At 47.3% G+C, this 283,572-nt stretch overlaps 8 protein-coding genes, 2 long non-coding RNA genes and 1 pseudogene across 30 annotated transcripts; 8 read left to right on the top strand and 3 right to left on the bottom strand.

Moving 5' to 3' along the window:
- Window positions 1-2,895: 2,895 nt before the first annotated feature.
- LOC311607801 (interleukin-36 gamma-like) lies at window positions 2,896-9,561 on the top strand. 5 transcript variants are annotated; one of them, XM_084799863.1, is made up of 6 exons: window positions 2,994-3,031; window positions 3,555-3,620; window positions 4,277-4,375; window positions 4,926-5,033; window positions 5,823-5,962; window positions 8,559-9,561. In XM_084799863.1, exons 3-6 carry the CDS (start codon window positions 4,348-4,350, stop codon window positions 8,766-8,768), a joined length of 486 nt encoding a protein of 161 aa, XP_084655989.1. In that variant the 5' UTR covers window positions 2,994-3,031; window positions 3,555-3,620; window positions 4,277-4,347; the 3' UTR covers window positions 8,769-9,561. The 5 variants fall into 5 exon arrangements, with proteins under 5 accessions (XP_084655986.1, XP_084655985.1, XP_084655989.1 ...); XM_084799860.1 differs by lacking the exon at window positions 4,277-4,375 and having other exon boundaries at window positions 2,896-3,031; XM_084799859.1 differs by lacking the exon at window positions 4,277-4,375 and having other exon boundaries at window positions 2,929-3,031; window positions 3,555-3,714.
- A 13,409-nt stretch (window positions 9,562-22,970) lies between these two features.
- On the top strand, window positions 22,971-26,091 carry LOC311606405 (interleukin-36 alpha-like). The gene is made up of 4 exons (XM_084797732.1): window positions 22,971-23,024; window positions 23,117-23,230; window positions 23,680-23,819; window positions 25,605-26,091. The coding sequence occupies exons 1-4, from the start codon at window positions 23,009-23,011 to the stop codon at window positions 25,815-25,817; spliced, it is 483 nt and encodes a 160-aa protein (XP_084653858.1). The 5' UTR covers window positions 22,971-23,008; the 3' UTR covers window positions 25,818-26,091.
- Window positions 26,092-35,266: 9,175 nt separating this feature from the next.
- Window positions 35,267-36,831, top strand: LOC311606937 (POU domain, class 5, transcription factor 1-like; annotated as a pseudogene). Its single transcript has one exon. The product of its transcript is annotated as a POU domain, class 5, transcription factor 1-like (transcript).
- Window positions 36,832-44,471: 7,640 nt separating this feature from the next.
- On the bottom strand, window positions 44,472-51,431 carry IL36B (interleukin 36 beta). The gene is made up of 5 exons (XM_084799144.1): window positions 51,182-51,431; window positions 50,089-50,176; window positions 49,447-49,554; window positions 46,672-46,811; window positions 44,472-45,907 (listed from the first exon to the last, which is right to left on the bottom strand). Exons 1-5 carry the CDS (start codon window positions 51,410-51,412, stop codon window positions 45,695-45,697), a joined length of 780 nt encoding a protein of 259 aa, XP_084655270.1. The 5' UTR covers window positions 51,413-51,431; the 3' UTR covers window positions 44,472-45,694.
- A 13,767-nt stretch (window positions 51,432-65,198) lies between these two features.
- On the top strand, window positions 65,199-70,080 carry IL36RN (interleukin 36 receptor antagonist). Of its 2 annotated transcripts, none has more exons than XM_084800132.1 (4): window positions 65,199-65,391; window positions 68,129-68,214; window positions 69,307-69,434; window positions 69,613-70,080. In XM_084800132.1, the coding sequence occupies exons 2-4, from the start codon at window positions 68,130-68,132 to the stop codon at window positions 69,835-69,837; spliced, it is 438 nt and encodes a 145-aa protein (XP_084656258.1). In that variant the 5' UTR covers window positions 65,199-65,391; window position 68,129; the 3' UTR covers window positions 69,838-70,080. The 2 variants fall into 2 exon arrangements, with proteins under 2 accessions (XP_084656258.1, XP_084656257.1); XM_084800131.1 differs by lacking the exon at window positions 65,199-65,391 and adding an exon at window positions 65,403-65,749.
- A 4,504-nt stretch (window positions 70,081-74,584) lies between these two features.
- IL1F10 (interleukin 1 family member 10) lies at window positions 74,585-82,510 on the top strand. 6 transcript variants are annotated; one of them, XM_084799856.1, is made up of 5 exons: window positions 74,585-74,656; window positions 79,591-79,650; window positions 81,060-81,145; window positions 81,442-81,569; window positions 81,835-82,510. In XM_084799856.1, exons 2-5 carry the CDS (start codon window positions 79,619-79,621, stop codon window positions 82,045-82,047), a joined length of 459 nt encoding a protein of 152 aa, XP_084655982.1. In that variant the 5' UTR covers window positions 74,585-74,656; window positions 79,591-79,618; the 3' UTR covers window positions 82,048-82,510. The 6 variants fall into 6 exon arrangements, with proteins under 6 accessions (XP_084655982.1, XP_084655981.1, XP_084655979.1 ...); XM_084799855.1 differs by lacking the exon at window positions 74,585-74,656 and adding an exon at window positions 78,837-78,984 and having other exon boundaries at window positions 81,502-81,569; XM_084799853.1 differs by lacking the exon at window positions 74,585-74,656 and adding an exon at window positions 78,837-78,984.
- Window positions 82,511-99,365: 16,855 nt separating this feature from the next.
- Window positions 99,366-100,524, bottom strand: LOC311607092. Its single transcript, XR_014782529.1, has 3 exons — window positions 100,422-100,524; window positions 99,962-100,116; window positions 99,366-99,785 (listed from the first exon to the last, which is right to left on the bottom strand). It is a non-coding gene; the product is annotated as an uncharacterized lncRNA (long non-coding RNA).
- A 12,226-nt stretch (window positions 100,525-112,750) lies between these two features.
- IL1RN (interleukin 1 receptor antagonist) lies at window positions 112,751-129,057 on the top strand. Of its 3 annotated transcripts, none has more exons than XM_084797516.1 (5): window positions 112,751-112,906; window positions 123,405-123,456; window positions 125,205-125,293; window positions 126,401-126,513; window positions 127,638-129,057. In XM_084797516.1, the coding sequence occupies exons 1-5, from the start codon at window positions 112,897-112,899 to the stop codon at window positions 127,851-127,853; spliced, it is 480 nt and encodes a 159-aa protein (XP_084653642.1). In that variant the 5' UTR covers window positions 112,751-112,896; the 3' UTR covers window positions 127,854-129,057. The 3 variants fall into 3 exon arrangements, with proteins under 3 accessions (XP_084653642.1, XP_084653643.1, XP_084653641.1); XM_084797517.1 differs by lacking the exon at window positions 112,751-112,906 and adding an exon at window positions 123,146-123,248; XM_084797515.1 differs by lacking the exon at window positions 112,751-112,906 and having other exon boundaries at window positions 123,311-123,456.
- Window positions 129,058-137,196: 8,139 nt separating this feature from the next.
- On the top strand, window positions 137,197-139,014 carry LOC311607091. 2 transcript variants are annotated; one of them, XR_014782527.1, is made up of 3 exons: window positions 137,197-137,383; window positions 137,785-137,907; window positions 138,179-139,014. It is a non-coding gene; the product is annotated as an uncharacterized lncRNA (long non-coding RNA). The 2 variants fall into 2 exon arrangements; XR_014782528.1 differs by having other exon boundaries at window positions 137,200-137,383; window positions 138,670-139,014.
- A 5,002-nt stretch (window positions 139,015-144,016) lies between these two features.
- Window positions 144,017-180,534, top strand: PSD4 (pleckstrin and Sec7 domain containing 4). 5 transcript variants are annotated; one of them, XM_084798827.1, is made up of 18 exons: window positions 154,263-154,411; window positions 154,530-154,608; window positions 164,491-165,519; window positions 166,784-166,912; window positions 167,110-167,209; window positions 167,607-167,967; window positions 171,355-171,531; window positions 172,190-172,270; window positions 172,408-172,520; window positions 172,720-172,778; window positions 173,023-173,112; window positions 174,132-174,175; window positions 174,553-174,713; window positions 175,792-175,862; window positions 176,131-176,294; window positions 176,721-176,865; window positions 177,085-177,228; window positions 178,342-180,534. In XM_084798827.1, the coding sequence occupies exons 3-18, from the start codon at window positions 164,602-164,604 to the stop codon at window positions 178,597-178,599; spliced, it is 3,015 nt and encodes a 1,004-aa protein (XP_084654953.1). In that variant the 5' UTR covers window positions 154,263-154,411; window positions 154,530-154,608; window positions 164,491-164,601; the 3' UTR covers window positions 178,600-180,534. The 5 variants fall into 5 exon arrangements, with proteins under 5 accessions (XP_084654950.1, XP_084654953.1, XP_084654952.1 ...); XM_084798824.1 differs by lacking the exons at window positions 154,263-154,411; window positions 154,530-154,608 and adding an exon at window positions 144,017-144,294; XM_084798826.1 differs by lacking the exon at window positions 154,530-154,608.
- Window positions 180,535-192,297: 11,763 nt separating this feature from the next.
- PAX8 (paired box 8) lies at window positions 192,298-251,590 on the bottom strand. 3 transcript variants are annotated; one of them, XM_084798831.1, is made up of 12 exons: window positions 251,482-251,590; window positions 251,022-251,131; window positions 218,744-218,909; window positions 216,877-217,077; window positions 215,528-215,616; window positions 215,043-215,168; window positions 214,602-214,777; window positions 210,201-210,321; window positions 209,491-209,697; window positions 202,483-202,584; window positions 195,665-195,751; window positions 192,298-193,412 (listed from the first exon to the last, which is right to left on the bottom strand). In XM_084798831.1, exons 2-12 carry the CDS (start codon window positions 251,044-251,046, stop codon window positions 193,336-193,338), a joined length of 1,377 nt encoding a protein of 458 aa, XP_084654957.1. In that variant the 5' UTR covers window positions 251,047-251,131; window positions 251,482-251,590; the 3' UTR covers window positions 192,298-193,335. The 3 variants fall into 3 exon arrangements, with proteins under 3 accessions (XP_084654957.1, XP_084654958.1, XP_084654959.1); XM_084798832.1 differs by having other exon boundaries at window positions 216,877-217,074; XM_084798833.1 differs by lacking the exon at window positions 209,491-209,697.
- Window positions 251,591-283,572: the final 31,982 nt, after the last annotated feature.

Raw genomic sequence — 283,572 nt, 5'->3', positions numbered from 1 at the left:
AGGGCCTGACAAAGGTCCTGAAGGGGATCCTCTTCCAATCTCTTGAATGTCTAGGAACACACAGCACTCTTGTCGTAGGCATCCATGAGGAGTCCATGGAGGGAGAAGCAGACCCTTCACTCCCATTAAAACAAAGAGAATCCCTCTGACTTTTTAGATTTCCAAGAGTGGGAGGGAAGATTCCACACCATGTGACCTAGCCTGACTTAGCCAACGTGCCAGCAGTCACAAACTGGAGGGTATAGATAGAAGTAAAGTTACAATTCAAAGCTAACTTGGGTTTGGTCACAGCTGCAGAAGGGCAATGGGGAGTGAAATTGCAAAAGCCATAGTCAACTTCACTTATCTGTTTTTCTGGAAAGAGGCAGAGAGGGAAGGACCAGACTGTAGGAACAAGGAAGGATGTGGCTTGACTTTGGGGGAAAGGGGAACAGCTTGGCAACTAATGGATCTGTGACCTAGCATTGTAGCATATCTTAAGGCCCTTCTGCCTTGGGCCGGACAGGAGGGATGTGCTTGCCTGCAGCAGCAGAGCCTGAGGAGGAACCCTTTAACTGACATTGCTGCTATGTCCTCCTTAGAAGGGATTGGGACCAAGCTTCAGGGAGACATGACTAGATCCCTTCCAGGGCTGCCACATCTCTTAAAGTGGCCTCATTTTAAAGCGACATGTTCGTGGTCTACCAATGGCTAGTATCAATATTGGTAATCATCTCAAGTGAACCTAGGGGACCTTGTACTGGCAATATCTACCCATTTCATTTTGAGATAAGAATTCTGGACCACTTCCTCAGGAGATGAGTTCTTTGCTCTTCAAAGACCAACTTCCCTCTTCCCTTTATCATTTCACTCTTGGTATGGTTTGGATGTGGCTTGAGGATGGCCCACAAGTATTCACGTGTTGGAAGACTGGTCCCCTGTGTGGTCATATTGAGCTAATTAGACCATTTGAGGTCTAGAGAAATGGATTATGTCATTGGAGTCCCAACCTTGGAGGAGATAAACATAGTTGATATAGTATTTTATAGTAACATAATATTATATTAATACAGCATAATTCACATAGTTCTTGAGGGACCCCAGGTAGTTCACCTGAGAAAAAGTTGTTATAAAAGAGTAAGATTGGCTCTTCCCTCCTTTTTGGTTTCCTAGCTCACCATCTGTTCACTCTCACTGCTCTTTTTCTACCCTTCATCTCCCCAGCCTGAAATATTTTTTTTTACTTTTATTGAATATCTATGATTTACACATCATACACCAAAATCCCTGTCCTCCACCCCCCAGTAAAATAAAACAAACAGACAAACAAAAAAATCTTTTGTAGCTGTAGTGTATCACACAGTTTAGCCTTTTGTCCACATAGGTTTACTTTCAAATGTTCATTGCTATGAGTCATGGGTCTGGTTGGAGGCCTACACTATCGTTACTGGATCCTCACTGAGACTACTGTTGGATATCCCGTTGTTGCTGTGTGTCAAGGAGATTCTTAATCTTTGAATCTGCAGGTCTGGCCCCTTCATGTGCTCCAGCAGGTCATACATGGAGTGGATGTTGGGGTGAGGTCAACTCAGAGCCCTGGGTCAGGACCCGCTCCCCTGCCTTCAGGACAGGGCGCATTCTCCTGCTCCTGTGTCATCACGGTAGGGCCAGCTCTCCCACTCCCATGTCCTCAGGGCAGGGCCAGCTCACCCACTCCCACTGAAATATTTTTATAACACATACACACAAAAAAACAGGTTTATACATTCCCATTTCCTCTGATTTCTCCATCCTCTGAGATCTACACTAAGTTTAAATTAGTGACTTGTGGATGGCAACTTTGAGATTATAATTACAACATTTCTCTCTTCCATTTGCTCTCTCCAAACCATCCCACATGTTCCTCCCTACTCTCCTTCAAATTCTTGGTCTCTTTTTCACTAACTGTTATTATATGTACATATATATTCCTAATAGAACCAGTTTAGTCCATAGAATGATGTTACTTGTTTGTATGCTCTCAGAGCTGACCATTTGGCACTGAAAAACCAATCAGTGTGCTGTTGGCATACCGTTATTGTGGGCCATCAGTTTGGTGCAAGATTCTTCATTCCCTGAGGCATCAGTCCCAAGATCATTCATTTGAGCTGCAGTGGTTTTTGCTTTTTGGTTTTGATTTTTGTTTTGTTTTGTTTTGTTTTTCATGTCCACAATTACTACTGTCTACAGTACCACAATTCCTTTTACTCTTTAGCCTCCCTGAGCCTTTCTGTGGAGGTCTTTGGTTCCCTCCATTGGAAATGTTTATGTACATTCTGTTTTCCAGATTGGGTTCTTACCGAAACAGAGCACTAGGGATTTGGAAGGCAGGTGGAACCTTTTTGATGCTGTTTTGTGGTGAGTATGTCAAGGAAAAGAACCTTTCGACTGATTAACAATGGGGGCCACTCAAAAAAAGGTGAGAGGCACCAACCTGATTTTGGATTAGAGGGATCATCACTTCAGCTTTATACTTCCTTCCAAGGTAAGACAGGAGTATATTCCTCTGCAGCCAGAAAGAGATGCAGGTAAGAAAGATTGTCTAGGGAAACTATTAAGATGCCGGAGCAGAATTTGGATGTCCAGATTCTAAGAACCATCCCTATCATTTGTATTCCCTGAATTTGCAGTCTAACTCCAAACTGACAGGTCAGGCCAGCTGACCTCTGGGGGAAATCCCCTAGTCTCTCCCTTTTGAGAACTCAGAGGTTTGTTATTAACTAATTCCTGATGACCTATGGGGCTGGGCTCCTTCTGTTTCTTGAGGAGCTCAGAAGAGTCACACACATCTGAGATTTCTTCACCTGAATGAGCCAGGATCAAGGTCTTGACAGGCAGAACTGGATTTCCTCCATGCTGAACATTTGCCACACCTACAAAAGAGGCTGGTGCCTGCCTCCTCCCCTCGCCTAGATAAATGAGCAGGCTGAGTGAGAAGCCATCAGTGCACCTGGGAGCTGCCCGAGCTGTGATTTGGTCTTCTGAACCTTCCGTAAAGACTCTTTCTTGCCAGGTATAGCCCATACCCACAAAGCCCTCTGCTTGTGGGACTTTCTGTACTTCAGGGCTCAGTGAAGGGACTGAGCTGTCTTGCCACATCTCTGGGCCCTGCTCTGTGTGTGAACCTCTGTCTTTCACTCCTGAATTTCTGGGATTCTGGCTGGAACTACCGAACATGAAGACACCCCTACTCTTGCCTCAGACAGAAAGAGATGACAGAGACAGCAAAGCAGAAGGACCTCTGGGGAAAAGACATACAAGGAATTGCAGGCTGGGGGTGTGGGGGGGGGAGAGATGTTAAAGTACGAATGTTATTTTTGGCCTCCTAACTTGTAGAGAGATTTCTGAGTAGAGGAGAATTCTGCCTGCTTTTGTCTCCAACGCCTTGAGGTTTGGTTTCAGGGGGTAGCTTCGTTCTTCTAAGTCCATCATGTCTGGTTATGCGTTTCAACTCTCTGTCCTAAATGGGAGCCTGAGATACTTGGGTCTTGGAAAGTCTTGTCAATGTCTTCTGAGGTTTATATTCCTTCCTGCAGTCTTCTCCCTCAGGTACCAGGACAAGCCCACTATGGAAGACAATGGAGAAAAGATTACATATGGAGGTGATGTTGGGATAGGACACTAGAGAGCTTGGGCTATTTATATCCTCAGCTATGTCTTCTAGAAAGCCAAGCAGTCAGCCCGTCTCCATCTCAGGTATGGCTGTTAGCACACAATAAGGTGCCCTTATTTTCTGGAGGGTGGAGGCCACTACCTGATGCTCTAGCTATAGTCCCCAGCATCAGGCCAAACAAACAAGAGCAGCTCAGCCTCAGGACGTATGAGTGGTGGGACTGTTTTTTTTTCTCCTTTATTAATTTATTTTTGTTACATCTCAATGGTTATCCCATCCCTTGTATCCTCCCATTCTTCCCTCCCTCCCATTTTCCCCTTATTCCCCTCCCCTATGACTGTTCCTGAGGGGGATTACCTCCCCCTGTATATGTTCATAGGGTATCAAGTCTCTTCTTGGTAACCTGCTGTCCTTCCTCTGATTGCCACCAGGTCTCCCCCTCCAGGGGACATGGTCAAAGGTGAGGCACCAGAGTATGTGAGAAAGTCATATCCAACTCTCCACTCTACTGTGGAGAGTGTTCTGTCCATTGGCTAGATCTGGGTAGGGGTTTAAGGTTTACCGCCTGTATTGTCCTTGGCTGGTGCCTTAGTTTGAGCGGGACCCCTGGGCCCAAATCTGCCTATCATAATGTTCTACTTGTAGGCTTCTAGGACCCTCTGGATCCTTCTACTTTGCCATTCTCCCATGCTTCTCTCATCTAGAGTCCCAATAGAATGTCCTCCCATCTGTCTCACTTTCCTGGTAAGTGAAGGCTTTCGTGGGACATGCCCCTTGGGCTAATATGCAGATATAAGTGAGTATATACCATTTGAGTCTTTCTGCTTCTGGGTTAACTCACTCATTATGATCATTTCTAGCTCAATCCATTTATCCACAAATTTCGAGAATTCCTTGTTTTTAATAGCTGAATAGTATTCCATAGTGTATATGTACCACAGTTTCTTTATCCATTCTTCTATTGAGGGACACTTAGGCTGTTTCCATGTTCTGGCTATTATGAATAAGGCTGCTATGAACATGATTGAGCAAATTGCACACAACAAGGGACTGGTTTTTTTTACTCTGGCTTTCTGGATTGTCCCCTTAGATCAGTAATCACCCTAGGTGGCCTTTGCTTCCCACGGATTTACTACAAAGGAAGTCTGGGTCGCTGGGTTCCAAGAAAGTTGCCAGTTTGGGCATAAAAACCCCTGGTCCGGTTTTCATTACAGAAAGGGCCTGGATTTAGATAATCTTTCTCCTCTTTTGAAAACTTAATCAACATGTCTATTATTTGTTTTCATTCAAATAGCAAGAAAAAGTCCTCAGTACGGGGAGCTTTCTGACTTGGACCAGCAGGTGTGGATCCTTCGTGGTCAGACCCTTGTGACAGTGCCGCGGAGCAATACTGTAGACCCAGGTCAGAGGTCATCTGTGACTGCTTAGCTTCCCACACTACTTTGTTTTTTAAAAAAAAAAAGTGTTAGTACCCTCTTGAGAAGTGAGATGGCCATAGTTAACAGTAGTTAGAAGAAGCTTCTGGAATGTTTGACCACAGATGCATGTTAAATATATAACATAAAGGACATACTGATTATTCTGGTTTCATCACTGTTGTATGGCATAAGCATGCATTAAATCAATACTCTGTGCCCCCAAAATATGCCTAACCATGTGTCAAAAACATGCTTAACTTTCTATGGAGGCCACTTGGAAGAGGCAGACTTTATACCTGCCTGGGAAGAAAAGTCAGGGAGAGGTTTGTCCCAGACTAAGGTAGAGCAGACACTAGGGATGTGTACTTTGGAAGGAGAATGTATCTGCGCTGTATGACATCAAAGCATCCTGAAAGAATTAAATGTGTGAATAACATAGAGAGGGTAAATTTCAACATCTCATTAGGCAAACCAAGGATCAAAGGAGCCATTTAGGGTAGGAGTGTTTGCCACCAAGTGCTCAAGCACAGGTGTGAAAATCTAAATCCTCCCATTCACTTAACTCTGTGCCTGCCCCAAAGCTAGGACAGTGCTTCCCTATCAGGGTGGATTGCGGGGAAGAGGTGGATGACCACTTGGTCTTGGTATCAAGGATTACGAACTACAGTTCTGGACTCACTTGGCAAACAAATGCTGCTCTGCTAAATCAGAACTATTAGAGCATTCTGTCTTCCTGGCTTCAGAGGAAAACTGTTATTTTCTTATCTTTATAGTCATCATCACTGTCCTCCCATTTAAGTACCCAGAGTCCCTTGAGCAGGGCAAAGGAATTCCCATTTATCTGGGAATCAAGAACCCAGAAAAATGCCTGTTTTGTGAAGAAGTTGGTGAGCAGCCCACTTTGCAGCTAAAGGTCAGTGACCCAGAAAAATAACATAAAAATGTAGAAACCTGTGTTTCTTTCCTTATACTTCTGTTTTTAAGTTATCATACAAAGCATTTGATTTCGTGTGGTGTTTGTAACACAGCATGTTTTAGTGGGTTCTCAACCCCCCAGATCCGTCCTTTACCCTCACATCCACCTCACCAGGCTCCTTTCTGTTTCAGGACACATGTGTCCCTTTTTTTTTCCTTCCCCCCTCTCTTGGATTACTAAAAAAAAAAAAAAAAAAAAAAAAAAAAAAAAAAAAAAAAGCCCATGTATCTTGAGGTGGGTTATTGGCAGGATGTTAAACTTTAGAATTAACAAAGAAACTATTTCCCTAGGCATGTTTACTTCTAGCTCCTTTTCAAATATGAGCATGCCCTATAGAAGTCTACCTTAATTAAATTAATCAATGTGGGAAGACCAAGGCCACAGTGGGCAGTACAATTCTCCGGGCAGGGGATCCTGACCTGTAGAAGAATGGAGAAACCTAGGCAAGAACAAGCAAGCAAGTCAGCATGTTCTGGATGCGATGTGACAAATGCCTCAAGGCCCTGCCTTGGCTTACCAGACCGACAAACTGTAGCTTAGTATTAAAAGCCAAATAACCATTTCCTTCCTTGAAGTAAAATAAAAAATAGACGCGTAAAAGACTTTGTCTTGCCATTCCTTAGTTGATAATGTTTGTTTTTCTTAAATTTTAAGATGTCCTCGGTCATTGTGGACGTCTATGTGTCCTCTCCTTAACTCCCCTGTATTTCCCACTTCAGAATTCCTATTCACAAGTCAGTAGCAGTCTTAGGCCCTACCTAGGTATTATACAATATCTTATGCAATTGCCACATTTTATGTCTTTCCTCTATTTATTTATTTGTTGGCCTTGCATTTTAGGAGAATTTCTTGTTCTCAGCTTATAATTATGCTTTTTCCCCCCTTGTCTAACCTTCTAAATGGTTCTTCCTTAACCGTTTTTGAAACATTCACCTTTGCTATTCCAATTCCTTTAAGCTCTTAAGACAACTGTATATGTGTACTCACATAGAAATATACATACATACATAGATATAATTTTATTTGTGTGTAAGTATATGCATACATACATCTCTTCTCGCTCCATAAACTTCATTTTTATTAGATTAATTCAGCCTGATCCAGTTTAACTCAGCACATGTGCAGAAACGTAATTGCACCATATGAGTATACGGGATATCCTTGAACAGAGTGGCAAAAAAACTCTGACCTTTTACAGCCTGGATTCCAGAATGAAGAGAGGCAGGCAGACGATAAATATAAGAGCACATCGTTTGTTATGTGCCAAACGGTATCGCGTCTTACGAAGGCAAAGGAAGGCAAAGCAAAACAAGTTCAGTGAAAAGCTAATCAGATCAGGAAGTGGCCTGGGGGTGGCAGAAACAGGGGTAGAGTCGGTGTCGCTGTGCAGGAGGAATTCTAGGAAAGCACAGGAAGCAGGTGAGAGTCCAGAGGCCAGTGAAGACAGGCACAGAGCAGCAAACTGAGGCCAGAAAAAGACTTGCTGTTCTCTGCCATTTGCTATTTCGTCCAAGTGAACAAAGAAACCTGGGATGCTCTGAACAGAGTGACCCAAAACAACTTAAATCTAAAATGGATCCCTCTGACTCTATGTTGATGAGGCAGTGCGGGAGGGGGGGGTGCTCAAGGATGGAAGTCCTCTGGAGGCTTCCGGGTGTGATCCGGGTGTGATTTGATAGAGCTAGGATAGCAATGGAGATGGTGGGGGGGGGGGCGGGGTTAGATTCTGGAAATTGTTTAAGTGTCAGCAACAAGATTTGTGGACAGAATAGATGAGCTTACATTTCAAGCTCTGCCCTCTTTCCTAAGTCACTCTTCTGTTGGACTCTTCTCCTCAAAAATTGGCCATTGATAATGTACGGGTTTTGGGAGGGTGAGGGAGCTTAATGAGACAGTGTTAGGAGTAAAGAGTGCTTCCATGGAGTTTAAAGAGGAAAAAAAATCAGACAGCAAATTCTAGCAGCTATTGCAAGGGTTGTCTGTAAAGTAAGAACCAACAGAGAGAGAGAGAAGTGTTGGATCATTAAAACAGAGTTATGTGACGCATGACAATGTTTGGGCCCTCGGTGGGCTTCACATACAGTGGTGCCCTAGCAGTCCTCCTCAGGTGGGGAGGCCCAGGGATGGGGATGAGTGAGTCATAGCCATCCAGTCAGTGGCTAGTCTGTTCTTATCAGTCACTTCTGCTTCCTTGGGGAAACGAGAGTGAAGATGACTGAAGGAGCGTGGGAGTTACAAATAAGGTAGATTTTCACTTTTTTGAACGGTCAGCAAATCTCTGCCGAACAGAGTGTCCTTTTCCTTTCTATGTCTTTCCTTTCTTTCCTTTTTTTATTTTGGGGGAAAGAGGGAGGTTAATGGAGACTCAAGGCCTTGCACTTACTAGACAGCCTCTACCACTGAGCTAAATTCCTAACCTCTGCAATTGAAGGCTTCCTTGACTCAGGAGTATTTAGTTGTTGTATAAAAATAGCTTTGCCTCTCAGGAGCATCTTCTAGTTCTTCTCATGAGTATTTTTCCCCTCACATGCAGGAAGAAAAGATTGTGGATTTGTACAACCATCCTGAGCCAAAGAAGCCCTTCCTGTTTTACCACACCCAGACGGGTAGAACGTCCACCTTCGAATCAGTGGCTTTCCCTGGCAGGTTTATCGCCTCCTCCAAGAATGGCCAGCCCATCTTCCTCACATCAGAACTGGGGGAAAATTACAACATTAACTTCAATTTAAATATAGGGGCTTGAACCCATTGTGGGAGCAGAGGGTTGGCTAGAAGTCTTTGTCCTAAAACTTTTCAGCCTCTAATATATTATCAAGCTTGCTCTGTGGTAGTTTCATACTGCGAGGTGGGCAGAACCAACAAATATCTCATTTCATAGATGATCACAAAGCAATAAAACAGGTTGTATACTCCAGAGCAGGGTGAGATGGGAGCAGTGTAAAGCTGTCCTCTGAACTCAACAGGTTAGAGAATGTCCTTTTCAGACACTTCAGTTGGTCTTTTACTGTAAGCTGCTTTGATGGTTTACTCTGACAACGAGAGTCCTAGGAGTCTGGTCAGTTTCAGGGACTTCCTGAAGCCATTTTAAGTTGTTTACTTTCCTGATTAAGGAGCCTGCTTGGAGGATGGAGTGCTTTAGTCCTGGAGGAAACTGTTACATAACATATGGGAAACTCGGAGCCTCCCCACAACTCATCCCTGACGATGTCCTTATTTTTCAGAGTATCAGCTGATGACTCACCCAAATGCAGTACCTCCAGGCACCCAAAAAAATTATGTACGGACATAGGGTTGAGTTGTGTTTACTTCACTGCATTTCTCAAACTTGAAACAACATCAGAGTTACCAGGGGCATGTGCTTAACCTTCTAAAACCTCACACCTAGCAAATTAAAACCCCTTCCTAGACATTACAGCGTGTTCCCTAGGGTTTGCTGATTAACTAATGCTTTCCTGGGTCTTCTAGGTGTAATTTTCTGTGTGGATATACTCAGAGTAATCATAGTTAGGACAAATAAAAGGTTATATTAAAATGTGTGTTTCTTCCCTCTTGAGTGATTTAAAAGTAAGCTGTGCAAACTGACTTGTATAAAAAAATTTTCAAGCCCTAGAATCAAACTTCATAATATTCTAAGCATAAAAAGAACCCAAATTTCTATCAACCAGTGAATAGATAAGCACACAATATATTCAGTACTATCCAGTAAAAGGAAATTGCTGATACTCAGCTGCACGGATTCTGAGACTGTCCTGAGGACGGCAGACACACACAAGGGGAGTGTGCTGAATGGGTTCATTTATAAGAAGTTCAAGAATAGGTGAAACTCATTTTGAAGATTGTAATCAGAGCATCAGTGCCTTGGAGAGAAAGAGAAGGCATTGAGAATGTTTAAAAGCTGCTAGAGAATTGAAAACTAGCCCCATTCAAAGGGTGGACAAACCACAATAGCTTTTCACTACCTCACTGCAATAAAGTGCACCAGAGGCCATCGGGGCAACACTTTGTAGGGGAAAAATATTTCCATGGTTGAAGTCCTTACCCACATACTTTATTGATTAAGAATACATGAGCCCATTCAAGAAAGCTTATTTTCAGAGCTGACAAGAAGTCACAATGTATAAAACCACTTGATGTACAAGCCAGGTGACGTGAGTTCCATCTCTGGAACCCACAGTGGGACAGTAGAAGGAAAGACTGACTCACAAAAGTTGTCCTCTGACCTTCACACATAGGCCATGACACATATACGTGCACATATATGTACCCGCGTGTGGGCCATACAACAAGTAAAATTTAAAAGTTTAAAACTGATTTGCTTCCATGTGCTTTGCCTAAAGAACTTCTAGAGAATATGTGTATCCAAACAAGAGAAAAATGCAGCCTCCTTAAAGCAGGGTGCCTTAAGCATAGAGAGAAGATCCCAGAAGATAGCTCAGCAGAAATAAGCAAGCCATGAATGCAATAACCTCCACTCACTGAATGAACTAGAGAGATTTTGATGGTGGGGAAATTTTTCATGGGAGTAATGAGCTCTATAGAAAAAGAAGCAAAATTTTTGGGTGGTAATGTATGCCTAAAGCCTCAGCACAAAGAAGGAGGAGGACAAAAACTGTGAGAAAGAGGAAGAGAGAGATAGAGAGACAGAGACAGAAGCAGAGAAGCTAAAGCTAGGCGAAGGCAATTTTTAAAATTTTATTTATTTATTCGCTTTACGCCATGATAGCTGACCCCCTGTTCACCTCCCAGTCCTCTTTCATTGCACATCCCTTCCTGCCATTTTCCCCTCTCCTTCTCCTTAGAGAAGGGGTCGGTCCCCCCATGGGTACCAATCCACCCTAGCACATTAAGTCACTGCAGAACTAGGCACATGTTCTTCCAATGAGGCTAGACAGGCAGCTCAATTAGGGGGATGGGATCCAAAAAGAGGCATCAGAGTCAGAGAGGGCTCTGTTCCAGTGGATGGGGGACCCACATGTTGACCAAGCTGTGCATCTGCTACATATGTGCAGGGGGCCTAGGACCAGTCAATGAATGCTCTTTGGTTGGCGGTCCAGTCTCTGTGAGTCCCCATGGGACCAGGTTAGTTAACTCTTTAAGTCTTCTTATGGAGTCCTTGACTCCTCTGGCTCCCTCAATCATTTCCCCCCAGCTCTTCCGTAGGATTCCCCGTGCTCTGTCTAACGTTTGGCTGTGGGGCCTCTGCATCTGTTTCCACCAGCTGCTCAGTGAAGCCTCCCAGAGGAGTTATGCTAGGCTTCTGCCTACAAGCACAGCAGAGGAACATTAATAGGGTCAGGGATGGAGAGCGGAGCAGGGTTGAGGATTAGGAGGAGGGAGAGCAGAGGAGAGAAGGCCAGGTGATAGAACAGAAACCAGAGGTGGTAGGGCATCTCTGGGACTTCCCAGAGACCTGGGAGACCCATAGCAATGGGGGATATGGAGCCTCAAGTGGCTACTTCCTGTAGCCAGATATGAGTTCCAGTGGAGAAATAAGGACATCAACCCACCAACAAAACCTTCAACCCAAATTTTGTCCTGCCTACATGATGTGCAGGGACAAAGATGGCTCAAAGACGATTGAGGAATGTCTAAGCACAGACTGACCCTACTTGAGATCTATCCCACGAGGAAGGCAGTTTTTATTTGATCAAGAAGAAAAAAAATTCCATAGGAATGTCTCTGAGACTTTTGCTACTTCATATGAGCTTTAAAGATTGACTTGTATACCCTGAAATTAAAAATAAACTGCAGAGAGTCATGGCATTGGCACGGTCTAGGTGCCTTGAAAAACATGTGTTACAGGCTTTTCAAGTTAGAATCCATGGCTTCTGGGGCACTGTATGGCTTTCAATTCCTATGAAATCAAGGTACTCCCTGGGACATTGAAGCATTCTGGATGCTTTGTGTTTCTCTATGTTCCCTAAAAGTCAGTGAAGCATACAGAAGCTTGACAGGACAATTGGTCTTAGACATTACTCTTGTACACCTGTATAACTTGCAAACATCACTAAATCCTAACAACTACCACTAAAACAGAGATACATATATTTTTAAATTACATTAAAAATATTTTTAAAAGGAGAAAAAGATTAACAAAATTACTGTGTGAGACTGATCTATTCTACTTATATTACTTAATATAGTGACCTACCTTTTAAATAACATTTTATTTTATTTTGATGTATATAGCTTTAACAAGGTTGTTTTGATATTTCAATGAAGGAAAGAGGTTGTGGAAAGCAATAAATGATTGTTATTGTTGTGGTGCTTCGATTATTTCTAGAACATTTTAAGAAATCTCTTCAGACACTGCCTTTTGCCCCTGTGGTTCAAAATAAGTATTGAGTATGTGTATATGTTTACTTATAGCAAATATATCTGAGTTCTCATCACGTAGCTGAAGAAGCAGACCTTTGGAAGCCTCATTTGTCAGTCTTCTTTTCTATATCCTTCCCCAACTTCTTACATCTGTAACTGTCACCCTAAATTTGATGGCAACCATTCCCTTGGACTTCATTATAATATTACTGCAAGTATGAATATCCCTAAGATATGTAGTGCTTAGATTTGTGTGTTTTAATTTTTTTATGGAGATGAGATCATAAAATATGTATCTACCTATACCTACACATTCTCAGGATTCATTCATATAGTTACAGTTTTGCAGAAAAGACCCCAGGAGACTCAGTGGGGAGAAATGTCTAAGAAGAGCCTAGGAGAGAGTAGCCAGGAGTAGTCTGTAGGGGATTTCTCTTTCATGTTGTACATCCTGAAAGACAACTTCCCATCCTGCGTTGTATTCTGGAAACTTAGATGTCTTTCCTCTCCAATTTCTTCAATGACTCACTCATATTGTGCAATCAAAGTGCAATGCTTAGCCTCCATATGCATGTGTAAATTTTATTACTATTAGCCTCTGGTTTTGTTGAAGAACAGTTTGATAAGCTACAAGGGATGGTTTTGATTCTTCTGTATTTAGTAAGAGCTGATTTGGTAGCGTCCTGAGTATGTGAATAAGTGGGTCTCTGATTCTTGTGCCTTCTCTTCAGGCTCTTTTCCTTCTTTTAATTTGCCTTGTCCAACTTCGATGTGATAGTTTTTGTTTTATCTTATTGTATTTTATTATGTTACGTATTGGTAGTATCTCTTAGCACCCTGTTCTTTTCCAATGAGAGACAAGGAGTGCATAGAGATGGGAGGAAAGAGGGGGATCTAGGAGCAGTACAGAAAAGGCAAACTGTAATCAGGATATATTGCATGAGAATAAAATATATTTTCAATAAAAGAGGAGTACTGCTCAATGGTTTTCTGTCTTTGAAGGCTGCTGATAAGAAATATGGTGTTATTATTATGTTTCTGTCTTTTATAGGTCAATTGGCATTTTTCTCTTACAGCTATTAATATTGTTTCATTGCTTTGATTATTTTAATATCTTATCATAGTATGTTATGAAGATTTTTCCCCCCTGGTCATGTTTATTTGGACTTATAAGTGCCTCTTAGATTTGGATGTCTGCTTATAGCTCTAGATTTTAAATTCTTTTTCTATTTCATTCTAGCTCCTTTACACCTCACATAGAGGTATCCTATAACCAGCCGTTCTACCCCAAAGCCCAGCTGAACTGAGCATTTGGAAATATCCTACTGTCTTCCAGATCCCACTATTGTTAATATTTTGTTTGTGTGAAGGAAATGCATTTTTATTATTTGTTAGTTTTACTATTTAACTCTTTTCTTTGACTTATGAAATCTCATCCTAATGAAGTTGAAACTTATTTCTTTTTTATAATCCAAGAATTTTGTACTTGGGTCCGTGGTTCTCCTGATATGGCTTCTTTTTATCTTTATTTCTCTCCTTCTGCTTGGTGTTAATAAAGTCCACTGTATAGTTTTCAGAGATTGAAGAAAAATTGGCTTCAGGGTTTTAAATGTGTTCCTTCCCATCACCAAGCATACCCAGAGCTTGGGCCTTTTTCTTTTTCTTTTTTATTTAATTATATTATTGAGCATGGGTGTATGCTATACACACAAATGGTATAGCAAAAAAAAATTGAGACAGGGTCTCTTTAAATATCCCTGGCTATCTTGGAATTCACCATATAGACCAGGCTGAGCTCAAACTCACAGATATCCCATTGCCTCTGCCTCCAGAGGCCTGGGATTAAAGGAGTACGCCACCATGCCCAATAGTGTAAAATTTTTTATGTTCTTTTCTTTCACATGTTGATTCTGTAGGTTGGAGTACAGCCTGAGTTCTTGCAGTTCTGACCAGAGACCAGATGATGCCAATATATCACCAATAGTCTACACATTAGAATCAAATGTGTGAACAATTAAGAAAGTTTAAAGGTTTATGTTGAATACATATGACTTGAACACAAATATCTTTCTTTTGAACATTGAATTCCTGTCTTATTGGGGTTGTCCTCATAACAGGGAACTTGTCTAGGAGACAACTCCAGGGAATTCAGTACACACTAGTTACTTTTACAGGTAACTGTGGCCACTAAGGGCCCTCTGAGAAGCCTGTGTGTTGTCCCTCCAGGGGATAGGGAGACTGGACCTTATTCACCAGTCCCTTAACTCGTTGGAGTATGTGTCCCTGAAATGGAAGCCAATAAGGTATGAAGGTGACATGATCTGGGACCGATCCGAGGCAGACTGTGAACTCATATATGGGGGAAGACACCAAAATCATTGAATCAGTTTCCTTTTGGAAAGGCCTAATGATAGGTCCTCTGACAACTGATAGGCTACCTGACAACTAGACTTTGAAGGGCTCTAATAGCCCCAAGTATGGCAAACGTTGTGGCATGGCAAGCCCCGCCCTCCCTGCTTCCCTCTCTCTTGCTAAACCATCACAGTCCCTTATATGGCCTCTTCCTCACTCCTGACTCATTTCTGAGGGTGCAGCTATCAAAAATTTCTACTTGGCTATACTGACTAACAAGCCAAACCAGAACCTACCAACTCATTCTAGCTCATCCTATCATGGACTGCCACTTCTTTCCCCTTTAAAAATCATTCTATCCCAGCACTCAGGAGGCAGAGGCAGGCAAATCACTGTGAGTTCAAGGCCAGCCTGGTCTACAAAGTGAGTCCAGGATAGCCATGGTGACACAGAGAAACCTTGTCTCAAACCACGCCCCCCCAAAAAATTAAGTGTATTTATCATAATATCAAACAACAAGTCAACATGCAAGTTATTTCAAATGCTATATATGGCTGTCTTCCTCTGTCAAACAAATTTGTTTCTACTAAACAATAAATCATTATATTCCATGTAGTAATTAATTTCCTGAGTCATTTACGTATGACATTGATCAACAGACTTCAAAGATCTACAAAAAAAATTCTAGTAATGTCAGTTATTTATACACTTTACTTTTAAGAAAATAATTCCTAATCCATGCAATGTAAAACATCTGTCTACTAAACAAGTAAATCAATTAATTCCTGAACATTATCCAATGTGAGTTATTTATCACAGTCCTCAAAGAAACATAAAATGGAAATAAGCCACAAATGGCAAACACATAAAAGGCTCCCAAGCCCTTCCCTCCATATGTGTGCTTAATTAATACTTCTAATGCCTAATTGGGGATTGCCAGGGCAATATCATATAACAAATGCCTAAAATATACAAGAAATAAGAAAAAATTTATATGAATTCAAATTTAAGCACTAATTTTTAACTGTAATATTTAAGAAAAATGGAAACTATTTCCTTTTAAATTACCCAATTAACTTTCTCATTTTTGGGGAAATGGTCAAATGCTGATGTATGCATATTGAATCTGAAAGCACTATTAATATTATAGGCAATACAATTGATCAGTATAGATATAGGTGGCTGGAAAACGATGTCTAAACAAATGACTTCAGGGACCCCGTGTAACAACTGACTATTTTGTTTCTTGATTGGTTGAATGCCCTGGAATTCTGGCCATTTTCACAAACCAGTAATTTCAGGTGGCAATGACAATGTTGACACAACTTCAATACCTATAATTACATCTAACTAGTTGCATCAGGTGGTGGGAGGGTGGGGTTGGCACAGTTGAATCGCTCTACTCACTTTGGCGACAACTGGCTACTTGTTCTGCAGGTGAAAGGGACCCCTTACAATAAATCATTATTGAATAGCTAAGCCTTGGCTGTCACTCCACCAATTCTACCATTCTCTTCTCTCTTCTACTGCAGAACGTGGTTTTATGTAAATGGTGAAGTGCTGTGCTGCCATTTGCAATGATGTGAATTATATAAACAAATGCCCCTTAAAATACTGGAAGTATATTTGAAGGCATAAAACAAAAGATTCATTTCTCCCTTAGTGAAAGTCATTTCTTCTTTTGATCCAAGATGGCGCCAAACACAAGTCCTAAAGAGCCCTAGATGAGAGAGGTCTGCAAAATGCAGAGCACAGGTGCATCTGGCCTGGGGCCACCCAACTGGCCCACAGAGGATGGGTGCCCAGTCCCCAGAGTCTGGACCCGTACCCACCAATGAGCTGCTGCCGTGGGCTGTATCAGGAACTCAGTATGTGAGATTCAACTGTGGGTGATGTAACTCCAGCCTGGAGCTGCTGGCCTGGGAAAAAAGTGGGGAAACGGGTGGTTCTGACCTCAGACTGACCTGTGAGTCCTGAAAAAGCCCTAGGGGCAGATGACCACACAGGCACAAAATCCAAAGCCCAGCACCAAAGGCTGTGCTCTCTGTTGCCCTCTCTGACTCATCTGTGGGCCAAATGGCCCAGGAGGACCTGAGAGTGTGGATCTGGGCCAGCCAGTCTATGAAGGGACCCAGGGCCCACACGGGAGCCCAGGTAGCTGTGGACACTCCCTCCAGCCATAGCTCCAAAGCCTCACACTTGGGTTTACTGATCTAAGGCTGCACAGTCTGAATTGATTGGTCTGAAACCTCCATCCCAGAAGACTGTTCTCACACATTTGGGTGAAACTGATCTGGCCACCACAGCTCAGCAAGGCCTCCCACACTCTCGGGAGGGTCTGAACCGGCAAGAAGGGATCAGGCAGAAAACTAGCCACCTGTGCTCCAACCCAGGGAGCCATTCCTCAAGCATTAATGGAGCCTAACCAGCTTCCTCAACCCAGCAGGAGTGCCCATGCACACCCAGACAGGACTGAACCACCCTGAAGGGATCAGACAGAAGCTCAGCCAACTCCCACAAGCCAGAGGGCAGCATCTGCTTGCTCAGGTAGGACTGAACCTAGGCCCCACAGCCTGGACAGATCAGGCAGAATCCTAGCCAACTCCCACAAGCTAGCAAGGGTTCTGGCTCTCTAGGATGGACTGAGCCTAGGCCCCTAAAGCCCCAGTGCCGTAGGGCAGGGTATTCAAACCTAGTCAGAGGCAGGATATCAGACTTTATCTACACTACTTTGAACTGATTCTTGGCCTACAGAGCACCAGCAACAGCCTCTGCTGACCCAGTGGGGAGCCCAGAGTGTGGAGTAAAGTTCTATGGAGCTGAACCAAGGTCACCTGCCTGATCCAGGGAAGGACACCAGAAACTACCTCCCAAAGTCAGCGACAGCAAGATGACTAAAGGCCAGTGTAAAAACACAAACAACCAAAGCCAAAACAATATGGCATCTCCAGATTCCAACTATCCCAAAGAAATCAACCTTGAGAACTTAAACACAATTGAAACACAAGAAAATGATCTCATATCCATAGTAATGAAGATGATAGTGGAGGAAACAGGAAACAAATGCAATTCACAAACAAATGCAGGAAGATGCAGCCAAAGTGATTGAAGACATTAAAGAGGCCTATAGAGAGGCACTGGAAGAAATTCAGGAAAATACAAACAACCAGACAGAGGAAATCAATAAAACAGTTCAGGATCTGAAGATGAAAATGGAAACAATGATAAAACTCAAAAGAAAGTCAGGACAAGAGCACTTAGAGAAGCAAGCAAGTAATGCAGAGGTAAGTTTCTCTAACAGAATTCAAGAGATGGAGGAACAAATCTCAGGAGTAGAAGATACAATGGTAGAACTGGAAACAACTATCAAAGAAAATGCTAAGTCTGAAAATTTTCTGACACGAAACATCCAAGAAATCAAGAACACCATGAAAAGATGAAACCTGAGAATAATAGCCATTGAGGAAAGAGAAGGTGCCTGCCTCCAAGGCCCAGAAAATATTTTCAACAAAATCATAGAAGAAAATTTCCGCAATTTAAGGAAGAAGATGCATATAAACATAAAAGATGCATAGAAAACACCAAATAGAATATACCAGAAAAGAAAATCCTCCTGCCACAAAATAATCAAAATGCAAAATGAACAGAACAAAAAAAATATTAAGAGTAGCAAGGAAAAAGGGCCAAGTAACATATAATGGCAAATCTATCAGAATTACACCCAACTTCTCAGCACAGACCATAAAAGCCTGAAGGGCCCAGACAGAGGTCCTGCAAATCCTAAGAGACCACAGATGCCAGGCCAGACTACTATACTCAATGAAACTTTCAATAACCATTGATGGAGAAAACAAGATATTCTATGACAAAAACAAATTCAAAGAGTACCTATCCACAAATCCAGCCATACAGAAGTTATTAAAAGGAAAACTCTATCCCAAAGTAACAAGCTACAGGAAATAGGTAACTACATTGTTGCAAAAACATAACCACACACTCTATTCCAACCAACATCAAAATCAAAGGACTTAACAGTCACTGGTCACAAACATCTCTCAACATCAATGGTCTCAATTCTCCAATAAAAAGACACAGACTAACTGAATGGATGCATAAACAAGACCCAACATACTTCTGCATTAAAAAAAACACATCTTAGCCAGAAGGGTAGACATACATTACCTCAGGAAAAAAAGCTAGAAAAGGGTATTCCAAGCAAACAGACACAGTAAGCAAGCTGGTGAAGCCATTTTAATATCTAATAAAATAGAATCTCAACAAAAATTAATCAAAAGAGATGAGGATTGACACTTCATACTCATCAAAAGTAAAGTCAACCAAGACAGTATCACAATTCTGAATACCTGTGCTCCCAATACAAGGGCACCACATTTATAAAACAAATATTAACAAAGCTTATACCACACATTGACCCACACACATTTATAGTGGGAGATTTCAACACCCCACTTTCACCAAAGGATAGATCAACAAAACAGAAACTAAATTGAGAAATAATGACACTAGCCAATGTCATGAATCACATGGATCTAACAGATATCTGCAGAACTTTTCACCCAAACACAAAAGATTATACCTTCTTCTCAGACCCTCATGGAACCTTCTCCAAAAGTGACCTCAACAGACACAAGATTGAAATAATGCCTTGTATCCTATCAGATCATCATGGACTAAATCTGGACTTCAACAACAACAGAAATAACAAAAAGCCTACACATAACAACAACAACTCTCTATTTAATGACAACTGATCAGAGAAGAAATAAAGAAAGAAATCAAGGATTTCTTAAAATTCAATGAAAACAAAGGAACAACATACCCAAATTTATAGGACACATTGAAAGCAGTGCTAAAAAGAAAATTCATAGCAATGAGTGCCTTCATAAAGAAATTAGAAACATCTCATATAGGCAACTTAATGACACATCTGGAAGCCCTAGAAAAAAGAAGCAGAAACACCCAAGAGGAGTAGATGGCTGGAAATAATCACACTCAGCACTGAAATAAATAAATTAGAAACAAAGGGAACAATTCAAAGAATCAACAAAACCAGGAGCTGGTTCTTTGACAAAATCAACAAGATAGACAAAGCATTAGCCAAACTAACTAAAAGGCAGAGAGACACTATCCAAATCAACAAAAGCAGAAATGAAAAGGGAGACATAACAACAGACACTGGAAGAAATTCAAAGAATCATAAAGTCCCACCTCAAAGGCTTATATGCCATAAAATTTGAAAATCTAAGGGAAATGGACAATTTTCTTGATCGTTTCCACTTCCCAAAGTTGAATCAAGATCAGATAAACAAATTAAATAATCCTATTTCTCCTATAGAAATAGAAGCTGCCATTAAAAGTCTCCCAAAAAAAAAAAAAAAAAAAAAAAAAAAAAGCCCAGGACCAGATGGTTTCAGTGCAGAATTCTATCAGACCTCCAAAGAATAGCTAATACCAATACTCTTAAAGCTACTCCACAAAATAGAAATGCATGGAACATTACCAAACTTCTTCGATGAAGCCACAATCACCTTGATACCTAAACCTCACAAAGACCCAACAAAGAAAGAGAATTTCAGACCAATTTCTCTTATGAACATTGATGCAAAAATACTCAATAAAATACTCACAAAGTAAATACAAGAACACATCAAAGATATCATTCACCATGACCAAATAGGATTCATTCTAGGCATGCAGGGATGGTTCAATATATGGAAATCCATCAGTGTAATCCACAATATAAACAAACTGAAAGAAAAAAACCACATGATCATCTCTTTAGATGCAGAAAAAGCATTTGACAAAATCTAACACCCGTTCGTGTTTAAAGTTTTGGAGAGAGCAGGGATACAAGGCACATACCTAAACATAATAAAGGGTATATACATCAAGCCAATAGCCAACAACAAATTAAATGGAGAGAAACTTGAGAAAATTCCTCTAAAATCAAGGACCAGACAAAGCTGTCCACTTTCTCCAAATCTCTTCCAGCTATTCCACTCCTTGGAACATACCCAAAATATGCTCCACCACACAATAAGGACATATGCTCAACCATGTTCATAGCAGTCTTGTTCATAATACCAAGGCCCTGGAAACAACCTCAATGCCCCTCAGTCAAAGAATGGATGAAGAAACTGTGGTACATTTACACTATGGAATACTCAACTATTAAAAACGAGGAAATCATAAAATTTGCAGGCAAATGGATGGTACTGGAAATAACAATCCTGAGTGAGTTAATGCAGACCCAGAAAGATACACATGGCATTTACTCACATATAATTGGACACTAGCCCAACAGAGATGTTCCCTGAAAGTCTTCACTTAGCTGGGGATTGGGATAGATACTGGGACTTCTTATTGGGATTCTAGATGAGAGAGATAAGGGAGAATGGGTAAATAGAAGGATCCAGAGGGTCCTAAAAGCCTACCAGAAGACCATTAAGGCTGATGGATCTGGACCCAGGCAGGTCAGCTCAAACTACTGTACCAACCAAGGTCAATGCATGCAGTAAACCTAGGACCCCTATCCAGATCTAGCCAATGGACAGCACATTCTCCACAATTGTGTGGAGAGCAGGGATTGACATGAACTTTGGTGCCCCTATTTAGCCACTTCCCCTTGGTGGGGAGACCTGGTGACACTCGGAGGAAGAGTAAGCAGGCTACCAGGAAGAGACCTGATAGGCTGTGATCTTATAGTGGGAGACAGGGTCCCCTTCTGTCACAGACCTAGGTGAGGGGATAGGATGAAAGAGGGAGGGAGGGAGAATGGGAAGATACAAGTGAAGGGATGACAAATTAGATGTAATCTGAATAAATCACTTAAATATTCTTTAAAGGAAAGTCATTTCTTTTCTTGATACTATGTTAGGTCTCAGATTCTCCTGTCAATTCCATAATAGGTGTACACAGTTAAAATGCATGATATGTACAATAACGTGCATAATCTTTTCCACCTAAATTAAAATAAAGAAGAAATACAAATATTTTCTAGGTATTTTAAGAGAATTAAGTGTTCTATACAACTGTATTTTAGATATAACATTATAAGAAACATTCTTTTAAAAGTCTTTATGCATGATACTTTATATAAAGATGAAGAATTGGAGTAATATTTCTTGAAATAAACTATCATTAAGATAATAATAATAATGTATCAATTAATGTCTTATATCTCTAAAATTAATTGTAATGATATGTTTGCATTTTCCCATTGAACTTAATAAAAATAATAATTATTTTAAAGACAAAAACAAAAAAAACAAAAAGAAAATCATTCTTGCAGAGCCTTTTGCTGCTGTTTCCACCCAATTCAGATTTAGCTTAATAAGCATCAGTTGGCGATGGAAATTGCTGTTTGGGTGTGTTCTGTGCCTAAGTCCAGGGTCAGAGGGGAGCTAAGATGTGGGGAGGTAGTCACAGGCTTTGCCTTGGGTAAGCTTGGTGGAGAAGCAGCATGTTGGCTGGGAGAATGTGATGCATCCACTCAAGCCCAAGGTGACCTGTCCCAGGTTAAAAGTGACATAGGACTTAGAACACGGTCTTCTCGTGCACCCTTGCACTTGCTACAGGCTCCTACCAGTAGGAACGATATTCTAGCCCTTGGTTTTACATCACCTAGTCCAGTCATGCACGCTGGGGAAATCCCAAAATGTTTCTTTCCATAGTCAGGGTCAGAATCTGTAACTGTATTTCCTGCTTACTGCTCTTCCGGGCTGAGCATGTCCTCCCTTCCCAAGGCACTGTGATAAGTCACAACCATGCTGTAATTGACATTCACTCCAATAACTGCTTAGCAAGCCCTCCAACACAGGAACCAGCAATTATCTAGGGTGTCAGGCAGTCCCAGATCCATGGAGGCAGAACTTCCTTCCTTCACGCTGTGGATAAAAGGGCTGGCCCCCAGGAGCGCGTGTCAGAGGAGCTGAGCACAGCGGCAGCAGTGGTTGTATACACAGCCACAGCTCCTCGGCCATCAGGTTTGAGAAGCAGCCTGTGCCTTCCACTCACTGCTGAGAATCTCTTGCTGCTTGGCTCTGACCTTGGTCTGCTCTGGCCTCCTTGTCCCTGCATGGGAGTTGGAGCTGCTGCTTCTGGTGGGCAGTAAGCTAAGTCTGAGGATGTAAAGGGAGTTTGGTGAGACTTGGATTAGAGGGTCTGACTGGGTCACTGTTAGGCTGGTCACCAGCTCTGCTGACCTGGGGTCAAACTGGGACTTAGGACTAACTCTGTTCCTCCCCTAGGGTCAGTCGGCTTGGTTGGCAGTTGAGAAACAGCATCACCACAATGGATATGGGTAAAGGTAAAGATCCTCTTCACAGAAGAGCGAAAGACGGGAAAGGGGGCGTGTTCCGTGCCTTTGTGCTTACATGTCTGCATTTACTTCCTTTATAGCACTAAGCTCAGCAGAGCCTTGGCTAAGACATATTCAGGATCTTAGTAGTCGAGTGTGGATCCTTCATAACAACACCCTCACTGCAGTCCCAAGGAAAGAACAAACCGTTCCAGGTGAGTAGCCAGGACCCTTTTCAGCTAACGTTATGGGTCTCACTGCACGTGTGTTAACTGGTCTCGTCTGGAGAAGAGCATTGCATGAATAGTTTAGACTAGAGGGAAGTCATAGACTTGTTCAGCCACAGGAAGTCTCAAGGAAAAGAGAAGTGACCCCAGGAGGAGTGGGACTTAGGCTGGGACCATGGTGGAAGATTTTTCTGCAAAGCTTCAAAGAGTTGGATGGAAAGGATCTATGAGATTATGAGATTTTTTTAATCTAGGAGACGTCGATGTCTCTGATGGAAAGAGTTAGGCAAATGAGATGCCTGTCTGAGCCAGGTGGCACGCGGCAGGGTGACTTGAAGGTTGGTGGGAAAATTCCAGCCTTTATTTCTTTATCGCTGGCTTACAGATGATGCTCTGAAAGCCCGATCTGAGCCCCGCTTTCTGCCTTGCGTCCCCAGCCACTGTCACCTTACTCCCGTGCCAGCATCTGGAGACTCTGGAGAAGGGGAAGGGGGAACCCATGTATCTGGGAGTGAGCACGCCGAGATGCTGCCTGTTCTGCACCAAGGATGGGGAGCAGCCTGTGCTACAACTGAAGGTAAGCTCAGAGAAGGGGGATCTGCTTTCTCCTAGCCCGGGGAGAGGAGCCCATCCACTCTACACAGCACCTACTTGACACAAATGCTGATTTTCAAATCTTTTTAAAAGGCAACTCACAGATGATCTTACACTGATTTATTGTTCTCTTAGGGGTGCACCCATAACCAAAAAATAAGAAAAAAAAAAGAGTAGGGGTATTTTGAAACTAGATTTACAAAACAACTTTTCCTTTTATTTTGCAAAGGTAAGTTTTGTCAAGGAAGAAGATTTTTTTAGGGTCACTACTGAGTGCTTGTGTGTTCATAGATGTGACCATGGGTCTATGTGCATGTGTGTGCACACGTGTGTTTACGGATCGGAGATTGGCACTGGCTACCTTCCTTCATCTCTCCCTACATTATTTTTAAGATAGACTCTCTCGCTAAGTCTGGAGCTCACCAACTTGGCTAGGCTGGATGGCTAGTGTCAAAACAACAGCAAGGACACTTAAATGGACACAAAGTGGGTGAATTTATCATAGTCTATTCTAGACAAAATATCACTGATAATTTTTTGTGGAAAAAAAAGATAAATCTCTGCAATGGGTGCCTACATACTATGATTTTCCATTATAAAAATATACATCATAATAAAGCAATTAAATTAGACCTCTGGGCACCATTGTGATTACTGTGGCCCTTTCAATAAGCAGTAATAGGCAGACACTCAGGTTTATGACTGAATGTAAAAGAATGATTTTCAACGAGGAATAGTTTTGCTTTTTGACCAGCGGTCAATGTCAGGATACTTTGGGCAGTGTGGTAGCTTTATGAAAATGCCGCCCCCTAGACTCGCAGGGAGTGGCATTATTAGAGCTGTGGCCTTGTTGGGGGTCGGCACGTCTCAGTCTTCCTCCTGCCACTCATGGATCAAGACGGAGACCGCTCGGCTTCTTCTCTAACACCATGTGTGCCGAACGCCGCCATGTTCCTCACCATGACAATAGTAGACTGCACCTCTGAAACTGTCAGCCAGCCTCAATTAAATGTTTTCCTTTATAATAGTTGTTGCCTCTTCACCACAATAAAACCCTAACCAGGATGGGTGGTTGCAATCAGAGGCAAGAGTGTGCCAGTTACATAATGAGCTAAGGGCAGGGACGCTGCTGGTCCCAACACACAAAAGGGACAGTCCCCGACAATAAAGATGTCCATAGTGCTAAGACCGGGGAATTTTTGCAGAAACATTTGTATCTCCACTCAAAATTTATGCTAACTGTAACGTACACATTCTTTCAGCATCTTTATTTGTAGGAAACAGGAAATGAATGGCTAAACCAATGCTATACAATCTCCAAACCTTCTGTTTATTTATTCTTTTTAAATTTCACATTAAAGAGAGATGGGCAGTGTTGCGGCCCACGTCTTTAATCCCAGCACTTGGGAGGCAGAGGCAAGTGAATTTCTGTCTTGAAAAAAAAACCAAGGCCAGCATGGGGGAAAGGGGAAGTGCTGAAACCGTGGGACATGATGGCACATGCCTCTAACCTTAGCACTGAGGGTACCCAGAGAGAATTTGTCTCAAAACAGTGAAAATGCCAAACTACAAACAGACAAACAAAATTGAAATCTGCATCGTAATGTTTCTACTATACTCAACATGTATTTCGGCTACACAATTCTTAATACTTGAATATGAAACACAAGTCCGCGGGCCTGTTTTAAAGGGCAGGGACTGATGTTAGAGACAAAGAAACAGTTGCAGCAGCGATGTTTCTTCCTGACACCTCCTTTTCACTCACCAGCCAGGGAGCATACTGGAACTGTACCACCAAAGGGAACCTGTGAAACCCTCTGTCTTCTACCACAGCAAGAATGGCACAACCTCAACGTTCGAGTCGGCCGCCTTCCCTGGTTGGTTCATTGCTGTCGGCCCCAAGGGGAGCAGTCCACTCTTTCTGACCCAAGAGCTGGGGAAAACCTTCATCACTGACTTTGAGATGATAGTGGTGCCTTAAGGTCAGTCTTGTGATGGATGTTGCTTCCGCCATTCTAGCACTCAAAACCCTTCCTTCTTACGTGAGCACTGTTATCCCTGACCCATCCTCTAACGGGAGGCGGCTTTCCTTACCCTGTGCTGGTTAGCTTGTGTCAACCTGCAGCAAGCTAGACTCCTCCGGGAAGGAGAAATTTCATTTGAGAAAACATCTCCATTGTATTGGCTTGTAGGAAAGTCTGTGAGGTATTTTCTTGGTTAGTGATTGGTGTGGGAGGACCCAGACCACTGTGGTTGATGCTACACCTGGGTGGTTGGTGAGCTGAGCAAGCCATGTAGAGAAATCAGTACTCCTCTGCCTGCAGGTTCCTGTCTTGAGTTTTTGTGTTACCTGGTACCCAGAAGTGTAAAATTAAATACAAGTTGCCAAGTTGGTTTTGGTGATTTTTTTAAATCACAGCACATACACACACACACACACACACACACACACACACACACACACACACACTTTTCAAAGAGAGGGTACGCAGGTTACAGGGTAGTGCATAGTAAAGCCTCAACCTAGAATCAGAAGAAAGAATCTGCAACTAACTGGCTTTTTCACTCACGGCAAATTGATGCCCTCCAATGTATTCCCGCAGTGATCTAACAGCTAGTGTAGGCTGTGGAGGGAAATGACAGTGGTATAATAGGCAACTTCCCATGGTTATATAGTTAAATCACAAAAGTAACAAAGAGCCCTCTAGCTACATACTTCCTAGTAATATATACACTAAGAAATATAAACAGCGATCATCCGTGTTCACACTTCTGCCTTTCCAGGCACATTGCTCTGCGCCACTCTCTCATGGTCTCTCAGATTCTGACAAGAGGCAGCCATAGACTCCCCATTAAAATGGAAGACTGAAAGAAAGCTGAGCTGTTTTCCCTCTCCATGACCGCTGGATCAGATGCAGAACTTCTTACCACGTTTTCATCCAAAGGGCATTTGTTACTGCTGGTTTCCGAGGAGTGAGCCTTTGTTCTATTGAATACAATGATTTTATTGGAATAAAATATCCTTGCTATTTTGCACATATAAGGAGTTATAGTTTGTAAAGGAGACTCACATGAACTCTTCTCTCTCTGTCAGTGTGTGTGTGTGCGTGTGTGTGTGTATGTGTGTGCGTGTGTGTGTGTGTGTGTGTGTGTGTGTGTGTGTGTGCGTGCGTGTGAAGGCCAGAAAGAAGTTGATGCCAAGTATCTCCCTTAATCACCATTCACCCTGCATATTGAGACAGACTCTTTCATTTGGGCTCAGAGATTGCCAATTCAAGTCACATAGCTAGCCTGTTTGCTCCTGGAAAATTCCCTTGTTGAAGTTATTTTTATAAAGTAGTGTTTGTTTCCCTTAGCTTATTTGACTCCAGTGACTCTTCCTTAGAGCCACACCGAAGATTTTGGATTGGCTCTTTTTACCCAAATTATGCAAAAAAAAAAAAAAAAAAAAAAACAGTTTCCACTGAAAACAGCATCCGTGGTGCTTTTTTTAAAAACCAGAGAAGTCTGGAGGTTAGGTCAGTGAAAAGACACAGAGGAATCCTCACATGTGATAGGGGCAGCATCATATTTTAAAAGTTGATAGATGCTTCCCCTGACTTCCATACTCCACACACAGTGAGAACGGCACAACTGCCTTCCATCAAATCCTTCGCATTCCCAGGCCATAGGGTTTAAAGAAGGGGCTGGGAAGCAGAGGTCGGAGAACTCTCTGGACTCTTGAAAAGGGGATTTGAGTGTATCATCAGACACTGCGTTGGCCCCTGGTGACCTGCAATGTGAGGTTTGCTGGAAGGAGCCATTTTTACTAGAACTCTATTGTTCAGCCCCAGAAACACATGTCTTTCTTATCTGACTGCAGGAAACGCCAGTGTTCAGAAAGGAACACTTCCAAGCAGCTGGCTTGGTAGAGTCTGCAACATGGTTCTGCCATCTCACTTCCAGTTTTCCTATTTGGAGAGTTCTCTCACCTTCTGACCAATAGCTGTCCTGTCCCCCCGCCCCCCAAAGCTTCGCCAGAAGAAGCATTCTAGAGATGAGAACCAGAATGTGCTCCTTTGGCCAAAGGCCAGAATCCCTACCTCAGCAACCAGAGCACGGGGCATTTGTTGTAAGAGAAGCCACTAAGATAAAAATATATGGATACCTGTGTCTGGACCCTGAGCACTGCTCACGGCAGAAGGCAGCCGGTGCCTATTCTTGCAAAGCCTACTATTAAACCAATGGCCAGACTCTGACCAGGGACAAGGCTCTTTGTCTTTAAGGGAACTGCTGTTTCTCACTGAGCAGAGAGTTAGTGGGACCATTGTCATTGCTCCTCATAGCAAGGCTATGACTATGGAAAGTTGCCCCTAACAACAAAGTAAGGCTCAGCATACCTCTAATGAGGTTGTATTGACAAGGCACAGATTAAAGCTAGCTCCAAATATCGGGGACTATATTTCTTCCTCCAAGGATTTACTGGTAGAAGAGAATGGTGTACCAGTTGGGCAAAAACATGTGTTTTAATTATTCATGTAAAATATCATGGTAGTTTCTTATTCACACACAGAGAGTTTATTCCTTCCCACTATTGACAGTCAGAACTAGGGCTGCTTGGTATTTTTAGGAGCCCCCAAGAATGAAGCATCTGTTCAAAAATTAGATAAAGGATAGTAACCATTGAAAGCATAGAAGCAGCCACTATGTTATGAGGACAGCTCTCATAACAGTGGTGTTGGGAAGATGGTCTTGTGCACTGTGTATTCAGATGCTGATTTCTGTGCCCCGAGATCTGGTTGCAGTTGGGACATGGGCATTGTCATGAACATGGAAGAATCTCCTATCAATGTTAGATAAGGAATATTCCTCCAAATTATCCCTTATTGGTTAATAAAGAAGCTGAACAACCAGTAGCTGGTCAGAGAGGACAGGAGGCAGGACTTCGGTCCTCAGAGAGAGGGATGAAAGGAGAAGGGATGAAAAGAGAGGGCATCATGAGGAAGCCATGAGGAGGTTGCCATGAGGACAGAGAAATACAGAAGGTGGCCAAGGACAGACTGAGATGGCAAGTAACAAAGGGCACAAGGCTGGGAGGTAGCAAGGCTAGCCTAACTGGGTAGAACAGATGAATAGCTGCCCAGTTATAGGGCTTAAAGCTTGTTAAATGAATCTAATTGGTCCCTGTGCCAGTTATTTGGGAGCTAGAGGAGGTGGTAGAAAAATCCCTGATAATACCTTAACTCAACACAGTGGCGGTAATGAAGGGGCAGTACAAAGCGGAGGCTTTCCTTGTGTCATCTGGCTCTCGATGGAAAGTAGGTGGGCAGCAGCCAGGTCATGTTTCTCCTTACACCACATAATATATATGTCTGAGAGTAAAAGAGACATATCAGAAATTAGAAGGACTTGTGTGCGGATAGCAGCTCCACTGCTCTCTGTGACATCAAAGGTTAGGAGCAGGATGCTGGATTTCACTTTGAATAGTGCTAGTCATGTTAGTGTTTTCATTAACATCTTAATATTTGAGAAAGTCAGCATACAAAGAGGAAAGATTTGCTTAAGCTCACACTTCTGGAGGCTTTGTTTCATTTAACTGGCTAGTATATTCAACTGATGTTTATTAAGAATATAACAGACGGGGGTCTGGAGAGATGGCTCAGCGGTTAAGAGCACTGACTGCTCTTCCAGAGGTCATGAGTTCAATTCCCAGCAACCACATGGTGGCTCACAACCATCCACAATGAGATCTGGTGCCCTCTTCTGGAATGCAGTACATGCAGGCATAATACTGTATACATAAATAAATAAATAAATAAATAAATATTTAAAAAAGAATACGTTTTAAAAAAGAATATAACAGACACTATGCTAGGGACTGGGGATATAGTGGTTAAATTGGCAAACATTCCAGTGACCAAGCACTTCATAGAGTAATGGGGAAAGTAAGAGAAGACAAAAGCAAACAAACACAGACAACCTGTGGAAAGAAAATGCAGGAGGTGGAAGAAAAGAACTTGACGCATAGTGGTTAGAAGATGACTCAAGGAGGCAGCACAATATAAGTAAGCAATCCAGGTGTAGGGATGTGAAAGAGCATCGGACAGGTAAAAGCCTTGAGGCTATAAAGCATTTGGCATGTTAAAGGAATAGAAGATTGTCCTAACTGTCGAAGAAAGAGATTCCCGGAGTAAGAAGGTTGCGCCTGATTATGTACGCGAGCCTGCAAAGTTCACATAAATGGAAAGATTGGGGGAGCCCAAATACTGGGAGCCATGTAGAGGATATATTTAATGGGTGTAGTTAGGACTGAGATCACGACTCAGAGGCTGACCCACCGTCCAGTCAAGCTGTGGTGTTCACCTAGCATTTAGTGATGAGTGGCACAGATCTTGCTCAAGGGTGGGTGGAATGAGACAGAGGTAATCTGTGAAAAGGAGCTTTCTGATGGAATCCTGGGCTTTCGGAAAGGGAGGGATCCATGATGACACTTTGGTTTCTGTCTTGAGAAACTGAGAAGGAAACTGGGTGTGGGGATACTTAGGTTGTGGGGAACATTAAAGGTTCTGCTTACCACAGATCTGTTTGTAAGCTGTGAGACAGCGCGAGTCAACACAGTTCAAGGAGTCTAGGAGAGGGTTCTGGGCCAAAGATAGTTTGTTAGCTTACACCTAAAATGTGATATGGGAACAGATAGTACCACCTAGTAACATAATATGGAAGAAGAAGGAGTCAGAGTAACTCCAGAGCAGCCTCGACCTTTAGAAGTCACATGAGGAGGAGCTGGCAAGCAGGATTAGCAACAGACACCTGGGAAGGTCTGGAAAACCAAGACAGGGCTTTAGCAGAATATCTGTTATATGAGTAAAAGGTGTGAGGAGAGCGGAGCTGTATCTAACACTGTCTGAGGTGAAATGCCAGTGTCCTCTGGATTAGGCAAGAGACAAAAGTGCTTTCAAGGATGTTCCAAAAGAGGTCTGATTGAAAAAAAAAATCAGACATAGATGTCAGACTAGAGTGTGATAAATAGAAAGTGGCTTACTAATAAATGATGAACAAATTACAATAATAATGAGCTATATGTAGATATAGATATAGGCATATATGTATCTTTTGTACTGAGCTAACAAAACTCATAGTCTGAAAGCAAGTACTGAGCAAGGAGAAGACACCTTGGAGCTATTTAAATAGGAAAAGCCATACCTGAAGCACAGAGCTGTCTTGAAAATAAAGACTGCACCTGCTCCATCATCCCTGAATTCACTCTTCTGGTCTAAAGAAAGTCTTGCTTGTATATGCAAGGTACGCAAGGAGGTGGGTCTTTGGGAGAATACTCATTGCCTGAAGGAATAGCTAAGCAACTAACAGTGAAACAAGTGTGTTGGAGACTCTGCAGCAGCTGTAGAGGATGAACTAAAGCTATTCATACCAGAGTAGACTTCTATTCAAACATATGGCTGTGTGGAAAAGTCCACGTATCCTATCACACCGATCAGAGAGATATATGTGGCTAAGTAACACACACACACTTACAGACATACAAAGGCTCATGGAGAAAAGCACTGCATATTCTCATATCGAATGGACCAGAACAATATCAATACATAATAGTGGCTACCACCAAGTGGAGAGAAAGAGAAATTAGTGTTTGTGGGCATGCAAGTTGGATTTATTTAGTGAATTTGTTTTTAATAACAGTTGACACTACTTTAAAGAGTCATTACATTGTGTGTGTATATATGCCTGTGTGTCAGTGTACCTCTGTGTGTGTATGCCTGTGTGTGTGTGTGTGTGTGTATACATGTGTACATGCACACATTCCATGCATATGTGTGTATGTGTCGAAGTCAGAGGGCAACTTGAAGGAGTTGGTTTTCTCTTTCTTCCATGTGGGTGCTGGGGATCTAACTCAGATCCTCAGACTTGACAGCAAGCACTTTTACCCTCACTGGCCTGACATTTTTTAAAGTTGAAATGAATGAATAGTGTATAAAGAAATTATCTTTAGCAGAAGTTGTGAGTTTTTGAAAACTGAGATCCTTGTCGTGTCCTTGGTGCTTGAACATTTTCTAGGAAGATAACTAACACATGGTTACCTGAGCGAGGTACTGGCGGTCATCACACAAGCAAATGGCAACAAGGGATGAGGAGGATGTGAAAAAGGGGACCCTATGCACTGCCTGATAGAAGGGTAAGCTACTCCAGCCACTATGGAAATCAGTATGTAGGGTCTTCAAAAAATTAAAAGTAAATCTACCATGTAACCCAATTCTGCCTCTCCTGGGTATTGACCAGAAGGACTCCAAGTCAACATATCATACATACATGCACATTAGTATTTATTGCAGCACAATAGCTAAGTGGAGGAACAAGCCTAGATGTCTATCCACATAGGATTGGACAAAGAAAATATAACACATAAACATGTACATACACATACACACATGTACAGAGGGAGAGAGGCGTGTTTGGTTCTATCCTGGGTCTCTGGGATATCCTGCCTCTGGTTCTTGGCTATCCAGGAAGTACCAAGTGTAGACTCACTCTCATGATATAGACCTCAAGCTGGGACAGTCATTAGTTGGCCACTCCCACAAGTTCTGAACCAACATTGCCCCAGCACATCTAGCAGGCAGGACAGATTACAGGTTGAATGTTTGTGTGGTTGAGACTTTAAATTTATATTTTCCAAATAATGAAGGAAATCAGATCTGAGGAGAGAAAAAGATAGATATAGATGCCACCACTAACACATGAGAGGAAAGAATAGATAGGAGGGAATTTGAGTCTAGGAAAAGGATTTGCTTTCAGGTTGCTGCAAAGAAGAAAATCAGAGGAGAAAATAAATTATGAGGGTGAAACGCCTTTCTAGAAACCCTTGAATAGCCTACCATTCATCAGTCCTAGGCTTGAATATAGTCACTATGCCTTCAGCTTACAAAGGCAAAATAGCATAAACATCTTTTGCAGTATTATAATATTTCATAGACTTCAGGAAAAACTCATAAAGACTTGTGATTCAGCAATTGGAACAGAAGACATAGCACCATGATGCATCCTTTATCCATCTGGTATTTTCCCTTTTTGAACAGTGCACATACGCTGACTCTCTACAGGCTACAGACATGCAAGGAATTTGTCGTTCTCCAGAAAATCTTAGGGCATGGTTTTATGGAATTGCTTTCAGATATAGACCATGCAGAAACCCATATCCTTGAGTAAATAGGATATCTAGACTCTTTCTGAGTCTGGTGTTGCTTCCTTTTTTTTTTTTTTACCATGGCACCACCCTCAGAATTCAGGATGGATGGGTTGTCTCTCTCCCATTCATGCCCAGTGCCAATGGGCCTTCTGGGAAGTGACTGTTTATAAGCACAAACCAGAACTACATTGTGTTTTTCAATACTACTGGTCATTCTTTCTATGTACCCCTGTGCTTACAGAACTCAGAGTCTCTGTAGCCTGCCCTACTGTGTGTTGACCTTCATTGCTGTGAGAACCACCTCTTGGTCATCCTTGGAGACATCTCAATCCTGGCTCTGTCATTGAAAAATGTTGTCTCAATGAATTCTTTGGACTCTTCTTCCTATGTCTCTCAAATGTTGTGTATGTACCTAAAGATATGTGATGGATAGCAAAATAGAAACCCCCCACTGTTCTCAACCTCCAATGTAGAGTTCTCTGTCCATGGTCACCAAGCCGGTTACACCAACTTCATCCAAATTAGACAACCCCTGTTATAAGTCCCCTGCCCCCCCCCAGTAGTCTTGGGAAATTTACAACTGCCCTGAGGTGCACGCTGTCCTCAACCTCCATTGTCAAGCACTGTACCCTAAGTCACCAGGCCAGATACTCCAGCATCAAACAGGAACATCAAGGGACAACCAGATGACTAAAGAACAGTATAAGAACACAATCAACACGACCCAAGGCAATAAATATAACGCCTTCAGAGCACAATGATCCTACTGCAGCCAGCCCTGGATACCTTAATACAATTAAAACACAAAAGAACAATCCCAAACCCAATCTTATAAAGATGATAGCAACTTTTAAAGAGGAAATTAATAAATCCTTTAAAGAAATACAAGAAAATACAATTAAACAGGTGAAGAAGATGGAATGCACTGTTCAAGAGATGAAAATAGAAGTAGCAATAAAGAAAACACAAACTAGGGGAATACAGGATATGGAAAATGTAGGGAAGAGAACAGGAACAACAGATGCAAACATCACCAGCAGATTACAAGAAATAGAAGAGAGAATCTCAGGCACAGACAATATAATAGAAGAAACTGATACATCAGGCAAAGAAAATACTAAATCTAAAAATCCCTGATACAAAACATGCAGGAAATCTGGGATACTATGAAAAGACCCAAGTTAAGAAAATTAGAGATAGAAGAAGATGAAGAGTCACAGCTCGAAGAACCAGAAAATATTTTCAACAAAGTCACAGAAGAAACTTTCCACAACCCAAAGGAAAAAAATGCCTGTAAACATACAAGAAGCTTTCAGGACACCACTTAGATTGGACCAGAAAAGAAAACCCTCACATCACGTAATAAACAATTAAATATACAGAACAAAGACAGAATACTAAAAGCTGTGACAGGAAAAGGCCAAGTAACATACAAAGGCAGACCTACCGGAATTACACCCGACTTCTCAGCAGATTCGAAAAGAAGACAAAATTGAAATTTTTTCCTATTTTTTATAATTGTATTAATTTATTCAGATTTCATCTCAATTGTTATCCCCTCACTTTTATCTTCCCATTCCTCTCTCCCTCTTTCACCCTTTTCCCCTTCCCTAGGTCTGTGACAGGAGGTGACCTCTTTCCCCACCATATGGTCACAGCCTATCAAGTCTCATCCTGGTAGCCTGCTTATCCTTTCTCTGAGTGCCACCAGGCCTCCCCACCAAGGAGAACTGGTCAAATATAGGGCACCAAAGTTCATGTCAGTCCCCACTCTCACAAAACTGTGGATAATGTCCTGTCCCTTGGCTAGATCTGAGTGGGGGTTCAATGTTTACTGCATGTATTGCCCTTGGTTGATGCAGTAGGTTGAACCCCCTGGGTTCAGATTCGCCCATCATGATGGACAAAATGAAATTTATACAATATCTATCCACAGAGACATCCCTACAGAAAATACTAGAAGGAAAAATCCCAAGGAGGTTAACTATATCCAAGAAAACACAGGAAATAAATAATTCCACACCAGCAAAATCAAAAGAAGGTAAGCACACAAAAACACACATACTAACATCTCCAACATCAAATTAACAGGAATTAACAACCACTGGTCATTAATATCTATCAATGTCAATGGACTCAATTCCCCAATAAAAAGACACAGGCAACAGAATGGATAAGAAAACAGGATCCAAGACCCTAGGTGAGCCCTCCTTCCCTCAGGGCCCTGGCTTGGGGTGCTGGCCTTCCCCATGGCTGGATACCTGGCTTCAGACTTTGTCTTCTCGACCCCACCAGGTGGGGATGATGGGTCAGGAGTGCTGGAGCCAGGCTGGGTTGGACCCTCGAACCTGGCTAAGCTTCCAATGGCCTCCAGGTGGGGCTGGAATTGGGCTATATGTTCCACCTGGCTCAGAAGTGTTGGGGATAACCCCATGTCCCCCGCCATATGAGTTCTATGGAGGGATGGCATACTGTGGACCTCAGGTTGGACTGTGTCTAGTACCCCAAGTTGGCGTGGAGACTTTGCAATCTGAGGGCCAAGCCGGAGCAAGTGTGGAAAGCAACTCGGAGAGAGCCTCCCCTGGGCCCGGTACTGTTTACACCAGTGCTATGAAGTTGGGGAAGGCAGAACCAAGCCCCAAGGAGTCCCAGGACTAGAAAGCCTTGCAGAAGGAACGAGAACAGTTTGCCAAGTTGCTGAAGCCAAAGAGAATCACGTTGGGGTACGCCCAGGCCGACATGGGGCTCACCCTGGGCTTTCTCTTTGGAAAGGTGTTCAGCCAGGGGACCATGGCTTTGAAGCCCTGAAGCTCCACTTCTAGAACATGTGTAAGCTGCGGCCCCTGCTGGAGAAGTGAGGGAGGAAGCCGACAGTATGGAGAACCTTCAGGAGATATGCAAAGCGGAGACCCTGGTGCAGGCCCACAAGAGGAAGCAGACGAGCTTTGAGAACCGCTTGGGAGAGAACATGTCTCTGCAATGCCCAAAGCCCACCCTGCAGCAGATCAGTGCCATCATCGCCAAGCAGCTTGGGCTGGAAAAGGACGTGGTCCAAGTGTGGTTCTGTAACCGATGCCAGAAGGGCAAACGACCAAGCATCAACTATTTCCAACAAGAAGAGTACAAGGCTGCAGGGTTGGTCTCCATTCCCGGAAGGGCCTGTATCCTTTCCTCTGCCTCCAAGGCCCCATTTTGGTGCCCCAGGCTATGGGAGGCCCCATTTCACCATGCTCTACTCTTCAATCCTGAGGGTGAAGCCTTTCCCTCTGTTCCTGTCACTGCTCTAGGCTCTCCCATGCATTCAAATTGAGGTGTCATCCCTGCCTGGGGATGAGGTAAGCCTAGGTAAGGGAAAGGACGTAGACAAAGAGAACCTGGCAACCACCATAGTTTTGGGATTAAGTTCATTTACTGAGGAGGGATTGAAAGTACAAAGGGGGTGTGGGGAAGATAAAGTTCAATGATGCTGTTGATGGTGAGTCAATCATCATTTTGTTCTTAAATAAAAATAAATTTAAATTTAAGAAAAAAGAAAATAGGATCCATCACTCTGCTGCTTACAAAAAACACATCTCAGCAAACAGGCCCAAGAAGCAAGCTGGAGTAGCTATTCTAATATTTAATAAAACATACTTTCAACCAAAATTAATCAAAAGAGATAGAGAAGGACACTTTATACTCATCAAAGGAAAATTCCACAAATATGATGCCTCAATTCTAAACACCTATGCCCCAAACACAAGGACACCCACATTTATAAAAGAAATATTAGCAAAGCTTAAATCACACATTGAACCCCACACATTAATAGTGGGAGATTTCAACACCCTGCTCTTTCCACTGAACAGATCATTGAGACAGAAGCTAAACAGAGAAACAATGAAACCTACTGACATTATGAATCGAATGGACTTAATGGCCATCACACAAAAACACCTCATGGAACCTTCTCCAAAACTGACCCTATAGTTGGCCACAAAGCAGAACTCAACAGATACAAGAATATTGAAATGATTCCATGTATTCTATCAGACCACCATGGATTAAAGCTGAACTTCAACAACAACAGAAACAGCAGAAAGCCTAGAAACTCATGGAAACTGAACAGCTCTCTACTCAAAGACCACTGGGTCAGGGAAGAAATAAAGATAGGATTGAAAGAAATCTAGAATTCAGTGTAAATGAGATCAATATGGGACACAATGAAAGCAGTGCTAAGAGGAGACTTCATAACACTAAGTGCCTTCATAACAAAATTGGAGCGACCTCACACTACTGACTTAATAGCACACCTGAAAGCTCTAGACCAAAAAAAAAAAAAAAAAAGTAGACATACCTAATAGGAATAGATGACAGGAGATAATCAAACTCAAGGATGAAATTGATAATATAGAAACAAAGAGAATAATACAAAGAATCAAGGAAACCAAGAGCTGGTTCTTTGAGAAAATCAGCAAGATAGATAAACCGTTAGCCAAACTAACTAAAGAAGCAGAGAGACAGTACCCAACTTACAAAATCAGAAATGCAAAGAGGAACATAACAACGGACACCAAGGAAATCCAAAGAATTATTAGGTCTTATTACAAAATCCTGTACGCCACAAAACTAATGAATCTAAATGAAATGGATGAATTTCTAGATAGATACTGGAGGTCCTCCTACCCCAAGGTGGGGCCCAGTGGACAGTCAGGGAGGCTTCCATGCCACTCAATAGTGTGAGTGTCCACACTATTGCAACCACGTGATACAAACCACGTGCAAACCACGTGATACAAAAGGAGAATCCCAGCAAACTGGTTGCCTCCAGTTGGGCCCAGAGCAGGACAGTAGCTACTTTCCTAACCTGCATGGAAATTCCCTCAGGTGCTGGTAGACCTGACACTTCCCCCATAGTAACAGTGGGGGAACTTGGGTCAGTTCCCTATTGGTCCAAAGGCTGTATAAAAATTGCTGCACAATAAAAGTAGATCTGTACTCTTTGCTGGTCTCCAGAGTCTGTTTCCTGGGTTTGTGACTCTATTTCCCTCAGCCCTCCCACAAGATACAACTTACCAAAAGTTAAATCAAGATCAGATAAACTATGGAAACATCCCTATAACTCCTAAGGAAATAGAAGCAGTCATTGAAAGTCTCCCAACCAAAAAAAAAAAAAAAAAAAAAAAAAAAAAAGTCTGGGGCCAGACAGTTTCAGTGCAGAATTCTACCAGACTTTCAAAGAAGAGGTAACACCAATATTTCTCAAATTATCCCACAAAATAGAAACAGAAGAAATGTTGCTAAACTCATTCTATGAGGCCACAGTCACCCTGATACCTTAACCTCACAAAGACTCAACAAAGAAAGAGAATTTCAGGCCACTCTCACTTATGAGCATTGATGCAAAAATACTCAATAAAATACTCACAAATGGAATCCAAGAACACATCAAAGATATTATCCACCATGATCAAGTAGGCTTCATCCCAGAGATTCAGGGATGGTTCGATATATGAACATTCAGCAATGTAATTCACCATGTAAACAAACGGAAAGGAAAAAAAACCACATGATCATCTCACTAGATGCTGAAAACACCTTTGACAAAATTCAACACCCCTTCATGTTAAAGTGCTGGAGAGATCAGGGATACAAGGTGCATACATAAACACAATAAAGGCTGCATACAGAAAGCCAATAGCCACCATCAAATTAAATGGAGAGAAACTTAAAGCAATTCCACTAAAACTAGGGACAAGGAAAGGATGCCCATTCTCTCTATATCTAGTCATCATAGTACTTGAAGTTCTAGCTAGAGCAATATAACTGAAGACGATCAAGGGGATACAAATTGGAAATAAAGAAGTAAAAATACCACTATTCACAGATGATATGATATACACATAAAATGAGCCCCAAAATTCTGCCAGGAAACTCCTACAGGTGATAAACACCTTCTGCAAAGTGGCTGGATTCAAGATTAACTTTAAAAAAAAATCAGTAGCCCTCCTGTATACTAACAACAAACGGGCTGAGAAATAAATTGGGGAAACATCACCCTTCACAATAGCCACAAATAAAATAATATCTTGGTGTGACTCTAACCAAGCAAGTGAAAGACCAGTATGACAAAAACTTCAAACATCTGAAGATGACATCAGAAGATAGAAAGATGTCCGAGGCTCATGGGTCAGTAGGATTAACATAGTTAAAATGGCCATCTTACCAAAATCAAGATTCAATGCAATTCCCCATAAATATTCCAACAAAATTCTCAACTTTATATGGAAAAATAAAAAACCCAGAATGGCTAAAACAATCCTAAACAATAAAAGAACTTCTGGAGGAATCACCATCCCTGATTTCAAGCAGTATTACAAAGCAATAGTAATTTTTAAAAACCACATGTTATGCCACATGGCATAAAAACAGACAAGGTAGATCTATATTTGTCACCCCGTACAAAATTCAAGTCCAAGTGCATCAAAAACCCCAACATAAAACCATATACACTAAATCTGATAGAAGAGAAAGTGGGGAAGATCCTGGAACATGTTGGTACAGGAGACAACTTTCTGAACAGAACACCAATATCTCACACTCCAAGATCAACAATTAATAAATGGCACCTCATGAAACTCAAAAGTTTCTGTAAGGCAAAGGATACTGTCAATAGGACAAAACAGCAGTCTACAGAGTGGAAAAAGATCTTCCCCAACCCTACATCTATCAGAGGGCTAATATCTAAAATATAAAGAACCCAAGAAATTAAACATCAACAAAGCAAATAACCCAGAGCTAAACAGAGAATTCTCAACAGAGGAATATCGAATGCCTGAGAAGCACCTAAAGAAATATTCTTAGTCATCAGGGAAGTGACTCATCAAAATGACTCAGATTCCATCTTATACCTGTCAGAATGGCTAATATCAAATATTCAAATGACAGGACATGCTGGTGAGGGTGTGGATCAAGGTGAACACTCCTATAATGCTGGTGGGAGTGTACACTTATACAACCACTGTGCAAATCAATCTGGAAGTTTCTCAGTAAATTGGGACTAGATCTACCTCAAGACCTAGCTATACCAGTCCTGGGCATACACGCAAAAGATGCTCCCCCAGACCACAAGGACACTTGCTCAACTATACTTCATTGCAGATTTATTTGTAATAGCCAAAACTAGAAAAAAATAGATGCCCCTCAACTGAAGAAAGGATAAAGAAAATGTGGTTCATTCATGAAGTGGAATACTACTTGGCTATTAAAAACAAAGAACTCATGACATTTTCAGGCAAATGGATAGAACTGGAAAAAATCATCCTGAGTGAGGTAACCCCAGACACAGGAAGACATGCATGGCATGTACTCACTTATAAGTGGATATTAGCTATAAAGTACAGGATAACCATGAAACAATCCATAGACCCAAAGAAACCAAGGAGTCCTCAAGGGAAGATGCTTGAATCTCACTCAGAACAGGAAATACAATAGACATAGAAAGTAGATAGAGAGAAAGAACTGGATGGGAGACAGGGTGGGTGGCAGGGGTAATGGGAGTGGGAATCAAGTGGGTGGAGACTTGAGGAAGGGCACTGAGGGTAAGGACTGGGAGAGAGGACATGTATCGGTGTTGGGGGTCGTCTCTGGGACAGGGGAGGCTCCAGGGGTCTAAGGGGATGACCTCAGTTGAGACTCCAAGAAGCGAGAGTTAAGGAGCCTGGAGTCGCCAGCCTCTGTAGCCAGGTGGGACCACCAGCAGACGGAGGGGAACATCAACCCACCGATAAGACTCTCGACCAAAAATGCGTCCTGCCTACAAGAAATGTAGGGGTAAAAATGGAGGGGAGGAGGGAGGAGGCTGGGATCAGGCTATAAAGTGATTAGATAGATAGATAGATAGATAGATAGATAGATAGATAGATAGATAGATAGATAGAAAAAATAACAAAAACAACAACAACAAAGGAGAAATTCTCAGACTGTACCCAGAACACTCTGAGAGGTACACAGTGAACACTACTTGTGGGGCCTCCAGAAACATTCATTCTGTTCTGTCTGCTCCCACCTTTTCCTGAGTAGACATCCTGTCATGCCCAAAGCTTTCCGAGGCCACAAGGATGATATGAGAAAGAGAAGAAGAATTTAGGGTGTTAAGAAGAAGACATAACAGGCTGGGTGGCACTGGTGCATGCCTTTAATCCCAGCACTCAAGAAGCAGAGGCAGGCAGATCTCTGTAAGTTTGAGACCAGCCTGATCTACCAAGCAAGTTCCAGGACAGTCAGAGCTAAAACAGAGAAACCCTGTCTCAAAAAACAAAGCAAAAAAGATTTAACAGCTGGGCTATGCAGTGGTGTGCATGTCAGAGTCACATGTAAAGGCATTAACAGAAACAGAGGGAAGAAATCCAGCACAGGTGAGGACAGTAGAGAAGAGAGATGTTGACTTTGGTAGAATCTGTTTTTCTATGTAGATCCAGAGGTAAAGGTATGCATGTATGGCAGTGAAAAGTGACTCTAGAGGACAAGAGTTGGAGCTGGGGAACTGAAGAAGGAAAATGAGAGCGATCACTACAGGGAGGCATTCTTGAGTTCAGTGTTTGCGATTCTCTTACTCCTGCTGAGACCCTTCTGAGGAACAGCAAAGAGCACATCTCAGAACAGTATTGGGATGGGTGGAAAAGAGTAATTCTCCCTGACCCACTCCCATGTACACTGGTCAAACGTTAGCCATAGAACAGCCCTCTCCCTCTCTCTCTCTCTCTCTCTCTCTCTCTCTCTCTCTCTCTCTCTCTCTCTCTCTCTCTCCCTCTCTGTGTGTGTCTGTCTGTCTGTCTATCTGTCTGTCTCGTTCTCTCTCTCTCTTTCTCTCTCTCTCTCTCTCTCTCTCTCTCTCTCTCTCTCTCTCTCTCTCTCTCTCTCACACACACACACACACACACACACACACACACACATTTGTGCATGGGTGAGAACCAAGCAGGGCCTGCAACCATCCTTCCCCAGATGTCCTAGGGAACAGGAAGAGCTAAGCGATGTGACTGAGATAGCAAGCTGTCATATAATACCTTCTTGAAGCTCGTCACATGAAAATGACAGGACTCAGAAGTAAGCTGTGAGATGTAAGGTAGAATTCAAGGAATACTTCAAATGGAACAAATGGTGGTTGACGTTACAAGAGATCATTTCAGGACATGTTTTGGAATATACTTCACTGGGCCAAGAACTTTTAACTCAGCAGTGGGTTTGCAGCATTGTATGTACTGTTTCACATAGGTGAGGTCTGAAGGAAGTGAACTTATCTTGCTTATGTTTATATTCAGGATCTCAGACGATTGCAATTCCTGCAGTTTTTAGCTAAAGTAACCCTCTCTCTCGGTCACTGTTCTGTTGCTGTGAAGTGTGGGAAAGATTAAGCTTTGTCGCAGGTGGAAGCAGTCTTGGCGGGCTTTACCCTTGGGGCACACCATGAATACCTTGTGAGAGACTGTTTGGAGCCTTGCTCGTGGGACTGAGACACCTAAGGACCCGTCCTGCCGAACGGATTCCAGGAGGTTTTAATCTTCTGTCCCTTTAACCTTTTTTTCCTTCTTGTATATGCTAGTTGGGTTGTATAATAAAGTTTAATTGTTAATAAACTGAGCCAACATCTGGCGCCCAACGTGGGGCTTGAGTAGACAAATCCTGGGATGCGATCCTTGCATCCCAAAAGACCAACAGTGCATCGTCATCGACTTTTTTTGTACCAGCACAAATGACATGATCTTTGTAGTTGACATCAAAACTGATAAAAAAGCCGGAAGGGTCAGTAAGTTCTATCCTTTTGGAAAAGATTGCAGATTTGACTGGACAGATAGAAAGGCTGAAAAGGGGGGAAGGAAGGGAGGATACAGGATTGTAGAATAAAAGGTAGATTATTAAATCTACTAACTTAAAAAATTCTACATTGGTATTGTAGATTGATGGAAATTTAAGACTTTTGATTGACGAAAATTTAAGACTTCAACTTTTGCTTCACATTGATATGAACTTAAATTGTATATTCCATTCATTTTTGCCTTATGTATTGTATGTTATATGTTGACAAAATATTGTATATTGTATGTTAGAAATTTACGTTCTTTTTGTTCAATGTTTATTTGATGTATTATTCATGTACCACTAATGTCTTATAAAAAACTGTTTGGAATCATCGGGGATAAAAGTTGGTATTTAGTTACATAAAAATCCTATTAGATACTCACTTTGTTATAGAACAGGTTTGTTTAATAGATTGTCTATGTCTTCAAAGGAATAGATTGATAACTGTAAGAATAGATAGATTTGCTCTTCAAACTCTTCAGAGATCCACAGAATATGGCATTTAATGATGAGGGCTTTCCTGACAGAGAGAGACATCCGCTCCTGGCCGCCTCTCCATTTACATCATTGAAGATGGGGGCTTCAAGAGACGCTGGCGACAGAATGGTCACTAGACGAAAAAACTGCTCTGCTACTGCTCTTATCTCTATGGCTGATGACAGGCTGACTGTCTACAAAGATCAACAATGATGCTGGAAAGATGACTGTCCAGGTTTAAAGAGAATAGATGGACCAGACCGTCGGATTTCCTGCTTCAAAAAGCAGTTCGTTGGATGTTTTGGGCCGAAAGGCTGAAGACTGATTGCCCCAATGAAGGAGAGAATTCGGTGACTATCCAGGCAGTCTGCTCTCTCTGTACTCTGCAACTTGGAAGTTGCCTGCCAGCACTTCCTTTATTAGATAGATTTTCCTTCTTGGGTCTCTGGTGGGATTGAAGACTAGATAGCCACAGTGTTACTAGAAGCTTTAGTAGATTAATAATTACAATTTCTCATGAAAGAAAAGGACTCTCTTTGGTAGGATAGTGGTATACTTTCCCTTAGGTTAACAAGTATAAAAGGACTTTGTTATGTTCTTGATTCCTGATGAGTATGTATATATGTATATATGTATATATGTGTATATAGTTCTTAATTTTTTAGAGAGAAGGGTGAGGTGTGGGAAAGATTAAGCTTTGTCGCAGGTGGAAGCAGTCTTGGCGGGCTTTACCCTTGGGGCACACCATGAATACCTTGTGAGAGACTGTTTGGAGCCTTCCTGGGCTTGGAATTCAGGAAGCCTACTTAGGAACCCCACCGTGGCTATTGTTTTCCTAATTGACCCTCGAAGGGAGAAGGGACCGCCCTTTGCATATGACTGGGAAGGTGGGGGAGAGAAAAACAAGAGGTAGAAGGAGAGAAGGAGAAGGCGCGGAGAGAGAGGAAAGGACCGGACCAGCTCGTGGGACTGAGACACCTAAGGACCCGTCCTGCCGAACGGATTCCAGGAGGTTTTAATCTTCTGTCCCTTTAACCTTTTTTTCCTTCTTGTATATGCTAGTTGGGTTGTATAATAAAGTTTAATTGTTAATAAACTGAGCCAACAGTGAAGAGACACCATGACCACAGCAACTCCTACAAGATAAAGCATTTAATTGGGGGGCTCGCTTACAGTTTCAGGAGGCAATCCATTACCAATCATCATGGCTGGGAGGATGGTGGCACACAGGCAGCCGTGATGCTGGAGAAGTGGCTGAGGGTTTTGCATCCTGATCCATAGGCAGAAAAAAAGACTCTGGGACTGGCTCGGGCTTTTGAAACCTCAGAGCTCACTCCCAGTGACATACCAGTGACACACTTCCATGCCTGCTCCAATGAGACCATGCCTACTTCAGCAAGGCCACACCTCCTAAGCCTTGTAATCCTTTCAAACAGTTCCACTCCCTGGTAACTAAGCATTAAAACATGAGTCTATAAGGGCTATTCTATTTGTTTGTTCGAGACATGGTTTCTCTGTGTAACCTTGGCTATCCTGGCCTCACTTTGTAGACCAGGCTGACCTCAAACTCACAGAGATCCACCTGCCTCTGCCTCCCAGGGTGATGAGATCACAAGCATGTGCCACCACACCTGGCTATTAAGGGCCATTTTTTATTCAAACCATTGCACTCTCAAGAAATTTAAAAGTATCTCCACAAACACTCCTAAAACTCCAGAAAACACAAGAAAATATCAGAGCTGATCCTTCCATGTCCAGTCACTTTGTAAAGTAAAATAAAAACAGTATAATTACTTTGAAATTCAAATTGATATGAGTGTTCTAGATGTGGATTCGTTTTATATACACTCTGGCTAACAGTTACCATGATACAAGTATTTACTGTGTGTCAGATTATTAACCGATGATCTTCTTGGTCTATTGTGATTACCAAGATATAGGAAATGTTCTTTTATGTTGCCTCATTCTTGATAACTTTTAGTTATTTACCATACTTTCAGTAAACATACATAAAGTTAAGAAGGAAGAATCTGGCATTGGCTGGAATCCGCATCTCTGCACCGTGGGCTGCTGTGAGAAGAGGAAGGGGGCAGAGGGGGCTGCACGTAAGAAGACTGTGGCTGGACTGGACTGGACAGCTGAGTGGATGGTGGACCAAGGTCAGAAGAGGGTACAAGAATACAAGATGCCTGGGCTTCATGTTGGAATGATGTCCAAATGGGTGACACTTCAGAAATGGGTGTCTGGAGATGAAGTGGCATGGTGGTCTTTGAAGATGTCTTGCTGTGTTTTCAAGTAGAAGATCCTCCAACCATTTGCATCTTTGTCCTGGAATTGTCCACATATGGGCCACGCTGGGTTTAATTCTCAGGCTCTAAGTAGAAGTTAGTGTTGTTCACTTCACCCCTCTTCTGGGTGAGAGTGACTGTCTGTCTTGCTGTGGGAGAGGTGGCTATGAACCAGCCAGGATAGGAGACTGACTGAAAGACGGACGTGGAGCCCTCTGTGCCGTGGTAGAAGAGAAAGGCTTTCGGCGCTTTGCTCTTATTGTACACATCCATGATGTCTACATCCTAGGGGTAAGAAAGAGGCTTGTCAATGAAGAGTAACTCGGAAGAGGGGGCTCCAGGATCCCATGGACGCCATGAGAGTAACCGCTACTCCCAACAGGAGGGAACAGGCCTTAGGGATACAGGCAGATGAAAAAAAGAATGGCGAGCTATCAGAACAGGCACCCGCTAGTTTCCAGTAACCTGGCTTTCTCCCAGGATGCCATGATGGGTTATGTAATGAGGTTACTGATTCTTTGAGGCATTGCGTCCCCTAGAACAGAAGGAGGTAGGGGTGGATGTGCATCCTTGTATGCACCCACCTACGGGAAATGCCAGCCAGCCTGAGTTCCCAACCTGTGAGTGGATTTATGCGTAACAGTTTCCATTTATAAATCTTTTGAGCACACAGACATGAACGTGTGCTATGGAAACTTCAGACTAGCAATCCTTGGCCTGAGTGTGGCATATTAGTATTTCTAAGGTTGTCTAGGAGGAAGTCACTCCAGACTAAAGATGAAGAAGCTGCTGCTCCTTCACTTTTCAGAAACATTTCCATGGCTTTGATGCTCTAGTTTTCACAGGACCTATGCCATGGGGTCAAAGAGATAAATGCTGGATCTACTCAGAGGTATTGTTGCATATTTGGGGACCAGACAGGTGAGGTTCCTTCCTTACTCTGGATATGAGCTTCAAGGCTGGCTGTCATGTTTAGTCTGTAACCTGGTGAGTTTACCTTGGGTAGAAGTCTGTCAGCTCTCTTTCTCTCGCCAGCGGCGCTCACTCACCTTAAGCTGCAAAGTGGGCTTGCCATCGATTTCCTCGCAGAAGAGACACAGATTTTTGCTCTTGATTCCCAGGAAAACTAGATTGCCTTTTTCCACATCTTGTAATTCCGTGTCTCTACATGCTATCAAGCTCAGAATGACTGGAAACATGAGGAAAATAAGGATAATGTCAGACTCCAAGCACAGAGAAATCAGTCTTTTCACCTCACACTCGGCTTTCCCTCCAATCAGGGGTGGTAAGAATCTCTCTCCATCCCAGCTCCTCATGGCAGCCAGGTAACAGCGCTTCTTCCTTGCTTTCCTGAGACCTTTCCCTTTTTGATACAAGAACTCCAGCTGTCACCTGGGCACATTGTTTCCCATAAATAAAATAAAATAAAATATTTTATTAACAGCTGGGTGTGGTGGCACACATCTTTGATCCCAGCACTCAGGGAGGTAGAGGCAGATGGACCTCTGTGAGTTCTAGGCTAGCCTGGTCTACAAAGTAAATCCAGGACAGTGAATGCTACACAGAGAAGTGTAATTATCTTTGCAGCAAAATACAATCATACAGCCATGCGTTTATGTGAGATCCATGAAATATGACTGAAAATATGCTGTAGGGTTTCTAAAATTATTCCTTAAGAGGCTAGACTCACCTGGAAATAGTTTATCCATCACCTCCCATGTCATCTTGTCACCTACATCAAACTCTTAAGTGATAGCTTAGGTAAAATTAAGGTTGGTGAAGCAGAAATGTAGACTCATTGACCTCGGTGGCATCACGGAACTGACGTAGCAGCCAGCCTGGGCCAGACCACTGGTTTTGTATATGGAGGAATATACCTCTATGTTATTTAAGTTCTCCTTGTGTGGCTTTTCTTGTTATTCCTGGTTGGATTTAATATCTAATAATTTAGGATGAGATTCCCAAGAGTTTGGGCCCTCTGATTCTATTTCTTGTCAGAGGACAGGAAACAAATCCATTCAACAACTACTTATCAACAACCCACCTAAGACAAAGCACCATGTGGACATTAGAGATTTGGCTTAGGGCAAGACGGGGACTGTCACTTCCTATAAAATTTATCAACTATTGAGCAAACGAGAAGTGATGTAAAGAGAGAAATCACCTAAAGCTCCAAGAACAGTAATAGTGAGGCTGACTGGGCCTGGAGAGATGGATCAGAGGTTAAGAGCACTGCCTTGCTCTTTCAAAGGTCCTGAGTTCAATTCCCAGCAACCACATGGTGGCTCACAACCATCTAAAATGAGTCTAGTGTACCTGCAGACAAAGTACTGTGTACATAATAAATAAATAAGTAAATAAATATTTTTTTTAAAGGAGTGAGGCCAACTTAGAAAAATTACTAAAGGCTTCTCTGCAGAAGTGGAATTTAAACCCAGGTAGTGATCTGCAAGATAGAACAATCATATAAAGCCGTGGAAACAGGATAGTGGAGGGGCTTTGGAGAGAGAACGTAACAGGGAAAGGAAATAACACCAGCTAACTATATACTCGAAGCCTCTGCGGGTGTATATACCAAAGCAGGAGGGGACAGTGGCAAATTCGTTCCAAGAGGAAGAGTAGCAAATATGAACAGTTTCTTGTGTATGCTTCCAAATAAGAAGTTTTGTGTGGCACATATGTGAACAGAATACTGGATAAACACATATAAATTACACTTTTGAGACAACCTATTACGACATAAATGTGTCCAAGAATTAAAGGAGACATAGTGTATAGACAACTTTCCATTGAAACTTGTCTGTGGTAGGCCCAATAAAACAGAATATTGTTATGCTGTGAATCTGAACTGATCCCCTCAAAGCCTCATTACTGAAGACTGGAACCCCAATAGTGACACTGTTGAGATGTGACCAGATCATAAGAGCTCTAACTTCATCAATGGGTTAATCTATTAATGTGTTCATAGTTGAATGAGTTATTGAACACAAGGCCTAATTGGTCACTGGGGAATGTATCTTTAAAGCAAGAAGGTTGAAGCCTCCCTCTACTTCCTGTTGACCACAAGATGAGGAGCTCTTTCCACCATAGCGTGGGTCTGTCTTGACAGAGACCTTAGAAAACAAGGAAGCCGGAAGAAAGCTCCGAAAACTCTGAAATTATAATAAGCCCAAATCTACGTTTCAGGGTTTTACAATTATTTGTGGTGGTAGTGAGGATAGTCTGTCACACTCTTGAAAAGCTGACCAAAACAAATGGTCATAGGAACAGAGTGCGTGAGTCGAGAGGCAGCTTTAGTATTAAGAGAAGGAATATAATATAAGAGGCCCACCTGTGGTGGACAAGGGTAAAAAAGGAAATAAATAAAATACAGAAGTCTTAAAGAAATGAGCCAAGGCTGGGCGGGGCGGGGCGTGTATTTCCTTTTGATGGGAAGAAGGAGTGTTTTACCATTATTGGAAGAGAAGATGCTGAGAGGGAAGAGTGTGCAAGTTTGACAGTGGAAAGATGAGACAGTTTAAATCTATGGATATGGTTAGGTACCAGTAGTAATTTAAAGGAGCACCATCCTAAAAAGAAACAGTGACTGCGGGAACACGAACCCATCCTATCTGAAGGCCCTTTGGTGAATTGCTGGCTCCTTGCACTGTCATTTCTATGTACAGGCTTCCCATTGGAAAGGGGGAATGTCCTTTTTCTTCTCGCCTTTCTTCTGGACATCAGTCAGACTGGTGACCAGGGAAGGAGCAGCACAAGGCATGTACGGGCTCCTGTCCACTCACAGTGGCTCTTCAACAGGAACAGTACCTTCGCCTGTCACTTACCAGGCTTGACGTTGTTGCTAGCAGGAACTGCTGTTAAAGAATTCCCATTCAGGACCCACACCATCTGTTGGGCGTCGTGAACTCTGAAGGTCCTGGGATAGATCTGTCCTGCCAGATAACAGAAAAGCACAAGACACGGGTATGGGTATAATTAGCTTTAAGGTTTGGGGTTCGTTCTAATAACAATAAATTCTGAATTTCTGTGATAGACATTGTTTTTGAGAAACCACGGCTGTAATAACAAAGGAAAGGAAAATAGGGCAGGTCTGGGCTTGGATCAAAACACAGAAAATAACTGAATACATTGCAAGAGATATTCGCCACTTACCGGATCTCATGGAGTTTTTTCCCCCCTGATTTATAAAGTCTCTACACTGCAACAGCAACCAAAACTATTTAACTCCGTCCTCAGTGTGCTGTTTAATTGTTTCTTTACCATCTTAGTCAAGATGAACAAGCAATCCTAAATACAACTAATAAGACAAGAGCTAAGTACCTCAAGAAATAATATATGGGTTTCTGAATATTTCAGCCAGAGCAAGCAGATTTGTGGCTAAGAAATGAAGCGTGCCCCCTTCAACCCTATTGTCCTTGATGAGGTTGGACAGAGATGATCCAAACTGGTTTGTGATTCACACTTACTCTCTCGGGCAGTATCCTTGGCTTCAGAGTTTTCTTTAGGAGGACAATGTGCATGAGATTGTGAAGAAGAAGCCATCCTTGTCTGACTCTGAGAAAAAAAGAGAGAGAGAGAAAACAACATTCTTCTCTTAGATGCTCCTGGAATCTGAAGAATACTCCTTAGTGAGAACTTCCGCAAGTTCTCACTTTATATTCACTTTAATGTTTTAATGATGTCTACTGTATTTATACAGGTGAGTATTATGCTTGCCTGTCTGTATGTCGGCCATGTGTGCCTGGGGCCTGTGAAGGTCAGAAGAAAAAGTCTGGTCCTCTGGAACTGGACACCCAGATGGATGTACACTGCCCAGTGTAGGTGCTAGGAGTGGAGCTCCGGTCCTCTGCAGGAGCAGCAAGTGCTCTTAAGCACTGAGCCATCTTTCTAACACCCGGATTAATATTTTAAAGTGTACCTAGAAAGAACATATTTCAAGGCCAGCAAGCCCTGAGTGGAAGCTCCCATCCCGTCAGCAACTGGTGTAGACCGAGGTCTCCAGGCTATGAGCGCTTTGAAATGCCATCCACCATCACATCTGGATGGTGAGGAGGATCTGTCACCCCAGGGCACTTCTTGTGCACTGAATCACCAGGCTTAGAGCAACGCAAGGTGTCCGTGTCCGTCTCTGTTCCAGCTCTCCCCACAGCTAATGAAGAACCACTTTTCCTGCTTGTAATCCCTGAGCCTCTTGCAGCACGCCTGCCCCTCTGACTTCTGTAATTCCTTTACTCTTCATCCAGAGAGACAGGGCCAAGGATTCAGTGTGTGGCCGTGCATGGCCGCATCAGGAGTTTGTCTCCCTAGAGATGTTAATAGCCCCACGTATACTAAGCCCACAGTCTATTATAATGAGAGCCAGTTGCTCACCTCCCTGTAGCCGTGCCCTTCAGGTCTTACAAACAATAAGGAATAAACAAATAGCAAGCAGCACTGTGGTTATGAGCAACTCTCAGTTCCCAGTATCTTGTACCTTGTGTCAAGGCCACAGAAGCACCCACGGCTGGACAGAAAGCAGAGGCAGGTTCCCCTCCCGAGAGTATGCACAGCAGAAATTACCTTTGTCCAAAGAGGTTCTTGTCTCTGGGATCGAAGTGATGACTGCAGCTGTATCTCCAGGCACTGAGAGCCAGTCTGGGACTCCAGGACTTTTAATACCCTGGGTGTGCCCACTTCAGCAAGAAACTTTGGGGTGGCAAGGAGGGCCTGTGAGACTCTGGAGGGGAGGGAGAGAGGCAGTACAGGTGTGACTGGTCTGGGCTCCCAGGGCAACGAGAGCAGAGCAAACATGAAAAAACAATAGTGAGGAAATGCACAGGCTAGAAGTTGAGTCACGAGGAGAGCATGAGTTCTGAACTGCCTCGCAGTAGGGGTGTGGCTGTCTTGACTCAGTGAGCAGCCGGACACCAAAGCCTTGTTTACATCTGATCTGTGGCAAACCCCAGTCCTGCTCTCTGAGATCTTGCGTATTTAGTATGCATGGCTCCTGAGAGCTTCTTCTGTTTCTGAAAATTGTAAGAGCTCTGCTTCCTAAGAAGCTCTTTTTTTTTCCCCTGAGACAAGGTTTGCCTGTGTAGCCTTGGCTGTCCTGGACTCACTTTGTAGACCCTGGCCCTGAACTCACAGAGACAGCAACCTGCCTGCCTCTGGCTATTTTTCAGATAAGAAAACAAGGCCAAGAGAAGGCAAAGTCCCCCAGCCAGTCACACTGTGCAGCCAAGTGTGAAGACACGTGTTTCTGCTCTTGGGTACTGTGTGATGTATTCACTCTGAGCGTTGATCTTCGCTGTAGGGTACTCAGAACGCTCACCACTCATCATGTTCACTGCCGCCCACAGGACCCACACCTGCGCTGTCCTTGCTTCTTCTGCTCCTCCCCTGGGTTTCCCTGGCCTCACTCCACACTGGACTGCGGCTAACTCTTCCCAGATTGCTCCTGTTTGAGCCACCGGATGTTTGCATTTAGCTCTTATATGTCTTTGAAAACAACCTCACTATTACACCATTTTAAAAATAACGGGTCATGGTCTAACATAAAGGAGGCTACTCTTGTTTATTTCTTGCCTGAGTCTGAAATTCAACTATTTTCCCAGAAGTACAGGATTTTATTTTTATCACTATGATTACCTGGGGTACAATTTATTCTGGGCTACAATAAAGGTATTTGGAAAGAATTTGATCCTTGTGAGCTTGCTGTTAAGATTTGAAAGGTGAAACAGCCCAGGCCTTAAGGTCAACAATTAATAAGTGGGACCTCATGAGGCTTCTGTAAGGCAGGAGACACTGTCAACAGAACAAAGCAACAGCCTATAGACTGGGAAAAGATCCTCACCAACCCTACATCTGACAAAGGTCTAATATCCAAAATATATAAAGAACTCAAGAAATTAAACACCACCAAACCAAATAACCCAATTGAGAAATGGGGCTGAGAACTAAACAGAGAATTCTCAACAGAGGAATGCAAATGGCTGAGAAACACTTAAAGAAATGCTCAACCTCCTTAGTCATCAGGGAAATGCAAATCAAAACAACTCTGAGATTCCATCTTACACCCATCAGAATGGCTAAGATCAGAAATTCAAACGACACCACATGCTGGCTAGGCTGTGGAGAGAGAGGAACACTCTTTCATTGCTGGTGGGAATGCAAATTAGTACAGCCACTTTGGAAATCTATCTGGCACTATCTCAGAAAACTAGGAATAGGGCTTCTTCAAGACCCAGCTATTCCATTCCTTGGAATATACCCAGAAGATGCTCCACCACACAACAAGAACATTTGCTCAACCATGTTCATAGCAGCCTTATTCATAATAGCCAGATCATGGAAACAGCCTAAGTGTCCCTCAGTAGAAGAATGGATAAAGAAACTGTGGTACATTTACACTATGGAATACTACTCAGCTATTAAAAACAAGGAATTCCCGAAATCTGTGGACAAATGGATTGAACTAGAAATTATCACAATGAGTGAGTTAACCCAGAAGCAGAAAGACTCAAGTGGTGTATACTCACTTATATCTGGACACTAGCCCAAGGGATATGTCCCATGAAAGTCTTCACTTACCAGGAAAGTGGGACAGAGGGGAGGACATCCTATTGGGACTCTAGGTGAGAGAAGCATGGGAGAATGGGGAAATAGAAGGATCCAGATGGTCCCAGAAACCTACAAGAAGAACATTATTATGGGTAGATCTGGGCCCAGGGGTCTTGCTCAAACTATGGCACCAGCCAAGGACAATACATGCAATAAACATCAAACCCCTACCCAGATCCAGCCAATGGACAGGACATTCTCCACAGTTGAATGGCAAGTAGAGTCTGACTTTCACACAAATTCTGATGCCCCCATATTTGACCACGTCCCCTGGATGGGGAGGCCTGGTGACACTCAGAGGAAGGATAGCAGGCTACCAAGAAGAGACTTGATACCCTATGAGCATATACAGGGCGAGGTAATCCCCCTCAGGAACAGTCATAGGGGAGGGGAGTAAGCAGAAAATAGGAAGGAGGCAGGAATGGGAGGATACAAGGGATGGGATAACAATTGAGATGTAATATGAATAAATTAATAAAATATATCAAAAGGAAAAAAGAAAAATAGCAACTGGAAAAAAAAAGATTAGAAAGACGGACCTGTAAGCATTGGTCTAGGCCTAATGTTTTCTATTACTTAAATAAGTCCTTCTAAATAATGTACCTGGTGATTTCCGAACTACGACCTTTCCAGACATTATACTTTCTGAATCATTTAGAATATTTTTATCTCCAACCTTTGGGACAGGAGAAATTGCAACCAGATCATTATACAAAATCCTTATAATACATTTTAAATGACATTAAAGAATTTGAAGTTAGCCTCAACAATTCAGGACACATGAGGCCAAAGGTAACCAACAAAAGATATAAATTGGCACATTGTGGGCTGGAGAGATGGCTCAGTGGTTAAGAGCACTGACTGCTCTTCCAGAGATTCTGAGTTCAATTCTCAGCAACCACATGGTGGCTCACAACCATCTATAATGAGATCTTCTGGCCCGCGGGTGTACATGCAGGCAGAACACTGTATATATAATAATAAATAAATAAATCTTAAAAAAAAATAAATTGGCACATTGTGTTAGCAATGTTAACACAAGAGAAGGCAAAAGCTTGTAAGGAAAGCACAGATGGGGCAAACAGAAAATAGCACGATGGTAGATATTAATCCAGCCACATCAATATGCAAATCAAATGTAGATGCTGTAAACACATGATTCAAAGACTGAGTTTTCCAGATGGCATAAAAATGCAAGAGCTAGTTAGGCATGGTGGCTTGTGCCCATTGTACCACCGTTTGGGAGGTTGAGGCAGAGGGCTGCCATAGCTTTGAGGCTAGCCCGGGAGAGATTACTATCTGTTCCAGGCCAGACCCAACTAGGGAAGACCCTGTCAAAGAAAAAACTGCATATATGTGAAAAACCTGAATAAAAATCTAAACTATAAAGACATAGATGAAAGCAAAGTGGCTGTGATACCACATAAATGCCAAACAAAAGAAAAACTAGGTTAACAAAGAATGGAGAGGAACATTCTACAGTACTGAAGGTGTCAAATCTCCTCCCAAACACAGAACAGTTTTGAATGTACATTATCACTCCTTTCTCCATAGTAAACAGAACAAGTAAAAAAGATAGTAAGGACTGCTGGAGATACAGATCTAAGCAGTGCTTTTCACCAACTAGACCAAAGTGGTGTTTATACAACACTCCACTTGACACCAGCATCCCAGACCTAGGCAAGGAGAGCGAGGGCAACACAGAGGGAGGAGGATGGATAAACAATACTAAGAATATTTGAAAAACGCATAAGAGATCATATTATTTTATGGTTACACAAATTACATATAATATATAGGTTTGTATGTGTGTGTGTGTGTATTTATACATATGATTTAATTGAGGTTATATTACTTAGGTTGACAATACTACCCTCAAAACCTAGACTAGCTAACAAAAGCCTCAATGCCAGGCATGGGAAACTTTCTTTTCAGGTGTTGGTCAGAGGAATCTAAGAGATTCCCAAAACATGGGCTTTTGTCATAGCTTTTGGTGCCTTTGAGAGAGAGATGGTTAAGACCCTATTGCTAAAGATCCCACACACTTCAGCCATGGGACCTTGAGAAATTTACCTAGAGCTAGCCTAGAAGCTTCCTCCCTTGGAAGGAGTTGTATAAGCCACTAAGGGAGAAAAAGCAATCAAGAGTCCCATCTAACGCCCATCAACCACAATGACCAACATGGCAAAGTATCCCAAAAGGTGCAGTAGCGGTGCTTACATCCTGGGGTAACCAACAGCCACCAAATTGGACCTGCCCGATAGGAGGAAATTCACACCTGGTACTGGAAATCTAGCCAACTAGCCGCAATTGGTTGAGGCCATGAACCCTACAATTTCTGATTGCATTCCATATATCTATTCTTATATCCACAGATAAGTGCCTCACCCCCTCATCAAAGAAACTTCTTTTTGTACCAGATGGAAACCATCGCAGAAAGCCACAACTGGTCAAAAGGCAGAGAACAACTGACCACGGGGACCTGACCTCAATGGACATGTTTACAGCATAACCCCTACACTTAAGGCTCAGGGAGCACCTCAGAAGAGAGAGACAGAAAGATCATCAGAACCAGAAGGACCAGAATATCTGCTCAATATAATCTCTTTCAAAACAAAAAGTGGAAGTGCAGTGGGAGGCTGAGGAGGAGGCAGTGGAGCTGGACGGAATTCGGGGGAAACAGTGCGTGTTAAACATGATCAAGATACAGTGTATCAAATTCTCAAATCATTAATTAAAATATATTATGAAAAATGAAACTTTTAAAATTTTAAAGAAAACAAGAACAACCACAGGATCTAGTAATTTCATCTCTGGGTATATATTAGAATCAGGAGCACAGATTTTCAAAGCCAAAATCTTCATGGTTATAGCAGGATTATTTACAACAGCCAAAAGGAAGCAACTCAGCCATGTTTGTTAACCAGGGGGAGAGTGAAGAAACCATGGTCTACGCATTGAGAGACACTCAGACTTACGAAGGAATGACACTGTGGTATTTGTTTCAACGTGGACGGACCTTTGGAATGAGACAATGAGGAAATAACCCACTTACCAAAGGACAAACTGACAGTCTACCTATCTGAGGTACCCAGGGACCCAAACGAACAGAGGAAAAGTAGAGTGGAGATTGTCAAGGAGCTGGGGACAGAAAAGAGGAGTTGCGGATGTTTGTTGAATGAGTGTCAACCCTGTGAGAAAAACATTGTGGACGTAGATAATGCTGACGGCTGCAGAACAACATGAACGAAACTTTAATACCATTGTACGTGTGAGATGGTTAGAACAGCAACTCCGGCATTGTGCATATTTTGTTACAATTTACAATGATTTTTTTTGATGAGTTACATATGACAGTACTGAGTATGTTTCTGACAGTGACACCTGCAAACGTAATGCTGTGGTTCTTCAGAGGAACAGAATAAACATAATGTACATAGTTATAAAAGTATTATTTTTGAAACGGATGAAGAAGTCAAATGCTCAGAGACCTGTATAAGTTTCCAAAAGCAAAGAGCAAGTGAACAAATGTGTGTGTGTGTGTGTGTGTGTGTGTGTGTGTGTGTGTGAGAGAGAGAGAGAGAGAGAGAGAGAGAGAGAGAGAGAGAGAGAGAGAGAGAGAGAATGTAGTCTTACCAGCCTAGGTGACCACCTAGATGGATAGATAATCAAAAATGCGGGCCATATACACAATGGAATTTTATTAAGCTGTAAAGAAAAATATTTATAGGAAAGTGGAAGGATCCCAAAAGGGTGTTAAGTGTGCTGATTCAAACTCAGAAAGACAAAAATTGCGTATTCTCAATCATATATGGGCCCTTGCTGGTAGTAGACATATATGCATGCACATTCCTGTATAATTATATGCGTATTATATAATATATATGTGGTTACTAGAAAGGAAAACAAGCGGGGGTAAAAATAGGTTCTCAGGAAAAGTTGAGGGAAAGCAAAAGGATGACGTGATATGAAAGAGGAAAAGATTTCAGGAAAGATTATTTAAAAAGGACAAGAGGTGGGGTGGGCAAAGGAGAGAGAGAGAGAGAAGAATCTATTAAACCGCATTGGTCAAAAGTGTCATAATGATATCAAACACCTTGCATGGTAATTAAAATTTGGTTAATTTTTAAAAAGTGAGTCGTGGAGGAGCTCATGTGATGCTTCGCATACTTTCCCCCTAGTACCAGGCTTGGCTAATGAAGTCAACGGAAGCGGCAGCATCCTCAGGCATATACCCCCATGAGCCCAAGCTCAGTATTTGTGGCTATGGTGCTCACTGCCTGGGTGAGCTGCTAAGATCTTTTGCAGAAAGAAGTGGGAAATTAGGAGGGAAGACGATCTGTGAATCAATCACGTTGGCTGCTGGGATGTGCGCTGAGCGCTGCCTATCTACTTTATCCCGGGTGACTGCGCCCTCTTCTGTTCAGTACAAGACTGGCAGCTCGGCACGCTGTCCCAGCCAGCCAGCAGCACAGCCAGCCTAGCCAGGGTGAACGGAGCCACTTTTCCTGACCCAAAAGCTTCTGTTTTCCACTTATAGATTGTTTCTACTTAATATGAGCTTACTCCCAGCTATCGACAAACCTTAAAATCCACGGTAGGGTCCTCAGCGTCTGGAGACTGCTGAGATATTTATTACAAGGGAAATTAGTGCCTAGACCTGCTCCATAGGGTCGCCCCTGGATCTCGGGTGGGGGCTTTGTGGTGGCCCTGGCCCTTGGTGACTCAATCAGGAAAAACTGCTTGTGGGTGATAAAGAGACGGGAGCCTCACCCACCCAGTGGGTGACCCACATGTCGTGCCCAGTCCCAGCCCGTAGAACAGGCAGTTCCTCTCACCACCACGTCCCTCAGTCCGTACCTCCGTCCCCTACTCAGCCACGAGGGTGCCAGCTGAAGTACGGGGACACCACCCACCAGCTTCCCTCTGTCTCATGGTCACCCTGTGTTTCTCAAGTCTGTACTCCAAAGTTGTTCCCTTATCCGCGTCCCCATTGCTCCACGGTATGCTTTTACGCTGCAGCTCAGTGGGGTCACGGGTAACAAGATACCCTCTTCGGCTCACATCTAACAAGATACCCTCTTCGGCTCACATCTCCACGTTCTGTGCCTCAGCAACATCTCGTCAGCGCCTCATCCATCAAAGCCATCCCAGGAGGAGCCTCCCCACCCACAAAGCAGCACTCTGCAATGCTGGGCACAGCCTTCTTTCCCTGAATTGGCTGTGTTGTTTTGTTGATTCGAGTAGTCCCTTGGTTCTTTGGGAAGGCAGACTCCTGTCAGTGTTGTGCCCCGGTTCCTAGTTCGGTCCTTTTGTCCTCTGTACCCATTCTGTTTAAATCGATAACCTAAGAGGTTTTTCTACGTTAAGAAGTGTAGGCTAGTTGGCATGGAATTGACCTTCCACCACACCATGCCTACATCCTACTAATGCTGTGACTTCAGGCGAGTCTTTTCAACTAAATGGGATTAAACAAGCCCTTGCCTTCTATGACTGACAACAGAGATGGCTGTCCTTTAACACCGAGCCTGGCAAAAGCTAACCCTTCTTGTCAGAAACCTGAGAACTCAATAGCAAATCCCGGGGTGGGGGCGGGGAGCGTTTAACAGAGTGAATTGGGTGAAGAAAGTGCCCAGCACATGCAAGGTAATATTTGGTCTTTGAAATCGGGCCTCAGATTTAGGTCAAGGTAAGCTTGGTCCCTGCTATGGGCTCTTTAATAACTGGGATGAGTGAAAAAGAGGTGGGGAATGCAGAGAATGGGGAATGTTGACCAGAATTCACACTGTGTGCTGACCCAGCACTTTTCAGGTTTGGTGAGGAGGAAATCACCACCCTCTTTATAGCAAGAAACAAAAGCTAGGCAGGATGATGTGTTGTACCAGAGAGATGGAACAAATCTCCCAGGACTACGATGGAAACAGTGAAGACAACACTGGTGGTGATGCTACTGGTGGGGAAGCTGCTGCTCTTGGCAATAGTGGTACAGCTGTTATTCAAGTTCCTGCTATGTGACAGGAGCTAAACACATGGATGAGCTCACTCAATAATAATAATAATGTTATCATCTTTATTTCTCACTTTGTATATGAAAATCCTAAAATACATAGGTGTCCTGGTTATGGTTTCTATGGCTATGAAGAGACACCATGACCACAGCAACTTTTATAAAGTTTAATCGGGGCTGGATTACAGTTCAGAGGTTTGGTCTGTTGTCGTCATGGCAGGAGGCAGGTAAACATGGTGCTGGAGACACAGCTGAGAACTCTACATATGGATTGGCAGGCAACAGGAAGAGAGAGTGACACTGGGTCTGACTTGAGCATCTGAGACCTCAAAGCCTGCCCCCCGGTGACACACTTCCTCCCACAAAGCCACATTTTCTCCAGCAAGGCCACATGTCCTAATAGTGCCACTCTCTGTGAGGCTATGGGGCCATTTTCTTTCAAAACACTACAATAAAATTAAGTTACTTGACCAATATTCTAGGGAATGACAGATTTATGCTTGATCTAGCATAGCTTATACAATATATATGGCCAAGTAGGAAATATTTTTTTGCAGATTACATAGAGTTAGTCACAAATATTTATATTTGCTTTCATAATATAAATGCAGCCATAGAAAATATTTCAACAAGTAAACTTGGCTGTTTCACAGTAAAACTTTATTCATAAAACAAGAAGTAGTAGGCTGATCTTTCAAAAAAAAAAAACTGGGGAGGGGGAGAGGGAGGGGGAGCCTTCAATCCCAGCACTCGGGAGGCAAGAGTCAGGCAGATCTCTGGGATTTTGAGTCCAGCATACTCCACAGGTGAATCCAGACAAGCCAGAGCTGCACAGTCAAATTATTCTATCTCAAACAAACAAAAAGAACTTATTTGTGTGTGTGTGTGTTCCTGAATGCGTATATGTGTATCAAATGAGTGCGGTGCCCATGGATTTCAGAACTCAGCATTGGGTTCCATGGAATTGGAAATACAGAGACTTATGAACTGCCTGGTTCTAGAAGGTGCTAGAAACCGTGGTCCTCTGCAAGAGGAGCAAGTGCCCTTAACCACCAAGACATCTCTCCAGTTCCCCCAACCCATGTTCTTAACTACCACATCAGAAAAGAAACAACAAAACAAAACAAATATCTATAAGCACTACATCTCTCTGGGAAATAAAATAATAACCATAAAATGTTAGACAACTCCTTAGCCTTTGTACTGTGAAAAGGGGGGCAATTCATTCTGCGCGTTACCTGTATAGAAACACATTCTGTACTGGGACCATCCGAGGTCTCATTTATCCCCAGAATTAACAGAGAAGACCTCCCCTAACATGAGTTTAGCATCCAGAAGTATTAAGCCGGGGAATCCAGCAGACACTGTCACATTTGATAAATTATACAATATGCTAAGTGGTGGTACCACGGGGGAAGGGGGGCGAAGACTGATGAGGGGAGCGTAGGAACACAAAATAGACGCACACAGTGGTGAAGGCAGATTGAGAATGTAGCGGTAAATCAGAGACCTAGAAGAAGAGGAGGAGAGAGCCGTACTAGCATTGGTGCAGGGCTCTATGGGCAGGGAGATAAGTCAGTGTCATGATCCTGGGAGGAGCAGCCATCTCCTGTTCAAGAAAGAGGAAACCGTCCATGTTGGTGGCCCTTACTCTCTTTAATAGGGAAAGTAGGGGTCTAATGAGAGCCTTACTTTGTGGGGTTTTATAAACAAAGTGATGATTTATCATTTATTTGCAGTGCTATAGGGACCAGAAAAATAATAAGCAGTAAAAGGATTACTCTGACACTGCTTGGTGTGACAGCTTTGTGTTCATGGCTCAGTCTTCACATTGTTTTATATCATGGAAGTTAATGAATCTTTCTGAGTTTGACTCCACATTCATAAAACAGATTAAAAAAAAAAGTGGTGTAACCGCACAAGTATAAGAGTATGAAGTGGAAAAGGTCAGACAGACCATGTATCTAAATTCGGGGGACCCTGAGCTGTTTGTGCTTGCAAGCTCATGATGTGAATACGCTGTGTGGCTGCTTTATTTCTGTTCCTTCAAAGGCACTGCCATTCTCACAAAGGTGGGGATGAGTCACCTGGGAGACATTGTCCCTTTCCAAATGTGACGTGATCTAGACATACGAAGACCATAAATAATTGAGATGTTTGCTGAGAAAGAAAGAAAAACCAATGAATATTGTGGAAGATAAAACAACAAAAAGCAGAAACACGAATTTCAAGTCATCATGACAAGGTGTACTAATGATTAATTATATGTAACAAATATGCCCCAAACCTAAAGCAAGAAATGTCTATTATTCCTCACAATCCTGTGTTAGGAGCCGCAATCGCCATTACAAGATGGCGCCGGTTTCCTGCTTCCTGGTTCTTCACGGCTGTCTGGCCTTGAGTGCGCCTGCATGTGGCGCGAAACCATTCGCTAATGCGCTTGCGCAAAGCGTGTTTTACTACATGCTAATTAGGCACTTTGAGTGAGCCAATGAGGACTCGGCACGCCTCCCAAAACAGCATATAAGCAGCGGGTTTTGGGGGACTTCGCATCTGCCATCAAAAAGAGCTGATCAATAAATGCTGTCAGAAGAATCTTGAGTGTGGCGTGCTCCTTATCGGCGAGGCTGCGCACCGCAATCCTGTGAATCTGGAATCAGGCAGTTCCTTCAGCAGGTTCTCACAAGGTTGCAGACTGGGTATCAGCTAGGGCTGCAGACACTGAAAGGCTCGACTGTGGTAGAGGGTCTGCCTCTTGCTTGGTCCTCACAGAGTGATGGCATGAGACCTCTGCACTGTGTGGTGCTATGGTCTTACAAAGCTTTAGGACTGACCTAACCACAGCAACAAAGAATGAAGGAATGACAGACACACATACAGAAAAGATGTGGCATTGAGTGGGCCATGCACCCTGATGGAGATGAGCCAGCAGGCAACAGCACAACAAGGAGACTGGTCGTGACACGCAGGTATAGGAGGGAGGCCAGTTAGTGAGTCTCAGCAGGATCCTCTGTAAGGCAGCAGTCTCCGGCTACAGAGATAAGGAGGCTGTGCCTGATACTTCCTGAGCATACTGTCTTTAGCTAAAGGTCCATCAACATCTATATGCAGGCCAGGAGGAGGTCTTGCCATTCCCATCAGTCTGAGCCTTGACATGGCTGTGCGTGTGTCAACAATACACATTCGCTTGGGCCATCATCTCTGCACAGCGTGGGTCTCTCTGTGGAGTCACTCGGGTGTCTTTGTCATGTGGCAGCTGACCACCCCAAGGTGAATAATCCAGGAACAAGCAACGATCACTCTGCAGTCCCTCTTATGCCATAGTCAGAAGTGACACACTTCTGTATCCCATGTTCCAAGGAACATGTTTACTGGAAACAAGTCACCAGGTTTAGCCTACTGTCAAGGGATGGTTAATGAAATACCGTTTCCTGTACGAGTGTATGAGAATTTTCTTTGTTAATTTTGGTTAGCGTACAGAATAATAGGTTTCTATATGACATTTTCATGGGTGTTTATTGGTACACTTTGCTCATGCTCGCTTTTTTTTTATATTGCCCTTCCTCCTATGACAAGGCCCCTCTGAAATATTCATGAATCTATGGACATATTTTAAAACTACCCAATCCACTTTTTTTGTTTCCTGGTTTATAAGGAAGAGAGAGTTATCTGACTCATCTCCAAAAGCCTGGAAAGCCGAGACTGGCACTTGCATCTGCTGTGGTCCTCCTTGCCAGTGAAGATGCTTCAGAGACCCAAAAGGCAGGTTAGGGCACTGCCCAGGGAGAGAGGGGTATTCAAGGATAGAGCCTCACCGGCTTTTACAATGGATCCACAACTGAGATCAGCTCATGAACTTGATAATCCTTAACGAGATTACCTCATCCCTCTGCCCTCAGGACATAACAACTTCTCAAAGGCCCTAGTACTGACAATGAGGATTAAAGCTCAGCGTGAGATTGCTCCTCTTTTGTAATGTAGTGGGTTTCAACATGACAGACGTGCATATAATATGCTTTAATCATGATAATTCTTCCTAAAGCCCCTTGTAATCTCTTCCCCCCCTCTTTTCTGCTCCCTAATAACCCTTACTTGCCTTCCTGTTCTTTTCCTTTGGCTAGATTTCACAGGTGAGAGAAATTATGCATTACCTGTCATTATGAGGTTGGTTTACTCCAGTAAAGCAATGTTAAACACGACGAGCACCAGTGCCATTTTTTTCCTAAAGTAACATATTATTGTTAATGGCATAATAGGATTTCATAGTACGTGTACACCACAGTCACTCACTGATGAGAGCCTAAGCTGATTCTTTAGCTTGGATACTGTGACCAGTGTAGAGATAAACATCAGCATGCATTTCGATGGAGACTCCAAAGCATGGGCGTACACTGGGACCTAACCCATAGTAATCAGCAACTCCAACCAAGGGAGAGATCAACTTGTTAGTGACGTCTGCTTCCTGTTGTACCACAAGGAGATCCAAACCCCTTACCGAGACCATTTTCTTTTTATATGTGGAGACTCTGTTAATAAAGGTTGCATCCTTCCACTCCTTGATCCTAGTGTGGATCCTTCCCATTTCACAGCAGCGAGGCTGGCAGAAACATCCATGCTTGTTCACCCCTCCCCCCAGCAAGCTTGCCACATCCCTGCAGACCGGCCACACACAGGAGGAAGGTGCGAGTGACTTTATTAGGGCCTCATGGCACTGTTCACTGGACACTTGGGTACAACTTACTGAAGGCGGAGTCAGGAAAGGTGGCCTGGGCAGATGAAATTATGACTTCTTTGAAATTTTAACTTTATCGTTTTGAGAATTCCATACGCGAGTATTGTATTTCCATCATGTCTACAGCCTGTTCCTCGCTGTAGCTACTCCTAGTACCTTCTAGTCTCTCTCAAACTCATGACCATGTCTTCTATAACTATTATTGTTATACACACACACACACACACATGCACACACACAATACTTCGTCCGTTTAGTGTTGCTTGTGTGTACGTGCATTAAGAGCTGACCCTCTGGAACTGGACCTATTGAGGAGCTCATCACTACGGAAGATGGATTCTTCATTTCTCACCGGTTCTTCATCTAGGAGTATAAGGCCTGTGAATTTCCTCATCCACAGTGCACACCAACAGGTGTAGTCGCTATGCAGGTCTTGTTTAGGCAACCACATCATTGGGATTTCTTGGGTACAGCATGTCTGTCACGGCTAGAAGACACTAACTCGCAGCCTTCTGGCTATTTTTAGATGAAACAACATTGTCTTCTCAGACAGATAAAACTCTACCTTGCCTACAGTCTGCTTCTTTCTGGAGTTCTGTTTCATTTTTTGCAGATACTATAGTGTTGTTTCTACTCAGCCAACTAATAGTCCATCTGACAATTTTTCATAAGACAGCTTCTACATTAAATTTACTTTCCTGAGGGAAGTTTGCTGCAGTAACAATCAAATAGTTATCAGTAGGAGTCAAAACTTCTAACACTTTTATTATGCCCTTATCCTTAGCTTTAATTTGGTTACAATTTGTGGAGGTATTAAAAACATATTAATTATTTCATTACTACATATTGTTTTACCAACCAAGTACTTAAGACAAGGAAAGTATAGAGTCATAGAGGTTTGTCACACATAGTGTTCAAAAAAAAAAAATCAAGCAAGCAGAGCCACTGCGGAGAAGACCAAGGCAACGAAAACTGGATGAGTACACATGAAGGATACCACTGCTGTGCATAAAACACTTTTTTTTAAATATAGTTTCTACGGTGTTGTCCTATGGAAAGCTACTCGTGGGTAAATGTGTACAAAGGAAAATGTGTTGACACTGGGATTTTTTTGCTAATGCATCCAAAGATAGGTAAGCATGCATAGTTTTCTTTTTGGCTTGTCTGGACTTTCTGGTTTTTCTACAACTCTTGCCTAAACATTCCTAAGCAGGTCTCCGCCTCCAGCAGCTCCACACATCTGGCCAAGGCAGACAGGAGGGACTGAAGAAAGGAAGGAGGAAAAAGAGAGAAGAAAAAAATTGCTCTGGCTTCCTGGACCTACTACCTGAAACTGCTGAGTGTATCTGGAGAGCTGGGATGGCCAAAGGAAGTCCTTCAGTGTCCTTGGGAGAAGTCGGTCTATAGACGCTTCCTTCATTGAGAGAGAAGGCGCAGCAGCAAGTGTTTGTGGAAGTTTGGGATGGTGTGAACTCATTCTGGGAAAACCTGCTCCTCCCTAGTGAGTTTCAGGGCTCCTCCCTGAATCTTTAGTGTCTTCACGTACTTAAAGGACCAAGGCATCTTGGAGGATCAAGCAGACAGCGGCTGGAGAAAGGAGAGATCTGAGGGACCCTTTGTGGCATCTTTCCTGCTCTGCACGGCTGCTCGCATGCCGGCAAGCTCTGGAGCCTGCTTTCTGCTCTGGCCTCAGATTTCCCAGCCTTTTATTTGCCTAAAATTTCCTGCTGTTTATTTCAAAATAGACTGTGGAGCTCACGATGGTTCTGAGTGGGGCACTGTGCTTCCGGTGAGTACTTTGTCACCTGATTCGGTGGTGTCCTCAGAAAAGTGACTTCCAGGTAGACAAGAAGAGCTGTTCTCCCATCTGGCCATCACAGGTATCTGGGGAGACGGCACCAATGCTGCCCTTGGAGCTCTTCTGGCCTTCTTCAGACTAGGGAAGGACTGAGCAGGATTCTCACAGGTTCCTGATTCTAAGTGTGAGGGCGGGGGATGGGACAACTAGAGCTGCAGCCTGTCATCTTTGGTGAGGAGAGCTGTTGTCCCTTATGGAGCTCCACTGTTGCCTCCCATCAGCCTAGCCACTGTACTAATTCCTTCATTATCCTTCCTGGGGGTGGAAATAACACTAAATCTTGTCCATCTGTCCCTCCCTGGAATTCGCTGAGCTAGCAGGTACCCTACTAGAGATTGTACAGTGGCAGATGAGAATGGTCCTTACTCTCACTGGACTCAGCTTATATCTTGTCAGCCGTCTCTCTCTCTCTCTCTCTCTCTCTCTCTCTCTCTCTCTCTCTCTCTCTCTCTCTCTCTGTGGTTTCTTCAATCACAGATTCAACAAACAATTGAAAATATTAGAAAAAAATTGCATATGTGGTGAACGTATACAGATCTAATTATTATTCCCTTAAATAGCAGAATTAACTGTTTTATATGCTATTTGCAAACTGTAATGTGAAGATGACTGAAGTGTTCAGGGGGACACACAAGTTAGAGACAAGTACTACAGCTACTTTATGTAGTGGCCTTGGTGCCTGTGGAGTTTGGTATCTGCAAGGGTCTCAGAACCAATTTCCATGCCTCCAAAGGGCTGGAGGATTTCTCAAGCATGTCCTCTGAGGCTCAGTCTCCTGAGCAGCTTGTGCAATAGGGCTCTCTCACCGTGTGAGGGTGCAGGATGCTACCTGGCATGGGGAAGATAGTTCCACGGATAAAATTCATGTTGGGAAAATGACTTCCAGAGTTCATAGGCCCAGAATCCACATAAAAAGCCTGGTGAGTGGCTGAGGCCAGCCTCTAACTTAGCACCTGGACGGAGAGACAGGAGGTACCTGGGGCAAGCTGGCTAGACTGGTCAAATTGCCAAGCTCCAGGTCCAACAAGAGACCCTGCCTCAGCGAATAGTGGCAAAAACTTAAGAAAGACACCCAAGGAGGAGCTGTGGCCTCCATGTACATCGTCAAACTTGTGGGCATGCACACACATGCAGCAATACATACGTGAACATGCACGCGCACATGCATACCACATACACATACATGTGCAAAAAAAGTTTGGCTAGACATCAGAGCAATTTCATACTGCAAAGTTTCCCCCATATACTATCTGCAGAGGTCTACTGTAGAATGCAAATTTTATCTTACAGGATCTCAGAAAATCAGCTGAGAAGTAACTTTGAAAAATAAAATAAGACTTTAAAGAAAGTCCTCAGGATGGAATATGTGGTCAGTGGAAGTAAATGTGCCTTGAAATGTTCAGTAAGAATGGAAGAGAGGTAGAGTCAGGCTGAACTATGAGGTAAAGCCAGCCTGGCCCACACAGTGAGCTTCAGGCCAGCCGGGACTACATAGTGAGATCCTATCTCAAAAACAAAACAAAGCAAAACAGAAAGCCAGGCATCAGATTTTTTTTTAAACATTTTTAAAAAAATTTTTACATACACATTTATATTATTACACATATATAAAATAAACTACATGCAGCAAGAAGAACCAGGAAACAATCAGGAGTTATATCAATGTTACATTCGTAGTGTTTTAGCTATTTTTACTTGTCAACCTTGAAGCATTTGAGACTCACCAAGACAGGAAATATGTTTTCTGCAAGCACCAGATTTTAATTAGGAAGAGGCCTGGGTGCTGTTTAGCCCACTGTCATGGTTTAGCAAGGAAAAGTCATTATTCAGAGAGGGCAAGTGTTTTGCAGCTCATCCCCAAACCCTCCTAGTCAGAGTCAGTTCAGGTAAGCCCTTTTTTTCTGCTCACAGGGGTCCCACAGGGGTTAAAAATGTCCAAACAACTTGAGGCTTAAGAAAAGACGCCTGCGAATCAAGGGCATCAAAGAAGGTTGGAGAAGTGGTCTCCTTGTTTTGGAAAGCCCAGAGTTCCAACTCGTAGAGTCTACAGCAGAGCAGAGAGAGGAGATTGTGTGGGACATGAAAGGTTTCATATGGGGGCAGGAACAGACCTCAGACACCATGGGAGGCAGAGAGCTGACCCATCTTGCAGAGCTAGGACTGAAAGTTGTGTCTGTGTCTGGCACAGTGGATATAGAGGAAGGCAAAACACCTGAGTCTTGAGAGGCCTTCTGAAGCCAGGGCAAGGTAGAGTGCCCCCCCCCCCATCCCTACCCTTACGGTGTCTTAAATCCCATCCTGATGTTTCAGAATGAAGGATTCGGCCTTGAAGGTACTTTATCTGCATGACAAGCAGCTGCTGGCTGGAGGACTGCATGCAGGGAAGGTCATTAAAGGTCGGTCTCTGTGAGCCCTCGGTCTCGGGACTTTAGGGGGACACTGCTCAGAAGCCCTGATACGGCTCTGTGAACCAGCAGCAGGCCTGCAGGCCACAGGACCGTCATAGGGAGCCACAAAACGGGCTTCAAGCAAAGTGGGGATAGAGATGAGATATTTTCCAGGACAAACGACTTATGGGTCAGTCACAGGCTTTTGAATACTCTATCTCTTTAGGAGCCAGGACTGTGCGGAGGCCCAAATGGGTGGACTCCCCTCCTCCATCCTGCTAATAACAGGTGTCACCCTCGGGCCTCTTGCTTGCTTATTGTGCCCTCATACTTCAACAGGCCTTTTCTCCAACAACATACACATATTTACTTGCCCACCCTTGTGAGGTACTAAAGCCATGCGTACCCCCTTTTGCTGCATTGTATGTGTGTGTGTGTGTGTGTGTGTGTGTGTGTGTGTGTGTGTGTATGGAAATACTACATGAGGGTAGTGAACGCATCTGTGAACACATAAGCTCATGTAGATAAATATGGTTATGTGTATAAGTCTGTACATTTACACTATATGCACATAAGCACTGTATGTATGTGTGCCTATGGATGTGTACATATTTTGATTATGTGTGATACGTATGGGGTACATACATATGGTAATTGTATCTATATACATATGCATGTATTGATGTCATGTGTGTGTCTATGCATGTGTATATCAGGTGATGGGTGATGTACAGGGAAGAGTGAAATCCTTTTCTGCTTACAGAAACCCCATGGGAGGTGAAAGGCATTTATATAGCACTAAGAGGACCAAACAGGGTCCAGAAAAGAGACGTGGGGGTCGAGGGAGAGGTGTGAGGGGTGATCTCTCAGAACTTAGAGAATCTCTCAGAGTTTGGCCCTCAACAAGAGAGATTGGGTAGGGGACTGTGTCTGGCGCTCCTGTGTTTTGGTTTCTGATGAGGGACAGATGGCAGGAGATTAGCCTTATCCGTGTGCTGGAAGGTAGGATGCCACACAGTTGCTCCACTCCCTATAAGCCCCTACTCGGAGAGAGTGGATAGACGGACAACCAAGCTCCTGCATCTTGCCTTCTTCCTCTAGGTGAGGAGATCAGTGTGGTCCCAAATCGGACACTGGATGCCAGTCTGTTCCCTGTCATCCTGGGTGTTCAGGGCGGAAGCCAGTGCCTGTGCTGTGGAACAGAGAAGGAACCAGTTCTCAAACTTGAGGTGAGTCTCACTGCAGTGTCTTGTCTTCCGGGTCTGAGCCACGCCAGGGAGCTTTGGAGCTTGACGAAAGTACTGCTGGCCGGGCGCTGCCTCCTCTCTCGAAGACCTTTCCTTTGCCCCGATCAGCCCTTTCACCTGTCCACTCTTGTGTCTCGTCTGTCGTGGCCCTTTTGTACAGCCAGTGAACATTATGGAGCTCTACCTCGGGACCAAAGAATCAAAGAGCTTCACCTTCTACCGGCGGGATATGGGCCTTACCTCCAGCTTCGAGTCAGCTGCCTACCCTGGCTGGTTCCTCTGCACCGCGCCCGAAGCTGACCAGCCTGTCAGGCTCACCCAGATCTCTGAGAACACCGCCTGCGATGCTCCTATCACGGACTTCTACTTTCAGCCATGTGACTAGGGCTGTGTAGTCCGCCAAACTCCCTAAGCAGATGCAGAACAGGCTCCGGGGGTCGGGCTTGGGGCCAGGTCACCGCCATAGAGGAGCTCCCTAATGGATGACTTACTCCTCTTCCTCCTCCCCACAGGCCCCCCTCTTCTGACTTATAAGGCACACAGGCGCTCGCTCTCTCTCTCTCTCTCTCTCTCTCTCTCTCTCTCTCTCTCTCTCTCTCTCTCTCTCTCTCTCTCTCTCTCTCTCTCTCTCTCTCTCTCTCTCTCTCTCTCTCTCTCTCCTTCAGTTTCCCAGTGCCGGTAAAGCCTCTGGTGTTTGGAGCTCACTGTATAGATTCCTTCCCATTGGATGGTACTACCACTGGTGTGGAGCCTAACAGAAACCACACAGGACAAAGAACAGCATAAAAGGACTCTTGGGTGCGGGGGAGGTGGGGATTGCTCATGCGCAGTGAGATCTGCCATTGCCCATTGTGCAGGAGAGGGTAGGAAGGCAGGGCGCCTTCCCTCAATCCTGCCTCTGGCTTCCATCCCTGGCTGCATCCTCTAGCCCTGGAGTGAGAGGGTGATGCCGGGATAGAGGACAGGGGATGGCCAGGTCCTGGGTTTGAAGACAGACGTAAAACAAAAATCCCTGATTCTGGTCTCTACTCACATAGAGAGATGTTTGTGAGCATTACAAGGGAAGAGATTGCTACAAAGTAACAAATCTTGTAATTTCATCTTAATTAAAATATACTTATCTATATTGTATATTTTAAAAAGGGGATCTGGACGTGTTTACATCAATTGTGGCCATGCCCAGGTGGGGACAGTATAGATAACTTTTCTTTGTATTTGTCTTTATTAACTTTGCTGTTATGGAGGTGGGTTGTTTACATAATAATAAGAAAGGGAATCAATTCCCAGGGCAGTGGAGCTTCAGAGGGAGTGCTGCCCTGCTGACACCTTGATTTCAGACTTGGAGTCCCCTCCACTGTCACAGAGTACATGTGGCTGTTTGGAGTCGCTAGGTGTGTGCTAACTGGCTCTAGCAGCTCAAGGAGATGTATGGAGCTGCTAATGGTCCCTCTTCTAAAACTCTACATTTTGTGGTTTCTTTGGGGGCCCGGTCTTTCTCTCTACACTGGGGAAAACCCGCTTCTATGCTCTAAGCAGCCCCATAGAGAGAGCTTATGGGAAAAACTAGTCTCCCATGGACAACAGCTGAAAGGATGCGCTCAGAAGCGCGTGCCCAGCAGCCATTGAAAGCCAATTTCTGGCGCCTTGTGAGAAACGGAATCAGAAATGTCCAAGCAAGAGACTCCAGATTCTGGTCCCTATGGAAACCCTGCGAACTAACCAATGTTGTTTCTAGACTCTGCAGCAAGTTGATAAGCTGCAGTCAATACTAGTCAATGAAAGAGAAACAGGTGTGTTTACTTTACCATGATCAAGACCTTGTCCAGCATTGTCATTTTCCTTCTCAAAATGGCCACCAACCCTTCGTTAGCCTATTTAAACACTGGTCACACTTCACTTGCTGTTACCTGTCCCATGAGGTTTGATTCACCGTGGACCACCGCAATGCCTCCCACCTAATCCCAGTCTCTGTCTCTAATATTTCTACCTAAAACACTGGGGACTACGAGTGAAAGCAAAAGGAGGGGTCCCTATCAGAGCCCCAAGTGTTTAGCTGCAACTCGTTGGTCAGGCCAGCCAGACAGGTTTAGAGTTTGTAGAAGGAACAGCAAGGAAGTGACCAGGACAGAAGAGGCACCTTCCGCGTGTCCCAGAATCTTCAGGCCAGTGGCATCTAAGCTCCCTGAGCAACAGGCAGTGCTGTTTCTGCCACTGGCCTCTCAGGGCTACAGAGAACACGGACATCACAACGTGGACCAGGCTGCAGTTTTGCATACCCCACTCGCACTGCCTGTCTGTGAGTCAGACAGTCTTATGGTGCATTTTCTATTCTGGGACACTGTACCCATCCTCTTCCTCTGGAATCACTCACTTTACAATATCCTGCTGAAAATATCACCTTCTGTAAGAAGTATTTGAAAAGATAGTCAGGTGTGGGGGTGCATGCCTGTAATCCCAGCACTTGGAGAGTCAGAGGCAGGCAGACTGCTGTGAGTTTGAGGCCAGCCTGGTCTACCAAGTGAGTCCAGGACAGCCAAGGCTACCCAGAGAAACTCTGTCTTAGAAAAATAAAAGGTATTTGAAAATATGAGGTCCCTGGTCATTTTCTATGACAATACTCTGTGCTTAGCTCCCTGTAAAAAGTTGGCTTGGGGTCTGTGGCACTCAACTGACCTTAGAGTTGGATCTGCAACATTACGTTTTTGAGCACCTAGATAGAGTAATGCTTGGCAAGATTTTAGAGCATGAGTAAACTCACAATTCTGGAACATCCTCTCCCTTTCGTCCACCCATCTAAACCCTTATATAAAGGAGAAGTTTGAATCCCACCTCATTCTTGAAGGTCAAGAAGGTTGCTTTGGCCTTTGTAGAGTGCCAGAATAAAAACAAAACAAAACAAAACAAAAACAAAAAACAAAAAAACATTAGTAGGTAAACTGGCACTTCCAAATCCAGAGTGACAAAAGGAATAGAAGCACATTTGTTTTGTTGTTGCCATAGTAACAGTAAAGGGAAGCATGTATGGCCTGGGAGAGTCTAACATCATGACTGGTCAAGTGAAAACAACTTGGTTTTAGGTTTCTGAAATTTTGGGAGAAGCCACAGGTCTGGACTTCCGTTTTCAGAGAGGAAATGCCCACAGCAGATGGGATTTTTGTCAGTTGCAGGTATTGGAGATCAGAGATGTTCCATGACCAGGTCATGAGGAAGAGGTAAAGGAGCTAACAACCTTTATCCTGAAAGAGCACAAGACAGCCCACCTCATGCTGAAAGTTTCCAAAGGTCTGGAGAAAGAAGAATACATTTGCTTTTTATATATATATAATTCCAGAAAACACCAACAGGACCAGTGGGTATAAATTATCTGGAGGACATTTTTGCCTGAATGACCCCGCCAAAATCTTAGCCAGAAAGATCATGAACACCATTTGTGCTTCTCACAGGGGCTATAAAGTCCCCAACCTTGGATTTGCTGGGGAATCCTAACCAACTGTGTCTTGAGATGCCGTAGCATAGATGTAGCTACTCGGAGGGAGATTCTGATGTCATTTCTAAAGGGTTTCTCTGATGCTATTATCTCTCACATGCCCTTGGCTTACAGCTAAGTGTGACTTTTTAAATAGTCTTTTTTTTTTTAATGTGGCTTGGCTCCTAAGATAAACTCTAAAGTTCCTTAGCAACGAAGGTGGTACAGGACGTATCTTTAATGCAGCAGTATAAATACTTGGTACACAATGACACCTCACACTTTGGTACTTCCAGCAGAAGGGTACAAACTTGTGGCCAACAATAAAAAATAAATATTGGCAATAAAAAGCAAAAATTGGGTAGCCCAAATCAAGCTCTGAAAATACTTTTAGGTGGTGTCAAGTCTTTAAAAACCTGAAACATTTTATCTCCCCAGAACAACACATGAAAATTAATGACTGCGAAACACAATTCAAGGATAAAATGAAATTTTTATACAAGAAATAAGGATTTTGTTTCTCCAAAATGCTTAAGATGGTGGAAAATATTAATTGGATTCTAATAAAAAAAAAGGGAAACATCAATGTTCTACAATAGCTTTCATTACCTTGTACAAAATAAATCTCTCTTGGCATATGTGTCACTGGAAAATTGTTAGTTTAAAACAACAACAATAGCAACAGCAACAAAAAGGCAAAAATTGGGTTGTGTCCAGCTTTTCTCATTTCTTATTCTGTGGTCATCAGGATCTTGGACTGACACCCCCATCACTTCCTCATCAAGTCCGTTGTGGAAATTTACAAATGACCCAAAAGCAGAGACTTATAATAAGGCAGTTAATCTCCAGAGAACTGGAGAATTCTGTCCAATTCTTTACCCCTAGTGATGGATGAATAAAGGATGGATAGGGAGTTGATATACAGATGGGTCGACAAATACATATATGGTTAGGTTAGTAGAAACTTAACTGAACAGATGAGTGAATGGATGGGAAATGGATGGACAGATGGACAGAATTATTCATGTCAAGTAGAGAACTGAGTCTACCGGCCCTGCGCTGTTCACTTTCTCATGCTCCCTAGTAGTCCAGGGTTCATGGCTCCTGGACAGCTCAATACAAATCTAAGGCCAGTCTCTTCTCCCGCCAAGTTTCCTTAGATACTCTGTCTCAGCAAGTTCGTATCAACTAGTTAAATCTGAAAATCAAAGTGTTCCTTATCTTCCCAAAGAGAGACACGCTCTTCATGATTCCCCTGCCTCCTTCTGGCTCTCTGGATGCATCCTGCTTCCATCAGCAGTAAGGATGCATCCGGCTTCCATCAGCAGCAGTCTTCCTATTCTTGGGCCGTCAGACCTCTCCAAGTCTCAGACAGAACCTCATGCATCATCAAAGATGTTTGACCCCAGCATTGTTTATCTAGCTGCAGAGCCACTAATAACACAGTCAATGACAGTAGCTACCGAGACAGCAGGTCAATGTCAGGCCTCTGCCAAGGCTTGATGAGTTATTGTCTCCAATTCCCACAAACACTCATTAAGCTCCCCACCTCCTTATTATTTGTACTTGGCTGAAGAGATTATGAAATCTCTGGGCTCTTCTTCCCTGATCCAGAGCCAATTACAGATTGCTGTAGACCTGACCCACCCTGACCAGACATTATAAACACAGTGCTGATGCCCTGAAGAAATCAGTTGGAGACTCCAGGCATCGGAGGCCCAGGCACGAGAATCAACAGGTCAGTGGTGGCAGATAGTCTCTCTCTCTCTGTGCCTCTCTTATTCGCACACATTAATGTCTCCGAAATGCCCAGGATCTCTAGGGAGCAAGGAACGCCTTTTATGGAATGTGATGTGATCTTCTGTAAGTCTAGGAACCCTTGGTAGAATTTAAGGCAAGGAATAGATTGGTCAAAGCAATGTTATTACATATTTGGAACCACAGAGTTTTGAAAAAATAACCTAGGCCAGTGGTGGTATTCAAACAGTGTTTTGTTTGTGACACATGGAAGTCCCTTGGAGATATTCTGTGACTCACTTCAGTAGATAGTAGGAATGCTGCCTACTAGTGTCTCCAGCACCCCTTTCTCTGCCATATACCCAACTGATTTCTCTGAGAAAACTGATTGTGAAACTTAAAACAGTTCAAAAATAATAACAATCTTGTCCAACCTCTAATTCCAGTGGGTAATAGATTGGGGGGCCCAGGGTCAGGAAAAAAATCAAGGTGAATTGGTAGCCAAGTTACTTCTAGAATCCAGCCTTTCAGTCAAAGCCAGATCCATGTGTTTCTGTGTTCTGATAGGTCCCGTGTCTGGCAGGTGTGTGGTCAGACAGAGTTTCGGATGACCTATATACACTATGATCCATGGGTCACGCTATGATCCATCCTATCAACGTTATAAGGCAAACGACTGTCTTAATGCACACTCATAAATAATATAGCAAACATTTACTAGGATCTCAGAGTAGCGTTACCATGGTAAAGGGGAAAGTTTTGTTGCTAGAGTGAAAGGGAGAAAGAGCCTTGGCGACCACACTATCTAATATGGTGAGCCTGAGGACTGGCCACGAGGGGACACAAGCCTGTGTTTTCAAGCTCCCGTTCTCAGCTGTTATGTCTCTGAACAGACACGATATGGAGCCCATGTGTGATGAAGTCCATGTCCAGAGATCTTAATTGGAGTGGCATGAACGGTGACATGAGTTCTGAAGAGGGGGGATTTTGAGCAGAAGCCAAAGGCAACGCTGAGGACACCCTTGGAGATGATAAGAGTCCTTGAGAGAGAAATGAGATGCTACTGCACCAACAAACTAGGGCCAGATGGCGTCAAAATAAGCGGCCATCATGGTTTCTAGAACTGGGCAGGAATGTGGTCAAAGATGTACTTGAAAATTAAACTCCAAGTGCTTTCCGTAGGTTGGGTTGGGTTGGGTTGAAGGTCCAGCAAGTAGGAGTGCTAACATGTTTACAACGGTGACTAAAAACAAAACACAAAGTTGTATTTCAAAGGAATAATCTCTGAAAAGAAGGGAGTACACTTTCTGTGCTTCTTAGGGTTTGACATTTCACCGATGAGAGGACTATTATGAAAGTGAGAGAAGTAGAACTGAGAAAGATGGTGGACTGGGGGGAGAGGTTAACTTGACCTTATACATATTTGATACGCGTGATGACGGGACACCCAAAGAGGAGGGTGTACTTTGGACTGTTGAAGTTCAGCCTGGGTCTGGGAGGCCAAAGAGGTCATGGCAGCTGTAGGAAGTGCTGGACTGCACGTCCACAGCATGTGAAATAGCAGGTGCTTAAGACATTTTCTCAGAACTCTCAGCCTTAGGGATGACCCAGATGGGAAATGTGAAGAAATCAACCAGAGTCGACAAATCCAAGGAGGTAGTGAGAAATAGAAAAATAAAATTCGAAAGCTTTTGGTTTGGGCTCCATGGAAGTTGGTGTCGCTCTTGAGGACGACAGGCTCCACACAGACAACGTGCAAGACAATGAGAGAGTGATGGAGAGCCCCAGCATTATCTGTTGGTGGCACTTGATCCCGAGCAGTCTGAGTCAGCTGGGTTCTATAGCCAGGAAGAGAGAAAGAAAAGAGGGACACGGGCCCTAACTGGATGAATGGTTTTTTCAGGGTTAACAAGGAAGGGGTAACATTGAGAACCCAGCAAGTGGAACTCTGGGAAGATCATCAGGCCCCCAGGCTGCCTGTGTAACCGCAAACTAACACAAGTGGGCAACTTCTTCCTCTTCTGTCACAGTCTAGCTAGAGCCTAGGCAGAGAGAGCCTATATGGGAGTCTACAGGAAACTGGAAGTTGGGACCGTGCTGAGATGGGAGAGTTCTAGAGCCCCGAGGATCCAACTTGACTAGATCAACACTGAATTTCTGTTGCCTGTCTGAGCTGACACTGATGAGAGTTGAGTCATCAGCTTGGATGTGCAGTTTCACACATCTGTCTACCTCACTGGCCCCTCTTGGACCTCAGTCCAACTTCCTGGATGCTCGTATTTCTTCTGCCACAGCCAAAGGAGCCCAGTGGTCTGGCTCAGAGGGAACGCCATCAAACTGGCGTACCTGGAGGCTGTGTTGTTATTAGTCTACCTGGGCCAGAAGAATTCCCCGTTCTTTTATACTTGAAATCTGGTCTAAGGACCAGCAACATTATCAAGTTCATGTTTGAAACACAATCTCGGGCTTCACCCGAGACCTAGAGGACAAGATTCATTATTTGCACAAGAATTCAGGATCTAGAATTATGCCTTTAGCGATGGTGTCAACGGGTCATGCCATGCAAGCATGAGGATCTGAGTTTGAATCCCAGAACGTACACAAAGCCAGACACAGTAGAGGCGGAGCACATCTATAAACACAGTGGTCCTATGGCAAGATGGGGGGTGAATCAGGAGACTCTCCAACAGTTAGGGGCTAGCTAGCCTGGCACGCACGGAAGTAAATAAGAGACCCTGTCTTTTTTTGTTGATGCTGTTATACTTTTTATATTTTTATTGATAGTATATAATAGTATCTTTTCTCTCTTTTTTCTTTTCTTTTTTTATTAATTAATTTATTCAGATTATAACTCAATTGTTATCCCATCACTTGTATCCTCCTGTTCCTCCCTCCCTCCCACACCCACGCTATTCCCCTCCCCTAGGTCCATGGCAGAGGAGGACCTCCTCCCCCACTTTACGGGCACAGGCTATCAAATCTCATCTTGGTGGCCTGCCTATTCTTTCTTTGAGTGCCACCAGGGCTCCCCACCAAGGGGAGGTCGCTGTCTTAAACAAGATCAAAGGCAGGGACCAATACCTGAGGTTGTCCCAGGACTTTCATGTGTACACCATGGCATGTGTACTCACACACACACACACACACACACACACACACACACACACACACACACACACACATGCATACATACGAAGCCCAGAGAATGAGGACAGTTAACCTGACATACAAGTTCCCAAACCTGGCTCATTATTTGAATTATTTCAAGCACTCTTGAATATGGACAGGGGAGAAAATTACCAAGGGGTTCAGAAGAGAGGGCACACTTTAGAGCCTGTGACTTGAACTGAATGCTTCATGTTTTTAAAGAATGATGCTTACATTACAAAGTAAATGAAGTTTACCACAGGAAAGCTGGTCATTAATGACCCTGCCAGCCACAAATGAGTACTATAACGCACCAGCAAGCTTTGTTCCTGTGCGTGTCTCTATACAGCTATAGATTCAACTGGGGTTACAATTCAACATCATTTATACTTATAGTTTTCACTTCAAATATTTGAAGTTTTACGCAAAAAAAAAATGGCATCTTTGTTGGGCATATACCTCTCACTTTCTGGATCTGTCATTCCCTTTCAGCCAATTGCCTGTTCCTGGACATCGAGAACATTTCCAACTTTTAAATTTTATAAAAATAACTAATTGAGCTATTTTATAACTAAACATTTGGGTAATCCAGTACCTCTCCATGGAACAGGGGCAGCAACACGTGCAGGCACGGGGTTAGACTAGATGCCCGTGTGGGGCTCCTAACACTGGCATTCATGCGGACTCTTCCCTCTCATCAGTGCCCTGTCATCCCTCACTCTCAACACATCTTCCCAGGGTGACAGAACCATGTAACCAGTAATAAAAGTCACTTGGTCTGCAGCCCTGTTTCTCATAATACCAGACTACAGATCTCAGCGCCAACAAAGCGGTCTGAATTCCTGCCATCAGCACCAGCCTCCCTCAGCATCACTTCATCCATCTCCAAGTCCCATTTCTCTCTTCCCACGTTCTGCTCTTTCTCTGCTTTCTTACATAAGTATTTCTTTTTTTCTTCCCCCCCCGCCCCCCCCCTTCTTGCTTGGCAAGAATCAGCACTGCTCAGGAAGTCTCAGCCCCAGTCTTCCCTGCACTGACTTTTATGAGCTGTTCTTCCTGCTTTGATCTGTTCTGGGTTTCTTGTGTGCTATTCTGGGTTCTTCTGGGTGATGGGTTCAGGGAGGCCACTCCTCCAGGAAGGAACGCAGGCCTGCGAAGCTCTGGGACTTGGCATTTATGCAGGTCAGGCTCTTCGTTGTGTTCACTTTCAAACGCACGCGTCTCTGTATCTCTATCCAATTCCGGTTTTTATCTATTAGAGAGAGGCGGGAGAGGAGGAGGGAGAGGGGGAGAGGAATGATTGGACAGACTTCCACAAGTCTCAGCAACTCTGTTCCCCGGAATGATGCTTCCTAACCTTCAAGCCCTGCCTGTTCCCCCTGGCTAAGCGCTCTTCCCTATGCGCTGCGAGGTGAGGAGGGCAGAGCGGGCGAACTTCAGGCCAGGTTGGAAAATGAGACTGGATCTTCCCCCCCCCAAGAATATCCCCAACCTGTGGAGCACCCACCCCTCAGTCTGGGGAGTGAGCTGGTAGGCTGTTTGGGTGAATCTGTTCTCTAGAGCCTAACAACAAGCTTCAGCACACAAGGATCACACCTGGGCTGGCGAAACTCTGAGGGCCTGGAATGCCTTCAGAAAGTGGGGTGCGCTGGGGAGACCTTGATGGGTGGTTCTGTAACGCCTAGGGGGTGGGGAACAGCTTGTGGCCGGGTAATTACGAGCCCCAGCTTGTCTTCCCCCAAATATACTCCTCTGCTTTTCTGAAAGCCTTTTTCTTCTTTTCCTCAGTAAAGACCAGACACTCCCAACGGCAGGAATGTGCTCTCTTCCCATGACAAGATACTACATGTAAGTAATCTTGGTGATTTCTCTATAAACGGGCCTGAGGACCACGTGAAAAGGGAAAAGGCTGGATCAAAGGAATGAAGCTCCCTCTGGCCACAAAAATCTCAAGCATTGAAAAATTACTCTTCATCTTTCTCAGAAACAATAGACCTCTTTCCTAGCGGCAGACTAAAGATTTGGGAATTGAAGCTCCAAGAAGTTGTATAATTTTCCTGATGTCACACAACTACCCAAATGAGACTCCGTGGTCTCTGAGCCAAAGTATCTCATTCTTAGAAAGCTCAAATAATCTTGAGTCCCAATGGTGGCACCTTTATGGTGACCTTAACTGCTACCTGGATCAGGAAAAAAAAAAAAAAGGAAAAGAAAAGGAAAAAGTCTCACTATATAGGCCTGTGTAGCCTGGAACTCGCTATGTACATTTGTGTGACCTCAGTCTCATCTAGCTCCCTGTAATCCCAAATTCTGGGATTAAAGTACCACCACGCCTGCATCCTTGACTATAACTTAGTGGTGTCTAATAGGATGCTGCCAACAGATGACACGTTAAGTCTCAGTTCCCAATGTCTGAGAAGAGCACCAGGTGGCAAGATCCTTGCAGACCTCTGTTCTCACTGCGGACGTGAGTCTGCCTTGGAAACAACAGATGAGCTGGCTTTAGACAGCCATTACTAGCTGTTGCAGAGACAGCACAGGCTCTGGGAGGTGGTGGCATTGGTCCAGACATTCTGCTCTCAAGGGTATTGGGAGCTCCCTGGGCACAGAGAGCAACTGATGGGCATCTCTGAAACCAGCCAGGCAACTAGGCTAATAACAGGCATGGTCCTATTATTCTGCGTGCGTGACAGTTTCTCGCCAGCTTACCCTTGCCGGCATTGTCATTAGACCCCAGGCATCCCAGACGACTAATCAGGCCTGTTCTAGTTCTGGGCTGACCTCCTATATTTGGTCCAACAAGAGTGCACATCACCATGGCCAGAGTCTAGTGACCTAGACTTCTTCTTTCAGGTTTCTTATTTGTGAATTTTCTTCTACAGAATGTTTTTGTTTATATATATGAAATATATATATATATATATGAAATATATGTAAAGCAAATCACACTTATTATATACTCAGTACCTTCATTGGTGAGTGTTGCCTTTTTTTTTTATTAAAGCAGGCCCAGAAGGTCTGGGATAGGGCTCACTGTGTGCCCAGGATACCTGAGCCCCAAAGCAATACTCAGCCAGCCCCCATGAGAAGGCCCTGCCTACTGTCACTCCCGGAGCCTCTGACAACCATGAGCCTAGGACACAGACCTGCTCTTGCTTTGGGGTGCCTCAGTATGGTGGTCCAGAGAGGCAGTATGGGGGCTGAAACACAGTGATCCCTAGAGGCCGCAGACCCTTGACCTTACCCTCCCATTTCAGAATCAAAGATGCACATCAAAAGGCTTTGTACTCACGGAACGGGCAGCTCCTGGTGGGAGACCCTGACTCAGACAACTGTAGTGCAGGTGAGTTTCCTCATGAGGAGCTCGCCTCCTGGACTTGCCCTATTTCCGCCTGTCACAAGCCTTTGACTCTTTTCTTCTCTCGTGTCTCTAGAGACATGAGAATATTGTCCTTGTGGTAATGGGAAATGGTAGGAGGCACTTTCAGCCTGTCCTGGTGAATTCTACTTACCCTTCAGACTCCATGCAGAAGCAGGGGTGCCCAGGCCCAGTTGCTTCTTGACCAGCCTAATCTTGCTAAAAAGCCTGCCGACTGGGGTCCCCTCACTGCCTGAATTGCATTCTGTCTTACCTCCCAGAGAAGATCTGTATCCTTCCTAACCGAGGCCTGGACCGATCCCAAGTTCCCATCTTCCTAGGGATCCAGGGAGGAAGTTGCTGCCTGGCATGTGTGAACACAGGAGAGGGGCCTTCCCTGCAGCTGGAGGTGAGAAACCCCTCTTCATTATGGGGACACCACAGAGTCAGCCTTGGCCCCAGGATGCAGTTGGCATCTTTGCACCCACATGTCTCCTCTCTTGTACCCCATCTCTCTTTGCCTCCAGCAAGGGGCCTCCTGCCTTTGGGGAATCTACAGAAGAAACATCCCTGACTAACTCTTCCTTGTTGAGTCCTTCTTTGGCCAAGGGCCTGAGACATGAAGGCTTGGATCCCACACACCCATCTCATAGCTGGCTGCCTTTCCCCCACAGGATGTGAGCATTGAGGACTTGTACAAGGGAGGCGAACAAACCACCCGTTTCACCTTTTTCCAGAGAAACCTGGGCTCTGCCTTCAGGCTCGAGGCTGCTGCCTACCCCGGCTGGTTCCTCTGCGGCCCAGCTGAGCCCCAGCAGCCAGTGCAACTCACTCAAGAGAGCGAGCCCTCCGCCCGTACTGAGTTCTACTTTGAGCAGACTCGGTAAGGAGGCATGAAGCTGAGGTCCAGCCGAGTGCCCCCCAAACTGAGCCCAGCTTGCTCCCAGTCTGCGGAAGGGCAGAACAGCAATGGTCCGCAAAAGATGTCTCTGTCTTAATCCCCAGAATCCGTGACTCTGTTACATTAAATGGCAAAAGGGAGTCTTCCTCCGTGGTCTAGTTGAGCCCACTGAAATCATATGAGGCCTCATGAGAGGGAAGGAGTCAGAGAGTGAGTGAGGTAAATGTCGCCACTAAATCTGAGGATGAAGATGAGGGACCGTGATCTCATGACTGAGCGTGGTTTCTAGAAACTAGAAACAGCGAGAGCCTCTCCTGACACTGGTTTTGGATTTTTTTTTTTTTCTGGCCTGCAGAATTATAAAATAATGCCCTTCCCTTGTTTTAAGCCACTGAGCTTGTGATCACTTGTTGGAGCCGCCATAATAAAACCTGTGCTTTACATGCAACTCAAGGGGTGTGGGTACCCTGGTGACTTCTTGGAAAGCTACCCACAGATTCTCCCGGATGCTGAGTCCAGGGTCTGGTGGAGTCCCTGAGTTGGGGGAGGGGGCGGTTCCACAACCCAGAATCTTAGGATCAACTCTTCCGAGAGCTTTTAGTTGCGCCCCTTCCCTGAGAGCCCCAGCAATTTTTCATTTCATAGAAAATCTGTCTGTGCACGGTGGAGGAAGAGGGGACTGAGGGCACTCTGCTGTGTCACCAGTGTCTAGAGCAGAGCTGGAACACAGAAGAGAGTGAGGGCCTTGACTGAGAAGACGAACAAAGTTCTGGTTAGATACTCAGGACACGACAGAGGCAGAGCCACAGCCCAAGGTGGACTGGTGAGGCGAGCTGCCCAGGGCCGCGCAAAGGGACGGCTGAGCCTGAACTCAAAGGAAAGGGAGATTTCCTGGCAGAGAACATGGGGTCAAGCATTCGAGGGAGAATTGAAGGTCCGGGAAGGTATGATTGAGGAGAGAGCTACAGGCGTGTCTGGGGTGTGGTGTGTCATCCATGTGGCTGCAACCCAAAGCTTGTGGTTAAGGAGTTGCTGAAAATTAAAACAGGGAAATGGGTGGGGTCCAATTGTGAGTGACTTGCAAAGAAGTTCAGGCCGTGTCTGGGAGGCTCAGAGGAGTCATCTGGGTATTCCAAGCAGGGCCCCTATGATCATGGCTGGACTGACCTAGATGCTACCAGAGCCCACATTCACCCCAGCGTCCCTACTCACAGCTGATACCTTCGAGGCCAAGGTCTGAGCTCCATCTTCTCACAGTGGCATATCTCCTTTGCTTATGAGTTAGGTGATGAACATACACACATAAGCTTAGACATGTTAGAGTCCATGTTAGTGATTCCCAAATCTCGCAGCACCAAACTACAAGTTGTTTGGGGGCTTTACCAAGGATGAGAGTGGGAGGAAGAGTCTTAGAAAGTGTTCAGGAAACAAGAGGAGGAAAAAAATTGATTGCTCAAAGTGGAAAGTCCCAACTTAAATGTTAGTCAGTGGTTTCTAGTTGTTTGAGTCTCTAATTAGCTCTAGTTGGCAGTTTCTGGTTAGTTAATCTAAGTTTCATTTTCTTAGACTATGACCATTCTCTGAGCTACATGTTAGTTTGATGAAGTAGGAACTCAAGACTCAGAATAGCCTCCCACTTCATTATTTTAATAATGATCACTCATATTTGTTGGCCTTCTCTTGCAATCTGTTCCCATGGGACACCCCGACACATCAGGCCTCCTCACACCAAAAGAATCACATTCGCTGCATAGACAAAATATTTTTCCGGTATCTGGTATTTGCTAAGTCTCCATTAGTTCTAGGGATAGGACACAAAGACCAAGAAGGTGTGTGACCTGCCCATCAGGGACACATAATATAGAGGAAGGAGACCTGACATTCTAAAGCAGATCCCCTTGTTCCAGTTGGGCAGGACTGGAGGTGAGGGCTTAGCTTAGTGGTAGGTCACTTGCCTGGCCTGTCCAGTGCTAGGGGGAAAAATGCATTCTGGGGGCGATGAGATGGCTTTGATGGAAAAGGCATTCATTTGCTAACAAGCCTAATGATCCGAGTTCCCCTTTCTGAAACCCATATGGTGGGAGGCAAGAACCAACTGGCAGAAGCTGTCTTCTGACCTCTACATGTGGGCCGCGGCACACCCCTACACCCACCCCAACACACCAAAGCAAATAAGTAAATAAATTAGAAAAATCAAGGGAACCTTATATTCTGCAGAGCCCCAGTAGAAATGGTGGCAGGTTGTGATGCCACTTGGGGTTTGGAAATCAAAGATGGAAGAAGCTGCTGCTGACAGGAGCAGCTCGGGGACTGTGGGGGATGCTTTTCTGTCCTAGCCCAAGACTTAAATTCTGTCTCCTCCCTAAAAAAGCACGCCGTATTCTCAACCATGCCACAGATGCTGTAATTATGTAGATGTGTGGGAGAGGCACAGTTTAGATCTTATTCACTATTCTACATATCAGAATGGTAGGTGTGGGGACAGGGTGAGCAACTAGTACTCAATGTGAAGACCTCTTAGGTAGCACCCAGGAACGTTGGCGGGTGGGCAAGGAAATGCATGTGGCCATGTGGTGTGGTATGCAGTGTGTGTGTGTGTGTGTGTGTGTGTGTGTGTGTGTGTGTGTGTACAGACACATGCAAGAGGCACACAAGACTGCCCTGGTATGCATGCTGTTTATTCTTGCTATAGGATTTGAGTACACTGAGTGGGCTTTGCTTCCAGAGGATCTACTTTACCCTAGAACAACTTTACCCTAAAGGGCAGTATGCTCAGTGTCTCCTAATACCTGCATGTCCTAAATTATTCAAAACAAGATTAAAATTCCACACTGACTGACATTCCTCTTTGGGCCAGATTTTTATCTCAAGATACCAACTTGGGCACATCACCATAGACCCAATGAACAACAGCACAAAGCATCATACACAGCCCCACCCCAGACACATGGCATCTGTTAGTTCAAGTGAAAGAAATCCAGGTCTAGGGAAAAAATAAAAAACAAGTAAAAGGGTATAAAACTTTAATGGGCATCGTGTTTTTCTGAGTCAGCAAAAAATCTAAATGCTGATGAATTGGCAAGTATGTTACTTGACTGAATTTTAGGTTGAATTTCACGTTTATATAACTAAACAGTTTACTATGACTCTCTCTGGACAAAGAGTCTGCCTCCTAGAGAAAGTCCAGTCTCTTCTCTACCTACCAAGGTGCAGACTACAGGCAAGTCTTACTGAAATTTATATTCTAAGATGGGGAACTTGCAATGCACCATTTGGACAGAAGGTGGCAACAGAATTCAACTTTGCTTTTTGAGGCTGAGAGCCCTGGTGCACAATTTCACCAAATTTAATCTGAACACTTCAAAGCTGTGTGCCAGCCTCTGCGCCCCATCTCTGCCTTGCTTCCAAACAGGAAGTGTAGGTCTGTGTCTTTGAAGAAGCTCTGCATGACTGTTTCTACCATTAAGAAATTCTGCTGTTCTCTAGAAGCCTGGAGCTGTGTGTGTGTATGAGTGTGTGTGTGTTTGTCTGTGTGTCTGTGTGTCTGTGTGTCTGTGTGTCTGTGTCTGTGTCTGTGTGCTTGTGTGTATCTGTGTCTGTGTGTGTGTGTGTGTGTGTGTGTGTGTGTGTGTGTCTGTCTGTCTGTCTGTGTGTGTGTGTGTCTGGGTGTCTGGGAGTGTGTCTGTGTGCCTGTGTGTGTCTATGTGTGTCTGTGTCTATGTATGTGTGTATCTGTGTGTGTGTGTGTGTGTGTGATATTAAAATATACATTCATGCTTAGTGTCTATTTTCGGGCACAGATGTCCTTGTACAACACGTGCTGTTTTTCCTGGTGACTTACATGTTGCAGCCGTTCTTCTACACACTCATCCCTTCCAACTGTCTTGGGACACTCTTGCCCGGGCTCTGATCATAGAACTGGGGTGACAAAGAAGGCTAGGGACCTTGACTTCCAACAAAGGCTCTTCTACTTTGGAACATGTAGACAGACGTTTGTCATAGCCAAAGTACAAGGACTAATACTGCCCACACCAGCTCGTCCATGCAGAAGACTGCAGGCTCACGCGTCTCCTGGCTATGTATGTTCCAGGCGTGTAGTAGAGACTCTTACACTGAAGGCCCGTGGGGAGGGGATATCTATGGCCCTTCTTGCATGCTCTCTTCTGATCCAACAATAGTGGCTATCTCACTGTTCTCCAATGACACTGGATGCTATGCTGCTACAGGTACGTATCTCAGTGCAGAGGGCCGTCCTAAGATTTCTAAGCTTTTATGACATGGAATGGAAAATTGGACTAGGGACACACAGAGGGGTAGGAAAAGAAGTAGTTTATTAAGGAAACATGTCCCTGACTATGGAAGTGGGCTGGAAACCTGGAACAGGGCCAATACTCAGAAGCACCTGCCCACAGCACCCTAATCCTTACGTGGCATTTAACAGCACCCAGTTTCCCCCACACTCAGAAAATTCAAAGGAATTTTAACACGTTCAGTTTCGTTCCATGTAGTCCAGGTAGGAGAGATTCCCAGACTTCGGCTGCCGACTGGCTTCTGTGACACCTTACCTTGATGCCTCTCCGTTTCCTGCTCTCCTGACCCAGCTCCACCCCTGAAAGCTGTGTGTAGCCAAAGTTTGCTACTTTGTGGCTTCCTTTTTCTCTCTTCTGTCCTTCTTCCCCCTTACTTACCCACTAACACTAGATTGGAGAGGAAAACAGAGGAGAAAGGGGTGAAGTTATCATTAACTACTTCCTGCTGATTATGGGGCATGGGGTTTCTTGAGGTGAGTTTGATCTTTGCCATCAGGACATCTAATTTCCTCTCCTTTCTTTGCGCATGAGTACTTGACAAACAGCAACCAACAGCATCCAACAACCAACCAGCCAACAACAACAACCCCGCCCCCTCTCAGGACCCTAGCATTTATAGATCCCCTGCAAAGTCCCCAGAATTCCAAACATCACACACTCGCAGAAACTATCTGCAGCTGGCAAAACCACACACCTGCTAGAGCACGAAGCAAATCATAGACAGTTGCTTTAAAGCAGCCACACGTTCCACACCTAGGATTTAAAAAAACGTATTCTAATATTTCTGTGTTTAAAAAAAAAAACAAAAACAAAAACAAAATTCTCACTACAGCTGTAACCCCAGGAGACTTTTTGAATGATGAAAATCAGTCTTCTGCAATCTCTTCAGTGCTGATGAGGGACACAGTCTCTACCTAAGAGAGCATCCATATAACTCTCTCACACTTCATCTCTTGACTGGGGAGGAGGGTTTGGACCACCTGTAGTAAAAGTTGTCAGGATTCTCTGCATCATAGAGAATTAGTTTGAAACTATCATCTCCTGGAAGACACAAATTTTACAAGATTGGTGGTATAAGGCCTCAGTAAAAGTTACATAGTTATGCCAATTGGTTTCCCCAGAAAGGACAAGATCAGGGTAAGCTATGGCCAGGCGTGTTCTCAAAGAGCTATCTTTGGTTAGGTTATTCCTGGTGCGGGGGGGGGGGGGGATGCTTTCTTCAGCTATTAATAAAAATACACTGATGATTAATAATATGAAAAAATCCAAAACTACAGTTTATAAAAGGAATCTAATGGTAGAATAGATCAAAAAGAAGATAGAATAAGATTGTAACAATGAGTTCCAATGGTATCAATACATAAATAAAGCTGAAACACAAAGAAGTTTATAGCTACTGGTTTATTTTTTTTAATCACATTTAATAAGTTAAGATATCCTTTTTCTTTGAAGAGAATCTTTAAGTCTTTTAGCCTTTTCACTGTAAAGTGTTCATGAGGCTGTGGAGACACAAAGGGGTAAAGAAGTCAGAGAGTAACTATTAGTTTAGTATGAATACAGTGAGTCTTTATTTACCCGGAGGAAGTGTCAGTGAACATCAGAAGACATATTTTTGACAAGAATTATCTGTCAGAATTTCTTTAGTTACTATAGTTTATAAGCATCCTAGATATTCATTTGCTGCAAATTTTATGTGGTGAAGTAAGCATCTAAGAGTTTTGACACTCCCAACGAAGTGAGTCGCCCTACTGCTAGGCACCATTATTGTACCACGTGTGGGGCAATTTCCAAGGCTGGGACTGACACAGCAGCTCCTTTGGCTTTGGGGCAAAGCCCTGATATTAGGAAAGAAATCACATTGGGGTGCCCTTATTAGGGAATCATGAGTGGCATTGATCTTTGAGGGGAGCTCAGCCTCCTTTCAGACAATAGGACATCGCCCTTTGCAGGTGGAAAGATGCTTCCTGGTTCCCAGGACCCTGCTTCCCCGCAGCTGTGGCAAGGATTGGCCCTGTGCAATTTCTCCCCAGCTCAGGGCTTCCTTAAGGTAGCAAGTGTCTATCTGTCAGTGGAAAGATCTTAATCCCTGGGGCAAAGCTAGCACTTGAGCCTGTAACTTGCTTCTTCTGGGCCTTGACTGTCTTTATTTCTGTTGTTGGAAACGCCAAATGCCAAATGTATTTATTTCAGATATATTTTCTTTTTTATTGTCTGTCTGTCTGTCTGTCTGTCTGCCTGCCTGCCTGCCTGCCTGCCTGCCTCCCTGCCTGCCTGCCTGTCTGTCTGCCTGCCTGCCTGCCTCCCTGCCTGCCTGCCTGCCTGTCTGTCTGTCTGCCTGCCTGCCTGCCTGTCTGCCTGTCTGTCTGCCTGCTTGCCTGTCTGCCTGCCTGCCTGCCTGCCTGCCTGCCTCCCTGCCTGCCTGCCTCCCTGCCTCCCTGCCTGCCTGCCTCCCTGCCTCCCTGCCTGCCTGCCTGCTTGCCTGTCTGTCTGCCTGCCTGCCTGTCTGTCTGCCTGCCTCCCTGCCTCCCTGCCTGCCTGCCTGCTTGCCTGTCTGTCTGCCTGCCTGCCTGTCTGTCTGCCTGCCTGTCTGCCTCTCTGCCTCCCTGCCTGCCTGTCTGCCAGCCTGCCTGCCTGCCTGCCTGTCTGCCAGCCTGCCTGTCTGGTCTATGGCCATCTTTAATTTGACAGGTGCCTGCAGAGGCCAGAAGAGGGCATCAGCTTCCCTAGAGCCGGAATTCTCAGCAGTGTGAACTGCCCATTGTGGATCACGGAAGTGAACTCGGTTTCTCTGCAAGAGCAGTATGCATTTCTAGCCTCTTAATCATCTCTCCAGCACCCCCCCAAACACATGCTAAAGTTAACTTGGATTATCTGGGTCTTATTGCCTCTCTGTGTAATGTTCTCCCAAGCAACAGGGGCTTCTTCACGCTGCTCGAAGACACAGGACTGAGGCAACGATCAACCATGTAACATCTTGACTTAGACTGCTCGGTTACATACACTTTTGTCCTCTGCTCTGAATTTTTACTTACACTGTGAATTAAAAGATTAGAAGAAAGTTGGGGTAACATGTAGAGAAAGTATATACACATTAGGTGTGCATAAAGATAAATGTTAAGGGCTGGAGAGATGGCTCAGTGGTTAAGAGCACTGCCTGCTCTTCCCGAGGACCCAGGTTCAATTCCCAGCAACCACATGGCAGCTCACAACTGCCTGTAACTCCAAAGACCTGACACCCCCACACCAATGCATATAAATTTTATTAAATTTAAAAAATATCTTTAAAAAAAGATAAGTGTTAAAAAAATAAACTTTCTATGTATGAGTCTCACTTAGATATATCATCTGATTTTTAAGTTAGAATGTAGATTTGATTGTTTAATGTCAAGTCTGGACTTGCAAAGACATAGCTCTTAATGTAAAGTAAATGGCTTTATATCTCAAAGGCATTGAGCCTAACCTGATCAATTACAAGATTCTAAGAAGGCTGAGCCTATACCAACAGCTTGTGGTCTTCTTCTTAATGTTTTCATTACATCTATTTACTTTATATTCATATGTGTGTATGTACATTAATATGTGCCACTGTCTGTCTGTGTGTGTGTGTGTCTGTGTGTCTCTGTGTGTGTGTGTGTCTATCTGTCCATCCGTCTATGTGTGTGTGTGTCTGTGTGTAGGTCAGAGGACAACGTGTGAGATTTGGCCACGTGTGTGTGTGTGTGTCTGTCTGTCTGTCTGTCTGTCTGTCTGTCTATCAATCTGTGTGTGTGTGACCTCTTGAATAGGTCAGAGGACAACGTGTGAGACTTGGCCATGGTCTGTGTGTGTGTGTGTGTGTAGGTCAGAGGACAATATGTGAGAGACTTGGTTCTCTCCTTCCACAGTGTGGAGCCTAGGAATCAAACTCAGGTTGTCAAACTGGCAGCAGGTGCCTTCACCTGCTGAGCGGCCTCACTGGTCCCAACAGCTTGGTTTTAAGTGACATGCCTGATTTTTAATTTTCAATTGGACAAGAACTTTGCAAGCCGATTTGTTTAGTTTTGTTCTTTTTTCCTCTTTTTAAATGTATACATTTATATTGTTGCACATGAATAAAATAAACTACCTACAGCAGGAAGAACCACGAGACAATCAGGAGTTATATAAATGTTACATTCACAGTGATTTGGCTATTTGTATTTGGCAAACTTGAAGTAAACATCTTTCCTATCTTTTTGGGTCTAAATTTCTGAATGAAGATCAACATCTATCATATCTCATCTCTATTAACTTGAAACATCTATCTTAATCTAAAAACATCTTCACCCCTAACTTACTAAGCTTAATTTTAAGCCTAAACTATCTGGTCTTCAACCCCATCGGAAATTTGAGAAAGAATAAAACTTAAATACCTGAGAGAACAAGAAGTGAAAGTTAGTAGCTTCCAAAATGAAAAAAAAAAAAAAAAGACTGAGACAGTTTACTGCCCAACACTCTCTATAACGCTGGAGCATCAAAGAACCTCCTTATGGAGATGGCTTCAAATGTGGCAAACAAGCCACTGGGGAAAATGTCCTCCTTTCTGCCACAGACAGAATTCTGCCTAAAAATGGGCAAGTTTGGATGCAGGCTGAGTCGACCGCCAAACTCTGACAAGACAGTTTCTTGCCTCGCAAATATGTCTGTCAGATATATTGGGCTAGAAGGTAGTTTTGTTCTTTTTCAAAGAACACAGTAGGTAGGCAATAGTTTTTATATCTAAATGTCACAAAAGTAAATAAAATTTTATTTTAAAATATGAGATATTATTTATTAATGTTTCTTTAAAGATGTAGTAATTTTCATTTTTATTGAATATAGAGTAAATTTAGTTAGATTCTGAATTTTATTATTGTGATGATATCACTTGAATTTTGATCATGGAAAGGAAAATTGACATAAATATCTTAGATGAATATGTAAAAATAACCATTATCTTACATATATTAGAGTCTTCATTTAAAAATCTTATGTTTATCACTTACATATTAAGAATATTCCTGAAACAGAAATCCATAGGAACTAGTCTAATAGGAGGATTTTAATGTAAGTCATTTCGATTAACATATTTTATGTCTTGTTGCTGCTGCTGCTGCTGTTGTTGTTGTTGTTGTTGTTACTCTTGACTATTATCCTTAAACATTTTTTCCAGAACCTGGCTTGAAAGGAAATTCTTATCAAAATTTATATGCAATGCTAAATTTCTTTCTTCTGGATGTGCTCTGTAGACCAGGCTAGCCTCGAACTCACAAAGATCCGCCTGCCTCTGCTTCCTGAGTGCTGGGATTAAAGGTGCGACCACCCAGCCAATGTTAAATTTCATAGTTTAACAACTCCATTGAATGTTGTTTTTATAAATAACATTTTAAAGTTTTATTAAACATATAACAGATTCAAAAATACCACTTCGGTAGACTAGAGAAGTACTGAAGTTTATAAGACAGCATGTATTCAGAAGGCCTCTTAAGATAGGCCCAAAACACCACACACACACACACACACACACATACACACACACACCTTTTTTAAAAAATTTGGCATGCCAAAATATTTTAAAGTCTGCAATAAAAACTAAATTTTTGTTCTCTTTTGTTTTATAAAAACTAATTTTAAAAAATTAAATGGCCATGTGCTTTGTTACTCGGTTATTTCAGGGAATCCTGGGAGCAGACTGGTCTTTGTCCCACATTGTCTTAACAATGTCATGAATACATGTCATGAATACATAGGACACAATTACAGTAACAAAGTGAAAGGTTTTTATCTTGTCTCTTTGGAGGAAAGGAGGTTGGGTTGGGGACTCTGCCAAAGCTTTCCTGTGTGCAAGACTGTTTCCCTGGGCGCCTCTACTTGTGCAAGATGTCCCCGATGGCAGCTGGTCCTTCCCTTTTCTTGGAGCAGGGCCAATCCCCTGGATCCTTACATGCTAGCCATGGCCTTGGGACTGGGGCATGTTTGGTACTTCCATGAGCCTGGTGGCCTGAGTCTTCACATTTGAAGCTGACCTGGCTTCTGTCCTTGGAGGCTTTATAGGAGGGATCAACTGATAATCGGGCCTGGCAAATGGCGCCTCCAAGGTCAGGCACAATCATCTGGACGCCTGTCTCTGTTTCTTTTTGCCTGGCCTCAATCTCAGTCGTTGAAGACAGAGAAGTCAGTGTTTACTTAACACCTGAGTCTGTGTATTCAGAGGTTCTATCTGTGGTGTCTGAAGCTGTCTGTCTACAGCCGTCAGGGGCTGGCAGGCTAATAATACAGTGACCCAGAAGAACTTTCCCTTTGAGGCCTGAGGGGCCCAGGTTGGGGGATTTCCTTAATGCTCCAATTAGTCTGTTGGCAATGGGGCAAGTTTCACTGCCTTGAGTGACCTCGCTAATCTTGTCACAGTTAGTATGTTTCTCGATATAGTTTTTCATTCCTGCACTAAGACTTTTGTCACCCTCTTCTGTCTCTGGGACATTTTAACCCCAAGTAATAGGTTTCTGATGGAGAACAGGCACACTGGACAGCCACTAAGACTTTGAGCAAATTATTAATGTGCGTGCAGTTTTTAAGAGTCTTTCTCCCAGACCCTCTGTTTTCCCTAAGGGAATAGCAAGTAGTTAGGACAAAGCCTGGGCAATAGACTTAGTCTCCCTAGGCCAGGGGCAGGAGTGGGTCTCTGGAAAATTATCTTGGGTGGAAGATACAAAGAAGAGCTGCATCTGAGTCTGAACCAGAGCCCTGTGGGAGTCTGTGTTTCCTGTCATTCCAGTGTGCCCTCAGGGAGCTGAAGGGAAGAAGGAAACTAGGAAAGAAGAAAGGAAGTGAGTCAATTCTAGTGACACAGAAAGCCTCAGGTTCAGCATGGGGCTTGTGTTCCTGTGATGGTATGGAGCTCAAGTCGCTGTGTGAACATCGTTATTTTATCAGCACCACTGAGGCCACCCCGTGTGGGGCCACCATCTTGGTGGCGCTTGTGATGGCCAGGCATGTAACTGTCGTCCTACTTGATTGACCACATGGCTACCTGAGACCAGTGGTCAGCTCTGTGTATGCGTGAGCCCAAATTATCAAGCCTGAGTCCCAGGGGGGCATCATGGGGTTCTGTTCATCTCCAGGCTGGGTCAGAGTCAATGTGGCTCTTGGGGGTAGGGGAGGGGCTCCCAGTTTAAACATGGATCCTTTTGGGCAGCTGTTTCTCAGTCTCATGTGTGAAATTGTCAGCTGCTGGCCAATCCACATATTTCTTTGCCTGACATAAGCTCGGCCAGCATCCCGAAAGGTCTGTTGGGAAGATCACCCAGTAGGCTCCCAGCTCTGGGGCTTCATTAGGCAAAGAAAAAAAAATGGCAGGGAGAAGGAAGGTTTGAATCTGGTGCCCCAGGAGCAGTGCAGAGATTCAAAAGCCCAGCCCGTGAGTGTCCTGTTCCTTCCAAGGCCATTTCTGTTGCTTTTGTCTTTTTCCTATTCAGATATCTCTGGGCTCTTCTTGGCACATCCTGTTTTATAACATGGTGTTGGGAGGAGTTTCCAGTCTTCCTCTGCCAATCTTGAGTCTTCTCTGCCCCCTCCCCCATCCCCCTGCCTTGATGCTACCCCAGGGCTTTTACATCAGTCTTCCATTTGGAAGAATTCATTACTCCCTGATTACAGTCATGACTCACTTCTTTGGTGAAGGCCACTCTTGTTACTTCACTTAAAATTATAAGGGCCTCAGCGCTGAAATCTCCACACTTCCAAACCACCTACATTATGGTAACAAATCACTGCTCATTACATTCCGACACATTCTGTTTTTGTTTTTGTTTTTGTTTTTTCATTATCCACCTTTTCCCCACAATACAGACCCACCAGGCAGAGGCTTGAGTCTGCTTTGTTTACATATCACTTGCATGTGCAAGTGTTTACGACATGTGTCGGGGACATTTTTGAACAAATAAGCACACAGGAGATTCCGGAGAACACTTGACTAGTCAAGGCGCCGGTCCCAGGAGAATCAAAAAGACTCCAACTATGGGGTCTGGCTCTAGAGAGAACTGAACTATGGTTCCTGTTCCAAATCATTAAAAGGACTGTGTCAACAGGTAGGAGTGATGGAGAAAGAGACTAGTCTCCAGAAAGATGGGTACAGAACGTGGTCTGGCCATCCAGGTCTGTCTAAAAAAATTGCTGAGCGCCCCAACTCAATTAACTATTGTTGCGTAACAGAACAACCCAGAACCTCTCAAGTTAATATGGCAGTTTATCACTAATCCCTACCTGTGGGCTGTATTGCACGCTCACATTCATCTGGAGTTTAAAAGTCCAAGATGGTTTCAACCATATGATTAACAGTTGGTGTGGTCGGTTTTTGAGGGCCATGGGTCCCCCTTGGGTGTCCTTAGACCCCCCCAATAGGCTGAAGTGTGACCATTGACTCACTCATGTGACCATCTGAGTGCTGCTTTTCTAAGGGAGAAGGTGGTTGTTATGGCTCCAGAGCTCACATAGCCAGGCCTGCCACATCCTATTGTTTAAGCAAGCCACAAGGTTAGCTCAAGAGGAATGGGTGGGGAAACAAATTCTACCCCCTGAAGGGAAGAGCTGCAAGGAATGTGTTGTCAGAGTCCCTGTGAGCAAACGGGAGAGGAGAGGGCTAAGCCTAGACCATCCGTGACACTACACTCCCGAGCACCATGATAGATAGCGTCTGTACCAGAAACTCTGCCATGGGATGTGCAGCAGGAAACCCTTTGTCTTTCTCATGAGCAAAGGCATGAGTCAGTCTCACACAAGCCAAATCCCAATCAGACTACATGACGCAGAGCGTGTGTGTTTCTGTGACCAAAAGGGATAATTAAATAGGAAGTTGACAATCAAAACATAACTGCCCTCTCTAGAGCCATGTGCCACACTTATGACCCAAGATGGTATGCTCCGCTCAGCTTATTAGTCACAGACCATCATGGAAACTCATCTTCATCTTGAGAAGCTGCGCATTGGTCATGACTTCCCCCACACGCTTCCTCAAGAGCGGCAAACAAGATGACCTGATAGAGAAATTCAAGGAAATGTGATTCTCAGGATTCACGTTCCTTCCCAACATGACAGGCAGGGAAACCAAGGATTTGGGGCAAACCAAGGCTGGCTAGTATGGGAACAGGAATACGGACTTTCAGTGATGGTTCAAGGCTGTCTGCCTCCTTTCCTGTTTGGAGGTCAGGCACTTCTCCTTACTGTAATTTTCTTGTCACAGCTTGTAGGCCATTATAGACAGCCCTCCCCAAGGCTAGCCAATCATGTCACTAAGGGTACAAATGATCTCGCACTGAAAAGATCGTAACAAAGAACCATGGATGCACCAGGGCTTATCCGCATGCAGGAGGTACAGCCTTCTCCTTTGTCAACACTTTTGTTATGTGGTACTGGAGGGTAAGTTCCAGAGGTACGGGCTTTGACATTTTTTATTTATATATATTTATAAATCTGCACGAAGCTCTTAGGCCCTTCCCAGGGATGCACAGACTTTACTACATAACTCTTAGGGTCGTCACTTGCATTTGGAAACTGCATATTTGAATGCTTATTGTGACAGCTGGCTATAAGTTGATGTGTGCTAAATTGACAATTGCTAGGGATTTTCTAATGGATGGGAATTAAAGTAAGAAAAGAATGATTTTTCCCCCATTTACTCCAAAGAGCCACAGATCAAATCAGAATGTCACTGGATAATGAAATTCATAAAGATACACCAAAAGCCTGCTCTTTATCAAGGAAATGTGATGTCCCCACAGATAAAGTAGGGCGCTGACGCAGTGAGAGCTGCATCCTAAAATAATTATTTACTGCTTCCCAGAGATTAGGCTGTTGCAGTAAGCAAGAAGGCTCACAGAATGGCTTCTGCCCTGGAGCTCGTCACCTCAGTCAGACTGAGAGATGCTTAGTGTCTAGCAATTGCTAAGAGAAGTGACTGGGCTTAAGACATATTTAGGATAAATAATTGACCAATTTTTGTGAATTGTTGAATGTAGTTGGGGTTTCTAGGTTTGCTGTCTATTATAATATTCCTACTAACGGCTGCTGATTCTATGTTCTGGCATAAGGTATAACGGAGGAGAAAGGCGAGAAGGTGTATTTCTGATGAGCTTAGGTTTTAAGATGCATTTAAACCTGCAGGTGGAGGGATTCAGTGGGCAGAGACATATGCATATTTGGAGAGAAATTTGGAGTGAATATGAAAAATTTGGAGTTTAGCTTAGTTTACACAGTAAATGAAACTTGGAGAGAGATTAGCTTAAGAGAGAGGAAAAAAAGAGGGAAAAGGAAACTAGTGAGTGAGAAGGCTGAAAGGGCAGTCAGGAAAATAGTCTCATTGTAGGAGGTGGGAGCAAACAAAGTCAGGAGACATGCCTTGTGGAAGTCAGGACAAGACCCATCAGCGTAGTACTCCGATAACTCTGAAAATAATCAATATTGCAGAAGCACGTGTTTTTATTGTTCCCTGATGCATCCGAGAAAAAAGTCCTAATGGCCTTCTTCAGAATTAACAAGACATCTCTGCAGTATTTATAGCCCATAAAGGCTTAAAAGTATCTTTTCAGAACTATTTCCAAGACAAACATTTCATTTATCAATTGCTGTGGAAGAAACTACCTCAAATCCTGGAGTCTCCAGACAAAAAGAAGACACATGAATTCTGTTTACGAGCCTGAGGGTGGCCGGAGCTGGTGGGGACCCCTTGCCTTTGCTCTATCGAGCAGAGCGTTTGCTGAGTGGGCTCATGGAGTGGGGCCTGGAAGGAATTGGAAAATTCCCTACTCACAGATCTGGAAGTTGGTAATGGCTATGTGCAGGGGCCTCAGGGAGGTAGCCAAAATATCTTTAGGTGGCCTTTGTGCACCACCTAATCTTTCCCCACAATATGGTGACTGGCTTTCAGAAGCAAATGTCTGGAAAAATAGCTGCACATCATGTAACGGACTCCCTTCAGAAGCCATCCTGTGTAGCTTCCCCTTCATCCTATTTGCTAATGGCAGCTGACACTCAAGAGGGAGGGAAGTTAGACCCCTTACTGAGAAAAGTCTCAAGATTTGTTAAGGTATGTTTTAAAACCTCAAAAACACATTTTCCAGTAAGACAACAGATTGAAAGGACAGGTTTCTGGGGGAGGCCATGTGTGATAATTTCTATTGGATATAACATCAATTCCTTTAGGCTCTAACTATCTTTGTTGTTATGGTTGCAGGAAGCGTTTCTTTGAGCCGAGATCAGAATGGGTGACGGTAAAGTGCATTCCTGACGCTCTTTATACTGTGCAGAGAGAAAGTGCTGGCTTGTGGCTCTTCTCAGCTCAGTGGCTCTCAAATGGAGTCTCTGAACGAGCTTATGTTGCAGAACCTCATCCCTCCTACCGAAGCCGAAGCCGTGAGAGAGAAGGAATACTCCCCAAGGTGCTGAGGCTTCTCCTCTGCTTGTGAATTTTTAACGCTGTCACTATAAGCAGCGTTATTCGTATGGCAAGCAAGCAAGCAGACCTCTGGGCTTTGAAATAAGGACAAAACAGGATCTTACTTAGTAAAAATAGGATAAATAACACCGAATGGTTTCCTTCTACCTTGCACACATTTGAGCAATAGAAGCAAAAATATTACAGGCTTTAAGAAGAGGCTGAGTAATCTTGCAAATGCCAAGCACCTCGAGGTGTCTACTAAAAGGTGGATAATGTTGAGTACTTTAAGGAAGTTTATACAGGACACAGGACCAAAGAGTAGCCGACCTGCCTTGAAGAATATTAGCTTCCTGGTCCCACTGCATGAGACAAAGAAAAGGGCAAAAATACCCATCATATTTAATTGAGATAGATGGAAGACTAAAAATACATTAAGTCAGGGGCTGGAGAGATGGCGCAGAGGTTAAGAGCACTGTCTGTTCTTCCAAAGGTCCTGAGTTCAATTCCCATAACCACATAGGTGGCTCACAACCATCTATAATGAGATCTGGTGCCCTCTCCTGGCCTGCAGGTGTACATGCAGGCAGAATACTATGTAAATAAAAATACATTAAGTCTTTTGCTATTTTATGCCTTTTTTCTTTCTAACAAAAGGAAGATGAAGTAGGATACTGGAGAGAAGATGGTTTTAAGTGTTTTCTGTGGAGCTGGATGAGCCAACCAATTACAGAACCATGAAAACACTTCTGCTAAAGCTCCCACAAAGGCCGGTAAGTTTTGAGTATCACCAGCGTACACGATGCCGAGCTGTCACGGGCCCCTGTGGTACCCAGAGGCTACATTACAGAGCCCCGGAGGGTAGCCCTTAGGCATTAAACCTCTGTGTGTTGTAGAGCGTGAGGGCAGAGGAGCCAAGCTACGGGGAATATGGACAGAAGACAAGTAGGGAGCTGGAGGAAAACAAAGCTCTAGGATAAGATGGGTAGGTCAAAGGGCAAGCAGGCCTCTAGGTGGCTGGAATGCATGGACGGTGGTGCTATTGGGGTGAGGGAGAAGGACGGCAGCAGGCCATGAACACTCTTGGAGTTTATAACCGTCAGAGGACAAGATTTAACCACTCACCTCCTGTAGAGGTCAAAGAGTGAAGATGGATGATGAGCCACCAGCTTCATGATGAGCGGTTCACGATGCCCCGGAAGCGAGTGCCAGAAGAAGAATAAAGATGGAAGACCCTGACTTTCACACGTACTCTGGTGCCCCATATTTGACCACGTCCCCTGAAGGGGGAGACCTGGTGGCACTCAGAGGAAGGATAGCAGGCTACCAAGAAGAGACTTGGTACCCTATGAGCATATACAGGGGGAGGAAATCCCCCTCAGTCACAGTCATAGGGGAGGGGAGTAAGGGGGAAATGGGAGGGAGGGAGGAATGGGAGGATACAAGGGATGGGACAACCATTGAGATGTAATATGAATAATTAATAAAATAGAAAAATTTTAAAATCTATCATGTAATACAAACAGGTAGTAGATATGTAATATAATTTTATTAATTGCATTTGTTCTTTGGCATTATCACATGTTAATAAATACCCTTTAATTACTGTCGCCATCAAAAAAAAAAAAAGATGGAAGACCCTGGAGGTGAGAAAGGGAAGGGCCTTGGAAGTCCCAGTGCTGGTCACTGAAGTGGACACCGAGGGTCTGCCGGCTCAAGGTGCCGAGTGTTTGATAAGTAAAAGGGAAGTCCAGGAAATCAGCAGCCAGACGCTGCAGTGAGAGGTGCAGGAGAGGACCAGCTTCACGGACGGGGGCTTCTGTTAGCTTGGCTTGGTTTGGCATTTTACAAACAGCAGAGACGTCGTAGCCCAGTCATCTTAGCAGAGAGACGGCTGCGTGCTCACCCGTCTTCCTGGGCCTGAAGTATCTAGAGGGCAGGAGCACCAGGTCTCTCTTCTCTTTCCTGAGAGATCTGCAAGGGACAGTCCTGGAGAGAAGGCCGACTTTCAGCTAAGGCAAGAACTGGAGCAACATTTTTTAAAGATGGAAAGTGAGACCCTGTCATTTAAAATGACTGCGGTATGGTAGGTTTGGGAGACTAAGGCACATATATAAATATGATATGGAACTTACATTCCACTGCTCAGAACAGGCAACACATACCTGAGCAAGTACATACTCAGTATAAGTTCGGAAAAGCGACGCAGCTGTGAGGAAGCAAACGGGGCTCTTAAGTGGAGGCTGAAGAACGTTTTCAGGAAGTGAAACTTTTTCATCACAAATGACGTCCCCCAAGGGAATAAAGGGTGTCCTGGGAACTGTGCAAATAGTAAGCCCAGAGAGAGCGTATTGTTTTAATGCCAGCTAGAGTAAATAGCTTTGCTGAGCAGCAGATGGAGAAAAGCACATTAAAGTTTGCTAATCATTGCTGTGGGATGGTGGTTTTGCAGCGTCACTACCAGGTTTCTCAGAACCCTTCCCCCATTGTGGGCCCCTGAGAGAAGCTGTGGTCAGCTGTGTCTGCCCTACTTGCTGAGCCCAAAGACCGATATCGGACTATTGCAATACCTGCCCACAGGCCCCAAAGGTCAGCGAGACATTGGAGAAGAGAGCAGACACTCACAGTGTGGGGGGTTGGAGATGGCAGGCAAGACAGTTCGCACCCAGCGCAGGAAGTGATGGTGCTCTTGGGAGTTGAGCAAAGGGAAGTGGCTAGCTCTTCAGACATGACACTGAGTGAATCTTGCGGGAGATCTTTTTAAGGCAAAAGAAAAAGGAAGTTTAGCTTCACCAGGCACTAAGCGGCATAAGAAACTTATTCTTTTTTTTTTTTTTTTTTTTTTTTTTTTTTTTTTTTTTTTTGGTTTTTCGAGTCAGGGTCTCTCTGTGTTAGCCTTGGCTGTCCTGGACTCACTTTGTAGACCAGGCTGGCCTCGAACTCACAGCGATCCACCCGCCACTGCCTCCCGAGTGCTGGGATTAAAGGCATGCGCCACCACGCCCGGCGAAACCTACTTTCTTAATCAATCTTTAAACATGCCTCACACCGCCAGGCCTGACGGGTGGTGAGACCTAGGGGTGTCTGAGAAGATGTCCCTACTCTAGGTGCCCCGGACACTGTAATGCGTGAGGCCCCGACTGGAACTGCCTCCCAGCCAGACAGGCTCCGATCTTTGCCTTTATAATAAAACCCAAAGCCCTCCTTGGTCTCTATTTCCCTGCCTTCCATTAAGATCATGAAAAAGTTTAACCTCTCTAGCTTAAGCCCCTCCCCTTAAAATAAATGACTGAATGAATCCATTGTTGATTCATTCATTTCTACCTGCTGAGCACTTATATTCAAGATACTACTGTAAATATATATATGTATGTATGTATGTATGTATATGTATATAAGGACTTAAATATACAAAATTCTAACTTTAAGCTTCCAGGAAGTACAGATACTTTGAGTGAGATTGTAAAATAATGTGAATTCCAAGCTCTCTCTCTCTCTTGCTTCAGGGCTTCAAATACGACTTGTAGGTTTTTGTCCTTCGAGGCCTGACTCCTAGCATCTAGGTCTGCGTGTGCAGCTGCAAACTGAACATCTGCATTTGGTGCCTCATCTACACCTCAAACACTGCACAGTTCACAGGGAGTCCACCTGGCCCCCGCACCCTTGGAGAACATCCCACCTGTGTCTCTTCTTTCTGTGCTTACAGTTTTCCTAATAACCTCGGGTATCCAGGCTGCAAAGCAAGCCTATCGTTAGTCTCCACTCTCCCTCCACATGCAGGAACACCCCTTGCCTTAAATAGTTAACTGAGTCCTGTCAGACCTATCACCCCACTTTTCCTATCGGCTTCTCCATCCTAGTAGCCAGCGTCACTGTGTAGAGTCCGTCTCCTAATCTGTGGGTCGCTGAAGCAAGTTCCCACCAAGTTCCTTGCTTCAAAGAGTCTATCTCAAACGTCAGTCCACGCTGCCTCCCACCTGGATGGGTCAATGCCTTTTCTGCAGCGGCTTTTGGTACTGACATATCCCTCGGGTCATCTTTCATCCGCCCCCATACTCACATCTCCACTCAAGGGAGAAGGAGGGAAGCAGGAAGAAATAGAAAGATGTGTGAGCATGTACTATGTGTGGGGATGAAAAAGAGCAGCAATAGGGACAAAAAAAGCTCAAGGGAGAGGTGACAAAGTTTGGGTCAAATGTTCTGGTAAAGTAGGCATTCTCCAGGCAGTTAGAGCAAGGGGGCTGTTCTCAGACAGAAACAGGATGTTCTTGTATTTCCCTACACTCACACCGTCTTTAAGAACAGCCACCACAAAACAGTGGCCGGTCCCCCAGGGTCCCACGCGCTCTCACAAGTTCCATCCCACGCTTGCTGCCCCTTGTTGCAGGAAATCATCTCTCTTCTATGTGTAGGCTAATTGTGCTCATATTTCTGAGCTCAATTGAGGAGTCAGGCCCACAGAAACACTCTGTACAACTCTACAGCCAGCTTATATGGCCCATTTTCTTTACAACTGTAGGGCACTGACTCACTCCCACCGTAAAATTTGCCGAACCAGATTGGTATTTGAACCACTTCCACCTAAGTGTAAGAATTGTGCCCTGTGTGTTTTTGTAGCCACAGTGGGTTGTCTTTTCAATAGATATTCAATCAAAGTGTGATTAAATTAATAAATGAAATAGAAGAGAGAGGGAAGGAAAGCAGGCAGGAAAAGACGGGGAGGGGGAGAAAGGGAAGAAAAAAGGGAGGGGGAAGAAATAAGAGATGTGTAAACATATACTATGTGTGGGAATGAAGAAAAACAGAAATAGGGAGAAAAAGCTTCAAGGAGGAGGTGACAAAGTTTGAGTCAAATGTTCTGGTAAAGGAAGCATTAGCCAGTCAGTTAAAGAAGGGAGATCTTAGACAGAGGCAAAAATAGCTGCTAAACCATAGGGAAAATTTTTTAATGGTGAAATGTCGGTTTATTTGTTAGGATGCAATGACAGGTAATAGAAAGTAGTCTAGATGGCCTGAAAAGGAAATGCTTTTGTGTGAATAGTTCATTAGTTACAGAGTCTGTTGGAGAACCAAAGGAATAACCATTTAAAAAAACAAAAAACAAAAAACAGTTCCCGGAGAAGCCCTCCGGAATTGGCTGCTGTCATCTGTCACTTCAGCATCAGGAAGCTCCTATTACGCTTCAGGCTCCAGCTGCCTGAGACTGTTGACTCTACAATGGTAACAGCTTTAGTTGTCATCAGCAATCAAAAAGCCACCTTGAGAAGCATGCCGTAGTAACTAAAATCTGCATTAAGACAACGAGCTTCCTTCCCAAGATGGTGCATTCTGAAGACGCATTGAGGTGTCTCATAAATGTTTCTTGGTAGAATTGAAATCACAGCTAGAACTCAAGCCGCAAGGGACTCTGGGAGTAAGTAATGTGGTTGTGTGGTCTAAATGTGGTTTATCTTCCAAAGATTTGCCTGATAGAACTTTAGGCCCCAGTGAGAAAGTGTTGAGGTAATGGAACCTTAGTTGATCTTAGGGTCTTCCCTCTCATGAATGGATTAATGCTGTCTGGCTGGAATAGGTTTGTCTCTCGGAACTGGATCCATTGGCGTGAGAATAGGCTGTCATAAGTGAGCCGGGTACCTCCCCAGACTCTCTTATCTGCCCAGGCTTCTCCCCACACATGCTCTCATGGTGCTGAGTCTGTCTACTGTGAAACCCTCACTGGAATGGGACAGAAGCTGGTGCCACGGTCTCACACTTCCAGAACTAGGAGTAATATCTATTTATGTTCTTTCTAAGTATCCAGACTTAAATATTTTTATAGCAACACAAAACCTGCAACAACAATTGTAGGTTGATTTTTTTTTTTAGGCACAACAAGGACATGCTGAAAGACACTGTGAGGCATCAAGCTGCCATTTTCAGCATGTTTCCCCACATTTGCTGTGGTATAAGAAGAAGAAATAACTCGCATGTGACACTAGAACACTAGAGTAGTATTCGGCGTCATCTGCCCCCTTGCCTAATGCTGCATGGCTTGCTAGACATGGTTATGTTCACAGGAGAAAGTCAAAGCCAACAGTTTTTTGCATCCTTCCTACCACAGGGGTCCTCACAGTGAGGCAGGAGCGATTGGAATAATACAGCCACGAGCTAAGGAAGGTGAGTTCAGTAGGAGCTGGTGTAGAGACAGAAAAGGAAGTGATCCTTTTCTGCTCACGATATGGAGGCCATGCCTCATACCCACTACCAAAAGAAGAACTAACAAGTCAAAAGTATAATTAATCTATGTGATCCAATTTGAAGATCAAAAACCCAGAATAAAGTGCCCATCTTTCAAATTAGTCACATAGTAGGTTCCCATATGGCTTTTTCATATAACCTCAGTTTTGTTTAGTCCTCCTCCAAATCCCACCTCCCCTTGGTCTTCCCGTCTCCTTTTAAACTTTCCACCTCCAATAGCCCTTCTCTACTTTTCTTATTACCATCCCCCTACTTAGTGACCCCTGCTCCTGGGTTCCTTTATAACTTTCTTGGCTCTACACACACACACACACACACACACACACACACACACACACACACACACACACACACACACACACACTTAAATACCCAAATCTACACATGTAAAGCTAAGATGCACACAGGGTGAGAATTTCCCATGCTTGCTGTGATTGGCTCATTGCGGCTGTCAACTTGGCTACATCTAAGCAGCTGGACACTCTTGTAAGGGGTTCAGCTTGACCGGATCGTTCGCCGTGGCCACACCTTCTTGTGGCAGGCCACATGAGAGGACAGGGGAGAAGGAAGTCTTTGCATGCTGGCCCAACACCCAGCCCTGTGGATGGAACAGACATGGGATCCTTGGCCTTTCTATACAGAGAGAGCAATTATCGAACCACTCCGCCTGTAAGTCATTCTACTAAATCTCCCAGATGTATTTATTTGCCAGTTCGGTTCCTCTAGAGAACCCTAACATATTTGTCTTTCTGAGTCTGGGTGACCTTAGTCTGGCGTGTTCCAGTCCCACCCATTTACCTGAAGGTTTTCTTTACAGCTGGGTACATTTCACTCTGTGTACATGGACCAATCTCCATCATCCATTCACATCCAGGCTGATCCCATGTCCTGGCTGTAGCGGACAATAAACATGGGTGAACAAGTAACTCTATAATAGGATAAAAAGTCCTCTGGGCGTGCACTTGGGTGTGGCATAGCTGTGACTTATGGGAGTTCTATTTCTTAGCTCTTTTGAAAAACTTCTACACTGCTTTCCATGGTGGCCACACTAGTTTACGCTTCCATTAATGGTGAGGAGGTGAGCTGCCCTTCTTGCTTATGTTTCAGGAAGTGTGAATAGCCAGATATAGGCAAGGTGGCGGGAAGAGATATGGATGATCCAATGGTACTACACTAATCAGGAAAATCAGTTCTCTCAAGGTTCTACTTGGCCTCTGTGCAGAATCCCTTCCTCCCATGATGAGGCAGTACCTTATGACCTAGAGTTATGCAGCCGGGAAGGGATCTTGTGACGTAGGGTTAGCCAAGGTGTGTCAGAGTTCTTCCTGTCATCAACAGGAAGGTGGGAAGCCAGAAGGAGAGGGATTATATGTTAAGCTTCGTGGCTCATTTGGAAGGAAATGGGTTCTCATTTCTGTGACTCTGTCTCATCTTGAAAATAATAATAATAAATTCTAGTTGTTTGGGCTTGCCCTGTGGGGGAAGAAAGTAGGACCAGAGACAGGAGGACAGTAGAATCCCAGAACGAAGCTTCCCTGTGAGGTATTGCTTTCTAATCATCCCTTCCTTGACTAGAAAAGGCAACGTAAGGGATTGTCTTTGAGAGTCTAGAAGGAGCCTGTTCTTTTTTTTTTTTAAGCTTATACAAATTTTTAATTTATAAAATGGGTATATCAGCATACACACATACATAACCATTGTATTAAAATCCATATTGTAGAAAAGGCAGGTAACAGGCATCTGCAAGACAGCAGGAGTCTTGCCTTTGAGTCTTAACAAGAACTATAACTTTAGGTTAAAAAGTATGAACATTTTCCCCTCTATCCAAAGAGCCAGGTACATAGGTTGGACAGAGAAATCGTAGCCCAATGAAAGAGCATCTTTTTTTTTTAATTAATTTATTCTTGTTACATCTCAATGGTTACCCATCCCTTGTATCCTCCCCTTCTTCCCTCCCTCCCATTTTCCACTTACTCCCCTCCCCTATGACTGTGACTGAGGGGGATTTCCTCCCCCTTTATATGCTCATAGGGTATCAAATCTCTTCTTGGTAGCCTGCTATTCTTCCTCTGAGTGCCACCAGGCCTCCCCATCCAGGGGACATGGCCAAATATGAGGCACCAGAGTATGTGTGAAAGTCATACCCCACTCTCCACTCAACTGTGGAGCCTGTTCTTGATGTCACCTTGATTCCAACTCACTGTCGCCTGTGTCAGACTTCTAACCTACAGAACAGCAGAGGTTGGGTGCTGGAGGAATGATTTTTATGGTAATGTGTTAACAGTAACAATGGAACAGGAACACAAGATGAGGGAATCTGTGCACACAACAGAGCAGTGAGAAGAACTTGTTTGAAGAGGCCAGCAACTGGGTTGTAACTCTTCGGCATTCACTACGTCATGCATCCAACATCCAGGAGGTGGCTGGCTTTATTAGACCGCCAGGTCAGTGGCCTGAGTAAGTAGACTGGGGTTAGGAAATTTGAGCATAAAATCGCAACCAGTAGTATAGACCCTAGACTCGCCTGTGTGGTTCCGTTGCATCTATTGCACATTGAGAGAGGAAGTGAAGCGAGTCCTGACACATGACCCAGGCCTTCTGAACCACACAGAAGACAAGGGAAGAGACATCACAACAGGGGTTAGAGATCCAGGACCACTTTGAGGGGTCAGAGGTGAAGTTCAAAGCGACGGTAGTGGGAAAGGAGATGAATCTCCTTTTAACTGGAGGAGATGCTTCTCAGAAGGAAAATTTCTTCATGTTCTTAGGTCACTAGCTTGGAGACCAGCAGTGTTTCAGATGATACTGGCAGTGACTCATTGTCAAGCCAGAGAAGGGAGTGATGGGCTGGGCTGGGGGGTCTCCAAGGAAACAGGAAAAACAGTGGCTAGCTTCTAGACTGAAGAGTTGGAGTCCAGCTTGTCCTCTGGGTTTTCCACAGGTTCTTTGGTGTGAGACTGAAGGACAGCTAAGAGACTTACTCTCCTCCAGTTGCTCTCAAACCTGGAGGCTGCAGGGCTCTTGTTGCGCTCTTTTGTCTGTCTTTGTTTTTTCTCTTTTTTTTAAGATTCACTTACTTATTATTAGGTACACAGTGTTCACCTGCAAGCCAGAAGAGGGCATCAGATCACATTATAGATGGTTGTGAGCTATCATGTGGTTGCTGGGAATTGAACTCAGGACCTCTGGAAGAGCAACCAGTGCTCTTAACCTCTGAAGCCATCTCTTCAGCCCCTTTGTTTTTTCTTAACATTGGCCTTTTGAAACATGCCTGCTCTGACATCCATTGTCCAGGTGAAGCTCAGAAAGACTCACTAGCATGTTCAAGGCCACATAGTAAGTGAAACAGCTGAGATTTGAAGCCAAGGTCACTAACCTCCAACATCTGTACTTGATTCAGTTTTATCATGAGCTAAGCATGGCTCTGATTTATAGACACTCTGGATGTCTAACAGGTAGGCTAAAAGGAAGTCACAGGGAAATCTAAAAATCAGAAAGCCAAGACAAAGGAACCCTGGCTGGAGGCTCTGAGGTCAATTAGGGGAGTGTGTAAGAAAGGCTGCTAAGAGAAGGTGGCCTGAGAGCTGAGGCACCACATACTTGAGCCATTAAACGGGGAAATCAAGTTGATAGCGACTTCAATGTTCTCTCTCTACTGGCCAGCTTTCATAGTGCTCCAGTTCACGCTACTGGAGAAGAAGTCACCTATATGACCCAGCTGTGAGCCTTTGGGGAGACACTTCACATCTGTCTGTGGGTATCTGGCTAGCAGAATATTCCTGACAGAAGGACACACACAGAGGTAGGACATGGGGGATGCATTCGGAATGCATGAGAAGGCGGAAGACGATGACAGTGAGTCAAGAGCTTATGACATCAGGAGCTACTGTTGACACGGATGATGACTCAAGATTTTGTGAAAAGAAAACCTTTACCTGCCGGGCGTGGTGACGCACACCTTTAGTCCCAGCACTCGGGAGGCAGAGGCAGGCGGACCGCTGTGAGTTCGAGGCCAGCCTGGTCTACAGAGCGAGTCCAGGACAGCCAAGGCTACACAGAGAAACTCTGTCTCAAAAGACAAAAAAAAAGAGAAAAGAAAAGAAAACCTTTACCCTTCATCTGAGTCTTGGCTCACGTGGTAAAATACACACTTGCTCCCAGACTCTTGCAATGTGGCCATTTGGGCTCCCTTAGCATCACACTTGGTAATGATGCAGAATAGTTGTGTTGGTGAGAGTGTTTCCTCACAAATGTAAACCGTGTACGTCAACTGAACAATACGTCCGTCCTTTCATGACGCATAGCCTTGTGCACAGAATGTTTTTAAATAAGGAAAATTTAAGCGCAGCTTCCACAGCCTCCGAGAACTGTGCACCTCAGAGCTCTTCCCTTTTTAAAACCCCTGTTGGGTGAAGAGATGAGATTTTATACTCATTCCTCGAGTCTCAGGCTGACCATTTCCAATAGTTACACACGTCTCCACAAACGCAGCTCGTTAATTGGCCATCCTTATTTTGTACCTTGAGTTTCCCCCTAATGCTTTATTATATTCCTCCAGGGTTGAACCAACCTTGCGTGTTTTACCTTTGGTTTATTTTCTGTGGAAATGCAATTTCCTGAAAAATGGAATGAACATATCCGTTCTCCTTTCCTTTGGAATATTTAAAACGTACTGTTATTTTAGCCAGTCTACACACACACACACACACACACACACACACACACACACACATTTGTAGTTAAAATGGAGTTGCCCGATAGCCGGGCAACAATACCTTACTAAAAAGCATAGGCTAGCAAATAAAAATCCCAGTGCCAGGAATTTGTAACCTCATTTGAAGTTTATTGGCCAGCGAGGTCCCATAGACTCCAAGTGCCACAGGCTGTTGCCAGAGTTCTTGGCTCCCCCTAGCATTTGATGGATCCTGTTGCTGAGGCACCACATACTTGAGCCATTAAACGGGGAAATCAAGTTGATAGCGACTTCAATGTTCTCTCTCTACTAGCCAGCTTTCATGGTGCTCCAGTTCACACTACTGGAGAAGAAAAGAAGTTACCTATATGACCCAGCTGTGAGCCTTTGGGGAGACACTTCATATCTGTCTGTGGGTGTCCGGCTAGCAGAATACTCCTGACAGAAGGACACACACAGAGGTAGGACATGGGGGGGGGGTGCATTCGGAATGAATGAGAAGGCGGAAGACGATGACAGTGAGTCAAGAGCTTATGACATCAGGAGCTACTGTTGACACGGATGATGACTCAAGATTTTGTGTCCCTCTCCCCACATATCTGGAGTTAGGTCATCAGAGAATTCGTCAGCCCTGAGTGCTGATCAAACTATAATCCTCTGGCCATGGCCGGAAGCCCAGTTCATTCTGTTGATTGGACTCGGGGTGTACCAGGCTTCAGCTTTCTACTGATGTAGACTCACTCTTCAGTTAAAACCTGTGACAAGTTAGCTAAAACAGTCTAAGTCTCCGCCTACATATGTTCAGATAACTGATATCAGAATCCATGGATACCACGCCTCTTGTATAAAATTGAGAAAGTTCCATAAAACTTATGTGCATCTTCCTGTATACTTTAAATCTTCCCTAGCTATATAATACTGAATGTGATGTAAATGTTATGTACATAGTTACTTTGTATTATGTAGGGAACAATGACCAAAAAGTCAATATGAAGGTGTGCAAGTTGTATGTGTTAGTGCATATGTGTGTGCACATGCATGTGTGTGTATGTGTATGGGGTTTTGCCCCATTTTTTGAGACAGTGTAGTTTTTTTGTTATTTTGTATATTTACTTTACATCCCCATCACAGCTTACCCTCCCTTCTCTTCTCCCAGTCCCTCTTTCACCCATCTCCTCACCCCATCTCCCCCCTCCCTTTCTTCTCTGAGACAGGAAGACGTCCCATGGATACCAACCCAGCTTGCCTCTCAAGTTGCAGTAGGACTAGGGCATCTTCTCCTATTGAGGCTAGGCAAGGCAGCCCAGTTAAGGGAAAGGGACCCAAAGGCAGGCAACAGAGTCAGAGACCACCCCGGCTCCATCTATTAGAGCTTCTTCCGTGAGGACCAAGCTGTACATCTGTGTAGGAGCCTAGTGCTGTCCCAGGCATGCTCTTTAGTTAGTGTTTGGGCCCCTAGGGGCCCAAGGTAGTTGATTCTGTAGGTTTTCTTGTGGTGTCCTTGACCTCTGAATCCTTAAATCCTTCCTCACCTCTTGCCACAAGATTTCCTGAGCTCTACCTAATGTTTTGCTGTGGGTCTCTGCATCTCTTTCCACCAGCTGCTGGGTGAAGTCTCTCAGAGGACAATTATGCTAGGTTCCTGTCTGCAAGTGTAGCCAAATACCATTAATAGTGTCAGGGGTGGGCTTGCTCTCATAGGGTGAGTCTCAAGTTGGGCCAGTCATTGGTTGGACCTTCCCTCAATTTCTGCTCCATCCTTATCCCTGTGTATCTTTTCGGCAGGACAAATTCTTAATCGAGGTTTTTGTGGGTGAGTCAGTGTCCCCATTCCTCCACTGGAGGTCTTGCCTAGTTACAGGTGGTGGCTGTTTCAGGCCCTATATCCCCTATTGCTGGGAGTCTTAGCTAGAGGCACAGTTTTCTAGCTCACCTCTACGACGCCCCCTTGTATTTGCCACAGTGTACGCCAGGCCAGCTTGCCAGCAAGCTTTTGGGCGATTCTCCTGCCTCTGCCTCCCATCTATGATAACGGACGTGCTCTGGGGTTACAGAAGTGCACTGCATGCTGCATCCAGTTTTGTTAGAGTTCTGGGAATCCAAACCCAGGTTCACATGCTTACCCAGGAAGCACTTTACTGGCTGAGTCATGTCTCTTAGCCCCAAGAGGCAATTACAAAATGTTTCTGATCTGTGGCTGTTTGAGTTTACAAGTGCAGACCCTGTGTCCACAGACACAGGGGCCAATTGTACTTAGTGCTTAGGGCAGCCCTCCTCACAACTCACCCCCACAATAAAGGGACCAGAGTCTGACTTTTGTTTCACGGGTGTTACCACAGTCACCAAGATACAGTTTATGAGGCTGAGATTTGAACCTCTGAGTGCCAGAGCCTGTGGCACCGCAGAACCTCTGCTTGTCCTTAACAGGTACGCACACCAGAAAGGCTCCACCAGCGTTTTCCAGACTCCCCTCCCTGTGCAGCGCCCCAGGTTTGCAAAGCAGGCATTTGTAGAGTTTACAGACTCGCTAAGTTAGTTCCTGTTCTTCACAAACGTTTCCTACAAAAGCACCCTTTCTAGTTCCTAGTCAAGGAGAAAAGACCTAGATGCTCTAGCTTGGTGAGCCCAAGCTAACAAGAACAGGAAGTTCACGCCCCATGGGAAGTCCCTGTGGTTAGGAGTGCCCAGGCAGGGATCCTTTCTCACCTCAGGGCCCCAGTACTTCCTACACCCATGTCAGGTCCAACAGACCTTGGGAATGAGTCCAGACGGATGCACAGCTCGGGGCGGGATGGGGGTGAGACTGGCGGGAGGGAGGGCTGACAGGGGTTAAGTAAAAGACTCTGGCCAGATCACTCAATCAAGTCGGGAGGAGGAGGAGCTGCCCTGCCCCATCAAAAGAGACAGACTTGCAAGTGGCAGGATTTCAAGGAGAGCTTTTGCTTGCCTGCCCTCTCCTTCACCTTGGTATTAAGGCATTTGCCTGAAGCAAAGGCTAGTTTACGTGTGCACAATTTATAAAGCATTTTATGGCCTGCGTATCAGTTATCTAAAGCCGGTCTAGGGCAGGGCAGGGCAGGGAGCGCCAGGCCTTTTCTCTCCTGGGAAGTGAGGCTTAGAGGGAAGAGTATCAATGGCCAGATGCTCCAAGAGTTACCACCATCCCGAGGATCAGCCTCCAGGGTCTCATGCGGCCGTATGCGCCTATCATATCAGCCTGGTGCTTGTCAAGTACGCAGGAGTTGCCTGCTCCCTGGTGGGAGGGCACAGAGGCAGGAAGCCAGAGCAGGTTGGTTCAGGAAATGCGGACCATCCAGAGAAAGTTGAGAGAACACGTCTGGCCTTCTGGAGAGAGTTTTGACAATGGTCCAGCTGAGCTGTGAAATGCAGGCACGCTTGGAAAACATCGTAAACGCCCTTCAGTGATGCTGCAACCGCACATGGGAGTCTGCAGGATGCCCTACTCATAAAGATCGCAGTCCCAAGGCTTCTTCCTTGCTGTTCCCTGTGACTATCTTATTCCTTTCCATCCCAGCTCAAATGCCGCCGTTCTCAGAGAGGCCTTCCTGGCCACTTTTTCTAAGATATATCTGGCTGGGTCCCTCAAAGGCACTTTGTGCCTTTGCTTTCTCCTGTGGCCCTTACCACCCCCCCCCCCCCGTAAGGAATTAGCTTACATTACTTCCTTGGAACACAAGTGGCCTTGTTTGCTTTGCCCCCAGTGCTTTTGAGAAGCACCCCCCCCCAAAGGCAGGACTAAGTCAAGGTGTATTTTGAATGAATTCATGCATACACGATAGTCTGGTAACAGCCGGGTTTGGAGTGAGACAAAGGTCCCTCCTCATAAATCCGGTTCCTTTCCCACATGTGACCTCCAGGTTTACGTAGATAAGAACCAGTTTGGCTTCTGCTAGCCTGAGTCACGCCTCTGGAAGCTGGGCCTGGCTTGACATCAGTCATCAGCCTAGGGCTGACTGGCCCAGTGTGGGTGTATGGGAGGGGCCGGCTCCCCCTCTTGTCCTGCTTAGGTAGCTTGGAAGGAGGGGCAGTTCCACCCTGGGAGGGTCTGTGACATAGGTGCTGCCTGGGTGCTCTTTAAACTGAGCTCCTCTCTCCGGAGTGAGACGTTGGAAGACGGTGGAAGACCTTGTATCCTCTTAACGCTCTCCCATGGCTTCAGGTAAGCTCTGTAAAGTCAGATTTGCCGCTAGTGCTGACCCAATGCTTGCTGCCAAGTGGCTATCTGAAAAGCCAATGGGAGGCCACAGCATCCCAGGCAACTACCTAGATGTGCTGGGGCAGAGGAGGCGTGCCCGTTATGAGAAAAGTCACCGGAGGTGGTGGCCATCCTCCACTGTTTATAGAAAGAGGAAATGAATTCAGTGTTTCTGTAAGATGGAGGAGGGAAGTGTGTGCTTCTTGGGAATTTTTGATAGAAAGCAGCCCAGGTCCACAAGGTTGAAGAGTGAGAGCTAAGGGATGGCTCTGCAGAGAATCAAAGGACTGACGCGACACAGCTCCCAGAGATGTTTGTCATAGAGGATGTAGGGTCAGGTGGGCATTTTAACAGGAAAAGCCAGATGTTACCTGTGGGACCAGGATTAAATGTAACAACAAAAAATGAGCAAGCAAAACAGGTTGCTATCTCTCTTTAGAACATGTAAGGTGCAAAGGCTTCTGGGGATTGTTGGTCTTACGATTTAGTGTCTAACTTCAGTTTGGCTCTTGCTCAGTGAACCATTTATCTGGCAGTGGGGTGGGGAGGGTGGTCTCTCTACTCTTTGATGTTAAGAAAAACTGGCAAGCCCTTGGAGGGACGTGGACACTCCCATGGAGCTTTGCGAAGAAGAAGCTCTTAAGTGGCTCACCGCATTTAATCCTCGCAATTCCATATGAGGAAGGGCCTCAAGTCGCCACATTTTCAGAAGAGGAAATAGACAGAGAAAGATGAAGCAATTTGTCCAAGGCTGTACAACCAGCACTGGGGAGCAGCTAGGGTCGCTTGTAGATGAGCCTCTCTCCAATCCACTGCGCTGAGCTACAGGGACAGTGGCTGGGCGAGATCACAGAGTGGAAGTGCGTTGTGAGGAGGAGGAGAACACACCCTCCCCTTTCCCACAGTGGGTGCCTTATCTCTTGTGGAAAGTATTACTCTGCTAGCCTGAGGTCTTACACAGTTTACAAATGTCGTAAAGCGGAATGCTGGGGCCATTTCCAGAACCAGGCAGAATCTTAGCGTAAAATAGTTTATTACAAAATATACAGAACTGGCGTAAACTTAGGTGCCACATGCCGGTGAGAATGAATTGGGTTGAATTCGGCGATCAGTGCAGGCATGCCCAATATGGACACCACAGTCCCTGGAAGAAGCAATCAGAAGCCCCATCAAAAGCCAAAAGAGAGATGGGAGCTCCTCCAATTGTGGCCACACAGAGACGTGGCTCTAAGAACTGAAAGAGTTAAATGTGTGATTTGATGGTAAAACTTGCAGAAGATAGAACAAAGCTGTACCATATACCTCCCCCTCCGGGTCTTTACCCATGGAGTCCCACAATTTACCTCACAGACGATGTTTGTGAAGAAAGAAGGAATAAAGAGAAGGAGAAAACAGTAGTGATAGGAAGGACAGATCCTGTTTAAGACCCGCACTTGAAAACGGTTAAAAAATATTAGACACTAACATCATCTTAAGATAAATGGCTTAACTTGAAATGAGTCCGTGGGGGGCGGGTATGATTACTCTTTTAGTTCCTGCGTTCTCTTTCCTGGCTGAGAAACTCATTTTTGGCTTTTGCATACTTTTTGTATACTAGTTGTCTGTCTTATATATTGTCTATGAATTTGTCTATCATCTAAAGTACATATCATCTATCTGAATGAATCATACCTCTGCCAATAACCACAAGCTAAGTTGGGCAGTCATTAACTCAATCGTCTTCGCAACTTGTGGCACCACCCACCAGAAGTGCAAGCTCCATTTAAAGGGCTCACAATTTAGAGTGGCCAAGCATGCTAGGCTTTAAAAGGACTGAGGACCTCACTGAGATACAGAATTTTCAATAATAAAGCTAAAACAATCTCCTGAAAAACTAAATAGTTACTCCATAGGATATGATTTAGAGCCAAAATTGACACCGTGAGAATAAGTAGATTTCTCACTTGTGTCGTCCTTGCAGTGAAGCAAAGAAAGAAACACCTGAGGCCCCTTTGGCAGGGCTGTATGTAGTATGGGAAAGAATGAAAAAAAAAACATTTAAATCCTGCCTCAGATAGTGTCTAGAGCAAGCGTAGTCTTTCTGAGCCTTGAGGATTTTTTTTTCTACAGAGTGTCCAGGCACATTCCTATCATGAATGTGGGTCCAATGATGTCCACTTGGCACCGAGTAGGTTGGTATGAAGCGTGTGGCGCTACACAGGGTGTCGCTCAGCGGCAGAGTAGACTGTGGTGGTTTGAGTGGGAATGGTCTCTAGAAATGCTTGAGTTTCTGAACACTTGGTCCCTGGTTGGTGGCCTGTTTGGGCACGTTTTGGAGGTGCAGCCTTGTTAGAAGAGGACATTTCTGTGGTGGGAGAGTTTGAAACCTCACCCCACATGCATTTCGCTTGTGCTTTGTGTCTGTAGTTGAAGATGTGAGCTCCTAACTGTCTGTTCCAGCAACCACGCTCCCTCTACTTGATGGACTCTCAGCCCCTCTGGGGCCGTAGCAAGCGAACGCAGTAACAGAGGCACAGCAGATGACAGCACAGTTAGTTGTGCCCTCCCTCAGAATTCCTGTCTGTCTCCATCACCTCTTGCCTTATGAAAGTAATCATCAAAGAAAGAAGTGAACCTGTGCCTCTGAAATTTGATGGCCCCACAGATGATGACACTCAGGGCCAGGCCATATCACACCCACAAGCCACGGAAGTAAAAGCTGCCTGGGAAGGCTTGGCCTTGCAAGGGATGCAGGGGAGGCTTTCTAGCTGCATCTGGAAAGAGAGTGAGCCTCTTGAAAGGCATTGATCCACAAGGGCTGGTTTATGCCCAGTCTCCTGGATGTCCTTTACTAGCTGGGAGAACACGTGTGATCACCCTGACATTAGGGCTAAAGCTTGGGTACAGAGGTGGCCAAGAGCACAGCTGTCTTCAAGCCTGACCTGCTACCCAAGGGAGCTTCCAACAAACCTTGGGGGTATTCTTAGGATGAGCACAAGTGCCTGATGGGGTAACTAGGAACAGATGGGCAAAGAAAACATCAGGCTATACCATGTGGTGTTCTTTTTTTTTTTTTTCCTACTTCCTCTCATACCTGTATATTTATACATTACTTAGGGAAAAAAAAACAACTTTGGACCATATTTTAGTAAAGATTAGCAAAGTTAGGAAATACTACCACTGCTGTAGTATACTGTATAAGTATACTCTCATGTTCAAGCTATTCAAGTGTTGGCCAGAGGCTATGAGATGACTGTGTTACAACTCAGGGTGCACACTTGTTCACCCAAAGCCTGCGTGCATCTCACAAACGGTGCCCAGGTGACACAAGTACAGCTCCAACTGGAAGAGCAGATGCTCACATCAGGACTCAGTAATGGTTCTGGTAAGACGGATTTATCAACAAGATTGCAAGTGCTGTGACCTGTGAGTGAACCATTTGAGACTTAGGGAATTTAAACGTTGGAACCACTAAAGATGGTTTCTCTCTGGAAAGAAAGGCAACCGAGTGGTTCTGCCTCCGAGGGGCGCTGGAGCTGGTAACACCCACCTGCCAATTTCCCATCCACTGACACAATGTTGGTGGCTTCAAACCATCCTTGCTGGGATTTTTTTTTAAAGCCTCTGAAACTGGGAAGTTCTACAAATACAACTTACAGGGGAGACCAAGTTATCAAACACAGCATACGTCAGGCTCAGTCACCCCATTTCAAGTGTAATCTCTCTGCTGACCCCGCGAGTATCTGACTAAAACAAGTCTCACAACACTCTCCAATGTGATTTTTCCCTAAGATAGATCCTAGATCCTTGGGGTAGCATTAGTGGCCTTCCCTGTTCCAGCTTCCATCCAGCTCTTCAACCACGTCTTCTGAGTCTCCCCCCAAACATGGTGAGCATGGGAGCTAATATTGTCAATCTGATACAATCTGGAATTACCCAAAAGACAAACCTCTGGGGATGTCTGCATGGCAGTTTCTAGATTGGATTGGTTGAGGTGGAAATATGTACCAATCTGTGACCCCCACCAACCCATTGTAGGCCCAGGGCTGAATAAGAAAGAAAACAGCGCACCGCACACTAACAGTCACTGCTTTCCACTTCCTAACAGGATGGATATGACTAGCTGCCTCACGGGCCATGTGTGTGCTTTCCACACCATGATGTACATTAAAACTGTGAGCCAAAACAAGCCCTCCATGCCTTTTGTTTTAGTCAGGTAAACACAGAAACCACAGAAATGAGAAGACAAGTAAGACAGTAGGTAACAAGGCTTTTGAAAATTGGTTAACACCAAGTTCCATCTGTGGCCAACCTTCCTGTGGATAACAGGAACAAGGCAGAACTTTTTGAATCCACAACAGAATGGCCAAGATTATAAGGAACCATCTGGGGTCCAGGAAGGTGGAGGTTGGCTTTGGGTCTCTTCACCCCAAGCATCTAATAACTTCAAAGTCTGAAGACCAACTGGGAGATAGTTCAGTGGTTAAAAAAAAAACCCATGCCTTTAGTATGTGACCTGAGGACCTGAGTTCAGTCCCTGGGGAATGTTACCCCAAGCTGAGGTTTTTGAAGGTTCATGGGCCTTGGTTTGGTGAGCTCAGACAAACTGAATAAAATGTATACACTGTGTTGTTTAGGCAAAGGGGTCCTGATAAACCTTTTGCAGACTGGGGGAGACTCCTAGAGAGTTAGATGGAATGGAAGAGCCTTCTCGTGTACCCAAGTCCACTTACAAATGATCTCAAGTCTTAATTGGATGAAGTGCGACCCGGGACTTCCGTGCTCTGACCAGTTGACCAGCAGGAGCAGAATGACCCGGCTAAGGATGAAGATAAACCATACAAAGCCTTAAAAGAGCTCTACAGTCTCCCTGAGCAAATGCAAAGTAACCAGACGTGCTCTGTTAGTCAGATAATAAAATGCCTGATACAATTAACTTATCGAGAAAAGGGGTTTCGTTGGGTCATGGCTTTGGAGCCTCTAGCCCAAGATTTGGGTGGACTCATTGCTTAGGGGTTTTTGTGGGTGTACTAGATATCAATACTGCAGAGGACTCGCCTCATCACCCAGGAAGTAAAGAACAAGAAAAAGGCAGAGAAATTCCCTTCAAGAGCATGCCACCAGTGACCTAAGGCTCCCTTGTCTGTGCAGAGCCTACCGTACCTCACTAACACCATTCTGGGAGCACTTAACCAAACCATGTTACATATATACATGTGTGTGTGTGTGTGTGTGTGTGTGTGTGTGTGTGTCCAAGGGAGTTTGCGCATTAAAGGAAAACAAACAATAGGAGGGGACGTAGGAAGAAGTCAAATAATGGAGCCATCGGGGACAGCCTTTAAGAGGCTCATGCAGGGATGAGAAGATGGCTCAGTTGGTAAAAAGACTTGCTGCACAGCATGAGGACCTGACTTCACATCCCCACTGTCCATGCGAAAACTGAGCATCCACCTTGTGAGCCTGAAATACTAGCACTGGGTAAGTGGAGGAAGGTGGGGGTGGGGAGACTCTCTCAAGTTCACTGGCAAAGCTGAATCCGTTCAGTGAGAGACCCTGCCTCAAAAAAATTAAAGTGTAATGGAGGAAGACACCCAACATTACACACACACACACACACACACACACAGACGCACTCACAAGCATGCATGTGCACGCGCATGAGCGCACGCGCTCACAGGCCTAGGTATAATATTTCCAAAGATTTGGAAGACAAATTTAAAATGTTTGATAGAGAGCTACAAACTATACAAAAAATAAAAATAAATTAAAAAGGTGGGGGAAGCAAATGGAAGTTCTAGAACTGAAAGAACCAACCAACCGATGTTGAGAAATAGCTAAGAGATACCAGAAACTTCTCGTGTGGCCAGAGCTGTGTTTCCAGTATCATAAGCTTCAACATAAGGCATCTGTGAAGGCGATCCCTCCTTGGGACCTGACAGGAAGGAATTTTAAGGCCCCTGATCCAGGTGCGAGAACACTTTTGTTTACAATTTTATTCCCTGCTGTGTCCTTAAAGCTACTTGTTACTGCCTATTGCCACCCCCAGCATGCGGCCAGCTTGGGTTTTCTCCCTGCCTGCCTTGGTAGGGGCCAGAGAAAAGTCTCCAGGCTCTGTTTGTGTTGAGCCCCTTAAGCTTGGCTCAGCAAGTAGAGTTTGGGCTGAGCCCCCGGGGTTCGTGAGCAGAACTGGCAAGATCACCAACAGTCATACCGTAAGAAAAAAAATCAAGAGTGGAACAGAGGCCAGCTGAGCTTAGGCTCACCACAGGAAGTCAAGGGAGGAGCGTGGACCAGTGCCCGGGGAGAGGAGGTGTATTTACGCTGCATGTGTGGGACAGGGGAGGTAGGCGCGGTGACTCATCTCCTCCATGGTACCCGGAGTAAAGAGTCTATGCAATCGCTACTGTTTGAGTAATTCCCATGTGCCAGGGTCAGGGCTCAGTACATCATGTGAGAATCCTAGTCCGTCCCTCATAGCAACCCATGTTGTTGCTTCCAGTATTGAAACTGGTTAATGGGTAACAGACCTGGGAGCTGGAGAGCCTGTGTGCCTTGTCTGAGGAAGTACAGCTCAGAATGATGTGAGGGGATTGAAGACTTGGGGTCAGCCCAAGGACTCTTTGCACGCTCAGAAGGGATGTCTTGCACGATCAGAAAGGATGTCGTGCAGGCCTCTGGTGGAGGTGGGAGTGGTCATAAGGTAGAAGGCTCAGACCTGGGACATCTGGGAGCCTCGTGTTTCAGACCCCGTAGGAATAATCTCTTCCTGTCTGATTTTGGGCTGAGGTCGGAGAAACATTTACCCAGCAGCCACGATATGGGTGGGATTCTGCTTGGACTGTCTGAGGACAGAGGCTAGGACACAGCTCTGCCATTCACCTCGGCTACTCACTTCTCTTCCTTGGTTTTCAAGACCGTTTGAGATTATACTGTCTTGATGTTTTTTGGTTTTGGGTTTTGTTGTTGTTGTTTTGTTTTGTTTTGTTTTTGTTTTTGTTTTGTTTTGTTTTGGTTTTTTGAGACAAGGTTTCTCTGTGTAGCCTTGGCTGTCTTGGACTCGCTTTGTAGACTAAGCTGGCCTCGAACTCACAGCAATCCGCCTGCCTCTGCCTCCCGAGTGCTGGGATTAAAGGCATGCGCCACCACGCCCGGCTGGTCTGTCTTGATGTTTTAACAAAGTTTCACCAGTTTGCCGAAGTTGGCCCTTTTGGACATTTATCTTCATCAAGAAGTCTCTAGTTTTTTCCATTATTGCTATATTAGTAGCCACCAAAAGCTTAGGTTTTCAAAAAAACAGAAACAAACAAACAAAAAAAAAAAAACCACGGTTCTGTTAAAGTCTGAAAATGGTATGGAAAAAAAACATAATATAGGAAGTTACATAGGAAGAAACTGACAAAGCACTTAGAGCTTAATGACATTCTTGTGCACTGTATATAGATACTGCAGCATTTGGTTTTTAAAATTTTAATTTTATTAATTTATTCAGATTACAACTCAGTTGTTAGCCCACCACTTGTATCCTCCCATTCCTCCCTCCCTCCTGCTTTCACCCTATTATATTGCAGCATTTGTAAATGTAATCATATTTACAGAACAGTGTTATGCAAATATTTGTGCTTCGCTTCAGTTACATAGAATTTTAGGAATTGTTATTTTTGATACATTCATTGTCTGGTATTTCTTGTGTTATTTTGTTTTCTTATGAATGGATAATTAATCAGGATAATTAAAATATCTACCTCCTCACAGTTGCCATTTTCTTTCTCCTTCCTTCTTCCTCCCTCCCTTTCTCCTTCTGCCCTCATTTTCCTTCTCTTTTCCTTTCCTTTTAGAGGAGAGAGGTAGTGAGGCCACTTAGCAACCAGTCTCAGCAAATTTCCAGTGTGTAATAAGTGCCACTGTAGCTATCAGATGATCCCCAGGAATCACTCTTCTTACCCACTTGGCATCCATTGGGTTTGTGAGGCGGCCCAGACACAGAAGGGAGACAAGCGTCCGACCCTCAACTGATGTTGCTGTGTTTATTAGCACAAGAGGCAGCCTCTCTCCCTCAGGAAACTGAAGGGTCTACCAGGAGAGGAAAAGTGAGGTGAGGGGCTTGTGGAAATTGTTCCAGCCGTAGCTGCCAGCCCATCTCTCTTTACTGAAACTGTTTGCTCAAGGCCAGGCCGCCTATCATTTCTGGGGTGACTGCTAACAGCTGAGCAAAGTCATCTGTACTCTCTTGGAAGTCATGCTTTCCCATGGAGGCATTCCCTACCATCTCCTGCCCCTGGCAACTACCAACCTATTGTCTGTGTCTATGAGTCTGCATGTGAGTGTATTAATATGTAAGATATAGTATTTGTACAAATAAATAATAAAAGAGTCCAGGGAAACTTCCGGGATACATTAAGCAAGCATTAGAGAGTTTACAGGAGCTGGGTGCCCAGCGTCTTCTCTTTTCAGCAGGGGCGATAACAACAGAGTACACCTGGTGACTAATAAACCTTTCAGAGAAACTTTAAAGCTTAATTAATTCAGCAGTTTCTGGAAGTTGTAAGCAAATAGGCAGGTCCACACACATCCCCTCCTTCATGCAGCTCCATGAAGGGCTTGTCAAAACGAATGAAGAAATGGAGCAAACAGAATACCCACTTGGCCCTCACGGGCAGATAGCCTTTCTCTACACCGACACAAGAAGGAGACGCACTTGCCATCCTGGCTCTCCAAACTCTCACTCAGCGTTATAGCAGCAGAAATGGCCCATCTGTTGGGGACAGGGAGCTCCTTAAAGACCTGACATGTGTTCTGTGGCTTCTCCACGAACACTTTTAACTGTCCTTTAGACACACTCTGCTTTCTTGGGTTCAAAATAAGGTCAAACGCAGCCACTGAGCAGCGGTGGTGCGCACCTTTAATCCCAGCACTCAGGAGGCAGAGGTGGGTGGATCTCTGAGTTCAAGGCCAGCCTGGTGTACAGAGCAAGTTCCAGGACAGCCAGGTATACACAAAGAAACGCTTGTCTTGAAAAATCATAAAAAGAAAGAAAGAAAAGAAACGGAGGTCAAGATCAAAGTGTGTGGTGGAATAACTTGGTCGCGAGCACTGCGTCTTCGCTCCGTTGTCATTCACTGGCAAGCTCTATAAGCCTTCCCTTTAAGTAATCTTTCTGAGTCTCTCTCGAGTGGCCGGAGGTTGAGATAAGGTGTGCGCTATGCTCCAATCCAGTTCGGGAAACGCTTTGCTTGTGCTCCTGGGACAGCTCTCTCCCTCAGGGCAACACATAAAGATGCCCTTCACCTTCCCATAGCACAAGCTAGGAAGGGCCTTTCCTTCCCCCGGCTATGCAGAAAAATGGCAAGAAAGGAAGTTAATGTTCACCAACATCCACGTGGGGCCAAAATTTAACTTCCTTCTTTCCCTCTACTTTCAAGGAAGACATGGTCCTCCTCACTCTGAGAATGAAGAGGCAGAGACACAAAGAAATGAAGTGACTTTTTCAAGGTCACAGAGATGGTAGTGGCAAGTGGCAGGGAAGGGATCTGAACCTGCCGCGGGTCACATTCCTCATCCACTTCTCCAAGACCGTGATTTTGGGAATGAAATCACTTCTAAAAGATTCTAACTTTCCAGATACGGGATTGGGGAAAGACAGCTAACTGACTTTAAAGCACCTCTTGAGAGAGACCTAGTGCCCCAGAGCGTGGGTCAGCAAACTTTGCGTGTATGTGTGACCTGCCCTGTGTTTCACAAATAAGGTGTGTTGGAGCAGAATTGAGTTTCCAGGCTTCCAAATTGCTTGTGGGTGGTTCTGCACCGTGACAGCTCAGTTGAGTATTGTGTTGACCTTGGATGGTTCACAAAATATCGAATATTTGCCATCCGGTTGTGGACAGTGTTTATCCAGACTCTAGCCAACTGCCCCTTCTCCAAAGAGCACAATAACAGTGACGTGACACTGTCCTCTGTTCACCAGGCCTTGCCACTTGCCTTCTGATGAAAAGGGAACATTTCTGCTCAGATCTGTTTTGTTGTTGTGGGGAGGGGGCAGGAGGAAGCGGGGGCTGTGGGGGTGGGGGAGGGGGAATCAACAAATAGTACCTGCCATGCAAATGAGGGAGTATGGTTTTCATCGTGCTCATCTTCCCAGGAACACCATGAAGGGAAAACAGAGGGCTCAATTTTGGGGAAATTGCAAAGGGCAAATGGGGGAGGAGATCGCTTACAACACAGCATTGCGACACTCTGCGGGGCTGAGGGTGACAACAGCGAGGGTTTCTCTTTTTGGAAATATGAGGGTTTTTCCGCTTCTGACAGTGGGACGGCAATGAAAGCAGTGCAGGCTAGTGAATGACTATTTTCTTTATAAGCGACCGCCCGTGAGGCTGAAATGGCAGTCGCTCGGCTCTGCTGCCTTGCTGGAGCCTTGGGATGGAAATCTGCATGGGGCAGCACAGTCACCTAATCTCTCTCCTTCTCTTCCTTCTGTTTCCTTCAGAGGCAGCCTGCCGCCCTTCTGGGAGAAGACCCTGCAAGATGCAAGCCTTCAGGTAAGCCTTCCAGAAACATGCACAGACCAGGGACCAGAGAGAGACACATGCTACCTATCCAGGGCTCCGGCTCTACAGGGGAGGGGATGGAAACAGAGATGTAGCCTTGATTCAAGAGCAGCTTGCTACATGCACAGTTTTATGTTTTAAAATATTCCGTACATGGACAACAGGGCAGTCACCTGTGCTCACTTTCCCAGACACCTAGGTGTTCAGTAAGTGATGGACAGGCATCCAGGACTGACCCTAGCTTTGGGATGTAGCGGAGGGAAACACTGCCGCAAGACCAGTCAAAGGCTCAGACCAGCAGTCTGTGTCCATGTGGACTTGGAAGATGGCGCTTTGGAGTCCCCAGTTTCCTTATCTGTAATATGATACTAGTTTAATGACAACCCCTGTGCGCCTTTCAGGGTTGGGAAGATTAAATATGTGAGTGATGCTGTAATTACGTTCTGAGAACTGTAAAGCGCCTGAAAAAAAGAAATGACTTGACTTTTTAAATTGGATCAAGAGCCTTGGTGGTGGTGGTGGGGGGGGTTTCATCAACCTTATAGTAAAAATGTCAGGCCTTTATTTCAGTTAAAAAATAGATTGTTGATGGATGCGATCTGTCCCCGATCCTTCCTAAGAGTGAAGTCTGGGTTGAGTCACTTCCCCTTTGGCCCTGTCTGCTCCCACAGCTGGAGACTGGGACTCTGACTGTAGGTGTTTGTATCCACCCCAAGGTAATCTGTCCCTCAGATCTGACTATATCCTCTTAGCAGCCCGAAGAGAGGACCCTGGAGTCCCTTTCACTAGGCTATTGAATCCTTTCAGTATGAGTAGAGACCCGGCACAAAGGCACAAAGGCACAAAGGCACAAAGGCACAAAGGCACAAAGGCACAAAGGCACAAAGGCACAAAGGCACAAAGGCACAAAGGCACAAAGGCACAAAGGCACAAAGGCACAAAGGCACAAAGGCACAAGTACCCCTTCATATGCACAGTACTCTGTGTGTCCTTTGCCTGGTCCTGAGCTCCTGAGCTGCTCCAAGCTAGCCAAGGAGTCTTGCAGCCCCTTTGACAGGTAAAGATATAACATACAAATCCAAGGTCATATCACCAAGGGCACTATTTTCACATATCACTGTTGCCTGCCTCTCTAGAAGCCAGAGAGTCCATCACCAAGAAGACAGGAGTGACTGACTAACAGGCCACTCCATGAGCTAGAGGAAGCCGACTTGTTCCCGGGGACAGCTGTGTCCCCCCCCCCCCCCCCACCAGCCAGGCCCAGAGCAGGTGACAGGCAAGGAAAGTAAAAGTTCTAGCTACAAAGCTTGAAGGTCTAAGACTCATTGTAGCTCGGCTGCAGTATAGTCTAACCCTTGACCTTGCACTACTGTAATGTGGTGGCCACGTTGTAGTGGTGACCATCCAAATGTACACATAAGTGCATGAAAAACAGGAGAAAGTCATGCAGCTGGCAGCTTTCCTGTTTACCAGGATGAATATAGGATGTGTTTGCATCGCCTTGGTGCCCTGTAGAGCATTCTGTTGAAGCAGTGGGTGTCTATTCTGGGGTGAGGAGGGGGGGGCGGTTTCTGTTCACCAGCTGTGAGAGAGCTCTTCCACAGTATTGGCTCGAATCTTCTCATTTGTATTATGAACTTGCTACGCACCGCGCTTCCAACAGATCTGGATGTGCGCTAGCTGAGTCTGAGGAAACCAGAAAGGATGCTGTACTACAGCTAGGCCGTTTTGCTTTTCAGAATCTGGGACATTAACCAGAAGACCTTCTACCTGAGGAACAACCAACTCATTGCTGGGTATTTGCAAGGACCAAATACTAAATTAGAAGGTGAGTAAGCAATGGGGAAACTGGTGTCATGGGAGCCTGGGATCACTTTGCCCCACCCCTCTGCCTCTAGTGAGAGGGATGTCCTTGTTTCTCTTGAGTTGGAAATGAGAGACATGGCCACCAGAAGGATCACATGAGAGCGGCCTCAAGAGAGTGGAAAAGGATCGAGCCTGGGTCACAATGCCCCAGGGACACAGCTAGGAGGAGAGGGGCCAGGAGGCATGGCTGACCTTCCTCAGTCCTGTGCTCCTGTGTTCTTTGAACCCTAGCCTCTCCTTAGCCTAAGACATGGATGAATACTATTTTCTCTTGTGGATACCACCCTCATTATGCCCCCCATCCACACTGGGGACAAAGCCAAATGAACTGGGAGGAGCATCACCCGCAGATTCTTCAGTTTTGTTTTGGGTTTTTCTGGTTTTGTTTTCTAGAAAACCGAGGGCAGTTAGGTGACAGAATTTGAATGTCCTTTAGCACTGGAGTTTAAAGTTGCCCCATCTCTGTTGGTGATAGAGAGGCATTGCCTGCATCTCCTCAGTGTTCTCTGAGCCCCTTCTCCACTGCGCTGTCTTATTCAGTAGTTGTGAAACTCGCTCACCAAGGGAGGCTCAGCTTTCTGCTGCCAGCCAGTAGCAGGTGGGAAGGCGGACTGTAAGTCCACAGGCTTCCTGGAGCCTACTTATGGGCCTTATGAGCCCTGTGCCCTGTCTACAAACAGCCCATATGCTCACCTGGAGGACAGGTTCTCTGGAGAAAATAAAGGCAAGCTGGGGACAGTGTGGAGGAGGCTTGCTGGGTCCTTAGGGATAAACTAAGTACAGTGTGCTCAGTCCTTAGGGATAACTAGGTACAGTGTGCTTGGTCCTTAGGGTTAACTAGGTACAGTGTGCTCAGTCCTTAGGGATAACTAGGTACAGTGTGCTCAGTCCTTAGGGATAACTAGGTACAGTGTGCTCGGTTGGAGCTTTTGCAGACTAGAAAGACAGAGCCTTCCTGACCTTCTGACCTTGACATTTTTGCTTTAACAGGGAGACATAAAATGCCCACAGACTCTTCCCCACCACCTCCTCGTCTCTCTTTCTGACTCTCCCCTCTGCTCTTCTCCAGAAAAGATTGACGTGGTGCCCATTGACCCTCGTAGTGTGTTCCTGGGGATCCACGGGGGGAAGCTGTGCCTGTCCTGTGTCAAGTCCGGAGACAACATGAAGCTCCAGCTGGAGGTAAGAGTCTGGTTTAGCTATCAACCCATCATGATAAGCATGGGCGCTTCTCATGACGCCATGAGCCAAAGGATGAGGGGAGGGGTGCTTTGGACCTCACAGAGGAATAGTTGGAGGTAACTCCTGACGTAGTTTCCACAAAGTAACTGGCTGTCTGAGGTGCTTGTTCCTCCTCTAAACCATCTTTTATGTGACCTTCTTACCATTCAGTAGACACTCTGAGCTTCCTGGCAGCATGGTGGCCAGTTTTCATGAGAGATTATTCCAGAAAGATGGGCCTCGGAGTGAAAGTGCTTATTAAACTTGGGCTTAGATAGTCTGTCGGTGAAAGCCTGTGACATGGTTGATATGGACTCCTTGTAAAAAAAAAAAAGGCACTTCACAAGGGTTTAAACTCTAGGAGAAGACATTTGTTCCATGGAGGACCACCTCTATGACACTATCACAGGTCCTGAACTACCATGGGTCTTGTGCTGGGCCTCCTAACCCACTCGAACACACCTTCTTCTAGCTAGGTCAACTCTCAAGACTATGCACCTCAGTCATTATCTGTTACATCAATGCTTTTCCTGTTTGATAGACTTGGGCTGTTCAGACATTATCTTGAGGGCTAGCTCAACAAACTTTTAACCCAACTGCAAATAGCCACACCCTCAAGTCTGTCACTATCTCTTGCCAATGGACAGGACCAGCTTTGGGGAGTTGGTGGCGAGGAATGACCGTTTGTTCCAAATGTAATAAGGGTGACCATGGTGCCTCATATAACACAGTCTATGGGCTTTGAGACACCTCACCTCTTTTTCTCAATCCTCTCTCCTTAAAAGGAATCAGATCCTGACAGATCACTCTCTCTGTGGCCTCAGTCTCTGCCGATGTGACCATGTATTTGCTAGACTGACTGTTCTATGGCCACAGTGGCATGACTTTCAGTGCAAGAGATGACCACAGGACGAGCCGTTCTATTTGTGCTATCTTAAGAAATTTGGAGCCTGTGTTCTTTGGCCGGGTCTCCAAGAGATCATTTCTTGACCATCAGTAGGTGGTCAGCTTATGGGAGGTGTGGGCATAGACAACCAGGACCTTGAGGGCCCTCAGCCATCACCTGACCACTTCTTAACTTCCAGGAGATTAACATTGCTGATCTGAGCAAGAACAAAGAACAAGACAAACGCTTTACTTTCATCCGCTCAGAGAGAGGCCCCACCACCAGCTTTGAGTCAGCCGCTTGCCCAGGCTGGTTCCTCTGCACGGCTCTAGAGGCTGACCGGCCTGTAAGCCTCACCAACATGCCAGAAGAGCCCCTGACAGTCACCAAGTTCTATTTCCAGCAAGACCAATAGACCTGCCTAGACCTGCCCTTCCCCACTCCCAGGCCATCAGTGACGCCGCCAACTGCCTCCTCACTCTGGCCATCACCAGGGCCTGCAGAACAACTTTTGCAGGGCGTATGGCAGAAGGACCTGGAAGAGCCCTGGTGACAGATCTCTGCCTTCGGTCTGTTGGCTGACCCATGGCCAACCTCCGGGATGCTTCCAGAATAATCTTTCAAAATGGATCCTTGTTCAAACCCCTTTCTTGTTGCCTCGGCCCTCTGGGTGATGTCTAGACTGCTTGCTTGGCACTGTTTTTGTTTTTGTGTTTTTTTTTAATCCACTATCCTACTTGTAGCCAGCCCTGACCAATAAAGTCAAGTCATTTGACAATCTCCCCCCCAACCCCAAGTGGCCCCCTTACCTTGTTTTATAAACCTGCGCTGGTCTACAGAGGTTTTTATTCTCCTAGTTGTTCATTTTGGTTTTGGTGCTTGGGATAGAACCCACCAGGACATCACATACACCAAGTATACGCTTCCAGCTCACAGGAAAGTTTCAAAGGACCTAGAAATGAGAAATTAAGGATCTCATTGTTATTTTCCTAGGCCAGCCTTACGTGTGGGGGAGAGTCCTTCTTGCGGACCGTTTGTCCTTTCTGAGACGGGCTGGGGATTTGATATCCCTGCAGTTGTGAAATGGCGGTAAACTTGGGGGAAAGTGATCGTAATAACATCTCCTCTTTCCCTTCTTTGCAATGATGCGCTAAGTGGGAAAAGTAAAACCTGGTGGACTATGTTATCCCCATAATCCCTTTTTGATGTTTTGTGAAATTTCCAATCGTCTGGCTTCTGCTGGCCAGCCCAAACACCACCTCTACTCCAGGTCTACCACAGCTGCCTGCAGAAGCTCGAAACTGTCACCGTGCAGATGTGACTCCCGGGTCCTTCCTGACGTATGAATGAAGCCACTGATTATCTCTCAACCCTTTTCACACTTCGAACCTTGGGGCCTGTGAGGAAGTGGCTGTGCCCTGTCTGTTTCCTCTCCCAGCGTGTGAGCTCCCCGGAGAAGGGGGAAGGCACCTGTGTGTTGGCTCCCCACAGGGATGAGCGCCTGCTTCGACTCTTGGCAGGGACTTGGTGAATATGTGCTCTGGGTTCTGGGTGGGAAGTTTCTTACTCCTCCCTGTGGCTTTATCTCTATTTTACAATAAAACACTGAAAAACGTCTACTTCATTGGTTGTGACCACATGCCCAGGCCTACGGCGTAGGCGGCTGGGGAAACGGGAGGGCCAGGGGATCCCTTTAACTCTATGGCTAGAGAATCCTGGTCTCCACTCTAGAAGTTTTCTCCTCACTGTTCTCACTTCTTGGGAAGTATCGTTGTCCACCACGAACCCACCAAACGAAAACACCCAAATTCCTACCACGGATGAGCATCAGACACGTGAGCATCAGTTGTGCACTAAACTTGGTACTCCACAACAGCAAAGATAATAGTGACCAGCAGCGAGCTCTGCCCAGCACGACCCACGACCCACGTGGGAGTGCGGTGGTGCACACCATAATCCCAGCACTCAGGGAGGCAGAGGCAGGCGTATCTTTGTGAGTTCAAGGCCAGCCTGGTCTACAAAGAGAGTTCCAAGATAGCCAGGGCTACACAGAGAAACCCGGTTTCAAAAAAGCAAAGCAAAACAAACAAACAAACAAACAAAAACCACTAATACGTGCATGCTCGAAGGTCAAACAGCAAGTAACGAGTTAATAATCAACAAAGAGGGGAAACAAATACTCCAGTGAACCTGTGGTCCTGTGGTCTTGTTTTGACCCCCCCCCCCTGTTCGCCGTGTGTGCTGAGGATGAGCTTGTTACAACTGACAGGGGTCTGGGTTTCCTGTCTCTACATGCAAATAAAGGCTAGTGCAGAAGAGTGAGTCGCCGCCTTCAGTCTTTACAATACTCTTCTCTAATGACGAGTGATGCGGTTGCTATTGGCAGTCCGGGAGGAGCCAGTGCTCAAGGACTCTGTTTCGAAGCTTCCTTGCTTCAGGTGTGACCCACAATTAGCAACAGCATCACTTGAAAATAAAAATTTTGGCTCCTGGGCCTCACACGTGATTTCCTGGCAGTTCACCTTAACCAGACCCCCCTCCCCCACAAGTAAACCATACAGGCTAAAGTTTGAAAGGCACTGCTTTTGTGACAGGTGTGGTGGCGCATGCCTTTCATCCCAGAACTCGAAGGCAGAGGGAGGCAGATCTCTGAGTTCGAGCCCAGGCTGGGTCTATAGAGCAAGTTCCAGGACAGCCAGGGCTACGCAGGAAAACTTTGTCTCAAAAGAAAAAACAAGGAAGGAAGGAAGGAAGGAAGGAAGGAAGGAAGGAAAGAAGGGGAGAAAGAAAAGGAAAAAAAGAAAGTGCTGCTTTCTCAAACTGCTGTCATGCAGTGTACAAGCCCTAGCACATTTGCCAACATGATTAGCATAATTACACATTCAGCCTTCTCCTGGCTCCCCAACCATCTCAGACCACACCTCCCCGTCTTACTGCCTTAGTTAGACTTCAGGCGTTCCTTAAATTATGCTGAAAGGGAAAGCTTTAGACCACCACCATGTACAAAAATGTCAGTCCAGCACATCTGAGAGTTTCTGTCTCATACATATATACACCAATATCTTGTGAATAGTAACAACTTGGTATTGGCCACTACCACACATCAGTAGAAATTGATGGATTAGGTCAGCCAACAGCCAGGCCGGATCTGAAAGAGTTTATAAACCAGGGGAAAGCCGGGGAGCTGAGCAGGGAGTCATGACCACTAGGTGGCAGTAGCGCTTACCGGCTTTAGTAAGCAATAAGTTTCAAGATGGTCCTCACCACCAGCATCTGGCCAAGCCTGACAGAGGCGAGGTCCCCACACAGAAGGGGAAGAGAGAAAGGAGTCCCAGGGTAGATGGGAGTTGAAGAGGATGTTTCCATGCCAAAGGAACGTCTCTCAGAGACACAGCAAGGAATCTCTGATTTAGACTCCAAAGAGAAACAACTTTTTGCCTAGGATTTAAATCTTCCGCATAAAGATGCTGGGTTTCACAGAGGTCTGCGTCTTGGTAGCAGACAGGCTCTTAGTGGACAGACACCTGCTTATCTGGGCTATATATTAAGACAACAAATGTGCAAACATTTGAGTTTTGTCTTTGGTTTGGGGAGGGTATTCTTTTTAATTAGGAGGCAGTAAAATGGTAAGACTGGTGCTAAGTGTGTGGATACGAAAGCTTAAGTTGTGAGGGTCTAAGGTTTTTAAGATGTGTAAATGCAATTTGTAAAGGGTTAGGAAAGTGACTTACGGTACATAAGAAAGGAGCAAAGCTTCAGGTTTCTTTCCCTCGCTATGCTATTGTTATACCAAAACTCCAAAAGCTCAGGATTTTAACACTCTGATAAGCTCTTTGTTGTAAATCAGGGGCTGGCCAGCCTGCCTCAGCGCCAGCGGCCTCCCTCATCACCTGCCACCAGGAGATGTGGCACCACGTTTCCACTGTCACCACTAGCTGCATATTTTCCTGTGCAAGAGGCATACCTGTTAAAAGGTCCTGGCCACCCAGATCACTCTGTCTTGTTCGTTCTCTCTGTCTCTTTGTCTCTTGGTCTCTCTGTCTGCCTGTCTCTATCCCTCTCTCATGCCCCCACAGTCTTTCGCTCTCCTCCTCCCCCAACAAAGCTCTTGCGTTAGATCTGTTGCATGGTGTGATTTCTTAGTGGCACACCCGGCCCTCAGCCCACCAAGACACTTTCCACTGCCTGATCCTAACATTACCCATCTAGCTCTGGAAAGTACTGACTACTATTAGAACCACAAGCCTGAGATTTTAAATTTACTTTGGTTGTCTTCTAAGTATAGACTTAGACATTGCTTCTCACGGTGCTAAAAAAAAAAATCTGTCTGATCTATGCACACCCCATCTAGAGGAGAATGCTGATGCTTTCAAGCGAATCATTTGGGGTGCCCAAGCTTCTAGGGCAAGGGCATGCGTCAACTGCTCTTTCTGCAATGTAGATTTCAGCACAGACTACAAACAGTGGAAATGCTCACATATCTAAAACGTTTATCTCTTTTTATAAACTTTTCAAGAGAAAATTGTCGTAGGCTTCAGGATATCAACTTGGATTCATTTCTCACAGGCCGAACAGACGCCAGATAAGGACTCCTGTCAACATCCGCCTGCTTCCCCATCTACTGCCTACTCCTGAGGGTGGTTTTCTCCCTCTTTGCCTGGTCTTGGGACTCTCCTCTTCTAACTACCAAGACCAGGGGCCTAAAAATTTGAAATGTACACCCTGAATAAAAAAATTCCCCCTGAACTCCTTAACTTTACCGTTTGCTCCTAATACATTATCTGGTCCAGCAGATCTCTAATCAATTAAAGCCTGCAAACTTCTCCAACTGCTGCCTGCATGGCCCTAGCCCTGGATAACCCTGCAGAGCCTGCACAACCATGAAAGTGCCTGCTCTTCCCAGCCTCTGCCAACACTCCAGCTTTCTGAGTCCCTAGCAGCAGCAATGCCCCAAGTCAGCATGAAGTTCTCATAGGAAATTACACCTCTTCTTACACTTCTTTATTATCAACAAAAAGGCTGGAACATTAAATTCCAACACCCTACCCACACTCTTCCCAGCCCCCCACCCAGCAAATGGCCCAGGTGTCTATTTCACATATCAAAGTGCAGCGGGCCACCAGGTTCCCTCAGCATCCCTCAGTTCCCACCTGTTAAACAGAGTCCTCCAAGTTTGCATACCTAACCCCCCCTGCCTCACCCCCACCCCCCACCCCCACCCCACCCCACCCCCACCCCCACCACCCTGAAATCTCAAACTCAGGGCCTGCAATTGGATAAATGTGGCAAGGGTGGAGGGGTACTTTTGGTGGGTGTTAGCATATAAGTGGCCTGCCTCTAGGTTGCTTAGCAACCTCTGCTGTCATCACCTGCAGCCACAGCCAGGGACCCAGAATAAAAAAGACAAACCCAGTGGCACATGCCTTTAATCCCAGCCAACCTGGTCTACAAAGTGAGTCCAGGGCAGACAAGGTTACACAGAGAAACCCTGTCTCAAAAGAAAGAAAGGAAAGAAAGAAAGAAAGAAAAGAAAGAAAGAAAGAAAGAAAGAGAAAGAAAGAAAGAAAGAAAGAAAGAGAAAGAAAGAAAGAAAGAGAAAAGGGACAAATCCACCATCCATCACTCTTCTAAAGTCCTCTCTTGGCTCTCTGGCACTTGCTCTAAGGGCCGCCCCCTCCCCACCCCTCACCCCCCTCCCCCCCCCCCCCCCCCGCCTCCCCCGTCTCCGCCCGTCTCTCTACCTTCATGGTCCACTGACGTCCTAACTCCCCTCTACTTCCCCTTTCCCCAAATAAATCTCTCCATATCAGTTCTACTGCATCCCATTCTATTTCTTTTTACATCCTAACAGTGGGCCCAGGCCAAGGTGTGCCGCTGGGAAATTCTGCCATGCAACAGACACCCAGGTTTACTGGGAGAGGGATGACAGAGAAAGGCCGTCTTGATGGGGGACATGAGGGAGAGATGGGAAGACAGGGTGGAACCTAAGAGAGGGGGGAGGAGAGAGAGAGGGGAGGGAGGGAGGGAGAGAGAGGGAGAGAGAGAGAGAGGGAAGGAGGGAGGGAGAGAGAGAGAGGGAGAGAGAGAGAGGGAGAGAGAGAGGGAGGGAGAGAGAGAGAGGGAGAGAGAGAGGGAGGGAGGGAGGGAGGGAGAGAGAGAGGGAGGAAGGGAGGGAGAGAGAGAGAGAAGGAGAGGGGAAGGAGGGAGGGAGAGAGAGAGAGAGGAAGGAGGGAGAGAGAGGGGAGAGAGAGAGAGAGAGGGAGGGAGGGAGGGAGGGAGAGAGAGAGAGAGAGAGAGAGAGAGGGAGGAAGGGAGGGGGAGAGAGAGGGAGAGAGGGAGGGAGAGAGAGACAGAGAGACAGAGACAGAGACAGAAAGAGAGCACCTGGGGGCTCTTTATGTGCAGTACCCAGCACACCTGGTGTACCTGGAGATAGCAGGTGATGATGAAAGCTGTTGCTACATCCCTGAGGGCAGGCTAGTGGGACTGCCTGTTTACTAACAGGCTGGATGCTCTTCTCTATATAATCCAGACCTTCCGCCTCCTGACAACGGCACCTGGTTCCCTTCTGTCTTCTCCCCTTCCCCTCCACCATCTCAACATGGCTGAGCTCAGCCTGGTCGTGTCCACTCTGGACTCTCCCAGATATCCCTGTGTCTGCCTTTGGCTATGCTGTCCCAAATAGCTATGACAAACTTTCTCTTCCACAGTACCTCAGAGCAGTCATGTCCGGTCCTTTGCTTTTCATTTATTTATTTCTTTTCTTTTCTTTTCTTTTTTTTCATTCAACTGGGAGTCATGATGGTCTGGGGGGGGGGGGGACACAGAAATGAACAGAGAGGGAACCCAGACTAGTGCTATTGTTGGACCCTAGAGTCCACTCAGGTAGTAGGGGGTTGTCGCGAGAGACCACTCGAGGACCACAGTGTTGATGCAAAAGCACAAGGTTTATTGCGTCAGGGGACCTCAGCACTCACTCAGGAGGGAGGGAGGCATACACCAAGTCACTGTTACAGACTTTTTAAAGGCTAAAACCGCAAAGGTTAGGAAGGGCTGCGTGTCCTATGTTAGGATTGGCTCTGGTGGTCGCTAAGGGTGCTTGTCTAAATGTTATTGGCTATTGCAGGGAGGGGTGTTGGGGAGTTTCCAGAGAATTTCCAGATGGTAATTGTTCACCTTAGTTGAAATTGTTTATCTCAGTTGGCCACCTTGATCTCAGAAACTGAAGCTGAGCTGGCCTTCAATTCTTTTTGGGTCATTTTCCCAAGCTTGCCTGGGTCATGCTCCCAGGCTGGCTGAGAGAGAGGGCCTTACACTATGAGGGAAATAGTGTTTTTTTTTTCTTTTTTCTTTTTTCCACCTCTAAGCCTCATCAACTATAGCATCATAGAACCACAGAAACGTGACTTAAAAATCTAAATCGAGGTCAGACAGAGTGGTACACCCCTGTAAGCTTAGAACTCTGGAGGAAGGTTGTGAGTTCAAGACCTGACAAAAATCCAAAAGTGATTAGAGGATTTCTAGCTTTCACAGTCTAGTCATTGTCCCTGCTTCCTGCAATGGTGACCTCAGTTAAGCGACCCGGACCCTAGGCCACTATTCCCTCGATTGGAAGGAGGGGACTGGACTCCCTCTGTGTCACGAGGCTGACCTGCAGTTTCATATCAAAGGGTGTGACGCCTGAGCTCTGGCTCTGCAAGGAGAGTCTGGTCCAGTTGGTCTAGGTGTGGCTTGGGGGTAAAACAAAGACATCAGTATCCAAGGATCCCTGAGGTCAGATTCTCCCAGCTGTTCCTGCCTCGCAGCATCTGTTGACACAAAGACTACAGAAAACAGCTCCTTGCCCAGGCAGCCGTATATGTCCACTGTGCTCTCACTCAGACTGACCACCAAGGACAGTACCCGGCTGATATGCGTGTGACGTCATGGCTTCCGCCCCAGGTCTGATGGGTAGGAATGGGTTTTGCTGATTCTTCTGAAGTCCGTGATGTGCACGTGTGATTATCACCACTTGGGTGGCTGAGACAGGAGAGTTGTGAGTTAGAGCCTGCATGGACTGCAAACTGAGACTGCTTTAAAGAAAGAGAGATCTGATAGTTCCCTGCTTTCCCAAACATGAGGTTGGCTAAGATGCTTGGTGTAGAAAGCACAGCTTAGAGTAAGCACCCAAGCAACCAGGATTGTCAGTCACAAGGCAGATTGGGGGTGGGGTGGGGCATGGTTGTTTTCTTCAGCGGAAGGAAATGAATGGCACCTGATCACATGGAATGCTAAGGTGACATAGTCACACAGCTTGGTGGTCCTTTGCTGTAATGCTGGCAGCCAACTTGCACCTGAATTTCCCCCAATGTGGAGAATTGTTTAGGCCTTAATCCTGGGCTTCAATACCTGCGAGTAGAACTCATCCCTGAGGAAGGAGGACAGCCCGTGTGCTTTGCATCCTCCATCCTTACACTGATCACAGATCCCTCCGCGCGGCCCTAGCCCCAAGCTCTGTTTATCTGTTTATTGCAAAGGTCACAGGTGCTCTGCTACCTTGCTAGGGAGTTTTAGCGTAACTATGCCGAAAGCTGTGTTGTGATAAGTGTCCCGTGGAAACCTTTTCAAAAGTTTTACTATGCTTAAATGTGTAAGAAGAATAAATGACGAGATCAGATCCTGGAGAGTTTTGTTTTTGTTTTTGTTTTTCGTTTTTCTTTTTGGGGGTTGCTTGTTTGTTTGTTTTGGTTGGTTCATTGGTTGGTTTGGTTCCGGGTTTTTTTTGTTTTTGTTTTTTAAGACCAGGTTGATATATAACAACCCTGATTGTCCTGGAGCTCTCCTTGTAGACCAGGCTCGCCGCCTTGAACTCACACAGCTCTGCCTCTGCCTCTGCCTCTCTCATTTTGACCCAGTGCCTGGAGAGTGTCATCATTCACCTTGAGTGGATCTCTGTCTGCCAGCCATGAGGCTTTCGGGGTACCCAAAAGCTTGGACACTCTTTTTTTTTTTGGCACACAGTTTAAACAATGTTACAATAACCGATGTTAAATTGCTGTCGATTTTTTTTATAAAGAAGAGCAAATAATGTTGTAGTTTTGTGTATAAAATCTCTAAGCCACAGAAGCAAATCTCAAAATGTTTCGTATCAAACCTAGCTAGCTCAGAAAAGTATGGAAAGATTGTGAAATAGCATTTGAGTTCTTAGCTTTAAGAAGTTGAATAGAGGTTCTGGTGTCTCAAGGGGTCAAGAGAAGAAGTTCAGCGTATTTCCACCAGGGGGCAGCCTTCCAAAAAATTTTTGGGTAGATTCCTCTAATGAGTTCAGATCATGCCTCAGACTGGTCAAAGTCTGTTTGTTTTCCAGACTCTCCAAGGAAAATCTGCTTTGTTCCCTCTCCTTCTAGGTTTATTGTTATTTACCAATCAAGCTAGTTTAAGGTAGTTATTTGGTAAAGTGCACAACTCCAATACCTCACCACCCGTCAGGACTGTGGCGCTAAAATCGCCTAATCCTGTGCTTCTTGGAAACCATTCACTCTTCGCGGCTCTCTAGCTCTCAGGCCCTAATTCTCCTCTTTTTGTTGCCATCTTCTAAGAGGAAGCAAGGCAGCTCTCCCCCTTCCGCTGAGAAGGTCAAGGCACCCCAGGGCACCTTTGACCCTACAAACACAGCACTGCATGTTCCAGGAGAACAGGGCTTGAAAATTAGTTCTAGCCTGATGTGGCTTGCCGCTGAAATCCCAGCATCCAAAAACTATTCAAAAGCCCCAAAATATCAGCGGGTTATATTTATAGCCAGCCAAAGGGAAATGACGTAGAGAAAGCGGAAGTAATGTGCAGAGACCACGGGAGTACCATCTCTCTGGCGTCTGTTTTGTTTGGACGTGGTTTGACTAATTGGACAGTCCCCTCCCCCTTTTATTGGGTGACATCCTTACAACAGTGAGACCATTTGCATTCAAGGTAGGCTGTGATTTGGCACGTGTAGAGACGTCTATGGCAGAGTTAGGAAATGCAGAAACAACTGCTAAATAGTTCGATTTAACATGAAGTAATGGTTTTATATGGCTTGTGTGTTGTGGACATGCTAATTTGCATATACATATTCTGTCCTCTCTCTCTCTCTCTCTCTCTCTCTCTCCTCTCTCTCTCTCTCTCTCTCTCTCTCTCTCTCTCTCTCTCTCTCTCTATCTATCTCTAAGACAGGTTTTCTCTGGGTTATCTTGGCTGCCCTGGATCTGCTTTGTAGACCCGGCTAACCTCAAACTCACAGTGATCCACCTGCCTCTGCCTCCCAAGTGCTGGGATTAAAGGTGTGCGCCACCACGCGCCGCTCTTTCTTTCTTTCTTTTCTGGTTTTTTAGCAGAGTCCCCCTGTGTCACTCACCTGGGCCCGAACTTGCTTCCCTTCTACGCCCTCCTTGCCAATTCCAGTGCTGAGATTTAAACAGACGCCATTGTAGCTGACATCGTTATATTTGATAATAGTAAGTTTTAAATATTTTGTCCTGCTGTTTTATCTAAATGTTAAAGTTTTAGAGTTTACATTTTTGCCTGTGAGCCATTTCAGGAATAATTTTCAAGTCAGGTATCTAAGGGAAAAGTTATGCACAGTCTTTTATTAAATCACAGATTTGTGAATGCATGATACTTGGTCCCATCCACTTGCTATATAGCTCTAGAGGTTTACTAACCTCTAGAATTGAGTAATAATTGACATAACTGATTTTATTTTTTTTTTAAATCTCATCACTTCAGGAGCTGAAGAGGGGGGCTCAGTGATTAAGAGCACTGACTGCTCTTCCAGAGGATCTGGGTTCAATTCCCAGCACCCACATGGTGGCTCACGACCATCTGTAACTCCAACCCGAGGGAAGTCAGTGGTCACTTCTGACCTCTGAGGACACCAGGCATGGACGTGGTACACAGACCTACATCCAGACCCACACTCATAAATGCAAAATAAATAAAAGTTAAAAAGAAATTATCACTCAAATAAAGTTTGTGCTCACTGGAAGCAACTTCCCACCTCCTTTCTAGACCCGGACATCTTCACATCCCCACTCTGGCTCTGCATTTTCATCATTTGATATAAATTTCATTACATGTTGAGCACATCATTAGCAGGTCTTCCAGGTTCATTCATGTAACAGAATGTAATACGCAGTGTTCTATTTTATGTCCGAATGATAATTCTTTACCTGAAATGCTGTATTTTGCTGCTGTGGCTACCTTTTTATGTATTACAGTGCTCCAAACAGTCAGGCATAGACTTACTTCTGTGGTGACAAATGCATCTCCCTGGAACCACTGAATCACACGGGCATCCTATGACTGGCATTCTCGGGCCCTGCCAAGCTTTTTCCCCCCGACGTGGCTGCTGCATTTTACAATCCCACCAGCTGTGAATGAATGCTGCCTTTGCTGTAGCATTGCTAACATTTCTTATTATCTGTTATTGAGTTTTTGAAACCGACCACTGGGCTACACCTATGGCCCTGCTTATTCTCTGTCTGTCTAAAGTTACAACCGGAAAAAAAATGTTTAATTAAAATAAAATAAAATAAAATAAAATAAAATAAAAATAAAATTATAACCAGTATATGGATACATTATTGTGGCTTTGTTTTGCCCTGATAGCTAATAAAGTTAAGCATTTCTCCCTCCCTCTGTCTCTCTCACCTTCTCTCTCTCTCTCTCTCTCTCTCTCTCTCTCTCTCTCTTTGTGTGTGTGTGTGTGTGTGTGTGTGTGTGTGTGTGTGTGTGTGTGTTTTGTTTTTTGGTGTGTTTTGGGGTTTTTGGGGTTTGGTTTGGTTTGGTTTTTTTGCTACTTGTCCATCTTATTCACAGATACTCTGTTCAGGTCCTTTGCCTGATTACTTTTTTGCTTTTTGTTTTTGTTTTTCAGCACTAGGCACTGAACTCAGGGCCTCTTGCACGCTAAGCAAACATTGTGCCACTGGGCTACACCTGCATCCCTTTTTTTTTTTTCCCAGACAGGGTCACACTAAGTTATTCAACCTGTTAAGCAGCTGGGATTGCAGGCTTTTGACACCGCCCCTGGCCCTTTGCCTAGTTTTAAAATTGGAATGTCCTTTTTAATATTGAGTTACAAAAGTCAGATATTAAACATAAGTCCTGTTTGCACGTGACCCACCAATTGAAAAGGCTTTCCCTTCCTTACAAATTACCTTGACACTTTGGTTACAAGGTTCATAGATCTAACACGCTGTTGCTTTGGTCTGTTTTTCTGCCATTTCAGGTTTGAAGTATTTCCTCATATTTCCTGTGGCTTAAAAGTGCACTTCTCAGTTTCCAAATGTCTTGTGTGGGTTTCCAGATGAGACGCTGTTGTGGACTGTTGGCTTGATATGCCTCACATGATTGTCTGCATGCGAACGTAGAGTCTCTGGTAGTTCTGCATAGATCCCTTTTATAGAACGCTCCCTGCACAGCTGCAGAGGACGTGTGCCATGAATGTTAATGTAAATGTCATGAAGTCAGTTTGGTCAGGTTGAATAACAGTGTAGGTCTTCTGCATCCTCACGGGTACTGTGTGCACCTAGTTCACTGCTTATACGTGAGGAGTTTGGATTACACAGGAGTAACTGGCTTTTCCCCTTCATTTCTCTCAATTCTGTCAGTTTTTACTTGGTATATTTGGTAATTCCATTGCTGGGTTCACATATTTTAGGAATCTTATATCTTCTTAGTAACTTAACACTTTTGCCACTTTAAACTGACCCTTTTGTTTATGATATTACTTCTGTATTAAATTTTGCTTTATCTAAAATTAAGCAATTACATAGTTTATTTCCCACATTCTTTTCATTTCCACACATATACGTATTTGTTGAGAGTGTGTCTTTTGTGACTACAATGCAAGTAAGTCTTGTTTTATTAGCTTTGCATTTTAATTGAGGTCCTTAACGACATTATTGATAAATTAAGTTATATCCTACTTGTCTAGTAGTGATTACTTTTATATACTCTACTGGTTTTGTTCTGAATTGAAATTGTATACATAATGTAAGAATCCTGTGACAATATTGCTCCATTTATATTGCTCCCTTTTGTGCTTGATGATTTTTATACATTCTGTTTCTTACAAGCTAGTAGTAAACTAGAGCTGGAGAGATGGCTCAGAGGTTAAGAGCACTGTTTGTTCTTCCAAAGGTCCTGAGTTCAATTCCCAGCAACCACACAGTGGCTCACAACCATCTGTAATGAGATCTGGTGCCCTCTTCAAGAGTGCAGGCAGGCATACATGCAGGTAGAACACTGTATACATAATAAATAAATCTTTTTTAAAATATTAATAAGCATCAACACAATATGTTACTATTTTTAGTAAATAAACAATTAGATAATGTAAAAGAAACAAAAAAGTCATAGATTTATCTTTCTAGTGTTCTTCTAAGTTACATCCACATTGTTCCCCTTATTTTGAATAATTTATTCATTATATTTAATAATTAATAATACTAACAAAAGTTAAATTGTACTATTTATTATAATAAATTATAAATATATAAAATGATTTAACAAATTATAACATAATTTATTCAAATATTTATTTACTTTTTTCAGTTTTTGTTTTCTTGCTTTTTATGAAGATTTAATGAATACAGAACAAGGTGATGGATTATTATTTAATATTTTTGTTTATCCGTATGTGTGCCTGTGTGTCTCTGGTGTATATACCACATGTGTGTGAGTGTGTGTGTCTTTAAGGAGGCCAGAGAGGGTGTTATATCCCATGGAGCCAGAGTTACAGGAAGTGTGAGCCACCACATTGGTGTTGGAAACCAAACTGACTTCCTCTGCAGGGGCAATACATGCTTATCATCATTGAACTCTCTCTGCAGGCCCAGTTTTGTTTTTCAGCATCTTAAAGATGCCATTTCATTGTTTCCCTGACTTGTGGCTTCTTATAAGATATATTCTCAGTCCTGCATGCAATCTATATCATTATTTCCCCCTCTGGATACTTGGTTAGGTGATTGTGTTTATCTGTGTTAAGTTAGCAGCTATGAAATAGTTTCAGTCTATATTCTTTTTAAAAGCTAGCCAGCTGTCCTGTCACAGTTCTACAGAAGGCTGCTCATCACAGCAACAGCAGCAGCAGTGTGATGCTGCTGCAGAGGCTCGCTGACTCTCAGTGTCCACATTGCTTAGCTCTTAAATGTCCCTGAAGGCACATTACGTTACAGGCTTGGTCCACTGGGGGCAGGTAAACCCTTTAGGAGGTGGGCCAATAGGAAGAAGGAAGTTAGGTCACTAGGAATAAGGGGGGTGGGGGGGATATGGTGGATATTGCTCCCTTTCTGTCCGTCGTGTGTTTCCTGGCTGCCATGGTGTAGACAGCCTCTGCTGTCTGTCATTCCTGCTCATGATGTGCTTCCATGTCACAGGACCAAACAGGACAGGTCCAAGTGACCTTAGCAACAGTGAGTCAAAATGCCCCTCCCTCCTTATAAGGGGTTTATCTCTGGCACTGTCTGTCATAGCATGAAAGGTGACTGATTTAGAGTGTGTGCCGAGCACCGTGTGCTACTGGAACATGGTGGTGTGTGTCACAGGAGAGAAAGTGTTAGAAAGTACGAATCTTAGTTAGGGCCACTGTGAGCCTGTCCAGCCCTCCCTTTGGGTGGCAATGACTGAGATCAGAGGTCGCCATCACAGGAGCACATTTACTCACCTCTGCAGTACTTTATTGAACAACTATTTTTGCTAAAATCCCTTATCCCTTTGCCCAATGTTATCCTTTTCCTCTCAAGGTTCTTAATGAAACTGATCATAGTTTTGACTTTTTAAATTTCTTAATCCTTAAATCCAAGAGCTTGTTTGTCTGTGGTTTTGTTTCTACTGACTGTTGGCTATTTCTTTTTCTTCCTTTTTCTTTTGTTTTGTTTTGTTGTTGTTGTTGTTGTTGTTGTTGGTTTTTGTTTTGTTGTTGTTGTTGTTGTTGCTTTGTTTTCAAGACAGGGTTTCTCTGTGTAGCCCTGGCTATTCTGGAACTTGATCTGTAGGCCAGGCTGGCCTCGAACTCACATAGATCCGCCTGCCTCTGCCTCCCCTGTGTGAGATTAAAGGCGTGCGCACAACTACTGCTTGGGTTGCTATTTCTTCATTACTACAAACCCGTAGGTTTTTTTGTTTCTTTGAATGTTTTATAGGGAACACAGTGTATATGACTTGTAGGTGCTCTGAATTCTGTTATTTTCCTCTGAACAGTGGCAAGGATATTAAATTATTGGAGGCACATCTTGTCCATGGGCAGATGGGTTTTACACTTTTCCTGTATGATTTATTATTTGGTCCCTAGCTCTAGGGTGTGTCCCTTACTCTTGGGAGGCAGTCTTTTCCTTTCAGTGTGACTACCTTGAAATTTCAATGGGAAGCCTTTTTACAGGGCTGTCTGAACCGTCAGGACTCAAACTACATTCCAAGTGTCACAATTGTTTTCTTTCTTTGAGTTATTTGTAATCCAGCCCCATGCGCATTCACTCAGGAGTCCCAGAGATTTGAAAGGAGCTTGTAGGTATATGCTGAGCCTCACACCTACGTGGTTCCCTCCTTTACTAGAATTTTCGACCACCACCACCCTACACACACACACACACACACACACATGCACACACACATGTGCACACACACACAAAACATGCTTATATCAACCAGTGCTTATCTGCCAAGTAGGCTGCAATTTTTTATGTGAGTGGTGCCTTCTCTCATCCCATAGTGCCCACCCACTGGCTGGCATGCTCAGAGAAGAAATAGTTCAGAGCCGGTCAGAATGTATAACTTCGCATCAGGCGTGTCTCAAAAAAGCAAAGGAGCTGTCAGAAGCATAGCCTTTAGGTCCCAAGTGCCAAGTGTCTGTGTGTGTGTGTGTGTGTGTGTGTGTGTGTGTGTGTGTGTGTGTGTGTGTGTGTGTGTCCTTAGTGGCGTTTACTTACCTGCTTCCTACCTTGAAGGCTGTGAGGAAGAGGAGATGTGTCATTTATAACCTGGAACCAAGTGCTCCATACATATTAGCGGCTGCTGTTGGTTAAAGCGCAGTTTGTCAACCGTGTTGTAGGCAATTGGTTTTTCCGAGTTGCATGTCTCTAGGGCAGCTAAACTGTTACTGGATAGACAGAAAACACGGCATCACTTCATTCAAAATTCCACTCTATGCCTTACATGTAGTGCCGGGAAAGCAAGCTGGATGGCGCCAAAGAGGGGAGTGTTGAAAATACAGAGGCTCTTGCGAAGCGCTGATCTATGTCTAAGGGTAAATTTGGGGAAACGTGTTTGCGTTTCAAGTCACAGCTCTTTTGTCAGCATGCCGCCAACCCAGACCAGTAAGCGAAAGTTCATAGCAGGTCAACAGTTGCAAACAGATGAAGTTCTGAAGTCCGATATTGCATTCTTTGCCTGTGTCTACTAAGTAAGTAAGAAATAATGCTCAATTCGTGCTCCACTGCAAGCGTGCAGGTTTACGTGGGTCTGGCTGGCCACAGTTTCCGGGTTCTGTGCTTGACAAAATCAGCCAGATGCGCGCAGGTTGCGCCCGGCCCATCGCCGCCGCCCAGCCCTGCGCCGCGGTCAGACCAGTCGGACGGCTTCGCTCCAGCCCGCCCCGGCCCGGCCCGGCCCGCCGATCACCGCTCTCCCGGAAACCCGGTTCCGCGCTGCGCTTCCCCGCAGCCCTCGCGGCCCCGGCCGGCGCCTAGGCGCGGAGGCAAGCGGGCACCGGGGCTGCGGGAGCCGCAGCAGGAGCACGGCGGGACGTGGGTAAAGGCGCGCGTGAGAAAGGCTCCGCTGCAGTGGCGAGGATCAGACCTGTCGTCCCCCAGATGGTGTCTCCTCTGTGTCAAGACCAGCAGGTGAGCACCTGAGGAAAGCCGCTCAGGGGCCAGGACGTCAAGGGCAAGGGGTCCGAGCTGGGGCGAAGCTGCAGGAGGCTAGCAGAGACCCCAAGAATAAGGCCTAACTGAAGAGAAGGTTTGTTTGCGCCCCATTCCCGGTCCCGGTATGGGGTCCTCCAGCTAAGGTAGGCTCCAAGTCCCCAGCAAAGCAGGAGGAGACTTTAAAGCTATGGAGAGGGCTTTGCTTCAAATCTTCCAGTGTTCTCTGGTGCCTGTGGCGTCTGGGGCATTCCTCTCTGATGATACGTGTTTGGTAGGAGCTTATGGGCTTCCCCCAGGAAGGCACTGGCCTCTTGGAGAGTGAGGCAGCTCTTTCCCACATGGTTGGCACAGGCGCCTCTCCTGCACACTTCTTGGCGTATCTGTCCAGAAAACAGTAAACATTCTCGGGAAGGTTCAGCTGGAAGTCATCTTTCTCACGCCTCAGGTCCCAGGATTCCGCCTCACTTGCAGAGTGGTGATGGAACTGGGGGTGTGAACTGGGCTGGGTTTTTTTTTTTTGCAGGATACGGAATGGCTTGTGTTGCCCTCGTACGTGATCCACCAGACCCCTGTGTCCATGATCTGTGTGTCTAAGTCGGGAGCCCAGCATCAGAGTCAAGTGCAAGTGCGGGACATCTCCAGTCTAGTGTGCCTGTAAACCTCATTAGCCCAGCCCCCCACAGCTGATTGGCTATAATTAGCATCTAATTGGGTGTCCGTGGTTCCTCGGCATGAGAAGTACCTCAAGGTCAAGTTTAGACAGCATGGAGAGCTGTGGCAAATTTTCCTCCCACTGTGGTGTTTTCTGTTTGTGGGGGGTGATGGGAAAATTCATTCCTTCGTTCGTTTATTCAATAGGTACTTGCTGAACAGCAGCTGCGGCCGGGCCAGGGCCCATGAGCTCCTGGCTTTCCTTTCCATATACAGTTTGCTGGAGAAAAGCAAGCAAGCAGAGGAATTATGTTAGCTCAGAGTGGTGAACGCTATAAAACAAAAATAAACAAAGCAGCGTCAAGAGAGGTGTGACAGGTGTGAGAGAAGCTATGCCTGGTGCCGGAAAGGGTAGCAGCAGACATCCTCAGTGAGGTGGGAAGTGGCACCTCCTTCAAGGCCTACGGGTCTGGCTGCACAGAGAGTGATGGAGACTTCAACCTGCTTGCAAGGCCTCAGTGTACAGTGCATGAGGTGAGGAGGGACAGCCCCTAAGTCCCAAGAACATCTCTTGTTGGGATGTTTAAATCTAAGATAGAGCTCTATCTTCCCAGGAGGCATGCCCTGTGGTCTTATTGATTCATTCTTTTAACAAACATTTACCCAACAGTCTACATCTTCCAGGTTTAAAAACTCATTAACGAGACTTGATACCCTGTGAGCATATACAGGGGGAGGAGGTCCCCCTCAATCACAGTCATAGGGGAGGGGAATAAGGGGAAAATAGGAAGGAGGGAGGAAGGGGAGGATAGGAGGGATGGGATACAATTGAGATGTAATATGAATAAATGAATGAAATATATTTTTTAAAAAACAAAACAAAAACTCATTAACGAATAAGATAGTTCTTTTCCTTATAGATGCTATTTTCTGGTGGAGAGAAATGAATAGTAAACTGTTCATGAGAGGCTTGCTATGTGGTATGTTTCACAGGCTAGCCTTTGAACTCTTGGGCTCTCCTGCCTCAGACTCCTGAGTTTACAGGAGCTCCTGTATTCAGCCGAGTGGCAGGGCAGGGTGGATAGAAGAGGCTTGACTTGGCCAGGGACTTGAATGACGATGGGACATAGCTGTGTGAGTGCCCGGGGGAAGAAGAGTCCCACAAGTGGGATAGTGGGAAGAATTAAGAGATGTGAGCAAGGTGTGTGTTCACTGACCGTGTGGGAAGAGTAGGAAAGAGACCGGGGGTAAGGGTGGGGGGTGGGGAGCTCTGGCAGTGATGCGAGGCAGGCAGGAACCAGAGCCACTTGGAAAAGTAGGCCGCACCCCTAGCTGCCTTCTAGAAGGTACGCGTACAAACTCTGGATCTATCTCCAGGTCAGGCCTTGGCCGTCTATACCAAGCGAAGTGAGTGCTTGCAGCTTTGTCTGCACTGTCACAGAACACCAAGTCGAGGAAAAGGTTAGTTGGCTCATAGTCTGAAAGTATAGTACATCACAGTGAGAAAAGGCAGGAGCCTGGGGCAGCAGTCAGGAGCAGCAGCAGGGGCAGATGAATGCGAGATACCAGCTAAACTTTTCTTAGCTGGTGGTGGTATCGCTCGCCCGTAATCCCAGCACTCGGGAGGCAGAGGCAGGTGGAGCTCTGTGAGGCCAGCCTTGTCTACAAAGTGAGTTCCAGACAGCTAGGGCTACACAGAGAAACCCTATCTGAAAAACTAATAGATACATAGATAGATAGATAGATAGATGATAGATAGATAGATACGATCATTAAATAAATGAGTAAATAAATAAATGGGGGATTGTGAGCGTGTGCCACCATGACCAGTTTTATGTGGTGCTGGGGTTCAGTAGGCAAGCACTCTACCAACTGATCTACACCCCTAACCCTTGACAGAGACTTTAAGCTCCTTGTATCCATAGGTAGAAATGCTTGCAGAAACCTTTAGCCAGTCACATGTTGGTCTGCGTCAGTCTTAAAGAGAGAAGAGAACGTTCTGGGGAGCTGACCTTGTGCTCTGAGTTTAAATGATCAAAGGCTGTAGGCTCAGGAGACATAAACTCCTCTATCAAAGGATGGAATACAGTGAGTGCAGCATGGAGGTTGTGGGCTAAGTCATGAACATGGCTCCATCCACAAAGGCCATTGCTGAAGGACACGTTCTATTTGTAAACACACACACACACACACACACACACACACACACACACACACACACACACCTTTCTTTTCCTGTCTTCCTTCTACAGTTAGTAAAAAGTAATACTCAACTTAGCAGCCATTCTCAACAATTATTCTTCAAGATATGTAAATAAACATTTCTAAACAAATGTTGCATGTCTTGTCGGATGGGTATGCCACATTTATCAGGACAGTCCCATGGGCTGCAGGTTATTTTCCTTTGTTGGTTAGAACAGACATGATGTGTGGGGTCTACCTGCACCTCCCCTGTCTTTTAAGACCTGTTTCAGCAGTGGAAGAAACTCATAGATGTGGCTTAAAAGTTATTTATACATTAGACTATGGATGCTGCCCCTCTCCAGCAACACAGCATATCTTTTACTTATGATGATTTCCCAGCAGTTCCACCAACCCAGCTTGCTGGTCTTGCTAACTTCAAAATGGCATCACATTGTTTTCTGATGAATCATTTTTTTTATCAGTTTTCCATATACTATGAGCTGTTTGTTTTTTCTACATACTCTCTGTATCGTTGGTATGTTTGTTAGCATATCCTTGCCGTGTCTGTTAACTTTAAATTTCTATAACAAAGTAGCAAGAGATCGTCAACTTGTAAAGAGGAAAGGTTGATTTGGACTTACCGTTTGGCAGGTTTTGGTCTGTGGTCAGTTGGCCTGTTGTTTTGGGCCTGTGGGGAGGCAGCATATCATGACAGGAGCATGAAGAAGGAAGCTGGTCACCTCCTGCCTGAGAAGGACGCACTGGGTCTAATACCATGTCCAGTGACCTGAGACGTCTCACTAAAGGCGCTGCTAAGGAGCATCACGTGCAGAGCACTGGGCCTTTGTTGCATGGCACAGTCCAGATAGGAACTGCAGTACTTGGCTTTCAGTTGAATATTGATTTTTGTTATTGACTTATAAGAACTCTTATGACCAAGCCGGGCGTGGTGGCGCACGCCTTTAATCCCAGCACTCGGGAGGCAGAGGCAGGCGGATCGCTGTGAGTTCGAGGCCAGCCTAGTCTACAAAGTGAGTCCAGGACAGCCAAGGCTACACAGAGAGACCCTGTCTCGAAAAACCAAAAAAAAAAAAAAAAAAAAAAAAAAAAAAAAAAAAAAGAACTCTTATGACCCATGTCTGTCACTTCCTCCACCCTAGCCTGTGAGTAGCAACCACAGTTAGTGATAGGTCTATCCTTCAAGCTGGACATATTTTAGAAAAATAGATGATGTTCACTTACATACACATCAATTACATAAATTAGTTGCACTGTACATTATAATTTTCTCTAAAAATCTTTTATTTGAGAGTGTGTGTGGGGGGGGGTGCCAAAAGTCCTCAGGCTTGGTGATTGGCACCCTCATCTGCTGAGCCATATTGCTGGCCCCGGGCTCTTCTTCTTACTCCCTAAGGACAGTTCTTTGGTTTTGTTTTGTTTTTATTGGAATCCTAGTGGTGTGCATTTAGCTTGCTTTTTCTGAGAGCCATACAGCTGGAGTTTGGGAAATAGTCTAACAGTCAGTTGTTATTGGATTCGTCTAGAAAGGGTGAGTGGGGGTATTGTGGTGGAAGCCCTGCAGGGTGGAGAAGGTTGCCTGAGAATGGGGCAAGAAATGGAGCTGACCAAGAGGACAGTGGAGTGCCCACACCATGGGGGGGGGTACAGAGGGGGTCCAGTCAGGCATAGGATGATGTCATAGTGGTAGGAAATTAAGGTGGGCTGAGGACACGCTACCTGAGAGGCCAAGAGCACTCAAATCAGACAGGAGAGATCACAGTAGCACTGAGCCATCCATATAGGAGAGGAAAAGGCCCAGGCTGGCGTCAAGGCTGCTCGCTAGAAAAGCCAGCAACTGTGAGGCTATTGGCTAGTCAGGACCTGGGAGGGGCCGGCTACCAGGCAAGGGCAAGGAGGGAGCTCTTGGCACATTAGCAGGCTAAGCCTGAAGTCCTGTGGAAAATCCGTCTGTGGGCAGGACTCTGGTCTGGAGAGGGCTCCATGAGTCTTTAGCGAGTGCCTGGGAGGGGAACATGTGAGAGTGACATCACCCGGAAGAGCAGAGTGACCGGCTAGAGAGGCCCGGCCAGAACAAGAGCCCTGAGGCAGCTATATAAGAAGTGGATGGACGGGCTGGGACCTCGGAGGAGACATGATACATTTTTAATGGACTCTCTGCCATTCCGGAATTCGAGCCTGGCTAGAGAGTGGGCTTACAGACAAGGCCTAAGGAACCTGCCCTTTGCTGCCTGCCTTGGAGGATGCCGAACATGCTTGGGCAGAAGAGGGTTTAAGAAGCCCAGCTTGTGTGAAAGTCAGATCTCCTTCTCCACTTAACAGTGGAGAATGTCCTGTCCATCGGCTAGACTGGGTAGGGGTTCGAAGTTTACTGCCTATATTTTCCTTGGCTGTTGCCATAGTTTGCGGAGGACCCCAGGGCCCAGACCCACCTGTAGTTTTCCAGGACCCACTGGATCCTTCTATTTCCTCACTCTGCCAGGCTTGGATGGAGACGCCTGGTGGCACTCAGAGGAAGGATAATAGGTCACCAAGGAGAGACTTGATACCCTATGAACATATACAGGGGGAGGAGGTCCCCCTCAGTCACAGACATAGGAGAGGGGAGTAGGGGGGGAAGCGGGAGGAAGGGAGGAATGGGAGGATACAAGGGATGGGCTAACAATTGAGATGTAATATGAATAAATTAATTTTAAAAATTAAAAAAAAAAAAGAATCCCAGCTTGCACCGGCTCAGTTCCCAGGGAGGAGCTGGAAGCCCTAAGCACTGTTCGTTCCTGCAGGGAGTCGACAACCCTGAGGGTGACATGGTTGGAGCAGCTTGGGTCTGACTTCAGTACTGACACACAGCTCTACTGCAGTGCGAAGCAGGGCGCTCCAGGGGAGCACGCGGCCTGTCTGGAAACCCAGGAAGTGCCAGGAAGTGCCTCGTTTGGGTTTTCTTTCTCCTTAACCCTGTCAAAGTATATACATATACATATACATATACATATACATATACATATATATGTATATATATATATATATATATACATGATTGGCTGCTAATCATACATACCTGGTTTTCCGGTCAATGATTAATGGCTGATCAGAATGAAGGGACACTGGTCTCCAAAAGGGAAAGTGTACGAAATGCTCAGACCTTGCGCAAAGTGCCCGCACAGTCATGTGCCCTTGCCATGAGTTTTTCATCTATAGTGTTTTATTTAATAGTTTTCACTGAATGTAGAAAGCAGGCACTACCTATTTTCAGCACCTTTCATTGAGTTAATACCGTCTGTGAGCTACAGGCTTGCTATGGCAGTTGTAAGTTTCCTAATGCATATTCCCATAGATGCTTAAGTATTAAAATTGCTCCGTGTGGATTTTACACACCTACATAGACAGACACAGCATTGGATTGGAGTGTTCACAGAGGAGGGACCTTAGAGCAGAAAGTTCCTCCCAACCGAGTGCATGAAGGATGAAACTGTTTCCTCTGCCTTCTTAGGGACTGGGAACTGAAAATGAAATGGACAAAAGAGATGAACAGGGGTGGCTGGATTTTTAAATGATTACATTAAAGTCTGTATACCTAACTTAGAGAAACAGAGGGGGCGGGAACGACAGGCTTCTGTGGGATGAGTACGTAAGTTTCTGTCATGAGGAAAGGGAGACAGATGTGAAGGAGAACAAGTGAAAGAAAGTCTGTGAGACTGTTTGTCTAGGCACGAATGGGTCTTGCTGTCCTCAGGGCCATAAAACTGTCCTGGAGCAGGGACTGGCGGAGGCGTGTCTTCTGTGTTTCTTTCCAGAAGTAGGCGCTTTGCAGAGAAGTCATTTCAGCAGCCTGTTTCTCGGTCATCACATTCTGCTACGTAAAACAAGTCAGTCTGAGAAGGCTCCGTTCCCACTCGCTGACTCTTAAAATGTCTTTACCTTCTGGAAATTTTTGTAGCAACTCTGGAGTTCCAAATGGGCCCCCACACCTGCACCAGGGGGGCAGCCATTTGCACAACAGTTACAGGTAAGGGTCAAGAGTAACAATGGGGCCGCAGCTCCGTGGTAGATCCCAGATTTGGTGCCCAGCATCAAACCTAAGCTCTTGCAGCTCGACTTCTGAAGCCCTCTCCAACCCCACCACCATTCTCCACCTCTGCCAACAATGAGGGAACAGAGGTCTTAAAAGAGTCGTGAAATATTTAAAGTGGGCAGAGATATTCCATCATTATTTAATCAAACTTAATTTGCTAGTAATAAATGGAGTAAACTGGGCACGGCAGCGCACACCTTTAATTCCAGCGCTCAGGAGGAAGAAACAGGTGGTTCTCAAAGTTTGAGGCCAGCCTGGTCTGCAAAGCAAGTCCAGGACAGCCAAGGCTACACAGAGGAGCCCTGTCTCAAACAAAACAAAACAAAACAAAAACAAACAAACAGACACGGGCGTGGTGGCACACACCTTTAATCCCAGCACTTAGGAGGCAGAGGCAGGTGGATCGATGTGAGTTAGAGGCCAGCCTGGTCTACAAAGTGAGTCAAGGACAGTCAAGGCTACACAGAGAAACCCTGTCTCGAAAAAAAAAAATGTGTGTGTGTATGTACATACTTACATCTTAAATTACATATATTCTAAACAAGCATAAAAGAGGTAAAGTCTTGTAGATGTTACAATAAAGAGAAAGTCCTCAATTAATCTTGTGATATATATTTAAATGTGATATATACTTAAAGTTTCAGAAGAATTGAGATCAAACTAAATACAGACCATTGTCTTTTGGTTGTGTGGGGGTGGGGGAGTGGGGGAGACGAATATGCTGCTAGTGAACGGCACATACACACGTAGGCCTCAAGTGCCACTCCTCAGGAGCCACACACACCCTGTTGGGAAGAGCTGATTCTCTCATGGGGGCCTAAGCCTCCTGAGTTAGGCTAGGCTGGCTGCAAGTGAGGCCCAAGGATCTGCCTTCCTGGTGCTGGAACCATAATCAGGTACCATATGATGCAGCTTTTTATGTGGGTGCTGGGCTTGAACTCACGTCTTCATACTTGTATGGCAAGCAAGCATTTTACCAAGTGAGCTAGCTTCCTCGACCATAAACAGTTTTTTTTTTAAGTTTATATAATAGACTTTGAATATCTCTCTGCTTAAATGGTTTTTTAAAGACAAGCTCAGTAATGGAACTGGGTTCCTCACCTGGGTGGAGGAGGGTGTGAATGGTTTTGCTCTTGTAAGTACCAGTGAGCTAGCGCCTTCCAGCAGGTGTTTAGGGTGTGCTTTTCCATGAGGGAGGGTAACAATGGAGACCACTCACTGACCACAAGAGAGGGACAGACCCATGACAAGTGGCTATAGGAAAAGCACACATCCTACAATCTCCTCACTGTACAGTGAGGGCCGACAGGGAGGGGAGCCTTGAGGAAAAGAAAGAGTGAACTTTTCTGGGAAACAGAGGAAAGCCTGGTGACCCTGGCTTGGGCGCTCTGCCCAGGAGCACCTGTCCCAGACACAGGGTTGGCGGGGCTGAGGGGGTGTCTTTAATTTAACCAGACAGGGTAGAATAGGACTGCTTCCTCTAGTCACCTGACCTACTTCAGGGTAGAGCAGTGGAGTGCATTCACGTTTTTTACTTCTTGTAGGGCATTGAAACAGCTTCAGGCAAGCTAGGTGAGCTCTCTGCTGCTGAGACATATACCCAGCCTAGGTGAGCTCTCTGCTGCTGAGACATATACCCAGCCTAGGTGAGCTCTCTGCTGCTGAGACATATACCCAGCCTAGGTGAGCTCTCTGCTGCTGAGATGTATACTCAACCTAGGTGAGCTCTCTGCTGCTGAGACATATACCCAGCCTAAGTGAGCTCTCTGCTGCTGAGACATATACCTAGCCTAGGTAAGCTGTCTACTGCTGAGACATATACCCAGCCTAGGTGAGCTCTCTGCTGCTGAAACATATACCCAGCCTAGGTGAGCTGTCTGTTACTGAGACATATACCCAGTCTAGCTTATGTTTTTTGAGATTATATCTCATTAACTTAAGCAAGTTGGCCTTGAGCTTGCTTTATAGTCCTAGCATTGTCTTAAACTTGTCATCTTCCTTCTCAGCCTCTTGTGTAGCTGGGATTGCAGGCCTGTGTTGCCAATGGCCGCTTTCATAATCACATACTTATGGATGTGTTGGGTGTTGGCAGTGACATTTCCCATGGATTCTTACCCCATCCTTTGTCTTGAGTCTGAGAGGTGTCCAACCCTCCCATTCTAAGCCACAAACACCCAGGAGGTAGAGCCTTTGGCCCCTGCGGGGTGTTAGCCATTAAAGATCCGGTCCACCCTCTCCAACTCTTGCTCTGGTCCCTGGGAGCCCATCTCCTCGCCAGTGTGATATAAGCGCCTACCTTTCCAGAGGGAGGTCTGAGGAGACTAGTGTCCTGCTTTCCTTTCTGAGGACCTATGCTTGCAGAGCTCAGACCGCTGCTAGGAAATGGGACCATGCCTGGAGATGGGTCACACGGCTGCCTTCCTTTAGGCTTCTCCAAAGAAAGGGTTTTTTTTTTTCCCCAGGGGGCAGATGTAAAGACAGATGTAGGAAACTGGGAAGTGCGTCGGGGCTGCCTGCTACTTGCCCGCCCGGAAGTTCAGTATTTCAGCCAGCCCAAGTTTTGAGAAGTTGTAATCGGGAGGAAAAAGCTTGGACTAAAGGCCTGCCTTATAAACACCTCGGTGTTGCAATGCTTGTATCTGCGGTATGTGGATGGTAGCAAGGTAGAGGAAGGGCATTTGCTGGGCTCTGCACTGCTGTTGACTAACTGGCCCTCCTCCTCTGCCTGGAGCACGGGGACAGTGGTACTTCATCCATGAGCTCCGGAGGGAAACTGCCAGGGCATTAGAAAAGCCCGGACAATGTCGGCAAATGTCTACACACAAACAGCCTCAAGGGGCGGCTGCTGTAATAAATTAGGGTTTCTCTCTCTTCCCTCTGGGCCTCATGAAGGGGGGTGGGGGGGCTCCTCTCTCAAGAGATGTCCCCTGCCCCTCCCATGCTCATCTCTCACTGCCACCACCTGCGCTGAAGGACTTCCTCTGTGGGCAAACAGGAAGTAGCTCACGGCTCAGGAGACTGCTGCGCACGCGCACATTCGCGCGCACCTTGGGTTGTGCGAGCTGTGGGCTACACACTGTGTGCTCTGCTCAGGATGCGTTTGGGTTTCCGGGAGAGGATGGTGGACTGGGGCGAGGCTCTGTGAGTGGAGGAAGACGGATGCTGGAGGTAAAGCTCGCTTCTTGAGACTCTGGGACCGAGGACCACAATGCCCCTCTAGCTGGAGGCCCTGTTGGCATCCACCAAGGCATCCTTCACCCAGGGTTTTGCTTCTTATAATTACCAGGAGATAAAAGTCCTAAGAGATGCATGCACGCTGAGGACTCCAGCGGTCAGGGAGGTCCTCATGACCCACTGCCAAGAAGGTGAGGGAGAGGCAGATTTCCCTTGTGTTGTCGAATGAATGTAATTTGTGGTCACGCGGGGGGTAGGGGGGGAGGCAGCGGGGCGGGGGGGGGGGAGGGAGGCTGTTGGCCTATAAATGTGTAGAGCCCGGGATTGTGGAAGGAGGCAGACTGCCTGGGTAGCATCAAACCAGCTTCAGGGAGCTAAGTGTGCTGTGGGCCCCTGGGGAGAATGTAGAGCCCCACCCCCACCCCACCCCCATCCCCCAGGTAAAAAAGGAACACCCTGCTCCCCTCTTGTCTCTCAGCACATGGTGGCCATCTGCCTCCACCATCCCGTCATCACCTCTCGGCGCCACTCGTCCATCAACTAACTCTCGGTGGCCATGTTCAATGGAGGCTCACTTCCCTCCTTTTTGATCGTCTTTGACGATCCCGTCGCCCAGCTGACCACTTCCTCCTTCAGAACCCACCTCCTCTCTCTTGGCTGACGCTGCTGCCTTCTCTTGGCTCTCACCTTGATAGTCCCTCACTATGCCCCCTTTACAGACCTCTCTCCTCCCATCCTGGGGGGGGGCCACCCCCCACCCCCACCCCCACCCCCCCCCCACCCCCCCCATCCCCGCCTCAGATACATCTCTGGGGTGACATCAGCCCCTAAGCTCCAGACATGGTGTTCAGTTGCCTGCCTGAACTTCACAAATACCTAAACCCTTTTCTGCCAGTGGCGGTTGTCTGGAAGTTGGCCCTGGCTTCCCTCCCACCTTTACACCTCCCGTCTGCTACAGCAGGCAGGCTTCCCAGCTGTGCCTAGTGACAGGCCCTTCCCCCTTAGCCATCCTTCCTCTGGCCCAAGATGGTGTCCCTCCCCCCCCCCCACCTAGACAACTCACCCCAAAGCCACATAACCAGGGTTTTGCTCTGAGCTAGCCCCTGACGATTGATTGTTCTTCATTTAGTAGACAATTGATACCCCCAAATAAATGTATAAATACTCCTTTGGCCCTCAACTCCCAACTCCAAACGCAGCTTGGTCTACAGTGGACCCAGTGACCTCTGGCAGCCCCTGCCTCTCCTGTTCCCGGGCTTCTCACGGTGCCAGGCCCACTGAATGTGTCCTGGATATTAGACTTTTTTCTATTACACCCACAGCCTAAACCTGCTCTCTCTATTGGGCCTTCCCCACATGGATATGCTGTCTCTCTGCTTAGGCCTTCCCTGACCTCCATGGCAGTGAGCTCACAGTGTCACCCTCCCTGGTTTCTCTCCACCCCGCCCACCCACCCTCCACCCCCCCAACACACACTACCGAGGTGGCCTGGGCATTTTATGAGCAGATGCCAACTAGCCAGAGTGCCTGCCTGTGTTCCGCCTCCTGGCCGGAAGCTCCCGTGAACACCAGCAGCGTGCTTTATTCCTGGCTGGTGAGCAACTTCTCGTGTGGCGGCAGAAGGCGCTGGTGGAGGGGTGCATACCAGAGGCAAGGCTGCAGCCTGTGAAGAGGTTTGCTTCCAGGTGACACCTTTAAGGTTTCAGGTTTCCCCAGCTGTGGGGAGAGTCCTGAAATCACGATTGCAGAAGCCATGGCCGCCACCCAACGTTTGGAGGACAGGCTCTACCTGGCTGGATGCTGGGCTGGAGGTGTCTGTGAGAGTAAGCCGTGCACAGTGTTCGCTAGTCTTAGAAAGTGAGTGCTTTGAGCCCGCCAGGGCCGGCAGGGTCTCATCTGATGTATCCAATACACAGAAGTCAGGGGACGCTGACAAACTTCATCCTAGCTGAGTGCTGCCGCCCACTTTCTCTCTCTCAGTCCTACCTTAGCTGCAGCCTGCCTGCCGGGCCAGGTCTGAAGCAGCGCGCTCTCATTCTCCCCTCAAAACTGTGGCTCCTGGAGCAGAGCCCCTGCCGGGCCCACCCCTCTTTCTCTCCTCGACCCTGACTCTTCTTCACCAGCTGTGGGGAGGGGGAGGGGTGGCCTGAGCAGGACTCTAAGCCTCTGCTATCAGCACTCAAGCCTCCCTAAACCCAGGCTGTATGGAGCTGCAATGCACCTGGGGGGGAAATGCAGGCCCAGAGCTGCAGTGTGCCTGGGGGGGTGGGGGGGATGCAGGCCCAGAGCTGCAGTGTGCCTGGGGGGTTGGGGGGGATGCAGGCCCAGAGCTGCAGTGTGCCTGGGGGTGTGGGGGGGATGCGGGCCCAGAGCTGCAGTGTGCCTGGGGGGGGGGAATGCAGGCCCGGAGCTGCAGTGTGCCTGGGGGGTTGGGGGGGATGCAGGCCCAGAGCTGCAGTGTGCCTGGGGGGTTGGGGGGGATGCGGGCCCAGAGCTGCAGTGTGCCTGGGGGAAGGGGAGGGGGAAATGCAGGCCTAGAGCAGAGAATCCCAAGACTTTCCACACCCAGAGGACTTTGTGGGTCCAGGTAGATCAGCGCATCTCTGCGGACTCCGTCCAGCTATGGAAGGAGGGCCACTGGAGGAGGGCCCCAAGCTGGAGTCAGGCCCTTTCCATGTAGCCATGTGCACAAGCCCCCCAGCGCAGGCCTTGGCAGCACCGTGGTTGTGGGCAGGCCAGGAAAGAGGGTCCAAGGAAGGCAGGTAGGTAGGTGGGTTGATGATGGTTAGCACTGTGGCTGGGGTAGAGGGGTCTTTGGATCTTCAGCAGGTTAGTGGTGGAGCTGAGACTGAACGTATAGACTATTTACATTGTGTACGGCTTCCCCCCTGGCCTCTGTTTCATACTCCTAAACATCACAACCTGGCCCTGGGGACTTCTTGTGTTCGGAACTCAACTGTTGGGAATGGTCAGTGATCGGTGAAGGCATAGTTTGAATCCTAGCCTTGCCACGTCCTATTTGTGCAACCTAAAGCAGCAGCTGGACCGGCAGGCACAGCAACTGATGGAGGTCGGGCTCGATGAGGTCAGAGAGCTGGCTAAGGAGCGTTTGCAGGGGACCTTTGATAATATCTCAGGTGTTGTGGCGACTGGGGGTGGGGGTGGGGGACACAACCGTATGAAAAGTGGAATGTTGTAAGTGAAAACATAAAATGCTGGAGGCCCTTCTGTCTCTGTTGCTAACCCTCTTGGGCACTAAGCTGAGGCTGAGGCAGACCCTGGGACAAAACCGCAGGGAGGAAGGAGGAGGAGGAGGAGGGGCCTGTTCACAGCCCAGGCCTCCTAGTCTTCCCCTTTCTCTGAGGCCCTGGTGCGGTGGGGAGAAGGCCAATCTGGCAGGTTTGTTCTGGGATGGTGCTTCAGGGGAGCAGTTGGCAAGGACTAAAAGTATAGATAGGGTACATGCCCGCCCCAGGAGTGCGGCCTCTTGTCTTGTGGGCAGGAAGCATGTGGTGCTGAGCTACTCTGAGGGCTAGGGAGCTCTGGGGAGCAGGAGGGGGTACGTGTCATGGTGGTGAGTCCAACGGAAGTCGGAAGCTTCAGTCGCCGCGTTCCCTGGCGGGCAACTATGCAGCAGAGAGTGTTCCTGGGTCAGGCGGCTCCAACTTCTAGTCACTGAAGGTGAGCTAGGTCGGCTTATGGCCAGGGTGGGGAGAAGGGGGGAGGGGGGAGGAGGAGAGGGGGCGCGGTTCTGGGGGAATCTGGCTTAGGAGACCAGAAAATAGAGTTTTCTGTGGGGCCTCGTGGCTGGGGCTAAGGACAGGTACAACAGACAGAGACAAGTTTCTGGGCTCGATCCCTGTGTGGGCATCTGACAGGAGCCTCACCTCACTGGACCCTTGCCTTGCCCTACCTTTCTTCCACGCTGTCTGTCCTCTGTCTAACTCTCTATCCGGCTCTTCTCTGGTGTCTTTCCCGCCTCCTTTCACCAGGGCCTCTAGATATCTCAACAATGAAAGGCGAAGAGGCAGCATGCCTGAGGGTCCTCAGGACTGCTGTGGTTAAAGGTTTCAACTTGACTGTAGACCCTGGCGGGCTGGAGTCCCAGGACCAGGCTGGGGCAGCTCTGGGTGTGGTCACTGCAGAAATGGAGTCTGGGCTTCAGCCTTTAGGCTCTCCCTGCTCCACCCTATTCTCAGGCCCCACCCAAAAGGGCTGGAGTTAGATGCAGGCGACCCCCTCCTCCACCTCAACTTGTTTAGCCCTGAGTTGGGACTATTCTCCTGATGTGTAAAGAGGAACCGTGTCACTCCCAAAACTGTCCCTGTGTGAGACACTGTAAGGCCTATTAGTGTCCCTCAGAACTGGTCCTCATCTCCTGCTCTCATATTTCAGGGCCTAAGATTCCATAGTTAGGGTCATTCTTCTCCTGAAAGGCTGAGAGGGTCGACCCGTCGGGACCAGGACTTAGACCTTCACCTAGCTTGAAAGAACAGGCTCCGAGGAGGCATGCCTCCAGCCCTCTGCGGCTGCTAGAGCATCATAGCTATCGATAGGAAGAGAGCATAACCCCAATGCTGGGGTGAGAGGACCACGGAAGGAGAGAGGTCCTTCACCTTCCATGGCTACAGCCATTCCTGAGCTTTGACTTAGGTCACCTCCCCCTACCCACCTCCTATCAGTCGCTGCTCTCTCTTTTTGAGGCCCCAGCTGGTTTCACCCTGTGATATGGAGGCCCCTTACCTCCCCCCCCCCACCCCCCCGCCACACATTTGCATGAAGTCTCCCTTGGGAACGGGCAGTGGGGCCTCCCCTAATCAGTTCTCAAGTTTGCTCAGTGCTCAGGGGTCCAAGTTCAGATAGAGGCACCAGTCCTGTCACTCCATTCCAGAAAACTCCATTTGTTGTGGCTCCTTCCCTTGGGGACACTGCCACTGCCTGGGCTGCTTGGGGACAAGACAGCTTACCTCTCCTGTCTCTGGAAGTGTCAGGGTTGTTATGGGGGAAAGGAAGGAAGCAGGCTGCCTTGCTAAATCTGGAGCTTAAGTTGGAGTGGGTGTGTTGGGGGTGGGGGGGTCATGTTCCAGACGAAGGCTGAGGGCTGTTTCCTCTAGCAGGCCAAGAGCTGGCAGCATGAGGCTCTGGATGAGCCTGACACGGAGCTAGGTGTGTGCATGGGTGCGTGCATGTGTGTTATTTACTTTTGCTTCTCTGGGTGAATGGCAGAGCCACAGAGTTAGGCTGAGAAGACTTGACAGTGTCTTCAGCACCTCCCAGGGACCAGGCCCAGCATCCCAGCTCAGACCAGTTCCCGTTGCGTAACAAAGCTGCTGAGTAGATTTTCAAGTCTGATCTCTTCAGTCTACAGATAAGAGACCTGGACACTTCCCTGTGCCACAGGGTTAGTCAGCTGTAGAGTTGGGGTGGGAATATGGCCTGTGAGCCTCTCTATCAGCAGTCTTCACTGTCACCCTGATCCAGGCTGTTGCCCTTCCTCATCAGGAATGGCTTGTCTTTGTATACAATCTCTCATCCTTAAGCTAGAAGACAAGGCTGGCTCTGTAAGCCAAGAGTACAGAGCAAATCCAGTGTAAAAAGGAGAATCCAGATGCCATCTTACCGCCCCACCCCTGCCCTCCTAAAATCAAAATTCCTGCTGGTCTGGGGACGTCTTTGCCTAGAATACGCAAAGCCCTGGTTTGACCCTCAACACCATATAAGCCAGGTGTGTCAGAGAACACCTGTAATTCTAGCATTCAAGAAGCAGAGGCATTGGTATCGCCCATGAGTTCGAGGCCAGCCAGGGCCTGTTGTGAAAAACTAAAAGAAAAAAGAAAAAAAAAATCCTTGACTTTCTAGGCTAGGGTAAGAGGGACTGACCTCCTGGTCCCCTATGTGTCACTTTCCTCCCACCAACTACAGCTTAGCCTTGAAATATTCTCCCTAAAAATATCCTCCTGGTGACAATTACCTGTAATGCAGAGCTCAACACTGAAACAGAGAATGTACAATGAGACAGTGATGCCCTCTTTCCAATCCCCCTGCCTGGTGACTCCTCCCCCTGGATCTTCTAGAACCCTAAGTCTTTTCCTGGCCTCACAGAGACATTCTGCATCTCCCAGAATATGTCTGTAAACTTCCCACAGAACTCCGGGGGGGAAAAAAATGGAGGGCCATTTTATTTTAGGCAACAGAGTCCAACTCATGGGACATGGTCTTCTATCGCTGAATCCTTTCTTTGCAGCTTTGTCCGGTACCTCAGATGAGAGATTTCAGCAGAGTCAGTGAAGGAGCTTGCCACCAAGCCCAAAGACCGGAGCTCCATCCTTGGGATCCACCTAGTGGGAGGAGAGGACCGATTCCCCCCAAGTTATCCTCACACACAAACACAAAATAAGCTAAATCCATGTAAGAAAGGAGTAGGGGAGACTTACTGAACTCCGGGGGGTGGGAAGAAAATTCTAGATGCCTACCTAAGTAAGATATGCATGTGTTCTCTTGTTCCTGGCCTGCTTCTATGGAGGAGATGCCTTTCTTCATCCGGGGCAGGGGGTGGGGGTGAAAGGCTGGTCTCAGAATTCACCCAGATGACAGCCAAGGCGGCTGTGATGACCACCAGGAGGACGAATCCCTCCAGGTCATCTGTCCCATCCACTCAAGGAGGAATACTGAAAACCAGAGAAAGGACGCAGCAGCACCCTGACGTGTGGGTGGTGAACAGGAGTGCTGTCTGGGGGAGCCTTACGCCTGGGCTGGGACCCTGCATATGTCACTTGTTTGCTTGAGCCACCTAGAAAACTCGATGAAGGTCTCTGAAGCTTAGCTTTCTTGCTGGAGAGAAAGGGGTGTGTTGTTTGCCTCATTCTGGGGATACCTGGTGAGAGATGCGCTCGTACCTACACAGCTGGAAAAGCAGCCCACGTGCAGGGGCTGGGTAACATGGTCTGTACCTTCTCTCTTGGCATTGGGTTGCCAAACACAACAGAATACCCAGTTAAGTTTGAACAGTTGATAAAGTAGGGTGTTTCCAGCATGTTTACAGATATTGGGGTACTGGGCTTTTGATTGGGTTGTTCTTTGTTCTTTTGAAAACAGTATTAGACATCAACCCAGGGTCTTGCTCATAATAGACAAATCGTCTGTCATCTATGTGTCCAGCCCTGTCACATGTTTATCCACTACATTTAGCGACCCTACCATGAAGGTGTACACCACCCATGTGTCCTGACTTCCAGGAACTGAGGTTCTAGACCCTCAGGGATCATATAGAGAGACCTGAACATTCCAGGTCAAACCCAGCCTTGAACTTTTGATCCACTTGAACACAAGGATATTGATATGATTCCAAGAAATCTGTAGGTGAGACTGGGGAGGCCATGATTCCCCTGCCCCAGGACTGAGAAACTGCACAGTGAACAAGAAGCCCCAGAGAAGCAAGAATGTCCCGTGCTTACTTTTGGGCAACACAAGCCTTTTGAGCAAACAGAGTTGAACACTGAAATAGAGCAATGTGGAACAGGCCGGTTGACTTTGATTATGTTAAAAGAGTCTTGGCCCGGTCAAACCACATACCAACCAGCAGCCTTTGAGTTTCCTTAACTCTCCTCTCTGCCCCTTTGCCATAGTTTTCCCTTGGCCTCCTAGACCCTTCTCTCTCTAGGCCTTTCAGATACCAGATCTCAGGGATCTGCTCTTTCTTCTTTCTTCTCTAAAAAAATTATGGTTTCTCTCACCACCACCACCCCCACCTTTGACAAAAATCCATGAACACCGGATTTCTTCTGGGAAGGCAAACCCAATAAAACCCACTATTCAGCGATGTCCATGGTAGCTACAAATACATTCCGTCATTGTTGCTTTATGTAGTACGTGCATGTGCGTATGTATAAATGCCTACTTGAAAAGGGACACGTGGGATTCCTTCTAAGCTTTGGTGTCCCGTGCTCAGGACCACACATGCACATGTCCTGTCAAATGGATTCTGTAGTGAGATTAAGTGAGCCATCCTGGCTACATGGGTAGATGGGACTTAGAGGCTGAAATACATTAAGATGTGACGTATGGGGGTCAGGGAATGAGGACAAGAGAAGGGATTACACACAGGAAAGGAGCGAGGCAGGTGCCCAGGGATGCGGACTTAGCTGGGAGGAGGAGGGTGTGAACCTCTGCCTTGGCGTCTGGCAAGAAAGGGAGGGTGGGGCAGCACTGCGTCCTACTCCGGCACCTGTAACCAGAGCGCCTCTTCTCCTCCTCCTCCTCCAGCTCCAGTGGGGATCACTCTTGCCGGTTATTATTGTGCCCTGTGGTCTGTTTGCCTGAGGAGGCCTTAACACGGATACTCCGTGTTCATCTTTCACTTTTATTCATTTTCTGTTAGGCAGGCCCAAGGGTGATGGGCGTGATTCAGGGAAGTTGCTAACGTAAGAGCATGCCTTCTATTAGTCTCCTGTCACGCTAACAAATACCTGAGGGAACCGCTGTAAAGAGAAGATTGTGTTTCAGCTCACAGTTTTGAAGGTCCTAGCTCATGGCTGACTGGCCCCACTGTTTTGGTAGAAGCACATGGCAGAGTAAAGCCATCCACTCTGTGACCCAGTCTCTTTTCACGGGCATGCCTCTGATGGCCTCTCCCCTAGAGAAGGACTTGTAAAGTTTCTAGTGCCAAGCCGCAGACCAGCCTTTAATGCGTGAGCCTTTGAGAGCCCAAACTATCGCATGTTCGAGATACATTTATCCCTTCCCTGTTAGAGGTAGAACTGTCTGGGGCCTCTTACACAGAGGGTGGTGAGGACAGAAATGAGTAGTTGCATAGGGACAGAGATAGAAAAGGCTGGAAGTTCTCAAGGGTGGTGAGTGGAGGCCAACTTACAATAACCTGGAGAAGACTGACAGGCAAGACCAACTTCGATCCATCTGATCCAGAGCTAAGGTCAAATATAGAAAATGGCTCTTCTTTTCTGAAACCTGTCTTTGGGAGGAGCTGATTTATCACTCAATAATAGACTTGAAGCCTGGTCAAGAGCCTTTCCCAGGATGCTGAAATTTCAGAATTGTAGTATCATCGAACAACTCCTGTTGACAATAAAGTGAGGAACGTGGTGTCAGGACAGAGTGGAAAGGGAAAAACCCAGACAGGGACTCTATTTTGTAGGGTCTTTTAGAAGGAGACTTTGCAGATGAAGAGACTGGTGTACATATTAGCCCCGCCTCACTTCCCTCTGGCACTCTCAGGCAAAGACTTGTCTTTCATGTGATCTTAAATAATATGTAGATGCCACCCAGCTTTAGGGAGTACGATTTGTTGAATGTCTAAGATTTGGGACACTGCATCTAGTGACGTGCCACCTCCACTGTTAGAGGGACATGTCAGAAACCTTGCTTCCTATTTGAAGCCTCGGGCACACATGGCCATGGGTCTCGGCCTCTCTGGAAGTCGACTGCCCCCCTTTATGAAGCGAACGCTATGCTGTTGGGTGTGGCAGAAGGGCTGGAGAGTGAGTGGGGGGCCCTTTAGTGCCCCTGCCTTAAGTTGCACAGCTGCGCATGGTACCTAAGCAAGCAGCCTTAGGAGCTGGCCTTGTGGGAGTGCAGGCCCACAACCAGGACCCACGCTGTGAGAGTAGGCAGGCTGGCTTTGCTCCCCTGGTGCCAGCTCCTTTCTCCCGGCCTCCACAGCCTCCCTCTGATTCCTGCACACTCTGGCTTACACGTCTCTTCAGTTGTCTTGCCGCTCTTCCGGTGCCCTCAGGTGCTCTAAGTATCTGCGCTGCCTACCTTCCCGTCTTTCCATTCTTGAATCCAAGCCCCCAAGAGAAAGGCCCGACCTGACCCACGCATTCTTTTTGTGCTCCACCACACCGGAACCCTTTCAGCTAACGGATGGGTGTCTTTGGAAGAAGTGCCGTTCTGATGCCAATTTGAGGTCGTGAGGTCACAGGGCGTGCCTGGCAAGGCTGAGAGGACAGTGTCCCTTAGCAGGCCGCCCCAGGTGTGAGTTCTGGATGTGTCTAGCACTTTGGACTTCAGTGGGTTATGGCTCCTCTCTAACTTGCGCTTGCTTTGGGCATATACAGGCTTCATGTGGATCTCCAGTCCCCACCCTGGCGTGTGCACCTAGTCACTCATGAAATGGGACCGTGAAAACGGACAGTGCCAAGGGTTTCTGCAGAACTTTCCCTCTGTGGATGATGGGTGACAACAGACCCCTGGACCACCTCAGACCCATGGAATTTCTCAATATTCGCTTGGAAGACAACCTCCAGCCCTGCCCAGGAACGTATTCAAGTGGCCATCCGGGCCCTTCTGAATCCTGCCAGGGACACACCTGGCCCTTCGACGCCCCTGAGTCCACCAGGCCCGATGCTCATCGTGGGAACTCTGGTGTGGAGCCCACTCACCTGGGAGGCTGCTCTTTCCCGGAGGAGGCCGGGCAGACTCCAGCATCGCTGACGTCCCTGGGGGACAACTGCCCTCTGGGGAGTCCACAGCAGAATCAGAGCTCGTCCACACAGGTGGTGTTCTGGGCTGGCATCCTGCAGGCCCAGATGTGTGTCCTGGACCTGGAAGAGGAGCTGGAGAAAACAGAGGGACTCAGAGCCGAGCTGAGGTGCTGTATCCCTCCGTCCTCTAGGGACTTCCTTGGTGATGTGGATCTGAGCCCCAGCCTGCCCAAGAAGGACGAAGACTCTGGGGATGACAGCAGTGGGCCTGAGGAAGACCAGGACTGGTCGAGGGGGCAAATGCCAGGCTCCTCCCCAGAGTGGGGTGCTGAAGAGGACAGCATCTTTTTCGACAATCCCCTGTTCCTGGAGAGCCCTTGCTCAGACACCAGTGCCGAGGGACAATGTTTTTCCTGGGGGTACCCAGATTCTCACCCAGATATGAAGGCCTTGCCTCACAGTTCTCAAACCCTGGATTCTCCACTCCAAGAAGGCACAGAGCTCCGGAGGCCAGGAAGTGAGCTGGGTTTGGGGAGCAACACTGTTGACCAGAGTCGGTGTGCCACCCCTCCATTCCCTGTACCTTCCTATAAGACTCACCCTTGCTTGGCCTTGGGGTCCTCTGAAGGGGATCCCACAGTACCTCCTGATCAGGAGGATGAGGTAAGCTAGTTACAGAAGCGAGCTGAGGGCTGTGTTGGGGACAATGGCAGGGAGGGTCTTCCTCAGGTGGCACAGGAGACTTTTGGGGGATCTGAGCTAAGAGAACACCAAACTGACCTGTGTGTGTGTGTGTGTGTGTGTGTGTGTGTGTGTGTGTGTGTGTTTCTCGCTGGGGAGATGGCTCAGACGGCAAAGTGCCTGCAATGCCAGCTTGGGTCCCCAGAACCCATGTACAAGCTGGGTGTGTCAATGTACACCTGTAAACCAACACTGCTGGGAAGAGAGTAGAGAGATGAGGGGTGGGGGGGGGGAGGGTATCCCAGGATCTCAATATAGCAAGCCCCGGACTTAGTAAGAGATACTTCATCTGAAAAAATAAGGTGGAGAGCAGCAGAGGATTCTAACATCAGCCTGTGTCTGCTCCATGTTGGACACACCCACCTGAAAGCATCGTGCGCTAGAGAGACAGACAGACAGACAGACAGACAGACAGACAGACAGACAGACAGACAAGGACACACAGGCGCACACACATACACAGGTACATATACAAAGACACACATACACAAAGATAGACTTGTGAAGACTTCAGAATGAGGGGGAATTTTATCAGTACAGTAATGTCATTTGGAACGCACATACAACTGATCCCAGGAATCTCCAGGTCACCAGCTCCAAGGAGCTAAGACTAGAGAGACTGACTTGGAGAGCAGGCAGCCCCTCCCTTCGTGGTGTTTTAAGTCATTCTGGGATCCTCCCCACCACCCTGCAGGCATCCCCAGCTGTCACACAGCAGCCTAAGGCGACCTTTGTCCCCACCAGAGAGCTGGCCATTTTAGGAGTCTTGTTCTCTCTTGTGAGGGATTTCCTTCATTTTCCTGTTTGGCAGGGTCAGTAGATCAGGCCCTTACAACAAGGGCCTAGGCGTCTTGATATCAATCAGGGTTTGTCACAAGTTATGTCAGAAAGTGTCTGCTTTGGAGATAAGGGGAACTCAAGATGGCGGAAAGCTGTAGCCTTCTAACCTCTCCACTCCCAAGAACAACGGCAATCCGGGGACTGCTAGGGATGCCTGGCCCAGGACCTTCTAGCTCCTTAAAGGGAAGCCTCCGGAACTCCACCCAGGAGGGATGGGGCATCCTTCCTATAACACACCCCACATGAGGCCAACTGGGCAACCCGTGAGGAGGAAGGGCCTTGTGGGGAGTGGGAAAGGGCCTGGAACAATTTCATGAGCAGATCAGTAGTCTCTCTCTTATTTCAGACTTCTCAGGAAGATGACCTTAGCCCCTGCTCACCTAAAGCACCCTCTGAGGACCATGAATCAAGCCAGGAGTCAGAGACCTTTGGATTTGACCTTAGACCTGCCACCACACATCCTATACAGCCTTGGGCAAGTGTCTTCCCCACTGGGCCTTACCTTCTCTAACTGCCAGGGCTCCTATGGTGTGGTGCTTCTCCAAGGCACAGCTCTCCTTCTGAATGAGGGCTCGGACTGTTGTCTATGGGTTCTGGGAGGAAGGACTTCCAGGATGGAGGGGCTACCATAGCCATGACATCATTCATTTTTCTTGTCTCTGGGGATCACAGACACCTCAAAGCCTCTCTGAGCTGGCTCCACCTATACTTGAAGTCCTGCAAACGGAAGATCCTTCCTGGCCCCAGGAGCCTCTGATCTCCCAGAAGAGAGGTGAGACCCAGGGTAGGGATGTGGGAAAGTGAGTGGTGGGAGGCTTTGGGATTCAGGGTGGAGACAAAATCCTTATTGTAGTCATTGTCCTGTGGTGGAGCCAGACACTCTTCTGTGCCTTCATACATAAACTGAGCTCTCCAATACGGTATAGCATTCAGGGCTATACACAAGACACAGCCTTTCCAATGCCTGGGTCTCACTGGCTCAAGAAGTCCTGGGCCCTGACCCACCTGAGGACTAGAGTCAGACAGGGAGAGATCACTGGCTGCAGCAAGCCGGACATCCTGCCCAATGCCAGGGAGGTACGGGAGGGAAGGTCTGGAGGCAGCAGCCAGCTGTAGCCAGCTGTTTCCTGTCTCCAGCAATGAGCATGCTCATTCCTGCTGTTCCTCAGGTGAGAGGGATGCTGGCTATTTCCAGGAGCCCATGCCCTACCCCTTGCCCCCCTGGGGGAGGCAAGCATCTCCGCTGGAGCCTGGCACCCCCAAATCTGAGGGCAGAGGCTCTAGCCCCAGGCCCAGCCCTGTGTCTTCCCAAGAGGACAGTCCTACGGTTCAGCGCCACAGCCCCAAGTGGCCACAAGACGCCTCACACCCTTCGCTCCTGGAGAAGGATGAGTCAGAGTCAAGTTCCCTGAGGAAAGCGGAGACAGAGGAGGTCCCAAACCGAAGGCAGGAGACAGAGTGTGAAAACACAGCCAGGACTGAAGATGTTCCAGCTGCCCAGCACGGAGTTCACTTGATGTCTGCAGAAGGGTGAGTCACAAGCCAGCTGGCCCCTGGACTTGGGATTGTGTTATGATAAGAACACCCTAGTTTGGGTGGGGCGTGAGCAAAGCATATTGAATTTACAGTGCTACCTCAGTCTCCATGATCACATTATATGGATAATATAAACCCGGGAAGTTTCAGAAGACTGGAATGTTTCAAATCACGCAGAGCAGAGAGTTACAGAATAGAGACTTAAACACACAGAAGCAGAGTCGTTCATGACCCCAAGCTAGACACCAGGAGAGGAAGGCCGACTGGAGGCCCCCGGGAAGGGCGTGGAGGATTGTGGGTGGAGCCAGCAAGTAGGGATTACAGATTGTTTTTGAACTTGAAGTTAACAGGAGAAAGTCAATGAAGCGTCCAGGCCCAAGTGCTGCCTGGGATCTCAGCAATGGAGATTGCCTGGGAGTTGGAGTTAATTCGCCAGTATGACCTAATTGCCCCACGATGGGCGCCACTTGCTGTTGTTAAATTACCGGTATAACCTAATAATGTTTATTATCAGGCCTATAATAATTATTACGGCAGTATAACCCCCCAACAATCAATCAAGACGCAAACACTTGCTGTATTTTAAAATAGCCTTAGTTAACCTGGGGCAGGGCAGACATCAAGCCTCTGAACTACTTCCCACAATGGGGCAGGTATCCCCATACCTGCCCCTAATCCTGTGCCATCTGCTTCTAATAACTTCTATCAAGCTACCTCCCATCCGTAATCCCAAATACTTGCTAATGTTCTTCATCTGGGCCAAGTCCTCCATCCATGCCTGTCATGTGCTTCTCTTCCATCTAACCCATGGCGGCCTTCCTCTCCTCTCTTCTCTGGTCTCTCCTCTTCCCAAGATTCTCTGTCTCTCCAAGCCAGGGAACATTAGCCGTGCCTATCCCATGGGCCCTGCCCTGGGTGATGGCCTTTTATTGTTTCAACAACAGGCAAGGTGGGTCACAGAGACAGCAAGCAGTAATTAGCATCAAGATACATCAGACCAACTTCCAACCATGGAGGTGTTCCCTGACAACTGGGACACTGTATCTTGGAGCCTATAGCAGGAACTGTGTAACCTCAGAACTGCAGCCATAGGTGGGGCCACAAGGAAGCCTACAGAGGTGACTGCTCCCTGCCCAATGGGCTTCCAGCCCTTCTGACTCTACATGGGAAAAAGGTTTTTCTTCAGGATGGCTAAATAGGAGTCATATTAATGAGACGAACAGGAGCCAGGGCTCAGGGCATGAACCTAATAGTGTGGCAACTACAGGGTGAGCCTTGCTCCCACTTCAGGATCCTCGAGTTGGACTATAGGATGTCAGTTAGCATCACTAATCAAAGAAGTATCTCCTTCATGTCCTGGAGCCTCTGGGGGGCTGAGTCGCCCCAGAAGACTTGGAATCTGTAAAGGGAAGTTCACTGTACCAAAGATGAAAGCAAATCCAACCTCAGGCCAAAGAAAGTCAGTTCACCTAAAATGACAACATTTAGAGAAAGTGAAGGGGGAAAAAAAATCAGGTCTAGCTTGGACTTTGTCAATCTGTAAATGATACCAGACGTGATATAAATACGCTTTTTAATATTATATTTAACAGTATGTAGGAATTTTGATTGCTCTAGCCTTGCTCAATTATACTTGATTTTTCATAGTAAAAGCATGAAGACACTTTAAGATAGAGCTTTATGGAGCTATAACTCATATCACATATGGTTCACTGATTTAAAATATACATTTCCCCCACAGTCTACATGGATATAGTACCCCCCCCCCAACACACTTTCCTACCTAGACATGATTTTATCAACCACACTCTTGATTAAGCCATTTGCTATCTCAGCTCTCAAGGCATCCTTGGCTGGTCTGCTCAGGTGGTCCTCTTTATACGTGATGAGTGCCTGACTACTTTTATTTCCTCATCTCCAGTGGCTCAGTGGGCTTGCCCTTCCCCGTCACCAGTGCCTTTCCTTGTGATCCGTACAGATCTAGCACTGCTTTCCTGGACCTCAGGAATCCTGGCGTTTTGAATTTTGCTCCTCAGTGACTCCTCTGTTGTGTTTGTGCTCCACTGAAAGATGATGGGGTGTTGAAGAGGCTTAGGAAGCAGGGAGTTCACAGGGAAGCCCACCCACCATGTGAAGGAAGCTGTAGGGTGAATTCCAAAGGTTAGCCACTTCTCAGTGACTGTTTTCACGTTAGCCTACCTGCTGCTCTACTCCCCAGCTGGTAACTTAGTGAGTATGTGAACACCCACAGTACCTGACATCTGACTTTAGGGTTTCAGGGGACCAGGAGTCAGGTAGGGCTGGGGTTGACGCAATCTTGGTTTCAGGTGTTCTTTGTGGTATGGATTGCGTGAGTCTGTTCACCCCTGTTGTATAGGTCACCAGCCAGTCTTGTGGTAAGAGCTGTTAGGCCAGGGGGAGGGGAAATAAGAAACTTCCTCGGACTCCCCCATGTTTGCCATCACTAAAGCGAGCCTGGCTTCCCTGTTCGCATCCTGATCCTCACACCTTACATCTTACTTGGCTCTAGAATTAAGTGTTGGGTATGGAGCTGGGGCTGGGGCTGGGGCACAGAGGCGGATGAGGCTAGCTGCAGAGGAGGGCAGTAATCCTACCTGCTGGGATTTCTGGTGCTGAGATGAAACATCATAACCAAGGAACCCGGAGAAGGAAAGGCTTTTATTCGGCTAACACTTCCAAATTCTGTTCATCATCAAAGGACGTCAGGACAGGAATTCAGACAGGGCAGGAGCCTGGAGACAGGGCCTGATGCAGAAGCCATGGAGGGCGCTGCTTACCAGCTTGCTTCCGTGGCTTTGCTCAACCTCCTTTCCTACAGAACCCAGGACCACCAGCCCAGGGACGGCACCACCTACAGTGGGCTGGGCCCTCCCCCATCAATCACTGATAAAGAAAACGCCTTATCGCTGTGTCTTGTAGGGACAGCTTCTCAATTGGGGTTCCCTACTTTCAGGTGACTTGTATCAAGTTGACATAAAACTAGCCAGGCCGCTACCTCCTCCTGGGTAGACAGCATACCACTGAGGTCCTCAAAGGGCCTCACCTGCCATTCAAGACAAGACAAGCTTGAAACAGCTTTGTGGTTACGTGGAGGAAATGTGGCACCAGCTTGGCTCCAATCCTGTGGGTCTGGTTTTAATACCTCTTCTTCTCAGAGATCTCCTGGTCCCAGCCTAGGCCAGGCCAGGCTGCCTTGGACCCTCTCTTTCCATTCCGAGCACCTGGGTCCAGCTTCTGCAGATGGCAAGAGTCATAGCTCTAACCCTGAGCTCGGGCTGCACCTTCTCGAGGTCATAGCTGACACCTGGCATGCATGTCTGCCACAGGTGTGAGTCTGAGGACACAAATGGATTTTTCTAGGCTTCCCGAGGACCCCATCCCCCAAGCTCAATCTCCGGAGGAAAGCTGGAGGCCGTCATCTGGGAACAAGTTGGCTAATGACATCAGAAACGACAAGGAGGCCCGGAACCTAGCCTTGCGCCTGTATCACCTGAATGGTTTCCGGAAGTCTGAAGTGGCTGTCCACCTACGCAAGAAGTAAGGGGGCTTTTGAGATACAGGGGTTGCAGCAGTACAGGAGGGAGCCACCCATAGGCCACGCCCACTGGCCACGCCCACTGGCCATCGCGCTCTTGCTCTTTCCCTGGCCAATATCCCCATTGCTGCCCTCCAGCCTGATCACTACCCCTCATTCTTTATCTCTATCCTGGTCCCGCCCCATGCCATCCCGCCTCCCACGCCCCCACTCCCTCCCCCACCCTCCCCCATCCCGTTCTTGGCCAGCTCCGCTTTCCACTTCAAACACCTCTTCTTCTTTGCCACACCCCTGACTCCTCCCCTGGCCCACCCCAGACTCCGCCTTGGCCTCACAGGTAATACTGAAATAGTGAACCAAGTAGCAGGGGCAGGCTGGCCACTGACTGCTCTCTTGGGGCCTAGCACCTAGCCCAATTGTACTTTTCCCTTATTTGGCTCTTGACCCCCCCTGGGCCCCCTTTATACCTACAGCTCAGCCTGATCCCCAGCACCATCTTTTGTTGTTGTTGTTGTTTTGTTTTTTGTTTTTGAAGTCAGGGTTTCTCTGTGTAGCCTTGGCCGTCCTGCACTTACTTTGTAGAGTAGGCTGGCCTCGAACTCACAGCAATTCGCCTGCCCCTGCCCAGCACCGTCTTTATCTCCTCTTTGCCCTCTGCAGCAATGACTTCAGCAAGGCCGTGGCCGAGGCGTACTTGTCCTTCTTCCACTTTGAAGGCCAGAGCTTGGACCGGGCCCTCCGGTAAGGCCCCCTGAGCCGCTCAAGAGGCGAGAGCTGGGTGTGTGTGGGGTGGTCCGGGACAGCTGCAGGGCAGGGGGTCTCGAGCTCCTGCAGTGCGTGTCTCCGCTTAACCCTGGCCTTTGCGGGGGTGGGGGCAGTGGTTTCCTCCAGGCCCTGGTGCTCAGCGGAGAGACTCAGGAGCGGGAACGAATTCTCTACCAGTTTTCCAAACGCTTCCATTACTGCAACCCTGCAGCCTTCCCCTCAGTAGGTAAGGAGGGCGGGGCCGGGGGCGGGGCGGGGCGGGGCTTCGCGGGGTGATAAAGCAATAGCCCGTGTTTACTCAGGGTTAGGGGGATTCCTTGGGCAGCGGCTGCCGGCAGTGTATTGGGGTTGTAGAGAAATGAGGGATGGACGTCACCCTTAGTCCAGATTCCAATGAGCTTTGTACTTGCCTCTCTCTGGGGCAGATTCCATACACACCCTGACCTGTGCGATCATGCTCCTTAACACAGACCTACATGGACAGGTAAGGCGTGGGAGGGCCCCTAGAGAACTGACGTAGGGGTCTGGGGCAGAGGTGGGGTACGGGTCGGGGCTGTGGTCTGGTGAGGAAGAGGAGCAGGGAAAGAAAGGACCAGAGGCTGGGACTGTGTCTGGGCAGAGCCCTGGAGTTCCCCAGTGACCACCTCAGGGTCTGTTCTGTCAGGGTGCGGGGGGGGGGGGGGGGGGGGGGGGGGGGTTCCAACTGTCCCACTTCTCCACGGCCACAGAACATTGGAAAAAGCATGAGCTGTCAGGAATTCATAAGCAACCTGAACGGCCTGCAGGAGGGCGGGAACTTCCCCAAGGAGCTGCTGAAGGTATGGCTTCCTCACAAGGCTGGGGCCCTCCCTGTCTTCCCTGACTAGTTCCACTGGGAAACTAGAGCTCAGAGGTGGCTTGGATGAAAGGTCCTTAGGAGGACAAGGTTTGCCTGTGTGTCCCTGTCTGGTAGTGTCAACGGTTTCTTGGGATGCTTTGGCTGTGCAAATTGACACCCCAGGACCTACAGAACCCACACCCTTATGCATCTGAAACCGTTCTATTCAGGGGGCCGTTACCCCCTTTGAGGTTTGACAAGCGGTGGTGTATCGAGTGTATCGAGACACGAAGGTCCATGTAAGGAAACTCCCGATCTCAGGGTTGGGACCTGGGGGTTCCTGGTTTGAATCCTAGTCTTAAACAGCACTGCCCTCGGCCAGCTGAGGCTGCTTCCGGGGAAATTGACCACCTCACAGTGTCATCGCCGAGGTGAAATGAAGCTGTCAAGTGCCACGCACTGCTGCTGCCGCCTCACACGTGTTTCCTACGCAGTTGGACCACTGCCTCTGTCCTCGACTTAGTGATCACTTAGTGGACGTTTCCTGGATCCCAAGTACCATGCCGGGAACACCCCATGCTACAAAAGCAAGCGAGATGCATCTATAACAGTACACCTGGACATGACTTCAAAGTTCTAGCCCGGCATGCATTCATTCATTTACCAAATACGCGTTGTGTGACCGTTGTCCAGCCACGTTCCGTCTCTGTCAGACACCCCTGGACAGGGCCGTACGTGGAGGAGCCGTGTTGTTCTCTCTCAAAGGACTAGTTGAGGATTTACTAGGCTTGTGCAGTAGCCTTGGCTACTTTGACATCTTTATGTCTCCAGTATCCAGCACAGGGATGGACGGGTGAGCCGATGGATAAGCGGCTCGAGCGTGTTGCCTGCTTGGGAGAAGGACAGCTCTGATGGGGTAGAGGGAAGAGGCGGTGCACGTGCCCATGGACGTGTGCCAGCAAAATGAGTGACCGGACCCTATGCTCACACCCCCCCCCCCCCCCCGTGCTTCTATCCCAGGCCCTGTACTGGTCTATCCGAAGTGAGAAGCTCAAGTGGGCTGTGTAAGTGAGGCGCCCTCTTTCCCTCTTTTCTTGCCCTCGGCCCTGACTCTGAACCTGTCTACCCACGGCTGCCCACCTGAGAACTGGAGAAATGGGAGGGCCTACACAGTGCTCCCTCTGAGTGGGTGGTGCCAGAGGCAGGGGGCTGGACCAGTTTAAGGGAGAGCAGAGGATCCTGGGCAACACCGGAGAAGCCAGGGCTGGTGAGGGCTGTGTACAGCCGTGTTTCCAGGGGCTGCTGGGTCGGCTCTTGATGAGATTTTCCTTGAGGAGGTTTCTCTTACGCTCCTCCCCATTAAGAGATGGTTGCTGAGTACCCCAAGAGGCAGAGGGTACTTATCCCACCAGCGTTCCCACCCTGATTCTCTGCCGTCCAGAGATGAAGAAGAGACAGCCAGACCGGAAAAGGATCAGCCCTGTCCCCCAGCTGGCAAGATAAGCAGCCCCTTCCTCCAGATGGCTCAGGACCCCACAATGCCCACCTACAAGCAAGGCATCCTGGCTCGGAAAATGCATCACGATGCTGACGGCAAGAAGAGTGAGTGTCTGCTGCCCGGGAACTCAGGTGTATGTAGGGACCATGCCCCATATTGTGGTACCCAGAAGAATAAGCAGCCTGCCTCTCTCTCCTGGATGGTAACTGAACACTGAATAAAATAGGTCTGGTTATCGTCAGGCCCCAGCACCCCGTGTGAGGCAAAAAACTAGGCAAGCGCACCCGTGTCTCTCTCAGCTGAAGGTGGAAGGGGCCTGTGTTGAGTATGGGGGGCAGCAGGAGGGAGAGGTAGGTGCTTGGGGTCTGGTCCCTGGCTACAGGGACGGGCATGAGAGAAGTTCTGGCAAATGATGGGAAGTGAATGGAACCTCGTAAGGTAAGAGGGTGTGAGTTTTTGCGCCGTCTCAACACATCCCTTACAGAGCGAGGAGCGCCTGCGGGGTCCACTCAGGGCACGGCATGTGTGAATGGGCTGGCAGGGGCGAACTCTACCATCGTTGACATTCAGGCCTCATTCCCGGGGCAATCGGAAGCTTTTGGGCAGGACAGCTTGCCTGAGCACCAGTAATCCCTGTAAACCAAGCTAGAACACTAAACTATGCAGGGCAGTGGCTGGCGCTGGGAACGGATGCTCACAGGAAATCAGGCCATCTGCCGGCCAAGGAACTTAGGACTAGTTTTGTCCCTATGAGGCCAGTTTGAAGAAATTAGGAAGAGAAAGAAAGGGGGAGTTGAGGGTGGGCGGGGATTGCCCCTGTGCTCCCGAGTGAGCAAACCCATCACGCTTTGTAGGAAGGGGGCTGAGTAGAATTGTTTGTGCCTAAGATTGTGCGCCTGGGATTGGGGAGAGCTGGTCTCCACGAACACGTTTATATGTCGGCTCTCCTGTTTTCTTCCTGCATATGGAGACGTGAGACGTGTATTTTTGGTTGTAGCTGTTTTCTTGTGCTGGTGAGCTCTATGTGCTTGTGTGCTCCTCTGCGGGGGACTGCACATGCTGTAAGGGGGATGTGCCAGGATTCTGCGCACACTTGTACTGAGTACGTCTGGATGTAGTGCCGCCACTCACCTGTCTGTGTCTCTCCCCCCACCCCCCACCCCCACCCCCACCCCGGGACAGCACCTTGGGGCAAGCGAGGCTGGAAGATGTTTCATACCTTGCTGAGAGGGATGGCCCTCTACTTCCTGAAGGTAGGAAGGGAGCCAAGAGCACGGGGAGAAGGAGGCAGGGAAGGAGAACGAGAAAGTACTTTGTGGATGGGGAAGTGGTATCTTGGGATGCTAGTTACAGCCGTCTTAGGAGTGTAAAGCTGACGGGGATAGCGTCATTCTGAAAGCACGTCCATTATTAAAGTGCTAAGTCAAATCCAGCTAGTGGGGTCCTCGGGAGAGGTTCCAGAACTGTGGGGTATGTGGGCAGCTGATAGCCTATTCGCTGAGCTCCTGTGTCTGGTGGCAGGGAGACTGCCACCAGCTGGATGGGGAGAGTCTGGTGGGACACATGGTGGATGAGCCCGTGGGAGTGCACCACTCGCTAGCCAGCCCAGCCACCCACTACACCAAGAAGCCACACGTCTTCCAGCTCCGGACTGCAGACTGGCGCCTCTACCTCTTCCAGGCACCGTAAGTCCCTAGAGTGGAAGGTAAAGTGGCAAGGCTCAATGCTGACATTCAATATCTATCGGTCCCAACCCTTGATTGGGGGTGGGGTGGGGGGGTAACCTAAATTTCTGTGCTGGGAGAGGTCCTGGGGGACGCAGACAGAAAAGAAGGTCCTGTGGATGCAGCGACTCCTCCAGCCTCTTGGTTAAGGCACTACCCTCTTCCTTGTGTGTTAAGGGAAGATTCTAGAATGCCACCAGCGACTGGTTTTGGCATTTCATATAAACTCTATTGCCATCCTGGATTTTCCTCTGGCAGATAAAATTCAGTCACCCACTCCCACCCCTCACCCCTTCTGGTTTGGGGAGGCAACAGAGGTGTGAGGCAAGGGTTGGAGCAGATGATAAGACGGCACCCCTGGGAACACGTGACTTCGTTTGCCTGCAGCACTGCCAAGGAAATGGCTTCCTGGATTGCACGCATCAACTTGGCGGCTGCCACACACTCAGCACCCCCCTTTCCGGCCGCAGTGGGCTCCCAGCGCAGATTTGTGAGGCCCATCCTGCCCATGAGCCCTGCCCAGAGCTCTCTGGTACTACTGCCTTTCCTAACCAGCCAAGGGTGCGGAGAGGGCAATTGGGGCTGGGGGTGGGCACTCTGCACCCCACGACCTGGAACCGGGCCGGGGGGTGGGGGCCCCCGGCGGGGGTGGGGGGGGGAGGCTGCACAACCTGGATCAGAAGTTTGATAGAGGTTAGGGAACAGCGAGGGGTCGGAAACTGGCGTCAGCTTCTTTACTTTTCTCTTCCAGGAGGAGCAGCATCGATCCCACGAGAACTGCCTGGATGCTGCGTCCGATGACCTGTTGGATTTGCAGAGGAATCTGCCCGAGCGTCGGGGCCGCAGCCGGGAGCTGGAAGAGTACCGCTTGCGGAAGGAGTATCTGGAGCATGAGGTGAGTAGCTCGCCATCTTCCGGCCATCTTCCGGCTTCCCCGGCCAATCCTCCTGTTACCTGGGTCCTCTGCCGCCCTCTCCTGGCTGCCTCTGTCTCTGTACCAAGAAGACTGTCTTAGGGGCACAACGGCATGGCAGGGGCAGACACAGCGTGAGTGGGGTCTGTCAGCGCCAAGGACCCTTTGCCTTTCAGATGAAGACACCATATACTGTCTTATCCCCCCTAACACTACTACCTAATACTTTTATTGCCTTCAAGGATTATCTCTGAACAATTCTGGGGTAGGTAACAATAGTATGATATAGTCTGCAATCCTCATTTTATAGATGAAAAAAGCTGAAGCATGGTTTGTCTGTTCACTAACTCCAAGTCACATGTGCACCCCACACATCATCCCAATTGGAGTTGACTTTATTTATTTCAGTCTCCCCACCTACCTACACTCCATCTCTGCTGTGGCCCTGTATCCGCGCACACTCTGGGGGCCCTAACGCTAACGGCTGGCTTCTGAGGCACTAAAGGCACTCATTGGTGTAGAGACCCACCAGACAAGAAGGCTTGGCAAGGTACAGTGTAGGAACAGAGTCAGACAGCCTCTGGAGGCTGGGGACCAGGAGGGGCTCCTGTCCATGCCCATCGGGCCCTCCTGTAGCCCACGCCCCTCACTAGCTTTCAGGGTCTCTGCCCATCCTTTTTGGCTTATTGGTTATCTTCATGGCTGTGGCTGTCTCACTTCCCAGAGGCCTTTGGGTGAGGTAAGGACTCAGCCGGGCCCTTTATCCGTAGATCAATGTATCCTTTATAAAGCACATGAAAACAGTTCACACCAAGCTAACTGCCCATGGCAGGGTCCAGTAGGGTCGTGGATGGTATTCTAGATAATGGGGTGCTGGTCACAGAGGCCGAAAGACTATTCAGCAGATGAAGGTTGTCAGCATGATGTTCCACAGGCGCCAGCTGTTCGGAAGTATGGTTAGGTCCCAGTAGGCCCGTCCATGTAGATGCTCAGGAGCATCCCTCTGCCGTGATAGCTTCAAACTCCTGTGAGCTGCCTGCCCTTCAGGAGCCGGGACTGTACTGAAGTGCTGTCTGTGGTTCTGGTGTGTTGCAGAAGACTCGGTACGAGACCTACGTGCAGCTGCTGGTGGCCCGCCTACACTTCCCTCTGGGGGACCTGGCTCTGTGGGAGGATCAGCTCGGGAAGGAAGCTGAGGACGTTCAGGAGCCGAAGCCCAGCCTGAAGAAGTCCCACTCAAGCCCATCGCTGCACCAGGATGAGGCCCCCACCACGGCCAAGGTGAAACGCAACATCTCCGAGCGCAGAACCTACCGGAAGATCATTCCCAAGAGAAACCGCAATCAGCTGTGACGTCATCACCCATCGCAGAGACACTGACCGCTGCTCTGGGGCGGGCCTGAGGTGAAACCTTATGTTGCCAGGACCCTGATGAGAGGTGACGCGTCTCCCCTTCTGTGACGAAGGACGGAGCCCGTTTCCCTGTGTCACCCACTTGGTTAATCCTGCCACACTTGTGCACAATCCTCATGGCAGTTCTTCCCATCGCCCCATCCCTGACCATTCAAAAGCAAGGCTGAATGAGGACGTGGCTCCACTTGCACAGTTTGTCCCATGTACCCTCCGTCCCTTAAAACACGGAGCAGTTTCATTGCCTGGGCACATGTGGGCCTGGGCTTCTGGGAGGGAGCTTGAGGCAGTCTAGCCAGAACAGCCGCATCACTGGGAACAGCCTTGCTTTGGGAATTGGGTGGCCAGGAGGCTAGGCCAGGACTCAGGACCTCTTGGGAATTCCCAACCAGCATCTTGGGACCAGGGAGCAGGGTTACTCCAGCACTGCCCTCCAGAGGACAGCCTTCTATCAGAGGCCTTGGCAGGGTCAGGGCTCAGGGAGGCCCATGTGCCCCCACCACCACCACCACCCCCCCAGCCCCCGGGAGGCAGATGAAAGGGCTGCGTGCCCAACTGTTAATCAACAGAGCAGTGCTTAATGGCCTGAGCCAGGGTCAATAGGAGTGGGGGCCTCTCAAGCTCTAGAGGGAGAACTTTTAGAACAAGGAGCCTTTGTTTCCTGAGAGCAGTGAGGGTGGCTCTTCAAGTGTAGACCACTGTGGACAGTGAGGGGGTGAAAGAGTGGTGACAGTTCGCCTCGGGAGTCTGCCTGGCGGTGGAGGTGGAGATTGGAGACCTAGGTCCTCAGCCCGATTTGGGACACTGCTTTCTGCAGCCGGGCTCACCCCCACCTCCATCCTTGATGGCCCCACAAAGCTGCATTCCTGAGGATGTCAGGACCTTTTTCTCATCCCCAGGCAACTCCCAGGGCTCTGCTGCCCTGCCTTGGGAAATCCCCTCGTACTTATTTTGGCTTCTTCCCAGGTGCGCCTGTTCTCCAGGGGAGGGTCTGGAGACTCAGGGACTCAGGGCTGTGCCTTTCGGGAGGAGGCTGGGCAGGCTCAGGGAGCAGCCACCATTGTCTCTGTTCAGCCATGTGTGTAAAGAGGTTTCTGGCCAACTGCGGGGCCTCTGCTGCCCACCCTTTGGCTAACATGGTGCCTCTCCTGCCTTCCTGCTGGGCCACACATCCTCCCTTCCAATAAAGCTTGTAACAACTCTAGAGGCTTAGAGCTCCACGAAGTGGGCCTGGTTCTTAGGGCCAGGGGAGTCTCTGGCCAGGGCCTGGGGCTGGCCTATGCACCCGATGGGTGTACAGTAAATAGAGCCTACCAAAGAAGCACAGCACATGTGTAAGTGTGTGAGGAAGGGGGAGTCACGTAGAGCCACTGCAGTGTGACTGCCTCTTCCTTTGCCCTCGTGTGATAATATGTTTGTGAACGGATGAAGAGTGTTCTGTGTGTTCATGTGTGTAGCCAGACACACAGTTACAAGCTGTTGAAGCTCAGAAACATTTTTTCATCCACTCACTGTTTTGGTTTTTTGTTTGTTTGTTTGCTTGCTTTTTGTTTTTTCACAGATGCTATGGGGCACCTTACATAGCCAGGACTAGGGGACTTGAAATGAACAAAATGTCCCCCACCTCATGAGTTGGCAGTGTTGCCCATTGTTTCCCAGCTGTCAGTATTAAGATACACTTTATTAGGGGCTGGAGAGATGGCTCAGGGGTTAAGAGCACCATCTGCTCTTCCAGAGGTCATGAGTTCGATTCCCAGCAACCACATGGTGGCTTAACAACCATCTATAATGTGATCTGATGCCCTCTTCTGACATGTAGGTGTACATACAAATAAGGAAACTCATATACATAAAATAAATACATTTTTTTTAAAAAAAGATACACTTTATCTTTCCGGCGAAACATCTATTCCTATTGCTGCCTCTCCTGACTCAGTAGACCTGTCAAGTGGATGTGTATACATGTTTGAAATTTCTTAGGCAAGTCAGAGACTTAGCAGAAGTTATCAGCCACACAAAAGTCCAAGTGTCTTGATTGTATTGAGGAGAAAATGTAGCCTGGGTAGATATGACGTGGACCAGGAACCGATGCTTACAAGCTGAGTGCGTGTGGGTGAGCTCTTTGACCTCATTAAACAGTCACCCTCATCTCTAATGTCACAGTAGAGGGTAAAGGTTTGTCCACACTGTGTGTGATGCTTCAGCACTCCTTTGCTCATGTAGAACATTTGTTTCATTTGGATACTTGTGAGCAAAATTAGAGGTGATTGTTGGGCTGCAGTTCTAACATGTGGCCACCAGAGGGCAAGCACGCACCTAGTCATTGCGCGCGGGTCAGGTGCTTAGCTGAAGAGGCCTGCTTATTAAGAAGGAAGTTAGCTTTGGGCCATCACATTAACCAGAATCTCCTTTGTCTTCAAACTTACAGTGGCCCCAGCCACGGCCCCCACTATCTGGGGAAACCTATAGCAAAGGCTTGAGATGCCAGTATCTTTCTGCAGTTTTATGGAGGAAGCCCAGAGCCCCCACAGGCTGCACCTGATTGTCAGGAACAGAGACAGTTGAGTGAGCCCTACCCACAATCCCAGGGCTGGGCAGGTCTACTTCCCACCCATGCATGTGTGGACCTTTCTCCAGGAAGAAGCGGGTAGGTGGAAAAGGCTCCTAGTCATGAGTGCAGCTCCTACAAAGGGGTGATGTTGAACCCCATCCATTCCTTCCATCTAAGGGAGCTTAGTCCCTGGGGTCCTGGGACCACTGTATAACCCAGAGTGACACCTAATGTAACCTCTTCCTGGTTTCTTGGGCCTGATAGCTTTCTGTGAGGGGCATTCATTTGTTTTTAGGCACCATGGGAAATTTAAAAATCTCATGGCCTGAGGCCTGAATCCTCTCCTTTTTTGGGGGTTCAATGTCTTGTAGACCTAGAGACAAAGGGACTGTGAAAGCAAGTGGAAGGTCAGAATAAAATGGCCACAGTGTCAGGGGGCCAAGTATGAGGGGCACAGAGCCTGGGTCAGAAGAATCTTGAATGCAGCCAAGAGGTGTGGCTTTTGTGCAGTACCGTGTTTAAGCACAGGATGCAGGGCACAGGGTTTGTATTCAGAGGGGTGAGCCGGGCATGGTGGCTCATGCCTGCAATCCCAGCACTTGGGAGGGGATGCAGGAGATTTACCATGAGTTCCAGGCCAGCTACACAGGAAGTTTCTGGGCTACCAAATAAGTACCTGGCCAGCCTGGGCTTCATTTTGTCTCAAACAACAAAACAAAGATGAGATGAGTAAGTAAGGTCAATAAATAGGGCCAAACCACGGTCCCACCTTTACAATTTTTATGAATGTCTAAATTATTTTTTAAAAATCTGTAAATGTAGATAGAAGAGGTAAAACATAAAAACAGATATAAATATATAAATAAATGTATAAAATATGTAAAATATAAAGCCTACAGTCTTGGAATGCCTGGTCTTCCCCAATGCACCCAAGGACAGTGTGCACTGCTCCCTGACCACACTTTCACCTCCAACTGCCACCGTTCCCACCTAATGGCTCATCCGCTTACCTGCTCCCCTCATCTTTTCTCCTCTGAAGAAAAGATGGAGCCTGCATGCTAGGACTACAAGGCCAGCATGGACCTCTCTCCCTCCTTCAGTGGACACTTTCTACCCGTGCCACTGTTTGCCCTGGAAGATGGCTTCCCTGGACTCTGTTGCTTCCTAGTATGAAGGTCCTGTCTGTGATGAATTCCCAGGATGGCTGGGCCTTACCAGCTGCCCTTTCCTTGTGTGACCCCCATTTCTACCTGGCTCTCTTCTTTTCTCCCTCCACCCCACCCCCTGCCCAGCCCTCTCTAAAACACCCACTGAAGACCTTCAGTCATCAAACATGCTGTCCTCTCAGCCTTCATCTAAATTCACAGCAGCCTTTGACCCTGTAGGCCACATGATCTGTGGCCAACACTGAGGCCCCACAACCCCGGCTGCCTCAGGTTGAGTGCCTGCTATGTGGGTTTTGTGTGTTTTGTTTTGTTTGTTTGTTTACCTGTATGGCCATGGGCCAGTCACTCTGCCTCTTACAGTTCTGTTTGCTAGTCCACAAAATAGGGACAATAACACTACTTACTTCACAGAGGAGGGAGTGGAATTATGCCCGAAACACCTCAGACAATGCCTGGAAGGATTAGCTACTAGCGAGAAGCCCCCTGCGCCACCCTAAGATCCCTCCTTGCCTTGTCTGGGCTTTGGCTCAAGAGTCTTGCCTTCAAACAGCCATCTTGTTTGGAGCTGGGCCTCCGCACTTGACTCTCCCTCTGCCCAGCTGTTTGGGTAATGAATTTTGGCTTTAACAGCAACCGGGAGATCTGTGTCCTTGTTTGGAACACAGCTGAAGTTTTTCTCTTACTCCTCTGGGGCTCCCATATCCTGACCTAGAAGGTAGGAGCAACCCGAAGGACACACAAGGAGGGCCCTCATCAATCTGCTAGTGCAAATCTCCTTCCTGGAAGATTCCGTCCCAAATCCATGCATGGGTCTGAGCTCGCAGCCGTGCCTCCACACTGGAGTCAATCATTTAAACCAGTACTTGGGAGATGGTGAGAGTGAGGGCAGGATCGTCCAGAAGACAGGACTGGGACCAGGTGGTAAGAACTTCTGAATCTGAGTGGAGAGTGGGGTCTGACTTTCACACGTACTCTGGTGCCCCATATTTGACCACGTCCTCTGGATGGGGAGGCCTGGTGGCACTCAGAGAAAGGATAGCAGGCTACCAAGAAGAGACTTGATACCCTATGAGCATATACAGGGGGAGGAGGGCCCCCTCAGTCACAGTCATAGGGGAGAGGAGTAAGGGGAAAATGGGAGGGAGGGAGGAATGGGAGGATACAAGGGATGGGATAACAATTTAGATGTAATATGAATAAATTAATAAAGTATATTTTTAAAAAAACTTCTGAATCCAGAAAGGACAAGGTAGGAGGATGCACACTAGGACAAAGCCAGCGAGAGCCAACATGGCAGTGCACCCATGAAGCTCTCCTTGGCTCTCCTACAGTTACTCTGAAATAAAGTTACTCCCTTTCTTTATCTTTTTGCCTGTTTTCCTCTCTTCTCTGCATCCCCTACCCTGCTGTTGTCTCTCTGCTCCAAGAGGAACACGGCCTTTCAAGGGCAGGAACCCTTGACCCTGGATCTGAAATCTAGGGTCAAAAGAAAACACATCTCAAAAAACAAAGTTTCCTCCCCAGGCCTGCCAACACCACTCAGGATGTCTTCCTTGCATTTTCTATTTGCTTTTGCTTTAAACTCAGCTCTCTAGAAGGTGCAGGCACCCCCCAGAGGTCCTCACTGGCTGACGCAGAACTTTCAGAAAGAACTTCTGGGGAAGGGAAGGGTCTCTGAATGGAGGAGCCTTTAGCCTAGACCTTTCATCTGCATCTCAGGCCCAGAGTTCTCCCTGTAAGACATGCCTACTCAGTACATCCTTCTGAAAGTGTAAAGCGCTCTGTAGATGTCACTCGTTAACCCCACAATTTGACTTGGTGTCATCTCTGCAAGGTTTATCTTCTGACTCCCCATACTAGAAATTTCTCCGAGACCACTCTTCCCCTGCTCCGAAACACAACACCTTGGGACACAGCGTGTTCTACCCAGCGTCACCTGACCTCACTGATCTTTCTTTCCATCTGGGACCTAACACAGGGTTGGGTGGTTCCCCCCCCCAACCCCCATGAAGGATTCAGAGCTTGCTGCCATGTGTCCTGGCCCCTCTTCCTTCCTGTATCCATCACACCATGGCTTGGATCTAGCTTCGACCCTTGATTTTTATCTGACCTCATCTGTCCCCTGGGTCTGTACTCCAAAACTACTGAAAATCATGTCCCGGTGGTGAGGGACAGAGAGAACATTGAGACCTTCTTTGCTCAAGAGGTTCTGAATCTCTGTGCTCCCTCCGGCTGCCCAGAGCCTGAGGGTGTCTGTCCTGACTGTGCCTGGTGGATGCTGCCTTGGGCCGTCCTGTGGGAAACTACGCCTGAACTGGCTACTGTATCTTTGAGGGTCTCGGTCACACTTAGCTTTCTTTCATGAGGGGCAAGGTGAAATTGTCCTTTAGAGCCCCAAGTGCTATCAGAATGGTGCTTCTCCTGACAACCAGACCCTGAATAAGAGCCAGCTGTGTGACAATGATCACCTTTTCACCCCACAGCTGGAAGACTCAAGACCCACTTCTTCTAAACCAGCTCTGCTATCACTCACAGCCCATTTTCCTACCTGTGGTATATTCTCTACAGTCTCAATGTGTTTTGTTTTTCTGTTTTTCTTATATCTAACTAATTTATTACATGCATTTCCTGAGCGCTGTCTCAAATTCTCCATGAAACAAGGTGGGGAATACATTAATATATAAAATAAAATAAACGAAGCATGTGTGTGTGTGTGTGTGTGTGTGTGTGTGTGTGTGTGTGTGTGTTAGTCTGAAAATTCCTTAAAGGCAGAGACCATGTCTGTTTATATAGCACCTGGCACAGTGTCAAATTAAGGCTTAACAAATGCATTTAGATGAAAAGAGGGGGAAAGCTGTGTGGTCCTCCAAACAGTCTCCTGCTTAGAGGCCACGTCCTCCTGCTGTCCACAAAGTCTCACACTGCTTCGGACAGGCCAAGTTCGGCCTGCCGACCCCACCTGTCCCCGTACCTACCTGCTACCAGCACACACTGAACCCAGCCAAGGCCACACCCATGCCTGGCTCAGAGCTTCGCCCCTAGACAACCACCTGGCCTCTCACACACTGCCCTGGCCCAGCAAGCTCGCTCAAGGCTGGACAGCCACCCATTTCCTAGGAAATGCCACCAGCAGAGGTGTTTGAGGTTCCTGTCCCCACCCGTGCCTTGGCTCAGTGGGGGCCTCCAGCCAGGCGGGGACCTGGCAGAGGGAGGGAGAAGATAAGCCGCCTTCAAAACTCCAGATGCAGCAGTTAAAAAGAGGACAGAGGCAATGATCCTTCAAATTGCCACATCTGTATAATCTGCCTTTTATTTTCTGCTTCATGAAGTTTTATTTCCTATTATTTATTCACCTCCCCGCCCTCCCCTTCCCCCCCCCCGCCACCCCCCCCCTACTCCTCCTTAGTAGGCGACATGCTCAGATGGGTCCTCAGCCTTGGCCTGGGGTCTGGCCACCCCCACCCCACTTAGCCCCTCCCTGGCTGGCTGCTGAGAGAAGGCACCTGCTCCCCCTTCTTTGGCTCCTTTGCTCCCTCACCCAGGGCATCTGGGGGCTGCAACTCTCCGAATCTGTGTGTCCTAGCCTTTAAGTCACCTTCCCCCATCCTCCGAGTCCAGATAAACCACATGTGAGCGGGTAGCTGACCATGGACATAGGGTTTGTCCTCACAGCCCTGTCACTGTCGCCCTCCCCGGGAGTCCTGATTGTCACTGTTAGGTGATGTCTCCCTGCCATACTCTCCTCACCACACACACTTTTTCTCCTTTGCTGAGCTTAGCATCCCCAACTGCCCACTGGTTTTCCCAGTCTCTCTGTACCCTCTCCAGTTCTGTGAGCCTGTGGCCAGGAAAGATGAGGGACAGCGTACCAGTAAAGTCGCGCAGAAAGGGACATCTATCCTGTGTTGTGTTTTGTTTGCAATCTGTGATTGCCTAGCTTCCCACTTCCTTACCCAGGTACAAGAACAAAGAAGCTAGTCTAGGAGGTGCAGGGCCCAAGCGCCAGCTTTCCCATGAGCTGGAGCCAGGGCAAGATCAAAAAGGATGGTGGCGCACGCCTTTAATCCCAGCACTCAGGAGGCAGAGGCAGACGGATTGCTGTGAGTTCGAGGCCAGCCTGGTCTACAAAGTGAGTCCAGGACAGCCAAGGCTACACAGAGAAACCCTGTCTCAAAAAAAAAAAAGTTTGGACTGGCCAGGTGGGCATTTGGGGAAGGACGGTGACATTATATCATTTTTCTGATACTCGGCATTGAGCCCAGGAAGTCCTACGTGGTAGGCAGGCGTTCTTCCGCTAAGCTACATCCTTAGCCTGGCATTGACGATGTGCGGCTTCCTTGCCTTGTGGCCCCTGCCGCTCCCTCTCTGGGTCATAGACAGAGGAGAGCTTGCAGGCAATGAGCCTGGTGACCAGCTGCAGGAGAGGGCCAGCCTTGCCAGAGGCCTGGGAGCAGCCTGAGAGGCTCTCAAGCACTCTTATGTTTCTTGTTGTGATTTTCATTACCTTCCTGTTTTGGCTCTACGAATGTACAAGCATCTCACATCTAAACACTAGGTTGTTGTTCTTTTTGGAGTATATGTGTGACAATTCCTATTTGGTTTATCTTGGGTTTTTTTTTTAATTTGTTTATATATTTTTTTTTGCTTGTTTGTTTTGTTTTGTTGTTCTTTTCTCTCATGTTTGCCAGTGGGAATAGCTTCATGGAGGAGGTGTTTATGGAAGACCTCTGAAGGACTGGACTGATGCGTCAACAAGGTTAGCAAGAGTCCATTAACAAGCAGAACCCTCACGTCCCACACATGTATGGATTTGTTGTCACACATGTAATCCGGGAGGTGGAGGCAGGAAGATCAAGACTTCAAGGTCATCTAGGTCATCCTAGGCAACTCGAGTTCAAAGGGCAGAGACTCTGTCTCAAAAAGTAAAAAAAAAAAAAGAAAGAAAGAAAGAAAGAAAGAAAAGAAAAGAAAGAAAGGAAAACAAAACAAACACCCAGATATAGAAATACGGAGTTTACTTGATGGATATAAAACTATCTGAGAATTTAGGAGGGGCGTCTTACCCAAGGAGATCGGGTGAGACCCTTTAGCAATTTTACCAACTAGACAGGAATCCCATCAAAGGTCCAAAGAGACACCACTCTGAGGGGAAGTCAGAAGGCTCACAACGGAGGAACTGACAGAATGCCAGCCACCCGGGCCTTGGCTCATTTGGGAACATCCTTTTGTGAGGGCAAACTAGGCAAAGACTAAGGGTCTCATCTTGAAACACTGGGACACCCACAAATAACATGCAGGGTACACTGCTGCCCCCCTATCAGCCAGAGGCAATTCAGGAAAGCAACTGTCTCGCTGTTACAGTAACCGCCTTCCCAGCCTCCTTACCTGTGCAGAGATAGACGGCCAGACCTACTGTGCCCACCCCTGCCCCCAACCCCGATATCCCGGTTCCCTTTCCGGTTCTGTTCTGCCTTGGTGGGGAGCAGGTTTATTTTCTGATCAAGCTCATTCATTTCATGGACAGTTTCTTCCTTCCTACAGCAAGTAAGTCTTCTGGGTTCCCTGCCCTCCCCGGGGGCCACAAGTGTCAGAGGAGCTAATGCTGACCACACCTGGGAGCCTCCGCTCTGGGACCCCAGGATGGGGCAAAGTCCCCTTGGTGGTGGAAAGACACGACACGGTGGTCTGGGGTGTGAGCTTCCTGTCGGTGTTCCTAGTGAGGCCTAGGGCTCTCAGTGACATTGGTGATCAGTATCTTGGCCTCTGTTGAAAAAGTAAGTAGAAGACAAAACCAAACATCCTGTATTTCTAAACGAACAATTTTGTCATTTAGTTCCTGGAGTTTTAGGATGTGCGACTGCCTCCTCTCCGTGTGTGTGTGTGTGTGTGTGTGTGTGTGTGTGTGTGTGTGTGTGCGTGTGTCCTGAAACCGGATGGTAAGGTGCCTTAGTTGAGGAGAGGTTGCCCTAGAGAGGATTTGAAAAGGGCAGGCCTTGGGAAAGACATCCTTGCCAGGGGGTCAGGGTCCTTAGACTGTGTGGGGAGAGCCATGGCTGGGGGAGGTGCTCTACTTGTGGGAGGACATGCTGGTAGTTGTGGGAAGGTGTCCTGGTGTCGGGTGAGAGGGCAGCACCTTAGCTGAGGAAAGGTGGCATGGCTCTGGGGAGAGAAGTCCATGGGAGAGGAAACTGTGGAAGAAAAGGAGGGAGCAGGGGGTGTCAGAGAGGGGAGAGGGTGGGAAGGGGGGGCAGGATGAGGGGGAGGGTGTTGGTCTCATGCTGTTACTAGTTTGATTTATCCCTAATGAGTTCTCAGCACATGGCTGCTCCCGGCTCACTCCAGGGGCCAGCTCGGCCTCCTGTGGGCCGAGCCCGCCCCGACTTCGCAGCAACAGCGGCTGCTCGCTCAGAAAAGAGCCAATTTCCACACTGCACAGTCCGCTTCACTCAAGGGAAATCACATTTCCCCGGGAGAGCCGCAGGCAGTGGCTTCGCTCCCCCAGCCTGGCCCACTGCCACAGGGCACAGATGTGGAGGAGAGCTGTAGCTCCGCCTCTACAGGACCTCCTCCCTTGGGGGTCTGAATCCCGCACCCCAAATCTTCCAAAGCTGCTTCATGGCCTGGTAGAGAAGGGGGTTGCCCAGGGATTGCTGCCCTGAGGAAGGGGGGAGACCCTGTGCTACCAGCCTCCTCCAGGGAAGACCAGGCAGCTAGCTGGACTCTGTTTATTCGGAGTGGAGCTGCTTTGGTAAGGTTAATGGGTACTGCATGTGTACGCATGCTGTGAGTCTGCCCACAGCCCCTGGGACAGGGAGCTGCCATCAAGGGCCCCAGAGAGCCAAAGCCATGAGAGAGGTGGAGGAGAAGGCCTCCTGGTGTCTCCTGAGCCTACACAGGACCTCCGAGCTGTTCTTAAACACGAATCCACACCCCTTAAGGTGCCAAGGCCTGTCACAAAGATAGAGAGACAACAAGAAAAGAAAGAGGTAGAAAGAGGAAGAGGGAAAAAAAGGCAGGAGCCATTGTGGGAGGGAGGGAGGGGCTTTCCCCAGAACCACAGAGATGCCTGACTTCCTACTCACCTCAGAAGGCAGTTCTGGAGGAGTAACCAGCTCCCCCACTGAGGGACTGCTTTCTGCTTCCACAGGGTAGGTCCTGAGGCCCAGGGCAGAAGGGAATAGAGACTGGCCTGGCACAGCCCTGCCTCCCTCTGCACATCCCACAGTGCCTGCTGCCTCCACCTTGGCCTTTCATCCAGAGCTCCTGCCAAATGGCTATAACTGACCCAGTAACCTCTGTCCCTCTCCATGAAGAAGAGGGCGTGTGAGGTCTCTCAGAAGCCTGACCACGCTGAGACTCCTACAACAGCCTTAAAACGGGCCTCTAATAAGGATGTCAGGCATGCCCTCAGCTCTGCTGGGCTATAGATGACGGCCTCCCCGTTACAGCAGCTCAGTTTCCCCAAGTGCAGAACGGGACTGGTGTTCGGAATCAGAAACATCAGAGGATATGAGTGTGCCTTGCGTACAAGCCAAAGGAGAGGAGACCTTTGCGTACATGGAGGGCCCAGGATCAGGGAGGAACAGAAATAACCTCCACAGCTCCACCTGACAGGCCGATGGTGAGCCACCAGCGCCACTGATGGTGGACGCAGAGATCTTCAGTCCTTCTTGCTGTGCCTATTCTCAAGGGTATTATCTCAAAGGGTAAATACAGCGTAAATGGGGGGAAATAAGGCATCCGAGAGATGGGGAGCGGGCAGAGGGTAATGGGGAAGCCTTGGTGAGTCTATAACTACCGTCTTTAGGATCTGTGGGCCTACGGCCACTGAGCACGATTCCTTTACACTGAGTGTGCGCCTTGCACACAGTAGGCCTGTTACTATTTCTTAGTAACAACTTTGTGACAAGAATTCTTGAGAAGTCAGGGAGGGTTGGGAAAGGGGGGAGGGGCTTACAGACAGCCCAAGAGCTTCTCTTCCCTAACCCACCTTCCTAAATCGGACCTTGAGGCCACAGACCTGACAGTCCACGGCAGCCCTGCCTGTGTCCCTGGGGCCTGCTCTTCCTCCAGCAAGAAGCCTGTTCATTGCTTGGTTTACTGTCTTGGTGCTGCAAGCTCCTGGCTTAAAAATACTAGGAAGTAGGGAGGGTTTGCGAGTGGGAAGTAGGGAATGGACAGGAAGTGCTGTCTTTAAAGTTGGGGGTCTCCTTACCGGGGCAGTGGAAACAGTGGTTTCAGATGCCATGGAGGAGAGTGAGGAAGGTTCTCAGAGCTTTGGTAATCTCTCAGGCAAATTCCTCATCCCAAGTCCTCCCGGTAACATAGGCTAGTCCTCCATAGCTCAGAGGAACCAGGGCCTCCAACTCCTCCTGAAGAGTGAACTAGTCCTGTCAACTCTCAGTCACCCCTAGGTGTTTCCCTCCCCACCCCCACCCCCAAGGTGGGCATGGCCTTCTGGCTCAGCCTCAGTACCACTTCCCATCCTTTCTTCTCATCCGGACATGAGAGTATCAGCCAGCCAGGGCACAGAGTGTCTCTGAAGGAGGCTTTTGTTTATAACTCCTGTAACACAGGATCCTATAACACAGGATCACCGTGTAGGCGCATAGGAACGCGTGAATCTCAAAGTGATTCTCAACTGTGGAATGCCTTTGGGGGGGGGGGGTCATGAACCCAGTGGTTCAGAGCCATGAAAAGCCTCCGTGGTAGCAGGCTTCAGATTCCCTCTTCCGCCAGGTGGTGGTGGTGGCGCTCACCTTTAATCCCAGCACTTGGGAGGCAGAGGCAGGCAGATCACTGTGAGTTTGAGGGCAGCCTGGTCTACAAAGTGAGTCTAGAACAGCCAAGGCTACACAGAGAGACCCTGTCTCAAAAAAACAAAACAAACAAAAAGAAAAAACAAAACAAACAAACAAACAAAAAAAAACAGATTCCCTCTTCCAAGCTCACAGAGGGAATCCCTGCTATTGAAAACCGGCCTCACTGCAGATCCTCCATGAGTAGATGGGGACAGGGTTTTTCCGTGGCAAGTCTCCTCACGACACAGTTAGGCCCACCCCACCCCTGGCCCTTAGATGTTCCCGGAGCCTCCTTTGGGATAAACCTGAAGAGGTAACAACTTCAGCTCTGCACTTCTATCCTCCCGAGCCCAGAGCCCCCAGATGGGGTGACGAACCTTCCCTTCCACCCCAACCCTACCCTGCTACCTCCCCAGGCATCTGGGCCCAGCATGGAAAGGAGGTTTCACAGAGATGCCAGATAAGCTCCCCTCCTGGCTAGAGAGCAAAAGAAAAGAAACCCTTGGTAGCCAGCTCCCCTGCCCAATCCTGCCTTGTATCTAGAACCATTCATATTCCTCAAGAGGCTCCTGCGGCACTGTTTGAAAAATGCTGGATTTAGAATAAGAAGACCTGGCTGAATCCATGGCTTCCCACGTTGGCAGCATCATCCCACGCCGTCCTAAGCTCAGTTTTCTCCTATGTAGAACTGGCCTGATCCGAACCTCTCTTCCTCAATGCCCCCTACACTGTGCCTGACACGAAAGGGAAGTCCGTCTTCTTAACTGCTTCTTTCAGCACCATGAAGCTCAAAATTGCCTGTTTATGTGGGACCCCATTTATAGTTAGTTATTTGTGGGTCTTTTTCCAACACACCACCCCCATACTCTGGATTTCAGTTATGGAGAGCGTGTGACTGCCATGGCCCAGGGACACGTGTTTACCTTATGCTGCCGTCTACTTAGCGGGGCTACTCAAAACTAGGGATGAGGGATTTACCCAGCATTGCACATACGTTAGGGGCAAGGAGAGGACGCTAAGCCAGGGCATCTAAAATCTCCCTCCCAGCCTATACCTTCTAAGTGGTTTCGCTAGTCACCTGGTTCTGTGCTTAAAGGAAGTCCATCCCCAAGATGCCCCAAAACCTGAGACCAAGAGTCATGGTTTATTGAGTCATGTGATAATGATAGGTTGTTTAAAAAAAAAAAAGTATCAAGGAGAAAAGCCCAACATAGTAGGGAGACCATTCAGAGGCCAAAGTCTTGGGGGGCGGGATGGGTAGGGGGAAGCTTGACCCCAACAGAGCTTCATTTGCGGTATTTACAGTGAGGTTGTGTGTGGGTAAGGAGCTGAGGAGCCAGAGAGGGAATCTTGTTGCTGGCCTCAGGGTCTCTTCGGCGGCTGCGTGGGCTGGCACTGCAAAAAGCACACTTGCATTGGCGGGGCTGTTGAGAAGAGGAGGTGGTCCCAGCTGTCACGTCCTGCTGCACTCTGCAAAGCCGCCCTTGCGCTGCCCAGGGGACAGGTTCGCTGCTGCCGAAGGGATGACCGGCTGGATGAGAGGCTGGTGGGCGTGCGGATGCTCACAGCAACAGGAAAGGGAAGGTCAGCTGACATCCCCAGAAAGTTGCTGGTTGACTTTGCCCAGGAGGTGGTAGAGGCTAAAGAAGGTGACAGCTCCTAGGATGATTGACAGGCAGAGCCTTGGCCCTGGGCTAAGACTGTGTGCCAGAAGGGCTTGCTTACCAAAGTCCATAACTGCTGGAGTTGTAGTGATGACAATTATACAGGTGGCCCTTGCACACCCTCAGACAGGGCTCTAAGTTCTTTGTGAACCCTTTTTCTCTCCTTCGGTGGGTACCACCAGCCTGGGTGCAGTTCTCCTCTAATTGTGTCTCTTTTGAAATGGGATGGTTCTTGTGTCCTGGAACTCCTGTCCCTCACAAAAGAAATCCTGGAGGACAGTCTGGCCTTCTCCAAGGTCATCCTGACTTTCATGGGTCGTTTAACTGACCACACAGGGAGTAAGCCGCAAATGCTGGAATTGTGGTTTGTTTGGTTTTGTTTTTTTGTTTTTTGTTTTTTTCATGTAATAAATAAAGATTCCTTTGTGTGACTCTCTGGGGCCCATCTCAGGCCAAGTCCTCCTGTTGTCTGGTTGTTCCCACTGTCCCCATGACAACTACAGATGGTCAAAGGCAGTGGCAGAGGTGGGCGGTGCGCTCGGCCTTGTTGTAGAACTGTAGTAATATGGAGAACCTGGACACATGAAAACAACAAGCTGGTGAGAGGGGAAGTGGTACCCTAGCGCTAGTCTGCATCTGCTGACCTTTAAGACAGCACACGTTAACCATTTATCCCCCTGCCCGTCCAATTATCAAAGATTAACTGCTCTCCAGCCTTTGCTCCTCTGGCCTGACCTTTGAGCCTGAAAAATGATGGCTTCTTGCCCCCTATTCCTTATGACTGCTTTGACCTTCAACACTCTTTTGCTTTAAGGGGTAGGCAATAGAGAATGTGTATTTGTGGGGACCTCAGAACTGAGCACAGTGGGTGTGGCTTGGATGCCCTCTAACCTTGCCTAAACAAAAGCAGGTCAGAGCATCTTCTTCTGGATCCCCTGCCCCAAAGCATTGTACTCCTTCTGGTTGACCCAGGGCCTTCTGGGCTCGAGAGACTCCCACCAAGCTCACCAGGAAGGTCCTCTTAACGCCAGCAGCCTCACTGTCTTTGCCCTTTCTGCCTAAACTTGGAGTTGAACACAGCTGTCATGGAATTGAATGCATCTGGCTAACAGAGCACAGGTGAGTCTCCTGCAGGTCATTTCTGGGCCTGTAACATATGACACGCAACAGGAGAAGGGATTTGGGGGAATGAGTGGTCCAGCCAATCTGCCCAGGTGTCTGCGACACTGGACATCCGCATCACCACTGCTTCTCTCTGGTTCGGATTTGCTCTGACAGACAGCTGATTCTGCTGCCACTCCGGAAGACTCCAGAAGATTTCCATAAGGTCTTTGTGGACTTATTTTCCTCAAAATCTTTCCCAAACAGGTCAGAGACCCAGAGCAAGACGGGTGAAAAAGCTCACTAAGTGAGTCTCAAAGCTCACTGAGACACACTCTGCAGAGCTCCACCCTGAATGCGGTTCCCTTCTCAAGCCAAATCTAAGGACTGGGTGGAGCAAAGCGTTGGTGGTGACTTGGGACTATTTTCAACATATTCAAATGACTAATGAGCAAGATGGCACGTTGGCCTCAGCTCCCAAGGAAGGAGAGCAGCTGGCAGTGTGCAGGGGACTCCGGAATCGTGTCCCCTGGCAGGACTGTCGGCCCCTGCAGGCAGGACAGCCTCCCTTGGGCTTTGCTGAGTATAATTTTGCCCCTCTCTACCTTTGCCCTTCAAGGCTTGACTCCTGATTTTTACACAAAATAAAAACGTTAACAGACATGGCTGTGGAAAGGACAGATCTGAAAGCCGTAAAATGTTTGGCCTTCTGTTCTCTCCGCTAAACCCACCAGATACTGTGGCGCTGCCGATTTCTTCTATGACAAACAACTGCCATCTCTCTAGACGGTCCATCTAAGCTGGGGCCGCCCACTCTTTGGTCTGGCTTCATCCCCACCTCAACCCTCTCCTGCCCATCAAAGGGCCTTGGCCTGACTTCATCCTCTACCCCAACCCTCCCCCCGACCCCAACCCTCCCCCCCTACCCCAACCCTCCCCCCTACCCCAACCCTCCCCCCTACCCAACCCTTCCCCCTCTACCCCAACCCTCCCCCCTCTACCCTAACCCTCCCCCTCTACCCCAACCCTACCCCCTACCCCAACCCTCCCCCCGACCCCAACCCTCCCCCCTACCCCAACCCTTCCCCCGACCCCAACCCTCCCCCTCTACCCCAACCCTCCCCCCCGACCCCAACCCTCCCCCCTCTACCCCAACCCTCCCCCGACCCCAACCCTCCCCCTCTACCCCAACCCTCCCCCCGACCCCAACCCTCCCCCCTCTACCCCAACCCTCCCCCCCCGACCCCAACCCTCCCCCTCTACCCCAACCCTCCCCCCCGACCCCAACCCTCCCCCCTCTACCCCAACCCTCCCCCGACCCCAACCCTCCCCCTCTACCCCAACCCTCCCCCCCCGACCCCAACCCTCCCCCTCTACCCCAACCCTCCCCCCCCGACCCCAACCCTCCCCCTCTACCCCAACCCTCCCCCCCCGACCCCAACCCTCCCCCCTCTACCCCAACCCTACCCCCTCTACCCCAACCCTACCCCTCTACCCCAACCCTACCCCCCCCGACCCCAACCCTCCCCCCTCTACCCCAACCCTACCCCCTCTACCCCAACCCTCCCCCCCGACCCCAACCCTCCCCCCTCTACCCCAACCCTACCCCCTCTACCCCAACCCTACCCCCTCTACCCCAACCCTCCCCCCCCCGACCCCAACCCTCCCCCTCTACCCCAACCCTCCCCTTCCCATCAGAGGAGCTGAACAACCTCGGGAACTTACTCAGCAGGCTGGAGTTGGGGAAGCGCCAGGCCTCGCTGTAGGAGGAGTACGGGGTGTGGCTGTAGGCATTGCCAGAATATTCACTTCCTGTTGGAGGGCACAAGCAAGAGACCTGTGAGGTTCATGACACCAGCATGGGGACTAGGACGGAAAGAAGACAAGTCTGTAGGGCTGGCGGGGCTGAGTCCAGAAATGAGTGGCACCGGACAGAACAAGTAAAACCACAGCAGGCACGGTGCAGCTCAGAAGGTCCTACCACATGAGTCGCTTTGGGCTGCTCCTTCATACACTGCAGCCCCCACCCCCTCCCCCCAAGAGCCCTGGGAGGCAGATGTCATAGCTCCATCCATATTTCAGATAAATAAAATGAGACTCCAGAAACGTACACAAGTTGAAAATCTGATGGCGTGTGGAAACTGCCAAAACTCTAGGAGCCAGATCCAAAGTCTACTTTCTCAGCTGTCTGGACTATGCACAAAGGGAACTTTCCAGAGAAGCCCATGGCAGGAAGAGGGGGCTGGTGATCAGGGAGGAAATCTATTCTCAGGAGAGCCGTGCCCTTGCCTTAGGCAGATTCAGAGCATACGTTTACACAGGGTATGTCCGGCTACCCCTTTTCTGTGAGCGGGCCCTTGGTTTTCCCAAAAGAGTTAACTGAAGATTTCCCTGACACAGCAACAACAACGTAGCGCTGACCACCACGCCCATCATCTGGTGCGTAATTTAAAGCTTGCAAAGCAGGTCTCTGCAAATGGTGCCCTTTCCATCTCTCCCCACCATCCTATGAAGTGTTCCCCCACACTACCAACTGACAGAATGGAAAACTCCAGTGACGCCTGAGGAAGAACTGTGTCTCAGCTCACACTGCTGACCAATGGTGGAGCACGGAGTTGACCTTTGAACTCAGGATTACAAATTCCAGGTAGTTCCTTCAAACATTTACCAGATGACTTCACTTACAAATCCAGCCAGATTCTAGGCAATTTAATATTCAAGAACGTTTACACAGTCCTCCATCTCCTGTGGCTGTGATCGCTGTGTCCTTTCTGTGATGTTTTGTCTCCTTCAGAGTTTGGAAGGAAGTTTTAAAACCTTCAGCTCTGAAGTCAAGTCTCCATATTCTACTTCTGAGCTTGGATAACTCTCTCTCTCTCTCTCTCTCTCTCTCTCTCTCTCTCTCTCTCTCTCTCTCTCTCTCTGTGTGTGTGTGTGTGTGTATGTGTGTCTGTCTGTCTCTCCCCCTCCCCCTCTCTCTGTGTATGTGTGTGTGTCTCTCTGTTTCTCCCTCCTCTGTGTGTGTGTATGTGTGTGCGTGTCTGTCTCTCTGTCTCTCCTCTCTCTCTCTCTCTCTCTCTCTCTCTCTCTCTCTCTCTCTCTCTCTCTCTCCCTCTCTCTCTGACACACTCTTTCTCTCCCCACCCCAGCCTTGGTGTCCTTGCCTGTCAGATGGGGCAAACTCTTGTCCCTATCTCATGGGATTTTGGTGAGGACTAAGTGAGCTGGTGAGTATTCAACACTTAGAGCTGTGCTCTTGATGAAAGCAGCGTCAATAAATGTTGGCTTTGTTTTATTTTCTCCTGAAACAGGTGCTTTTTTTAAAAGGCCAATGGACACCCTGATCAATCAGACAATAAGTTTTCCAGCCTGGGCTGGGGCCAGCAGGACTGTTTCCCTGTTGAGGACTCGTGTGTGTGTGTGTGTGTGTGTGTGTGTGTGTGTGTGTGTGTGTGTGTGTAGGAGGAACGAAGCCAGAGAAGAGCCTCTGGGTGTCTAGGGGTTGGTTCCATACCAGGCAGCAAGCTCACGGTGTTTGAGTTGGGGACAGACCCAAACACAGATCTGAAAGAGAGTATGTGTACAAGGGGGCGAGGAAGAAAGAAGAAAACTAAGAAACTATCTAATCCAACTGTTTCCTTATGAACAAAGAAACTTCTCTACACAGAAGGCCTCAAGGCTTCTTGCCAATGCCACAATGCTAAAGAAAAGCCTAAATTGAAGCCTGGCTCCCATGATCCTCTACCAGTGTTTGCTCCTAGAACCTACAGTGGGAAGTCAGCCTGTCTGCTGTTGCTGCACTCTCCTTTTCCTGGTTTCAGCATTCCGTTGGAGGAGGCTAAGTCTGTCCTGGTTGTACAGCGAGGGCCCCCATCTCATGCCTTTACTGTGGCCTCCGAGTGCTGCACACTGCAATCTCGAAAGGACAAGGAAAAGAGCGGAGAGATACGATGAGCTAGCCCTCTCTTCTTGTCACACATTCGCGCACTTATTTTTTTTACTATACGCTGCATGCCTCTTGGCCTGTCACTGGGGAGCCAGGAGGGAGGCTGCATCTGGGTAGACAGTACACCTAGGAGTGTGGTGTCTGCTACCAGATCTGTCAACCTGCATATAAGCTACAGATAATGAAATGTCATTGTGCCCAGGAAGGCCTGTCTCTTTGCTGTTACACTGGGTGCCGGTAGCCTCCTTCCCTGCCTTGAGGTTTCTGGCATCATCTTCACAATCTGTTCCAATTGGACCAGTGCCGATCTAGGCAAAGTGCCTCCGAGTCAGATCTGATAATTCCAATGGTCGCTTCAGTAGCGGCACCCCTGGCCTCTTGGTCCCTCACTTCCTTTGGCATCTGTGTTAGTCACCCAAATTGCTTTGCAACTTGCCTGCTTTTTCTATATACTCTCTTCTGGTCTCTTCTTTGTGAGAACTCCAAAGTATATAGAAGAGCCACGCCCAATTTCATCTCAAAGCCTTCTGAGATATCAAGCCTGGTATTTGGTTAACCGTGTCAACTCTGTTATGGCCTCTGAACTCCTCCTGACATCCGCCACACCTTTTCCCCCGCCTGCTTTCCCACATGTATAGTCACTACCATCATCCATGAGGTTTCCTAAGCCCGGGCTATAGTTTCGCCTCTATTTCTCATCTCTGCGGTCAACTTGCTGGGAGCTTTTGTTCTATTTGTCACCAAAACATATTGAGTGCCTCACTCCTTTCCTAGCTAAAGCAGCTGTTGTCTCTTAAAGCTACAGCAATGATCCTCTAATTTGTCTCTGTGTCTATAGTCTATTTCCCCAAGCATATGCCTAGTGTCCTAAAACAGGGCCCTGCTGCTCCCCAGTTCTCTGCACACTGCAGTGCTCTCTACAGTGCTCGGGGCTCTTTAATATGCTTACCTTCTTTCCGTATACTGTCATGCTAAATTAGCTTTTCCTGCCTCAGGGCCTTTGCACTTGGTCTTCTTTTGGGCTAGGGATGGTCAGCTTCAGTTTATCACTTGACTGACCACTGTGAAAATCTTTTCAGAAAGGCTTCCTGTATATTCAATCTAAAGTAGTTATCTCCTCTTCCTGCGGCTCTTCATTGCATCACCACATTGTATTGCCTTTGCATAGTGATCTTTATGTTTATTCATTCATTGACGTGTTCACTGCTTATTCCTGTCCATCATCACAGACAGAGGGACATGCTCTGTGCGTTTCTGCAGGCCTAGTATTAGTTAGCTGAAAAGGTGATCATACAGAAGGGTTCAAGGTTGGATAGAATTGGGTAATACAAGTATTAACAATGAGAGACTGGATGGGTGGAGAGAGGGTAGGTAAAGTATGAACACACTGAGAAAAAGAAGAAGTGTGCATGCGTGGATGGATGCATGGATAGATGGATGAATGGATGGATGGGAAGATGGTTGGGAGGATGGGAGGATGGGTTGATGGATGGATGGATAGATGAATAGGAGGATGGGTGGGTAGATGGATGGATGGGTTGATGGGTGGATGGATGGATGGATGGATGGATGGATGGATGGATAGGAGATGGGTGGGTGGATAGATGGATGGATGGATGAGTGGGTGGGTGGGTGGGTGGATGGATGGATGGATGGATAGGAGATGGGTGGGTGGATGGATGGATGGATGAGTGGGTGGATGGATGGATGGATGGATGAATGGATGGAGGATGGGTGGGTGGGTGGGTGGATGGTTGGGAGGATGGGTCAATGGATGGATGGATGGATAGGAGGATGAGTGGACGGATGGATGATGGATGGATGGATGAATGGGTGGATGGATGGATGAATGGATGGACTGACTAATGGATAGAAAGATGCATGGATGACATATTTATATATATAAAGATAAGATTTTTAAAATGCGCAGATAAAGCTAGGCGTGGTGGTGCACGCCTTTAATCCCAGCACTCGGGAGGCAGAGGCAGGTGGATCACTGTGAGTTCGAGGCCAGCCTGGTCTACAAACAAAGCAAGTCTAGGACAGCCAAGGCTACACAGAGAAACCCTGTCTCAAAAAACAAAAAATAAAAATAAATAAATAAATAAATAAATAAATAAATAAGCAGATGGATGATAGAAAGATAGATGGGTGGAAAGAGAAAAATGAATGTGTGGAGGAAACCTGAACTGATGTCAGGATGAACCTAACTATCTAATCTACTGGTTCTGTTTTATAATGGATATGAAAGCCATTAACTGTTTGTATGATGAGATATAGTAGGGGGAGATGGGAAAAGACACAGATGTTAAATCAACAAATTTGTGTTTGAAAAAGTCACTTAGTTTCATCCCTGAGTACACCATTTGGCTCTTATAAGCCTTGGTGTTCCTAGTTATAACCCTTGGATCCTACCAGCCTCCCAGATTTACTATAAGGACGAAAGAGAAATAAAGTAATGGCCAGGTATGGAGAAAAGTATAATGAATTATCACTTATTCCTTCAGAAAACTGATTGAAGATGGTAGCTGGCATGCCTAGTTTGAAGCATTTATTAGGTTCCTGCATGCAGGAGACGCTTAATGAGTTAACAGGCCTTAATGGAATGAATCCCTATTCAGTCAACTGAGAGCTCGCAGGCAGCGGTGAGAGACGGATATGATGTTATTTTTCTACAAAAGACATTCCTTCAGAAGTCCTTTGCACAAGAGAGCTCTTAGGAGCTGGCTGATTCACTTTAATGGCGCTGCATTTCCTGAAAACTAGTGTGCACACAGCTTACCGGAAACCCCATCCACTGTGTGTGATGAGACCCTTCCCTTTTGTAATTTTATTGCGGTCTATATGGTGGGTGTTGTGAGTGCTTGTGTGCATGCATGTGTGTCACACACACACACACACACACACACACACACACTGTACACGTATGCTTGTGTGTGAGAGAGTACTTCACAGCACCCACCCCAGGTGAGGTCTTCCTCAAGCAACCCTCCCCTGCCTTCTAGCCACATTCCATGTCCTACTCTGGCCCCAGGAACCCCTTGCCCTGGGCCTGCCCCTAAGAATCATTCATAACTGAGAGAAAGAGGGGGGGGGCGGTTGACTTGTGTTGCTTCCTTCTCCTCTAAGAGGCAGCAGGGAAAGGGGAGGGCTTGGGAAAGGGAGGGGGCAGACTGGAGCCTAGGATTTTGATTGAGAGACCCCATTATCCACACTCAAAAAAAATAACCGAATCTTTTCCTTTTTTATCTTGACCAATCTCATTTCACGCTCCACAAGAGGGAGGCAGGGAGGGAGAGAGGGAGCCCGGGCCAGGAGGGAGAGAGGAGTCAGTATTCTGTATTTTCAACGCTGCATTAAGCACATCGCCACGGTAACGGGGGCAGCAACAAGTGCCAGCTCAGCAGGTTCCCAGGGAGCAAAGCCTCCACTCCTTGTTCCCTCCCCTCGCTCAGCCTAAGAGAACTCAGCCCACCTGCCTGTGTACAGGGTGGCCAGAGTAGGTGGGTGGCTGGCAAATATTAACCCCTGCCGGAGGGGGGGGCGGCGGGGGGGGGGCAAAGCAGGGTTGGTGGAATGGAGCCAAGTCTTTTAGGGTCAGAGGCAGGGAGGTTGGTAGAAGGTTGATATTAGGGGTCACACATGGCCTGAGTTCAGAGCCCTTCCCAAAACCTTCAGGCCCTGATACCTCTCTGGGCAGTGGAAATGATCCCATTCTAACTACCATCCATCCCTGGAGCTTTCCTACACGGCTCCTAAAAGACTCAAAGTTTCCCAAACAAGTTGTCATTGTCCTACTCATTTGTCCAGACCCTAAAATCTGGGTTCATCATTAGATCATGACTGGCAGACAGACATCATCAAATGGACTGTCAAATAAAATTCCAGAACATTCCAAATGAATGTGAAGAAGGATTCTTAGCTCATACCCTGTGGTTACCTCAGAGTAGTTAGAACCTGGGCCCTACTCATCATTGAGTGAGTGTGGAATGCAAGGGAAGATGTATTTCACTCATTTCATCATCATCATCATCATCATCATCACCACCACCACCATCATCATCACCATGATCATTACCACCATCATCATTACCATCATCATCACCACCACCACCATCATCATCACCATAATCATTACCACCATCATCACCATCATCATCATCACCATTATTATCAATATCATTCAAATTCAGATTGTACTGAAGAGGTAAACTGAGGTTCATCTGATTTGACTCAAACCACAGGAAGCCATGGGTTAGACTCCTGTTTATCTCATAGTGTTTACTGCATACTATTCCTGTTTAGTGCCATAGAAGAGAAGGAGGAGGTAGGGGAGCTGGGATGTGGCCATAACTCTGACTACATGGGAGATCTGGGGAGAAAGGAGAAGAACGCTAAGCCAAGAGGACTCAAGGAATGAAGACAGCACTGGGGATTTTCTCTAGATGTTTATATGAAGGTGACCCACTGAGCCACCCTTGAGCGTTCTTTCAGAAGCCCAGGAGGAGGACACAGATTATCTCTTGTCACCTATCGCCTCCCTATTCCTTCAACACTTTCCTTTTGCAATGCTTATGCCCAGTCCCTCACCCCTTACCTGCCACCATGCCTGCGATAGCAGAAGAGGCATAGCTGCCCTGTCCACTGGTGGGGATGTGCGGTGGGTATCCAGGCAGCGTGGGCCCCACCATCTCTCGCCCTGGTAAAAGACACCAAAGAGTCATTAGTTGGTATATAGGTGGCTCCCGCTCTTACCATCCTACCCTCCTGAGGCTCATCCAGGCTGTCCTCAGGCAATGCTGCTGGAGCCACGGCTGTCCTCCAACCCTACTTCCTCTTTCCTCTCAGCCTAAGTTCTCGATATCTCTGGAGGGCAGAGGCTCACCAAGCAAGAAACTCTTGCAACTGTAGTCCTACTTTGTTCCCTGTTCCCTAGTAGCTTTATTTTTACAAATATTATTTTATTGCTCCACAAAAGTGTCAAAGTGCCAGGGGTGGTGTCTTCTTAGTCTTTATCTGCCTACCCAGCTCAGTGTTGGGCACCACTAAATAAATACCCGAGAGGCCCTGGACTCAGTGCATCACTTTCACCCAGCTTTCAAAGGAATGAAAAACCAGGCTCTCTGAAACAAAGGTAGATGGATGATATATCTGCCCTTTGGGGAATATGTGGCAGACATTGCTAATCAACCAGAGAGGAAGTTCCTACTGGGTTGGCCTGGATTCCAGGCCAAGTAGCTATATTTAATCAGAATAATAAGAGACATGAAGCATGTTGACTATTCCTGACATCAAAGGAAACATCACTGAGAGATTGCTAATGCTTACACATGACCATCAGTGGCATTCTTATCAATTACACTTCTTTAAAAATCCATTTTTAGGATGTCTCATCCCTGCTATATCTCTGCTCATCTGTGATTTGTGTCATGCCTACATCCTAGTGACGCTGAGGCATTCCTGGGAAACTCCACCTCCTTGGCTCTGTCATCCTTCACACCAGGAAACGAAAGCTCCCTCCTTGGGAGACCTCACCCGACCCGTTGATCATCTCTCCATCCACCTCTGCCCAATGACCAGACTCCTTTCCCTGCTTGCCTCTCATCACCCCTGCTCTGTGGGTCCAGACCAGAATCTACACATCCTGGTTTTTCTGAGGTCTGCCCACGTGATGACCACTGAGTCACAACATTTATTAGCAGTGGCCACACTGCTCTTACAATGCTCCAATGTGAGTAATGAATCGTTTGGGCAAACTAGTTCTTAGAGATGCTTGTAGAATTCCATCTCGGCGGTAATTGACTGGCAAGTTCTTTGTTGTACGGCTGACCCGTGCATCACAGGATATTGAGCAGAATCCTTGGCCTCTACCTATCAGATGTCAGGACAAATTCCTACCCAGTATGACATCTTAAAGCATCTTCATAAAATCATTCCTGGTAGAGAGAGCTCTGGGTTAGATGATAACCAGTTGGCCCAAATGCTTTCTCCCACCTTCCTAGGGCTGCTGTGAGTCCTGTCAACCAACTCACCAGACCTGTCTTCTCTGTGTCAGATTGTCCCTTTTTCCCATATGCCCTCCCAGAGCCTTCATACCTGACCCTCCTGAAGGCGCGCCTAATTAATGATAACATGTAGCAAGGTACATACCATGAAACCCTATGGATCGTCAGCCCCCATAGTGACTAATTCTTTCTGACCCGTGAGAACATTTTTTTTTTCACTCAAGGAATACTTAAGAAAGATCTAAGGGCTAGGTACTTGGGGACTTAGCAGAGAGAGGGGAAGAGAGAGAGCATGCGCTTGGCACTAAGTCGAGATGAATCTTAGACTAAGATGGGCTGTGGGCCCAACCCAGCGAACAACACCTGCACACTCAAGTTCTGCTCTTTGTCCAGAGAGCAGAGGCGAGGAATCAGAGGGCTGCTGGGTACCCATCCTGCTTTTATGACTTTCTGTTTGCCCTTAGACCAGCCGCTCTGACCTTAAGCCTATTCCTTTATATGCAAAATTGGGGGGGGGGGAAGAAGGCGTGAAATGTGAGCGGCTTTACACACACCAGTCCTACAGCTCTGACGTTATCCGTATAATTCAACCCTGTTGCCTCATGCTCTGGGTAGACAAAGATTAGTGCAATGAACACGGTCTGGAAATGTTTATTTTAGTGTAGTTCTTGCAGAAAAACAGCCCGTCAGGAACAAGCTTAGTATTTGTTATTTGAAACAGCGTTAGGATTTTCAGACACCTGGACACCAGGCTCAAATTGATCTGTCTTTGTTCAGTATCTAGCTCTAGACGGTCCTGGAGTAAACAGGTGTTTTCTGTTCACCTGATGTAAGGGCAGAAGAAGAAAGAAAGGACTGGAAACGCTGGGTTTTTTTGTTTGGTTTTGGTTTTGGTTTTGGTTTTTGGTTTTTAAAGAAAGTGGGGGGAAAAAAAAAAAAAAAAGAAAGTGGGGGGGGTGGACTTTGACATATGTAAAATACAAATAAACAGATTTACCCAAAATAAACTTTGAGTTTGATGTGAAGGAGTAGCAATGTGGTCCCTACTGTCCCCAGGGCCTCCCTGTGTGAAGCTAAGCACTAGAAAGAGTGATGTGAGCGCCTGTTAAGGAAGAGCAGCTCGTAGGGGAGATATGGAGGAGGGGTGGCTGGCTCTAGTTAGATGGAAGGGGGAAGGGAGGAAGGAAGAGAGGGAGGGAGAGGAAAAAGAGCTAGAGGGAGGGCAAAGGGCAAACGTCTCTGGATTACAATCTCCCTATCCGCCACACAGGGATGTATTTCAGAAGAGAGCTAGTATCATGGATTTGCCTTACTTCTTGGCTGGTGGGGTTTCTTGGCGCGCTGTGTGGACAATCTTGAGGCAGGGTCCAACGTCTCCCATGAGGGAAGATTAGTTTCAGGACTCCAGCCATCTACGTGCTAAAGCCAGTCTGCTGTTCTCTGGCCCTTTAGGGCACTGGCAGCCTGTGGCCCCTGACCTCTTGGCAACTTTCTGTCACCAGAACCTATAGCTTCTTCATCTAGGCTGGTACTGCTCATGGGTCACAGTTTAACCTGTGATCTCTCTCCGTGGGGCCTTACCCCAAGAATGTTAGGAACTCCCTAGTCTCGGTTCCCCTTTTCAGGGATTTTAATTTTCATCTCTCTTCTCTCAGCACAAAAGATTTCTGAATCAATGGTTCAAAGAGACCACTGAAGTCGTCCCCTAAGAAAACTTGGCCCTCCCGGAAAGACAAATTTTTTTCTAGGAAATCGTCCTATCCAAACTGTGCCATCATAGACTGTCTTAACTGCGCCATAGAACTCTCTTCCACTTCTCTTATTTAAAAAGATATATTTGCTCATGTATTTTATGTATATGGGTGTTTTATATATATGTACGTGCTCACACCGTAAGAATGTATCAGATCCCTTGGGACTACAGTTATAGATGGTTGGGAGCCACCATGTGGGTGCTGGGAATTGAACTCAGGACCTCTGGAACAGTAGTCGGTGCTTTTAACTGCTCAGCCATCCCTCCAGGCCCTCTGCTTTAACGTCCTAAAGAAGATTTTGTAGTGTGGGAGTGTAGCTCAGTGGCAGAGCACTTGTGTAGTTTGGATTTAATGCCCAGCATTGGAAAAAGACAAAGCTTTTCAGAGAGTCAAGACCCTTGAACCATGACAGGTATGATGGTGCACGCTTGGTGTGATAGCACACTCTTGGTGTGATGGCGCATGCCTATAAGCCCAGAAGCAGAGGCAAGCAGATCTCTTTTGAGTTCCAGACCAGCCTGGTCTATAGTGAGTTCCAGGCCAGCCAGAGCTACATAATGAGACCTCCCCCCCCCCCCGGGTCTCAAAATAAAAAACCAACAACAACAACAACAATTTAAAAAAAAGAATCTTAAACAATCCAAGAAACAAAAGAAGGCACCGGCTAGAGATGCTCCCCTCTGGTCAGACACACCCTTTTAGCCATTCTGTTTCAGAGGTTCTCTCTTCATAATACATGTACCCTTGCTGTCTAATCCCATCTCCTTTCCACGCCCATAGACTTCCCATGGGGGCCTCTTTCAAAAATGTTGACATAGGATCAACATAGGTTGGTGAGCTACAAAGTGGAGTTCTCCAGGAAAATCCTCGTGCCCCAGAACTCTTGGGTCAATATTCTAATTAGAGGTAGGGAGCAGGAACAGAAAGCCATGAACTAGAGGAAGGAATCTGGAGGGCAGAGGTGACTTTAGACTATTTCACTTGACCCCTTTGATGTCTGCCCTCTGTGTAACCCCTTTCAATGCCTTATCCTGTTCTGATAGCAAGGAGAATTTATGGCAACCCAGAAATCTCCTTGGCAGGACTAAATATATTTTGTACAAAAGAATGGAGGAGGATACTGGGCTCCTTGATGATAAAAGACTAACTCCGGCTTTCCCATCAGCTGAGCCGTAGCCAGCCTTACAGCAGCAAGGACAAGGATGTCCTTGGAGTCACTGTCATGGCCGCCGGGTTGGAATCCACGGGGTTGGGGGTGGAGGGTGTCCTAAAGAGGACTAACAGGAACTGCAGGCAAGTCTCATTATTTCCAAAGTCCCTAATGTTTCAGGAGGAGCCGTTCTAGAGGCAACACTCATAGGCGCCCAGCCCGAGAGGAGTGTGTGAGGCAGCAAGTGACAGGGTCACACAGGAAGGAGACTAGGGAGACCATGAGGATGGAGCTGCGCTAATTTCACAGTGAGAAGTCCGCCTTTTCCTTCCACCCTCCCTTCCCAGAGTGAATTGCTCTCTGCTCCCTTCTTTTCTCAGCTTCACCTCATTCCCAGGTGGGTAGGGACTGGTCCCAGGCTCTTAAGATCATCCCATTTCTAACAGGCTCAGCCAAGTGATGGGTACTTAGGTCAGGCCAAGCTTTAGAAGTCTCTGAGGAGATCTGCACTGATCCCCCGGACTCAGCTTAAGCATTAATATTCATCTGCATTGTCCCTTTTTTGGGGGGCGGACGGGAGGGTTGGTTTTTTTCCTGGTTTTGTTTCTTGGGTTTTTTTTTTTGGGGGGGGTTGTTTTGTTTGGTTTGTTTTTTTGTTTGTTTGTTTTTGGTTTTTGGTTTTGTTTTTTATAGACAGGGTTTCTCTGTGTAACCTTGGCTCTCCTGGGTTCACTTTGTGGGCCAGGCTGGCCTCGAACTCACAGCCTGCCTCTGCCTCCCTAAGTGCTGGGATTAAAGGTGTGTACTACCGCACTTCTTGTTCCCCTCAGATGCCACAAGCCTGGTCACTCTGTGTTCTTCTTAGGCCCTCTGCCTCTGTACTAAATTCCTAACATTGTGGCCAGCCACTCAGGAGCGATCAGATCTGGGCCTGGTTGTGGGGGTCACCTGGCTTGGTTACCTAATGCCTGGGTGACCTCCTGGTATCTGCTGTTGGCTGCTTTAGCAGGTGGACTTGGTGGCCTCCTAGTTCTGCTGCCCACTTGGGGAGTGGGCGTGTCCACTAAATTATCAAGCAGCGGAAGCTGGGAGCGGCAGCAGCCTGGATCGGGGCACTTGCTCTTCACTCTCAGCAGCATCTCCTGCCTGCTTCTGGCCTGGCCTCCTCTTCCCACGAGACAGACAAGCAGCATGCCCTGCTGCGCAGCCTGTGTGTTCCCTCTTCCTCTCGCCATTCCATACTCTCTGACTGACAGACTTTCACTCAGCGCACAGGTTTGTGCATTTTAATCACTTTGCTCAGAACAAATGACCCATCTCTGCTGACTTCACCCTCTTGAAATTTCAAACTCCAAGTCAACGCTTTTCCCCCCCTTTCTTCCAACTCTTAACCACTTCCTCTCCGCCCTTACATTACCCATCTCCACCACAAGGACGCATGGATGCACAAAAAAGAAAGGGGGGGGGGGAATATGCCGGGCTGCCAGACAGACAGAAAATGCTGTCATTTATAAGAAGGCATGCTTGGGCTTAGATCACGGGGACTTTAGAACATCTGAGCCAGTGGCGTGCAAAGTCACGCTGCTGTGGTTTCTCAGGCCTGCGGCTTCCGGAGGCAGCACTCTGAATTCAGATGGAGCAAGTGTGCCCCTCTGGTTGGGACCCCTGGCGCTGGTAAAGGCTTTCATTTTTAAAATATTAGAAAACTACTGGTCCACATGGCCTAGACTGTCCAAGGCCAGGTTGTTTCTCTGTCTCACTTATCATCTCTGTTTTAACCTCTCAAGGCGGTAGGGCCTGGAAGCAGGAGACAGGGAGGCTTGCTCTCTGTCACTTACTGTCCGTGTTCAATGGAGACAACTCTCTCACACAGGAGACTTTAGCTCTCTTTAGCTCTCTTCCTTTCTTGGTTCTGGAACTACCCACCACTACCCTTTCCCTGTGTGTCTCTGCCTGTGCCCAAACCAGACATGGCTCTCTCAGGCATTGTTTGGGTCCTGAGTGGTTGGGATAAGGTTCTGTTTGGGAGATCCAGTTGGGAAGGTCAGCCTCCAGCCCTGTTCTGGAGACTATGCTTAGGCCCCCCTCCTCCTCCTCCTCCTCCTCCTCCTCCTCCTCCTCCTCCTCCTCCTCCTCCTCCTGGGCTGTTTCCTTTTCAGAATTCAAGGGGTTTGCTCCAGAGGTCCCTAAACTACTTCAAGCTCTAAACCTCAGAGCAAGCACTGCAACCACCTCTGTCTGTGAAACTGGGCAGTCACCAAGGTTAAAGAGAGATGCTCCAGTGCCCTTTAACGGCCTTGCCACTCCCCTGGGCATGAAGGCAGCCACAGAGGGTGACTCAATATTCCTTTTCAGGAAGTTGATCCAGAAATTGGCTCAAGAGCCTTTTCCCTTCCACATTTTGTCCGTTTCTTTTTTGAACCTGTACAAAAAGGTTTCCATTTGACAGCACCTAGCTCTTTGTATGGGTCCCTATTTTCCCATGGGCTTTTGAAGAGATGCACCCCGAAAGTGGCTATTTCTGGCTCCTGACATGAGAGAATCATGGGCTTGATAAAGTGGAGAATAGGGCGGTGATGTGGGCTAGATTTGGGCTAAAGATGGGATCAGCCTCAGACCAAAGGACTTTGGGACGGCCTTAAGGACCTCCCTCCCACCCCACGACACCTACAGAGCCCGGGACCTCCCTGTCGTACCTGAGAGGAGGGCCTGGCCCGTGAACTGCCCGTACACGGAGGCAGCATGGGGAAAGGCATTGAAGGGTGGGACCGAGGCACCCGCTGGGCCCCCAGAGCCGACTTGCTGCAGATCCAAAAAGGCGGAGCTAGATAAAGAGGAAGGGGTGGAGCTAGAACTGGAGAGCTCTGGGGCTTCCTGCTTTATGGCGAAGGGTGAATGAGGATCTGCCGGAGGGAGGGAGACAACAAGGAGAGAGGGGTGTGAGATGATGGGGCGGGAGCATGCGCAAACCAAGCCGTGAGATGGGTATGGCGAGGGTACAGGGAGACAGGCAGGCCTGGCTGCTGTAGGAGGAGGCTAGGACGGGGAGCCATGGCTACACAGTGTTCCTCAGATGGGATGAAATGGGAAGCTGAAGGCTCTGCCTCTCTGCTGTGCCTTCCGCCAGGATAGATGGATGGAGAGACTGAAGTATGTGTGTGCTCAGCCCCTCCCTGCGAGAGGGAGTGAGGAGATCCAGGGCGGGGGGAGGAGCCAAAGACTGAAGGTACCACCCCTTTGCTCCACTTTGAGGCCCAGTCAGCATAGCCCCACGTCTCCTTTCTAGGCCAGTACCCCCAAACACCTTCCTCCTGCCAGCCAGACGCCTTGCCTCCCCTTGCCCCAAGCCCATCCTGACCCTCAGAGTAGAGTCACCCGGTGGTCCAGGAGCCTCTGGGCATCCTACCTGCCACCACAGGGTAGGTCTGGTGAGTCGAGAGGTTGCGTCCCAGAGGTGTGTTGGAAGGTGTCAGGGTGGCCTTCCCATCATCCAGGGCACTGTTGAGTAAGGGCAGTGGGTACAGCCCCTGGAGAACAAAGGGAAGTCAGCACGGGTAGAGAAAGACCCAGAACAAGCCCATCTTCCCACCGACCCTGCTGTCTGTCTCTGGAACAGGTGACACTAGTCTTTCCAGTAAATGCTCACTCCTTGTACCTGCCTCTTGTTCTCTCTTAGCTCAACATAGCACTTTCTCTCACACAAAGCCCTGGAACTCTCCCAGGACCTGGCTTAGGGCTCCTCCATCCAAGTTCCAGAATTCAAGGCCCACTGGTGGCAAGAAAGCCCAGGTATGTGCCCGGAGAGTGGCCATCAGAGGACCGTGTCCCTAGTAGGCGCTGGGGTCTCCTTTCTATTTCTTCACATGGTTTAGGCCCCAAACACAGGTGGTTGCCTAGGGCCGAAGCTGATAGCAGGTGAGGCTGCTCAGAACCTCCCACTAATAATTGATTCCTGCTTGGGAAGTGCAAGTGCCACTGAAGACTCGCTGCAGCCTCTCCTGTGAGGTGAAGCAAGGCTGGGGCTCCTACTATCAACACCTAGCCTACACTGATGGCAGTGATCAGGTCTAACACTTGAGAAGAGCTCCCACTGCTGTCGGACCCAGTGAGACAAACCAGCAAGACTGTGATACATTTATATTTTACATGCAAATAGAAACATTTAATGTCGCCGTGAAAGATACATAGGATTCATTTTGTTTCCAAAAATTCTATCAAGTACCTGGGGTTATGTTCTGTAAGAATTTGTTTCAACTCCTACTGGTATTCCAGTGTGAGCGTATGTATGGCCTAAGGCAGTCCTTGAGAAAATAATTTCTTAGGCTAAAGGCAGGAATGGGTACAGCCCATCCTCCCCTCAGCTCCCTGCTGTCCTTCCCAAGGAGAGACAGCACACATCCACTCCCCACACACAGGCCACACATTTCAAAAAAGCACTGTATGAACTGTTGTGCAAGACCGGAATCAAGGCATGGTCCATGGTTATGTAACAGCTCTGCTGAAGCTGATTGTTTTCAGTAATTTCCAGTGAGCTCAGTTCTCTAAGGAGTCACAATGCTTCCTGGTTGCATGCAGGGCACTTTTGGAAGCTGCAGTCAATTCTGGAGGCCACCAGGGCACCATCAGCACGTAGCAGCAATTACTGACTAAATGGCACTTTGGTTCCATTCTTCCGAGGGGGCCTACTTAGAGGTGGGGTGGAGTTGCTCAGAGCTAGAGTCTAATGAAATTGAACAAAATATCTAATTTCTAGAGAGTGTGGGGAAAAAAAAAGTTTGAAATGCCTTGTGAATGTGCTGATCTGACAGCAAAATACTGACTCAAAATCAAGTCTCCGTTCCAAACCCAGGCCAAAGAGAAAAGTAAAGCTATATAGAGATTTTGGGTGGTTTTGCTTTCAATATCTTAAGCTTGCTGATGATGACTGGAAATTTTTTTTTCTGGGCTTGAACTTGAATTGGGGACAGGCGAGCATAATGATCCTGTCCTGAAATCACTTTAGGTTTTAATTCTGCGACAATCTACAGGAAGTTGTGGTCTATTTGGACTCTCTCTAAGCCTTGATTGTTTTTCCATGCATTTAAGCTGGGGGGGGGGGGTGGCAAATACTCGTGATCCCAGCAGAGGCAGGTGGATCTCTGAGAGTTCAAGGCCAGCCTGGTCTACAAAGGGAGTCCAAGACAGCCAAGACTACACAGCGAAACCCTGTCTTGAAAATAGAAAAGGGAAGGGAGGGAGGGAGGAAGGAAGGAAGGAAGGAAGGAAGGAAGGAAGGAAAAGAAAGACTAAAGGGTCCTAGAATCTACAGCATAAGACTGCTTACATATTAATTGTGATTTTAAATAAAGTGTTGCCTAGCACTATAATACTCAGTAAGCACAGATGCTCAGCTGGGAATGATAATAGGTGTATTGTTTGCCACTACAGGAAGAGCTAGCAACGGCCACATTCCTGGCCTGTCTTCATAACAGTCTCTCTCATTCTTTTGATTCACATGGTGGTGGGTTTACAATATAGAGGAAGAGTTTACAGCTTTCTAACAACACCCGAGGGTGACCACCGCAGTGAGAAATGAGGTCACTTTCACCCTCGATGATTTCCCAGACAAGAAGTGTACGTCTCTGTCCCATGCTAAGCACCTGCTTTCGTCTTGCCTCACAAAGGCACAGCTTCTGTGCCTGGATGAGAGAGCGTGCTCCTTTGACACGGTCAGACACAATAAGCAGAGGAGCAAGGCTCAGGCTGGGCGGTCCCTGCCCCTCACAGTCCAGTCTCATGAGCGGGTGAAGAAGGGAAGGAATAGCTGAAGCACAGTTTACTCCTCTAGGCTGAGGACTTAGCTACAGAAGCGTAAAGACTTACAAATGCTCTTGCCCCATTTAGTCTTTACATAAGAACATCCTGGCGCACGCCTTTAGTCCCAGCACTCAGGAGGCAGAGGCTGGTGGATCTCTGTAAGTTCAAGGCCAGCCTGCTCTACAAAATGACTTTCAGGACAGCCAAGGCTACACAGAGAAACCCTGTCTGGAACCTACCCCCCCACCCCACCCCCCAAAAAACAAACAAAAACCAACCGAAAAACATCTATGGAATCATGCTGTCAAAAATAGGCAGGGGTGGATTGATCCTAATGAAAGAAACTAGGGCTGGCAGCCCTAAAGCCTCAGCCATTTGCTCCCAAGCCCTCCCACGCGCCAGGCCCTGAGTTACCCTCATACAAACTGAAGAGCTAGGCTGTGTGGCCACCAAGTCTCCTGTAGTTCTAAGAGTCTCTCATCCTTAGATCCTCCATGCATATCCACCAGCACAGCACAGGAGCTCTCTCTAACCAAGCAAGGTCCTTTGGAGGACTCACGGATAAAGCCAGGAAATGGCTCTGGGGCCTAGCGGGTACCTAGGGTCTCCTCCATAGGGCTTTTTTCTTCTCCAAGGGTAGCTAGTATTTGCACACTGCCTTCCCCAGGCTTACCACCATAGAAGAAGCTTCTGCAGGCTCAACACTTCCCTTCTGGAGCCATGCTCTGATTATCAGATGTGCACCCAGGCCTGCTGATAGCCAACTTTGTCTACACCGCTCACAGCTGTCATAGGCAAGGCTGATAAAAATCACTGACGCATATTGCCTGCCCAGCTGTGGGGGTTGGCACGGGGCCAGAAGCCCAGCCATTCGCTGGCAATGTTTCCAGTGCTTGTTAGCATCATCATCGTTGTCTCCCTGGGGCCTTAAAGGTGTACTTATGGGCTTGCCTCAAGCCAAGAGGAGTGACAGGCCATAACCCCCCTCAAAGAGTTTCCTGGCCTGTTAGACCAGATAGGACGACAGAGACAGACACTGGAACTATTGACTGATAATATTAAACGTCTCTCGGTGGTTGTTAGCATTATGGGATATTTGTTGGCCTCGGTATGGGAATGTTCACATCTCTGTCTGCTTTTTACAGAAGCCATCCCACTGTAACCCATTTCTCCTGTCCTAAGATGTGGAGAGGAAAACTCCCTGTAGCTTAGCGTGTGTGAAGTCCTAGGTTTGATCTCTATCACCACAAAAAGTAATAATAATAATAATAATAATAATAATAATAATAATAACAACAACAACAACAACAACAATAATAATAATAATATAATGATCTAGAGATGGGAAGGGGTGTCTCAAGAGGCTGCCCTGTCCTCAAGTCTGTTGCCTTTACTCCCTTGGTCATTAGATTATTAGGAAGCACTGTGACAGGTCAATAGAAGCCATGTGGGGGACAGGAAGGATGACGGGGACAAAGGGGTGAATTATAGGCGAGGAGCAGGGACAAAGTCAAAGAGAGGGTGATTGAGCTCCGGCCACAGCCAGCTGGGAAGAAAAAGGGCATCCTACAAGGAGGGCACACGGTGTGCAAGGCCAGAGAGGTGTGGCTGAGGCTGGTGTGCTTGAGCATATGAGTCACACACACACAGAATCCTAGGCTATGTGACGGGAGAGGCTGAAGGTGGGGCTAGGAGTGGTATTGAGGTCATCGTAAGAAGGGTGTGAGCTTTAACCACAATTGTGGGCCCAGTTCTGCTGTTGGAGAAAGCCACTGTGTGTGTGTGTGTGTGTGTGTGTATGTGTGTGTGTGTGTGCGCGCGCGCGCGCGCGCGTTTGTGTGTATGTGTGCATGTGTGTGTGCATGTGTGTGTGCGTTTGTGTGTGTGTGTGCGCGTGCGCGCATGTGCTCTGAGCCCATGGAAGCAATTTGGAGTTGTTTTGATGGCTACAGGACATGCTTTGCCCTGGCCCTCGCCTGCCCTGCCCATCTCCTGCACCCCAGCTTCTTACCTGCTCGCCTTTGGTGTGGCTGGGGGAGGCATAGGCCTCCGGGTAATGCTGCCGCTCAAACGGGCACTCAAGTGGCTCGAGATGGTGCTGGCTGAAGGTGTCCGTACGAAGGTGCTTTCGAGGACCGCTGCTGCTGCTCTGTGAGTCGATGCTCAAACGACAGCTGTCCTGGTCACCTAGTGCCCCCAGGCAGGAAGAAAGCTTTCAGGAAACCCTTCTGCCAAGCCACCAGAGCAAGGTGGCCAAAAACAGAAGAGCCCATGGGCTGAAGAGGTGGGAACTGGGAACGGGGCCAGCTAAGGGAGAGGACCGATGCTCCTGTGAATAGGGGGTCTCAGAGCCCTACCAAGGCCATGGGAGGAAAGGCTTGTCTTCCTAGCAAAGCTTGAGCAAAGTGGTCTCCTGTGTCTCATGCCACCCACAGGTCCCCTGAGCACTCACTATCGTCCATCTTTCTCTTGTTGTCACTGCCAGGCTGAGCAATCCCCAGGAGCCCGTTGATAGAGTAGGTAGAGCCCAAGGAATCCGACTGGGGTGACTCTGGGGGTGTTACAGCTGAGCTGGGGACTGCAATGGAAGAAGGAGAGGGTCAGAAAAGTGGGGTGATACCCCTCCTAGCCCCTACCACCGCCATGGATTCAAAGCAGCAGGCTATGCGGTGGGCAGAGGCCCCAGAGAGCTAGAGTCCTTCACTCTGAGGGCCTGCTGGTGAGAAAGCTTCCTAGCATGACATTTGTCTGAAGTGTGTCCTTTTCCTCATGTTCCTGTGAGTCTCCCATGAGCATTGACGTAGACTTCACCTCAGGAGTAGTAACTCAGTCCATGTAAGGCATATGAGCATTCATATGTTCTTGTGTGTCTGTGTGAGTGAGTTGACTGGGTCTACATTCAAAGGTATGGGGACAGCCAAATCTTAGCACACTCACTCAGTGTGTGTCCTGGGCTCAGAGACTTGGTGGCCACGCAGCTGTCCATGGGGAGGTTGAATGGCTGCTGCACTTTGGTTCGGATGATTCTGTAAGGAACCAGAAGGATTGTTAGAGAAAAAGGGTGGAAGAGGAGCGACAGCTGTCACGGACCCAGCTCACCCTTATGTCAACCCACTTGACATCTTAAAGGTGTCTCCATCTCATTGGGTCCACAATCAACCTCTGACCTCACCTCACTCTTCATAGCTGCTTCTTTGTGTCCCATGTCATGACTAGAAGCATGGGTGTCTCCAGGCAGCTTATCAGGGTTCTGTGGATTTGACCTTGACAGCCTCCCCAGAGTCAATCATGTGGTGCGTCTCCTTGTTAACATCCCAGTGTGTTCCACCGTCTGCTCTGTTCCTCTAGAGGCCCGCAGCGGCCCACCCCACCCACTCTCACTGATTCTCTCCTTTTCAGCCAGAGTGAGCTTTTTCAAAGACAAATCAGCTTCCTGCTTAAAATACACTAATGGCTGCCTACTGCACATGCATCAAAAGGCAGGGATATGTTACAATGACCCCTGGCTTCTTGGAGGCAGTTTCTTCTAGCATTCTCTGTACGTCAGGCCTTTCTTGTCTCTTGACTAACTTTGTTTCATCTCCTTGTGTGAGCTCTTGTTAACCACAGGGATGTTATACGGCAGTCTCAGAATTCCTCTGGTACCCTTCTCCCCCTAGTTAATCCCTACTTAAGGAATCCCTCTCGCTTAAGGAATTCCCCTGAAACAAGTTACCATAGGCTACCCCAGTGCCCATCAGGCTCTTAGCCTCCTCAGCAGGACAAGTAGCTGCGTCCTTGGCATGTCTGTGTGGGCACTCTGTTTGTGTCTGTGTTATCATTAGACTGTAAACTCCACGAGAACAGGGATTTTGTGATCTGGGCGCTAATACGGGAAAAAAACCTCAGTGGACTATGTGCAAATGAGTGAGTGAGTAAGGGGCGGACGAAAAGGCAGTGAGCAAATGGCTGAAAAAGTTAGCAAGTGACCAAGCACTCAAAGTGGGCCAGGAAAAGATCTGCTCAAGAGATTTCTTTCACAGAATGGAAGAGGTTATGGGTGTTCGAGGGAGCAAAAGAGACACAGGACAGCATAGTGTTGGGACAGAGGGCAGCACCACGGCGTGAGCAAGAGAAGGCTGCATGGGGTGACATGTGCCAGGCCTAGGAGCTCCTGCCTGAGTCTCCAAAGTAAAGCCTCTTCCAAAAACACCCCTAGTCCACCCAGGCCACGCCCTTTATGTTTCTTACAGGAATCTTCCAGAACCGTAGGGCCCAGGAGGGTGCCAGAAGCTGCTGCCTCTCACCTGTTGATGGAGCTGACACTGGGCACAGTGTCATTGTCACAAACGCCTTCCGCCAGGAGCCGGTCCCGGATCTCCCAAGCAAACATGGTTGGGTTCTGGCGCTTGTAGTCCCCTATCTTCTCCACCACCTTCGGGGTGGCCACCTTGGGCTTGGAGCCCCCTATCACTCCAGGCCGGATGCTGCCAGTCTCGTAGTACCTACTCCAATAGAGAACCCCCCAAAATTACCCGATAAGCAGGTGGGGCCTGTGAACAGAGACCGGGCCAGAGCCTCTGTCCCCTCTGAGTCTCCTTGAGGAGTGACATGGGACCTGAGACACATCCCTCCTGTGACTCCTGCTCAGTCTAACACTAGATCTCTCTTCTACAACGCACTTCTCTTACTTGGGTAGATTTGTGTTGCTACCAAAGCAAAACCCGTCTGCAATGGCCTCGCCCAGGCTCCTCCCTGCCCCATCCCTGTGTTTGCATCGGAAAGAACACAAAGATCCTCCTAGTGAGAAAGGACTTTCTCTATTGATGCTAGGGAGTCACAGGCCTGCAGTGCATGTTTCTTTCACCCCACCTTCTCTGAGCCCGGTTGACCTGTTCCTTTGCTCTCCTGGCCTCACTCAGGGAAGCCAGCAGGAGTCCCTGAACCCTCTGCTGCTTTGCGGGGCCCCCTGTGCCTTGTCCAAGTCTGAGTCACCCTCTGCTCTCCCTCACCCTTTCCTCTCTGGTTTTTCTACCAGGTTCCGTGGTCCAAGTTGAAGCTGCTTCTCAGGTCCAGCCTCCCTTTGAACCCCTGGCCTGACTCAGCCCCTAAACATGAACCTCCTCCTTCACCGCCTGTCCACCCCACAGCTAGCTGGCTAGCCGGTTAGTGGCTTGAGCAAGATGGCCTCTGGTTGTCTTTGTCTTCTGTGGTCTCTTCTGCCAATGAATAGAAGAAAGCCTGGGTCTTTTGTTTAAAAGTCATTGTCATTGCCACTGCCACTCAAAGCTCTTCTTTCTGGCACTCCATAATCTTCTTACAATACTCTCTCTTTGGCCCTAAGAAAAGGCCACTTTCCCTCTAGCAATTTCAGACAGACAGACAGACAGACAGATAGGGCTCTCCATGGTTCTTTTATTTATTTATTTATTTTTTGACTATGGAAGATTTATTCTGTTTTTATGTATATTTCATTTATTATAATTTAATCACATTACATCGCAGTTATTATTCCCTCACTCTTATCTTCCCATCTCCAACCTTCCCCCCTTTTCTGCCCTACTCCCCTCCCTGGTTCTCTAGAGCCCAGCCCCTGCACTTCCTGAAGCAGAGCTTCCCCTGACCCTACATGTGTGTGCCAGGGCTGAGGAGTAAAGTAGACAGGATGTGAAACTCTGGGATCCCCCAACTCTCTACTTAAATATTCTTTATGGAAATATTCTGATGGAAGTGCCAAAGGCTCTGGTGTCCCTTGTCCTTCTGCGCCCTGCGGCTCTCAGCCCAACTGGGAGAATCAGAGGCATTTGCGTGGGGTGGAGGATAATGACTTACATACATTTGAGTCCATTCCCTTTTCTTGGGCTATGTTAAAGTTCAGAATTTCGGGTTACAGCCATGGCTGTGAACCACCACTCTGAGCCTCAGAGCTCAGTGGTTCTCAGTCCTCCACGTTTCTGAGGTTCATGCTTCCTGGCCATTTAACAAAAGCCACAAGCCCAGGCGCAGAGGCCGGCTCACTAGGGCTGGGCTGTGACTCTCATTAAACATCCTCATTGCTTCTCTGACAGATACTCTGAAAGTCAGGTGATACCCAGGCCTGCAGCCGGGAGGCTGACCACGGAAGGCAAGCCTTGCAGGGAAGGCGGTGTGGCGTGTGGTGAATTTCGTGCTTACCTGCCGAGGATCTTGCTCACACAGCCGTGGCTGACCCGGAGCTGGCGAGAGATATCACAGGGCCTTACACCCTGGTGGGCCAGGTCCACGATGCGTTGACGGACAACTTCCGGCAGAGGCCTGCCGTTCACAAAGGCCCCCCCTAGCTGATTCAGCCCTCCGTGGCCTAAAAAGACAGCATTGTCAGGGACAAGTGTCAGAACCGGGTGGTAAATGCTGGGTGAGTAGGAATACAGTGTGTGACCAAGACTGGGCACTCCGTGGTCAAGTGCGCCCCCCCATCTTACTCAGAATCACACCTCCTGGGAAGGCTGGCTCACCCCATCTGTCACGTGACAGTTCGAAAAGAGCACATCGGCATTTGGGGACCCTTTAGATCTGCTTCATCTCATTCAGGACCCCTTATGCCAGGTGTCACCAGAGCCCTCCTTTCCCGCCCCCCCCCCCCACTCCGATCTGCAGACGTGTGGGGTGGAGAATTCAGTTTTCTTAAGCTGATACTGGGGGAAAGATCTCCCTTCTTCCTGAATTTTCCTCAAAATGAAGGCGCAAGATGAAATGAGTGGCCTTTCCATTTGCCTTGCTCCTCTTACAACACAGAACCATATTTTATAACACAAACACAAAAAGAAGAGGGAAAGAGAGAGTCTCTGGTTGAGGCAGGTCGGAAGGCACTGAGCCCCGCCTGCGGCAGTCTCTCCTAAGCAACCCCAAGTCCTCCTCTCTCTTTGACAGATCAGAGAACTAAAAACACCAGGCCGGGAACCCGGACACACCCCATGAGTTCGGAGCCACTGGGTTAGGCTGCGGGTGGGGGAGGGCAAGCCGAGCCTTGGCTGCTTCCCTGACCTGGCTCCTTCCTACCCTCTGGGCTGATTACTTCATTCTGACCTCACGCATCTAGGCAGAGCCGCATCTACTGAGTGCCTCATATGCTGCGTCAGGTGCTTTACCAGGTGAATAAAGCCATCTGCATACTTGCACCCACCTCCCAGGGCTGATCACTGTAGGAGCCTAGACCAGCCAATTAGCATCCCTCATGATCTTTTCTGCAATCCCATGCTTAGAGGGGGGTAATTACTGACTCAGTAGACCTGGTCAGGGAAGCACAAAGGGTTTTTTACAGAAGTCGAAGCTGCGACTCAAGGCAAGGGAGTACTAGATAAGAGAATGGGGCTGGGGGGGAGGTGGGGGGTTGGGGGGGTCCTGTTGGAGCCATGGGAAGAATATGTCCAAAGGCCACGAGCACAGATGCCTCTTAGAGGCTTTAAGGCAGATGCCTCTTAGATTGGCAATGCTTCCCACTCTAAGATACATCGTGGGTTAATTTAAGGACTGAGATACACAGTTCCCCAAAAGAAGACCATAAGAGCACATGCGCGGCTTGACAGCTTGAGTGAAGAGCAGCCAGGATATTAACAACGCTTAGGGCTCCACTCATTCCGGCTTCAGTGTGGGCCCTTGGCTGATGGCTGGGGCTGACCCTGTCTCTGCAATGACGGCATCGCTGCCTAGGCCTGACTAGCATCTCTTAACGCCCAAGACTGGATCTAGTGGTCTAGCTTAGGGTGGTGACGTATTAGAACTCTAGCTATTGACGTGGGGGAGAATGGTGTGAGCCCAAATGCCCAGGACCCCACTGAAGCTTACTACTACACAGCAGCCAGTATTGTACAGGGCGGGCAGGGACTCAGAGTCAACCAGTAAAAAAGGCAAAGCTGATACCAGGCCAGTGGGCCAGTCAAGTGCAAGGTTGGGAGGTGTCTTTGCTGGGCACACTGTGCCCATTATTATCCACTGACTTAGCACACTCAGAGCCACCTCCCAATTTCTCCTCAGGGGCCCAAGATGTCTTCAACAGAACAGATATTTTTCCCTTAAAACAAACAAGCAAAGCCATAAGCCTCTGTCCTGGGCAGTGAGTGAGGGGGGAATGCCCACTGGCTGTGTGCATCGAGCATGAAGGACATGATGGCCCACCCTCCAGGACAGCTGCTCCCTGTCCTGATCCAGTGCACCTGTCCTGACCAGTGCTTTTCCACGAGTTCAGTGATGACTCGGGGGCTTTCTGTCCAGCTCCACTGATGAGCACCGTGGCTCCTGCGCGCGCTCTCGAACTTGTTCCTCCCACCCTTCAGTGGCTAGGCTGCCCTTTGTGGGAAACTGCCCCTCACTCCTCCACTGCTGCCTTTGGATTCTGTGGGATCGAGACAGTGAACACCAGGGCACATCACACAGAGTATCCAAGTGTTCAAGACTTTAGGCAGGCCAACTTTGTCCCCATTTCCTCAAACTTTTTGCTGCATGAAACATATATCTTTGTGCTCTCTATCTGGAAGTCAGAGTTTATATATATATATATAGTGTGTGTGTGCGTGTGTGTGTGCGTGTGTGTGTGTGTATGTGTGTGTGTGTGTGTGTGTGTGTGTGTGTGTGTGTGTGTGTGTGTTATAGAGGTGGCCTCAAAACAAAACAAAATAAGTGCAATCTACTCATTGTTTCTCTAATGGGGATAGTACAGACTAGGATCCTAAATTATCCTAAGGGCTGACTCAGTGTCCTTAGGAACCCAGATGCTCAGGCCCCTCCTGAAGCTTACTGCACAGCAGCCAGTCACATCTCTGGCCCCTGAACTGTGACTTCTCTAGGGCGTTATTTTATCGGAGAAGAGCTCGGGTCAGATTTCTGCCTCGACCCTGTGTTTCAGTCACATCATTTGGGCAGATTTGGTTGTTTGTAACTGGAGGCACGGAATGGAGTTCGGCAGCACCTCTCAGTGTACCAGCCAGTGGCAGTAACCAGTGCAATGGGAAGATGGATGGAGGCGGAGACAGTTTCAATAGCTGAACGTCTTAATATAAATATAGAGATTTCATTACAACATTCACGTGGTTGAATGCTACCACCCTGACTTGACCATAAGACTCGGGCAGGAGGCCTCGAACTGAAAACACACAGCAGAGTCACTTGCAGGGTTGATTGAATAAAAACCTACTATGTACAATACCTTACATTTTAAAATCAGTGGACCTAGGGCAGAACCAAGGACCTGTGTTTTTTAGAGACCCACGAGTGTTCTTTGTAGCCTTGGAGTGCTCAACCTTACATAAAACATTAATATCAAACCCTCTCCCTCCAGACTCCGAGATCTACGCAGAAAAGGGCGTGGAAAGATTGTAAGAGCCTGAGGTGGTGGGTGAACTCCAGGGAACGGTGTTTTCTGGACACACAAAGCTGGTGCACATACAAACGCACAAGGATTGTGACAGCATGCACAAGACCTGCACAATCAAGCTACACACAAGCCCACCACAGAAGAGACAGAGAGCATGAATCCCCGGCCCTGGCTGAGGATCCACTGGCATTTGGTTACAGATAGGAGAAGTTACTTCTTTAATGTTCTAGCATCTGGAGTAGCCAGCCAAAACAAACTAGACTCAGTGGGTTAACGTGTGTGCGCACACATACACACGGGGTGGGGGTTGGGTGCATAGGGAAGTGGAGGATGATCTGGGAAGAGTCAGGGAAATGGGATTAATATGGTCAAGATATATTGTAGGAATCTCAAAGAATTAATAAAAGTTTCCTTTTTAAAGTGTGTTTTCAAGAAACTTCTAGATTGTGTGAGTGCTGATACCTTGGGACCACAGGGTTTAGACTGGTCACTGAGCCACGGCTGACAAAACAAACAAACAAGATTATATTCTCTCTTTCTCCCATCTTGTTTCAAGAACTGTAATTATTATGTGGATGATTGACTTTCTTTTTGTTTTTTTTTTGTTTTTTGTTTTGTTTGTTTGTTTGCTTGTTTGTTTGTTTTGTTTTTCAAGGCAGGGTTTCTCTTTGTAGCCTTGGCTGTCCTCGATTTGCTTTGTAGACTACGCTGGCCTAGAACTCACAGTGATCCACTTGCCTCTGCCTCCTGAGTGCTGGGATTAAAGGCATGCACCACCACGCCCAGCTTGTATTATTGACTTTCAATTCAACACATATTAACAAAATGCTAATGGTGACTCAAATGCAAAGCCCTGTGTATGTAACCTTGAACAAAAAATGTCTATCTAAACCTTCATTGGGAGACACAGTCAGATAAATTGGGAATCTCTGTGTTAAGGGAAAAGCACACAGGCAACCAGAGAGCAGTCAAAGGAATGTCTAGGTGGGGGGCAGGGGGGGGTTGACCATAGGAAGTAAGAAAACTTCCTTGCATAAAGTCTTGATGCTTTGGCCAAGCTGAATGTCATTTACCACCTCTATAGGTCATGCATGAAAGGCATGTTGGGAAGGGCCAGCTGGCAGCATATGGAGGTGGCCTCTATGGGCTGAGGTTTTAACCTCATCTCTGTGATGGACGGGCCATTTGTATTTTCTGTGTCCGGTGTGGGGGAGTGGACTTCTCTAGGTGATTTGCCACCAACTGCCCAGAGGTGGGTGCAGGCTTCCTTCCTGCCCCCAGCGAGGGACTCATGCCCACTGTACTGACTTTCTTTCCTTGCTGCTTTGTACTTCATAGGCAAGTGGGCCTGAGGACCGGAAGCCAGTGAGAGGTGGGAGCTCCCTGGTTGGTCCAGAGGTAGGGTTGGGGGGAGTATACATCAGGAAGAGGTTTGAAGCTCTGTAAGCAAAGGCCTCTTGCGTGTCTAGAGCAGTGTGGGTGAGGAGAGGTGGATGCGCAGGAGGAAGCCTGGCCTGGCCGGGTGGAAGAAAACTCTTGAGTGTGTGTCTTCAGATAAGGGAATGCAAGCTTTGCAGAGCAGGGAGGACTTAGCTAGACTTAAGTGAATTTGCAGATCGGTAAAGCTTGAGATGAAGTTTGCTACCAAGAAGCATCCTTTGGGGGAAAAAAATCACCTCTCCAGGAGGTCCAAGGACACTGCTCATTTCTTCTCCACTCAGAAGGCTCTGAGAAGTAAGGTTGGAAATATAAAGCAAACATCACGCAATAATGTCAAACACTTGAGACAGGAGCACCGCTGTCCTGCTCCCCAACAGTCTTTCCCACTATTCCCTACCATGTCACTGACCTCTCAGCAGCAACTTTATTCCTTGGGTTCTTTGTGACTTCCTCAAGGACAGAGGCCAAGTCGTCGTTTCTGGCTCAGAGTCCCTACTGTGGAACCCTCTAATCCCATCTTCTTGATTCCTTAAAGTTCAGCCCCCAAATACCTATCTGTGGATCGTTCTTGCTTTTGCTCTCCAAAGAAAGTCAAAGTGGCCAGTCATGGTGGTGCACGCCATTAATCCCAGCACTTGGGAGGCAGAGGCAGGCAGATGTCTGTGAGTTCGAGGCCAGCCTGGTCTACAAAGTGAGTCCAGGACAAGCAAGGCTACACAGAGAAACTCTGTTTCAAAAAAACCAAAAACCAAAAACAAATGAAAGGAAGGAAAGAAGGAAGGAAGGAAGGAAGGAAGGAAGGAAAGGAGAGAAGGAAGGAAGGAAGGGAGGGAGGAAGGAAGGAAGAAAGAAAAAGTCCAAGTGGGCAGCCCTTAGCAAGAGATGCAGTGACTGCCTTGGGTACCCTTAAAATCGTGCTGTCCACTTCCTTTCTACCACATACCCCACACACACACTGGTCTTCAGCTGTTGGCCAATTGTTGCCTTTGCACATGCTGTTTCCCCCCACCTAAGGCTTCTATCTAATTAACCCTGGCTTGCCCTGCATTCAGCACGGAGGCCCTGGCCTTAAAGAGCTTTGCTTTTACTTACAGACTGGGTTGAGCCTCTGCTTGGGTGGTTTCCTAGCACTCTTACATGTATCACACGGTGTTCAGCAGGACGCAGCATCGAGCATGACTTTTTATGAGAACTTGTTTGAAAATGACAAGGGAAACTTTCACAGTTGGGAGAAAATGTGAACGAGGAGAAGGATGTCTGGGAAGCTCCAGATCTTTTGCATAACCATATAAGTAGAAAATGACCTTTCTCTGTCACCAGATTGAAAGCCATACGAGGTCAAAATATTGCTGTTTTGTTGATTGTTAGATTACGCAACATGTTAAATAAATATATCCCACATGAATTAGCCAACTGCTTTTGGCGTCTTCCTTTCTCCCGTACAGAATACCCACCAGGCCACATCATTTCTATCTCTAAATATTTATATCAATATCTTCTAGCTGTCTTCAGCTTTCAAAAAAAACCCATTGTTATTCAGCATCGTCTAAACACTTTAGCAGAAGTGAGCACATAAAATCAATCTCTGCCTTCATGGAGCGTTTAGTCCAGTGATAGTTCATTTGGCAAGTAAACATTTAATACTTAAGATGCATACAAGGCACAATCGTTGTAGAGTTAAAAAAAAAACAAAGAGGGGGGAATGAGAGATGGAATCATGTCAAGGAGACAAGGAAGAGTCCCCTTAGGTGACATATAATCTGGATGGGTAGGAGTGGCCACCTGGACTCATTGTCTCTCTCCAACCTTCCCCATGTGACTCTGTTATCCAAACCCATGTCTGGATGTAACACTCCCACACTGAAGAACAACATTTAAAGAACAGGCACGGCATCCTTTCATGCACAGTAAGTCCAAGCGTCTACTTTCGGCAGGCAAGACCCACCATGACCTTCCTTTTCTCTCTCGTCGTTTCTCACCTGGTTAAGCCTTTAAATCACTGCTCTAGTACACATAACGGCTTTTGCCACAGTACCTAAGTCCTGCCCTGCGTCCTCATGCATGCCATCCCCCATGCTGGGAGTGTCATTACCTTATTTCCCTTTCATTTATAGCTTAAGAGTTAGCCTCCTACAGGAAGTCCTCCATGCTGTCTTTTGCCTGCTCCCTCTGGTTCTTTCTGTTAAAGGCCCAAGCTCTACTACCACATTTAACAGACCACAAGTGCCCAGCTGTTGACTGTCCCCTGCTGCATAATCTTGCTGTTTCATGAGGCTGATCATCATCGTTGTCGTCGTAATCATCATCATCATCATCATCATCACCATCATCACCATTAATTACTGAAATGCCAGCATCCAAAGTAATGCTTGGTACACAGTGATACCAAACCGTGCTTATTTAATTCATTATTGGAAGGAAAATGGAAGAAGGAAAAAGAAAAAGTGAATGAAGAACAGAAAAGAAAAGGAGGGAAGAAAGCAGACCCATAGGAGGTCTGGTGAAGACTGTTTTGTTTGTTTGTTTGTTATTATTTTGCCTTCAAGATCATTCTGTTTTCCACAGATTCTTAGCTATAAGTATTTGAAGAAGGAGCTCCACAAATCACAGCCCGGGAAAAGAGAGCTTCTCATTGTTTCTGAAGAAGCTAGGAATGAATGCAGTGGCCTTTCTGCTGGTTTTACATCGGGCCTCTGGTGTTCACTTAAGTGTATAGCAAGCCTTCTTTCTCGGGGCCATACTTTTGTGGGGAGCCAGCTTTCCGGGTGAACGTGGCTGCATGTTCCACAGGAGCTTATGGAGAAATAAGGGCTATTTTATTGTTACGAGTTTTCACCAATGGGGAAATTGTCCCCAGTGTGGGTCTTAAAATTCCTAATTACGAAGCTTTTTACTTCTAACTCTGGTTGCAAAGGTTTTCTGAAGAACATTGGGGTGACTTGTGCAGTTTACAGTTCTGTTCCAAGAAGATCCATAAGTCACAGTTCGAGCCAGGGAGACAGAGGGTCAACGTAGAAGTTACCGTTTCCTCAGAGACCAGACACCTGCTAGAGGAGACATTTTTGATCCATGACTGTGTGGGCAGTGCTTCTTTGTGTCTTTCATAGTTCAGTCAGTAAAAAAGAAAACCAAGGGGCTGGGGAGATGGCTCAGCGATTAAGAGCACTGACTACTCTTCCAGAAGCCCTGAGTTCAATTCCCAGCAACCACATGGTGGCTCACAACCACCTATAATGTGATCTGGTGCATACTGTATACATAATAAATAAATCTTTTTTAAAAAAAAGTAAATAGAATAAATAAATTAGAAAAAAAGAAAAACAAACAAGCAAACAAAAAGCCAGGCATGGTGGAGCAGGCCTTTGATCCCAGTACTCGAGAGGCAGAGGCAGGCAGATCTCTGTGAGTTCGAGGCCAGCCTGGTCTACAAAGCAAGTCCAGGACAGCCAAAGCTACACAGAGAAACCCTGTCTCAAAGAAAAGAGAAAACAAACAAACAAAAAAAAAACAACCTGGTCCCTGCACCTCACTGCCTCCAAGCTTAACACTACCTTCAAGGACTATGATGTAATCAACCCAATCCCAGAGCCTTGCTTCCTCCAATTTCTCCTGGTAGCATCATGCAGAGTTTGGTCAGGAGACAGAAACCTGTCCTAGTGATTTTGAGCAGTTGGGTTTTAACAGCGTTCCTAGGTGTCAAGGAAAAAAGGAAGAACGAGAAAGCCTCTGAGACACGGATTGGTCTTTCCTAATCCAAGTTCTCAAAATATGAAGTGTTTTCAAAAATTATATACTTTTTTTAATAAATTAGAGACATTTTTATTTTTAGGAGTTGGAAGGTATCATCTTTTTTTTTTTTTAAAGCAAGGTCTCGGGCTGGAGAGATGGCTCAGTGGTTAAGAGTGCCGCCTGTTCTTCCAGAGGACCTGAGTTCAATTCCCAGCAACCACGTGGTGGCTCACAACCATCTATAAGGTGATCTGATGCCCTCTTCTGCAGATAAAGCACTCATATGCAATAAGTAAAATAAATCTTTAAAAATAAATAAATAAATAATAAAAAAGATTTAAAAAAAAAAAAAGCAAGGTCTCTCTGTCTTGGCTGTCCTGGACTTGCTTTGTAGACCAGGCTGGCCTCAAAGTCACAGCGATCCTCCTGCCTCTGCCTCCCGAGGGCTGGGATTAAAATCGTGCGCCGCCACGCCCGGCTCAATTATAAACTTCTGTAGTACCAACTAATTAAATGTTCATGATCTGACTTCTCTGAAGGGCGTAAGTGAAAACTAGGGAGCATCGAAATCATAACACAAAGGGGCTTTCACGTTATACACGTAAGGAGTATGAGAGACATAGATGAATGCCATGACAACATGAGGACGCCTGGGTCTCATCCTCAAGAGCATGTGTGTTATGGTCCAAACATCTTCAAGAACAGACGCACAGCCACAGGAAGCAGCCACCACCCCCGGGCAAGAGGAAGCAAAGGAAAGAGCAGACCCTGAGAGAATCTAAGTGCACGAAGGAAGGTTGCGTGGGAGCTGGGGCTGGAGCTGCCTGTTGGTGGCTTTGCCCAGATGTTTCTGGGGGGCACGTGAGGCTGGCTTGTTCTGGGGGGCACATGAGGCTGGCTCGAGGAGAGCTGGAATCTAGAGCGGCTGCTGCCGCCGAGGTGATGCTGCCAACGGCCACTTAGAACAAGAAGGAAGTCCTCCAGTCTTTTACTGCCTACCAGTTGGCCTGTATCGCAGTCCACCATAGAAACTCCAACTGACAGGCAGCTTCGCAGCATGTGCTTTGACAATGATGCCTGGATGAGGTTCATATCCCCATAGATTTGCAGTCTCTGAAGCTGCATAGGACAGGGACCAGAAAACCTGTACGTGGCCTCTAAGCTCTGACCTTGGCATGACCTTCACTTCCCTCCGTTTAGGCATATTGTTTGGATATGAGACCCCTATGGAACTTAGCATGAAAGCCGGACTCAGTAGGCCCTCCACAAAGGTTTGCCATATTCCTGTATCCATTTTCACATCCATCCTTTTGGGGGTTACGGTTTCACGGATGGCTCTTTCTGTCATGGCTTCAATGTAACTTTTCACATCTCGGCAAGTAGCAAACTCCTCTACCACATTGGCTACTCTGGCCTGGACTGTTTTCTGTTCTCATTATGTTAGAATCCTTAGTGATGAGGAAAGCTTGGGCCTGGATGCCTCGGGGAGGGGGGCAGGGGGGTGGTGTCAAGAACACCAGCACTCCCTTTCCCCCTGAAGTGCATGACTAGGTGGTTACTCATTGACTCCTGGCACTCTTTTGGATGCCTTTCTCTGATCTGCCCAGCTCTGCTTTGCCACAAGCTTTAAGGTAGTTGGGGGAAAACCCACAGCAACCCTGGGTCTCCTACGGTCTGAAGCTCAGCCAAATTGAAGAATATCTCCAAATAGGATAAAAAGGCTGCCCCTAGATGCAGGGGAAGATGCCCTTGCTTGGACCAGGTGTCGCCGCTGAGAAGGTATAATACTGTTAGCTCATCTCTGGTACTCTGGTACAGAGACAGGGTTATCTAGGGACAGAAGGAGAGAAATAAAGGGTGGATAAAGAACTTTCCCGCAGATTAGGCTACAGCTGAAAATGAACCAAGAAGAGAGAAAGAAGAAGGGTTGTGCCCTGAGTTCATGCCCTATCCTGGGTTAGTTAATGCTCAGGCGGCACCGAGAAACAAGCTTCTTCCTGAGCCCAGGAGAACCTTGTAAGTGCATCTCTCCATTTAATTCCCATAGGGAGAAAGCACATTCCCTCCACTTTACCTGTGGCGCAGTGAGGAGCAGAGATGGTAAGTAATGTGCCCAAAGCTGCATGTTACAACAGGGCCAGAACTGACCTTCAAGCTGGGGGGGGGGGGGCGGTCTCTCCATGTGGAACCTAAGCAAATACTCTGCACCTCCTGGCTCCTGCCACTCCCGGGAGCGAGGTGGTCCTTCCATATTTACTCAGACAGTACCTAAGAGTGAGTGTGCCTTGCACACCGCCTACCAAGTGTGTGCGCGCTTCCCACCACCCACTTTAAAAATCCGTTCCAGCTTTTTATTTTATTTATTTCTTCATCATTTGAGTTCTTTCATGTTCAAGTCCAATTCTTTCCTGTCCCCTACTCTTCCATGTTGGCTTATTGTCCCCTGCTCTCTCTAAGGCCGCTGGGCACCTCTTTTCTTCTGCTTCTCCAGCTGTAGGTTTCTCCCTGCCCTCAGCCTCTTCCAGTTGCTTTGCTTTATTTCTACCCAGTGTTAGTCGCCAGCGCTCTGACCTGCTGTCACTAGACCCTATCAAAGACAGCGTGCCTCCTCTATGCCACCTCTCCCCTGTGCTCTTTCACCTCCCCCCCCTCCCTCCCTCCCCCCTGCCCCTCCCCCCGCTCCTTTGGCCACCCCCTTTCCCTGCATAATCTCCACTGCCTGCATGACTGCCCAGGTTCTTTATCCCATCTCTCCCCTCAAAGGCATTCACACAGCTCCACTGTTATTCTCGCATTAGCGTTGAACCCATTAAAGCTAATTTGTTTGCCCTAATCTCCATTTATTTTTCCCTAGTTGATATTAGATTTCCCTTTCTATTGCGCCAGCACGATTTTCTCTTTGTCTTCCTAATGGCGCAGCAGCCCCCTCTCCTTCTCCCTGAATCTGGTGGGCTTCGCTGTGCTTTCAAGGCCCCTTTCTCTCGGCCTCCCCCTACCCCATCAACCCCCCCCCCAGCCCTTAGATTAACCCTGTCACCTCCCTCCTCAAAAGGGACCCCAATGTCTGTATTTTCAAGGATGAAGCTGCTACAAATGTCAACAAGGCTCTAAGCTTCCTGGGGGTGGGGGGGGGGAGTAGTAGATCTTACAGGCTTCCAAAGCACAGGGGCCAGTGTGCTGCAAGTCTAAAAAGGAGTGAGGCTAAAAGTTGCCACACCCTAGTACTTCCTAGATAGGATGAACTTTGGGGCTCCCTCAAAGACCTCTAAAGGCTGTTTCCGGTTTGCTGGTGCCCTTATCTATTCTTTTAGTAGGCTAAGCAGTAGATGGGCAACGGTTCTCCCTGTGGCTGAGGTTTGGCAGATTTGGCAATAAGAGTGTTGGGGGGGGCGGGGAGGGGAGGAAGCGGGGGGAGGGGGCTGGGGGAGATGGCCCAGTGGTTGAGAGCACTGGCTGCTCTTCCAAGAGGGTCTGAGTAGAATTCCAGCACTCACACGGCAGCTCACAACTGTCTATATTTCCAGCTCCAGGGGATCTGGCACTTTCACACATACGCAGGCAAAACACCAATGCACATGAACTAAAAATAAATAAACCATTTTTTAAAAAATAGGCGTGTTACTTCACCTTCCTAAAGACGTGAACGAAGGCACTCTGTAGCTGCGTGCTGAGTGTGGCTGACTACACCCTGCACTCTGGCCTAAGGCTGGAGGCTACCAGGACAAGGTTCAGAAACTCTCTCCCTGCCGGCCTGTCCTGGCCAGAGGCCTCCATCTGAATCTCATGATTCAGGCTTTCGTCCTGGACACTTCGACCTCGGAGGCAGCGGCTGCTCCTCCTCGGATTGTGTAGGCTCCATCCGGAGAAAAGCGCCCTCCGTCCCACCTTACTGCTGGCGAGCAGCCCTAGAGAAGCCACTTACTACCGCGGACAGTTTAAGTAGAGGCTTTTGAAATAGTGTCCCTGATCCTGGGTCTTAAAAATATATATATCTGCTGGTGATTTCTCAGAGTTTATATCCACTCTGTAAAATAGAAATAACTATGAACCACAGTCACTAATTAGTTGATTAAACATGAACTTGCAACTACGAGTCTCCCAGGATCCTGGCTTAAAGGTCTTTGAGACCGGTGGCCCCGACCCCAGAGCGTCCTGAGGCCTGTGGCTCCTCCCCTAGAGCTTCCTGAGGCCTGTGGCTCCTCCCCCAGAGCCGAAGTCTGTGGCTCCTCCCCCAGAGCTTCCTGAGGCCTGTTGTCCAACTCCCAGAGCTTCCTGAGGCCTGTGGTCCCTCCCCCAGAGCCGAGGTCTGTGGCTCCTCCCCCAGAGCGTCCTGAGGCCTGTGGCTCCTCCCCCAGAGCGTCCTGAGGCCTGTGGCTCCTCCCCCGATACCAAACACCTGACCTGGGAGGTAGTGGAAATCTCTAAACTACACAGCAGGAGCAAGACACCTGCTGAGTACAAACTGTGACTTGCAGCTCCTTGCAAGTCACCCCACCCCTTATGCCCCCATCCCCCAACCCCGTTTCCGAGGATAGTGGCTATTGCTGTTTTTAAGAAAATGGGTTGATAGTAAAACAATGTTTAATTAGTTAGAGTTCAATTAATTGTGTTCAGAGGCTTCGGAATAGATGGGCCTCGCCCTTGAGAAACGTACACATTACGCACTAATAACCTTTACTGTGTTACCAAACCCTAAGGCTTTTTGATGCACTCACTATGGATCATATGTCCCTTCCTTCCACCAAGCAGTCCCGTAGAATGCCCACAGGTGACGTGTGTGTGCGCGAGAGAGTAGGTCAGCATGTGCATGTGTGGGTCTATGTGTGGGGCTGGTGCGTAGTCAATGACCCAACTTATGTTGTCATGTCCGGCGAGAACACTAGGTTCTGTAGCCCAGCTACATGCTATGTATTTGAACATACATAATGAACACACGTTTAAAAAGCAGTTTGCGATGGGTAAGGAGGAAAATAAGGAGGTGGCTCGAAGAACTAGTAGGTACAGAAAAAAAAATTATGACCACTGAGAGGGAGAGGAAAACGGGATGGCAGGGGGGGGGGGGACCTTGAGAGTAGCTGGGGTGACTGCAGTGCCTAAGAGGCCAGATAAGTGAGGAGTCTTTGGGGGCTATCCTGAAACCCTCTCTGTGGATCAATCAGGCTGGCCTCGAACTCACAGAGATCCACCTGCTCCTGCCTCCCCAGTGCTGAGTCTAAAGGTGTGTGCCACCACGGGGAGTGAGGTATCTTAAGTATAATGCAGTCGCACAGTAGATATGCTTTCCCTCTTTTTTTTTTATCAAGCCACTTCTGTTACTCCGCAGCTCTGAGTTTCTTTGCTCTTCAGATCTTAAGTAGGATAGGGATGCGACTGGCAAGCTTGGAGAGGGATGAGTAGGCTTTGGCTAGAATTAGGATCAGAGACACAATTAGAAAGACTGTGTCTATGTGGGGAGGGGAGGGGCAAACGCTGGGGTTGGGTCCCTCAAGGCAGGACTGAAGGAGGCCTGGCCACCCTGGATGGCACAGGTAGGAACGTGTGAAGATGTGCCTTTCTAAGTACAACATAGCAAGCAAAATCTTCAACAAAACTTCCCATCTGTGGTTTCCACAGCCGTGGCAGCCACTAGCCCAGAGCCTGGTACCATAGCAAAGAGCATCATTCACTCTAAGAGCACACTAAAGGGTGCAGGCAAAAGTGGAAGGGGACAGAGAAAGTGGGGGGGGGGACAAAAACAACCTCCAGGCTGTGGTTTCAGAGGAAACTATCCAGACCTGCAGGGCCCGTGACCACAGGAATCTGAGCCTAAGTGTCTGTGGAGCATATGATCCTTCAGCCCTCAGGGGCTGAGGTCAGAAAGCCTCTGAAAAGAAATAAAGAGCTAAGGTTGAGTCCTCTGCATAACACCCCACCAAGGTGGTCCTGAGGCTGTCGTAAGAAAATGAGAGCCATGCACAGAGGACCACAAGGGCTCTCAGGTATGCTCTGTGGTGATGGAGTAGGCTGCTGGGACCAACAGTCTGCAGAAGGGGACATGTGTCTCGGCAATATACTCTGAGCGTGTCCCCGGTAGCAAAGCAGAGATGACCTAATGTCCAGACTTACTTCCTTGCAGAACCAGAATTTATGTTTCCTGGCTTGCTCATTGTCTGTCCCTGGAGGCCCTTTGGGATGCTGGTGCTATCTCAGTAGAGGAGAGAAAGAGATGGTACAGATTGGGTGGTGTGTATTCCTAGCCAAGGAGTACCCCGGAAAGACTGTGCGCTCTCTTATCAGGTTGCTTGCCATTTTTATCTTTCTACGTTTAAATCCATACTCCCCTATGAGGGTCTGTGCTGGGCATTAGGGACTAAATGCCCCTCCATTGTAGAACAACAAGAAAGAATTGGGGCGACAGGTATTGGCTTCTCCTACTCCTTCAGTCTCTAACCTGGATTTTTGAGCTTGGGGTCACAAGGACTCAAATCAGCTACGGGTAAAGCCATGGTTAGGAAAGGGGTGCTGAGCTAGCCTCTGACACACCGCACGTGTACTGCTATTGACCTAGCCTCTGACACACCGCATGTGTACCGCTATTGAACTAGCCTCTGACACACCGCATGTATACTGCTATTGAACTAGCCTCTGACACACCGCATGTGTACTGCTATTGAGCTAGCCTCTGACACACTGCGCGTGTACTGCTATTGACCTAGCCTCTGACACACCGCATGTATACTGCTATTGAACTAGCCTCTGACACACCGCATGTGTACTGCTATTGAGCTAGCCTCTGACACACTGCGCGTGTACTGCTATTGACCTAGCCTCTGACACACCGCATGTATACTGCTATTGAACTAGCCTCTGACACACCGCATGTGTACTGCTATTGAGCTAGCCTCTGACACACTGCGCGTGTACTGCTATTGAGCTAGCCTCTGACACACCGCGCGTGTGCTGCTATGAGATGAAATGTGTCCTGCTCATCAAACTCATGAGCTGAGGTCCTCGCCCTCTGTGCTTCGGAGTGTGATTTTACTTGGCAACAGGATCTTTGCAGATAATGAGGTTAAAATGAGATCATTAGGATGGCCCTAACCTCACAAGACCATGCCCCAGGCAAAAGGATCAATTAGAACACGGGAGAAGGCTGCGTAGGCCAAGGGATGGCAGTGATTGCCCATACACTGGAAGATAGGAAAAGGGGCGGGGAAGCAACTTTGACTTCCTTGGCTTGAAATATCTGATCTCCAGAACTGTGACAAACTTATGTTATGCCATCTTGCTTTACACAGGCAAGGTGGTGGCACAAACATCATGAATGCACCTTTGTCACCAAAGCCCTAGCAAACTAATACACAAATTACTAGGGGTTTTGTTTTGTTTTGTTTTGTTTGTGTTCTGTCTATTTATGTGTAGGTCTACGTGTGTCACACTATACCACCCCAGCTGGCCTTCAACTCTCAGTCCTTTTGTCTCAGCATCCTGGGTGTTGGGATTGTAGGTGAGTTTTGCCTGGAATGTATGTTTGTGCACCATGTGTGTGCCAGCCCAGGCCGGAAGAGAGTGTCATGTCCCTTGGAACTGGAGTTACTGAAGGTTGTGAGCCTCCATGCAGGTGCTGGGACCTTAACCTGTGCCCATAGGAAGCTAGTTCTCTTCACTGCTGAGCCACCTGTCTGGCCACTCTGAGATGAGCACAGCCAATGGGAAGAGCCCCGTGAGATGCTCTTCCAAGACGTTCGACTGCCTTCTAGCTTCCCTTTAAAGGGCCCTCCAGAGCAAGGTAAGTTCAGGCAAGACTACTGGGGAAACCGACACCTACATCTCCTGCCGTCACCACGGTCTCCCTGCCGAGCCACCACTCGGCCTCCATTCTTGATCCTCCCGTCTTGTGGTGGGATTTGCTTTTTTCTTTCACAGAGGAGCATCAGTGAATGGCACTCCAAAGCCCCAGCATAATCCCTTTCCTTGCTCCGTATTAGACAGGGTCCCTGCCAGGCTCCGTGCAAAAGATGCCAAACTCATGGAGCTGCCTCAAGTTCCCATTCCTGAAACACCAACGCCCACTCCCCTGAGACAAGCATGAGCTCATTAGTGGTCTTTGGCTCCATCTCCGGTGGTCCTATCACTACTCAATACCTCCACACCTGGGACTGCATTAGTTATTTTTTCATTGTTCACGGTTAGAAGATGCAGCCCATCATGCCATGGAAGGCGTGTGAGGCGTCCACAGTGGGGAGATGGGGAGGAGTGTTCTCTGTGCTCAGCTTGCTTCCTTTCTCCTGTTTGGTCCTGAACCCCACGGGGATGATGCCACCCACTTTGAGGGTGGATCTTCCCTCTTCAGCTAGGGGTGTATTGTCATGGTGTTTCTAAGGGCAGCTAGGTTGACAACAAAGCTTGTCCATCACCTGGACTCCGCGTCCAGGACCTGGATCTTTGGGGTCAAGTCAACATGCACACTGTGGCAGCAATCTAGGGACATAATCTCTGTTAGTGTGCAGGGTAGAGCTGAGGGATGAGAGAAAAGAGGTTGAGAAAAGGGAGGAAGGAAAAAGAAGAGCGAGAAGGGGAGAAGAGGAAAAATAAAGATGGAGAGGAGGAGGAAGGGGCGGCAAACCTCTTTGAATTGGCAAACTCCTGCAAAGCACTTGATACACATCTCTGTGCTGGTGTTGCCTGGAGTTGTTTAGTCTTAGCCTACAAGAAGCTAGAAATGTTCTAGAATCCTCACAGAAGGGCTTTGTCCTTATCTAACCAGGCGTCCTGCCAGGCAGCCTCGCCATCAGCCGGGCCCCTGGGTCAGAACCACCCATGTCATCAGCCGGGCCCCTGGGTCAGAACCACCCATGTCATCAGCCGGGCCCCGGGGTCAGAACCACCCATGTCTGCCCACCTTTGCAACTTCCAGTTGTCTTTGTGGTCCGAGCTGGCTACCCTGCATTTCACCTCCCCCGGGGCTGGCTGAGGAGGTGTGCCAGTGGGGCCACTCTGCCTTTGGCAGCTGCAGCGGGTCCTCCAGAAGGCGGATTCCTTGTTTCCTCAGCCTTTTGGTTCTCTTTTATTATAAAGAAAATTTTAAAGTAATTGCATCGGGCTGGAGCGGTGGCTCAGTGGTTAAGAGCACTGGCTGCTCTTCCAGAGGTCCTGAGTTCAACTCCCAGCAACCACGTGGTGGCTCACAGCCATCTACCATGTGATCTAATGTCATCTTCTGGCATGCAGGCGTAAGAGGAAATGGGAAATCAGACGGGAGCCACTAAGTTTGAGGAAATATGACAGCGTCTCATCGAAAGGGGTGGAGCTTGAGCAAGGTTTGGTGGGAAGAGGGAAGGTGACCAGGGGCCTGGCACCAAGTGGGCAAAGCTCCACAAGTGGAAATATACATGTGCGTGTTTTATAAACAATGACTAGTTTGCTGAACCGCACGCGTGAGTACGGAAATACTGAAAGCTGTGGTAAGCAAGGTGGTAGGGGGTCTTCTCGGATCCGACACTAGCGGTTGACTTAAACAAAACAAAACAAAACCTGTTAATGATTGGACTAAGAGGAAGTACAAGCAAGGATCCTAGATTATTTTGGAAAATCACCAGGCTAAATTTCTCTGGAATGGGGCCAGGAGAGGAAAGAAATCAAAACATTTTGGTAATGTGAATAATCTAGCTATCAAAACTTATTGCCACAGCTGTTCCCTTAATAAAAAAAATTTAAAAAATTTAAAAAAAAACCCACACATCACAAAGTCTAACAGACTCTGGCAAGAGATTGGGGGGAAAAGTATATGAAAGGGAACAAACACGGAAACCTGAAGCCAACTAGGCAGGATGGAGGCAGCTTAGACAAACGCCATCTGTAAGCAGACTTTCTGAAGGTAGGCTAGAAAGGCCATCTGTAAGCAGACTTTCTGAAGGTAGGCTAGAAAGGCCATCTGTAAGCAGACTTTCTGAAGGTAGGCTAGAAAGGCGAGCCCAGCTCCTGGCTTTGTCAAGCCCCGGTAGCAGCTCTGGCCTCTTCCCATTGCTAGCTCCTTCACAAGGACACACGTCCTAGAATCCCCAGCCTCTGCTTGGGCTACCCTGTGAGACTTCACCTCTGCCCCTCCCCCAGCTACACCCCCAAGTCACAGCTTAGCCCCCCTCCTCCTCCTTCTCCCCCTTGCTCAGCAGTTTGGACCTGCCTGGGCTGAAGCCTCTCCTCTCTTTTTGGCTGTAGATGAGAGTCCACTTTGCTGCTCTTTCTCTGGAATGCCAGCATGATGGCAGAGGTACCCAGTCTTTGAGAATACTGCCTGTGGCAGACAGCTCTCAGACTCTGTCCTCAGTGCTCTGTCAGCAGGGACCAAGAGGCTGGGTTCTGGAAAGGATGGGTCCTGATGCTGTTGTTGTGTCCCCCCTGGTAGCGTAGCCCTAACCCAGCAAGAGTCACTAAGCCCACCTCCATGCCTACCACACTGAAGGGATTAGTAAGTATTTACTTATTTAACTGGATAATTTAATGCTGATCTTGCTCAAAATAATTTAGAATTAAAACCCAGTGCTTACATGGCCAGGGATATATACAGAATCAGGTAAGGGCATACCGTGAAGATTTGGGCAATGGAACGAAATGCCGATGGGTCATGCTGAGGGCCTGCAGAGCTTGCCCTGGCAGCCAAAGGAGCAATGCAGAGGAAAAAAGTCAAAGAGTGAAGAGGTACAGAGATGCTTTTATAGGAGCTGGAAGCAAACTTGAGACACAGGGTGCCCACTGAGCACTTAGCTGGCAGTGAAACGGGCCACTAAGAGGATCCCATGGGAGAATGGCGGGCGGGGACTAGGAGCCTTCCCAGAGAGTGGACCAAGACGTGTGTGCATTCCAGAAGCAAAAGAGCCCATGCTATCTATGGGTTTCTAGGAGGGACAGCACGACCTTCAGAGGAAATCTGCAAGAGGACATCCTGGCCTCTGGTGTTGCAGAGGTCCCAACCTGGCTCCATTTAGCCTTTCATGGGAAGAGAGCCTCAACGGGAATTTTTCTGGACTAGTTTGGCCATGGGCTGCTCTTTGGTGAAAGGGTTCCGGTGTCTCAGTTTCATTAACTGAGGAGGGAACACCCAGCCGACGTTTGAGTGCACCACTCCCTGGATTCTGGATTGTGTGAGTGGAGAATGCAGGCTGAACCCTAGCAAAAAGGCGTTAGTTCTTTGCTCTTGACTGTGGTGAAACGTGACTGACAGGCTTCAAGTGTAGGCCACTGCGAGGCAAGCAATCCCATTCTCCTTTAAGTTGCTACTGTCAGGGTATCTTATCCCAGCATCAGGAGATGACAAGCTAAGAGAGATGTTTACCAGGGTTGCTGAAAGCACGAGACCATAGCAGCTGGCACAGATGTAATGGGTGAGCAGGTGCATGTCTGCCCCACGGGGTCCACCTTACTCTGTTTCAAAGCCCTTGGGTTCCTTAAGTGACCACCATACATGAACTGTATCATGTGCCTGGAAAGAGGAGACACGGTGAGGAAAAGTTAAAGGGAGTCCCAGAGGTGCCCTCTGATGGAGAGCGTCACGTGACGTGGATCATGTAAGCAGAGCCACGTAACCTCCACGTGGACATCAGACAAGTTCCCCCTGCACACCAAGACCAGCCATTCTGATGTGTCTTAGACCAGGCTGGCCCTTAGAGCAGGCTGGCCAGACTGTTCTGCGACAATGCAGCTGTGTGCATTGGGCTTGGGACAAACACCAAAGGGCCCCAAGGGGGAAGAGCTGCCTCAGAGTCCTAAGGCGGAGCAGAACGTTAGGGGTGATGGTCTCTTCTGAACAGTGTGTCCTCAATGCTTCATCCCCAGGATACAGAAGCAGGACTCTGCGAAGAGTGAGACCCTCAGAAATCACCAAGAGTAGCTTTATCCAGATCTAGGAAGAGTCACCATGAACTCCAGGGACCTAGTGACGTTAGGGGCGTCTACTAGCAAATGATCACCTGTCCCCGAGCCTCAGCTGAACCTGCATGACCATCCGTGTCCTTTAACTTCCTAAGGGACTGGGGTCAAGGAAGCAGGACGTGGCTGGACCCACTGAATCCCTCTAGTCGTATCCGAAGCCATAAGCTCCAAATCCAAGATGGCACGGGCTATCTGCCCATGCATAAACGGGCCCACACTGCAGAGCACAGGCCCAGGGGAGCTTGGATTCTGCTTTCCCACTCGATCTAATACTGCTTCCTTGCAGCTGTGGATTCAACCAGGACGTAACCAGTCATGCCTGTAACTTCATAGCTGAGTGTCTAGGGGTTTCTGAGAGCAGAGGGGGCTTCTCTGTCCCACTCATCACCTGTAATTTTAAGCTAATTACTAAGCATTGTAACGTCTGATTCCCAGTGTGTTTATATAAGAAGACGGTGCATGTCTATATGTAAACTTATATCTGCCAGTATACGCAGTATGCATATGAGTGTGTGCATACCAGACGGAGGACTGAGCCGAAAACAGCTGAGCGTCCAGACTACAGAATTTAAGTAGGCACTCACTCACTCTCAGAGCTCCCTGTGCCTTTGCATGAACCTACAAGAAGGTGGGATGTGCAGGCCTGGTTGTATGTGTGTGTCTGTGTATTAGGTGTGAGTATCACGTGTGTGTGTGTGTGTGTGTGTGTGTGTGTGTGTGTGTGTGTTGATATATATGTATCTAGATGTGTCTCTGCTGCTCTCACTGCACTCCAGCCTGTGAGAGAAGTCCTCTCTTCCTACTTTCTAAATCCCGCTCACTCAGAACAGGCTATAAATGACTCTCTCTCTCTGTCTCTCTGTCTCTCTGTCTCTGTCTGTCTGTCTGTCTGTCTGTCTGTCTGTCTGTCTCTCTCTCTCTCTCTCTCTCTCTCTCTCTCTCTCTCTCTCTCTCTCTGTCTCTGTGTCTCTCTCTCTGTCTCTGTCTCTGTCTCTCTGTCTCTCTGTCTGTCTCTCTCTCTCTCTCTCTCTCTCTCTCTCTCTCTGTCTCTCTCTCTCTCTCTCTCTCTCTCTCTCTCTCTCTCTCTCTCTCTCTCTCTCTCAGTGAGAGACGTAGTTTTGAGAGGACTGCAGGACGTGGATCCAGGTGTGCAAACCTTTGGTCCCCGGTCAGTACACTGTGATGACAGGGCCTCATCTGTGAATCCTCTTGACCTGAACACTTCTGGGGCCAGCTGGACTAGTTAGTGTAATTAAGTCCTATGATGCTCTCGGAGTCTGTGTGTGAGCATTCTGACAGACCCTCAAGTAGCTCAAACCTAGAAATGTAGGCGCCATGAAGATAAACACCCTATGCAAAGCAGAATACAAAAAGCCATAAAAAACACAGCCCTGAGATTTCTTGGGGAACTGGGGGAGAAGAGAGAATCCTGGACAGATTTACAGGAGGTGGGAGGTCAGCCCTTGGAGGCAGGACCAGTGAGTCCCAATTGATTGACAAAATAAAGTGCTCCTGAGTTCACGCTATAAGCAGTTGGGAAGAGCCTCAGAGCTAGGCATGTGTGACCCTAGGGGCCAATCTTTTAAGAACCCCCTTTTATGCTCTACCAAAGGGAAACTTAGGGTCCCTGGACTCAGGATGGGTGCTATCTATGTGGGGCAGACTGACAAACACAGAAAAGAAAAATAGCTTGCAAACAGTCAGAGGCTGGGACAATTGTGTCTACACCTCATGATGCAGAGAATAAGTTCTGTAGAGACGGAATCAGAAAATGCTGCAGCCTGGGCGGGAGTCAGATGTGCTGCTGAGCCTTGCTTATATCCAGCAAAGGACTCCTTCCGGCTGGTAGAGCCTAACACTTCAGCTCTGCAGACATGGCCTCTGCCCAGGATCCTGGCCTATAATTCTGTCTCATGCTGAGATGTGGGTGAAACTCCACTTGTAGACTTGCCTTGCTGGTCCTACCCAGGCTCACAGGCTCCCTCTGTGGAGAGGAGTACTTCAGGGGTCTACCAGACCCCCACATGGCCACAGGAGGCTTATAGGTCAGCCATGATGATGTGGTTTCTCTCTGGTGGCTGTTCAAGAGAAATGACCTTGGCTTCCTGGTGCTCCCAGCTGACCGGGTCTGTCAGTGTTTGTCCTAGTCCCACCCCTGAACTGTTTGTATTTGCAAACCCCCCCCCCCATGCCTTCTGGTACTATGGCTCTATTCCCTTTAAAGGGATTCACAAGAATCCATTTCCCTGCCCTGAGAAGGTGCCTCTTGTTCCTTTGTGATGATAAAGCGCAGTCACTTACCTTTCTTTGTCCTGGCCACAAATGTTGCCTTCGCTGGCATGGTGCCCTAAATATGGTAGGCGGCACTTCATGTAGGCTAGGTAAGCTGAGACAAACTGCTGCCTCTCCATTCCAGCTGCTTCCTAGATGGACTCTACTGCTGTGCCTTGCCCACCTCCTCCTCCTCTTTGCTTCCACCTCAGAGTCAAAGTCAGATGCTCATCACAAGATGGGTTTGTGAGTATGGAGGGGTCACCCACAGCTGCCACCTCCATTTTGAGACTTCCCAAGAACAGAGTCAGTGTCAGGATAAAGGGGCAAAGACAAGCTCAAGTCGGCGATGAGTGCTCAGTTAGGATGACTTAGAGATGTCAGCCAGGGTTGCCATCAGACTCAAATGGGTTATTGCTACAGGAACAGGGGTGGGGGTGGGGGAAAGGGGGACACGGCAGAGGCAGATAGAGAAGGGGGTGGGGAGAAAGGAGAAGAAATCATAACATTTTAATTGCTAAAAACTAAGTGGTATGGATCTGCATTAAAAACAAGTTTCTAAGGCAAGTGTTTCATGTCCTGTTGCACACACAGCATAACTGCAGACCCACAGGAGCTCTCAGGTTAATCAAACCCTCGAGCAATGGTTCTCGGCCTTCCTAATGCCAAGGGCTTTTAATACAGTCCCTCATGCTGCGGCCCGCCTCACCACCAAACATAAGGCTACCTTCGGTGCCACTTCATGGTTGTAATTTTGCTCCTGTTGTGAACTGCAGTGCAAATATTTTTGGAGACAGAGGTTTGCCAAAGGTTTTAACCCACAGGTTGAGAACCGCTACCCCATAATGTTCTGGATTCCAACCTAAAAGCCACAGACCTTTCATTCTATTAAAAGCTCAGTGCTCCTGCTACTACTGGGTTTTCTTGTAAAATGAGCATGAAAGTCGATTTCCAGCTAGTTCAGTGTAACAGCTGACAGTGACTGTGGGGACTCTTAGCCGACATTTCCTAAGTATCCTTTTATTTTATCTCAGTATCCCCCGCCCAGTGAGATGGGCCTACAGTTTGTCTAAATGGGAATAAGAAATAGTCTCTCTTAAATCTACAAGAGAACAAAGTTTCAGCTCTGGGTTTCAATTTCTCTGTTTGAAGTCTCTGGGTGACCTGGAAATGTGTCCAGGACATTCCATTCCCTGGTGGCCAGAATATGGAATATATGTATATATGGTTAATGGCGTAGTTCAGTTTTTAAAGTGCTTGCCTGGCATACAGGAATCCTCAGGTTTGATTCCCCAGCACCTTACAATCCAGTCGTGGTGGCTCATGCTTGTAATCTTAGTTAGCATTCAGGAGGTAGAGGCAGGAACACTGGAAGTTCATGCTAGCCTCTGCTACCTGGACTAATTAAATCTCTTTTTAAAAAAAAAGCTGGGGAAAATAAAGTTTAAAAAAAGAAGAAGAAAGAAAGAAAGAAAAAAGAAATCTTGAGTAGTCACTGTATGCCTTGGTGAGGATAATTATTTCTTTTGAAAACGTATACATGCATATATTTTTATTTGGACACAGGTTTTTTTATACACTGCTTTCTAGCAGCCCTGAAGTAGTCCCCGATTTCATATAGATAAAATAATCACACTCAACTTGCCTCAGGTCACACAGAGAGAGAAGCAGCAAGGCCCCAGGTCCAGAACAAAGCCTCAGGGCTTAGGCCTCCTGCTGCTTACAGCACAGGCTCCTTGGTGGCGAGTAGGACTGTGGCTCCACTGTCACTTCGCAAGTCCCTCACCCTCTTGACACCTCACAGCCCCTGAGCTTATCCAGGGATAATAGGCTCTTCCCCCAGATATTGGAGACACCAAAGAATAAAAATGACAAACACAAACAGAGGGCTGGGTGTATGCAAACACACAGTCCACAGGATGACAGCAGATTAAGCCATTTCCTTCTTGGATGCGCCATTCAGTGAGACCCCTGTCTGTTAGCCGGCCTGTTCTGACAGTGACAATATGGCCCAGCAGACTAATTAGCACTAACTGCCAGGTCACGCCAAGGCCACTTAGGAAAACAAGTGAAAAAGACAAAACCAATGGCCTTTGTGGCTGAAGACAGAAAGAGAGAGACAGAGACAGAGACAGAGACAGAGACAGAGACAGAGAGACAGAGACAGAGAGAGACAGAGAGAGAGACAGAGACAGAGACAGAGACAGAGAGACAGAGACAGAGAGAGACAGAGAGAGACAGAGACAGAGACAGAGACAGAGACAGAGACAGAGACAGAGAGACAGAGAGAGACAGAGACAGAGACAGAGAGAGAGATGGGAAGGAGGAGAAAGAGAAAAGAGGGGGAGGCATAGGGAAGGAGAGGGAGATGAAGATGATGGGGGTTGTATACACTTTCTGCTTCTCTGCTTAAATCAAAACACCACAAAAAGTGTAGGCCGCTCAGCAGTTAAATGAAGACATTAAAATGAACCCCATTTAAATCTGATTCATAAGGGAACCTCTATAGAGGGCCCAAAGGAGCAGAGCCCTGGCTTTGATCTCGTGTGTGTGTGTGTGTGTGTGTGTGTGTGTGTGTGTGTGAGAGAGAGAGAGAGAGAGAGAGAGAGAGAGAGAGAGAGAGAGAGAGAGAGAGAGAGAGAGACCTGGAAGAAGCTGCAGAGGAAACAAAACTAAACTTGGAGAGTGCCCCCAGGGCCCAGTGTCCCAGCGCCAGGGGGTTGGATACCCAGGACTGGCCCCTACAGATACTCACTCGCCAGTCTTGAAATGAACCCAAGTACTCTGACTAAATGTGGTTTTGAGATGCCAAGGGAGGGAGTTAAGTTCCCTGTGGGCTTTGTTCTAAGGTGCCCGAGGATGGCACTTCTTCTGGTGAGGATGGAGACGTGGTGATAATTTTGGAGGGGTGTGTTAGATGAAGGCCCTTCCCTTTGGTTGACGCCTCCTGCTCCCCACAGCACTCCCCTTCTCCCTTCACAGACGGGAGGACAGAGCAGCACCCTGCAGATGAACACATTTTAGTTCATTGCTAGAGACTGGGCACGTGGGTGAGGAAAACAAGCAGGCAGGGTGAGCCGGTAGAGGCTCTGCAGCCTCCTTACCTAGTGCTCTGCCTGAGTTCCTCTCAAGTTGGCAAGCGTGGCCCATCACCTCCTGCTACAGAGCTCTGATGAGCTAGATTTGAGGTAGAAAGGGAGTGGATTTGAGACCTGCCTCTTTGGCCACAAGTCTCTCCCCTTTGTTTCTATAGAAAGATCCATGCAGTACTTGCCAGACGAAGTCATGAGAATTAAAGGAGATGATGGGTGTGCTTGCCCTCAGCACAGGGCCACACCTCTAACAGTCTCAGAGATTAAAATAAAATAAAATTAAAAACCTCGGCTTCCTGGCACTAATCACTAGGGTAAGCTTGGCTCCTGGGCACTGGTTCTTCTTCTTCACCTATAAAAGTGACATTGCTGGACCAGGAGGGGCTGCAAGGATGGCTGGACAGGGCCTATAGGCGCACTCTGGCGTCTTACAGGGCCTTTGGGACTATGGAGTGGGATCTTTAGAAATAAAAGCAGAAAAGTGAGGGACACCTAACCTTTCCTACCCTGATCCTTGAACAAAGATGCTTGTCGGTTTCTACATAGACCCAGTTCCTAGGGAAAGATCTTCAGTCAAGGCAGAGGCAGCACTCATTGACATGAATGAAGGGTCTGCCCAAAAACCTTGCCATGAAGAATTTTTTTTCTGGCCCCTGTGTAATCAACATTTGAGTGTCATGCTCCCAAGAGGCCATGGCAATGGTCTGAAGGGCCTTTGGAAATCCAAGTAAGCCTACTAGCCTGACTCTGGACATGCAAAATTAGTCCTGTCTCCTCACAGATGTACTTTAAAACATTGTTATTGCTGATGAAAAACCGTTTGAAGCCTTTCCCCCACCTGCTTGGCTTCTGACTCCAGTGGGCGGGGCACGTGGGGCTGGCTCAGCTTTCAGGAGCCCAGAACCCTGTGTCAGTTGTTCTTTGTACTTTTATACCTCAAAGCGACCCATCTAACACTGCCTAAGAACAGCCTTTGAACACGGGTTCATATGCCTTTGACTCCCTTCTCCCAAGAACCTGGCCGAAGTAAGGCACTGGCACCTGAAGCCGGAGAGGAACATTGATGGCATGTGGGGTAGGCTCCCTGAGAAGCTCAGAGGGACGTGGACAAAAAGGAAAAATAATCCTCAGTCTTCAACAGCAACCCATTCCCTGCTTCCTCCTTTTAAAACTCTTCTCTCTCTCTCTCTCTCTCTCTCTCTCTCTCTCTCTCTCTCTCTCTCTCTTTCTCTCTGTCTTTCTATCTCTGTCTCTCTGTGTCTCTTTCTGTCTCTGTCTCTCTGTCTGTCTCTGTCTCTCTGTCTGTCTCTTTCTGTCTCTGTCTCTCTGTCTCTCTGTCTGTCTCTGTCTCTCTCTGTCTTTCTGTCTCTTTGTCTCTGTCTCTGTCTCTCTGTCTCTGTCTCTGTCTCTCTGTCTGTCTCTGTCTCTCTCTCTCTGTCTTTCTGTCTCTCTGTCTCTGTCTCTGTCTCTATCTCTCTCTGTCTCTGTCTCTCTCTCGCTCCTCTCTCCAACAAACACAGCTGTCTCTTTTATCTTTTCCCTTATTCCCCCTTACCCTCAGATTCCCAGAACTCAAGCTTCCTAGCAGCTCAGCTGAGAACTCTGGGACATCTTGGACTGATAGGATGGCTTTAAACTGCTCAGAGCTAAAGGAAGGCAGAATAGTGCCGGGGCAGCCTGCCTAAGGACGAAACCACAGAGCAGGTGTCCCTAGGCAAAGTGGAGCCAACTACAAAGTGTGTGCCCACTTGGTTTCCTGCTCTCCCTCCACTCGAGGAGGGCTTTCCCTCGCTGCAATCTCTCCGTGCACAGGTGAAAACACTGGAATCTCTCACACGCGCAAAGAGAGAATGTGAGAAGGACATAATTTGATATAAACATTTGAGCAACTTTTCCTGCAGGGAATCTATAATGTCTACACTACTGTGTGTGTGTGTGTATGTGTGTGTGTGTGTGTGTGTGTGTGTGTGTGTGTGTGTGTGTGCACTTACACACAGTGCGCGAGCATTCATATACACACATTGTTCTTATGAAAGCCAATTAATAAATGCTAATTCATTCCGGCATATCTCCGCTAAATTACTGCTTCATTTAATTGCAGGGGAATTTTCCATTACTAAACTCTCCCTTGCTGAATTTTTGCATTATTTATATATTTTTCCCAGTTTCACTAATAGTGAAGTTGGTATGTGATATTATCTGCTGTTTGTACGTCTTAAATTTCATTTTCATTTGAAATGTTTCCTCATTCTTGCAACTCGACATAATCTTGGAGAGTTAAAAGCAGACAAGATTTTATTTTTCACATAAATTATTGAAAAAGACACTTGCTGAAATTAACCTGACATGAACATAGTTTACATGAATATATTCCCCTCTTCCTGAGGTGCACATTTGTGTGTGTGTGTGTGTGTGTGTGTGTGTGTGTGTGTGTGTGTGTATGTGTGTGTGTGTGTGTGTGTGTGAGTTGGGTTAACTAAAAAATATCTTCTTATGTCTTAAGTCACAAGTCTGCCTATAAGACATGTGCATAGGCAAACAGACGGGCTTTCAAAACAAAATAAAACCAGCACCCAATTTTTTCTGTATTTTTCTAGAACACAATGTACATTTTATTGATTTCTTTTCATAGATTTTTCTAATCAAAACTTTGATAGCTAGATGCCCAATATCCTAACCAGTTGGCTGCCCAGGAATTTGTCTCTTTTTAAGCATAGGAAAGGGGGAGTTTGGGGTGGTGTTTAAGGATGGCTCAGGGGCTGTGGTAGAGATGTTACATTCAAAAGAATGTGCTCTGAAATTAGGGTTTCAATTTTTTAAAATCAAAGCTACGAGTCCCCTGCACTGGGCACCGTCTTCCCAAGGTAAATGCTGTACTTCCATCACTTCCGCTCACCTCCTTCCCTCTCTCTCCTCATCTCTTTCCTCTGCTCACTTTCTTTTCTTTTTCTTTATTCTTTCCTGTTTTTTTTTTTCCCTCTCTCTCCCACAGTAAAATGTTCTGCGGGTCAATGATTAAACTGTTTCTCCCGGGTTTAGGTATGAGACAGTGTGTCACTCCCATAAGTAAAGTTTCACGTTTATACCCAGCTCCATCAATAATTACAGGGAGCAAAGAAGGCTGTTAGTGAATCATACTTACAATTCCCACTTAACAACAACAACAACAACAAAAAACTGATTTTATCTGTCCAGAGCAGTCTAAGTTTCATTGATTTTAAAAAACAAAACAAAACAACCAAAAAACCTACAACCACAAAGCAGAGGGAACCCGCGCACAAAGGGCTAATAAATATATCTATGGAAAATGCGTGCCTTTAATAGTTGCACTCCCTGAAATTGGAAATTTGAGGCTATCATAAAATGTTTTGATTTGTTATATTAATAGATGGTCTCCTTCAGACCAAAATGATTCTTAATAATTAAAATTCCATGGTACTGATTTTTTATTTTGTTTCCTTCGTTTCCTTTGTCCTATTCAGAAAAAAAAATTGGCAAAGTCCTTTTGGGTGTATATTGATAAAATTAATTAACTTTCCTTTTACTCAAAAAAGGTCTCAAATAAATGCTTCCAATAGACATCAAAAAGTGTCAATTAGAAATAATTACTTCTTATCAATCAGTGGAGCAATTAAAGTGACAACGCTTGAAAAGATACTTATCTTAAAACTAATTCACAAGGCAACTAAATTATCTCCTAATTAACTTGCAGAGGGTGGGAAGATAGGCCGTCTTGAAACAAAGATGAATTGAGGAACCCCAATACCTCTTTATATTCCTGGACACCAGTTCACCTCCCAAGACACCCCCACCACCACCAGCCCCAAGCCAGGCAAGAAACGTGGAAAGAAATAGATCCTTTCCAGTTGAATTTTTCCCACTTCGCCTGTTTTTAGGTGTTTGATGCCAACTTAGATGCATTCTTTCCCTCTGATCTTCTCATCTGGCTCTGGAATGACATACTTTCAGGACAGACAGAGGGACAGGTTCTCCACAAGTTTTTTGCAGATTACCATTAATGATACTCTGCTTGCTTTAAAAAAAAATCAAACTCTCAACTTCATGGAAACAGTATCGTTTACATTTTAATATTTAAGTGGCGCTGATCATTTATCGCGCATTTTAGGAAACATTTTTTAAAGCTTCTGCTTTTAGAGACTTTTGTCCCCCGGTGCAACAAAAAAAAAAATCCTGCGGGTTTACAGACCGCTCAGCCCAACGCTGACCTACAGATGTCAATATAATTCACTCACAAACTGTCCTTGAGAATAACGCTATAAAGAAGTTAAGACACCTCTTTGAGTCTAGATTAGCCCGGGAGGAGTGGAGGCTGAAGGGTGAGCCACCTCCGCCTGGGCGCCAGTGCTACAGAAACTTTTGCTGGGGCCGCTGAGATGGCTGGACCAGGGGAGCTTGCCTTGGCTCTGGTCAAAACCCAAGAGGACTCTTGAGCCCTGGAGCCTGCTAAACAGAAAACTTAACACTCACAGACCTCACAGACAGCTGCAGGGAGGAACTGGGAGGCCAACGGACTTGTGACCGGCGGCTAAACTTAAGGGACGGCCTTAAAAAAACAAAAACAAAAACAAACAAACTAACTAACCCGAAAAACCAAACCAAAACAACAAAAAACCCAAGAGGGGTCAGCTAGGAATTCCTCTCTAAATAGAGACAGGGCATCAAACCAATGATCTGAAAGATCAGTTTTGCCTACACAGGTCAGGAAAGAAATGCCGCGCAGATTTGAACTATTGTGGTTCCTTTAGGTATTTTTTTTTCCATCTTTTTAAAAATCATAGTATATGGATGGAGAAAGTCCCCTTCCCCTCCTCCGCGGTTTTATTTCTTTTGTTTGGAGGAGGGAGAAGAGGATAGTCCTTTGGTTTCCTCAGAGAGAAAACTACCTGGTGGTGCGGGAGACAGGCGGGAGACACTCAAACCGAAAGGTGATCTGAGCTGATAGGAAAAGCGCCTTTCTTTCAGCGATCGGGGCAGCTGCTGATTGAGAATAAAGTAAAGGCACACTGTGCTTTTCGTCTTTTCTTCTATTTTCGTTTATTCTAATGAGTGTTTTTTTTTTTAGAACGAAAACAAGCCAATCTGGAGAAATTCTGACACCCTTATTTCTTAAGCAGCATTTGAGAAGAGTATCGCTCATCCTCGTAAATTTGAGGTCTGTGAGTACCGCCTCTTGTCAAAAGGAGGTTGAAGCAGAGTGCCACCCACACCCCCCTCCCCAAACGCCAAAACCCCAGCCAGGGAGGTTAGCAGCCAGACCCGAGACCTTGCTAGGCCTGGAAAACCACCCAGCTCCTGGGACGGGGGTGGTGCGTACATTAGTTGGATTAAAGAGTAAGGGACGAAAATCTTGCCCCGGCCTTAAGAAAGTGGCAAAGGGGAACGCTAGGAGCTGCCAGATCAGGGGGACCAGGCGGCGCGTCACCAGGCAGCGCCAGGGAAGCGCTGGGAAGTCTCCACACCGCAGTCCCTGAAGCTGTCCTACATCAGCAAGGGCAGCTAAAAGCGCTGGGGTCCCATCTTAGGAGTCAGGCAGAGGGGTGGGGAGTGAACATCCCTCTGACTCCTCCACTGCTTTTCAGCGAAAGGGTTAGGAAACCTTTCCGCGCCCCGGGGGTTTGGCGGTGTCCCTTCCGGTGCGATCTGGGCCCTCGGAGCAGAGACCGCGCCACACGGTCGGACCCTGGCGGCTAAATAGAGATCTCAGCCGCGCGGCGTGCGGGATCCGACCCTCCTTATTATAACAAATGTCCCGTTTGCTAAGCGCGACTTCATATTCGCAGAGAATTCATCTGAAATATTGATTTCCTCTCACTCGGCCGGCCCAAATCGATCGCGATGCGCCCTGGCCCCATAAATCGCTTTCCTCGCGCCCGACCTGGCTCCATCCATCACTGCGGGCCGAGTCGCGCCTTCGCCTGCTGTCCGCCCTGGCTGTGCTATTGGGTGGCGGGCGTCCACCGCGCTAGCCAGCCTGGACTCTAGGAGTCCTTCCCCGGATAAACCCTGGCCCCGGCCGCGAGCGGACAGATCAGGCACAGATGAAGGAAGCTTGGGGCCTTTTGAAGGCCCTGGGCTGGGGCGCAGGTGGGGAGGAAAATTGGGATGTTTTGGCGGCCGGCGTAGTCTGCGCCAGTGGAACCCGGAGCATGGGTCCCCGCCTGGCTCAAGCCTGGTAGGAAGAAATCCAGTGCGCCACCGTTCCGGGACCCCGAGACCCTATACTCCTCTTCCCTTAGGGGAGGGTGTGCATAGCGCCCAAGGGGAATCTTGGGAAGAACTGCACCCAGAGACCAAGGATAAGAGGTCGCGGCAAATGTAGAATTTATTTGGCCTAAGGCCTGAGAGCCTGCAGGATGTCCACCGTAATAGGCTGGGCAAAATGGTTGTAGGGTGAAAAGGACAACCCTGTGACCCCTCACTGCTTCCTGTAGTTTTCAGAAACCAAGGCCTGGGGAAGGACAGCTCAGTGGGGGCAGAGGGGGACCCAAGAACTGGACAGCAGGCAGTCCCTAGTGGGGAGCCAGGCCCGAGAGGCGCCCCCCGCCCCAGCGTGAGCTCTGTCACCCTACCAGCCCAAGCACACACACACCAACGCACGGCGGCGCAAGGGCTCGGAGGGTTCTGGCCCCTCCGCCGTGCTTACCGGATCTCATCGAGTTGTGAGGCATCGCCGGGGAGTCGCTCACAGCCTGCGGAACACTCAGCGGCTTTTCTTACGCAGGTCCTGGCAGCGCCGGCTGCCACGCCACTACCCTGCATAAAGACCCAGGAGCAAAGGGCATCAGACTAGAGGCCCCAACCCCACATCCCTTCCCCAAGCCAGGTCTTTTGACACCCATTGAGGGCCAAGAGTGGAGGGTTTGGGGGTGAAGTGAGGCCAAGCCTCAGCCTGGCCTAGAGAATGTGCCCTTTGGGAGGATCCATGGTTAAGAGTGCACCAAGGCAGCCCCAAACTCCAGCCCAGGTACCCTATCCCTCCACTGGCTCTGCCTCATCCCACTTAACTTGACAGGGAAAAGGCTGCTAGTCTTCCTGGGACCCTCTCCTTTATCAGAGGCCAGCTATTTCCCAACAAGCTCCCTTCTAGCCCCTAGGCAACATACCTGGCCGGCTGGCCTCAGGCCCTTTCTGCCTGGGTCTGCCCCTGAGGGTGCCCAGGGCCCAGGAGTCTCTTCCTCCTTCTGAAGTTTGCTCCCATCCACCTGGCATCGCCAACCAGTTTTATCCCGCCGAGGCCCTGGGAGATGTGTCTGGCGAGGCTCTCAGGCCTCCGATTGGCTGGCTGGGTGCAGGGGGGTGAGGGGAGGGGAGGATTTTGCAAGGGGGACATGGCTGAGTGGACTCAGGAGTTAGAAACATTCGCTGGAGCTTCTGTTTCCAGAGGAGGGAAGAGAGGGCGGCCACCGAGTCCTAACTCAGCAGGCCAGGAACCACGGCAGGGGAGTGGAAGATGAAAGCCTCCAGGCCTGGGATGTGGTTCTTTGGGAACTCTTAGGGTCTCTGACCACCAGAGTGAGCTCAAGGTCGCTCTATGACACCCTGCAACCCTCCCTTTGCCCCTGCTCATGGGAAAGGGGCCTTTCCTTTTCTGGGTGAGAACTTCGGTCTGAGGGCATGGGCATTTCAGTAGAAGTCTGCTCATGGGGCCCCGCAGCAAGATAGCCTTACTGGTGTGGCTTTTCTCTAGTCAGATGGCTGCTCAGCACCAAACCACTTCCTCTGGGCCGTAGAGACTCAGCCACCACTAGGTTAAGGAAAATGCTTGGTTTCTCTAAGACTGCAGGGAGTTTTTTCTCTTTCCAAGCCATCAGTTCGGTACCCTTTCATCCTTTGGAATTTAGGAACTCGGGAAGAGCATTTAAAGGAAACCATGGGAGCTTGGATCCCACCTTATCCCATGCCTTAGAAATGGGGAGGGTGAGTTCGGGGTAGCCTGCGGCTATGATTCAGGAGCCAGTGACTTCTGTGATGGAGAAGGCGTCCTTTGGGAAGGAGCAAGAGCTGGCGATGGCTGCCACTTCCATCTTCGTGGTTATTTATTCTCTTTGACACTGGATCACTGTGCAAGGGGACAGTGTGGGTATGTGGGAGCAAGTGTTGCGGAGAACTGCAGACCAGTGAGCCATGCTCGCCCTCCCCACCTCCCCACCAGCAATCTCAGGCCAGATCTCTGGATTTAGGATTACAGCCCTAGAGGACAGCCCTGTGGGGCAGGAGGGACTGGCTGTTCTGCCTTGAGGGGTGGAATAAAGTGCTGGGCTGAGGAGGAAGCCAGTAAAAGGGGGAAAGGATGCTCGAGATGTTTGTGTGCACCTGTTTTTTTTTTGGGGGGGGGAGGAAAGTTATTTCACTCCCCCTCTATTCTTTCTCATATGTCAATTTGGGAGGAGTACAGTCGTTCTGTGTAAAGAAAGAGGATGTGTCAGTGAGCCCTCCACGTCATTAAAGGCTCTAAATGAAAGCACCGGGTGCATTGTTATCTTAAAGGCTCCTGGGTTGTTATTTAAGACTGTTCTGTAGTTCAGCAAGGTCCAGATTTATAATATCCTCCCAGGGAGAGAAGATCCAAGTGTGTCAGGTTGGATGTGGATCTTGGTGCAGGACCTAAAGCCCCCAGGGCCTATAACGCAGCTCTGCTTCTGCCCTGCCGTGGTGGGGGTGGGAGGTTGGGGGTTGGGGGGGGGGGTAGGGAGTGGGGGGTGCGCTGTGAGGTGAGCAGGCCACAGCAGAGGCCACACTGCTCCCTCCCCCACAGGAGGCAGCACTCCAGGCAGTCTGAGAAGGCTTGCCCACATGGTTTTGAAAACCTCAGAAACTCTACCAGAGCCAAGGGTCTAATAACCATTAAAGCTAGTGAATATATTTTGGTCAATACTCTTTTTTTTTTTTTTTCCCTGACCAACAAAATAGTCTTCTTTTCCTCCACATTTAGACCAGCAGTGAGTTACGGCAATATTCTAACATGAGAACGCACCGTGCACCTGCGCTTAGCCCACGTGCCTCGAGGACAACTCCAGCTTCAGGCCGCAGGTGACACAGGTGGCCAGGAGGACACTGGGCAGGGTTGGTCTTCTAGAACCAGCCAGTAGTAAGAACACCATGCCTTGTTTTCTAATTGCAACTGGAAATCAGACCCCAGTCGCTTTGCACTTCCTGGTGTTCTGCAACCTAGGCAGATGCAGAAGTTTTATTAAACAGTGCTCAGGTCTGTTTCTCTGGTATCAGTCTCCTCTTTTGGGGAAAAGAAAAAAGTGATAGACAAGTGCTTAATAAAGCCTTTTCTTCAAGCCTTTAAGTCTCTTTGGCTTTAGTTAAAATTTCAAATTACATTTACATCTTGATTCTCGGGTCAGTAAGACATTAAAGAGTTCCTTTAAAATACCAATACTGCCCCCACCCACCCCCACCTATTCTTTGTCAGCTTTGTGCACATAAAGCCTTTCCCTCAGGGTTGTAGTTTAAAGTGTAGTTTAAGGCCAGTTACAAGTTTTTTGGTTTGGGTTTTAGCTTTTTGGGCTTAGGGGACAGAATTTCTTTGTGTAACTCTGGCTGTCCTAGAACTCACTCTATAGACCAGGCTGGATTCAAACTCAGAGATCTACCTGCCTCTGCTTCCTGGGATTAAAGGTATTTGCCACCACCGCCTAGCTTTTTTACTTTAATTTTTTTCTCCACTTAGATGTTTTTTTTTGTTTCGATTTTTTGAGACAGGGTAGCCTTGGCTGTCCTAGACTCACTTTATAAACCAGGCTGGCCTCAAACTCACAGAGATCCACCTTGCTTCTGCCTCCCAGAGTGCCACTGCACCCACCTCAGTTACAAGTTTTATAATCTGTGTTTTCCCAGGAAAATTTAATTTTTTTGCCCGTATTAAAATGCAATAATGGTGGTTGGCTTCTAAAACTTTGAGAAATCTGGCCACATATTTCAGTGTTTGTGGAAATAAATATTACTTTAGGGTTAACTTTCTATTTATTCCATATGAATGTGACAATCCTATGCAACAGTTGGTAACTTTGAATTTACATAATATTCTGGGACTTTGATGCAAGATTGGTGAGATTTCAAGAATGATCTTTTGGCACTATGGCGCTGATAGTAGTGGAATAAATGCTCCTGCTTGTGAGGTTTTCAACACTAAGATGGGGGGTGTCCTGGCAAATCAGGTTGACTTTGTCATACTTCCTGACTAGAGCCCAGTGGTTTGGGGTTCTTTGTAAACAGCCCAGAGTCAGCTGAAGAGTACATGAGAAAGGGTGTGGGACTACACAGAAGTCTGGGAAGTCTCGGTGCCTGCTAGCTTAGCTGACCCACTCCTTGCACTTTCTCCAGCATACGCTTAGTGGCACCCCAAGTTCCACAGCAGAGGAGACTTGGAACCTCATCTCTTCCCCAAGGAAGGTCCAGAAGGTTCCTTGTACAGTCGTCCTGGAGGACAGGCATGGCGTAAGGTCCCTCACCTTAACAGCCCACCTCTCCTAGTTAAAGAGCTTTCATTCTTACACCAAAATGTGCTCTTTAGAAATAAGAGAGCTCTCTGTCTTTCCTTCGAAGGTGAATGTCCCAGACCTGTGGGAAATGAGACCTTTTTTCCCCCTTTCTTTCTGAGCCTCAGTTGCGTTTGCTGTGGCCCGTGAGATGCAGCGAAGTAGAGAGAAAGGGTAGGCCTACCTTGCACTTTGTTGTGAGGGTGAATAGACTTACAAACGTGGAAGCCTTTTGAAACCCAGCTAGGTACAAAAGTTAATTATTCTTAGACAACAAAGGCAGAGGCAATACGCCCAAGGAGGGCCGAGTTAAAACTCCTCTAGCCTTTTCCAGTAGACATCAGTCCCTTTAATTGTTCCCCCAAAGCACGATGAGATTTTTTTCCCAAGGCCTCTTGGGTGAGAACCTCAAGATAAAGAGGCCCGGGAGCTTTCACTTGAGCATGCGGGACTGCGGTGACGTGGGGGCTGCTGTGAGAGGACAGTGAATGTCCTTCCTAAGAGGAAGGAAGGAAGCGGAGCTCCTGGCAGACACAGAGGGACAGTGCTGTGGCCTCTTTCCGTCTGCAAACTTTATGGCTTCGGTTTGCAGAATAGATGAGCCCTGAACACCTAGTCTTCTCGCCACTCTCCCCGAGGAACAAGCCCAGTCCTGTCACAGCCTCATGGGATTTCTACTGTGTCCTCACACTTTGGGGGAAGTGGCCAGCAGCCTGCCCTGGGGCCTCCTGGGGCCTGTGCCTGAGAATCAATCATTAATTATTCTGGTCGACTTCCCCGAGGCTTTCAAAACAGAAATAGAAATACAGGTCCTGGCAGGTGAGAGGAAAGGGCCCACTGGCTGGAAAGGCAGTTTGGAAAAAGCCACCGGTGGCATCTGTCCAGTTGGGGAAGGTTGGAGATGTGACCCGGCACACATCCCTTGGAGTTTTGTCCATTCTGTAGCCCCTTGGCAGGATGCTAGAAGGGGCCGGATGCTCCTGGGGATGAGTAAGAAAAATCCCCACTGGGGTAGCAGAAGACCGGGTGTGTGTGTGTGTGTGTGTGTGTGTGTGTGTGTGTGTGTGTGTGTGTGTAAGGAATGGTTAGAGAACCAATTAGAGTCATACAAGGCCGAGAGGAGAAGATTCATATTTTCCTCTACTACTAATAGTTTTTAAAGTTACAAACAATGAGATGGATCCTGTCTGTAATCTGCTTTGCCAATGAGCAAACTGAGCCCACAGAAACTAAGGTGACCCAGGGCACCCTGCTGGCCGTATCAAACAAGCACCAGTGAGCCAGGCCTGGGATTAGATGCTGGCAACCCTGCTCCTTCCAACCTGGCTCCTTCCTCTTCCCAGCACCTACCGTGCTCCCATCAGAAAGAAGCTTTCTGGAAGCCAGGGTGTGGCTAGAGTGAGGTCAGACCCCACGGTAGGAAAATATCCCCCGCCCCACTCCCCCCTCCACCCCCACCCCTCCGCCAGAGGTGGAAAGCCAGCAGCTCAGCAAGCAGGAATGCTCTCCCTCCCCTGGCCCGGACCCTGAGATCCAGCCTGGAGCAGAAGGGGATCAGGTTGTAGGAATCCTTCCATCCATTTCAAGGCACCAAGTGGGCTACCTTCCTGATGCCTGCTCTTGGGGACATGCCAAGGAAAAACCCCAGGGCCAGGGCTGCCTCTATCCTCTGTGGGCCTGGAATGCCAGAGGCTCCTGCTATTAGCAGAAACAACAGAGTAGGGTCAGCCCTCCCCAGTCCCGGGAAGTGCCCAGGGTACTGATAAAGGAACTATCAACCTTCATGCTTGGAGCTTGAGTGGAGGTGTGGGGAGAGCTCAAAGTATGAAGACGATTCAGAAGACCTAACCTGACTTTTGTCCCCATCGGCTCAGCCTGTCCTCTGAGAAACTTCTGGCACATTCTGAACAGAACAAGCTAAGCTGCTTTGTCTTCTCCCCTGTGGACCCAGGTTCACTTCAGCAGCCACCACCCTCGCTGTGTCTGGAGGATCAGCTCTGAGTTAAGACTTGAAGCCTGTTCCTTCCTTCTGCCTCAGCTTTACCTACGAGGTGGCTGCCGTCTCTTTTGTGGCATCATGGCTGCCATCCGGTCTCTGGTGAAGCCCAAGATAGTAACTAAGAAGACCAAGCCCATGCAGTCGAGCAGCTTCTGGAAGTTTCTGGCCCACAATGCCAAGGAGCTGGTGGAAGTGCTGCTGATCTTACTGTGTGGAGATTGCTCACAATGCTTCCTCCAAGAACGGAAAAGCCGTCGTAGAAAGAGCAGCACAGCTGGCTGGCCATCAGAGTCACCAATCCCAATGCCAGGCTACACAGAAAAGAAACTGAGTAGATGGCTCACCTGCATGTTTTGTGTTTTATTGTTTTGTTTTGTTTTGTTTTTTTCTGAGACAGGGTTTCCCTGTGTAGCCTTGACTATCCTGGACCCGCTTTGTAGACCAGGCTGAGTTTGAACTCACAGCGACCCGCCTGCCTCTGCCTCCCGAGTGCTGGGATTAAAGGCGTGCGCCACCATCCAGCTTCGTTTTATGCATATAAATAAAACCATATAAAGACCTGAGACCTTGCTTTCCCCTTTCTTTCCTGATGGCTTTCCTTGCTAAGTCTGCCTCTCATACTAGAGTGGAGGGGGCATCTTCTTGACAGAATGTCAGGTAGAGAATCCTTGGGACAAAAGCAGCTGGCACTGCTGTTACTTGCTAAGTATTTCTACATGCCAGGAAGACTGACTGCACTATGGACAGCCCCACTTATTTAGTGTAGTACCCGGTGACGTCAGAGTCTGGGGGCTCCTGGGACACAGACCTTACTCTGGGTCACTCAGCAGCTGATACCAAGTCTAACACAGTTTCTGCTACCTCATGTTGATACGGGGTATGAATAGTAGCCACGGCTCCAAGGAAAATGAAACAGAGAGTATGTGTCAGTACCAGGGCTACGGCGGCATTGGGAGGATGCTCTGCCCACCGTGAGGAGCTTGTCCTCGGCGTGCCCTGAGGAGAGGCTTGTGAAAGAATGAAAAGACCCAAGTGTCGTGGGCTGCGGAGCGTCTGCTTCCCACCAGAACACACAGAGTCGAGTCTCCCACCTGCCTTTTCCTAAACTTTGTTGGAAACCCCTTTCTGGTTTTAGGCGTCTTACTACACAGGAGAACTTCCTCTTCTTGGACCAAATGAAGCTCTTCCAAGCTTCACGCTGTGTGTGCTATAGCCACGGTTACCTCCACTTACTTGGCTTACACTCCCACCCTGTGTTTGTCAGTTTGTCCTTCCTTCCTTCCTCTCTCCCTCCCTCCCTCCTTTCCTTCCTTCCTTCCTTCTTTCCTCTCTTCCTACCTCTGTTTCTGTCTCTGTCTCTGTCTGTCTGTCTCTCTCAGTCTCTGTCTCTGTCTGTCTGTCTGTCTGTCTGTCTGTCTGTCTGTCTGTCTGTCTCTCTCTCTCTCTCTCTCTCTCTCTCTCTCTCTCTCTCTCTCAAGAAAAGTCATTTCCCTCAGGCTCAGCCCAGGAAACAATGAAGGAGGATCTGAGGATGTCACAGGTGTGAGGGAGCTGTTTCCCCTATGCTCTGGGGTGTGAGCAGGCACTCACCAGGGCTGAGGCCTCAATCCTCCAACCCTCCTGCCCACATCGATAGAGCCTGCTCTGTCACTTCTACTGCCAGGTTGTATTCCTTGGCTCCAGGGAACGTTCTAGAAGTGTGTGCCTCTGGAAAGCAGAGTTTTCAACCTCAGACCCCACCCTTGCATGCACAGAGCATCTCTCAGCTTAGTTTGTAGTGACCTACTTGGATTCATTGAAATGTACCCAGAAGACTGTTTTCTCTCTGCTTTTAATCATTAACAATTATTATTTTACAAAAACAGATTTCATTGGGGGTGAGCACATGTTACAAAGGCCAAAAGCCAGACAAGTCAGATAGGCCTGTGACTGCCTGCTTGCTGTAGCCTGAATCCATGCCTGTGCCAGTAGGCCATGCTGCCACTGGGGGCCATAGTGGCAGGAATGGGCCCCGTGCTGCAGCCAAGGGCCATGTCAGGGTCGTATTGCAGCAGGAGGATGTGTATGTGAGTTCTAGGCCAGCCTGGTCTACATAGTGAGTTCCAGGCCAGCCTGGGCTACACAGAGAAACCCTGTCTCAACAAAGCAAAACGAAAGGGTGGCAGAGAGGAAGACGTGTAGCTCTACGGTTGATGGCTTCTGGCAGAGGTGAGGCCGGGGAAGGACTCAGGGGCAGGCGCTGAGAGTCTGACCATGCTCCAGAGAGTATAGAGACAACACAAAGTGGACTTGTTTGTTCTTTTAGTTTTATTTTTTATTTCTTCTGGGGTGGCCACAAGGGGAGCAGACTGGACTGTGATAGGGATGCATGATGTGAAACTCCCAGGGAATTCATAAAAATGTTATGTGGAGAAAAGAATGGTGTGTGTGTGTGTGTGTGTGTGTGTGTGTGTGTGTGTGTGTGTGTGTATGTGTGTGTGTGTTGTGGCTTTGTGGAGGCCAGAAGAGAGTGTTGGGTACCAACAGAGCTGGAGTTACAGGTATGTGTGTACTGTGTGGTGTGTGTGCACTGTGTAGTATATGTGCACTGTGTGGTGTGTGTGCACTGTGTGGTGTGTGTGTGCACTGTGTGGTGTGTGTGTGCACTGTGTGGTGTGTGTGTGCACTGTGTGGTGTGTGTGCACTGTGTGGTGTATGTGCACTGTGGGGTGTGTGTGCACTGTGTGGTGTGTGTGTGCACTGTGTGGTGTGTGTGTGCACTGTGTGGTGTGTGTGTGCACTGTGTGGTGTGTGTGCACTGTGTGGTGTATGTGCACTGTGGGGTGTGTGTGCACTGTGTGGTGTGTGTGTGCACTGTGTGGTGTGTGTGCACTGTGTGGTGTGTGTGTGTACTGTGTATTGTGTGTATACTGTGTGGTGTGTGTGCACTGTGTGGTGTGCGTGCACTGTGTGATGTGTGTGTACTGTGTGGTGTGTGTGCGCTGTGTGGTGTGTGTGTGCTGTGTGGTGTGTGTGTACTGTGGGGGGTGTGTGCACTGTGTGGTGTGTGTGCACTGTGTGGTGTGTGTGCACTGTGTGGTGTGTGTGCACTGTGTGGTGTGCGTGCACTGTGTGGTGTGCGTGCACTGTGTGGTGTGTGTGCACTGTGTGGTGTGTGTGCACTGTGTGGTGTGTGTGTACTGTGTATTGTGTGTGTACTGTGTGGTGTGTGTGCACTGTGTGGTGTGCGTGCACTGTGTGATATGTGTGTGTACTGTGTGGTGTGTGTGTACTGTGTGGTGTGTGTGCGCTGTGTGGTGTGTGTGTGCTGTGTGGTGTGTGTGTACTGTGGGGTGTATGTGCACTGTGTGGTGTGTGTGCACTGTGTGGTGTGTGTGCACTGTGTGGTGTGTGTGCACTGTGTGGTGTGTGTATACTGTGTAGTGTGTGTGCACTGTGTGGTGTGTGTGCACTGTGTGGTGTGTGTGCGCTGTGTGGTGTGTGTGTACTGTGGGGTGTGTGTGCACTGTGTGGTGTGTGTGCACTGTGTGGTGTGTGTGCACTGTGTGGTGTGTGTGCACTGTGTGGTGTGTGTATACTGTGTAGTGTGTGTGTGTGTAGTGTGATATGTGAGGTAGAGGATGGATCTATACAAGTGAGCAATATTAGAGCAAGAACTTTAGTGTGTGTGTGATGTGTTGTGCCTGTGTGATATGTATATGTCCTGTGTGTGTTTGTGTTTATGATATAATTGGTAAGTGATATTTTGGGGCATGTGGTATAGGGCATGTGTATGTGTAGGGGTATGTGGGGCAGTGTGTGTTCGGTACAGTGGTATGTGTAGGGTAGTGTGGTGTATGTATGTTAGCATGTGGTATAGTGGGGTATATGTGGTATGCATGTGGTGCATGTGTGTGACATGGGCTACATATGATATGGAGTGTGTGGTATGGGGGTATTCGGGGAAGTATATGTGAGTGGTGGGGTATGTATAGGATATGTGTGGTATGATGGGGGGTGTGTGTGGTGTGGTGGGGAGGGGAAGGGTAGTGTGTATGTAATGTGTTTGTGGTGGAGGATGCACAGGGCACTTGTGGTATGGTGAGGTGTTTATGTGGTTATGAATAAGGCGTATGGTATGGTGGAGTGTGTATCACCTAGGGGATGTTTGCAAAGTATACAGGATTAGGTCATGGGTCCCTGGAGGTATGCTAAGGAGTTGGGACTTTGTACTCAGAGCAGAGGAATTTTAGTACAGGAAAAGGAGAAAATATATTTGAGTTTTAAAAAGTTCTTCCTGCGGTGAGCGGTTGTCCCAGGCTGTCACCACCCTCTGTGTTGTGGCTGCTGCCACTGCTTCATGACTGTGGCCGTGCGCTACAGCAAAGATCATTTCTACTCCCGCACAAGACACCGTGTGGATGCAGTCTACCAGCATGCAGAGAACTTTCTTGGCCTTTCCAAAAGAGAGAAGAATGCATTGTCTCCTGTTGTTGGAAGGTGAGGAGCAGGGAGAGAGCATGGACTGGGCTGTAGCTCTGGAAACCATCACAGAGCGGTTTTCTGGTAGCATCAGGTGCTGCGTCCAACAGATGAGAGAGTCTGTGGCATGGGGCATCATTACAAATGTAAGAAGTATTGGTGAATAGGCAGTTTCTCCTGTCAGCCCACAAGTCATATTTCTCAAGACTCAGGAGACAGAAGAGAAAAATCCCCAGCCGAAAGCTCAGAATGTTATCAAGGTAATGCCAGTCCTAGACAGCAAACTTTTAAGTGAGATCAAAAACCAAAATTTACCAAACTGTTTTTAGGACATGTTCCTGCAACACGCCCTTTCTGCGTGTTGAAGATCTGCTTGCAAGAGATGGTCTTCTCCTTCCACCCTGCAAGGTGGGTCCTGGGGGGCAGGGGGGGCTGAACTGAGGTCATCAGACTTAACAGTAAGTGCCTCCGCCTCCTGTAAGCCATCTGGTTTGCCCTGACTTATCTTTTCAAGTTCGCAATTGGAGCCTGGAGGTATATGTGCATCTTCGCTGTACCTACCAAGTGCCATATTTAAGAAAAAAAAAATCCATGACGTCATCAATAGCCCAGTGTGATGCTGATAAAAGTAATTCAGTCCAAGACAACTTCTCGCTGGATGGTGGATGGTGGGCAGAGGTGCGTGGAGAACACACCTTCCCATAACTCCTGGGGAGTAAGAGAGGACTGAGATGAAAAAGGCATTGACACTGATGGAGATGGGGTGGGGGAAACATTGGCTCGCCACATTTCGAGCAAGTTTTATCTTCGGCTAGACGGCAATAGGCTGGAAACCTGTGGCGATCAGGCAGGGAGTTCGTGCAAGGATCTTGCCAGGTCCTCAGCTGAGATCAAAGCTTTGGGGAGCATTTTCCCCCTCAAAACTCCCAACAGCCAGGGGGAGGTTTCTATACAAATACCATCAGATCTGAAAAGCCAAGAGGATGACTGATACAGGTCAAGAACTCGAATGGCCACAGAACAAGTGATAACGTAGAGAAGATGGGTAAGCCTGAAATGTCTCAAGGTTCGAGAGTTCAGGTTCAGCCTTAGCTCTGAGCAACAGAGAAAGCAAGAACAGGAAAGAGGGGGTTGGCCATATTGTCTGCCAGGAGGCAGAGAGGTGAATGCTGGGACTTCCACTCACACTCTTGCATTTTTATTCAGCTCATGGAGTCACGCCATTGACATTCAAGGCTAGTCTACCTATCTCAGTTAGACCTCCCTGGAAATGCCTCGCAGGCACACCCAGGGGTGTGTCTCCTAAGTGATTCCCGTCAGATCAGCCCTCAAGGTTAACCATTACAGGCAGCTGAGAAGCATTCCTGTGAGTCAAGGAGCTAGGTTTCTAGACTGGATACCTGGGCTCTGGGATCTTGGGAAAGTCATGTAGCTTACCTCGGCCTCAGTGTTTCCATCTCTACAAACAAGAAGTAAGAAGAGTCTTTCCTATGTCCTTGTCTTGACTAAATCCCTTAGGACCTTGGCACCGTGTTTTGTTTTGTTTTTCATCTCTCTCTCTCTCTCTCTCTCTCTCTCTCTCTCTCTCTCTCTCTCTCTCTCTCTCTCTCAGTTTTGCTGTTGTTGTTTTGAGACAGGGTTTCTCTGTGCAGTCTCAACTGCCCTGGACTTGCTTTGTAGACCAGGCTGGCCTCGAACTCATAATGATCCGCCTGCTTTGCCTCCCAGAGTGCTGGGATTATAGGTGTGTGCCACCGCGCCCAGCTGCCATCATGTCTTCTTATTGTCAATAAAATTGCCAAGGAAATCTTTAGGCCCAATGGTTTTGCTCTTGTGGGTAAGTGGGCTTAAAAGAACTTTGAAATCCATAGTTTTAACAATGCTTTTGACTGGCAAAACTTCATGTGGCGTAAGTGTCATCATACATCCAAGATTACACTTAGTGATTTAAAAATAGTTAATTAGTTAATTAATAAATGAATGAAGTGTGTGTGTGTGTACACATGTTGACATCAAAGGACAAATATCAGTAAATGGTTCTGGCCTTGCACCTGAGACCCAAAGCCTCTCTTCTCATTTCTACCACTGTACTGTATATTACAGGCTACCTGCCATGCCAGTTGCTGGCCAGTTCTCTTGTCTCTGTGCCCCATCTTGTTAAGTGCTGTAGTTTCTGAGGCTATAACTCGGGTCACCAGGTTTGGGCAATGAACACTTTACCTCAGTGAACTACCTTCACATTTAATACATTTGTCACATGTATATATTGCTGGATGTATCTACTTATGTAAAAAATTCATGTTATGTGTAATGCGTATGATGCATATATATGCGTGCGTGCGTGTGTGTGTGTGTGTGTGTGTGTGTGTGTGTGCGCGTGTGTGTGTGTGTGTGTGTGTAAAGTATACCATAGCTGCCATGAGATTTGAATATATTCCCTTCTAGTTCAGTAGCTGCCTACTCACTTAGGAGAATTGAGGCGTTCTTAGAATGGAATCTAAAGTCCTACAGTGTCAGCAGTGTTTCTCGCAGCCCACTCTTCCACCGCCTTCCTCCATTTCCTTCTATATGGTGTAATCAAGATTCCGCACCAGCCCCCTGGACTCTGTTCCCTCTAACATTCCAGGCTTGCTCTAGAGCCATGTGTCATTGTCCACTCCCTACCAGTCTCCTGTTCATTCCTTTACCTCTGTGAATCCTTCTCTAGTTCCCACTCTCGTTAACCCTTTTGCTCCCCTTCCTCTACCCCCCCAACTTGTCACTGTTTTATTTCTTTCACACCATCCACATGTAGTTAACATGTATTCTCTTTCTTTTGCCGTCTTTTCCCGCAGTTCCATGATCACAGGAGGCTCTTGTCAGTTTTGTTTGTTCCCGAGTACTCAGCCTGGGACAGCGTCTGGCACTCAGGTCACACTTGATAAACACCTGCTTGCGTGTGTGTTTCACGGGACAAATGTGAGCAGCCAGTGTATCACAATGACTCCACTGTGATGTTGTGATGACAGGCAGCGGGTACACAGCAGTTAGCAGGACAAACACAGGCCGGCGTCTCAGCTGACTAACACCTTGGTGGAGGTGGGCAGTTAGTGGCAGAAGCAGAAGTTAAGCAGCCCCTCACTTTTTACCTGTGATGTGACTGGGTTTTCTGGTACTCTTTTTCACTGGAGAGGAGGATCCTCTGAGTAGGATGAGGGTAAGATAGGACCAGGAGTGGTCAGGTAATAGCTTTCTCTGTATTCTGGGGACAGGATGCATAGACAGCCCTCCCTCCTCCTCTTTGGCACTTAGTCCTTTGTGCCAAAGGACTGAGGGCTCCAAACCTCTGGGCAAAGGTCAGAGCATCTGCTGCCCAGGGGACATGTGACCACTGGAGCGCTTGCTGGGTTGGAACAACCTGCACAATCAGGTCATTGTGCTAAACACACAGGTCCCCTATGCCAAGCCACACCCCATTCCAGTACTACCAGACCATTTGGAGCCCTAATTTACAGGGCCCTGGACAAGCAGTGGGTGCTATCCAAGTGACTCTGGGGAGGAGATTGTCTCTCTTTCCTTCATTTATCTTTGCTATCCTGGAAGAAGTAGGCAGGAAACAGAAGACATATGTCCGTTCTAGCTTGAGGGCCTATAAAAAGTGGCAGACAATGACAGGGCCAATCTGTTTTGCATCTTGGTAGCACTTTGTCATGGATCGTTTTCCTCAGACATTTGCTTTCAACGGCAAAGACTGAACAGCAGTTTTAGAAGTTCAAAGTTTTCCTACTATGTCACCAAGTCCAAACAGTCTCCTTGTCACCATTTGTCCTGAAAGGGAAACTACCTTCATGGAACTTATCTTCTGAGCTGGGCAGTGGTGGCACATACCTTTAACCCCAGCAGGCAGATCTCTGTGAGTTCGAGGCCAGCCTGGTCTACAGAGTGAGTTCTAGTACAGCCAAGGCTACAGAGAAACTCTGACTCAAAGGGGAAAAATAGGAAGGAAGGAAGGAAGGAAGGAAGGAAGGAAGGAGGGAAGGAAGGAGGGAACTTGTCCTCTGTAGGCCAGTAAAAAAAAAAGGAAAAGCTGTGAATCTACTGAATTCTGGGAAACCTTAGCCAAGCTAAGAAAGAGGTTTCTGGAAAGGCAGATGGAAGCAGAAAGGAGCCTATGCTGGTTTTCCACTTGAAGGCTGTATGCTCTTTGGCAGGCCACCACACTCCCTTACCTTTAGCATAGCATCTGTAAAATGGAGATGGTGCCATGGATGATCTTAACTGGAGTGAGATTTATACAATAGTGCCTTTACACACACACACACACACACACACACACACACACACACACACAGAGTGCATCTACTTCTGTCCTCCTAGCATGAGGGGTTCTGTGGGGCTGTGCATCCTACTTCCCTCCACGGGGCCAGTCAGTAGCTGTAAGAAAATTCATCCTACTTGGGTTGTGGTACCCATGGTGGATGACTTCACAAGACGGCATGGTGAGGCAGCACTAAGTTTGGTCCCAGCAACCTTGGTTCTACTGGGCAGACTAATCAGGGCTAGCCCTTCCATCGGAACCTCATATGCAGTGGGTGCTGAGAGCGGGGAGAGCTGAATCAAGGATTCTAAAGGCCAACTACAGCCAGTTTGAATCCTGTATAGTTGCTATGGGTCCAGAGACCTTAGCTCAGCTTTATTTTGAGTCCACAGCACACTGATCTGAGGAAAGCAGAAAAGGACAGTAATGGAGCATCCTGGTGGCACAACAGTAGCCCGAAGTCCCCGTACAATCATCTGAGTCCCTGCCCATTACCCTGGACGATGGGGCCAAGCAGGTGATTTTAGTTGCCAAGTGATTTAGTTTTGCTGTCTAGGGTCATCGTCAAGGGAACACATAGCTGTTAACGGTGACTCCCCACCTTTTCTGCACGGGCTGTGAGTTTGGTGCTGTCCAAGGTGCTGTGCCCCTACCATTTTTTACTCTTTTTGATGTCTTTGTTCCTATGGAAGAGGGTCCAGTGACCTTGAACTTTAAAGCTGGACAGTCTTGGAGACTGTTGCACCACTTATAATATACCTTCACAAGTTAGCTGGCCCTCCCGCTTTGTGCACTTTTGAGATGGGAATAATTTAGGGCATGTGTATGCGCTGGATCGTGAGGCTTAAAGGAAATGAACCACGTGGCACCAGGCTTATGTGTAAGCATTCTGTAAGCTCAGTGATGATGATGGTGGTGGTGGTGGTGGTAGTGATAGTGGTGATGGTGAGGGGGTGGGGGTGGGGGTGGGGGTAGGGGTGGTGGTAATGATGATGATGATGAGGAGGAGGAGGAGGTGGTGGTGTGATGATGATGATGTGGTGGCAGTGGCAGTGATGAGGAGGTGGAGGTGGTAGGGGTTGGGGTTGGGGTGGAGGTAGGGGTGGTGGTGGTGGTGATGATGATGATGATGATGAAATGGTGGCGGTGGTGATGATGATGATGATGATGAAATGGTGGCGGTGGTGATGATGATGAGGTGGTGGAGGTGGGGGTTGGGGTGGAGGTAGGGGTGGTGGTGGTTATGATGATGATGAGATGGTGGCAGTGGTGGTGGTGGTGATGATGATGAGGTGGTGGGGGTTGGGGTGGAGGTACGGGGGGTGATTGTGATGATGATGATGACAACAACGATGATGATGTGGTGGCAGTGGTTGTGATGTGACAATGATGATAGCTTTAACCCCTACCAATTCTTAGCCTAAGTGTCAAGCTCCTGTCTATGTTCCTGAAGGCAGGAAGGGGAGGAAGGTACTGAGCCTGGAAAGTACAGGGCTTCCTTCCCCCTCCCACGTCAGTAGCATCTGCAGTAGACTTGTTCTAGTTTTCCTTCCCTACTGCCGAGTCTCCAGGCACCTCACTTTAATTAAAAGTATTTATCCTTCCATGACACTGGCCTCCATTTGCCTGGTACTATTCTCTCTATACAGAAAAAAACGTGAGGTGAACAGAACATCTTCCTGCCACATCCTGGGACACCCAGCCAAGTAAGCATACCCAGACAGTCGGGCCCACCCCTGGGACTGCACAGAGTGTCGTCACTGGTGAACAGAAGGGAGATGTCAGGTTTCCAGGCCCCTGGAAGCTCAGCTTGGTTCTGCTACCTGAAGAGCAGGCTTGGCGTCCTGCTGGGAGGCACATTTATAGATTATGTCAACCCTTAAAGACAAGGCTGAAAGCAGGTCTTTCCGCTCACCCATGTGTTGGCTACTGGACTGAGATCTGGTGGGTATTTCAGAGAACAAATCACAGCTGTCTTTCCCCAAAAAGCTCATCAGAACAAGTGTGTATTGGAGACTGCACCAAAACTTTGATATCAGAACAGATGTTGGCCTACAGCCATGGAGCCGTGGGAAGGCTTTGCTCAAGAGGACACTGGAGTTCAGAGGAAATTAGGGTGTGAACTGTCAGCACTGAACCCAAATTCTTATTTTAATTTTGTTTCTGGTGCTGAGGATGTTGGGTTTTTGTTTGTTTGTTTGTTTGTTTTTGCTTTTTCAAGACAGGGTTTTTTTGTGTAGCCTGGCTGTCCTGGACTCACTCTGTAGAACAGGCTGGCCTTGAACTCACAGAGATCCACCTGCCTGAGTGCTGGGATTAAAGGCGTGCGCCACCACCCCTGGCATCTGGTGCTGAGGATGAACAAAGAACTTTGATATGTTAAACAAGGTCTCCGCCACTGAGCTGAAACTCCAGCCTTCTTCTTCTTTGTTTCTTAGATTTTCAGGCCTGGGCATAGTGACACAATTATAATCCCAGCACGTGGCATATTTCTGAGGCTAAGGCAGAAGGACTGCAAATCTCAGGCCAGTCTAAGCTGCATAGTGAGAGTGAGATCTTACTCCAATTAACCAAAACAACAAGAAAAAAGCACACCATAGACACATACATACACATACACACACCACATACACACATACCTCACACATATACACATACACACCACACACACACCACACACATACACAAAACATACATACACAACACACACACCACATACCACACACATACACAACATATACACACACCACATACACACACAACACACACAAACACAACACAACACACACAAATACACACACACTAAAAATTAAAAACCTTACCAAATTCTCTCTCTTTCACTTATTTCAATGAAACAAAAACAACATCATGTTTTTTGGAGGTGGCAAGATGGCTCAATGGATAAAGGTTCCTGTTGCCAAACCTGATTATCTGGGTTTTATCCCTGGGGCCTACATGGTGGACAGAGAGAAACATCCCTTACAAGAATCCCCCACTAATACACCTCACACGTGTGCATGCAACAAAAAACCAAACAAGCAAAGGAATAAAGTCTAAAAAAGTTGAATTTATTTATTTATTTGTATTTTTGTGTGTGGATGTGTTGCTTGCACGACTGGCTGTGCACCACAGGCCTACAGTGTCCAAGGAAGTCAGAAGAGGGGGTCAGATCCTCTGGAATTGTGAGCTGCCAGGCTGGTGCTGGAATTGAACCCGGGGTCACCTGTAAGAGCGACCAGTGCTCCTAAGCCTTGAATTATCTCTTCAGCCCTTTAAAAATTGTTTCGAAATAAAAAAGAAATGAGTTCAACTCACCAGTGTCACAGATGTTGACAGGCAGGCACGGAGACCAAACACAGGCCAGCTGGCTTCTTATCACTGCAGAGAGGAAGCATGGCCCTGAGGGCAGGGGATTTGACAGCGCAAGCCTGCTGACTCACCACCTCTACCTCCCAGCCGATCCTGAAATTTTTCTCTGTAGCTTTCCTCACGCCTGCGTGAGACTCCAGGCTTCTTCCTCACCCCCAGTGTCTACTCTCTCTGACTGCTGTGTCTCGGGGACGACAAGGTTTGCTTCTTGCCTGTAAGAATATACTGGGCGAGAAGGCTGAAGATGATGCTCCAACATCATAGAGAGATTTGGGTGACTGTTCAGGCATCAAACTGTCCCTGTCATTTTCTCATTGTGGAAGACGCTTACCTGCACTTCCTGTTGACTCATATAATTAATTTTATTTCTTCTCAAGTTTCTGATGGGGTTAAAGACCAGAGAGTTCAGTTTTACAATTAAGCTTAGTTGTTTAGGGGTTAAGATGTTTTTAGGTCGAGATAGATGTTTTAAGTTGATAATGATGAGATATGATAGATATTGATTTACATTCAGAATTTTAGAGACACCAAGATAGGAAAGAGCTTCTCTTCAAGGCTGCCGAATACAAATAACCAAAACAGTATGAATGTAGCATTTATGTAATTCCTGATTGCTCTGTGGTTCTTCTTGCTATAGGTAGTTTAATTAGTATATGTGTAATAATATAAATGTGTATGTAAAAACATAATTTAAATTTTTTCTAAAAGAAAAAAAGAGGTGCTGAAGGCTCCCTTCTCTGTTTCTGGTTAGTGTTCTCTTCCTACCCCAGTCTGAGGCAGAAGACCTGCCCTCCCAACTGCTGTGTGCTAGTTCAGATCTCTGCTTTATGAATCCCTCTTCTTCTTGCACTGGCGAACAGTGTGTGTGTGTGTGTGTGTGTGTGTGTGTGTGTGTGTGTGTGTGTGTTGGGGGGGGGCTCCTGGGCTCTTGTCTGCAGAGAGGGCCTGATACAGAGTTGACATGAAGGAATGAATAAGTGAATGAAGCGATAGACAGGTCTGAGGTCAGTCCAGACCCAACCCAGACCCCCAGGTGAAAGACAGAGGAGGAAAGAACACAGACAAAATGGAGAAGAGGTATGGGGCTGCTTACCCACTAACTCGTTTCCCATTATTTCTTTGTTCTTCCAGAGTTTCAAGCCCAGGATCACACTCTCCCCACAGCATACATGACAATATCAAGGAAACAAACACTATTCTTCATCTCACTCTGTGTACAGCAGACAGACCTCCTTTGCAGTCTGGATGGACAGCCCTGCAGACATTAGTGCAGGCAGGCAGGCAGGGCAAGCAGGTAGGCAGGCAGGCATGGCAGGCAGGCAGGCAGGCAGGCAGGACAAGCAGGTAGGCAGGCAGGCAGGCAGGCAGGACAAGCAGGTAGGCAGGCAGGCAGGCAGGCAGGACAAGCAGGTAGGCAGGCAGGCAGGCAGGCAGGCATGGCAGGCAGGCAGGCAGGCAGGCAGGCAGGCAGGACAAGCAGGTAGGCAGGCAGGCATGGCAGGCAGCCAGGCAGCCAGGCAGGCAGGGCAAGCAGGTAGGCAGGCAGGCAGGCAGGCAGGCAGGGCAAGCAGGTAGGCAGGCAGGCAGGCAGGCAGGCAGACATGGCAGGCAGGCAGCCAGGCAGCCAGGCAGGCAGACAGACAGGCAAACAGACAGACAGGCATGGCAGGCAGGCAGCCAGGCAGCCAGGCAAGCAGGCAGGCAGGCAGGCAAGCAGGCAAGCAGGCAGGCAGGTAGGCAGGCAGGCAGGCAGGCAAGCAGGCAGACAGGCAGGCAGGCAGGCAGGCAGGGCAGGCAGACAGGTAGGCAAGCAGGCAGCCAGGCAGGCAGGCAGGCAGACAGGCAGACAGGCAGGCTACCAATCACATGATATTCCAAACTAGACAGGGAAAGAAGACGGCAGAGTGATCTTGGGAGTTTAAACTTGTTTAGGGTACATCTTAAGCAGCTCATTCTTCTCTGACAGTGGACAAAGTGTAATAGAGTGAAAGTCTCTCATTAGTGCCTTCTCAGCCACGCACTGTGGAGTAAGTCTGCTTGCTTCTTTCACATCTGCTGAGCTGGGGGCGGGGGCGTGAGGAAACTACTTGAAATAATCACAGTAACTGATGCCCCCAGAGCATTTTCAAATATCACGATTTCTATCGTCTTCATTAGCAACTTACCCGTTGGTGAGGCTAGCAGTGGTCGGTTTTACATACAAGCAACGTGAGGCTCTTCCCAGAGATAGAGACAGCCACCTACCAAACCCTAAGATCACTCACTAGAGTCTGGTAAAGAGAGGGCCTCCAAGAGAACCTGCTTTGTCTCAGGCTGTTGTGTGACGTCAGACCCCATCAACACACACTGAGGCCATCAGGAAGTCGGCTCTGTGAACGAAGTTTGCAGTTCTCAAAGGAAAAAAATGGATGAAATCTTTTGAGGCTGCAGAGACAATTCAGAACCACTCGCCACACCTCTTTAGAAGATTTGCTGTTATTCAACTGCGCACTTTGTGGGGCCTCATGGAGACGGTATCATCTTAGGTAGGATGAATGATGTCAGGAAGTGGGTGACTTTTCTGTTCAGCTCACCTGCCTGGGACTGGGATGGTGTGCCATTGTTTTAAAAAGGGGGTTACCGGCCTACAGCTGAGGCTCTTCTTGAAGGCCGGCTAGACGATGGTGACACTGGAAAAGGAGAGAAGTTGGGATTGGAAGTTTCCCAATCTGATGAGTCGTGTGATCAACTGGGGAGGTTAAGTAAAACTAGACTCCACTTAAGCCCTTTGAAAAAGAATCTTGAGCTGAAAAAAGAGAAAGAAAAAGTTCTCTGACCTTCTACAACACCTTGGGTGAGTCGCTGAATTTGGGGGACCATTCAACCAGAAATCCTTCAAGCCTTGCTTCCCTAGAGCGCACTTGTAGTACCAACTACTCGGGAGGCTGAGATAGGACTATTGCTTGATCCTAGTAGCTCAAAATCAGCATAAGCAACACAGCAAGGCCTAATCTATTAAAAGAATAAACAACAACAACAAAACCCTTTTTAAATTAAATATCGTTAAAACTTTTACATATGCATTTATATTATTACACATATAATTTTTTTAAAAACCCTTTAAAGTAGAGCTTTTCATAAATTTATCTCTGCAGTGTTTTCCCCAGAGCATCACCATAGTCATTTGGAAGTTTGTTTGAAACGCAAATGTTTGTGTCCATCCAAAGCCTACAGAGTCAGCAACTTGAAAGGTAGGGTCAACACTTCCTCAAATATAAGAGCCACGACCGTTCAGTACGTACTAATTAATTTTATCATAAAGCTGATCTTATTGTAACAATTTAGCGTTAGTTTTATTTCAGCTTATACTAGAGCCATGAGTCTATCTCCTGACATGTTACAGCCAGATTCAAAGATGGCCCCCTCAAAAGACTCAAATTCAAATAACTTCCGGCTACTGTTCATGCTCTTCCATAATTCTTTCTCACATGGGATCAAGGTCGATAACCGCCAAAGTGTAGCCAGTGTGATGGCACGCCACTTCTAAGTCTGTATCATCATTTAAAAAAATAGGTTTTTGTTCTTTCTTGGGTCATAGTTCTTAGAAAAGCCACCTGCCACTTCTACAGAGAAGCCCCGGTCATCGTGAGAAACGAAGGCTGCCTGACCCTAGCCATCCAGAGGGGTTGTCTTCAATACTCAGGTGAAAAAAACCCATCTTAAATGTGGACCCTCAGCCTAAGTCAGCCACAGGCCTGGCGGGTAGCATGACCACAAACAGCTTCTCAAGGCATCTGACCCCCAGGAATAACTATTTTATCAACTAGCGTTTGTTGTTCTAATTTGTTATGTTGGGGGATTGGGTTCCATGCATGCCCACGGAGAATCCACACAGACCCCATCTCCCTAGCTTCTCTGAGAGTTTCTGTCTCCGGGTTGCCCAAAATGCATCTCCGTGTGTAGGAGAAAAAGGATTTACCTTTAGTTTTTCCTTAGTTCCTCAGAAGCTTCACACTGAACCTCAGTCTGCCATGCAGGCGTGGAGGATGGATACCAGAGGCTGGTGGAGAGGCCTACCTTTCAGAATTAAAGGAAAGGAGAGAAAACTAGAGAGGTGTTTCTCCTCATAGGATCCTTCCCATGCACCATCTTGTAAATCTTTAGTAAACTAGAGGCCAGAACCAGTACGGACTAACACTCACACATTTTTCTTGTACCCTTCCTTTCACTTCAGAGGAGGCAGTGCTGAGTGGGCGACAAGCACACACAGGGACTCTGAGGACCAAGGCAAGGCCCAGAAATGCTGCTCTGGGTCTATGAAAGAGGTCTCTACACTCTAGCCTTCATCCTGAGATTCTAAGACCGTGTCTCAGATAAGTCTTTCCATTGTTTGGACCCAGCCTGTAATTCAGGCAGGTGTTACCAGGTGGAGGAATAGCTGGATTCCAATCTCAGGTGACTTACCTATGACTCTCCATAGGCACAGGTCACTGACAAGATAGAGTTTAACTGTCCTTCTCAAAAACACTGCTTCTAACTATACTGGGTGTGGCGTGCTGAGTATTGAGAAAGTGCTTGTCGACTAAGTTTCATAAGTCTATCAAAGGGCATTACTATATAGTTATTTTTGTTGTTGCTATTGTGATAACATATCATGATCAACGCAGTTCTCGCTGGAGTCCTGGAGAGTCCACAAGGAGGGGAGGCGTGGCAACCAGTCGCAGGCAAGGTAGCAGGCGCAGGAAGCTGAGGGTTCACATCTTTAACCTCACTCACCAAGGGGAGTGCCCTGGAAATGGAGCAAGGCTAAGAACTTTCAGAACAGCTCTCTGACTTGCTTCCTCTGGCAAGGCTCCTACCACATCCCTCACAGTGCCACCAACGGGGGCCAAGAGAGCAAATATCTGAATCTATAAGGAAGCATTTCTCATTTAAACTACCACAGTCGCCAACCCTCTCTCCAGATGTTGATGCCTTATTTTTAAAGCGGAGGAAGTGTTGAGAAAAGTAAGTCTGATGTCTAACTCTTGAATTTCTAAGATTGCAGCTTACAGCATTTGTCACAGGCCAATTTCACTCACTCTTAAGGCTTTAGGTTACTTCCCGTGCCTTCTTCCCCCCCGCCCAGTCCACTTAAGCTCTTCCCCAATTAGCTTGAAAGTCAGTCTTCTCAGCTTAATCTCATTATGTTTAAAAATGTCTTTATATCATCTCTTGTCACTTTTTCACACCCACTTTTTCCTTCATGTATTGGATACTGACCGTCTGTGCTTCCTTGAGTCCCCTCAAATGCATCTGTCCCTTCTCTGATACGCTGCCCAGGCAGCGATGGGCCACCCTCTCACGTGCAGATGCCATCACACCATGATAATGAAGTTTAAGTAGTGCAACCCAGATCTTCAGGGTCAGTTTTGGACTCGGGTAAATCGAAGGGTGGTGAAGACCATCAGGTTAGTGTCTCTCCTCCTAGTGATACTCCAGAATATGTTTCCTGCTTGGAAATCTTGGAGAGGCGCCCATAATGGCAAGAGCTCACGGTTCACGCATCATCTGCTTGTATCTGTAGTGGTTAGTTCCACGGTGTCAACTCGATTATGCCGTGTGCCACCTGCTTCCAGCTGTATCTGTGGGGTGGTTTCTCATGACACATACTTGAATTAGTGGACTGAACCAGACTCTCTGTGGCAATGTGGGAAGTCCAGTCCAAGACTTAAGACTGCCACTGCACCATGCTTTCCTAGTGCTGCAGTTTACAAATGGCAGAAGGCAGGAATTTAAAACTCTACAACATGAACCAATTCACTATGATGAGTTTGTCTGTCTGTCTGTCTTATCTACCTCATCTACCTCAATATCTTCTTACGTATGCTTTCTGTTTCTTCAGAGAACTCTTTACAGCTCATTGTGAGGTCTTCACTAGCACCCAAACACACGTAGTCCTTGGGATTTGCATCTTCCTTTGTCTTGCTTTTATTTTATTTTATTTTATTTCATTTTTATCCTCAGTGTCCTAGCCTTGTACACTTCCTCCTTATACAATTGCACTGTTTCAACCCCTGCCTCAGGCTCTGCTTTGTAAAGACTCTAAGCATCTGGTCTCAGACCACAAACCTTCCTTCCGGTATTTTATTTTATGTTAATGTGCTGTTAAAGCATATATTAATTATGAATAGTAATGGCCTTCAGCATGACATCTTCATGCATGTACATAATGCAATCAATCATATTTACCTATGTTATTCTTTCTTGTCCTCCTGCTTCCCTTCTGACTCTCGTGTCTTCTCCCCTAGCCCTCCTTCTGCTTTCACGGCCTTTCAGATATAATTCGTGTGTGTGTGTGTGTGTGTGTGTATGTGTGTGTGTGTGTGTGTGTGTGTGTGTGTGTTGTGAGATCAGTCAGTTTCATTAGAGTTGCTTAAAGGAGCATAAACCAGGGGTTCCTTGCAGAGTCATAGGCACCTCACTGGTGGCTACACCACTGAAGAAACGTCTCTTCTTCCTGATTTTGGTGCCAGTTGTGTTATTTGCATTCTCATTTAGGATCCTTTTATTCCTTTTCCATGCTTCATCAACTATCCTTCTCGCTTTCAAATCTACTTTTCTCCTTTCTTATTTTAATAATTACTAAGATATATTCCTTGAAAATTCATGTTCAGAATGTGTCATTTGAAACTTCCACATATAGAATGGATCCGTTGAGACTTTACATGTAGAATGCATTTGATCATAGTCGCCCTCCACACTTAGAACTCCTTACCATCACCCTTGGTGGATTCTCTTCTTATTTGTTTATATTTAATAACTCATGGAGCCGAATGGGCTGCTCACATGTGCTCGGTGCGGCATGCACATTTTACCAGGGACTACATCCCTAGGGGAAAGTTACTCTCCCTTCCATGAATATACTTAAGCACTCCTGCAAAAAGCAAAATCCCTTACAATTAATTATATCTTCTTACAGAACTTAATGCTTATGTTTGCGAGGGCTGTCATGACAATATATGACAACTCAGGTGACTGGAAGAACCAGAAATTTGGGCTGGTGAGATGGCTCAGAGGTTAAGAGCACTGACTGCTCTTCCAAAGGTCCTGAGTTCAATTCCCAGCAACCACATGGTGGCTCACAGCCATCTATAATGTAGCCTGATGCCCTCTTCTTGCATGCAGATGCACATGTAAACTACTGTATAAATAATAAATAAATAATCTCTTTAAAAAGAATCAGAAATTTATTCTCTCATAGTTTGAATACCTAAAGTACAAATGAAAGATTGGTAGGGGTTTGTCCCTCCCTCTGCCTTTGCCAGCTTCTAGTGGATCCAGAAGTTCCTTGGCTGTGGCAGCCTAGCTGTGGGCCTTACCTCCATCTTTAAATGGCTTCTCTCTTTTTGTGTCTTCACGTGGCACTTTTATTTTTCTTACAAGGTCACAGGCCGTGTTGGATAGAGTACCATTCTTAATAACCTCATATTGACTTGATTTTATGTATCTAGACTTTCTTTCTAAATAAAGTCACATTCTTGAGTACTGGAGATATTTTGGACAAACATAATTCAGCCCATAGTTTCCTACATAAATATCCTCACTACCAAAAGCCATTCTTTGACTTCGTAAGCTATCCCATGCCCAGCGCCCCCACCCCACCTGTCCCGTACTCTCTCTCTCTTCCATCTCTCTTCCTTTCTTGAGTCTTGTCCTTCCTAGGCAGAGACTCTACACTGAGATACACAGCAGCGCTTTCCCCAGCCTTTATTTTTCATGTGATGCCAGTGATGCCAGTGGAGCTATTCTGAGACTTCTAAAAATATTCACGGCACTCAAAATGTGGACAGGCCCCCTAAAGAGAGAGTGAGAGACACACCCGGTAAGACGTAGCTTATTGCCATTATTGTGGGAACCATATTTAGACTCAATCCACTGGATCCCTGGGATGTCTGGTCTACTTCTAATCCCCTTGGCTGAGATTTTTAAAGATTAACTTTTTAAATTTTGTGTGGTTTTTTGAGTGTGGCTGTGTGTCCACGATTACAGGTGTCCATTGAGGCACGAGGCATCAGATCTCCCACCTGGATTTACAGGTGGTTGTGAGCCACCTAAGGGGTTGGGTACCTGGGAACTGAACTTGGGTCCTCTGCAAGAGTGGTGCATAATCTTAACAGCCCCTGACTGGGATTTTAAAACAACCCAACGAATGCACATGTAAGCGGTTGCTGGATCGTTTTGGTCGGTCGGCCGGCTGTTTTGTCTGTGGTTGTTAGTTTGTTTTTGTCAACTTGACAAAAGCTACTGCTATCTGGGAAAAGGGAACGTCAACTGATGAAATGCCTTCATCATATTTGCCTATAGGTAAGCCTGTAGAGCCTTTCTTTACAAAATAAAAACGTGATTTATGGGAGAGGGCCCACACCACTGTGGCTAGTGCCACCCCTGGCTAGGTTGTTCCTTGTTGTGTAAGAAAGCAACCTAAGCAAGCCATGGAGACCAAGTCAGCAAGCAGTACTACGGCATACCCTGTTTCAGTTCCTGCCTCTGCCTTCTGGCCCTGTTGGAGTTCCTGCCTTGGCTTCTCCTCCCAGAATGGTGGACTGTGATTGGGACATGTAAGCCAAGTAAACCGTTTCTCCTCAAGTTGTTTTTGGTCAGTGTTTTGTTTTGTTCTGCTTTGGTTTGGTTTTTGGTTTTGGGGTTTTTTGGGTTTTTGTTGTTGTTGTTTTTGGTTTGTTGGTTTTGGTTTTGGTTTTGGGTTTTTGGTTTTTTGGGTTTTTTTTTGTTTTGTTTTGTTTTTGTTTTGTTTTGTTTTTTCTTTTTTAAAGTTATTTTTTAATTTTATTAATTTATTCAGATTACAACTCAATTGTTATGCCACCACTTATATCCTCCCATTCCTCCCTCCCTCCTGCTTTCATGAGGAGATGTTCAAATATGGGGCACCAGAGTTTTTTTCATTTTTCAAGATAGGGTTTCGTGTTGGGAACCAGCCTATGGATATCACTTGCATTCATATAAAAACCAAGTATATGTTCTTTTCTCATGGTTTTTTGAGACAGGGTTTCTCTCTGTAGCCTTGGCTGTCCTGGACTCACTTACTCACTTTGTAGACCAGGCTGGCCTCCAACTCACAGCGACCCACCTGCCTCTGCCTCCCGAGTGCTGGGATTAAAGGCGTGCGCCACCACGCCCGGCTTTTGGTCAGTATCTTATCACAACAACAGAAATCAAACTAGGACAGGAAGACATATGTAAATTTCATGTCACCTAAAATTACGTTTTTGTTCCTTTACCCTTTAATCCACATGTTAGGCTTTAATCGCACCAGTTGGGTGATAATTGGATATCAGGCTTCTGGGATGTAATCAGGTGACGTGGGTAGTGCCCTTGTGATGAGATCAGTCCCTTTACAAGAGGAGATAGGGGACAGCTTCCCGTTCTCCCACCTCCTCATCTCTCTCACCTTCTCAGCTATGCACTAACACATTGAGAAGATGGCCATCTATAAACCAACAAGTAACTCTCCCCTAGCGCCCACTTAATGCTGACTTTAGCCTTTAACTTTAGGCTTTAACCTCCTAAGTACGTGCAATACCCATTTGCTGTCTAAGTGACCTAGGCTGGGCCGTGGTAGAAATAGCTACTGAGCTAGTACTTAGGCCCCGCTCAGGTCATCTTGGGCATCCCTTCTCTCATATGCGCCTTGTCTGGAATCTCTGATGGCTGTATTAGTTCTGTGTTTACTTCAGAGCCCCTGGGAGACAGGCTAACACATAGCCTTTCTACAAATGATGCTTTGGTGCTTATCTCAGCCATGAAACATATACTTCCAATATACATATATATGTATATATACCTATATATATATACACCTATATATACACTATATATATATATATATATATATATATATATATATATATATATATACACAGTTGCTGTTTCTCTGCAGCAGCATAATAATGATGATGTGTGGAATTCAGGGCTAGAGGGGATGGTAGGGAGGATCTGCTCTGTCAAGGCGAGGCACGTGTTTTGAGATACATAGTACACCTGTTCTTATTTATTTTTACCATTAGAAAGGGCAGAGTCTGGTTCAGATTGGCCATTTCTGGTAGAAGGGTGTTGTGACTTCCAGCCTGCAGAGTGTGGTTATGGCACAGGATGCATCCCTGTCTCACATGCCCATCTCGTGCCGTCCACCCACAGCTCTGTGGAAACACTGCTTGGTATCAAAGCGTCTCAGAGATTTTTCTTGGGTGGCTCCTCGGGCTGTGGAGGCCTCGTAAGGGAGAGGTAAAAAGCGGTCTGTGTTGGGAACCAGCCTATGGATATCACTTGCATTCATATAAAAGCCAAGCATATGTTCTTTTCTCATGGTTTTTTGAGACAAGGTTTCTTTGTGTAGCCTTAGCTGTCCTAGACTCACGTTGTACACCAAGCTGGCCTCGAACGCACAGCCATCTGCCTGCCTCTGCCCGCCTCCCCGAGTGCTGGGATTAAAGGCGTGCGCCACCACGCCCGGCTGTCATTGATTTTCACAAGGCTTAAGTTGTTCTCAAGATCTCATGACTAATCATGTTTTCCAGGTTCTACTCAGTTACACCTCTTAATACCTCACAGTGGGTGTTAGATTTCACTGAGTTCTGGTTGGGTATCCACGCCGTGTCAGTGTGCTTTAGAATTGTTATCCAGCAAAGGTACCCAGATGTTGCCTGATGCTGGAGGAACTGGGATGCTGCAGTATGTGTTCCCAAGCATCCTCTGAACTTGCTAAGGTGACAGCTTCTCTGAGGCACAACCCCCATCCCCCAAACTCAGCTACAGCAGTCCCTTACCTGGACAGGCGGTGCGGACTGCACAGCTGGCGAGTGATTCATGGAGAGTGCTACCTCCTGCCTGACAGGCAGAAGATAAACAGCTCCCTGTTAAATCTCACTTAATGCTGATATTTATAAATTTATTCAGCCTGTGTTTACTGAATCGAGAGAAACTCCTAATAACATAGCGTGCTTCATCTCACATGTTCCTACTAATGAGAATGCAAGTGCGCACTGCTTTTTTATTTTTATTTTTTTATTTTTTTATTTTTTTCATTTTATTTGCTTTCTGCTTCCCGCCACCCACTGCTGTTGGTGGTGGTTTGTATTTTCATTCGATGTCAACATCTGGAAAGTTTGGGCCTCTTAGGTGTTGGCGAGGACTGGGTGGAGCAGTCCTGGAACAGGTGGGACTCACAGGTCCCTAAGATGAGTCCATTCCCCATGCCCAGCTCCCCTCAAGACACACGGGCGTCTATGGAATCGAGATGCTGAAAGAAGGAAGAGCAGAGGAGGAAGGCAAGATACGCTGCAATCCCTGGTATCCGGAGGCTTTAGGAGAGAAATTTAATGCAGAGGACAGCGACTAGAGTCCCTTAATTTGGACAATAAGAGTATTCAGAAGGACTGACTTAATACAGGCAATTTGTAGGGTTGTGATGCCTCTCTCTTGGGGGTGTGCGCAGGTGTTTTGGGGAGGGGATCCATCATAGTTATGAACTTGTTAAAAAAAAAACAAAGGCCTGAGAAATATAGGAGATAGGGAAATAGATGGATCCAGAGGGTCCTAGAAACCTACAAGAAGAACACGCTGATGGGCAGATCTGGGCCCAGGGGTTCTGCTTGATCTAAGGCACCAACCAAGGATAATATGTGCAATCATCATCAAACCCCTACTTACACCTAGCCAAGGGACAGGATATTCTCCACAATTAAGTGGAGACTGGGGACTGACTTTCACATGAACTCTGGTGCCCCTTATTTGGCCATGTCCCCTTGATGGGGAGGCCCGATGGCACTCTACTACCAAGAAGAAAGTTGGCAGACTACTAAGAAGAGACTTGATACCCTAGCATCATAATCAAGGGAAGAGGCCCCCATCAGTCACAGCCATAGAGAAGGGGAATGGGGTGAAAGCGGAGGGAGGGAGGAATGGGAGGATGCACGGGATGGGATAGCAATTGAGATGTAATACGAATGATTTTATTTTTCAAAAAACAAAAACCAACCAACCAACCAAACAAACAAACAAAAACAAAGGCCTGTCCTTGCAGGTATTTATCCCAGGACGAGCTGTGTTGGCTGCATAAGCACAGCCCTAGGCTTCCCCAGGCAGGGACCTAAGCTAGCATCAGCGCAGGGAGAAATGCTGAAGAGAGCGGCCACTCTTGGGCTGCATCTAGAAGTGCTTTGGGAAGGAGGGGAGATGAAGGATGGTCAGAGCTGGACTTCCGGGGTAGGGTAGATGGCAGCAGATGGACAGTGCCATGTTTGTCTAGCCTTGGGGGCTCAGGGGTGAGGGCCTGAGTGGAGTAGGGAGAAGCAACTGTGACGTAGGTGCCTAACTTCTGAAGCCAGGGGTCTCTTTGGGTCTCAGGGCCTAGACAAAGCTCTGGGTCTTATAGTCCCCTTCTGGGTAGTGAATTCTCTTTGAGCATCTCCTGCTGGGCTGGCAGAGCTGGGTGTGGGGGTGACAGCTGGGAACAGTAGTCTCTGCTTTTCTCTTGTGTGAGAGGGGAAGCTACCTCCCCAGGGCCGGGTGTTTGGGCTGCCCACAGTGCTTAGGTCTTCTGGTGTTTTTCAGCTAAAAGACTCACAGAGCCTATGGAGTCTAGGGCCAGGGCAGAGGCTCCAGCCCAATGCCAGAGGCCTAGTTTTCGCAGGAGCAGGAAGTGTGCGAACCCCAAGTTCCAGTTTAACCCATCACTGGGGCTGGGTCCTGGGCAGGTCACATCCCGGAGAAGTAGTGGTTCCCATACCTACTAAAAGCAGACCTCGTTGTAAGAGAAACAGAAGCCCTGCGACTGTCCCTGGCCTGTTCCCACGGCCACTCATGCAGACAGGTGTCCGCGAGGTATTATACAATCTAGCTACCAGGGCAGTGGTGTGGAGAGCGGCAGCCTGTTCTCTCAGAACTGGAACATTCTGGTCTACCTCCTTGGCTTCTCTGAGGGCAGAACATGGTGAGAGTTGAAAAGCCCCGGGCCCGGTCTCTGCTTTCTCCTCCTTTTCCTGTTGCCCCAATTTAGTCTTCTCCGTGTGGCCCATATACCCTGACTCTGGGCTTCTCGAAGCTCTGGGGCTCTCAAGATGGCCCCACATGCCAGCCTCCTCTCTGTACCACAGCTGTGGCACCAGGCACTTCCTCTGAGCCCCTCTGAGCCAGTCTCCCTCTGGCTGAGCTCTGTTTAAGGTTCCTCGGGGGAGGGGAGAGTGGACAGAAGCTCATCCCTTCCTTTTGTGTTGCCTTTCCCTCCCACTTCCGCTCCCCTAGCTGCTCCAGGTGACCTTTCACCCCTCTCTTGGATGTCCCTCAAAGGCAGCTCCCTTGGTTAATAACTTTGGCTGGCAGCCCCACACAAAACCAGGGCCGGAAACTATTGTCCGTAGGACAATGGCAGAGCCACCCAATAATGAGGCTGCCACAGTGTTGTCTGTCATCCTGGGTTGCCCTGGCAAAGAAGGAGGGGCAGTGGGCCTTGCCATGTCCTCATCTCCTGGAGTTAAACTTTCCCCACCACACACACACACACACACACACACACACACACACACACACACCACATACCACACATACACACACATCATACATACACATGCACCACCACATCACATATCATACCACACACACACACACACACACACACACACACATCACACTACACCACACATATACACAACACCCCACCACCACACCACACCACACACATACACATCACAACACACACACACTACACCACACCATACACATACACATCACAACACACACACACTACACCACACCATACACATACACATCACAACACAACACACACACATACACACACACACACACACACACACACACACACACACACCACCACATCACACACTGTGGCTCCTCTTTCTGAGGATGTATCAGCCACCTGTGCCCTCCAATTGGCTGCCTGTGCCTGCAGTTGCCTGCTGAACCGATGTCACTCTGTGTCTCCCCGCGACCCCAGACATATACCACCTTTTCCTTTTCTGCTCCTGAGTTCTGTCCTGAGAACATTGAATGAGTGCCACATAATATGACCATTGGTTGTTCTGGCAAATTAGCAAGGAAGGGGAGACCTCAGCTTGCTGCCTGACAGACACATGTGCCTTCTGGGAAGAGCTAGTGGCCTAGAGGCAGCAGGCATTGATGTCTTACATGTGTGCGCTTGGGGAGGCCACTTGGCTTCTTTGAGAGTCCAGTAAAGCAAAGGTGGGATTCAAGCAGAAAGGAAGGGTCGGAAAAGTTAGCTCAGAGGTGAGTGTGTGTAACTTCCGCAAAACTGCCACAAATAACTTCCTTAGACTTTCCTAACTGTGGCAGTAGGCATACCTCAGCTACAGCATACTCTTTATGTGGGTCCATAGCCTAGGCTCCAAACCAGGCAGAGCAGAGTTGGCACTCGACATAGTTATGGGCACTCACAGGGTTTTCCACAAATCCACAAAATTGATTGCCAGCACTTGAAAGAGGGGCTTGAGCTGTTCTCGGCTCTGCTACCCACTGGGATCACCTGACAACATTTAAGAAAAACCCAGGAACTTTGTCTTCAGTGTTA

The sequence above is a fragment of the Acomys minous genome (genome assembly GCF_964271855.1).
Source record: "Acomys minous genome assembly, chromosome: 10".
NCBI classification, from domain to species: domain Eukaryota; kingdom Metazoa; phylum Chordata; class Mammalia; order Rodentia; family Muridae; genus Acomys; species Acomys minous.
This window is presented reverse-complemented; position numbering and strand designations above follow the sequence as displayed.

Coding starts and splice junctions, on each gene's coding strand:
- PAX8 (XM_084798831.1), bottom strand. CDS start 251,046: ATGCCTCACAACTCGATGAGATCCG. Junction 217,078..218,743: donor GTGAGCAAGATCCTCGGCAG/GTAAGCACGAAA, acceptor TCTCTATTGGAG/TAGGTACTACGAGACTGGCA. Junction 215,617..216,876: donor AGTGTCAGCTCCATCAACAG/GTGAGAGGCAGC, acceptor GGTTCCTTACAG/AATCATCCGAACCAAAGTGC.
- IL36RN (XM_084800131.1), top strand. CDS start 65,721: ATGGTTCTGAGTGGGGCACTGTGCTTCCG. Junction 65,750..68,128: donor AGTGGGGCACTGTGCTTCCG/GTGAGTACTTTG, acceptor CTGATGTTTCAG/AATGAAGGATTCGGCCTTGA. Junction 69,435..69,612: donor AACCAGTTCTCAAACTTGAG/GTGAGTCTCACT, acceptor CCTTTTGTACAG/CCAGTGAACATTATGGAGCT.
- IL1RN (XM_084797515.1), top strand. CDS start 123,338: ATGGAAATCTGCATGGGGCAGCACAGTCACCTAATCTCTCTCCTTCTC. Junction 123,457..125,204: donor TGCAAGATGCAAGCCTTCAG/GTAAGCCTTCCA, acceptor TTTGCTTTTCAG/AATCTGGGACATTAACCAGA. Junction 125,294..126,400: donor ACCAAATACTAAATTAGAAG/GTGAGTAAGCAA, acceptor GCTCTTCTCCAG/AAAAGATTGACGTGGTGCCC.
- PSD4 (XM_084798824.1), top strand. CDS start 164,602: ATGATGGGTGACAACAGACCCCTGGACCACCTCAGACCCATGGAATTT. Junction 172,521..172,719: donor TGCAGCCTTCCCCTCAGTAG/GTAAGGAGGGCG, acceptor TCTCTGGGGCAG/ATTCCATACACACCCTGACC. Junction 174,176..174,552: donor GAGAAGCTCAAGTGGGCTGT/GTAAGTGAGGCG, acceptor TCTGCCGTCCAG/AGATGAAGAAGAGACAGCCA.
- LOC311606405 (XM_084797732.1), top strand. Junction 23,231..23,679: donor GAAAGAACAAACCGTTCCAG/GTGAGTAGCCAG, acceptor TTGCGTCCCCAG/CCACTGTCACCTTACTCCCG. Junction 23,820..25,604: donor AGCCTGTGCTACAACTGAAG/GTAAGCTCAGAG, acceptor TTCACTCACCAG/CCAGGGAGCATACTGGAACT.
- IL36B (XM_084799144.1), bottom strand. CDS start 51,412: ATGTTTGCTCTGCTCTCGTTGCCCTGGGAGCCCAGACCAGTCACACCT. Junction 46,812..49,446: donor TAGCAACAACGTCAAGCCTG/GTAAGTGACAGG, acceptor TCATGTTTCCAG/TCATTCTGAGCTTGATAGCA. Junction 45,908..46,671: donor AGCCCACTTTGCAGCTTAAG/GTGAGTGAGCGC, acceptor TCTTACCCCTAG/GATGTAGACATCATGGATGT.
- LOC311607801 (XM_084799859.1), top strand. CDS start 3,672: ATGTCTTCTAGAAAGCCAAGCAGTCAGCCCGTCTCCATCTCAG. Junction 3,715..4,925: donor TCAGCCCGTCTCCATCTCAG/GTATGGCTGTTA, acceptor TCATTCAAATAG/CAAGAAAAAGTCCTCAGTAC. Junction 5,963..8,558: donor AGCCCACTTTGCAGCTAAAG/GTCAGTGACCCA, acceptor CCTCACATGCAG/GAAGAAAAGATTGTGGATTT.
- IL1F10 (XM_084799853.1), top strand. CDS start 78,845: ATGAGCTGTTCTTCCTGCTTTGATCTGTTCTGGGTTTCTTGTGTGCTA. Junction 78,985..79,590: donor GGGACTTGGCATTTATGCAG/GTCAGGCTCTTC, acceptor TCTTTTCCTCAG/TAAAGACCAGACACTCCCAA. Junction 81,570..81,834: donor GGCCTTCCCTGCAGCTGGAG/GTGAGAAACCCC, acceptor TTTCCCCCACAG/GATGTGAGCATTGAGGACTT.